The following is a 288,358-nucleotide window of genomic DNA, read 5'->3' on the forward strand; positions in this document are numbered from 1 at the left end:
TTTTTTGTGTAATTGTTTTTGTTTAACTAATGTGCAGCTGATAGAGAAATGATCTGTGTATTTGCATGTAGCTCTGAGTCTTTAGCAAATACGTGAGAACCATTTCTCTATCAGCATGCTGGAACCAGCTTTATCTGCTGAGTTTCTCCTTGCCATTCTGGCACTAAAGATATGAGATCTGTCAAGAAAAGGAAATTAGAGACAACCCTGTTTTATAGTCATGTATTCTGTTGAATAAAAAATTGCATATCTAGTTTGACTTAAACAATTGCTTAAAATGATAATTGGATATCTCCTCCTGCCAACAGAACCCCTTCTAAACTCATAAAATCAGATTTGTAAAGGATGTTGGAGGCTGTACAGGAGAAAAGAAAGGAGAAAAAAAATCATATTGGTACTCTCAAATCAACAAAAGGACTAACAAAATAAATTCAAACAAACAAGTTGAATTGTCAGGTTGGATTGGGATTTAAACAGTTTGAAAATGATTATACATATTAGGAATAACACAAGTTTTTTTTGTTTTGTGCTAGTTTTACTTTCAAAAAGCCCTGATCCCCACATATTATTGCAAATATCACTAGTGCTTTTGGAGCATGTTCCTCTTCAGAAAACAATAAAATCATCCACAAACATATTATCCAGTGGAGTTTCACATGGCTGCCAACAATGCTACGAGTTTTCATTTCTTTTTTGTTATGTTCTAAGAAATGCAATGCTGTCCTGATCAAGGGTTCTGCCTATTCTTGGAAATTCAGCCCCTTGGATAAAAAAGGGATGTTTTCCAAGTCTGCCATTCAGGATTACTAAAGCAATATGAAAATTCTACATATGTGGCTGTCTTTTTCCAAAGACCTTTATTAACATCTTCTCAGCTGAAGTTGTTTCAAAGACAACCCTTAGCAAAAATTGAAATTGGATTGTGTGGTTGGAACACAATGTAGCATATAGTTATTGTTACAGAATGGGCTGTTAGAATTACAGCCTGTTTGTATAGGCTGGAATTCTAAATGAAATAGTCCAGAATTATTGGCACTACCTAGAATTCTGCAGCTGCTGAAATGTATATAATATTGCTGGGAGCAATGTTTGACGACAGCTTTATAAAGTTTTTATTAGACTAGCTGCAGTTCATCTAATTCAGGCAGTTAAATTCTTAAGGTGGAGCCACAAATATGGTTAAATTTGTGGTTAAATGAATAAAAAGCAACGGCACAAGGTAGATATGACAATCAATGTGCTAGCCAACTATTCTGAGCTTGGCCAACCCTATAAAGCTGTAAAATTTGGTTATTTCAAAATATCTGTCATGGTTCCGATGAATGAGACAAATCAAATAAATAGCAAGCATATTATTTACCGTATCTAAAAAGTCTTAGTAATGAAACAAAACATCGGCACTCACGGAGGGATGCCAGAATCTGAAATCTCCTCCCCACAAACCCATCATAACACACACACACACTCACCACCCTTATCTACACGTCATAAATCACATTATCCAATTAGTTTTACATATGAGGTTTCTCTTCCCATGCTGTATGCGGGCTTTCTAATCTTCTCAAAACAGACATTAGAAAATTCCCTCCCTTCAAGATTCAAAGTGAAGCAGTTTAAATAAAAGACTGTCTCCTATATTGTCAATGTAAAAACATGTCAATGTTTGCAGCATTGACAATCTCTTTAAGTGCCATCACATTTCAGCCTGTAACATTTGAGAAGTTAGGGAAAAAAGTCTTCAGGGTTTATAAAATCAGTCCTAGCCATTTTCCAAATTGGCAACTTTCCTTTTGCTCTTAGCTGTTGGTTTGAAGGAGAATGCAAAAGGTAGGAATTCTCATTTATATGACAAAGTTAGAAAATTGAGGAGGTGTTACACTTTTCTTGGATAAGAAGTAAACATTGCAGGTTCTGAGTTTTGTATTTTGAGCCAGGAAATTATAGCCTCATTTTTTGATTTTTGCATTCAAAATCAGCTTATAATAGCCTATCCAAAACTGAAACAGAATAGAATAGAACTGAAGAAGCTTCTTGGATGAGAGGTGAAATGTTTTCAAAGGAAAAAGAAAAACAGTCCAGTTCGCTTTTTGGAAAAAAGCACCTTTGAGACAACCATCATTGGATGATTTAGAATCTCCACAGACATTCAAGCAATCCAAAAATTATCTGAATAAATTTTAACCCATGATCAGTCTCCTCTGAACTTGGTTGAAAGTTTGCTTGTACCAGAGATTTTAGTGCTGGATCTCAAGTATTGTCCTATGGATTTTGAGGGGATTATTCTAAAGTGAAAAGTTTGAAAGTCTAAAGTAACATTACATTCCTAAACTATAGGTACTTTTTGGTACATCTCATCAAAATAATAATCTTGTATTTTTTGTTCGATTAATAAAGAAGCTATAATCTTCACTGGAAACTATTGTTTTGGCTGACGCTGCAGGCCACTGTAAATGATTGCCAGATTGAAATAACTTGAGTTAATATTTTTGTTGCCTGACAGCTATTCTCTTGTGACTATGTACCCTTTAATAGTCCTATAAATACTATAAACCAGATTTCTCCAGGTTGTTGCCCTCTGGTCATGTTGGATTTAAACTGGATATTTTTCTCCTACAGGAAATCCCACACATCTGAAGGTACCAAGTTAGCTAAGGGAAGTATCCTCTATTGTTTTTCACATGTCTGTTTAGAAACAGTGCAACCACTGACATGAGACACATAAGAAATTAGAAATTACTATCTTATAAAGATAGTAAGTGCAGTTAATAAAAGCTAGGGTATACTGGGATCTAACAGAGTGAAAATAAATTCCAAACAGGTGATTTTTTTTAGAACACATTAGTTTATATATGGAACTTCCTTTTTATATAGCAGTATCTATCTATAAATAGATAGATGTAAATATATACACATATTATACATAACAAAAGATATACAATATTTATATTGTATAATAATAATAATTACATATTAACACTTTAAAATAAGCTTTCCAGAAGCTTTTAAATATCAAAATTATACAGGACATAAATTTATTTTAAAGTCAAAAGTAGCAGTGAAAAAAGGCTTCTTCAGCGAAGGAAATCAATAAATGTGGACCACTTTGGTATATAATAAATCCAGATAATGGCCGAATTTTCCAAGCAGCTTTTCTTTAGCCGGCATGCAAACAAAATCCAGTGGTTGTAATGTACGCATGGCATTTTATACATGCAGGTTCTCCATCATTCATATTTTTGTTTCTGGTCCCTCAGCAATCAGAGGCTGAAATGAATTTCTGATATTAGCCACTTCGGCTAAACACAGATGTCCAAAGCATTTATTGTACCAGTCTAATGAATGACCTCTGAAGGAAACAAAGAGAAAGTATTACATCAAATTACCAGTTTCTCAGACTCATCAAACATAAAAAGAAATTCCTTGCATATTTCTGACAGTAGATACACTTATAGATCCTGTGCAGAAGTCACAAAATTTCCAGACATTGGAAATGGGCCAAAGATTCCCCATCAGTGTTTGTTTTGTGCCTGCAGGTTTGCAATAAGACAGGTCTTTTCTGTGTAAGTGGCCATGCATAGATTACTCAAATCAGTGCATGTGTGTATAGGAGAGGGGGGAACACTTGTAACTTCTAACTTGCTTGAGGTTATACATTTTTCAAATACACTATTTCAATTATAAATCTGACATAGCAATTGCTAAGTCTAAATACTGATCTCTTCAATCATAACTGTGTGTAAAAGCGAATTCATAAAATAATTTGGAACACCCAACTACTAGAATCAATCATGAAATGACATAATAGCTCTGGAAAGCTTGTATGACCCAACGCTAGTCAGACACATACAACAGTTCTTTTATTGTATATAGTATTACTCAGTGCTTTTTTTGTAAAAGAAAAAGGTGCCAGAACTCACACATGTCATACAACCTGCCTTGCCTACCCTACAAGGTTCCATCCAAAAAAGGTGCCGGAACTCCGTTCTGAGCGTTCTATGACAAAAAAAGCCCTGGTATTACTGTAGAGTAAATTCTATTAGATTTAATGAATATATTCCTTAGTAAAGAGTTATGAGATCAATGTGTATCTTTTTATTTCCAGCTAAGGATGAAAGTTCTTTTAGTAATTGTACTGTCCTACTTATATTGCCAAACAATGCTCAGGAATGCTAATTGTGCAAAAACATTGCTGACAAAGATGTTGACACTGATCTTTGTAGAACTTACTTGAGGTCAATCCTGCAGATGTGTGTCAGTCGAGATTTTCCAGAGCCACAAGGTTCTATCAAATATTGGGAATCCAGGACAACTGCTCGCACATCTCCCATCAAAGGAGTTTCATCGTGTTCTACAGAGACAGCCACTAGCACGCACATCCCCTTAGGCAAATCTGTTCTCCAGGCCCTGTTCAGACAGGTTTTTAAGAAAATGATAATTGGAGGGGCAGCACTGCAATAAAAATAATGGCATGCATGTTTGTTTTCCACTCTTCCCTTAACTAGGGGCTGTTCAGATGTGATGGGACTCATTCCTCAGGACTTCTAATCAGCCAGCCTCAAAGCTGACAGGGTCTCTGCATCTTACAGTCTCATCAGGTCTGAAGAATGGGAGGGCACCAAGTTATGGAAAGTTGCTCAATTCTTTCAAGTGTCCTTAAATATACATTATTATAAATGACAGCCCTTTATTTCAAAAAGCTGTCTTTCAGATTTATTTTTCAAAAACTCAAATTTGTCCTTTTGTTTTGGCCACTCAACTTTTACTGTACAAATGGTACCATTCATGTGAAAAATATGGACCCTGAACTGTTTTTTTCCCCAAAATTACTTTACATATATACACCATTTGATTTTAGGTATTTTTACTGGAATATGTGTTTTTGTAAAGTTTTCCTTGGTTTTGCTCTTCAATATTCCTTTGTAAAGCAAAGTTATAAATACAATTGGAAAAATTGCTACCTTATGAATTGCTTTCAGATTTGTCCCTTTTTCAGGTATGTCCTTGATTTTTTCCAAGAAAATATAGTTACCATAATTTAATAGAATATAAATCCACTTTATAATTTTTAGGGAAAAATAGGTATTTTATTGCATAATGACCTTTTTTGAGGGTTTTTTCCTCTATTTGTCTCATACATCTACCTACATGAAACTAAGAATTACAATAGATTTGCTTCTTATTTCTTTAGTGATGTGTTGTTATGTGAATTTTTTCACAGAACTATTTGTTTCCTGTGAAAATGAATTATTTTCCAGGAAAACAACAGCTATTCTCATGGGAGTGGAACAAATTCAAAAACTCGAGACAGCTGCATTGGTGTTATTTATGACAATATAGATTAAACAATATGTCTTGTCAAACACCTGGTTTGAGTAGCTAATAGGACTTTATGGAAACACTCCACAATAATGCAGATTACACAATGAGTTGATTTTAAAATGAATTGGAAGAAAAATTAATCAATGAAGCCCCAAGAGACATGACCATATATAACAGAGGCAGCACAGATATAGACATTTCATACAATGATATCAGTTCTTCCCTAACAGGATACATTCCCGAGATTCCTACTTAAGTATGGCTGAGAATTGTGGGAATTTAGGTCCATCTGGAGGATTATAGCTTCAGAAAAGCCACACTGGATTGTGAGTTAGCTATTATAACTAGTTGCTTCTTTCTCTAAATTACCTGAGAACTAAAAAATCTCTAGTTGGATGGGGAGCCATACTATTCAAAACATACTGGCAGATCTCGGTCTGCTTATCCAAGGTTTCTATAATTTTCCATTGTAAGAAATCCTCATCCCAAAGATGCCTTTCTCGTAGCACACGGTTCAAGACAACTGATGGAGGAGCCTCAACTTCTACAGATGCCTTCCATAGTCTTAATGGATTTCCATCTCCAACCTCAATGAAATGGAAGAGAAGAGATTGTACATTAAATATAAAGCTGAGATACAGGTTAGAATGCACTGAAACATAATAGTTGTGACCCAGAAGATCCACTAATTTCTCTCTCCACCTAAATCTATGTTGGATTAGGAGCAGACATTTTCCAGTACCAATTAAGTTCGGAATCCCTGAATTAAGGATCTAACTGAAATGTGAGAATTTAATTCCATTTAATTACAGGAAGTAGTCAATTCCATGACAGCTTCTGTTGGGCCAAGATATGAAATGGTTCTGCCACTGAAAATACAGGATAAGCAGTACAGGTATGGTCATTTAATGACCAAAGTTATGAATGGCTTATGGATGAACTTTTAGTCCCAACTGTGGTTGTAAGTTGAAACTATCTATAATGAATATAGAGACATACCAAATGTATCAGCTAAGTCAGGATAACTCTTCTTATTGTGCCTTAATGCTAACATTTTTCAGTCCATACTGGCAACATCAAGGGGTATTTCCAAACAAGGTTTAATATTGTGCCATTTTCCAGCCTTGTTTATGTAATTGTACATGGGAGCTGAAAGACAGCATCCCCACTAACAAGGTATGTGTGTTTTCCATTAAGAAAGCATCAAAAAGCTGCATGAAAACTTTGAATTAATAATATAGAAGTCCTATATCTGGAAGCACCTAAAATCTTGGTTTTTCTTTGGGATAAAATATGGTTTTATTTTAAAAACCCTATTTCAGTGTACAGTATGTTGGCATGTTGGATAATGTTTTTCAGTAAATATGGAAACTACTATCAAAACTAATGTGCAGAAGTAAACAGATAATTCTAGTTTCAAAATTACTTTTTTGTAACAGAGGTCTGTATTTTCTATGCTGGAACAAGTCACCCATCCTTTGAATTTGTCCTTAGCATCTTTACAAAGATTCTGTATAAGACTTTCTATGTAGGTCTGGTAATTCCCGTTTTCTTCATCCATTTGCTTGCCCAGATCCTCCAAGGTTGGAGAATGTACTTTAGCTTCAATATAAGAGTTCCGAGATTGGCAAAACATCTCATGTGGAATCTGCTCCAAAGAAAAAGAGAGGAAAAAATAATTTTATTATTGATTTACTTACTTTGATTTTTATGTTGCACCATTTCCAAACTCTCCCAGTGCCTTATGTAATAATGTCCCAAAGATGCTTTTTCATGAGGCAACTGGACTTTTTTTTCTTTGAAGACGTTCTGCTTCTCATCCAAGAAGCTTCTTTAGCTCTGATTGGATGATGCTGAAGAAGCTTCTTGAATGAGAAGTGAAATGTCTTCAAAGAAAAAAACAAGAAAGTCCAGTTGTCTCATGAAAAAGCATCTTTGGGATAACTATGACCTGGTTGACTGAGAAACTCCATAGATGTAACCCCAATATGTAACAATCCTTCAGACATGGGCATGGGGCATGGAAATTTGAGGTAGTTCAGAGGCAGTAGATACATTACTAAAAATGCTTAAACAGAGGACCCATGTAAATGGTATCAAATGTGGGACCCTTAAGCTTTCTCAGCAAGTTTTCAGGAACTATCTCTCTATATATACATTTAATTTACGTTTTTAAACTTTCCGTACTTCCTTTCAAGATCACATGCACTCCAACCAACTATATCTTTCACAGTTTTCCTCTTCATCCTGACTCACTTTTTTCATATATTTGTCTTGTGCTTTTTCTCATTCTTTTTATGTTCAAACTACCTAGAAGTATTTCTTCCATGCCAACTATGGATAGTAGAGGAGGGTGTGCAAGAATCATAGTATGATGCAGGAAGAGTGCATGAGGGTGGAAGGGGGATGTGATAAGACACGTTGCAAATTATAAAGAGTACACAAGATTGTAGAGATCCATAGCCTGGCTCAAGGAAAGTGCAGTGTGGATCAGGAGGGAGCATGGGGATGCGAGGGAGGTGTGTTGAGAGTGTGTTGGTGTGTGGAAGTGGCCAACATGGAGAAGGTGCATAGTTGGGGGAGACTTACTTCAATAACTTGTCACCTTCTCTGCAAACTTCCCCACAGACTTTTTGGGGAAGCCAGGAGGGAAGGTTGCAAATGACGATCAAGTGATTTTGGGGCCTTTGGCAACTAATCATAAGTGTGAATCGGTTGCCAAGCATCCAGATTGCAATTATGTGAATGTGAGGGTGCTGGGATAACTGGAACTCTGAGAAGCACTGTCATAACTTGGAACAGTCACTGCCTGAATTGTTGTAGGTCAAGAACTACTGTACTTGCTTTTGCCTACATTCATTTAGCACCCACTACTTCTTGACCCAATCTCTTGTTCTACCCACCCCCTTCAATCAACTTAACTTTGTATTTCTCCTGACATATCCAACTCTTACTTCCATACCGCAATGGTCCTTATTCTTAGCCATTTTTTGTTTTTTCAATGAATAATAATTGATTACAATTGATTGCATACTATCATTATCTTTGTACTAACAATGCATATATTAAAAGATCTATCTGTTCTTCCATGATTAGTTAACATTTTATTAAGTACACAAATTCTATTTATTCTAATTTTCTCTGTTAAATCTTGCCCTGTAATACATTGCACCATATAATCTATTTCACATTTGCAGCAGTACATAATCTCTGTCAACAGACTGGGCATCCATATCTAATTCTCTGCTCAGTGTTGAACAATTTACAAAAAAAATCATATATTTTCACGCTTGCTGTTCTTTACTCATACTTACTGTATTCAGCAACCAAACTTCAACTCCATATTTTCACAAAACCTTCCTTAATTCAAGCTGATTCATTTTATTGTATGTTTTTCTAAATCAAGTCATGTGTAATACATTTTTTTTACCTAATAGAAATTGAGTATACAAATATACAGTTGGAATACCTGGCTTGATACAAATATTTGTCAAAATGATCTTGGAATAGTAGTTGGTCACAAACTGAATCTCAATCAATACTATAATGCACCTGAAATCAATTTATGCACATGTGCCACAAAAATAATCAAAGAAATACCCCAAAATATTAATGCTAGTATATAGGCTTCGTGCTTCATGACATTTTTCCTTAGGAATTATGCTACCTAAGTCTTTCACTTACTTCAAAAAGTCTATCACATTCAGTGATCATGTGTGCCAGTCCCTGAGTAGCTGCTAGATTTTCACTGAGATCTTTCTCATCTGGCTTCCCGGTTGTGTACTTCTTTTGTATTACTCTGCAAATCAATTCAGTGTTTTAAATAAGATAAAGGCAAAGGCTGTTCTTGAGTTGACAGTAAAAGCTGAAATGCATATACCTTTTTTTCATATCAAGCTACACACAGTTCAAGACAATATCCTTTTATCACATTATATAGGCGAGGGAACACCCTGTTTATTGTTGGAAAAAAGATATACCTTAATTATTCTCAAAGTACAAAGTAATAAAAAAGCACTTAAGATAGACTTCTTTGTGTATTACAGAAGCAAGGTCAGCATTATGGCACCCATGGGGAAAACAAAGGGCATTAAGGCATAGTATGAAGTGTGATTCTGGTCTCCATATTCATTCTGCTGAAAAAAATTTTTGGGACCATTTAATGGGGCAAATCAAAGAACGATTTTGCTTTATCTGAATGATTGCTATTACTATATTAATTAAGCAAAAATAATAGAAAAGCACATCCTGTTTTGAAAAAACTGGGTTTTTTCCAAATAAGTACATTTAGCCTTGAACAGGTAATCTAACACATACACACACAGACTTATGAAATGCAATAAGTAATTCAACAGTATTAATAAGCCTATCATTATTGCTATTATTGTGGCAGATAAAAGTGCCCTGTATTTGTCAGAACTGTCACTATGGATTTGCTCCATGGCAACTCAGGATAAGGACTTCTATTGAAACCACAATCCCTTACTCTTAATTCACAATATATATGCTTATATTCTTGAGCAATAATAACAGTCAATTTGCCAAGGGGATACTCTAGTGAATGTAAACACCACCTCAAACATGATTGAATATTAGACAATAATGGCATTACTTTTAAGCCCAGAATGAAAGAATTAGAGATAACTAGTAAACAATCCCCACCGTGGCGAGCTTTCTTTCTTGATGATGTTGAGATGAAAAAGAGAAGGGGCCAGACACACTGCTATATTCATGGAAGTCATTTGATTCTCTTCCACAGAGGTGACATCATTCAAGAAGCAGAGCAAGGTCTGCAAAACCTCCCGATTTTCATCTGACATCAACATTATGGCAGCCTGAACTGCCCGAAGCTGTTGTTCTTTTGGAACATCTGTAGAAAAAAAAGATGCCATTTAATGAAGACCGATTCTAAGTACAAACAGGATCACTAGAATATCATGTGGAATTTAATCTCCCAATTCAAGATTTATTTCTGAAAGTAATCTCAGATACAGACAGGGAAAGTTTTCTTGTTCACACAGAAAAATCTCTGCATGTTACTATTATTTGGTTTCTTGCTTCACACATTGTTTTAAGTCATTACTTGAGCAAGACCCAGTGGCCTGCTTAATCTATAATGCTAAACATTGTTCCTGATTTACAATCGAAACCAAAACTTAAGACAAAATTAAACCATGTCATGGAATAATGCAATGTTTGAACCAGCCCATGTAGTTTAGAAAATATCTGTCTGCTTACTTTTGTATGAACTAGAAGTTCCCTTAGCCAAGTTAGTTGGCTGCATTATGTACTAAGATCTAGAGCAAAGATACAGCTTTTATCTGGTCAGTTCAGGATTAGAGGATTATCCTGGTTTAAAACTGAAAGGGATTTAATCGTAGAGACAACCTTTAGTTTAGCATATAATGAAAGATAGTATATTTTAGTTAGGATATAATGACACAGTATCCAGTAAAGGATCTTCTATAACATATTCAGACAGTCTGAGCTTTCTCTAGCATTACCTATTTGCCAGTGGAATTAACACTGCTTGTGGAACAGATTCCCATGTATGGAGACACAATCCCTGAAACAGAACTGGGGCATGCATGGAGTGAGATAGAGAGATCAAGATGAATTCCCATCCTGCTAGCATAACATCCCTTGAAACAGGAGATTCCTTTCTATTTCTTTTCAGTTTCCTTGCTAGGGAATCTGTTTATACTTCATCACATAAGCTTGTTGTTCCCCGCACACTATGATCTCATCTGAAATATCTTTATTAAAGTGTAAAATGATAATCTTAGCAGCTGCCTAAAGATATATTTGCCCTGGGGAAAATACCCATTATGTGCTATTTCAGAATCATATTGAATTTAATCCTATGTTAAGGCTCTTATATATAGAAACAGATTATTGCCTTGTATGAAGATACTCCACATGCAATAATGCAATTAAACTGCATTATCCAGAGAGTAGCAAACATGCATTCTCAATGTTTTGACATCTACTGTTCTACTGAACAGCAACAGCATTTCCAAATAGTGTTCTCTAAATATGTTGGATGATAAATCCTCTAATTTCTAGCATGGCCACAAGGTATATTCTTTAATACAATATTCATGTACTTATTAATATTTTTATAATTTAAATGCAGATGCCATTGAGTCTCTGAGAACCGATGGTAAACTGTATCACCATTATTCAGTGGTTTGCTGTCAGATTCCACTAGAAACATCAGGAACTCTGGGGACTGCAAAAGAAAATGCTGCTCCTCTTTAAAAGATTGAAAGGCTTAATATTCCCTAACTATTCCCTAGCCAGATGAAACAAATTCAATACATACACTGATAGATGTGGAGAAAAGTTTCTCCCAGCTTGCTCGTGAGAAGAGGTTCAGGCAGATCTCTGAAAAACTGTTTTACCATATCTGCCACATCGTATGCAGACTGGTCTTCATAGCTGACATTTCCAGGAGAGCTTTCATTCATCTGACGCAGTGCTTGTATTCGTGATTTCACGCCTGACTTACGGAAAAGGCCCACCTATAATATATGCCATAATAGATTATATACTGTCATCAGCATCAGCATCATCACGCTGAGCCAAAATACATATTTAATTCAAGCTTTTTAAAAACATCTTATCTTTTGATAATTAAATTTAGTTTTTTTTCAGGGATAGAATTAGCAACAGGCTTGGATGGCCAATAGGTTATTTCAATTCAGAAGATAATTGTTCAAGCAAGACTGGTCCAGCATCCAGCCACAATTCCCATCACAAAGGATGTCTTGCTAGCCAGCAGAAACCAACAAAACATCTGCTGGCCTTGGCACTCACGTGAAGTCCATCTTCTAGTATTAGAGGTTCTTATAAGTAGGAAATATCTTCTTGGCTTTCTTAAATGTTGGCATCTCTATTTCAATATTCTCCTTCCATTTCTGTTTGATGTTCTTGTCCATTGGCATCTTTTAACGTAACAATTTGTGGTTGGAACCTTCTCAGTTCAAAGATCTTTTTGGAAAACTTGTTTTACTGTGTATGAATCTACAGTATATTCAGCGTCCTTACAGATGTCATAATACTGTTTCGTGTCTCTTCTGTCATGGTTCTTTTTAAAATTCCTTTCAGAGATCTTTGTTTTTCCTGGTTTTGGCTTCTCTTCTCCTGTCAACAATTTCCACTATCCAATTTGTCTGTCTGTTTCTTCATCTTTGATCGCCTGTTATCACATTTATCCTCAGCAATTTCTCTGATCCCATTTCACAGTCTTTCTGATTCAGTATCAGTGGCATTCACAACTTCCTTATGATCCCTTCAAAAATGGGTATGTGTTCAAGATCATTGAAACTTATTCTCCTGCTTTAAATTGGCGTGGAATTTAACATGAGCAGTTAATGAATGTTCCACAATCAGGCCACAGTCATGTCTTTGCTATTGTAAGAGTTTTTCCACCTCTTTGAGCCGTAATATACTGTAACCAATGGCCATTGTACCCAAGTATTATCTTATAGTATTATAACCCTGTGTGGTTTTGCAGAAAGTTCCAGACCCAAAGTCACCCAGTGAGCTTTGTGGTTGTGGAGGTATGATAACTACACCAACTGACTCTTTTGATAGGTTACAGGACTCTGCCTAGTCTGATTTTTCTGTGACAACTTATTCACATGAGAGCACTGGTACTTTACACTACAGAGAACATGAGCATGAAGCCTGAGTTTTCCAATTTTATTTTATTTTTTAGCTTAAGCCAGAATGTGTAACCTGCAATCTCTGACATACTGTGGTCCTTAGAGCTCACCTTGACTATTGTTGTTGGAAACCAGAGTTCTGCTTTCATTTTTTTATATATGAAAACAAAAAAAAGAGGAAGAAAATGCTACCACGAAGCCCTAAAACTGGTTTAACAGTTCCAAAACCTACACAGTCCTAATCCTATAGGTGGACATAATATAGACCTTGCTCACTTTGTTTTGGCCTTGCTCACTGTAGTGTGTTACCCTATTAAACATTGCATGTGGTTCCCAGTCATGCCTATTATTTAAATTTTACTATTTGCCCCAATTCCTTGAAAGAGGATTCAAATTGTTATTTGATCATACATTATTTTATCCCCTCTTCTGTGTCCTTTAATAACAGAGTATTAAAAAAAATTAATTGTAGGATACGGGAATAGGCCTATCAGATATAAAAAGTTTATCCTATCTAATGATGGCTTCTTGGTCTTTTCCTGGGAGAAGAATATGGCACAGGGGTTAAGAGTATGGAATATCGATTTAATACGTGTTTTCTTCTACAACAAATGTTTCTTCAAATGTGTGGGCTCACAGCTTTATAGCATTTTGTCCTTTTACAACACTTCCCTTAAAGGAATTTTCCCCAAAGCTAATTCCTTTGCACAAATCACAATTTTATTCTAAAGTGAAGCAGAGTTACAACACATGGGATGTATCAAGGTTGTGTCTCTTCATTTCATAGTGGAACAGTTGGCACAGTGAGAACAAAATCTATGAAAAAAGTAGGCACATTTCCTTTTCCAAATTACAGTACTTAGTCTTTCTTTGCCTCCTCTGTGTGCTATCTCATTAAATATATCACACATTCGCAGTATGTGAGTTTGCAGAAGTACAATGCCTTTGCGGGGGGGGGGGACAAAAACATTCCTACACCCTAATGATGACTGAGCATCTTCTGTGGATACAGAATCTTGACTGAATAATGAGGGGAAGAAACAGAAGAAAATTGTCTGTTGGAATGAAATTACAATTAAGCATTTGTGCTTTCAGGCAGGAATGTATCCTTATATTGGTTACACAGTCAGGTATTTAGACTAGATCTGGCATTTTTATCCACCTATTTGATGGTGTTAAAGGTATTGTTGCACAATGTAAGCTGTTCCAAGAAAAGCTGCCTTTTGAAATTGACTGAAGGTGATTTTGTCAATGCCAATGATGTTCAAATGATGCTTTAGATGTTTTGGGATTGCATCCAAAGCATCTATTACTATTGGTACTATCTTTGCCTTCTTTTGCCACAGTTGTTTAAGTTCTATTTGCAGATCTTTATAGTTTGTGATTTTATCCAGTTCTTTCTCGGTTCCTGTTTCCAGGTACTGCCATGTCCATTATCGATATTGTTTTTAATTCATTCTTATTGACAATTTTAAGTCTGGGATGTTATGTGGCAGGTGCTTATCTGTTTGAATCCTAAGCTGCTTCTTCTTTTTATTATTTGTCTATTTTGTGATCCCACCAGTTCTTGCTTGCAGGCAAACAGTATTTCTCACAATTTCAATGTATCACTGTTGTACTTTATCATGTCATTGTTTGCAGTCAGTCTGTGCAATCTTCTTGCAGCAGCTACAGTAATTAGGTGGTCTATTGGCTTTTCAGTTTATTTGCAGAGGCAGCATTTGCTGTTTATTGTTATCTTCTTAATTCTGACTTTGTATGCATTTGTTGTTGGCCTTGTGCAGCCAGAATTAGCCCTCTGTCTGTTTCTTCAATGTTCCTGTTTTTAACCATTTCCAGGTCTTGTTATCTGCTCTATTATTATTGTTGTTGTTTAGATTTGTTAAAGCCATCTGACTCCAAAAAGACTCTAGATGGCTTACAAAACATCAAATGTATAATTAAAACACAGTTAAAAACATGGCATAACAAACATAACTGATTCAGCAAAACAATAACATATTAAAAAGAAGATGCAAAAACACAAGGACATATGCTAATATGACTGGATGTGATATGGTCTCCAAAGGGCTGATAACAATGATGAACTACTGTGTTCCTTCATGATATGGAAGTATAATGGCTTACTATCATGAAATGTGAAAACTTCATAGAACACGAGCACTGGACATTTTGCAGCTGTTATGGGTGGAAAGGCCATGTTTTCAATGAGTAAAGTGGAATGGAGGACAGAACCAATCACAGTGGTAATGATAATAGCAAGGTGATTGAGTGTACCAAGACTGTGAAAGGTGGTATTATCTGTAATGTGGCACTTGAGAAAGAAGAAATAATGAAAGTATTATTGAAAAACCTATGTAGGCTTAATAGAGATTCCATATAGGACTAAGACTCAACTAAACCTCAGGAAGATACTTACTTCAAACCTCCCCTTCAAAGATGGAATCAATGACACAACATTTCAAGATAGGTTATTGGGCAGGCACAGAATTTATATGAGAGTGTAACACAGATTAAGGAGAAGAATTAATATATTGCACCAGGGTGAAGAACCAGTAGGTGGCACAAGATCAATCACAATTGTATTTTTCTTCTTTATTGGATGAATCACTGAAGCCACCTTTAGCAAATAGATGTCTAAACTACCAAAAAGCTAGCAGAAAACAAAAATTAGAAATAATGCCCTGGCTTCAGAATCTCTACATATACATTCTCTCTTGCACAACAGGGCTTTTAGCTGATTCATCTCACTTGGGACTATTATAGAACTGCTAATAATGTGGTAGGAGAGTGGTGATGTTGCAGTTTGGCACTGTCAGGAAGCAGTGCTCTTCTGAACTGCAGCCAGTATTGAAATGTAAATTGGCTCTTTCCTTATCATTAAAGGAGGAATATTATCTCCAGGCTCTTGTTAATAGTCTGGGATACAGAAAACAAAGCTCAAAACTTTATAAAAGTAATTTTATTTTAAATACATGCACATGCATAGTAGGTATTACCGCAATGTGAAATATGTGTTTCTAACATGTGATCTAGCATACTATTTTTAATCAATATAGCAGAGAGAGAGAGAGATATGAAAGATGAATTTTGGGAAAGTAGTAATTTAGATTAGAGGTCCCCAACCTTTTGCACACCAGGGACCAGTTCCATGGAGAGAGGTTTTTCCACGGACCGGAGAATGTGTGATTTTCTGTGCTGCCTGCATCCTGCGGATGGGGCTTTGCTTGTTTGTGCGGACTGGTTGCTGGCATGCCGTGGCCCAGTACTAGTCCATGGACCTGGGGTTGGGGACCCCTGATTTAGATTATGAATCTAAAGTGCATAAAAATGGAGGTCAAGAATATAAGGAGACTGTTGAATAAAATAGCTTCTGGATCATATATTCAAAAGAGGAAAACCTAGCACTGCAGGTTTTCACAACAAAAAAATAAATTGAGGAATCAATTATTATTAAATTATTGCAGAACTACATCCATTTCAACGGGTAAAAAAACCTCTAGTAATAAAACTGTCACAGCCTTTGGTCACAAAACTCAGCTTGGCAGACATTATATTTAGGATTAAATTTGGTGTGAAACACTGATAGTGGGATAAATGAACCTACCATGCATAGGACCAGAATTTTTATTCAACATTTTTCAAGAACTTAAAAAAAAGAGGCTCAGAATGTAACATGGCAGTTGATGCATTTTTAGATAGGTCTCTCATACTATATACAGCCTTTAATAATCAGAAGCAATCAGTCAAATTTTAGAAAATATAACCACATTTCTTGCTGTACTACATTTTTAATTAGTACCATTCCTTTTTAAAAAACTTTTTCTTCTTTGAAAACTACAGTCCCGAAATGCCACCAACACCAAGCAGTTATTATACTTAGATGGTTTTATTTAATCACACAATTCCCTAGTTGCAGTGATTACATTAAGTGTTTTAAACAGGTCACATCTACAACATTTGGCGATACCTTATTATATTAAATCTTTTTCTATTTAAGATTATACAAGTCTCCAATTATGAACCATTGAGGTGGACTTCATTCCTTTTTAGGATTTTTTAAAAACACAGAGAACACATGACTTCTCTGCTCTTTCTTAGACATACTGATCCACAGGGAATTTCAATGCACAAATGTAATAAAGAAAATATGGGGTGATTGACAGAGCAGCCTGTTTCTATATGCTGCATATGTGAAAATGGATATGGAGTACTAATTTTCCATTACATCTTAGAGCAGAGAACTTGTAACTGCATCAAAGAACTGCAAAATCTATTGTAGCATTTGTTTCTGATCTTGAGTTACATTAATTATAAGTGAAGAAAAAGCATGGGTCCACTCTACATATTCAAGACAACTGTTACCTTTTCCTTTGGAAAAGAAGCCCACAGTGAAAGTTAGATAACCACAATTAGTAGATGTAAAAGGAAAAGAAGATAAGGATTAGGTAAATGAAATGAGAGAGGGGAAAAAGTCTTACTGGGTACTCTTCAGTCATCTGAACATAATTAAATCCTGTCAAAATGATTAGTATTTTTGAGTTCTTCAAATTAATGTTCCAGGTGTTCTAGTTCTCCAAAGGTTTAAAACTCATTTCTGCTCTAAGCATATTTTCTGTATAACAGATCGAAACGAAATAATCAAGACAGAAATGTTGGATATATTAATTATGAATTCCTTCCCATTTGATGGAAACAAGGAGGAAAGGAAAACTGACAGAAGTGGAGGCTGGAAACTGTTATTTTGCTGGAAGGGGGGAGATAGTGATTTCCCCCCCCCAAGACTGATCCTGAGTCTGTTTGCATGTCCTACTAGAAGTGCTCTTTTTAGTCTATAAAATCCTTTCTTTTCTCTAGAAATAAAGAAGCTCCATTTTGAGTATGGTAGCAACAGAATCAATAAATAATATATTTAACCACCTTAAAATTGTTCATTCTGATAGTGATCACATTCTGTCTTTCTACAATATCATTTCATTATAATATTTATATACAGCAGTGTGGGTTGGCAAAATAGGATGCTTTTGATCACATTTATTATATTTTGTACTGCAGGTATGCTAAATATCCCCAACAGAAGCTAGAACAAATTAAAAAAGTCCACGTTATTTTAAAAACCTTCAGCATCTAGAAGATTAGTTGTAGATAAAGCTGTCAGATGATTTTTGTGTACTCACATATGTATCTATCAAAATGAAGAACCTACCTGATCCAGGCAATTATTACGTAAATATCGCAAGGCTTGTTGTATGCTCTGTGGAAGGGGTTGCCCTGTTCTTTGCGCATGGACTATTAAAGGCACACCAAATATGTTCTTATCCTTGTAATCTGGAACCTTCATCCACTTCATGAACTTTGGGACAGACCTTAAAAATAATGATTATTTATGCAAATTATTTATAGGATTATTGTCTGAATCCTGATATCTCTGGTGAGTTTGAGCTGGTTGATACTGAGGAAGCCCTGTGTTCCCTCCTAGTTGGCTAAAGCCTTCAGGGAACTGGCATGTATCCGGATCCAAATGGTGGATAATGTCTCTTTGAGGGAAGGAGTAGTACCACCTGCCTTGAAGGAGGCGAAGATGTGCTCTTTTCTCAAGAAGCCTTCCTTGGATCCAGCTGTATTAGACAACAAGTTGTCCAGTCGCCAACCCATTTTTGGGGAGGAAGTTGATGAGAGGGTAGTTGGCTCACTGCTTCAAAGGGGCCTAGATGAAGTGGCTTATCTGTACCTTTTTCAGTCTGGATTCAGGCTGGGGTATGGAATGAGTAAAACTGGTTCACAAAATGTACCTGTGCAAAGGCTCCCTACTCATGACTATCACCTGCTCTTTGAGCACAAGCTATGAGTCCAGGAGAATACTCATCCCCCCCAACACTTACTGGAGAAATACACCCCAATGCAGAATTAAATATAGAAACCCCCAGAATGTTGAAATTATTCTTTATCAATTCTCTTGTAGACTTGCTTGTAAATTTGGGATCATTTTCTTGCATGACCCACTTGCACTAGTCCGTCGATCCTTAGACAATTTTATACTGGAATTTTAGAATGATTTTTGACAGGGCAGCCATTCTTGGAAGATTCTCAGTTGCCATTTCAAGATTATGGATTAATAGAGACTCAAAACTTTAGAAAAAATTATAATCTCTTCTTGGCTAATAGGTTTCAGTGACTTTTTACACACACACACACACACACACACACACACACACACACACACACACATCCCTCTCAATTATTCTGAATGGGACCTGACTTACCTCTGGAGTCCATATGGTTAGGACTTTTCTGTGATGAGGATATCCAAAGTTCATGATATTTATATATTGCAGGGCTTGCCCAAAATGAGTAGTTTGATTAATGTAGTACTCAGACACACCTGGCCCTAGTTATTCCTTTAATTGATCTGACAGAAACTACATGGATGATTACTCTTTCACACTGGCATGCTGCCTACTGAATGTTTATGAAATAAATGAAACAAGCACTAAACTTGGGGATTTTGTTCATTTGCATTTTTTTCCTTTAGATCAGTAGGACTTACATGAAGTTCTAATAACATTCAGTGGGAGAAATACGCTAAAATGCAGACAATACAAAAAGGGAGTAAATATTCCAGAACTGAAGAAGCTTTTTGGATGAGAAGTGAAACATTTTCAAGGAAAAACAAGGTCCAGTTGCCTTTTGAAAAAGCATCTTTGGGACAACCATGATATGGATGACTAAGAATCTCCATAAAGGGAATGAATACTCAGAGAGATAAGGACAAAGAGCTCTCTAGTCCCTGACCTGCTGGAGTGCCAATCGAAAAACTTCTTAAAATTCTCTCACTTTGAAACCACAACTACATTCATGGAAAGGCACAGTGGACTAGGAAGAAATGGTTAAATTCCCTCTTTTGATCACCTTTGTAAAGACTTTTCCCGCCCTAAAAGAAATGTGAAATGCAATGACCTATTTAATCATCTAATTTAGCTTTTATTAAGCACATAATTATAAATGCTTTATATGTATGAAATATTATGCCTCTTTTGCTGACTGGATATTATTGGATGTTTAGAACAGATTTGAAGCACAAGTTGCTATGGGAACATTAATGCTATGGGAACAGTCATTACGTGATGCTTATATTTGTTATAAACTACTAGTTACAAATCTTTAGATATTTATTATTCTGTCTTATTTTATGCAGTCCCAGGAAAGTAGTATTTCATCCCTAATATATATGCAGGTTTTACATTTTACACATTTCATTTTTTTCACCAATGATTGCTTGTGGCAATGAAACATATTCACTGTTTAGTTCAATTTGCTTCTTCAGCACATATGCGACAACTTAAAATTCTGTAAGTAATGGCAGAAGATTAAACTTGAAAGGTTGTATAATTAATTATCTCAAAGTGTCTCACTGTGTCCATAACCTCAAATTGCATGATTTATCATGATTTAGCTATCATTTGTAAAATTATCATAAATCCTGGATGAAGCTTAAAAGGATGGATGTTGAATAAAGTTTCAGAGTTATTTTGTGCTCTGGTTCACTTATTCTAATAACAAAGGTGGGAAAAATATACACCCATACACTCATGAAAAATATAATCTAAACTTTATGAGAAAAAGGACAGTTGTGATCTACCAAGATCCAATGTGGTGGCCCAGGAGTTGTGGAGATGATTAACAGGCTAGGTAGGAGTACCTACAGATAATAAGAGATGTGTAGGCGGGTTCAAATGGAGAAGATGTGCTACCAGTATTTATTCCTTGCATGCTAGAAAAAGAATTTAAGAGAGCATTTTCTCGTTTGTCTCCAAGCATTGCCTATACATGAATTTTACACTGGTGCTATCCAGAGAAATTCTTCTTCATTTTATGAAGCAACTATATTTGACAAGAGATGCCATGCTTTGCATCTAGAACGTCTCAAATTTAGTACTAGCATCTCCAGTTTAAAAAGAAGCAGATGATGACAAAGATCTTGTTTTGGGATGTTACTGGTCAAAATTATCATCAAGGTCCAACTAGTAAATACGTTTAAAAATAATACAAAAAATCATTTGCTCTAATGCAATTCCTGCTATTAGCCAGAGAATGTGTCCACTTAAATCATGTGATTTTAATTTTACTTTTAAAATCTTTTATTTCTTTTAATTTTAAAAGTGGAAGTTGGTATGTTATAAAAAAAATAGCAACTACCAGGTGGTCCTTGACTTACGACCATTCATTTAGCGACTGTTCAAAGTTACAACAGCACTGGAAAAAAGTGACTTATGATTTTTTTCACACTTAAAACCGTTGCAGCATCCTTATAGTCATGTGATCAAAATTTAGATGCTTGGCAACTGGCATGTATTTATAATGGTTGAAGTGTCCCGGGGTCATATAAACACCTTTTCCAAGCTTTGGAAAAGCAAAGTCAATGGGGAAGCCAAATTCGCTTAAGAACCATGTTACCTTAGCACTTAAGAACTGTCTTGATTAGCAATGGAAATTTGTGGTCGTAAGCTGAGGACTACCTGTAATGATGTAGAGCATCCTGGAAAGTCAGAAGAAGTGGTAGCATATTTTAATTTATCTTTATAGAAATAGATGCTTGCTAGTTTAGCAGATTTGAACCACTCATTTCTGCCAAAAAAATCTACAAAATGGCATACCATCAGTTCTAGTTATATATATATATATATATAGATAGATAGATAGATAGATAGATAGATAGATATAGATAGATAGTTAGATAGATAGATAGATAGATAGATAGATAGATAGATAGATAGATATAGATATAGATATAGATATAGATATAGATATAGATATAGATATAGATATAGATATAGATATAGATATAGATATAGATATAGATATAGATATAGATATAGATATAGAGTAGTAACTGTGAGAGGGATCTCGGAGTCTTAGTAGACAATCACTTCAATATGAGACAGCAGTGTGCTGCAGCTGCCAAAAAAGCCAACACAGTGCTAGGCTGCATTAACAGAGGGATAGAATCAAGATCAAGTGAAATACTAATACCACTTTACAATGCTTTGGTAAGGCCACACCTGGAATACTGCATCCAGTTTTGGTCACCACGATGTAAAAAAGATGTCGAGACTCTAGAAAGGGTACAGAGAAGAGCAACCAAGATGATTAGGGGGCTGGAGGCTAAAACATATAGGGAACGGTTGCTGGAATTGGGTATGTGTAGTTTAATGAAGAGAAGGGTGAGGGGAGACATGATAGCAGTGTTCCAATATCTCAGGGGCTACCACAAAGAAGAGGGAGTCAAGCTATTCTCCAAAGCACCTGAAAGGAGGACAAGAAGCAACGGATGGAAACTAGTCAAGGAGAGAAGCAACCTAGAACTAAGGAGAAACTTCCTGACAGTTAGAACAATTAACCAGTGGAACAACCTGCCTCCAGAAGTGGTGAATGCTCCAACACTGGAAGATTTTAAGAAGAGACTGGACAGCCATTTGCCTGAAATGGTATAGGGTTTCCTGCCTGAGCAGGGGGTTGGACTAGATGACCTCCAAGGTCCCTTCCAACTTTATATTATTATTATTATTATTATTATTATTATTATTATTATTATTATTGTTGTTGTTGTTGTTGTTGTTGTTGTTGTTGTTATTATTATTATATGTGCGTCATATTGAACACAGCAATTAATTCAGTGTTTTCCATTTCCTTCCTCTAGATTTAAATGGATGAATGCTTCTCTTTATAGACTTTACTCTGAACAGCTCTATATCTGACAGCTATCAGCTAGTATAATCTTGTGATATTCTTCTGCAATGGAGCTATGGAAATACAAGTCATTAATTAAAATCCCATAATATTAGTTCAGCTAGTGTTGATTAAATGTTGCATGTTTATTGATGGTTTTTTTTCTGCTTATAGAAGGGTACACAAAAGAATCCAGCTAGACTTCTAGAATTACTTTTCATGCTGTGAGATTACATCTTTTATTGATTTTGCCTGCATTTGGCTGTAAAATGAGGGTAATAATCCTTAGCATTTCACATGGCCTATTTAAATGTCAGTTAATACAGTGAAGTTATTTAGCTGAAATATGTTACAGTACAGTAAATACTGAATTTTGTATGTCAAATCTGAAGCTCTGTTACAAAGGGAGCCTACACTGTATAATCCACATTTCCAAATTGTGTAGTCTGGTGTATACCTAATGAATTTTCCCGGGTCAAATGCCTTTGCCTCTTGAAGACATGAGATAAGAGATTGGTACGAGATATGAGATTTCATTTAGGGCAGGAGCTCGATTTGGTTGCTTTGAACCAATTCTCTTGCTTGCGGGAGCACAAGCAGAATCCATATTAAGGAACTCAAACTGAATTAGGACACTGAATCAGGTCACAGATCTTCATGTTTGATTGGAAGTTTATGAGTGCTATAGAAAGACAGGCACTGCAGCTGAACAAAAAAAATGCTACCTTTCTGTTTCTCTATAGAGCAACCACAGTGAGGAGAAGAAGGAAAGATGGGAATGGAACTGAGTGACTGATAGGTCTGCCTTATACTTGCTAATTATTCTTGCAGTACACACTGAATGAAATGTATAATTAAAATGTTATGATGATAGAAATATGCAACAGATTTTTTTATCAGACTGAATAAGTATTGACACTAAAATAATTCAGGAGAATTTCTCTGGGTAGCACCAGTTTAAAATTCATGTATAGGCAATGCTTAGAGACAAAAAATGTCTTATAAGACAATGGATCAATTAATGGAAGCTTTTTTATTTAGTGATTATTTTATTGAAGACTGATAAGAGGAAAAAAAATCTTTGGATGCTGCCCATTTTGACTTCTGAATGTTGTAGCAGTTTGGGGTAAAGTAAAGAGCCAGTTTCTTGGGAGTGGTTAAGGTGCTGGTCTAGAAATCAGGAGAGTTGTGAATTCTAGTCCTGCCTTAGGCATGAATGCTAGCTGGGTGACTTTCGGCTGATCATTCTCTTTCAATCCAATCCAGCTCACAGGGTTGTTATGAGAAAAATAGGAGGCAGGAGTATTAAGTAGGTTTGCTGTCTTCAGTTTACCAAACAAATATAAATATCTGAATTTATGATCACAACTGGGACTGGAATTTTGGTCACTAAGTGATGCAGTTGTTAAGCACATCATCATGTGACCAGACCTGATTTTAGAACTATTTTTATTGCAGTCATTAAGTGGCTCATCATAGTTATTAAATGAGTCATATGGTCTCTAAGTGAATCTCTCAGTCATTAGCAAATCCAGGTTACCAAATTGAGTTTGCATGTTGGAAGCTGGCTGGGAAGACTCATGTGATCAAAAATCACAATCCTGTGACCACAAAATGCTGCAATTCTTATAAATGTGAACCAGTTGCTAAACTGTAATTACATAATCATGGTGGTATGATGGCTGTAATGTCAAGGATGGTCATCAGTCATTTTTTTTCAAGGCTGTCATAACTTCAAACTATCATTAAATGAACAATTGTAATTCAAGGACACCTGTATATATGTTTATTCTAAAGATAAATAGATTTGGTATGATAAGAATCTAATAATCATATCATCTGGCTGGCATTTGAGACAAAAAAAGTACAATACAATGGAAACAAAAGAGGTGACAGAGCAGACAATAATGGGTTAAATGATTATCTGCTAGTATTAATACATTTTTGGTCTTGATCTATCAGCTGTGTGATGCAGGAAAAGACTAACTGATTTAAGGAAGTGTTGACAGCTGTGATGTGAGCAACCAGGCATGCTTGAAAGTTACTTTTTCTTTTGGAATCTAGAACATTCCTAGATAATTAATGTATGTGTATATGATCCTCAAGTCAATTCAAAAGAATTCAGTTGTAAAATAACCATTCTTTAATATTTTCTTCCTGAACTCTAACCCAATCATTACAAACCTCTTTTTGCTAAAGCTGATTTTCTATACCAAATGTTATACTAATACGATGAGTATTTTCAGGCTTTATAACTAAAGAACATTTAAATTATAAAACATACTTACCATGTCCAGCCATGCTTGTTTGACATGGAGTATTTTTCCATAATTGCTGTAAGTCGGAGGAGGGAAAATTTTTGTAGCAGATTTAATTGAGCAGCTGACTGACTGCTGATCTGGAGAGATCCTAGGGCATGGTTAAGTTGATGAGAGATCTGAAAGCTGTGCCATCGTAATCGCCTTTATATACATACAAAAAAAATGAATAAAATGTCTGATTGTCATGATAAATTTGTTTCTTATCTTTTCCTACAGTCAGAAGAATGTAATTCCAGTATGAGTCTAAAAATTACAAGATTCTGTTTCAGGAAATCTACTTGTTCTAGAAATGTTATAGCAACGATAAAAAAATTAAAACTATCATCTCTAGTAAATTCCACTTGCTCCACTTGATGCCATTCACTTCCGGGACATGAATAAACTGATCTGGATTCTTCAATAACTTGATGTACTTGTGCAGCAAGTTTTTATGCAGATACAATAGACCCAATGAGTTCAAAAATATTATTCTGATGAATAAAACATAATCTAAGATGAAGTAAAAACTTTCACACTGCTAAAAGACAGTTTTATGTTGCTTAAACAAAAAGGGGGTCCTTGTTCCATTCAGTCTGCATATCACTTTGATTTATATTTATTTATAAATAAGTGTGGGGATTCTTTTCTCATATTTTAGCGATCACCTCTCATAAATTAAGTATCTCCCAAGCTAAAAAATCTACTGATCCAAATTGAATTATCAATAAATGTTGTAGTTATTAATATTACCAGTGGGTGGCAACAGCCAAATTGTATTTATCCTTTAACATAAAAAATTATAATATCATTATCATTCAACAATTGAGCTAAAATAAAAATCCCAGCATCTATCAAGATCTTCCATATATATATTTAAAAATCTAGCTTACCAGAGAGTATCAATTTGGTGTGAGAAAACAAATCAAAATGCAATTTTCTAGAAATAGTATGTTTATACTATTCCAGAAATAGTTTGGAACTGATGTATCAGTGACAGAAAATATTGCTAATTCATTACATTTTGAGCCCAAAACAGTTCATCTAACTGGTTATGCAAAATGCAATACATGTTAAAAAGCTAGGCATATGTGTGTCTGATTGCAACTTATTCTAGATATTGGGAATTGGAAACTCTCATAGAAATGTACAGAACAATGCACTGAGTGTTTGAAAATGTCTACTAGGTAAGTGTATGAAAATTCTATGCAAAATATAAGGTATCCTAATAAAATATTTTTTAAAGATTATTACACACACACACACACACACACACACACACACACACAGGTAAGGCTATCAATATCCAAAGAATTATAATAATTTGAGAAATGTGAGGTGGAATAATACTGATTAATACATTCAGCGTGTATATGAAATGATAATTACGATGGCTATTAGCATGAATTCTAAATTATACAAGCTAAAGAATATCCCACAATTTATCCAATCATATTAATCAAGCGCATCAGAGTCACAATCAAAGTATGAAATAAACAATAAAATGCCATCAGCAAGTAACACCAATTTTATTCTGCTGAATAGTGCAAAATACCATGGATATTATGATCTAGTACAGTGGTTCTCAAACATTTTAGTATCAGAACCCCTTTATATTCTTAAAAATGATTGAAAAATTAAAGATGTTTGGTTTATGTGGGTTATATCTATCAATATTTATTGTATTAGGAAATAAAAACAGAAATTGTAATATATTTATTTGACTCTGAAGGCTTTGAAAGGACACTTTGAAAGCCAGTGATCTAGTATAGTAGTAGAAACTAAAGGATCTAAACAAATACCAAAGTGGAAATTAGATATATTTGTCTAGTACAGGGGTAGGCAACCTTGGCTCTTTTATGACTCATGGGCTTCAACTCCCAGAATTCCTGAGCCAGCTGGCTCAGGAATTCTGGGAGGTGAAGTCCACGAGTCATAAAAGAGCCAAGGTTGCCTACCCCTGGTCTAGTACAAGTATCCGTATAGATAGTACAGCCAGCTTGGTATAGTGATTAAAACATCATGCTAGAAACTGGAAAACCTTGAGTTCTAGTCCTGCCTTAGGCAAAAGTCAGCTGGGTTACCTTGGTCTAAACATTTTCTCTCAGCCCTAGGAAGGAGGCAATGAGAAACCACTTTTGAAAACTGCAAGTACCTGTCCAGGCAGTCTCTGAGAATTGAACTTGATTAAATGAAAGAAAAAAAATCTTTATAGAATGACCGCATAGAATCTGGATTTATTTGGCATTTCACATTTGGCTATGGTAATTTACTAATACTAATATCAAAGGCTTTTTCCATATCAAACAATATAATTTCAGCATTGCCTTTTCTGTCTTTGCTCAGATCAATCAAATCCTCCCAATCACTTTTGCTTTGGGCATTATCCACTGTTTGCTCCACCGCAGCTCATCATAGAGTTAAACCTTACTCTCAATCTTTGAAGTAAACAAGATTCTCCATCCTTGATCTAATCCTCTTAAAAGAATGTTTCAAGTAGCTGGAAAATTTCAAACAGCTGTTATTCAGAGACTCTACTTTTATAGGATGGTGGAATTCTTGTGATTTCTGACCATTTAAGTTGGCAAGAGAATTTAGTGGAAGATTTTATGGGATTACTCTGATTTAAAATTTAAACTGTAAATTATATACTGCATTGTGAATTGCAACTTATTGCTATGATTTCGATATAGGAACAACTGCATAATTGAAAAACAGCATATTTTAATTTCCCAGTTTCCCATTCCTTAAGGGAAGTGTGATTTGGTACAAACCTGTTTGGTCTGGTAAGGGATGCTCCAACACCAGAGTCTCTTCTTTCTCTGACACCAGTAGCTTCTGATTCATTGAGAGATGTTCCATCTCGGTCGGTATCACTTGGTGTTGTGTGGCCATCAGACATTGAGTTCTGTTCAAACTCTAAAGAAATTTTACTTGGTGACTGACATGATAACGACTCACATTCACCAATGGATAAAGCATTATTTTTTTGTTCTGGTAATACATTTTTTGACCAGTCATCAATATACTCCTGAAGTCCATTGACATGTTGCAAAATATCATCCAAATGAGGAAAAAGATTTTCCCTTTCCAGATCCAGAAGATCCCCTGTGCTGGCACATAAATGAGAACCTGGAACATTGTCATAAATGCTAACTCTACTTTCTTTTGAACAGGAAACAAGGGGTTTGTGTTCTTTCAATGTCTTGTTGGTTAATGAAACGCTGTCTCTCTTCCAGTTCAGGACATTGTCTGTAGGTGAGAGACTTTCAATAGAAAGTGCCTTAGGAAATGTTCCTGGTTTGTGGTCTTTGGGAATATGAAATATTAGGTTTTCTTGGGAGTGAAATTCATTTTTGCAGTTTTGATCTATCACTTGCCTTAGTGTTGCTCCTGCAAGAACATCTAGGTCTTCCAGGTACATGCCACCCCGTTTATTTGCTTCATGGAATTTGTGTTCTTTTAAGGAAGGAGTGCTTATGGCACTGTTGCTAATCTCCAGTTGGCTGCTTTCACTGCTATAATTGGCAGAAAATGGAGACCCTTGTCGGACTGGATCTTGGAGTGCAACTGTTTTATTTTGGAAGTCTCCATTCTCTACTTGCATGCAATGCATTTCCTTTAAGGTTCTGGGCTCATGCTGCAGAACAGGGGTACCAATGACTGAGATGCTAGTCAATCCAGAGCCTTTTAATTTTCCATGTTGTCCTTTGGGTTTTAATGTCTCCATACGCTTCAGAAAGGTTTTTGCTCTAGTTCGTGTTGTTTTCTCATTCCTGAAGTTGGGAGAGACTTCTGAAAGCTGGGAAGAAGGACCACCCTGTGCAGAAGTGTTTTTGACACAGTATTGTCCTGAACAGTTAGTTTCTCTGAAGTGGCTTGTGATTCCAGACTGACTCCTATGTTCACTTCCTCCACTGCTCTCACTATGAATAGATGACACCTCAGGCTCACTCAAATCAGTAAGCACACTTTCATTGCTGGTTGTGGTTTTCATTTTAATGTCCCCTTGAAAGTCATGTTTGCCTGACTGATGAATCAAGGCATCAGAGTCTTCCACTCGAGACCATCGCTGGCTTGCTCTTTGGAAAGTCCATTTATTACTGATGGCACAAAGGTCTTCTTCATCTGAGTCTTCACTCTGAAACAAAATATATAACATTTGAATGTCTGTCCGTCCGTCCATCCATCCATCCACTGATAACAAGTCTGAGAGATCTTTTTTCATCTTTTGTCACTTTTGATTTGCAGACTTTGGGCTACTAATGACATGCAACTTTTCATATGCATTTGCACACCCTTTTATATACACTCGTCCAAACACATATCATATTGTACATACATGCTTTCCTCCCATTCTTTATCCTCCTCTCCATCAGTAATCTACAGATAAGGATGTTTTATTGCCATTAGCAATGGGAAACTATTGTTCTGTTTGCTGTTGATGAAGCCATCAGCAAACTTAATATTAAGGAGTGCCAGCTAACTGAACACACAGGGATGGAGAAACATTTGTAACTACCAGTTTCCAATCGTCATCAGGACATTGGATGGTCAAAATACTTTCTCATCTTGTACCAGCAAAATCTATTTGTCTTGCCATTTACAGAGAGATAGATAAGAAATAAATATCAATCAATGGACATTCCAGAGGCTCTTCTTGTCTTAGAAATAGAGGATGCAGATTCAGCCATGGATCACAATGAAATTTCATTAAATCGTAAGGAATCTGTAGGTTTTACTTGTTCAAACTCAAAGATGTATTAATATCTAAAGAAAGATCTAAAGAAAAAGACTTTGATTAGCAGTTAGATTAGAATTATAGGTTTCTTAAGAATGGCAATGGAAACCCAAATAGTACCATAATACTTTGGTTTCCTAAGATCTCAGGCTATTCAGAATGTCTGAGCTGTGTTCCTAAATTTCTATTTTTGCTGAAATCTTGGCTCTTGACACTCACAACTGTTTCTGGACTCTAGTTTAGTTGTCCTGACTTTGTGACAAGCCTTATTTCATATTTCCACTTTTTACATGATTGACTCTGATTCTGATGTGAATTTTTTGGCTTTCTGTATTACTAATTTGATAGGGTTCTGACTTTTTCAGGTGTCTACTCCTAAACATAGGAGTTGGGGTCTATAGCAGGGGTCCCCAACCCCTGCTCTGCGGCATGCCAGCAACCAGTCCGCACAAAAAACCAACCTTCTGGTCCTTGGAAAAAAACTCTCTCCACGGAACCAGTCCCTGGTGCCCCAAAGGTTGGGGACCTCTGGTCTATAGGGTCTCCCAAAAGTGCTTTTTCCAAAAGGAAACTGGACTGTCTTGGTTTTTTTCTTTGAAAATGTTTTGCTTTTCATCCAAGAGTATAGGATCTTGAAGTGCCAAAGCTTGGATGGCAAAGTATTATACTAGCTAAGTAGAGTTCAACATTTTTAGAAGCACTACACTGGGAAAGGATGTGCTATAGTGGTATGTTTTCAATATTTCTTTTATATTTTGGTAGGAATGCAAAATAGATAAGATTCTGTTTATACTGAGTCGCAATGTGGATGCTAAAATAGTAATATGGAACCTGGCTCCATATGGGGAGGGGTAAAGGCAAATGCAGTAAAATAATGATTTACTGAATGGCAGAGTATTAAAGTGTCTTAATGTGCTTTGAACATCTGTCTACTTCCCCAGAGGCATCTGAAAATAGAGTACAATTACATTATTCACAAGAAGCAAAGTTACTGAAGGTCTTTCTGTTATGATGCACATAAAAACAGAGATCATATGAAGCAAAAAAATAAAATTATTATCTGAATAATTTCATATACACAGGAAATAAAAATACTACACAGGAAATAAGATTTTCTGAAAAAATCCTTTTGTATTGAAAAAAAGATTTCATTTCTTAATTATTTTTAGTTCTCATCTTGAGTTGTCCGTATCTGCCTTCATAGGTTGTCAAAGCTGAAATATTATGTATATTTTTCTATGAACAATTATTACTGAACAGAATGGGACTTCAGATTAAAGGTCTGTTGGGTTGAAAAGCATATCATGACATCATCCTAATTATACCTGATCCCTGATTAGCAAGATCACCCAAGTAATTTACGCCCAAAGCAGAAAATTACTTCTTTGTTCTAAGGAATTTTCACACTAAATGTGGATACAGAGACAACAGAGGAAAAGGGAAGAACACTGAGGTGTATTTTCTGAGATGTGAGTCATTGGGAGACCTAAGTTCACAGACATACATATGTATATGTATATGTACAGTCATGGCCGAAATTGTTGGCACCCCAGAAATATTTCCAGAAAATCAAGTATTTCTCACAGAAAAGTATTGCAGGAACACATGTTTTGCTATACACAGGTTTGTTCCCTTTGTGTGTATTGGAACACAACAAAAAAAGGGAGGAAAAAAAGCAAATTGGACATAATGTCAAACAAAACTCCAAAAATGGGCTGGACAAAATTATTGGCACCCTTAACTTAATATTTGGTTGCACACCCTTTGGAAAAAATAACTGAAATCAGTCGCTTCCTATAACCATCAATAAGCTTTTTACACCCCTCACCCGGAATTTTGGACCACTCTTCCTTTGCAAACTGCTCCAGGTCTCTCTTATTGGAAGGGCGCCTTTTCCCAACAGCAATTTTAAGATCTCTCCACAGGTGTTCAATGGGATTCAGATCTGGGCTCATTGCTGGCCACTTCAGAACTCTCCAGCGCTTTCTTGCCATCCATTTCTGGGTGCTTTTTGACGTATGTTTGGGGTCATTGTCCTGCTGGAAGACCCAAGATCTCGGACGCAAACCCAGCTTTCTGACACTGGGCTCTACAGTGACCCAAAATCCTTTGATAATCCTCAGATTTCATGATGCCTTGCACACATTCAAGGCACCCAGTGCCAGAGGCAGCAAAACAACCCCAAAACATCATTGAACCTCCACCATATTTCACTGTAGGTACTGTGTTCTTTTCTTTGTAGGCCTCATTTCATTTTCGGTAAACAGTAGAATGATGTGCTTTACCAAAAAGCTCTATCTTGGTCTCATCTGTCCACAAGACTTTTTCCCGGAAGGATTTTGGCTTACTCAAGTACATTTTGGCAAACTGTAATCTTGCTTTTTTATGTCTCTGTGTCAGCAGTGGGGTCCTCCTGGGTCTCCTGCCATAGCGTTTCATTTCATTTAAATGTCGACGGATAGTTCACACTGACACTGATGCTCCCTGACCCTGCAGGACAGCTTGCATTCCTTTGGAACTTGTTTGGGGCTGCTTATCCACCATCCGGACTATCCTGTGTTGCAACCTTTCATCAATTTTTCTCTTCTGTCCACGACCAGGGAGATTCGCTACAGTGCCATTGGTTGCAAACCTCTTGATAATGTTGTGCACTGTGGACAAAGGCAAATCTACATCTCTGGAGATGGACTTGTAACCTTGAGATTGTTGATATTTGTCCACAATTTTGGTTCTCAAAATCTTCAGACAGTTCTCTTCTCCTCTTTCTGTTGTCCATGCTTCGTGTGGCACACACAAACACACAATGCAAAGACTAAGTGAAATTCTCTCCTTTTTATCTGCTTTCAGGTGTGATTTTTATATTGCCCACACCTTTTACTTGCCCCAGGTGAGTTTAAAGGAGCATCACATGCTTGAAACAATCTTGTTTACCCACAATTTTGAAAGGGTGCCAATAATTTTGTCCAGCCCATTTTTGGAGTTTTGTTTGACATTATGTCCAATTTGCTTTTTTTCCTCCCTTTTTTGTTGTGTTCCAATACACACAAAGGGAATAAACCTGTGTATAGCAAAACATGTGTTCCTGCAATACTTTTCTGTGAGAAATACTTGATTTTCTGGAAAAATTTCTGGGGTGCCAACAATTTTGGCCATGAATGTATATGTATATGTATATGTATATGTATATGTATAAAAGGGACGCGGTGGCTCAGTGGGTTAGGACGCTGAGCTTGTCGATCGGAAGGTCGGCAGTTTGGCGGGTCGAATCCCGAGTGCCGCGTAGCAGAGTGAGCGCCTGTTACTCGTCCCAGCTTCTGCCCACCTAGCAGTTCGAAAGCACGTAAAAATGCAAGTAGAAAAATAGGGACCGCTACGGTGGGAAGGTAACAGCGTTCCGTGCGCCTTTGGCGTCTAGTCATGCCGGCCACATGACCACGGAGACGTCCTCGGACAAGCGCTGGCTCTTCGGCTATGAAACGGAGATGAGCACCGGCCCCTAGAGTTGGAAACGACTAGCACGCATGTGCGGGGGAACCTTTACCTTTACCTTTATGTATATGTATATGTATATGTATATGTATATATATATGTATATATATATATATATATATATATATATATATATATATATATATGTGTGTGTGTGTGTGTGTGTGTGTGTGTGTGTGTGTGTGTGTGTGTGTAAAGGTAAAGGTTCCCCCGCACATGCGTGCTAGTCGTTTCCAACTCTAGGGGCCGGTGCTCATCTCCGTTTCAAAGCCGAAGAGCCATCACTTGTCCGAAGACGTCTCTGTGGTCATGTGGCCGGCATGACTAGACGTCAAAGGCGCACGGAACGCTGTTACCTTCCCACCGTGGTGGTCCCTATTTTTCTACCTGCATTTTTACGTGCTTTCGAACTGCTAGGTTGGCAGAAGCTGGGATGAGTAACAGGCGCTCACTCTGTTACGCGGCACATGGGATTCAACCTGCCAAACTGATCGACAAGCTCAGCATCCTAACCCACTGAGCCACCGCGTCCCATATATATATATGGCTGCCAGCAAGAACACAATGTATGAGAATTCTCCTATCATTCAAGCAGCCCACAATTCCCTCCATGCTCTTCAGAATGAAGCCCTTTCTGAGCTTTTTCTCTATATTTCCAATAAGGGTCTTTTGCTCAGAAAAAGTGTGCCCACTCCTGAAACAGCGTCACCAAGAGGGAACTGTCGCTTTAAATCTAGGCTGCAACAGCCCTCACACTACTAAGCCTGAGGCTGCTGCAACTGAACTGACCCTGAGAAAGCAAAGAAGCAATATATGAACTGTGTTACCCACAGCTACAGGAACTGCTGAGGATGTGCCAGAGGAAATGTTGATTGACCTATTCAGTGCATTGCCAGAACCTGAGCAAGTTAACATCATTCAAAGATTAGATGACTTAAAAGAGGCACTGACAACAACCCAATCTACAGCAAAGCCTCTATTTAATTTGGATCCACTAAACACGCAACCTTGTGACAAGATATTTAATCAACAATCTGCCTTTACCTCAACAGTAAAAAAAGGTGTTGTCACACAGGCTGAGAGTGGAGTAACTGCACTGACTGACCCAGCCTCTGAGAAACAACTGAAAGACAAAGGGCTTCATCACACAGTGCCCCCTAAGCTGACAAACACTAAGGACATAATCCAGCTTCCATCCTCGTTTGATTTAGAAGTTCCCACAACATCTCTCCACAAGATGAACCCTCAGCCATGCCCCTCCAAAAATGGACATAAATCTACATTTCTTGACTTAAGCCAGAGTACCTGCTCTTTGGAAAAAAAATCATTCTTGGAGCAAGAGCAGAGGCACACTGGCAACCGAGATATAGAGGAGCAACAACAAGTTCTGCAACCCACGAGGAGAAATATCGAACCTCACAACAACTGTGTTTATATGGGAAGCTTAGATGATATTGACCCAGCTCCATTGTCAAGTTGACATATGGCATTTCCACCATCTAGCCAATCAACCAAGTCAGACCACGTTGCTTCTGAGAACCCCATACAGTTGATGACCTGGAACATAGCTGGCTGGAAAAGGATGGTTGATAGTGGACTAATGAGCTTTCTTTCTAGATTTGACGTAATAGCCTTTCAAGAAACCTGGCTAACCGAAGTGGATGAACCAGTACAATTGCCAGGCTTTCAGGGATGGGCCTCCCCAGCCCTAAAAACAAAGAACAAAGGGAGACCCTCTGGTGGGCTATGCATTCTTATAAAGGAAGAGTTGCAATGGCAGGGAGAGAAATTATATAACGAAGATAAGTATCCGTACTTTCTAGCTGTCAAATTTGAATATGACCAGTTTGAGTTAATATTGGTAAATGTGTACATTCCTCCAAGCACATCCCAGCACTATAATTTTGAATATTGGATGGGCTTGGAAATTATCTTAGAAGATTTATCTATATTGTACCCTCAGTCCATAGTGGTATTATTAGGAGATCTGAACGCTAGACTGGGTCCCTCTCTGTATGAGCTTGCCCAGAAGAAGGGAATCCCAGGGGAGTTCTTTGATAACCATCCTCAGTGGCTCTCAAGAGACTGTAAAAGTAATGCCGCTGGCCTGCTCCTAGTCTCCTTAATTTTTAAGGGTAATCTCCAAATTTTGGGAGGTAAGGACAAGAATTATACATACCCTTATACATACCACTCAGCCAATTCAAGTAGTGTACTGGATCTCTTTTGTGTGTCTAGAGATAAGGCTGACCTCTTCTCAGAGGTCACAGTACACCTTAGCGACAATAGCGACCATCAGCCTGTAAGTGTGACATTGCGAGGCCGCTCAGATTTAAGACCATATAACATGGCTGACAGATGGCTCACCAAAAAGGTAGAGGTGACCCAAAATAAAAGGTTAATTTGGGCCAAAGTTGATACTAAGGCAATATTAGAATGCCTTAAAACAGAGAATGCTACTAAGTGGGCTAGAACAATACAGTCATCTACTACTGACTGGATGTCAGCCTTCAATGCATTCTCCAATCTGTGTAACATACTGAAGAAACACCTAACAGCTAAACCTACTACAAAAAGAGCCCAAGTGGGTAGACCTCGCTGGTTTGATCCTGATTGCCAGCGACAGAAAAAGAAATTGAAGGCAGCCATGAGGCTTGCCCAGAGGAATCCTACTGCCCATATACAAGCTAAGATGCCGCACACAAGAAGGGAATATAAAAAAACTATAACATTAAAGAAAAAACGTTTTGCCATTTCAATCTGGTCAGAACTTGAGTTGGCTGCCAGAAGTCATAATTCAGTATTATTTTGGCACTCAGTAGCAGGTATTCTGAAGGAATGGAGATTTGCATTTGACATACCAATCTCTGCTGCGGACTGGGAGAATTATTATCAGTGCTTGTTTGCCCCCACCGAACCGGTAAAGAAATTATTTTTAAACAGTGATTTGGTAAATCCGAGAACCCTCCCCCCTTGGCCACCAGTTTCAGAAAAGGAGATACAGTCCATCATTAAAAGCTTAAAGAGCAATAAAGCCCCAGGCGAGGATTTTTTACCAGCAGAATTATTTAAGAAATTTCCCAACTGGTGGGGCCCTGTATTAGCAGGTCTTTTTACACACATAAATAACACCTGCCATATACCAGACGGGTGGAAGATGGCAATAGTTGTCCCTATATATAAAAAAGGGAATAAAAAGGATCCTAGTAATTATAGGCCCATCAGCCTGATTGACATTGTAGCAAAAATATATGCTAGGTACCTTTTGAACAGAATTGAAATCTGGGTAGAGGAAAACAACATCCTCACAGAAGAACAAGCAGGTTTTAGACAGAACAGATCTACTATTGATAACTGCTTTGTTTTGAACCATCTAATTGCCAAATATGCCTATAAGAGGAGACCCCTGTTTGCTGCTTTTATAGACCTTACAGCAGCATTTGATATGGTAAATAGAGACGTACTATGGAGTAAATTGACATCTCTTAAAATAGAACCCAGACTTCTGGCTTTGATTAAAGCCCTTTACACAAGTACCTGTTTGAGGGTGCGGTATGGGGTTAATGGGGCCCTGACTAATAGGATTCACACAAATAAAGGGATAAGGCAAGGGTGTATCCTGGCCCCATTATTATTTAATTTATACATCAATGATTTGCCAGGGTTAATGAAGGATACCATGGTACACATGCCGATGATCCTAAATACTTACTGTAACAGCTTGCTTTATGCTGATGATATGATTTTATTATCATACTCACAAGTAGGATTACGTAGGCTATTAAGAAGATTCAGCTCTTATTGCCAGGATAACTCCCTAATTATTAGCAAATCCAAATCGAAAATAATGGTGTTTGGAAGAAACCATCAGAGACATAAGTGGCAATTAGACGGTGAACCAATTGAACAGGTTAATACCTTTGTATATTTGGGAGTAACTTTTTCCAAGACTGGATCTTGGGCCTGCCATCATCAACGAAGTACATTTAGAGCAAAAGCCCGTTTGAATTTATTGCTCAAACTAAAGAATCATAGTTACCCAGGGTCCCTAGCTCCACTACTCAAAGTTTATAAGGCTAAGGTTACGACAATGCTCTTGTATGGAGCAGAAATTTGGGGTCTTTATTCAACCACAGCTTTAGAACGAACACAGTCCCAGCATCTGAGATGCATTTTGGGTGTAGATCCAAGAACATCTGCTGCAGCAGTTAGAGCTGAATTGGGAATTCATACAATTCAGGCATTATCTAAAATTAGAGCTTATAACTACTGGTGCAAAGTTAATGAAATGGAGACTGATAGACTCCCCAAATTATGCCTACTAGAGCAAATAAAACTACAATCACAAATCTCCTGGATCACCAAACTAACAAATTTTGTAAGAAGCTGTGGCCTTCCTGTTTCTTGCGTAACAGGAGAACAATCTAAAAAAAGAGTTGCCCAAAGAATTAAGGATATAGAAGCACAAACTGATATAGCTATCCTTAGTAAGGTGGGTAACTTGAAATGGCTGAGTAAATACAAATGTACTTTTCAAGTGGACAGTTATTTGAAGTCACAACTCCCAAAACATCTTAGGGAGATATTTACGAGAGCAAGATTTGAACAGCTTGACACAATGGTCAGATATGGGAGATTTCATGCTATACCGTACAATGAGCGCCTCTGCATTTGCGGAGCGGCAGAGGTAGAGGACCTGGCTCACATCCTATTTGACTGTTGTTTGTATAAGAGGGTGAGAGACAGGTATCTTGGTCTATATACCAAACGAATGACCCATTGGGATCCCCATATCAAAATAACTTACCTTATGTCCGGCCAGAACTTGAAAATAACATCCAATGTAGCACAGTATTTGAACAAAATGATCCAGTTAAGATCTGCATATGTGGGACTGATTGGGGTAGATTGTAAGGGCGACTCCGAAATATAATGTTTCCATATTTTATCTATATCTTAAATTTGCATTTTATTACTATTTTAACTTAAATTGTATTTTAATTCCATTTTAAATTGTATTTTATCAAATTCCATTTCGGATTGCTTTTATCTAGTTTTGGTGACGGTTTGTTGCTGGAACTTTGTACTTTGATATGGCCCAAGGTCTAATCAATAAAAGTTGTTGTTTATATATATATATATATATATATATATATATATATATATATATATATATATATATATATAATATTTGAACCCTTGTCATCATATGATCAGACGATTGTAATTTGCTTTTACATGGGGCTGCCTTCAAAGACCATTCAGGCAGTTCGTCATGCACTATTGCTGGAATTGCATGCTGTCAGTGAGCTTGTCAGTGAGATTCAAGCCACTAGATACCCATTTTTAAAGCCCAACAATTTTTCTGTCTTCTCCATATAGAATCTGCCCTTCTGGTTAGGCTTAGTAGAGAAGTCTTGCTGAGGTTCCATGATTTGAGGTAATGCTATCAATAGGCATTTGGTGCTTGAGCTTTTTCAGAGTACAGATCTGATCTGTTTGAGTGCAGCCCTCAGCCTGACAAATGGTATGACTACCTGCTTTAAATCTACTTGAAAAGGAATGAAATGAAACAGCATCGGCATCCTCTCCCATCCAAATCCTTCTTATTTTGCTTCAAGCACTGCTGGCAATGACTTTTCCAGCACCAATAAAAAGAATTTGTCAAGTATTTTGAGAGAGAATCCAATCTGTAAAAGGTTCCTTGGAGCAATGATCTGTACCATGCAAGTTCCTGATTAAAAAGTGCCCCAGGGAGAGGAGTGCCTTGTAAATAAAATGTTATTGGCTCCCTTACAAAGGTTTTCATATCAAACAGCATTTTCTACATTCCTTCTTAAAGCCCCTTAAGCCTTAGATAACGCCTGTGTTATACAATGAGCTGTAAACATGGCAAACTTTATTTTAATAAGTCAGCACAAATGAAAGAAAATAAAGTAAAAAGAAAAAAAGAGTCTGTTGCTTTTTATCTGGCAAGGAATCATATTGTAGGGTCACACTCAGATTACCTAGTTAATCAAACAGTCTTTCCTTGTATTTTGAAAAGACCCTTGGGAATTGTTACAATGCAATCCCTTTCATTTGCTACTTTGCAGATATGTTCAGATCCCCAGATTCTTAGTGAGCAGTTAAATAGGAGCTGGAGAAAACCATTTTCCATGTGTGTGAGTGAGTGTGTGTGTGTGGGGGGGGACTGTCATAATCTAGTTATTGTCTTTCTGTGCAAGAATTCTCTAGGAGAAGGAAGGTATAAACAGTACAGAAACAGGATTTGGGAATGGCCAGTCTAGAGAAAAGAGCGTCTAGCGGGGGACATGATAGCAGTATTCCAGTATTTGAGAGGCTGCCACAAGGAGGAGGGGATCAATTTATTTTTCAAAGCACCAGAGGGCAGGATAAGAAACAATTAAGGAGAAACTTCCTAACAGTGAGGACAATTAACCAGTGGAACACCTTGCCTTCAGACATCATGGGTGCTTCATCACTCAAGGTTTTTAAGAAGAGACTGGACAGTCACTTGCCTGAAATGATATAGGGACTTCTGCTTTAGCAGGGGGCTGGACTAGAAGATCCCCAAAATCCCGTCCAGCTCTATTCTGATCTGATCTTCTTCTGAAACTAATTTTCTAGGATGCATTAGGAAAAGCATATTGATAAACTATGAACCTTGCTTCATCATATAAGGAACAGTTGCTGGAATTGGGTCTGTCTAGTTTAATGAAGAAGGGACGCGGTAGCTCAGTGGGTTAGGATGCTGAGCTTGTTGATCAGAAGGTCGGCAGTTTGGCGGGTTGAATCCCGAGTGCTGCATAACAGAGTGAGTGCCTGTTACTCGTCCCAGCTTCTGCCAACCTAGCAGTTCGAAAGCATGTAAAAATGCAAGTAGAAAAATAGGGACCACTACGGTGGGAAGGTAATAGTGTTCTGTGCGCCTTTGGCATCTAGTCATGCCAGCCACATGACCATGGAGACGTCCTCGGACAACCACTGGCTCTTTGGCTTTGAAACGGAGATGAGCACCGGCCCCTAGAGTTGGAAATGACTAGCACGCATGTGCGGGGGAACCTTTACCTTTACCTTTAGTTTAATGAAGAGAAAGATGAGGGGTGACATAATAGCAGTGTTCCAATATCTCAGGGATTGCCAAAAGAAGAGGGAGTCAAGCTATTCTCCAAAGCACCTGAAGGTAAAAAAGAAGCAATGGATGGAAACTAGCCAAAGAGAGAAGCAACCTAGAACTAAGGAGCAATTTCCTGACAGTTAGAACAATTAATCAGTGGAACAACCTGCCTCCAGAAGCTGTGAATGCTCCAACACTGGAAGTTTTTAAGAAGAGACTGGACAGCCATTTGTCTGAAATGGTATAGGGTTTCCTGCCTGAGCAGGGGGATTGGACTAGATGACCTCCAAGGTCCCTTCCAACTTTATCATCATCATCATCATCATCATCATCATCATCATCATCATCATCATCATCATAGTCAATCTTCAAAACACAGTGTTGATTGATAATAAAAACATTCTTTCCATTTTCTTATCAATAGAGGCTATGTATTATACAGTTGGATGATACAAAAATTACAGGGAGATAACAATTGTATTTAAGATACAACAATTAGATACAACATCCTCTGTGGCTTTGATTTCAGGAGATTTTAAGTATTTTCACTTACATAAAAATATATGAATACGCGTATACTTGCCTTTTTTTTTTGGAAGTTCAGATCAAGTTTCATTGAGGCACATTTATTCAGTGTGTTAAGTCGTCTAAAAATAAAACAAGAATCATAGTGAATTTATTTATTTATTTATTTTTATTGAAAAGTTTTAGAGTACATTTTGTCTTTAACAATCCCCCCTCCCCCACCCCTACCTATCCCTCCCTACCCCTACCCCCCATTTCCCCCTCCCCCCGACTTCCCAGAGCTAAGTACAAGGTATAAAAACAAAAAACAATCATGAACATCCATATGCTAACAACAATAAACTCTTAAATCTATCGCTCTCTAGCTCATATAAGATAACTACAAGCAATATTAATATTACATATAAAAAGAAAGAAAAAAGAAAAAGAAAGGAAGACTTATTCAAATGCCAAATGAAACTTTTTAGTCCCATATTTGTTCTGGATATAATCAATCCATTCATAGTGAATTTATTGATTGGCTCTTCCTAATATCAAATTTAGTTCCTCCTTTGATATGAATGCAAGATGCATGGTTAATTCCTATGGATGAGACTGTAATAGGAAATTAGAAGCACATATAATCTAGCAATTAGTCTGACGGTTTGTTATCATAACTAGAAATGGACTTTTATATAAAATTTAGCACAAATGTATCTTCTCTATCAAGCCCGCCACCTAAAGCCCTCCATTAGAAATGAAATTATTTATTTGCCTAAATGTATATTCCGTGCGCCTTTGGCGTCCAGTCATGCCGGCCACATGACCACGGAGACGTCCTCGGACAAGCGCTGGCTCTTCAGCTTTGAAACGGAGATGAGCACCGGCCCCTAGAGTCGGAAACGACTAGCACGCATGTGTGGGGGAACCTTTACCTTTATATTCCATTTCACCAGTGATTTTAGGCAGCTTATATACTGCTTAAGCAAAAAAACAAACAAACAATACCATCATCTGAGCCAGGAATCACCCACCCTCCAAGCATTTGTCTCCAGTTAACTGACAATTCTTGCTTCAGAGTTTTTGTAAAAGCCCTGTGTTAATAGTCTTCCTGGATGACCAAAGGAAAGTGGCTGTCTTTGAAGGCAGTCTGTTCCAGATGAGGGGGGCTACTGCTGAGGAGACCTGCTGCTGGGCCCCAATCCTTGGATACTAGGATATAGCGGTATGGCAACTTGAATGATGTATCAAAATACATCACAAAAATGTCTGAACGGTTCCCACAAAAATAACAAGACTAAATATTTGTGGTTTACTATTTTAACTGCAATAAAATTTAAAAACCAAAAGTAATTAAAAGAATACCAAACGGACAGGTACAAGGGAACCAAAGTAGTACACTAGTACTCATGTCAGAATAGTTTACCATTTAGAATATTTTAAATGACATGTAGGAGGCAAAGTACTTTTGTATGTGCAGGAAATATAAGCCATATAAAACAAAAGCATACATTAAATCACTGAGAAATAGAGACATGCCTCTTATGAGTAGTATAACCATTCTAATGTTGGTATTTGTTCCTGAGGGCAGATCCAACAATTATTGCTGAATAAACTTTTCTCATTATTTATTAAGTCCCTCTATTTGGTTGGCTTGGGGTTATTATTCCATAACACCTGCTTTCTATAAGATCTATCTTGGTGTCCTTTTTTAACCATGAGTTGATCTCCTCAAGATTAAATATTTAAGCAATGACAGAATCCATATTTTTTAAAAAGAACGCTATTCTTCCCCCAAAGTGAATGCCTGTATTTTAATGAAGACAATAAGCCAATTTAAGCTTACTGGTTTTAAGTAAAAATAATGTCCCATCTTCTGGGGCCTTTTCAAAACTTTGAAACAGATTGCGAAAGATATGAAAGAATTTAAGTCTTTAGTTCTTCAATTAAATCCAGTCCACTTGGATTCCTTACACCGACTTGAAGTGGCAATGGCAGAAGACATGATCACATCTGTGATATTTGTCAGATCCTAAGCAAGACCACTATGAGAAGCAGTAGTTAATGATATTTTGATCCATCTCAGGACAAATTGCTTTTATCTTGTTACACATTGAGTGTGAGAAACTAAACAAAATTAAAATGCTAGAACACCAACAATTTTCTACAGAAAAGGTATTGTGAAATTGTTTCCTTGCAGTTTGCCAACAGAAGCAACAATTCATATATTTTTTTAAATTTTTTTTAAATCCCATTTATATCCTGCCCTTCTCCGAAAACTCAGGGCGGCTTACAATTTAAGCACAAACCAATGTGCTTAGCAATAGCCTTCATTCTATGTATATGCCTGCTTATTAGGGCTTTCGCCCCCCCCCCCCAGCAGCATTATTACAAAGTCAGTTTATTGCCCCCAACAATCTGGGTCCTCATTTTACCTACCTCGGAAGGATGGAAGGCTGAGTCAACCTTGAGCCTGGTGGGATGCGAACCTGCAATAATTGCAGGCAGCTGGTGTTACTTAAGGAGGCATTAGCCCACTGCTCCACCAAGGCTCCTTATATATGTGTCTGGTGAACTCATTCATAACTAATACTCTTTGAAAACACAGCAGTTTTTTTTAAGGCCAAAATGTTACATTTTCCAATTCTGATCCACTCAGAAAGGTCAGGTTTACCTGAGGCCCAGCTTTGGGAACTTGCTATAAACTGAGGATGAATGATTTCCAGCAGAGGATGGTAACTATCAATATTTGTGTAAAATTTGCAGAATCCTTTGCATTGGGTAAAATGCTATAACTTTTACAAAGTACACTAAAATAATAGTGTGAAACAGAAGCACATTACCTACAAAGAGTTTCTACAAGGTCTTTGTCAAGAAAATCATGATCTTTCTTCACAGCAGCAATATCAATAGCGAACTGGTAATCTACAAGAGAAGAGATACTTATTTCCACAGCAACAAACACTTGACTTTGAAAGATATTGGATACATTTTCAGACAGCGTATACAAAACAAATGTTAAAATTTACTTATTAAGATTATATTAATATATCATATTCTGAGTGCAATACAACATTAGAATATTCATTTTTCAACTTTTTTTGTAAATACCGTAAGTAACATTCAGTTCTGATCACTGGTATAGAAAAACAGTTATTGTTCCCTCCCTGCCTGATTTTTCTACTCTCCATCTTTTTGTCTGATAAATATAGAAAGTAAAGTTTCAACGTATTTGAAGGACAAGGAGTTAGGGTAGGCTACATTAATCCAGCAGAAAGCTCTTTTACTCTTCTGCATTTACCACATCACCTTTATTAGCATTGTCTTTAATGAAAAACACATATAAATTGTATAATGACATCATACAAACTACTTGACAATAAAATAACATGAGCATAAACACTAAGCATTCCATTTGGCCTTTGAAAGGCATCTGGTGGTCATTCTCAAAAAATTGTGGGTGGAGCCCAGGCAAAACCTACATTTTTTGACAGTGCCAGCCAAACTATTAGGCTCCTTTTGGATTCTCCTTTTTTCAAGTTTAGAATACAGGTGAAACTCGAAAAATTAGAATATCATGCAAAAGTTCATTTATTTCAGTAATGCAACTTAAAAGGGGAAACTAATATATGAGATAGACCCATTACATGCAAAGCAAGATAGTTCAAGCCGTGATTTGTCATAACTGTGATGATTTTGGCTTACAGCTCATGAAAACCCCAAATCCACAATCTCAAAAAATTAGAATATTGTGAAAAGGTGCAATATTCTAGGCTCAAAGTGTCCCACTCTAATCAGCTGATTAAGCCATAACACCTGCAAAGGGTTCCTGAGACTTTAAATGGTTTCTCAGTCTGGTTCAGTAGAAATCACAATCATGGGGAAGACTGCTGACCTGACAGTTGTGCAGAAAACCATCATTGACACCCTCCATAAGGAGGGAAAGCCTCAAAAGGTAATTGCAAAAGAAGTTGGATGTTCCCAAAGTGCTGTATCAAAGCACATTAATAGAAAGTTATGTGGAAGGGAAAAGTGTGGAAGAAAAAGGTGCACAAGCAGCAGGGATGACCGCAGCCTGGAGAGGATTGTCAGGAAAAGGCCATTCAAAAGTGTTGGGGACTTTCACAAGGAGTGGACTGAGGCTGGAGTCAGTGCATCAAGAGCCACCACACACAGACGGATGCTGGACGTGGGCTTCAAATGTCGTATTCCTCTTGTCAAGCCGCTCCTGAACAACAAACAACGTCAGAAGCATCTTACCTGGGCTAAGGAAAAACAGACCTGGTCTGTTGCTCAGTGGTCCAAAGTCCTCTTTTCTGATGAGAGCAACTTTTGCATCTCATTTGGAAACCAAGGACTCAGAGTCTGGAGGAAGAATGGAGAGGCACACACTGCAAGATGCTTGAAGTCCAGTGTGAAGTTTCCACAGTCTGTGTTGATTTGGGGAGCCATGTCATCTGCTGGTGTTGGTCCAATGTGCTTCATTAAGTCCACGGTCAACGCAGCCGTCTACCAGGAGATTTTGGAGCACTTCATGCTTCCTTCCGCAGACGAGCTTTATGGGGATGCTGACTTCATTTTCCAGCAGGACTTGGCACCTGCCCACACTGCCAAAAGCACCAAACCCTGGTTCAATGACCGTGAGATTACTGTGCTTGATTGGCCAGCAAACTCGCCTGACCTGAACCCCATAGAGAATCTATGGGGCATTGCCAAGAGAAAGATGAGAGACATGAGACCGAACAATGCAGAAGAGCTGAAGGCCACTATTGAAGCATCCTGGTCTTCCATAACACGTCAGCAGTGCCACAGGCTGATAGCTTCCATGCCACGCCGCATTAAGGCAGTAATTGCTGCAAAAGGGGCCCAAACCAAGTACTGAGTACATATGCATGCTTATACTTTTCAGAGGTCCGATATTGTTCTATGTACACTCCTTGTTTTATTGATTGCATGTAATATTCAAATTTTCTGAGATTGTGGATTCGGGGTTTTCATGAGCTGTACGCCATAATCATCACAATTATGACAAATCACGGCTTGAACTATCTTGCTTTGCATGTAATGAGTCTATCTCATATATTAGTTTCCCCTTTTAAGTTGCATTACTGAAATAAATGAACTTTTGCACGATATTCTAATTTTTCGAGTTTCACCTGTACACTGCAAAAAATGTTGCACATTAGTTTAGGTACATCTATACAATACTAAGCCCAAGAATATCTCAACATGCAGGTTTAATTATTTAATTCAATGTGATTTTATAGTTAATCCAAGATCATCAACAGTGTTCCTATGGATGAAATCTACCATATCTAGTTCTCACATTTTGGAAAGTGCAGGTGTTCTCCCTTCAACAATATAATGTCAAAACAAACGCAATAGTTTTTGCTGTAACTAAGATTATGGATTAACCATGGATTTATAAAACAAACCTTCATAAAGTTGAGCATACTGGGGGAATCCAGCAGCCCGTAACCAAGCGCAGGACTCTTTTGCTTCACGCTCTGAAGAATAAGGAAAAAACATACATGAAACAATTTATTAATACACAATTTTATAACTTTGGTCTCTTAACCAATTGTTCAGAAAACTATTCCCAACAAAATAAGCAACTTCTGTGGAACATACTCATTTTTTTGTGTGTGTGCTTAGAATCTTCAGGTTTGAATATTTTCATTTAAAATTCATACCTGATTTATATCAGACCAGGTGTCATGCACAATTTCAGCAATCCAAAGGGAGCAGTGGAAAATGTTACATGAAATCATACAATTTCCCTGGACTGCATCCCAAATCAGTGTGACAATATTTTGATTGTAATCAGCGTTTTCATGGAAGGTATCACTCCTATATTATTTAATATTATGTGATTATAAATAATGTCTAATCTTTTTGGCAGGAATGCAATATACAGATGGCTGATTTTGAAATTGTAAAATCTCAAAGGAAGAGAAACAACAATGGGAGAGAGTCATACGTGATTCTCATGAGGAGTTTGAGCAGAAGCAAAGGAAATGGGAAGGAAAATTAAAAAGCCAAGAGAAAACTTTCAAGAGCTTATACAAGAGTTGAAAAATAAGGAAGGTAGACTGGATCAGAGAGAGTTAGAACAGAAGGAAGAATCTAGGGAGGAATATGTGGTTTGCCATCCTGGTCAACCAAAAGACATCTCTTGTTCTAAAAGAATCCAGGCAAACTATGACATATAAATGGTGCTCAAACAGGAACAGACTGTCTATTAAAGTGGCAATTTTATACACACATGGGGTAAGGGAGATGGAGGAGGTGCTTGCCAAGTCCAAATAGACCTATTACCAAAGGTTTGCTAAGATCAGGGCTTTTTTTCTCATAGAACGCTCAGAACAGAGTTCCGGCACCTTTTTTGGATGGAACCTTGTAGGATAGGCAAGGCGGGTTGTATGACATGTGTGAGTTCCGCCACCTTTTTCTTATACAAAAAAAGCACTGGCTAAGATATTTGGTAGTCTTGAGGGTGAGGAGAGAGGGTTTGGAAGATTAAATACAAAGCATGCTGGGAATGGTAGTTATACATTAGGAAAAGTACATATATCACTGGAAATACACAGAAAATATTGCTAAAGAGCATATTCTAAAGAATTTTATTTTACCAAAATATGCATACAGTGCAAACATTATGGGGAATAAAAACTATGTATGGCAATTATTGTGCTGTCTTTTAAAAGAGGCAAAAAACTGAAACTGTAGTAACTAAAGACAAGAAAAATGGGAAATTGGTAAAATTAAAATGGAAAATATATATTCTTCCGTATTAGTTATCAGTCATAAATTTAATTAGCTTTGGGTAATAACATATCATTCATTATTTCTTTGCCAAAATCATGTTGTTTGTCAATATCTGTGCTCAGGTATTGTCACCTGTCTTCAAATATGTCAGTATTTGTCAAAACATTAAGTGCTTTATGCATGTTATGAGCATATTTAGGGAATGAGTACTGCTAAGCTTGTAAGCCGCCCTGAGTCTTTGGAGAAGGGCGGGATATAAATGGAATTAAAATAATAAATAAATAAATAAATAAATAAATAAATAAATAAATAAATAAATAAATAAGTTGTTAATACTTTAAAACACTCGCAGCAAGTATATTCATAGAAGACTTCCTTTTATGATCTTTGACATGAAAATATACTTGAAATATGGACATTTGTTTTATTCCCTCTGCTTTTGATGAGACAAGCTCAGGTATATACATGTTCTTCAACCTACTCATGCATGTCTCACAAGTAGACTTTGTTATATAAATCTTCCCCACATGAGCAACTGCTTGATCATAAGATTTATTATCTAGAGCTGGTGAAAATGTGTATAAATTTCTCCACATTAATTTTTTATTGCACAAATATACTGTCCTGCCCAATTTCAAACAGAGCAATAAAAGAGTGATAGTATGGCATACGCATGAATGTGAGGTTATATACATGTGCACAAATAAAAATCAGAAATTGTGACTACATCCCATCCCTGCACTGTTGAAGAAAAGGCAGTGTGGTAAAGAATGACCCACAGTGCCATCAATCTAATGTTTAAATAGCTTTTTCTAACAAAGAAAGAAGAAAGGGTAGTTTTATCACAGTTCTGTGCACTGAATCTTAAAGGCTATGAAGTCAATACCATCTTTTTAGAGCCGATGCAATGTTACTCTTTCAAAAGCAGGCGAAGCTTTTCAGCAGCTAAATGTGCCTAAAAAGAAAGGCTCTGCCCATTGAGTAGCTCTAAAGTTATGTGAAGGAACCTTTGTTTTTTCTAAGACAGATTCAATGTGGAAGAATACAATAGTTTAGATTTCATAGACAACTCAGGCTCAGTTCATTAGATTTTTCTCCAAGAATATTTTAAAAATGCTATAAGATGATAATCAGTGCATAATGGTGGATAGTTAATTAGTTAGATAAGATACTGTACAAATAACTGAGTGAAATGTTACACAAGATTAGTACACTCTATTATAGATGCTATACTGAATCATGTTAATAAGATTTTTACTCAAAATGGAAAATACATTTCACATAATGTATTAAAACAATTAATTTCTTTCGATATAATGATAGCCTAGTATTGAATCTAACGTGACGATCAGATAATAAGAAACTTCCAAAGCCATTTTCTATATGCTTTTAGAGGCAAATAAGAGTACAATAAATCTTTCACTGTCTTTTTCTTAACAAAAAAGGAAACCTTTCTTCATGAGGCAATCCACTCTGACATCAAAGATATCATCAAATATTGATAAAGAGTTCTGGTAAGTATTTTTATAATTTGTTCCTTCTTTAGTTATGTTTCCTGAAGTGCAAAAAATCTCAGTAGTAATTTACAGGTAATCCTAGATCTCACTGGAGAAGTTAGCAGCCAGATCCAAAGCTATGACAGTCAGCCCCTCTCCGCAGTCACATGATCGCACTTAGGGCACTCAGTAACCAGGCCACATTTGCAGTGTCCCATAGTCACATGACCACGTATTACATTGGTTTTGCTGAAAGACAGTATTTACTTCCAGTTTTTGACAAAACCAGCCTATAGCGATTCATTGGCTCACTTAATAACCGCAGCATTTGCTTAACAACTGCTTCAAAAAAGGTTGTAAAATCAGGTCAGTGTGGGTGATCAGATTTACAATTGTCACAACTCACAAGTGCGATGGGCAGGCTCCATTATGGTTGTAACTCAAGGACTACCTGAATTTAGGTTTTAGTGCCTCCCAACTTCAGAATGTCTCTGGGTGGCTCATAACAATAACAACAAAAACCAATTGATTGATTGATTACATGCTATTAAGTTGTTGTTCGCTCATAGCAGCCACATGGTTAAAATAAATAGGAAATATAATGAAGGAAATAATAGAATGACAATTTGAACACTAACATCAATACATATACAATAAATATCAGACACCTCTGATTAAGTATAGAGGAATTTTTATCCACCCTACCCCAAGGGAGAACAGCCAGATCTAAGGTCTTCTGGAACAGGATTAGAGTGGGAGTTGTTTGAAGCTCAGAGGAGGGCTTATTCCAGAGGATAGCCATATGTATATGTATGGAGTGGGGGAGAAATATAGCATAATAATTCCCCTGTATTCCCTTTAGAAAAAATGGACTGTAGCATTTCAGGTAACAGTAAATCAAATGAAGGCCTCTCAACTGAAATGAACTTCATTTTAAGTATTCCTTTTAAAAATTTCCTTAAATTTAATTAATTTTAATTGGATTAAGTCTAATCTACTGTTGGGCAATACTTTTATTAATACCAACCCAAATGATACAAAATAACATGTATGATTTTGATCTATATTTGCAATGACTCTGCAGAAGAGTAGTATTATTATATCTTTAAGGAGGTTGGCTAAGAAGATTTTTGAATGACTTTACAGTTCAAGCTATATCTTAATTCTTAAAACCTGACAGCCGCTACCATTGCCTGAGAAGGCCTGAAGAAGCCCAACCTGGTAGCCTTTCTCCTTCTTTGGATGCAACTCCAAAATTCCCCAACCAAGCTTTGGCTTAATAGGTAGGAATTCTGGGAACCACAGTCTTAATACATTTGAAGGGACCAATCTGGAAAAAATAGAAGATATACAATGATGGTCGAATTTTTATGAATTTATTTTTCAATAAAGAGGATTTTAGAGCATGATGGGAAATTAGTCAACTGGGTCTGAAAAGGAGGCAGAGATTCTTACAATAAATCCCAAAGAATGCTGCGCTCTTTAGAAATCACATGGGAATAGTAATCTGCTGTAGTAACAGTTCTATGAAGTTTACTCTGTAGATAAGCTTTTTATTGCCGAAACACTGTTCAATTTCCAGTAACCCATTTTTGAAGAAACCAAACTATAGATGAGTATTGCAAATCTTAAAACATCTGACATGTATGTTTGTGTGTGTGTACATGTGTGTGACAGAGATCTATACATCTTATAACATATATATCAGAATCTCTTAAATAATTCCTAGAAAATCCTGGAAAGCAGAAGTAAATATGGATAGTTTAATATAGATAGTTTTTTGAAATAAAGTATACGATTAAACTGTAATTTATTTAGGTTGCAAATTAGTTAAGTCAGAAGTTCAAATTGAATTAAAGATCTCAAAAGAAGTTACAGAAACAGAGATAATTTTTACATCCCATAAAAGTCTGAATATTTAAAAGTTCTAATTCATTTAAAGTGTAACAAATTACTGAAAGTTAACTCAAACCTTTAAAAATTAAAAACAAAATTCAAGTATAAATAAATGTAACCATTTTTGGCTGAGAAGGATTTTAGAAATAAAAATGAAATATTACGAAAATGATGTTTGTATTCAGACACTTAGAAATACCTCTACAACAAGATGGACAAAATATGATAAATACCTTTAATACAAGTAGAAAATGTTCTGAATTAAAGAAGACAGATATGTATTGAAAGAAGAGCTTGGGTATCCCAGATGTGATGTACTATTAAAAAAGATTTCAACTGTACAACTCATTGCATTAATAGATGATGATACAGAGAAAGATTGGGTAACATGAACTACAAAGAATATTCACATAAAATATGTATCACTTCATCATGGTACATAACCATAATCAACTTATGTAAAATCTTGATTTAGATATAATGTTCACATATATGGAGAAAGTGGTTGAACATTTTTTCATTTTTTTTTGTTCAACTAATGTTTTGATCCCCTTTAAATACAGAAGAACAAAGAATCTGTTCAGACAGCTAGATTCCTGGTGTCTAAATGGACCAAAACTTCCACTAATTTTACTTGGTTGCAGTAAGGTTATAATAAAACCACATATGCTTCTCCGCCTCTACAGAAACTTAATTTTGAAATACTATGTACAAAATCTATGAAAGTCAAACAATTATTTCCCTTAATAGCATTCTTTAACATGTGCGCGCACACACACAAACACACAGACATATCTTTACACACACTCACATACACACAAACACAGATAAAATTCTACTCATAATAAAGCACAGGTAAACTGGCAGTAAAGTAGAATTAAATGCATATTATCATGAAGTATAATGTTAAGAATGAACACATGGGTATTAAACTGGTTCAGCTATAAAAATTGAGATTATCGTAAATGGGTTTTGTGTTCACAGTCAGATTCCCAAACTCTTGATTTGTAGTTTACCTACCAGAATATGGATGTCCTGGCTCCAGCTAGTAGTTTGCATTAAGTCTGATGAGTCATGCAAGTTATGCTGTATATCCTTGGTTTAAACAAGCACTTAATAACTTTTCTGTTCAAAATTCATTCCCAGTAGGAAGAAAGAAAAACTAACATTTACAAGCAGGTGGACTTTTTAAACAGCACTAGTGAGAAAGGAGCAAGATGACCCAGTAACTTTGTCCAGATGCTATGAAAGGGAAAAGATATTGGAACAAGCTGATTTACTAAGAAATTCTGTCTGCAGCCCTTTGTGTATCTAAGGATTAATGAGCAACTTGGAGGAGATGACAACCAATAACCTTCAAATGGCTGTTAATTCCCAGAAAGCAATATGTGGCAAGGTTATTAAAGCAATTATTAAAGTAATGGCGCTTGAGGAAGAGGTCAAGAAAACTGTACAGACTATAGGCAGGACATTTTCATTTATGAGACACCAACATTTCCTTTTTAGAAAAATGCTCTCCAGACTTTTCAGTTGGATTCCTGAAATGACTACTGAAGCAAGATGTTTAAATGTCTTATAAACAGTAGCTAAATTAGGGATTTGGGATGAAGACCAAGTACACTAAATTATTCTTTTTGAGTGTGTTATTATAGCACTCAGCTTTATAAAATAAATTAAAGTGAGTTAAAATTGTTGAGATGATACTGCCTGTTCAAGCCCACATGATACCTTCCAAATATGTTGAGACTGCAACTCTGAAAATTGCTAACATTAAGGGATATGTGGCCCCCAAAGGAACACTCTCAAAAATTCTAGTCATGCTTATCGGGGATTTTAAATTTAAGTAACTTAACCCCACAAGGTCAGAGAAAATGCTGGTCAGTTTAGGAACCATATTATATTTGAATAATATTTTATATTTTTACTAATAAGCAGTTGGTGTCAGAGAAAATGCAGGTCAGTTTAAGAACGGTATTATATTTGAATAATATTTTATGTTTTTACTAATAAGTAGTTGGTGTTGGTGAGGGAGGAATGATCACTGATCCTCCCTTGTGGAACGGAATGGATGCTCTTATCTGGAGGACCATGAGGTTCACTCTTTCCATTATTACAGTTATATATTTACATAAAAATACAGGTAGTCCTCGACTTATGACCACAATTGAACTCAAAATTTCTGTTACTAAGCGAGACAGTTGTTATGTGAGTTATGCCCCATTTTACAACCCCTCTTGCCACAACTGTTAAGTGAATCACTACAGTATTTAAAGTTAGCAACATGGTTAAGTTAATCTGGCTTTTCCATTGACTTTGCTTGCCGGAAGGTCACAAAAAGGGATCAAATGACCCCAGGAAACTGCAACCATCATAAATCTGAGTGACTATGGCAGTGGTAGGCAACCTCGGCTCTTTTATGACCCATGGACTTCAACTCCCAGAATTCCTGTGTCAGGTATCAGGAATTCTGGGAATTGAAGTCCATGAGTCATAAAAGAGCCGAGATTGCCTACCTCTGGACTATGGGGATGCTACAATGGTCATAAGTGTGAAAAATGATCGTGTCACTTTTTTCAGTGTCATTGTAACTTTAATCAGTCACTAAATGAACTGTTGTAAATCAAGGACTACCTGTATTGGAAGAAATTATCTCTTGGTTCAGAATGAGGTATCATTCGTAATCTTAGCTCTACATTTCTACCTTAGTTTTCACCGGAAATGCTGTCAAAGTCTTGATCCTGTCTCTACAGGTTATGTGGACTTGGATGGGGGAAAACAGATTGAAGTTAAATTTGTCTAGAAACTATTGAACTCCTTCTTACTCTGGTTTTCCCTGTGGATGAGTGCTACTCCACTGAAAGGGGTAGGTCTGTGGCTTGCATACTTTCTGGGCTCATGGCTATGTTGGATTTCCAGGTGTAGGCTCTGGCCAAAGGACCCTTCTCCCAAGCATTTGATAAAGTAGACCAGAGTCTAGTTCTTGGTAAGATGGAACAATCTGGGATAGACAGTACCATCACCAGATAAGATTTACAGTTAGCTGACCAACCACACTCAGCATATACTGTAGTTCTAATGTAACTTACATCTACATGGAGGGAAACATGCAGAAAGTATCTCAAAGTTCTATCTTGAGTCCAGTGTTTTTCAATATCTTCATAAATAACTTAGATGAGGGGATTGAAGGGGCACCCCTCAAATTTGCAAATGAAACCAAGCTGGAAGGGACTGCTAACACTTTGGAAGATAGACTCAAGATTCAGAAGAATCTTGACAGACTTGAGCACTTGGTCTTAGCCAACAAGATGCAGATATTCTCAGGTATCTGAGAGGGATCTAGATGTCCTGGTGAACCAGCCCTTCACTCAACAATGTGTTGCTACTGCCAAAAAAGCCAACACACTCCTAGGCTGTGTCATCAAGATCACAGAAGTGGTAGTATGGCTCTATACTGCACCAGTGAGGCCACATTTAGTTCTGGTCACTAAGACACAAAAAATATTCTGGGACCTTAGAAAAAGTACAGTACAACTTTCTTGTACAAAAGTTGAGATTTTTCTTTTCCTTCTCTTACATGTAAGTTTTTATTACTAAATTATATAAATAAACTATTCATTGAACTAAATCCAACCGTGCCATGTGGCAAATTAAAAATACTAAGTTGAGGAAGGGTAGGACTTTAAGATATATTAAGCCCAAATATACCACTTATGGATTTTATTAACTATGCATGTGTTGGAAAAGAAGGAGAAGCAAAATAGGTCAGATTAAAAAGCACATATTAACAACTGTAGTTCCTTGCACTGGCCAAAGTATAGATAAAAAATCTGGGGACTTGAAAAGGAAAAGGGTTTTGCAGACCCCATAAGTTGAAACATAATGAAAATAAAAATAACACAGCAGATGGTTATCAAGACTATGACTGCCCATGTTGAGGACAGCCTATACAAAAGAATATGCTTTTAAAGACTAAGAAGGTGCCATTTCATCACACTTGCTCAGTAATGTCCATAAAAACTTGTCTAAATGTGAAGGAATAGTTTTCTCACTAGGGGAATCAGTTGTTAATCTCTTTTCATCCAAGCATTTCAAATTGTAGTCCTTGGTAGAACCACAGTCTCTATAATGACATATTTGTCTCCCTCTATGTTGCTGCATGCAATTTTTTCCTTAATGGTATCCATAAAACAAACTCCAAATACCAAACACTTCTCACGGGGAGTTCATAATTCCACACCCAAGGCATAAAATGATATGAATGTGCATGTTGAGCCTTAACTACTGTTTTTGCAGTTCAGCAAAACGTTGAAAATGCAGCGCTATTACGTTTAATTCCAGATGTGTATTCAGAAACATACATACTTTAATTATCATTGTTAATCTATTCATCTCCGCACATTCCATTATTTTCCTGATCGCCTCTTCTTCTGGAGGAGCTTTCAGTGCCTTCCAGTTTTGTGTAAACACAATCCTAGCTGCAGTGGTTATATGAATAATCAAATATGTGTTCTTTTTACTATATTTCTCTGGTAAAATACCCAACAGGAATATTTCTGGTCTTAGTTCTATATGTTGTTGTATCATCTTTTCTATCCATGATCTGATTATGTTCCAATAGGTTTTTAGCTTCTGCACACATCCACCACATATGATAGAAAGACCATGGTATTTGATGGCATTTCCAACATTTCATAGATCTGTCCTTAAACATTTTAGCTCGTCTTTCTGGAGACATATGCCATCTGTAGAACATCTTATACATATTTTCTTTATACGCTGTTGCCATTGTCAGTTTATAGTTTCTTTCCCATAATTGCTGCCATCTATCTAATTCAATCGTATATCCAAAATTTCTTGACCATTTTATCATTGACTCCTTAACTTGCTCCTCCTCTACTTCCCTATATAATAAGTAGCTATACATTTTTTTAAATCCATTTTTCTTCAGTTCCCGTATTTCATCTAACTCTGTTCTGCCCAAATTAAAACCATCTATTTTAGCATCTTTTTCATATCTAGATTGTATTTGTGTTCTCATGTACCAATCCATCTTTATTCCTTGTTCCTCTAATTGTTGTTTGGTTTTCAGCTTTCCCATATCTGTTAGTAGGTCTTTATATCTTATAATGTTTCCCATGTTAAAACATATTGGCGTGTATTAACGCTTCCATAGTTGAGAGCCAATCTGGAATCCTCAAGTAATGCTTCCTCTTCATTTTCTCCCAAACCAATGATAATTGTAGATAAGACAGAGTCAGAGTATTATAAAATTTGGGGAAATTTTTACGAGTGGGTGAAAAAGAGAATATGCTTAAAAGATGGTTAACACTAATTTAGATGGAAGAAAAATAAGGAGATAAGGAGGGAGACCCAGGCGACACAGTATTGCATAACTGGAGGTAGTATAAAAATTTATAGAAGTATATACTGAGAAGGTCAGATTTATAGAAATATTGATGTAATAGAAAATTAATGTTATCATGCCTAATATAGATGTTGAAAATCTAAGGAGAGGAGCTGCTCGGACATTACCCCTGAATTGTTTCGGAAGAGGAATGGGAGGGAAGAAAGGAGAGGAGAGAGGGAAGAGAATAGAGGATGGGGAAGGAAGAAGGAAGTCTAGAAGAAAAAAGGAGAAGTGGGAAGAAATGGGAGGGGAGTGGTGAGGGAAAGAGGAGAGGAGAGGAAGAAGAGGGAAGTAGGAAAGAAAGGAGAAAGGGAGAAAGAAAGTAGAGAAGAGGAAAGAGAGAGGAGGAGGATGGATACAGTGAAAGGGGAAATGGACGAGCAGCACCCAAACTTACGTGTATGTATCTATGTATTGCGGTATATTTGTTGACTTGTTTGGGGAAGAAATGGAAAAAGAAAAAGAAAAGAAGAAAAAAGAAGAAAAAAAAGGAACATACATACAAATGCACGTGCACACACAATTATGCTATCTATAGAACTGTTGCTTCCCTCACATATTTTCCTTGGGTTGATAATCCTCTTCATTTTATATCTTTTTTTTAAAAACTAAAGAACATTTTCCTCCTCTTGAAGTAATTTACAAAATATAATATATATAAAAATAACAACTTGAAGTGCAAGTATCAAACTGAAGGCCACATCAGAATGAACGTATGTGCAAAAGCAATTTGTTAAATCAAGCAGCAACCAAACCACAGTTATATTTTCAAGGGTCAGCATAACAAAAATAAAGGAGAAAGCTTTTTTATGTTCTCAGGATTATCCAAACTTTAAGGCCTCCTTTCTATGTTATCACTAATCATATGTAGCTGGCTCTCACAAAAGGGATGTAACATTTGATTTGATTTGTTGAAAGCAAAGGACCATAGAGGGAACACAAAAAATTATATAGAGAATGACCATGTTACCCATATTTAAGTAATTTACCTTGAACAAATTTAATCCTTAATCAAAAATAGCTTGTATATTGGGTCTATCCACTTGTTAGTTCTGGCCATACCCACATCCACACTGAGCATCACTTAAAAAGCAAAGTCAGCATTTTGCTAGAGAAGTTTGCATATTCCTCAAAGAGAAGGCATATGACATACGAAGAGATGCTCCCTTAAGAATCATGGTTTCAAGCTTCAAAGGTAATAACCAACTACATGACTCTTGCATAGAAACAAACTGTCAGTCCAAAAACTATAATAGATGCCTCATTTCTCTCAATCAAAATTTGAATAGCAACATTCTGCATTAATTGAAGTTTCTAGTTAGGTTTTCAGGGCAGCTGTTGCCACAGTAACTGAAACAGTACACCAAAAATATAGTTTACAGACAAAGCAGAGAAACAATTCTTATTTTTAAAAAAATCAGCAGAAGAATTTGATTTTTTAAAAGAAGTAGCATTCCATCACTACCCCTGAATCTTAAACAAAAGTAGTCCTAGATGTTATCTGTCTGAATGCTATCCGATGATATGAAAGGCCAGTTGAACAAAGTCCTTATCTCGCACATAAGATCTGTGAGATGGTTTAGCAGGAAGGAAAAAGAAAAGACCCATTGCTCAGACATCATTATGTGGTAGTCCTTCTTCACCAAAATCCAATTAACACTGATTCTAAACATTGATCAATACCAGCCGTCTTGCCTAAAACTTGATGGAATGAATACACTGAGCAGGTATGTACATATACTTTAGAACCTACTGTCAATCTATGGGTTATTTTTCTCAGTGGTTTTGTGTAGCTATTGAAAAGAATATCTTTACCTGGCCTGGAATATAATTCAGATCATTAAAAATGGCATCTGTTCCTTCTTCCCTATTTTACAGCCCAGTTCCAGAAAACTGAAAAGACAAAGGAAGGACTGGAAACAGTCATAGTTAGTGTTGAAAACTTGCCTTCAAGATAACGGCTGAGAAATATGTAAGTCACTGTAATGAGGTAATTTTTAAATATTAGAAAGATTTTCATATATGGAAAAATATTTTGAAAGCCTCTGAAACATGTGAAATGGACTCTACATATTCCATGCTTAGGCTTTATTTTTAAAAGAGAAGTGAAACAGAATTAGTGTACGAGCCTCATAGGTTAACTGAGACATTCTTCCCATGTTAAAATACCCTGAATTTTAATATGCTTAGGTAAATTATGAAGTCCTTCAATGCTGCACAGGACTTGGAGAGTATAGCAAAATAGTTTGCTTTGATGTTTTGAAAACAGGGTTTCTCTTTGTAGTTCAAGCAAATAAATTTGCTACATTACAGTAAAACCAGTTTGGGATCATCTTAATTGGTAACAGCATTGTTCACAAAACTAGTTGAAGGTGGAACTGAAGAGAACAAAAGCTACTGGATGTCAGGATTAAAAGCAGGTTAGAGGATTATCAGTCCAAAATCTGGAGTATTTCTCACTTAAAACAAAAAATCGGCTAATCTGTAATCTATTTATAGGAAGATTAGACACTAGGGAAGAGAAAGAAAGGGGGTATTAGAACCGAAAAAGGGGAAATTTAGGTGTTGTCCAGAATCTAGCTGTGATTCCCAAGGCTGAATAGTCCACACCTCTTCATCCAGGGCATCCTTAAATGGAAAAGGGATAGGAAGGATGTTCCTATGAGTTATTAGGATTCACTGAAAAATCAAAACAGCAACAAAATACAATTATGGTAGCATATATGGACATCCACTGACCAGAAAAACAACTTTAAGGTGGTGGCAAAAAAAAAATACAACAGTTAATATTTAAAGGCAGTGTCTGTGTGTGTGTGTGTGTGTGTGTGTGTGTGTGTGTGTAAACTATGCATTAAAGAAATTAAGATGAAGTTGCTGTTTGTCCAAAAGCTGCAAGGTTTGACTAGTGCCCCTAGATCCCATCCGGATGGGATCACCCTCCATCCTGGTGTTCCCCTGGATTCATGGCTTCTGTTTGATCACAGGTTTAAGGCTGTGGTAGGTTTAAGTTAGTGGTTTCAAAGCCTTGGCAACTTTATGCCAGTTTCAGCCCTTCTAACAACAGCCACTTACGTGCCTGACACTTGGTTACTTGGGTGCATTCTAATATAGCTAGGAGGATTAAACATTCATTATATTTAAAAGTATTTTTGTAAGAATAACCAGAGTTGGGGGAGAAGAGGTTATTTTCTTATCTTTGCAATTGTTCCATTATTTCCTTATTCCCTTACAAATGTATGCAGTTTCATTCAGGTTTATGTAGTTGCTATGAAACTGGGTGTTAATTTAAAAATTAAAATAAAAATCCCTAATCTCTCTGCCTTTGAATACACAAGCACCTTATTTAATTAGCAAGTATACATACACACACACACACACATATATATCACACAGTGCCTGTTGATTTTTCACTGAAAAATACTTCAAACTGATTCCGGTAACATCAAAGTCAGGTAGGTGGAAAAAGCCAGTGCACAGCAAACATCAGCAGATGACAAATAATCAAACAACGAGGCCATGAGAAAGGAACAAAAGACCTCAAAGCAACTATGATCACAAGGGCAGACTGACAGCACAACAGAGGAAAAGTCAATAAAATGGTTCTCCCAATGAAGTATAACCAGTGTGCCTTAATGATTGCCAAGATTTTGCTATTATGCCAATGTATGATTTTTACTAAATATACCATACAGATCCTACCAGTAATAAATCCCATGTGTGATATATCACCTAGCCCCCCAATGGAGTTATTAGTGTGGTGGTCATATTATGCCAAATGGTAGATTACTAGCACTACTACTATTACTACTACTACTACTATTAGTAGAACAAAAAAACAATGTAGAACCATTATATCTTTTCCTCCTGAATAGATTTCCGGGGGAGGGGGGGAAGGGCATAGAATAAGAGAGAAAGGAACACAAGAGGGTTACAATTTAAAGAAAATATCACCAGAGACCTCTTTGCTGCCAGTAAATGTCTTCCTCAGCAGATGTTACCTTACGCTATTGCAGTTATAGAGATCAAATGAAGATTCCTACACAAACTGCCTTGAGCTCATGGATGAAATGTAGGATACAACTAAATAAATACTCTGAAAATGAGAGACTACATTTGGATGGCAAGGACACATATTACACAAAGTCTCCATCAATCCAATAATTCCCTTTTCCCACCATTATTGGGAGCAGTATCTTCTCTAATTGTAAGGAAACCTATTAAGTAAAAATGATGGTAACAAGAATAGGTCCTTTGAATCAAGGCTTTTCAACCAGTGGTATGGGTACCTGGCAGGTGGTACGGGACCATCCTAGAAAAGTGGTAGTGGGAGAGGGGAATGAGCTGAACTGGTGGCAGCACCGCACAAGCCTGAGCGAGAGACGGCTGGAGCTGCAGGGCTGTCAGGGCTCAGCGGAAGTGCCATGATCAGCGCCAGGCTCCAGCTGCAGCTTGGCGCTGATCCTGGCGCTTCTGAGCCCAGAAGAAGCGCCGATCAGCTGGAATGTTGCAGCATCTCCAGGGTCGTGTGATTTACATTCAGATGCTTGGCAACTGATTCATATTTATGATGGTCACAGTGTCCCAGGGTCATGGGAAGTGACCAAAACCTGCTGCAACCACCCAGCAGACGGGGGAGAGAATAAAAACCAAACACCCCCACCCCACCCCCACTGCCAATCCTCAACAGAAATGCTCACAACAATGAAAACCTCGGACAGGAGGAAGAGTGCTGCCGGGCGGGCAGGCGTCTTGGTTGGCTGTGGCTCGAGGGGCACTTTTTCAGTGCCATTGTAACTTTGAACAGTCACTAAGCAAACTATTGTAAGTCGAGGACTACCTGTACTTCATCACTTTTTTTCCTTTTTTTTTTTTTGGTCATCGTGTTTTTGACACCTTGCTAGGCGACTGGTGGTACTCGGATGTTGCCATATCCTAAAAGTGGTAGAATGGGTGAAAAGGTTGAAAAGCCCTGTTTTGAATCAACAATTATCTCAGCTGAAAAGCTAGTATTTTACAATTAAGAAGCCACTGAACAGAACTATAACTGTCAAGAATAATACATATATCTGCCAAAAATTTAAAAGGACAGGGCATCAAAAATCCCGGGCAGAATCCAACTTACTCTGCCTGTGCTATTGATAACTGAATAGTACCAAGGGCATGATGTTGCCTCTTTCCTAATTTACATCCTCCCCCATTGGTAAGAACAGACTCCCATCCCTCTGAATTAATGACATCAATCAGCAGGGAGTTTTGTAAAATGAATAAACCATTCATTTTCCAAACTCTACCAGAAGATAAATGATTCCAGATGTTGGACTGAAGCCATTTTCCCACACATGCTACAATATTCTGTTATCCATATTGGGTTATAATGTCTGGTGTGTGTGTGTGTGTGTGTGTGTGTGTGTGTGAGAGAGAGAGAGAGAGAGAGAGAGAGAGAGAGAGAGAGAGAGAGAGAGACTGTATATAATTCAAGGAGGTAACAGCTAAAGCTTCCACTTCTGGCTAAGAGCAAACAATGTTTTAAAAGTAGAATGGTAAAAGTTCAATTGCTGTTCAAAAAGTGGTAGAACAGATTGAGGCCAAGCAACTCAGTTTCTAGGATCTTGTACAGTAACAACAGCAAAACAGCTCATCTCCTGCTTCCTATCTCTACTCTAACTCATTAGAAACTGGATCACTTCCAAAGTTACTGAATAAATTAGAACTCAGTTCATGTCATTTCCATCTCACAACCTCTATTAAAATATAAACATCAGGCAACTTAAAACTTTATTGAAGACAAAGATCTTTTCCCTCACCACCCCCAAACTCCCAAGTTGAAAGATAGTGACTCTTCCTAAAGTTGGATGTAGATGACAAACATTATTCTAGGACTGAAGTAAAAACACATTTAACTTTTCTTATATGTACCAAAGTTATAATTCTCAATGAATATACAGAAATGAAAAAAAAATTGAATGTATTTTGGAATCAGTAATTTCTTTCCATTATTCTGATATAAATAAAGGAATCAGGGAAATATTTCCCGCTTTTAACTTATTCTAGCTAGACAGACTACATTTTTTCTCAGCAATAGAAACTTAGTTTCTTTCCTTTGTTTACATACATAGCAGTTGTCAATAAACTATTTACATATATAATGGACTAATCTTTAATGGCAGTTTGATGAATTCTAAAATCCAGTAGACAAAATAGCACTGAAGTAAAACAACAAAACTACTGTAAAATTTGAAAAAATAAGCAATTTGAAAGCTCGTTTGCAATTTTTTCAAATAAGAAAGTGCACGATAAAGCTTGGCTGCATGCCTCACATTCAACTAAAACTGTTAAAACTCTCTAATCAGAAGAGCAAATGGAGACAGTTAACATAGTAATAACCACATACATATTGGAGGAAGCAGACTTACTTTGTATAAAAATATCTTAAGGTTCGGCTAGAAACATTATTTCTTCTACTGCTTACTGAGACGTGTTCATAATCTGACAGATGGTTTCACTTTGCCACTGAGCATTTTCTCTTGCTTATCTCTGCCAGCTATTATTTCCACAAGGCTGTTTGCAGGACTGTGCTCTACATCTTTTCTGAACTAATCAATGCCTCTCTTGGCTTTGGTTGGTTTCTAGTCCCGCCTCCTGTTCTTGTATAAATGAAAACTCACAGCTGGATTGTCTGTAAACCATTTCTCTTACCATGAGCTCCACTGGATAAATTGTGCAATCAGGTCATGAAGCAACCCGCTGGAAAAACAATCACTCATCTTAATGAGGTACATATAAAAGCCAATCACTAGTCAAATCATGAATATTGATATCTAATGACTAGAGAGCTATGACCTTCAAGCCTGTCAGGCACAAGCAACCAGATCCACATAGTGATGGGTTCAAGTTGACAACTTTATTGTATTTTACCTATAATACAAGAATCTCCCCAAACTGCTTGCCTTCTCTTGGGAACAAACAGATAAAGTTCCATGGGATTGGTGTGTGTCAGTCCTAGGTCTCTTGTGGCTGTGCAACAATTCAAGGCTCAATGCCAGCTCAACTCTTGTGGATGGTAGTTTTCCAACAAAGCTTGAAGAGCCTATCAAGATTATCCAAGCCCTACTTAACCTAATACAACTATCTGGCAAACCAAATGATGTATTTTTATATTAAGTTGACTTAAAATAAATGTACATGTGCAGATATAATAAAATCAATCCCTTGTTTCCATTTTCCACTCCTGTAGAAGTCATGAATCTGTTTCTGGAATCATTGCTGTATTAGATAAGGATGAACCAACTGAAGTTTGATTCAATCAAGCTGGAAATTGGATTATATTATGAGCCCGCAATAAGTATAGAACTTGTCCAGGGTAAGAAGTATTCCTATTGGATGAGTTCAGTATCAATCTGATATTTGAATGTTCAAATGGCAATAGTTAGTAGAAGTGATTTTTAACCAAAGCTTCACTTATATGTTAGTGGATCTCATCTGGGAAGAAATCAGACATCTCAGTCATCCATGGATTAGTCAGTCATGATTAAATGAGTTGCTCTATGTACGGCAGACCTGACTGTGAAAAATTAAATTGGCTGAAATACGTTTATCAATATTATGATTAAACCCATTAAGAGATAAGTATTTTAACAAATCAGGCTTTTTTGTTGCCAATTTGTTTCTGGATTCAATTCAAGGTACTGACTTTAACCATGAATGTTTAAAACTATCACAGACCAGAATATCTCAAGAGATACTTCTTCTACATGTTGTTTTGCTCAACGACTAAGTTTGTGTCTGATTTGATTTTTCACTCTGCTTTGCTTTTTCCCACTATCAGAGAAAATAGGTACTAGAGATAGATCATAATGAAAACCCCAGATATTCATCTTAGAAGCAAGGATGGAATATAAGTGTGCAAACATGTAAAATAATCATTTTCATGATTACAGGGAAATACAGTTACCTGATTGGTTAAATCGTTTGACAGTTCTCTATATAAACCCGGAGTGTTTGACAGTCAGCTGCCGGGAGCTGAACCGAATAAACTTTTTGAACCTTGCCTACGGTCTCGCGCCTGTCTTTGTAAAGACAATTCACCTGGCGACGAAGGTGGGATGCCGGTACTATAGAGCTGCCAACTGAGCCGAGTCACCCCGCGAAGGAGTTCCGATCCCTCCCGCTGACAAGTCACTGCTGAAGCCACTTGGAGGGCAAAGGAACCCTTTTCAGCAGCTTGAACAGTACTGTGGACCCAGACCATGGCAAACTTAGGTCACGTCAGAGAATTCGACGTCTGCCATCCTGAAGGATGGGAGTCGCACTGGGGGCAAATTGAAGGCTACCTCGTTGTCAATAAGATAACTGAGGACCGCCACAAAGCTGCCGCCCTCCTCTGCCTCAGCAGGCCCGCCGTCTATGACATCGCCGTAGGGCTTTGCAGCCCTGACCCCATCGCGACTGTCCCGTACGCCGTGCTGACTGACCGCCTCAGCAAGCATTTCATGCCCCGTCGGTCCGAGCTATACTGGCGCCTCCATTTCGCCCGCCGCCGCCAGCAACCGGGCGAAACCACCACGGCCTTCATCGCGGGGGTACGTCACGCCGCCCGTAGGTGCCAGTTTCCCGACCTGGAAGACCGTATCAGAGACCAGGTTATCGCCGGTCTCTCTAACGAGCGGCTCCAGCGGAAGCTGGTGGCCAGGCCCACGATGGATCTCGCTCAACTCACGTTAGAGATCATGGCCTACGAAGACAGCCACCGTGAGGGCTCTCCAGTGTACAGAAGCAGCCCGGCCGGTTCAGTCCACCACGCCAGGGAGCCGGACGACGAGCAACCTGAGACCTTCACCGGCGTCGATGACATCATGTCCCGTTTCAGCAAAATGAGCGCCGATCACGGGAAGAACCGCAGGCCATCCAGACCAGCCGGTCCGGTTTCAAGACCCACCGCCACAGGGCCGAAACCAAAGTGTGCCAGCTGCGGCGGGGCCCACGCCAGAGCCACATGCCGTTTCAGAAACGCCAAATGCCACGGATGCGGGAAGACCGGGCACATTCGCTCAGCATGCCGCAGTCTGAACCGGGAAACCCTCCACGAGCTTGAGGAAATTCCGGCAGGTAGGACTCAGGTCCCTTCCCCAGCCAAAGGAATTCCCCGGCCCTCAGTCTTGTCCATATGAGCCAAAACAAAAATGTCGCCCATCCATCAGTTACAACCCAAAATTAAAATTTGGGTTAAAATTCAAGGGGTGCCCTGCGAAATGGAGGTCGACTCCGGCTCCTCAGTTTCAATAATGTCTTGGGACACTCTCAGAAAAATTGGGTTTAAAAATAAACGCCGTATTCCCCTGCAGCCCTCTAAAATACTCCTTGCAGATTTCCAGGGAGCCGCTATTCAGTTAAAGGGGCAGGCACAAGTAAAAGTAGAATACAAAAAATTCCTGGGACATTTAACGATCCAGATCACTGAGGCACCCAGGTCCACCCTCCTTGGGTTAGACTGGTTTGAGGCTCTGGGCATCCACCTAGAGGGCACCAACCGTATACAATCCCAAACATTAGAACAGGTTTGCCAGGCGTTCGTGGACGTTTTCGACGGAACGCTTGGCAAATACACAGGCGCCCCTATAGACCTCAAATTAAAACCTGAGGTAGGTCCCATCCGCATCAAAGCAAGAAGGGTCCCCTTTGCGCTGAAACATAAAATCGAGGCCGAACTAGACCGTTTAGTCAGCCTTGGGGTCCTGGAACCAACAGACGGGGAAACCTGGGAAACTCCCATAGTCACACCAGTTAAACCAAATGGTGACGTGAGAATATGCGCAGACTATAAGGGGACTCTAAACCGCGCATTAAATCCCCATGCATACCCAGTGCCAGCTGTCAGGGACGTGCTGTCAGAAATTGGGTCCGGCTCAATATTCGCCAAACTCGACCTAGCGCATGCCTTCCTCCAACTACCTGTCACCCGGGAGACAGCTGAGGCACAAACCATTGTCACACACCGAGGCGCTTTCAAGGTGAACCGCCTCCAATTCGGCATCTCAGTGGCTCCTGGCATCTTCCAGGAAGTCATGGAGAAAACATTAAAAGGAATCCCAGGTGTATGCCCCTATTTCGATGACATACTCATCGCAGGGGAATCAGAAAACAACTTAGCAGACAGGCTACAAGAAGTATTATTAAGATTTAGAAAGGCGGGGCTTAAACTTAAACGGGAAAAATGTTCTATAGGCGTCCCATCTGCAGATTTCTTAGGTTACAAAATTGACTCACAGGGAATCCACCCCATGAACTCAAAAGTCCTTGCTATCAAAGCCGCCCCTACCCCAAAGAATAAAACTGAGCTCCAAGCCTTCCTTGGACTTTTAAATTTTTACCATGCCTTCCTGCCAGGGAAAGCAACGATCGCAGAACCCCTCCACAGGCTGCTTGACAAAGGGGCAGCCTGGCAGTGGACAACAGCCCATGAAAACAGTTTTAGAACACTCAAACAAATGCTTTCCAGCAATGCCACTATTTCCCACTACCAAGAAAACAAACCCCTCTGCCTAGCCTGCGACGCATCCCCATACGGGATTGGAGCAGTTTTAAGCCATTTAGACAGCAACGGCACCCAAGCCCCAGTGGCATATTATTCCAGAACTCTTTCCAAAACGGAAAGAAATTATGCCCAGATAGATAAGGAAGCCCTGGCAATTGTGGCAGGAATAAAAAAATTTCACGATTACCTTTATGGCCGCCCTTTTGTGATCTACACCGATCACAAGCCTCTGTTAGGACTATTCACCTGGGACCGTCAAACCCCCCAAATCTTGTCGCCCAGGATGTTGCGCTGGACAACATTCCTCGCAGCATATTCCTACCAGCTAATATACAAGCCAGGACACCAAATGTGTCACGCTGACGGCCTCAGCAGGTTGCCACTACCCCACACAGAACCAGACCCAGCCCCAGCAAGTAACATCCTAGCTATTCAAGAACTCCAAGAATGCCCACTGACAGCGAATGATATCGCTGCTGCAACTTCCCAAGACAAAACACTCAGCAGAGTGTTAGCATGGGTACACACCGGCTGGCAAACCTCCTGTCCGGGCACAGAATTTCAACCGTATTTCTCTAGGCAAAATGAGTTAACGTCACACTTGGGATGTTTGCTATGGGGGTGCAGGGTAATCGTACCACTTAAACACAGACCAAAAGTATTGCACACTTTACATGAGGGCCACCCTGGCATCGTAAAAACAAAAGCCCTGGCCCGCAGCTACGTCTGGTGGCCAGGAATAGACCAAGACATAGAAAAATACATCGCAGGCTGCTATTTGTGCCAAGAATCTCGCCCACTCCAACCCAGAGCCCCAATTCACAAATGGGAACTCACAAAAAACCCCTGGTCCCGCATCCACATTGATTATGCCGGACCTTTCCAAGGGCAGGTTTTCCTCATAGTCGTAGACAGTTATTCCAAGTGGCTGGAGGTTCTCCCGGTTCACAGCACAACCTCTGCCGCAACCATCCAAGCCCTCAGGGGAATCTTCGCCACACACGGTCTCCCCGACGTAATTATATCAGACAACGGCCCTCAATTCGCTTCTCATGACTTTCAGATCTTCACGAGGAGCAATTGTATTAGGCACTCGACATCGGCTCCCTTCCACCCATCGTCCAACGGCCTTGCGGAGGTTATGGTGAGGACCACCAAGGACGCCCTCAAAAGAATCATCACGGGGAACTGGCACCGTCGCTTGGCACAATTTCTCTTAGCCCACCATTCTACCCCCTGCACCTCCACCGGCAAAAGCCCAGCCGAACTACGATGGGGCCGCCGCCTGGTAACAAGGCTCGACAGACTCCACCCCGACAGACCGGCAGCCGAAATGACACCAAACACCCAGCCAAAAGCATTCGCCAAAGGACAAAGTGTTTGGTCCCGAGATTATGGGGGAAGGGATAAGTGGGTTCAGGGGATTATCCTGGACCAAACTGGACCATTATCATACACAGTGGACACTGGGGCAGGACTCACACAACGCAGACACACAGATCAGCTCCGACCGAGGTCACTCCCCAATCCCCCTCTACAACCAACTCTGGGCGAGCCTTCACCAAACGACACCCCCGGACCTGATGGACTCTTCCCTCCCCAGGACCCACAGCCACCAACCGAGCCCCACCCAGAAGCAACTCCTCCGGCCACGCAACCCGAAGGAAGCACCCTCTGTCCCCGACGGTCCAGCCGAGCCAGAAGACCTCCCGCATACCTCGCAGACTTTGAATGGAAGGGAAACCCTCCATCTGTCAAAAAATCTGTTAACCATACTGTGTTAAAACGTTCAAATGTTAATAGGCATAACATACCTGTTCTAGGGGGGGGGGGAAAGGGGGTGAATCATATTCGGAAACCAGAAGTTTCCGAGCAGCGAGAAAAAGCCGGGCCGGCAGACATTTGACAGTTGACAGCTGTCAAATGGCCGCCCGAAGCTACGACGCATGCGCACCGCCCGGCCGGCCGCCATTCCCGTTGACAGCTGTCAAAAGAGCGGCCGGGGGCCATCGCGCACGCGCCAGATTTGACAGTTCCCGGAACTGTCAAATCCGCAGTCTACAACTCGGTCCTCCAAACTGAGCTAAGCGCTCAGCTGAGAGGAATTCCCCGACAGCCGCCGAGCTGTCAAAGTACCGAGCGTTGATTGGCCGTCCTCCGGACGGCGGGGAAATACAGTTACCTGATTGGTTAAATCGTTTGACAGTTCTCTATATAAACCCGGAGTGTTTGACAGTCAGCTGCCGGGAGCTGAACCGAATAAACTTTTTGAACCTTGCCTACGGTCTCGCGCCTGTCTTTGTAAAGACAATTCAAAAACACTGGAAATTGCTCTTAAATATGCCTGCTCATCTCCACTACTTTTCTTTTAAGATGGGCATCAAAGACCCTTATTCTAGCCGGCTTTTATGGAAGGAATAGGAACTTGTGTTTGTCAAATGTTTCTGAACTACAATTCCCAGGATTCCTCACTATTGGCAATCCTGACTGGAGACTATGAGCTTGGGTTCAGCAAGAGGCACATGTAAAGCATTTTAAAGGGGCACCTCATAGGCACATTACCATACAGAGGCATATTTTTCATTTTTTTTCCATTTTAATTCCATTTATATCCCGCCCTTCTCCGAAGACTCAGGGCGGCTTACAAGCTTAGCAGTAGCCTTCATTCTATGTATATGCCTGCTTGTTAGGGCTTTCACACACACCCCAAGCGGCATTATTACAAAGTCAGCTTAATTGCCCCCAACAATCTGGGTCCTCATTTTACCTACCTCGGAAGGATGGAAGGCTGAGTCAACCTTGAGCCTGGTGGGATGCGAACCTGCACTAATTGCAGGCAGCTGGTGTTACTTAAGGAGGCATTAGCCCACTGTTCCACCAAGGCTCTCAGAAGCCATAGAGACATTTGCACAGTTGTTTCCAAGACATTGTCTGAGCCTAGATGTGCATATATAGACCCTTTTCCATCATAACTGCCAGTGAAACAAAGTATCTGTGTGTGCACATACAGGTAGTCCTCAGTCTACAACTATTCATTTACTGATCGTTCAAAGCTACAATGATAGTGAAAAAACCTTACGACCATTTTCACACTTAAGACTGTTGTAGCATCCCTATGACCACACAATCAACTTTCGGTTACTTAGCAACTGGCATGTATTTATGATGGTTGTGTTGTCCCAGGGTCACATGATCACCATTTGTAACATTTGCAACTTCCAACAAGCAAAGTCAACGTGGGAAGCCAGATTTGCTTATCAATCGCATGGTACATTCGACAACTGCAGTGATTTGCTTAAACGACTGTCTTGCTTAGCAGTGAAAATTTCGAGCTCAGTTGTGGTAATACGTCGAGGTCTATCTGTATAAATTTAGAGACCCTTTAAAGCAGATATGGGAGTCTTCCAGAGGATGCAGTGCTTTAACAGTTGGGGGGGGATATTCCACTCAATGCAAAAATGCTTGTCAAAGTGCTGTTTTTAAATGCCTTGCACAGCCCTATTTCCTACCTTTATTTTTTGGCATGCCAATTTAAAACTTCTGATGTTGTAAAACTATTTAATAGTTTTAGCTTGCTCTCTGGCGTTGTTCTTCTTTTAATTCTGATTGTTTTTAAAAAGGTTTGGAGATCAATGGCAGAAAATGCAGGGTACGAATAAGAATACCAAACAGAACAGTTCATATTCTTTGTATCTTTTAATTCAATTCAAAATCCATCCCTGGAATATTTACATACAGGACTTCAGAAATATGGCTGAGAAAACAAAGGAGGGCTCCATAGAAAAAGAATACGCATAAACACATTACAGTAATCAACAATTGCTGTATTTTAATTTGTGTGCAAATTAGGTCATTCTAAAAATGCAAACCAAATTAGTTTCTCCCCATACCCTATTAGGAGTGAGTTTGATTATTCTCTCTCTGTTTCATGCCTTTAGCCATTTTCTGGATGCTGTATAAACCTTGTAAGAATACATATATAGAATTGTGTACAGAAATATAACATGGAAAATAGCCCAAAGCGTAACAGGAGCAAGAGTATAGTAGCTATTTGAAAATTATCTTGAACGTATGAAGCAATAAAACAAGGACTAAAAGAAGTCTGAAAGAGATTAGCATTTATCTGTATTGACAGATGCACCTGTTTTTTTAGAGCTGTGTGCGTGTGATGAATCAAACCTCAATATGTCAAGACTGAAGTGAAAAAACAAAGCTTCCAGACAATCTTAGATATTTCATTAAGTATCCCTAGATTACTGATTTCTCAATTGCTTTTAGTATATAAAGTGTTATTGCCTTTCCCAAATTGCCCACATTTCTTATAAAAATGGATTTTTGGTTTGTTTAAGCAATGTTGTATGTGCTATGCCTAAGGATATTTACCTATGTAGTAGGGCTGTATTACTGTTATCCTTCTCATCTTTCCTATTACCTTCTGCTATTGGTATCTTATGATTATATCACTCTGTTGTTTGTATGTATACCAAGAGCTTATACACTGGAGACAAATTCTTGTGTGTCCAGTCACACTTGGCCAATAAAGAATAAAGAATTAAGCAAGGCAAATGAGAGCTACACCATTCTGCTTGCCATGAAATTTTATATATATTCATGCATGTTTTAACGGTCAATTTTATTTATTTCTTTTAGTTGCTTTGCTTATGTTATTTGTTAAAGAAATAAGCAATATTTTTTGTATTTGTGTCCCAGGATAATGTTTCAGGATCCAATTTGAGTTGGACACTTGGACCAGAGGTTTATTCTTCTGAGCTTTTGGGCTCATGCTGGAGCCCATCCTCAGAGAACGTCTCTCTGTCCAGAATGTGTGCCCATTCTGGAGAGAGAGAAGTTCCCAGAGAATGGGCTCCTGCATGCGTCTGAAAGCTAAAAAGACTAAACCTCTGGTCCCAGGGATCCTGCAACATTATCCTGGGACACATATATTTCCCTTCATTCATCTTTTTTTCTATAGCAAGACTAGGTGGCCAACCTATTTATTTCAGAAAATATTCATTGAAAAATGACTTTTACTCCTGGATAATAAATACAAAAAAATATTGCTTATTCCTTTAACAAATAACATAAACAAAGCAATTAAAAGAAACAAAATAAAATATACAATTAAAACATAGGTAAAGGTAAAGGTTCCCCCGCACATGCGTGCTAGTCATTTCCGACTCTAGGCGCCAGTGCTCATCTCCGTTTCAAAGCCGAAGAGCCAGCGCTTGTCTGAGGACGTCTCCGTGGTCATGTGGCCGGCATGACTAGACACCAAAGGCGCACGGAACGCTGTTACCTTCCCACCGTAGTGGTCCCTATTTTTCTACTTGCATTTTTACGTGCTTTCGAACTGCTAGGTTGGCAGAAGCTGGGACAAGTAACAGGCGCTCACTCTGCTACGTGGCACTCGGGATTCGACCCGCCAAACTGCCGACCATTTGATCGACAAGCTCAGCGTCCTAACCCACTGAGCCACCACGTCCCTATAATTAAAACATACATGAATATATTTAAGATTTCATGGCAAGCAGAATGGTGTAGTTCTCATTTGCCTTGTTTAACTCTTTATTCTTTATTGGCCAAGTGTGATTGGACACACAAGGAATTTGTTTCCAGTGCCTAAGTTCTTGGTGTACACACAAAGCTCAGAAGACCTTAACCCTCTGGTCAGAGTGTCCAACTCAAATTGGATCCTGAAAAGATGGTGTTAAATAATGAAATGTTTTGTGAATCTTGTATAACCTTGTTAAAATTTTAAGAAAAAAAATTAAAACTATCAACAACTAATATTTAGGGTAAAAAGACAAGAAACAAAAAAGGTAATAAGAAAGAACAAAGCCAAAAGTTCAGTAAAATAGAGAGGGAGGGATGGAGGGAGGGCAGGGGATAGACAGACACACGGTCAGACAGAGAGACAGAGAGAAATCACTTTTGATTATAAATGTGAAGTAATCTCTGGTTACAACCTTATTTATATTTTCTATAATCTATTTTTAATCAACCAAATCATATAATTTCCTTTTTCTGTTTCACGCACTTACACATGTACACACACACACACACACACACACACACACACACACAAAATCAGTTTGATGTAATGGTTAGTGTTATGTACTGGGCTTTTTGAGGGAATACCATGTGGGTTGCTGGAGCAGCTAATGGCTCTCCAGCAACCCAGACTACAAGTCTCCTGTGCTGCAATTGGCTATCTCCAGGCGGCAATGGTTCATTCAAATCTATTGGCGCCGCCTAGGGGCTAGACTATATATTGCGGCTAGTTGCAGCCATTTCCCCCAGTACAGTTCAAGCACGAAGTAAACAATGAGTTACCCTGTACTCTGTTTCGCGTCTTCATTCCTGCACCAAAGAACCCGCTATTTGACACTTAGGATGCTGGCCTAGAAACCAGGAGCCTGTGAATTCTAGTCCTGCCTTAGGCATAAGAGCTGTCTGGGTGACTTTGAGCCAGTTGCTCTCTCTCAGCCCAACACACTTCACAGGGTTGCTGTGGGGAAAATAGGAGGAAATAGTATTAGGTATGTTAGCTGCCTTGAGTTACTTATGAAGCCACCCAGAATCACTTTCAATGGTTGGAGGGATGGCATATACATTTAATAAATAAAATAAAGTAATAAATGTGGGATAACTTTTTTTTTTAAAAAAATCAGGTTTCCAGTTAGCATTGAACTTATCTCTATTTACTCAGCACTAAACTTATGTCTAGTTAAAACTATCAATTTGACCATCACAAGAAGTTCTATCATCTTCTTCATCCATTCCTCTACGATGGGTAAAGTTGAAACTTTCTACCTTTGTGCATATAATAATCTTGTCAATATATAAAAAACTTCCATAAGTTTTTTTGCAGCTGTTTACCCATCAGCTCCAAAAGAAACGTCTCTGCTTTCAAGAATATATTGATCATTAAAATATTTTATATTATTATATGTAACTGAGTCCAAAATTCTCTGATCCTATAAATGTTGTTTTATATGCTAATGATATTATGAATATTGTTGATTACACAATAATTTCTGAGCTTATTTAAGTTACAGAATCATATAGTCACTCTGCATTTTAAATAATTTAAATCATGAATGTAGGAAAAGTGCAATTTGCTTGTGATCTGGGAAAACATTGTTCCTATAGAAAAGGAAAATATAATTACCAAGCAGTTGTAACTGTACCCAATTCATATAAACAAACAGGCATGAGACAGCAACATCACTACCACTTTCAAGTCCAAGGTGACCTATATAATGATGATGGGTTTGTTAATCACTGTCCTCATGATCTTATGTCCTTTTCTATTTAGAGGTACTCATTCTGGAGAGTCCCAATCTTCTGCCCTGATAATACTGTGGATGATTAGATTTTTATCCTGCAGACACATGGACGTACCCCAAACCAGGCCTAGCTAGTTCACGAGAAACAACTTAACTGATGCTGTTTGATTCAGCTATTAGAAAATGAGAAAATTTTAAATGTTCCAGACACAGACAGAAGAACATCTTTTCCAGATGCCATCTTTATTTTTCTACCATTGAAAATGTATTAAAAAACATTGGCCTAAATAAGATTATCCGTTCTTTTTCTCTGCAGACTTAACATTAAGAATACATAATTTTATTTAATCAGCAGAACTGAAAAGCAATGGAAGAGATTTAAGAAAAATAGTTTAATTAAAGTCAAGATTAAGTATGTGCAACTGCGTCTGAATGGGTACAGTCTGAAAAGTGACAGCAGGTCAAAGATCTGTGCAGTTCTATATCTTGCCCACTAGAGGCCATCTAGAGTTCAACCATGACTTTCAGATGTATTACATAACAAGTTCCATTTAAAAACTAAAGCATTATTTTATTATTTCACAGTAATTTTTATTTCCTAATTTCATATAAAGAAATTACCCCTGCTTTAATGTGCTATATGGAAACGACTAGCACGCATGTATGTGGGAACCTTTACCTTCACCCAGGGCTTTTTTTCTCATAGAACGCTCAGAACGGAGTTCCGGCACCTTTTTTGGATGGAACCTTGTAGGGTAGGCAAGCCGGGTTGTATGACATGTGTGAGTTCCGGCACCTTTTTCTTTTACAAAAAAAGCACTGCCTTTACCTTTTTATGGCAACTAAATTATTTAAAAACACTAATTTCTGTGGAACGTCATTCATATACGTCATTCATCTTAATATCAATTACAAAATTATGTGACTCCATAAACTTCGAAGTTGCTAACTGGGATTTTTTTTAAAAATAAAATCACATAACATCAATGTTTTGTCATATATACTGGATCCAAATCCAGTTGGCAACAACCGGACCTGTGGGTATTAGTCTTTATAACTTAAACAATTTGGGTCCAGAATCATCTCCTACCCAAAAGCGTTCTTATTTATGTTATACTTGGAATGACTCAACGAAGTTTCCTTGGCATCCATACAGTTGCTTATATGTGCAGGTGGAGGCACTTCTTCTTTTCAAGGAATTTTAGATCTCAAATTGTAAAGAAAATGAGTGACTGTGTTTACTTTTAAAGTTCTATATCCTATGTGGATTGTGGTTTAACTTTATTATGTTTTTCTTCTTCCTATGTCATTAGATCATTTCTTGTTAGGTGGGTGAAAATAGGGATTGAGAATTTTAAAACTGAAGCTTGAAATTCATCAGAATTTTCTACCCTACTGTTCAAATATAACACACACGGTAGGTATTTTTTACTGGACAATATATCTGCTTTGCATTGACTGGCAAATGCAGTAACAAACACCCTTGTTTTCAGATAGTTCTCACTGTATTTCTGATTATTTGGGTGGCCTTCTCATTAGTTTCAAGAATTAAGCCTCAAACCACAAACTTCCTGATTTAGCCCTTGAATCCACAACATAATAGTAAAGCATCTTCTTTATAGAAAAATGAACTGAAATCTCATAGGTTATAGAAAGAAAAGGACTACCGGTGAAGAAGAAATATGGATGTGCAAGAACTCCAAAAAGAATTGGAGTTGAAATCTTGGCAAATAAATTGCTTATATAAGTTGTGTTGTATTGACATGAAGAGAACACCAATTATCATTTGGGCTAGGTCTTTGACAGATAATGATGTAATTATTCACAGATGTTTTTACTTAGTATATTGAAACATTATTAATGAAGGAGAAACATTACTCCTTATTAAATAGGCTTACACTGCCAAACAAATGCCAGTAATAAATAAAGCTGGAACTGACAAGTGAAAATTTTTGAAAGTTAGGTGTAAGTAGGATAGTTATTATCTATGTACTGCAGACAGGGACGCGGTGGCTCAGTGGGTTAGGACGCTGAGCTTGTCGATCGGAAGGTCGGCAGTTTGGCGGGTCGAATCCCGAGTGCCGCGTAACAGAGTGAGCGCCTGTTACTCGTCCCAGCTTCTGCCAACCTAGCAGTTCGAAAGCACATAAAAATGCAAGTAGAAAAATACGGACCACTACGGTGGGAAGGTAACAGCGTTCCGTGCGCCTTTGGCGTCTAGTCATGCTGGCCACATGACCACGGAGATGTCCTCGGACAAGCGCTGGCTCTTCGGCTTTGAAACGGAGATGAGCACCGGCCCCTAGAGTCGGAAACGACTAGCACGCATGTGCAGGGGAAACTTTACCTTTACCTATGTACTGCAGCATCAATATACTGCAGAGAGGGGCTGAATGCTGTCTCTGATTTTCTCCTCTCCTTGCTGAAGTTCTTTGGTACAAGACAAGCAAAGAGGAGGAGGAGGAGGAGAAACAGCATTCCCTCAATAGTGTATCTTGCCCTCTCAAGCTCAGTGCCTGTATTGCAGGGGAACAGGAGGAGAAGTCAAGTAGCAAGAGCAGAAGTCAAGTAGCAAGAGCAGGCAAATAAGGTGAGCCTACTCATTCAAAACGCCAATTGAGAACATTTCCCCCAAGCCTCCTCCTCCTCCTCCTCAAAACCTGGAGCTGGCACTCCTTCATTTCTAGGAGAATGATATGAAGTTCAAATATCATCTTTACCAAATTGGAGCCCTCCAGTCTTATTTAGACTACAATTTAAGAAATTTGAACAACTGTAATCCCAACACACCTAGGATTTACCTTTAATCCGTGCCAGTTTTGCATGTGATCATTCATCAAGCTATCCTGTCTCCAGCATGTTACAAAACCCCCTGCGTATTTGAATTATTAAAAGAGAAACTCATTTTCTCAATAAGCATTCCAGCATGGTTCCCCACCCCAGATATTCATCTTAGAAGCAAGGATGGAATATAAGTGTGCAAACATGTAAAATAATCATTTTCATGATTACAGAAAAAAATGTCACAAATAGAACATATCTAAATTAGATATTTATGCTTAAGTAAACTTGCAATATTCGTAATTTTTTAAATGTGCCTTGTGTGGCTGAAAAGTCTTAGGGTATGAGATTGTAAATTTTGGAGATTTTTGATCATGCCAGATGGAGTACATCAATGCTGTGATGACAGTTATCTCACTTCCTATTGTGCCAAGAAAATGGAATAATGCAAGAGAAACATTTTATTCTTGGAAGACATCACAAAAGGTGGGCAATATACTTGTCACTAATGCTATGTAAGGCAGAATTAAAAAATGCATTCAATGTTCTTGAAAAATGCCCCGTGTTTGAAAGAATACAATGAATATTTAACCTTGAAATATAAGTACTAAAGACAATTTTACATTTACCAGAAACAATCTAAAAATTCCCAATTGAAAATAATGAATTTATTATTATATGCAAAGTAGCATTTTAACAATTGGAATTCTTTCTCAGGTGACTGGTCTAAAGCTACAATCCTACAGATCATTACATGGGAGTCAGTATAAATGAATGTCTCTGGGTTATTCTGGGTGGTGGTGGTTAGAAAGAATGTCACTTCATTGTTCAAAATTTCCTCCCTAATTTTAGAACATATCTAACTGTATTGAGTTAGGAGGGCTGAGAATGAGCACAGGTGTTCAGAAACTGTGCAATTCAATTAAAAACCTTTAAAAGGAAGCTTATTTTTCAGCCACCAAAGAAGTTACACTTAACAGGCTTATAGTAATTAAGCAGCTTGGAAAGTTGCTTTGCAGTTAGAAATTTGCTTCTAGAAATCTAACCAGAGGGAAGCACTGCGGTCCTTGTGTCTCATGCAGCTGTTACAACTTTTCCATTTGAGAGGAAAAACTTGCCTCCAGTGTTTTGGAAGAATGTAAGTATACAAAAGTGTTCATTAGTATTGGATATACATTTTGGGTTATTAGAAACAGATGGTTAATTTTCACATGCTGTATGAGTCTTAAATTAAAATAATTGAAGACTATGGAAAATATAAAACGAGGAAAGGCCCATTGACACTCTACAGGCATGATCATAATCCATACACATTCAACCTTGTTTAGACAGCCAGAGTCCTACCAATTAGCAGATAGGGAAAAAGAGAGGGAGGACCTAATTCATCTTCTGGGTCCTGATTTTAATAGATCATTACAGGCTTTGAGAATATCATACTGGGCTATAAATGTACAGCACCAGCTGCTGAAACCAAAATTGGGGAAAAAAGCTCACAGTGCAATAGACTCTGGGCTCTGTAATTTCCTTATTCAACTCAAGTGTAGAGGCATCAGCAGGCTTCATTACTTTTAGAAAAATAACAAAAATGGTGTCATGCCATAAACTCCATCCCTTTCATTCACGCATGTGATGTTACAACATATGATGGCGCTTTCATTACAACCATGTTTTTATCACTAGTCTCCCATTTGACTCCTAACAGATGCCTCAGCTCAGGCACAATCGTTCACTTATATACCTGAGGTCATGATGTTTAAGTAATGAATTTGTATTCACAGAACTGCAGGAAGAGCTACAAAAAGAGATTATAATTTCTTTTGATTTATTTTGTTATTCCTACACAGTTCCATTATTTTACTTGTTTAATGGCTGCCAAATATTTGGAGGGATAGGAGGAATATTACGGCAATCAAAAATTATAATAGGATAAGAGTGGAGGGTAGACAAGGAACAAACAGTGGCAAAGCCGGATAAATTTGAACATTCTTCTCAGTATGGTTAGCCCCAGTATCATTTCATCAATGTCTATAATTAAGTTTAGTAAATCAATAATAACTGATGAAAGATATTTGAAATATGAAATCTATCAAGAAACAGTTCTTTTAGACCTATTGTGTAACTTATATTGATGGAGGAGATGACCAGGGTGAGCCCAAGAGAGGGGTCAAACGTGTCATCAGTCACGACTCCCTGTGTGTTCACAAGAGATCTAAGTCCAGCCTACTTGAATTCCTTCTTAACTCCTGCTAATTTTCCTTGATTCTTGTAGAAAGCTTATGCTTGCAATAAATCTTTATACTCATTTGAACTGCCTGAATCTCCTGATTTCCCTGACTTGACATTTGAGATACAAACTAAACTATGGAGTTTAAATGCTATGAAGATATATTTTCTCCAATAAATATATTTCTCTAAAATTAAGCAAACTGCACATCAGAATGCTTCTTTTTGAGACTTATGCCATGTCTAATTGCAGTTGCCAAAATTGAAGCTAGGGTTTTCCCATAATAACAACAACAACTAGGAAGGAAATGCAAAGGTTATTTGGGACTACATTTTCCCCCCACACTGTGGAAATTGCCTAATAACAGCAACTAGAACTGCTGCAATTGCCATCCTAAGTTGATAGAGCCACATGATGTTGTGGCTTATGACCTTGTCACTTAGTGACAGAGTTGCCAGTTCCGATTACAATTGATAAGAAAGGACTAACTGTATACCTCACACTTTCATGTACATTCTACATACCATTACATGTATTGAACCAGAAAAGGCTGATAAGACTAATTTAGGTCAATTTAAAAGACTCTGGTACATTGCACTTCAACCTGAATATCTGAACTGTTCATTTATTTGCAACTACTGTGATTGACAGGCAGTCTGGTGTAATTGGTTAAGGCATCAGGCTAGGAACTAGAAGTCTGTGAGTTCTAGTCCCACTTTAGGTACCAAGCCAGCTGGGTGATAGGAGGGGGCAGTCACTTTCTCTCAGCCCTAGGAAGGAGACAATGGCAAACTCTTAAACTCAGGTTCATCTTCCTTTCTGAATCAGGTCAATCGGGTGATTTTTGTAGTCTCTGAAGCAAGGAAGTGGCCAGTGGGGCAGATGATGTACAGGACACAAGAAATAGCCATGTAGAACAGGAGAAATATCCACTAAAAAGTCAACAAACTTTTTTTTCCCAAACCCCCCCCCCAAAGCCTTAATTTGGGAAACAGTGCCCTTCCTAGTACACACAAAAATAAAGTGAAGCACACTCATACATTCAAGATTCTGTTACTATAGCTATTTCAATAAAAGTAGTTATTGATTTCTTCATCTGGTCTACCTTACAGGGCTGACAGGCACATCAGTTGAAAATAAAATGGAGATAAAATGGAAAAAAGGAGAATTGAAATAGATAAAGAAACATCTACAACAATCTGTCTTAAACCTTGATATGGACTCCTGCCAAAGCTTTGGTGCTAATTATTTACACATTTGATTTGTTTGTTCCTTTGGCCAAATTAACATGGTCACCCATCTGACAAGAAGTGATTCTGGGCAGCATACAATAAAACAAGGAATTAAAATTTTTTACATATCTGTTAAGACAATAAGAATACTCGCTAGACTGTGAGAGGGAAGATATGACATATAATACAAATAGCACATAAGACTTTCCAAGCTTTTGAAAAAAGCACATTTTGAGGACTTTCCAGAAGATCATAAAAGTGGGGATGTTGTTTCAAATGACAGGTGGCATGGCAGAAAAACCTTACCACCTAGGTCTCGTCAGATGGAACTCCAGATGGGCCTAGAAGATTTATGTAATTAGCTTTATACTACGGGACTTTTACCCCCAAGGTCTTGTGATCTTAGGTGTGAAATTCTTCTTCTATGTATTATAAGAGTGTTTTGAAGCTATCTCTTTCCCAATAAAAGCAGCAGACAAAAGATGGTGCTATTGCAGTGCTAAAAACTACCAATAATGCCTTTTGAAGGCTGGTGACAAAACAAACAAAGCCATTGACAAAGGCAGCATGGAGGAACTCATGATTTTAGGTTTGAAAGCAACAATAGAAATATAGGCATGATTTAAGCTCTATTCTTCTCTATAAAAAAAGAACAGGGGCTTGAATCTTGACATCAACCATCTCCATTCCCTCTCAGATAAACTTGAAATGATCTTTCAAATCTCATATATACCAGGTTTTTTTTTCCAAATGTAGATTCTGAGTTTTTTATTGATGCGTCTAAATGCACTAATAACCATTATTAAAAAATGGGTGAAACAGTTTAGATACAGACATGGGAAAGAGAGCTTCTAGGAACAGAGACAATAGGCAGAACGTTTCATCCATAGAACTGAATTTTTATTGTTTAAATCTTTCTGAAAAAAAACCCTGATGCGTGAAAAGAAAACCACTGGGAGCGATTAAACTTGCTAATATTTTCAGGCATGTGTTCTGGGAAGGGAGTGACATTCTACAATAATTGAATCATGCAGCATATGCCCTTAGGTCATTATGTTCAAAACAGAAGCTCTCCAAATGTCATTTGGTAAATGAAAATAGAGCTGGAAATCAGTAATAAACCAATATCCTCAAGCTACAGATTTTTTTAAAAAGCTAATTTGATTACAAATATACAGTGTGCTTTTTGCTTATGAGAGAGGGCAGTATTGCGGCATAAATGACTGATCCAAAAATCCAACCAAGAAAGTAAAATTCAGATTTTACCAGAAAAATTATACAACAATTTCTTACTGCATCTGGGTTTAATTGCTGTATTATTTCATTTAGAATTTATTCACTAAACAAACAAATTCCATGATTAGTTGTCAATATATCCTAATTACAAATATTAGTGTACATGCCTAGAGCACTTTATCTAAGCTTGGTGACCCTCAGAACTCTTGGAAATTCTGGCTTAAAGTTTACAAGTAGAACATGATCCTAGCAGCACTCTGTGCATTCTCTAAAGCTACTGAAAAACAAACAGCTTCAAGTCCCATCATTATTAGTAGCTATTGGTGACTTAATTCTAATGAAGTCTAAATTGGCGGCCATTATATAATTGTGGAAGCAAATACTATAGTTCAGGGGTCTTCAAACTTGGCCCTTTTATGACTTGTGGATTTCAACTCCCAGAATTCCTCAGCCAGGCATGCTGGCTAAGGAATTCTGGGAGTTGAAGTCCACAAGTCATAAAAGGGCCAAGTTTGAAGACCCCTGAACTATAGTTTAACAACATCTGAACCAGTATTTTCTTTCACTTGTCCTAATATACAACCAGGCAGTTTCACTAGTATTAAAAGAGGGATGAGAAGGGTAGATAAGCCAAAGAAGCTTATGGAAATTTATTCATTTATTACCTTGGCATGTATGTTGCTTGTTACAGCTTACAAGTAATAACACAGAAAACTAAACATAACAAAACTCAGTTATCATTGGGCCACCGTTAGAGATAGTATGATTTTCATAAATTCCCAAATGTATTTGTGAAGAGCTTCCATGGTCCTTTGAAAATGTAATAGGGAGGGTAGCCTTTCACCTGCTCTTCGCTCTCAGGAATCCATTTCACCGGACAGTCAATACAACAAACTGCAATGCTATGCCACAAATTATGCCACGTTGCAAATTAAAACCAACAAAACATAGCAGCTAGGTATTGTGTAAACCCATTAAGAAGTATGGCATTCAGACCTCAAGATTTGGTTTGTGCAGCGGCGTGTATATTTCATTCAACTTAACAGCTTTTTCTTGAGGGACACAGCTGTCATCTACAAGGGGTAGGGAAAAGATGTATTTGGTTTAAGGAGCTCCTGACAGATGCTACATGCATGTCTGTACATGCTACAAGTTACATTTTGCCTTCAGACCTGGATTGCTATAAAACCCTACAATGCAGATGTTTAAGTGTTCCCTCCGTGTCACTAAAATTCTTAGTTTGACCTGCGTGGAAAGTTTGATGGACTACTTCTGGTGGACCAAAATGGTTACACTCCTTGTCTCATGCATCATAGCCTTTATCTGGATCAGGATGATCCTGCTTTTTTCAGGAGAAAGAAAACAATCAGTTTCTGTCTATACACACAAATCTAACGTAATACGTAGATTAGTCCAATAAGCTCACAATCTCTTAGGGCTGCTTTTCACCTTTAAAGAAATTCATGGACAAAACTGTATGATGCTACATTTAGTGCCTATTTTAGTCCTAAGTTATAGAGATCAGATATATCTGATTTGATAGAATGTAGAGATGGGATTTGCATATTACAATGTTCATGGATAAAATCTACTTATGTGTGTGATAGCTAGAAGTCATTACCCACCTGATGGCAGCATCAATCGATATCATATCATTGGTTTGCAAGTTTGCTCTTATCTGAAGGAAAGTACGAAATAGATCTGAGGGAAGAACAGCTTCAGTTTCAAGTACATGTCAGTACTGAAAATGATACAGGTTAAGCATAAAGAGATGAGGGTGATGATGATGAACGAAAAAAAACCATCCCAACTTGCTGGAAAAGTATTGAACCCTATAACTATTTTGGTAGTTTGAAATTTGCCCTTTCTACTGCACTGACTAGATGCATGCTGTCTCCACAGTGTTCTTGGAATAGATTTTAATGAGTTCTACTGTAGCCTCAAGTTATGGTTCAGACTGTTAGGTAAGGCACTAATATGCTAGTGTTTTTTTCCCCAGTTATTATTTTTTTCATAATTGGTTTGGATGCAAAGTTACCTTAGGCTCTCTAGCTGCTTAGAAAATCAGAAAGAAATGTATTATAGCTGGAGAAGATAGTGAAAGTTATGGTTTGCATTTCATTTGTCTTTTAACATCTATTCAGCAGTTGATGACCTCCTATCTGCCTGTGGAAGTGTATAAAGCTAGCCTCCTCTATTTTATTTAGGATAAAATCACTAGGAAATGCAAAGTCCACAAACAAAGACATCGTGTAGGTACATTTATAAAGAGCTCTAATTTGTCAGAATTGATTAAATGATTGATTAGATCATTTGATAAACCATTACTGAATCTGTCTCGTTTGAAACTAAATTAGAACCTGTGACCAATTCTTCTATGTGATAGCTCATCAGAGCTAGAATTCTTATTCGTAACTAAATCTCTGATCCATTTAAGTCCTCTAGCTTCCTGTTTTCATCTGCAAATATTTGCAAAAACATGGGTAATCAAGGATTGGGATCACAGAAAATATAGAGATACAAATTATAGCATGGCAGATGATTTTAAAACAATAGACGTATTCCAATAAAGTTAGTCTTTAATTAATATGAATTATAACATCAACAATTTACATATATTTTACTAGGAGATCAATAATTTCAAATATAACTACTTTAAAAATTGTCAGGTAGATTTCAGCAGAACCTGATGACATGTAACAATGTAGTTTTGTCTCTCTGTGCAGTTTATATGCTTTGCCCTCGTGTTCCTGTGCCATCTTTTACCACTTGGATCTCGTATAGTCATTTCAGTCCCTGGCTTAAGACATTCAAGATCTTTTTGAATAATCTTTCTCACCTGTAAAATATTAGAGAACTGTGGTGGTGCACTAGAAAGCACTATTGGAGGCAAACTCTGCTCATAGCCTAGAGTTTGATTCTGATGGCGCTCAGGGTTCACTCAGCCTTCCATTCTTCCAAGGTAGATAAAATGAGGACCCAGATTGTTGGGGAAAATATGATGACATTTGCAAACCACTCAGAGAGTGCTGTAAGGCACTATGGGATGGTATATATTTCTACTGCTATTGCTATTCACATTAGTCAACCCTCCCTCTTTCTGTCACCTGCAACTTGATCAACTCCCTCATTGATGCCATTGATAAAATGTTGGAAAAGGTGGAGCTTTAAAGCATTCTTCCTGAGACTTCTCTTCCAGGTGAAATAAAGCTATTACAGAGTTTGGGCACATTCTTTGGGCACAATTATTCAATCAATTATCAGCCTGTCATCATTTAGCCCATACTTTAGTCTTATTATGGGAAATATGAAAGATGTAGCTTGCCTTTCCAAGTTGCTTGAACTGTTTGAAAACCTTGCTGAGTCAAGTTGACATGTCTATAGATAAAGGAATTCTTTCCTTATTGAATATAGGAATGATATTTTTTCCAATCATCTAATACTTTACAAGTCCTCCAGGAATTCTTAAAGCTTACCTAGAATAGTTCTGAGATGATACAGTCCTGGAGTCCTGAATTTGTTTAAATTAGCTAAGTTACTCTATCCTTTTCTATCTTAAGCTACTGTCTGATCACCTAGCATTAACTCTGTCTGAGAGAAAATGGATCCAAAATGGGTGTTTAGAAATTCACCCCCTCATAATCACTGTTTCCTGAAGCAGTTCCAAGGAGGTTCCACACCCATTTGCACTATTCAGGTGACCCTGGGGGGACAGATAAACCTCCAAGTGGCTTCAATGACTCTCAGAAAGTGTGCTACTGACCAGATGACTACAAGGTATATACATCCTTCTATCCTTCACCATTCAGTCAGAACTGACGAAGCTTCTTGGATGAGAAGCAAAACATCTTCAAGGAAAAACAAACTCCAGTTGCTTTTTGAAAAAAGCACCTTTGGAATGGATTGAAGTGCTTCTTGATGCATTCCAACGAATGCATAGTGTCAAACAGAATAACCCACTGGGTTTCCCCCCCACACACACACTAATAAAACAGTAATACTAAAGAATTCATTCTTCTACTAGAATTTTAAAAAAGAATTTGCTTTATTATGATTAGAACAGAAGTATAATCTCACCCAAAAATACTGCAGGCTATAGTTTTCATTTTATAACCACTCCAACTTTATATGCCAGTGTCAATAATAGTTTCGCTCTTACCCCAGGCAATAACACTGATGACCTGAACATGAAATTTTTAGTAATCTGAATTTTAAAAAAACCCCAAACCAAAGACTTTCAGGAAATAACTTTGCCATTACTCGTCTGCAAGCTGACTTCATAATACTCAATTCAGCTAAAACTCCCAACCTGCATAGCACGCAAGATGATTGAAAGCAGAAATATCTAAAAACGGTTACAAAAAAGTGTCTTAAAATGTCACAGGAAATTTCTTTGAGAAAGCTTATGAATACTTCTTTCTTTCTTAAACAGATGGAACACTGTATATACCATCAACTGAATGTACAAGACCAAAGGGGGCTTAATTCTTTCTCCATCTGATTGATGCTTTGGAATTTGCTACTAATGAAGCCAGGCCAGGAAGATCCAAGATTGTTTCAGGGAAAACCTTTGGCTCAGTGGCAGATCTTTTTTAATGGAAAAAGTTCTGTGTTTATTTCCTGGTATATCAATATAGAGCTTTAAAAGACTTTTTCCCCCTGAAGGCTAAGATGATCACGGCTAGAGTCACAAATTCAGTAGATGATTCAATCATGGGGGCTCCAGTTCAAAGTAAGTCCTGTGACACAGGATACTCACTAAATAGAGTAGTTAGTAGCAATAGCAATAGCACTTAGACTTATATACCGCTTCACAATGCTTTACAACCCTCTCTAAGCGGTTTACAGAGTCAACATATTGCCTCCAACAATCTGGGTCCTCATTTTATTGACCTTGGAAGGATGGAAAGCTGAGTCAACCTTAAGCTAGTGAGATTCGAACTGCCGAACTGCTGCTGCTAGTAAAAGATATAGTTAGTGCCATATTGTATCAAAGATTCCTAGACAAAGAAAAAAATTGCTCCTTAGCTCTAAAAATCTAACATTTCTGTAATATTCTGTATCATTAAGAGTTCTACAGAACTTATCACTTTGAACTTATTTTTGTGCTTTTTGATCCTGCTACATATGTCTACATGTATCCAATCTTCAAATAATTTTTTTTCATAGATCAATAGAACTGTATGTTACTATAGTTTAATTAGTTAAGAGAAACGAGTTAGTAGCCAGTTTTTGGTTTAAACTGCCAATACATTATAGATGTCATTCTATTTTTTTGTTCAGATTTCTAAGTTTAATAATTTCTGTAACTAGCCAAAAACGTAGAACACACATTTCAGTTGACTCATCGACTTTCTTTCCAAATTATGATAATGCTTATTCCTAGAGTCCGTTTCATTAGTAGGAGGAAGCTACAATAGACAATTATAAAATCTGTGTTAAAACATTTACTGTGTTCTTGCAGGTTACTATTAAATGTCTAAATACAATCAAGTTATCTTACGTGTACATTTCTATGTACTAGAGTTTGTTTCGCAAGATGGATGGTGTCACATCCTGTGTGCTAAATGAAAAGGAGGGATGCACATCTTCTGGAGTCACATTGAAGGACTTGCTGTGATAGATTTGCTCCCTGGAACAAAGAATCTTGAAACTATTTTGTGCTAAGTCTATAAAATCTGAAAAAGTAAAAAAGAATGCTAATTCTGGTTCATAATAAGCAGAATTGTTCAGGAGCGTGGGTGCAGACTGTCAATGGAACTATTCATGGTTTAGAGGCAAAGTACTGAATGACACAGTCAAGTCTATTTCCATGAACTCCGAAAGGCATAATAATTTTCTGACTCATCTAATATGAATTTTTGAAAGCCTCCGCCTTATTTACTTTCAAGAACACATGAGTAATCATTACTGAGTCCCCATAGTTCTTCCACAAGCAATGTCAATAAATACTCCACATCACACATATTTACATCTTGTTCAGGTTGTGAAAACTACCAATAAGAATGAAGGCAAGAGAACCACATGGAGAAATGGCAGTACTCCAGTCAGGGGAAATTTTTTAAAATAAAACTTGCATTTTGTACTAGATAAATATTTTTCAACTTCTACAAAAAATGGAAGTTGATTCCAGATATAAAAAGTTAATGGACTTTTTAAGAAGGGCTTAATGTATTTTTGCTGATTTCAGTAGGTTCACTTAAAGTAAGGAAAGCTGTATCCAGCCTGTTAACTTGTTTAAATAATGTTAAAGTATAAATCTTACAGTATAAATTATAATGCATATAAATGTATCTAAAGTATAAATTTTCATTTAGGATTTTATTTTGTTAAACATCAAGATGTGTTATATGTGATAAAAATTAAATTAACCACTTAATGTTATATTTAACAAATTCATGCTACTAAAATTTAGTGTTGGGCAAGCATTTGTGATTGTCCTGAGATCTACTAATAGGATATTATAAATGTATAATAAAACAAAAACAACCTATATATGTATGTATGTATGTATGTATGTATGTGTGTATGTGTATATATGTGTATATATCACCTGGCTGCAGCTTTTTAAACCAAAGTTATCCTTTCCTTGGATCACATGTGTGGTCTTTGGGATATATTTGTTTGGTTAAAGGAATTTCAGGTAAATGCTATGTGAATGCTCCACAAGCTCAAAGGTGCCTTTAAATTGAAAATCCTAAAACGGCCATACTGCAATAATGGAAATCATTCTTATTTTAACAACTGTCTAGGTATCTTTGGTCTTGCTGACTGAACATTCTGGAAGTTGTGGTTCTAACATAACTTATGAAAGTCAGGTTGAACAAGACTATCACATCTTTGCATACAAAAGTTGCTATAACTATGGCCATGGAGGAATATTCTCACCATCATCTGGATGAGACGATATTTTGACATTTTCTTGTACCTACAAATAAGACTCTAGTTGCCGTTCATGTTGAAATGAAGCAGGGTATTCGGTAAAATGCATTGTTCATAATTAGATATCTATAGCAGGAATTTTCAACCAGTGGTACGGGTACTATCTGTACTACATTGGCACCTGGCAGGTGGTACACGGCCATCCTAGAAAAGTGGTAGCAGGAGAGGGGAATGAGCTGAACCGGTGGCAGCACCGCACAAGCCTGAGTGAGAGATGGCTGGAGCTTCAGGGCTGTCAGGGCTCAGCGAAAGTGCCAGGATCAGCACCACTTTCCAGCTGATTGGCACTTCTTTGGGGCTGTCAGGGCTCAGTGGAAGCTCCAGGATCAGCGCCAGGCTCCAGCTGGAGCTTGGTGCTGATCCTGGTGCTTCTGAGCCCAGAAGAAGTGTCGATCAGCTGGAATGTTGCAGCATCTCCATGGTCTTGTGATTTACATTCAGATGCTTGGCAACTGATTCATATTTGATGGTCACAGTGTCCCAGGGTCATGTGAAGTGACCAAAACCTGCTGCAACCACCCAACAGATGGGGGGAATAAAAACCAAACACCCTCCACTCCACCCCCGCTGCCAATCCTCAACAGAAATGTTCACAACAATGAAAACCTTGGACAGGAGGAAGAGCGCTGCCAGGCAGGTGGACAGGCGGTTGTGGCTTGGGGGGCACTTTTTTCAGTGCCATTGTAACTTCAAACAGTTGCTAAGCCAGACATGTCAAACACAAGGCCCGGGGGCCAGATCCGGCCCGTGAAGTGGTTTCATGCGGCCCATGAAGCCATCCTGGAAACAGTGAGGGAACAGCCCCCACTGCCTTGGCCCTGGCCCAGAGACCCTCCTCCTGCCAGAGACCCTCAGATCTGTCCCACTCCTGCCCAGGCCCCCATAGGCACCCTTGATGCGAACGATGTAGAGTTGGCCATGCCCACCCAGTAGGCCATACGCACTCTAGCCATGCCCACCCAGTAGGTCACGCCCACCCAGGCCACACCCACCTGAGGGCAACCGCAATGCTGATGCGGCCCTCAATGAAATTGAGTTTGACACCCCTGCGCTAAGCGAACTGTTGTAAGTCGCAGACTACCTGTATTTCATCACTTTTTTCCTTTTTGGGGTGTCAGCAAGTTTTTGACACCTTGCAAGGTGACTGTTGGTACTCGGATGTTGCCATATCCTAAAAGTGGTACAATGGGTGAAAAGGTTGAAAAGCCACCATCTATAGGATTCCTTCAACAGCTTCAATTCAGTCACTGTTGATACCTTTTCAGAGTTAGTCAGAAAATTATGGCTGGTTGTATTTGGTTGTGCCCTAAATGTATAGAACAGAAAAACATATTTTTCTTCCTTTTGTCTTTTACATCAGGATAGGGAATTGTTGAGTTTTGATGTTTTTTTGTCACTGTTTTATTTTTAAAAAATATGTATTATATAATATGATCAGTTTCTAGCTTCTACTGGACTTCTTTTATCACATTGTATTTGCTTTTTTAGGTCTTAATGATGATTATCAAGTAAATTCACAGGAAGCATCTATTTCTGCACCAGAGACAAGTTCCTTATCTGTCTAATCATACTTATTCTATTCTATTCTATTCTATTCTATTCTATTCTATTCTATTCTATTCTATTCTATTCTATTCTATTCCTATTGTTTGCAATTACTCCTAGCATGGTTCTATTTGACTTAGAAAAGGACAAGAAGAAAGTATGCACCAGTCTCATATATACTTATACTCGCATGTACATGTTACAATTAATAAATATACCACAATGACATAGTACGATTCTCTACTTCTTCTCACCCAAGATAACCCTAACGACACAATATCATCAGCACACTGTTCTCTGTGTTCTCTGCTTTACAGAATTGTGAGGAGGAAATCCAAACTTTAAATATCAAGATCCTGAAAAACTTAACGTGGACAAGGTGGTGTGAATTTGACACAGCAATACCATTTTTTGTTTACAGTCATGTCAACAATGGTAAGTGCACATATCATGCTAAACAATAAGGCAATTTGATTTTGGTCCAAACAGTGTTATCAACTTATCTATGGGATAGCATTCTGTGTAAATCCATTTATGTTTTTAGTAATGACATGTAAAACCTCTGATGAAATAGAACCCTGATGTTTGCAGACGTTCCTGTCCTTGTACACACCTGCCTGAAATCCTCAGTGTCACATAAATAGGAGAAACACAAGAAATGTCCTTCTATGCTCCCTCAGTAAGTCAAGAATCATCAGTTTGGGGGAGCCAGATAAAGACCTGATTTTAACTTCTCATATTCAGAATTGATTACCTGCAGTGTGACCTTGTTGTTGTCAGTGTCAATATTTATTTGTTGTGTTTCAAATGGTTAATATTTAATCTTTTTTAATGGATTGTAAGATGCAATAAGATCTGTATAGTGGCAAGCTACAATAAATAACATGAATAAATGAATCAGAAGTTTGTATAGCTTGCAATATGTTTCTCTTTGATCAATTAAATGCAAAACTACAATTAACTTAGCTGCTGTTCATCTATTTTATACCTGTGCGATGTCAGGAAGTCAAGCAAAAGCACTGGCTTAACTTAGGAGTGGTGTAATTATATAATGTGAGAACCCTTGAACCCATGCATCAGTGCTTTATTGAGCTAATGCCACATCAAAATTTTCATGTTCTTTTTATAGTAAGAGCTTCATGACAAAATATGTACTTTTACAAATCTTGTATGAAATACAACTGAACTGAGGCTTCAAATACTGGTCCCCAAATGCGATGTTTCTTTCTGGTGACATTCTGGAAGAGCTACAAAACTGAACTGTCTCCTTAATATTTGACATTTGATAGTTATAGCTTGTATCTTTCTTGAAAGGCTTTTGAGTTTTGTAAATGGACAGTTGCTTTCTTGCAATTTAATGAAAACTCCTGAGGTCTTTATAAAACCATGCTATAAAAGCACGCTAATATTAAAATAGAAAATTGAAAGAGCGAATATTTATTTATTTAATTAATATGCCATCCCTCTTGCAGTTCGAAGCAAGAATAATGGCTTTTAGTGTTTACGTGTTGACAATATATATTACTGAAACTGTTAACTCAGAGAACTCTTAATGCTAGCCAGATTCCTAAGAGAAATTTTAGGAAGTTCACAGAGAGAACTTTTACAGCTGTTTTCTTTTACTGCAGCATGCTGTGCCCTGTTCAGATTTCTCTCTAAGGATTCAAAACATTCCTGAACACTGTGGAATGGGATTTGAAGGATGGGCAGAAGACAGAGAATTGCACAAAACCAGGACTGCAACTTAAAATAAAGTTCATACAAAGAAAGTTTCTTCCTTCTCCAATGGACTCTTAATATTACATCCTTTATTCAACTATGCCATTTTTTGACCTTGAACTGAACCTCTTGGGGATATGTGTCTTTAGAAGGCTATGTATATTATTTCAGAAAAATCACATAACTAGCATCTTCGTCTTTTTTCTTCTTCTTCTTCTTCAGTTTCTCACATATGCATACACCATTCCTTACAACAGCTTCTATATTCCCACCACCAGAAATTAACAAATGGCAATTCATATGCCATTTTATCCTTAAAATCCATGTAAATAGATTATCACAATGAGAATAAAATTGAAGGGTGTTTTTTTTTACTGATATTTGAGAGAGTTCTTGGAAAAGTATTTGGGAATGGGCACAATTTTGTTGTAGAAATGGTTATTATCTTTTGAAATTAAATAAATAAAATAAGCCTTTGCAGTCAACTCATGACTAGTTCATAAGCTGACATGCATAACATACCTAATATGTATATTATTTCAGAGTTATATACAACTAGCATCTTTCTTTCTTCTTCAATTTTTTGGTCATATATTTACAACAGCTTCTATGTTCCTGACATCAGAAATTTTAAAAAGGCAATTCATATGGCAGGAATAATTTCATCCTTCAAACCAGTTTAAATAGTGGCATGAAGATGGACCTGTGGATAGAGTGGAGAAGTATCAACCTTGGATATGTGACTTTGTAGCCAGATGGTTCTTCTGGTATGCTGGGCCATAAAACCTTCACTTGCTAAATCTTTAGCCCCAAAATTTTAGAATGAAACATTGTTTTAAAAGAAAGTTTGACAAAGATCAACACACAGCATTGTTGAATATCCTCTGTTGATTTCTGGAGCCCTGTGACCTTTCTCTTCATTCTATTTTCTGATTCTGCCATTGATCTGTTTTTATTAAGGAACAGGCACAACACACACTTTTCTCTTCCTACTTAGGTGGATTTCCACAAAAACCGTATTTTCTAGGGACCTGAAAAATACAAAGCCTCCATTTTGAAATAACTCCTTGGTACATATATTTAAAAAATGTTTCATAATGTTCACTCTCCTATTTCTAATTCTTACAATTCTAAAACAAAAACTTTCTACACCACATGTCTAGTTAGCATGGCTGCAGACTCCCTGATAGCAGATGGACAAGCAGAATTTCTGATAGATGAAACTAGGCAAAACAGTTGAATTACTTACATGAATACAACATTAAAAAATCTCTTCCACACAAACACATAGCACTTCCACACATACCACCAAAACTATGGATCCAGTAATAAGATGACACATTTATCACAATAATTAGAGACAAATGAAATTACAACATCTTCAAAGGAATTACATTCACAAAGAAAGAAGAAAACAACAGCACTTTCCCTTTCCTGGATATCCTCATCAACAGATGAAACAACTGAAAATTAGACAAATCTACAGGAAAGAAAATTCACACTAAGCAAGTACTTCATTATCAAGGTAACAACCCAACCTCTCACAAGAGGAGTTGGGTAAAAGCATAATTTAAATGAATACAAACACACTGCAGCAACCCAGAACATCAGAAAAAGGAACCACTCCAACATCTTCCAACAAAATCGATAATTACACAACTTTTATCAAAAAGTTCCTGATCACTCAATCTACTCCAGTACAACCAGCACAAACTATGAAAAAGTACACTATCATACATCCAAACATCTCAGGAACAACCAACAGACCATTATAATCATATAGCATCACTGTTGCATGTAAACTTATTAAATTACCCCAAAGCCTCCTAGGTAAGATAAGTTAATCTTTATTGTAATTTTTTACTGTGAGCACAACGGCACACATTAAAAATGAAATTTAGTTGCCTGCTCTCAAAGTGAAACACATACATGACACCCCCAAAACATACTACATACAACATATGTATAGACCCACACCCCTACATATACATAACAATAAAATATTAAATACTGTCCATCTTGAATATATAATGGAAGGAGAAAGCCTGAGAGTTCACAAGGTTAATTCTGTATGGAATGAAACTATGGCTGAATCTGGATGTTCTGCTACAGATACCACGAAGCCTCCTCCCAGAAGGAAACAAGGAAAACAGGTTGTGAAGAGGATGTGTAGTGTCCCAGACAATCTTACGGACCCTGCTCAAGCAACATTTATGTGCTATGTCCTGGATGGAAGGGAGGGAACTGCCAATGATCTTTTCGGCCATCCTCACCACTCTCTGCACCACCTTCCTGTCTGAAGCAGCGATGCTTCCCAACCAGACAGTGATGCTGTATGACAGGATGCTCTCAATCGTCCCTCTGTAGAAAGTGGTCAGGACAGGGGAAGGAAGATAAGCTTTTCTCACGTGATTCAGAAAGTGCAGGTGCTGCTGTGCCCACTTCACCAGTTTCTCACTGTTGAGTGACCAAGCCAGCCTACTCGTTAACTGCACACCCAGGAATTTGATGCTGGGTATGCAGCTAACAAGTAGGCTGGCTCAACAGTGAGAAAAACTGTATCCCGAAAGACTGATTAGCCCAAGAAGAAAAATCAGGAAGCATCAATAACATACAGTGTAATGACTGTAAGAGCCACTACTGTATGTAGGACAAATAGGCAGAATATTAGTACAGCACATCCATGAAGAGCAAGCAGAAGTCAGAAGACATGATGAAAACTTCTTAATCTCACATGGACAGACACAACAATAGTTTCAACAGGGAAACTGAGCATCTTAGACCAAGATAAAAGATAGGGGATTCTTGGAAGCTTGGCAGTCAGATAAACCAGCAATCAATAGACACAAAGAAATAAACCTCATTTATATGCCATTCAAAAGAGACAATAAAAAGGTAAGAAAGAAATAAAAAGACCAGAACACGTCCTTTCCAGCAGCCAACATTCATCTAAGCATGGACTAACACCAGACAAACACTCAAGCAGAAAACATTACTCTAATTAAGGACCTACTATGGAAGGCTGTATACTGTCGCCTTGCCTATTTAACTTATATGCAGAACACATCATGAGAAAGGCAGGGCTAGAGGAATCAAAAGTTGGAATTAAGATTGCCGGAAGAAATATCAACAACCTAAGATACGCAGATGATACCACTCTAATGGCAGAAAGTGAAGAAGAACTAAAGAGCCTCTTGTTGCGGGTGAAGCAGGAGAGTGCAAAACTTGGGTTGAAACTTAACATTAAGAAAACCAAGATCATGGCATCTGGCCCTCTCAATTCCTGGCAAATAGATGGGGAAGAAATGGAGGTAGTGACAGATTTTATTTTCCTGGGCTCCAAGATCACTGCAGATGGGGACTGTAGCCAAGAAATTAAAAGACGCTTGCTCCTCGGAAGGAAAGCCATGGCAAATCTAGACAGCACACTAAAAAGCAGAGACATCACCCTGTCAACAAAAGTGCGTATAGTCAAGGCTATGGTCTTCCCAGTTGCAATGTATGGCAGTGAAAGTTGGACCATAAGAAAGGCTGAGCGCCAAAGAATTGAGGCCTTTGAACTATGGTGCTGGAGAAGACTCCTGCGAGTCCCTTGGACTGCAAGGCGATCAAACCGGTCAGTCCTAGAGGAGATCAATCCTGACTGCTCTTTAGAAGGCCAGATCCTGAAGCTAAAACTCAAATACTTTGGCCACCTAATGAGAAGGAAGGACTCACTGGAGAAGAGCCTAATGCTGGGAAAGATTGAGGGCAAGAGAAGAAGGGGATGACAGAGAATGAGGTGGCTGGATGGAGTCACTGAAGCAGTAGGTGTGAGCTTAAATGGACTCCAGAAGATGGTAGAGGACAGGAAGGCCTGGAGGAATGTTGTCCATAGGGTCGTGATGGGTCGGACACGACTTCGCAGCTAACAACAACAACAAAATGGTCTTCCCAGTTGCAATGTATGGCAGTGAAAGTTGGACCATAAAAAAGGCTGAGCGCCAAAGAATTGAGGCCTTTGAACTGTGGTGCTGGAGAAGACTCCTGCGAGTCCTTTGGACTGCAAGGTGATCAAACCGGTCAGTCCTAGAGGAGATCAACCCTGACTGTTCTTTAGAAGGCCAGATCCTGAAGCTAAAACTCAAATACTTTGGCCACCTAATGAGAAGGAAGGACTCACTGGAGAAGAGCCTAATGCTGGGAAAGATTGAGGGCAATAGAAGAATGGGATGACAGAGAATGAGGTGGCTGGATGGAGTCACTGAAGCAGTAGGCGTGAGCTTAAATGGACTCCAGAAGATGGTAGAGGACAGGAAGGCCTGGAGGAACGTTGTCCATAGGGTCGCGATGGGTCGGTCACGACTTCGCAGCTAACAACAACAACAAAGGAGAAAAACACATTCCCACCAACACTGGGAGAGCAAACTACTCTATATAAACCATGTAAACTCACCAACAGTCATGTATTATTCAGAAGACCCCCAAGAAACTGAGCAAATCTTAGCAAGTCAAAATCACAATGAACGTTTCTAAAACTATAGGACTTATGTCCTTACTTAAAAAGTTTATACATTCTTGAGGAATTAAACCCTTTTTAAAGTTTTCATGGGAAAAATACAATGGGAGAATAATAATAATAATAATAATAATAATAATAATAATAATAATAATAATAATAATAATAATAATACCTATCATCATATGGTTGCATTACATTACAGATATGATCTTGAAGCTTTTGAAGTCTTTCTTCTTCTTTTCCTGGAAACATCACTTCTAAGCTCAGACTAAATTTATACAGCTTGGATTGTTCACATAAACCCAAAAGGAAAAATTGTTTTCGGTCACAATTATGCATGACATAATATCCTTCCTGAAAGCAGAGCCCCAGCAAGGACCAGCATCCTCCACCTATCTCCAGTTCCTGACACTGTACTGAAAACAACGGTTTGCTCCATTGCCAAGGGCATAATCTCCTTCATCAGCAGCTTATTGCTGAAATATGCATGGTTCCTTAATAAATATAATAGGATTTCCCTTCACCTTATATACAACTTCAACAGAACAGTAATAACAATTTAGATCTGCATTCCAAAGGTCACAGCTCTCGCTGCAACTCCCTATTAAATTCAATGAGATTTACTGCTGAGTAAACAGACATCATGCACCCAACTAGGAAAATAAGAAATCATACAGAACTTTGTTACTCTTGCTGCTTTTCATGATTTAATATATGCTACTGGTATTTAGTTGATTTATTCCAGGCAGTATTATAGGTGTCTTGGCTTCCAGTTTCTTACATATAAGTGAGAAATATGGGGCACTTGATACTCTCTCTTTAGATATTTCATTTAACTTCTGAAACATTCATTCAGATTTCTTTTTTTTTGTATGTACAGCATCAGCTTTTTGCACCAAGGTTCCAAAGTTCACTTTGATTATATTCAATCTGGCAAATGGCCCATTCCATTAGCATCACAATTACATAGATTGGAAGAAGAAATTGACATGCCCAATGAGGGTGCTTGAGTGGCCTAGAAATTTCCACAAAATGTTACATGCTTTAGAATATGCCTTGCGAGTCCTCTGGAGACATGGGTCCATCTGTTCTCCTTACTTTTTCTAAATTATTGAAATAAGTACACAGAGGAATTGTGATCCATAAATGTTTTTTTTTAATGTAGTTCCTTCATGTCCACACGAGAGACAATCTGTCATGCAGAGTTCTGCTACTCCAAATATTTACTGCCCAAGGGTCATGAATATCTATTAAAAAGAGGCAACTGATTGTGGGAGACTGTGGAGATTAAGGCAGAAGGATAATACTGCAGAAATGCAATCCACTTATTCACACATAGCATATGCACGTGTACAATTTAGTTGAAATTGAAATGTTTCATTCTGACTACTTTCAAGAACCAAAATAACTAAACTAGATAAATAGCACAATCTGAAATACTGACCAGATGAGTTAAAAAAGAAAGGCTAACCCAAACATTTCACTGTTTCAGTTAAAAACTCAAGGCAAGCAACTCACCCTGTTGAATTTTAGTCAGAAGCTGTTGGCGTGCTAGGATCCTACTTTTCCTGTATGGAGAGCGTCTTGCAGTTTGATCAAATAGCAAGTACATCTCTTGGCCTTCTGTTGACATAGCATTCACACAGAGGCAGCCTGAGTCTGACGTACTAGCCATCTGCCTAAACATCTGTGCCCCGTTTGAAAACAAAAAAAACAAAACAAAATGCTGCTGCAGTTTTCCTGGGTGAGAATTCCCCCAATCTAATTGAAGTACAGAGAGGAAAGAAGAAGGAAGCCCAAGGAGCTGAAAAGAGCAAGCAATTTAAAAGAGAGAAAAAGAGGAGTGCCAAAAAGCTACAATTCAGGATTCCAACTCCCTCACATGATCGGAAAGGGCCAATCAGTCAAAGTCAAGAATGTGAAAGTACACAGCGTGCCTTGCCGAGGAAAGTGAAGGCTGTGCAGGCGCTTGTAGCCACATATTATACTGAAAAAGCAAATACAAACGGCATGCCTTGGCACAGGGGAGCTATGATAGGAGAATTTGAGGGAACGAAGCAGAAGAGGTATTCATTCTGGCACAATCTTAAGAGAATTTCATTCAAAAGTTTACTTGTAGCATTCTTTTGTCAAATGGCAGTAAAAATCCCCTCCATGTTACTCAGGAGTTCCTTTTAAAACTTTTTTATTCAGATCTTCAGGAATAGTCACTAACATGCCTCCCCCCCAACATATCCGCAAAGCTTTTTCCAGCTTGCATCTTACAGTAGTTGTGACTGTTACAAATATTGATTCCTCACTAGTTGTTTTAATAGATACATGACATATTTAGAACTGGAAGAGAAGCCTGCTAGTTGACACACTGGTTGGTTTGAAGTGACACTGATGTGATATGGATTTATTCAAAACCAAACCTGAGTGAAGATTATATCTAGCCGTTTTATGTCCTTGAGTTCAAGTATTGTCACCAGATTTTCTCTGTTATTCTCTATTTTTGTTCCAGAAGATGACATGGTTGTAAATGTTGAGTTCTCTAATCAGACATATGACAGAATGAATTATCCTATACGGCTTATGTACTCCAGAGCAGTGATTTCTGGTGGGCACATTTGGAATTTTGAGAATATTTCATGAGTGTCCTTAAAGGCTACTATTGCCACAGAGGACATAGCCAGTTACAAAGCACCAATTAAACAGAAGGAAAACCCGTGGAATTATTTTCTGCCACCTTCTGTTCTTTATCTTTTTCTTTGATAGATATACCTAAGCTACAAGAAGTCATCATTTTGATTTTCTAATATCACCTCCTGACAGGCATTACAAAATGTTACTGGGTGAATAGAAGCACTATAAAAACATGCATCAGTGAGTTAACCTTTACTGTCATTTTTGAGAACAGTGACAGTTATGGACATCAGTGGCAAGCCCCTGCATTACAGATTACCTTTACACCTGTAGTGAGGTGATACTTACAATTGGAAGTCCCAGAAAAAGAAAGGAAAGCTGCTCTCCCCACCCCATCCCCCATGACCTTCAGCCCTTCACATTTCTAGAGGCGTATGCTGCTCATCTGTTACGCAAAATTGCAATAGGCAGTGAAAAATGTCCAAAGGTTCAATTTCATACAAATCTGCTTGAAGATAAATTCAACCTCTGCTCTATACAGCTTACTCCAACATAAAGTACACAGTGTAAGTCATCAAATAATGTAAATGTAAAAATCAGTTATATCTGATGACTTTTTCCCTTGAAATCTTCCAGTCTCCTGCTCTTTCCTAATTTATATTAAATGGAGTGAAGTAATTACACAGAGGAAAATAACAGCACTAACAGTCTGTTCTTGGTTAACAATACCCTTTAAGGCAGACATGTCAAACACAAGGCCCTGGGGCCGCATCCGGCCCGCGAAATGGTTTCATGCGGCCCGTGAAGCCATCCTGGAAACAGTGAGGGAACGGCCCCCACTGCCTTGGCCCTGGCCCAGAGACCCTCCTTCTGTCAGAGACCCTCAGATCTGTCCCAATCCTGCCCAGGCCCCCATAGGCACCCTTGATGCAAACGATGTAGAGCTGGCCATGCCCACCCAGTAGGCCATACACACTCTAGCCACGTCCACCCAGTAGGCCATGCCCACCCTGGCCATACCCACCCAGCCCCTTGAGGACAACCGCAATGCTGATGCGGCCCTCCATGAAATTGAGTTTGACACCCCTGCTTTAAGGGAATGGCGCTATATTGCAAAGCAGTTAATATTGAAGAGGTCAAGAACAATAACAATAAACTGGATGACATAAATCAGAAGGCTTATTGGGATCTATATTTTTTTATTCTTATATCCTTTTAGTATACAGCTATATATTTGACTATGTGTACAAATGAATACTGTGTGAGAGCAACGTAGCTCATAGAAATCCTAATTTAACTAAATTAAAATCATTTGTAACTGAAGCTTCATTAACAATCGTTTTACTGTACCTTTCCTCATTTATTCCTCATGAGAATAATTTTTCTAACCCAAGGTCAATTATGAAATAAAAAAAGCAAAACAAAATGGTTGCTTTATCCAGGAGGACCATCCACATTTCCTGGTTTTATCATAAATTAGTGGGGAAATGCACTGGAAATCAGGTCTGCAAGTTGAGTCATGGCAACTAGATTTCTTTTCCAGTTGGTTCTTTTCGTGCTTATCCAAGTAGCTTCTTCACTCTGAAGAACCAAGAGCTACTTGGAAAAGCAGTTATACTAACCAATTACACTTTACTTAGGGATCTAGATCTAGGGCAGGGGTAGGCAACCTCGGCTCTTTTATGGCTCATGGACTTCAACTCCCAGAATTCCTAAGTCGGCTATGCTGACTCAGGAATTCTGGGAGTTGAAGTCCATGAGTCATAAAAGAGCTGAGGTTGCCTACCCCTGATTAGGGTAATAATTTTTTTTAGCAAATTTACTTTATTTGTATTCTTAGTTGTTTTTACAAATAACTCAAAGGGGTAAACACATCCAACACACTCTCTTCTTCCTGTTTTCCCTACTAAAAGAATCCTGTGAGGTGAGTTGGTCTGGGTAAGGCAGGACTTAAATTCATAGCCTCCTGCTTTTTAGCCTGGTATCTTAACCACCAGATACTGGTTCCAGTAAAAACTAAATAGGCTATTATTGTTGGTACTCAGCTCTACATTGATGACAGATACAGTACTACCATGAATGAACCTTTATTGTCAAAGTACAACATGTATACACTGAGATTGGCTGAGCCTGCCTTCGTGCCCCCCCAACTCACAGTGACAACAAACTCACCATCTTGTTACACCATGTGAGCTAATTGCACAACACGCCAGTCTCACAAGTCAATCATACATAAAAGTTATTTCCCGTTCAAGAGCCTGACAGCCCATAGATAGAAGCTGTTCTTCAGCCTGTTGGTATGGCTGGCTATACTCCTATATCTCCTACCCAATGGTAGGAGAATAAAGAGGTATCGACCAGGATGTGAGTCGTCCCTGAGAATTTTCCTCACTCTTCCAAGGCAACGAGCCCTGGCGATGTCATCCAGTGGTGTCAGGGGACAGCTCACAATGTTTTGTGCTGTGCTCACCACCCTCTGTAATATCTTCCTATCCGCGGCTGTCAGGCCAGCATACCAAACCTCAATACAGTGTGAGAAGACGCTCTCTATAGTAGACCGGTAAAAGGACATTAGCCATTGTTCTACCCTGTTCTTCCGCAAGACCCTGAGGAAGTGGAGTTTCTGTTGGGCCTTTCTGGCCACCTGGGTTGTATTAACTTTACAGGTAAGATCTTCACAGAGGTAGACTTCCAGGAATTTAAAGGAGGAAACTCTCTCCACACAGCCCCCCCAATGTAAAGTGGGGCAGGTTCCTCTCTTTTCCTCCAGAAGTCTAGCACCATCTCCTTTGTCTTGCCGATGTTCAGGTGCAAGTTGTTCTCTAAACACCATAGGGATAGTTTTTGTATCTCCCCACTGTATGCTGTTTCATCTCCACCTGTAATAAGAACCACTACAGTAGTATCATCTGTGAACTTAATGATCGCAGTGGATGGGTAGGACGATACACAATTGTATGTGTACAGTGAGTACAGGTAGGGGCTAAGCATACAGCCCTGTGGCGAGCCCGTGCAAAGCTTCAGGGGGGTGGATGAAAGAGACCCAACCCTCACTGTTTGTAGCTCGTCCCTTAGAAAGTCTTTAATCCAATTGCAGGTGGAGGGGGAAAAATTGAAGTCAGTCAGCTTTTCAATAAGGATGCTTGGCAGAATAGTGTTGAAAGCCGAGCTATAATCAGTGAAAAGCATCCTGACATAGCTTCCAGGTTTCTCCAGATGGCTTGCTACAGAATGTAGAGCAGTAGCTATTCCCCCTGTAGGCAAACTGATGTCTGTTGAAGTCCAGTGGGAGGCATGTCCTAAGATGTTGGAGAACCAGTCTTTTGAAGCATTTCATCACTACAGACGTTAATGCAACAGATCTGTAGTCATTTAGGCACTCAATTGCTGTTTTCTTCAGGACTGGGACAATGGTAACTGCTTTCAAGCATGATGGTACACAGGCCATTTGCAGGGAGATGTTAAAAATCCTTGTTAGGACCCCTGCTAATTGATCAGCACAATTGTTAACCACTATCCCCAGCACCCCATCTGGGCCTGCAGCTTTGCTGAGATTCACAGCCTTCAATACATTTTTCACTTGATGCTCACACAGGGTGAGTGGCTGTGAATCAGAAGGCCGGCAGAGGCTACAGGGTCTGGTCTTTTCACCTCATAGCGAGCGAAGAAGATATTCAGCTCCTCTGCCAACGAGGCATCGGTATGGTTGGTTAGGTGCTGCAGTCCCTGCCACACTTGCTTCGGGTTGTTGTCTGCTAGGTGGTTCTCCACCTTATGTTTATATTGTTGTTTCGCCATCCTAATGCCTCTTCTGAGATTTGCCCTGGCCTCTCTATATGTGTCCCTGTCCCCTGCCTTAAAGGCAGAATCCCGGGCTCTCAGGAGTGTTCGTACCTCTTCAGTCATCCAGGGTTTGCAATTCCCATAAACTCTAATGCATTTTTCTGTTGTCATGTTGTCGGTGCACACTTTGATATAAGAGAGTACAGCATCCATGTATACACTCAGGTAAAACAGTAAAATAGTAGCAGGATGACTTATAGAAAAAAGCAACTTAAATCTGAATGCTTTTTTTTTTAACTTACCCACAAAAAGGTTTTGGAAGACTTTCCTTGTTTTGGTATTTTTAGACTTTGGTTTTTATAGTGAATAAGGAGCATTGCAATGGACTTCAAAACAATGGTGACAAGGAAATAAATGGCAGAATAAAGTTCTTAAATACAACAGAACTTTGAAAGCCAGGGAGCTGCAGATGAAATGCAGCTGCTCTATGTAAACTGTCTTGACAAAGTTGTTATACAAATAATGCATCTATTCAAGGAAATTTTTATTTATAAATTCTGAAATCACCAATCCCAGATCCTCAGCTTGGTACAGCAGCTTTCAAATGAGATGCTCAGACTCCTTTCTGCTTCAAACACCCTTACATTATCTGAACAGGTAATATATTTCTCTTCATATTTAAAGCATGATGATCTGATCAGAATTTAAATAAATAATAATTCAGGTAGTCCTCAGCTTACAATAGGTCATTGAGTGACCATTCAAAGTTACAACGACACTGAAAAATGTGACTTATGATCGTTTTTCATGCTTATGACCTTTGAATCATCCCCATAATCATGTGATCAAAATTCAGATGTTTGGCAATTGGTTCATATTTATGATCATTGCTGTGCCCAAAGGTCACGTGATCACCTTTTGTGATCTTCTGAAAAACAAAGTCAATGGGGAAGCCAGATTCACTTAACAACCAGGTTACTAATTTATCAACTGCAGCGATTCACTTAACAACTGTAGCAAGAAAGATCATAAAATGGGGCAAAACTCACTTAATAAATGTCTCACTTAAAAGAGAAATCTTGGGTTCAATTGTGGTCATAAGTTGAGGACTACCTATAAAATAAAATGTAGTGCAGTTGTCTTTTGGGGTTCCACAAGAACAGCAATGACTTTCTTTTGCACAGCCAAAGATTTAATAACACATCAGAACAAACACTCCAGTAATACACAAGCCTATATATTGCTATATGTAATTTTTAAAACAGTGAGAAATCAGTGATTTTAAAGTGAGAGCAAGATTAAATTATAAGATAATAAGCATTTTTACTCAGAATTATGTTCTACTTTTGGGAGGAAAGAGTTACTATTACAAAAGTAAGCTAAATATGGAAATAGATTTCAATTTCAATATGTAGGATTATTGTCAGAATTTATATAGAATATTTATCAAAAATAAGTAGGGCATGATAGAAATGTATATAACTTTACCTATATACAAAATATTTTTCTCCTTCTCTACAAACCAGAAAACCTGCAGTGACGTTGAATAGTTGATTATTCAAAATAACCAAAGAAAGTCTTTCTTCAAAGAAAGTTTTAGGAAAATATGACATTTATTTGCACAAGATGCAATAATGCTACCCATTTGGGCAGCTTCCAAAGAAATTACAGAAGATGTAATTTTTATTCATGGAGGGGAGAACTTGGGAAAGATTCCTTGGATGAAAATTCTAAAGGGGAAAACAATAAGCTTGGGAAACTCTGAAAAACATGATCATAAAAGCCTAAACCAGCACAATACCACTGAAAAAGAAAAACAAGAAATCTAACAAGAAACCAGCAGGGCTGCACAAAGCTCTCTCTGATAAACACAAAGACAAAAAGGACAAGTATAAAAAATGGAAAGAGGACACATAACTAAGGCAGAATATCAGCAGATAGCCAGAATCTGCAAAGAAGAAGTTAGGAAAGCAAAGGCTCAGAATGAACAAAGACTTGCAACAAAAATCAAAGATAACAAAAAAAAATTTCTTTCAACATATAACAAGAAAAAAATCAAGGAAACAGTTGATCCATTAAAGAGAGTAGATGGCAAGGAAGTAACAGGCAGCAGAGAGAAATCAGAGCTACTTAACTCATTTTTTGCATCGGTCTTCATGGAGAAAGAAATTATAACTGAACCCACTAAAACATAACTGAAAAAGACAGACTAGAAATAAAAGCTAAAAGAAACAGATAATGGTAAGTGAATACCTGTCTGATCTTGATGAACATAGATCACCGGGACCTGATGGACTACACCGCAGAGTTCTGAATGAGCTGGCAGATGTCATCTCAGAACCATTGTACCATATCTTTCAAAAATCCTGGAGCACTGGGGAACTACCAGAGGACTGGAAAAGAGCTGATATGGTTCCCATCTTCAAAAAATGAAAAAAAAAACAGATCCAGGAAACTACAGACATATCAGCCTAAAATCAATACCTGGAAAGATTCTGGAAAAAATAATAAAGAAACAGATCTGTGAACATCTAGAAACAAGCTATAACAAGAGGTCAGCATGAGTTTGTTAAAAACAGATCATGCCAAAGCAATCTTATTTCATTCTTTGATCAGGTGACTAAATTGGTGGACCAGCAGAAGGCTATGGACGTGGTATATTTGGATTTCAGCAAGGCATTCGACAAAATAGATCACAACCTACTTCTTGGAAAGCTTAAAAAAATGGGATAGACAGCATCACCATCAGATGGCTGACAAACAGCACTCAAAGAGTAGTTCTTAATGGTACTACATCTACATGGATGGAAGTAAGCAGTGGGGTACCACAAGGTTCTGTCCTAGGCCCAGTAGTCTTCAACATCTTCATAAACAACCTAGATGAGGGAATAGAAGGGGAACTTATCAGATTTGCAGATGACACTAAGCTGGCAGGAATAGCCAACAACCTAGATTATAGATTCAAGATCCAGAGGGATCTTGACAGATGTGAACACTGGGCCCTATCTAACAAAATGAAATTCAACGTAGAGAAAAATAAAATCTTATACTTAGGCAAGAAAAACCAAAAGTACATATATAGATTGGGTGAAACCAGGCTTAATAGCAGCAACTGTGAGAGGGATCTTGGAGTCTTAGTGGACAATCAATTAAATATGAGCCAACAGTGTCCAGTGGGAGCTAAAAAAGCCAATGCAATCCTAAATTGCATTAACAGAGGGATTCATTCAAGATCACATGAGGTACTAATAAAGGTAAGGTAAAGGTTCCCCCGCACATGCGTGCTAGTCGTTTCCGACTCTAGGGGCCGGTGCTCATCTCCATTTCAAAGCCGAAGAGCCAGCGTTTGTCCGAGGATGTCTCCGTGGTCATGTGGCCGGCATGACTAGATGCCAAAGGCGCACGGAATGCTGTTACCTTCCCACCATGGTGGTCCCTATTTTTCTACTTGCAGTTTTATGTGCTTTCGAACTGCTAGGTTGGCAGAAGCTGGGATGAGTAACAGGCGCTCACTCTGTTACGCGGCACTCGGGATTCGACCCGCCAAACTGCGGACCTTCTGATCGACAAGCTCAGCGTCCTAACCCACTGAGCCACCACGTCCCTTGAGGTACTAATACCACTCTATAAAGCCTTAGTAAGACCACACCTAGAATACTGCATCCAGTTTTGCTCACCACACTAAAGAGAGCATTCTAACCTATTGCATTTGTGTGTGGTTTGCTTGCTGAACAGTAGCAGATAGGAAAGCGCTCCAGAGGGTCATTACCATCACCCAGAAGATTATTAGCTGCCCTCTCCTACACCAGCACCCCCCCGGACGAACTGTACAGTTCCCATTGTCTCAGGAAACTTAAAGACTCATCTCACTCTAACCCTAACCCGGACATACAGGATAATAAAAACAAAGACAAATAGGCTGAAAAATAGTTTTTAGCCCAGAGTTGTAACCATATTAAATACCACAGTATAGTGCAACACTGAAGTGCAATATTAGGTGCAGTGCAATGGTGAATAGAATGTGAAGGATATGTGTATATAATGTATGTTCTTATTTGTGGTTTTTACGTGTGTAGTATGCACTGTGGACAGCACTCAATTTTGTTGTGAGTTACACAATGACAATAAAGATATTCTATTCTATAAAAAAGATGTTGAGACTCTGGAGAGAGTGCAGAGAAGAGCAACAAGGATGATTAGGGGACTGGAGACTAAAACATATGAAGAACAGTTACATGAACTGGGCATGGCTAGTCTAGTGAAGAGAAGGACCAGGGGAGACATGATAGCAGTGTTCCAATACTTGAGGAGCTATTATAGAGAGGAGAGGGTCAACCTATTTCCCAAAGCACCTGAAGGCCAGATAAGGAATAACGAACGGAAACATGATCAAGGAGCGATTCAACCTAGAAATAAGGAGAAAATTCCTGACAGTGAGTACAATCAATGAATGGAACAGACTGCCTTCAGATGTTGTTGGTGCTTCATCACTAGAAGCTTTCAAGAAGAGACTGTAGGGACTCTTGCTAGGGCAGGGGGTTGGGCTAGAAGACCTACAAGATCCCTTCCAAGTCTGTTATTCTATTCTATTCTGTTCTGTTCTGTTCTGTTCTGTTCTGTTCTGTTCTGTTCTACCCTACCCTACCCTACCCTACCCTACCCTACCCTACCCTACCCTACCCTACCCTACTCTATTCTATTCTAGGACAAGGCTACCAATGGCTTCTGTCATGATCATTTTGTATTTACACATCGTATAAGAGGCAGAGTGCCCCTTAAGTCCCAGATATTCCATAGTACCAGTGGTCTATTCCTATACAGTTTTCATCCTTACATAAACATTTTACAATAAAAATAGATCAAAGTACTAAATTGTATGATTCAATAAGTATGCTATATCATTTATGTAAAGTGAATTGATATGGAAAATGTGAACATATGATAGGCATACATAGGAGCTATTTTTTTAAAGTTTAAATAAAAAATATGCTGACATATCAATTTAGGGCAATGCTATTAGAGCACTTAAGAAAATGCTCTCAATTATTTTTTTTTGCCAAAAGAAAGCAGTACTTTGACAGCTTTCTGTACACTGTTTCTCTCAGATATATTGGCCATGTTGGTTCAGAATTATGGGAGTTGGAAGGACACTCTGTATCTTTAAAGGCATCTGTTAAGTAGACAGAAACATGAATTGCATTAGAATAAGAGCTTGAAATCTAAATGTAGATTTAAAATCCATCATGTAAAATTTAAGAACCCTTCTGTATGATTTGACTATTATGAAATAGCCCATTGTGAGATTACTATATATTTTCCCAACTTTGTATCATTTACTCTATCAGCTACTATAATGTTCTAGACAGAGCTTTGCTGAGTTGGTTTTATGTATCTGTATAACACAATGACTTAAGTATTAACCAACTAAAGATTCTGTATTTAATTTGCTTTTTATTTATATTAGTCCCCAAGTCTATGTTCCTAATTCAAGGGTTTTTTTAAAAGGGGGGATTTTTTTTAAAGCAATAAGAAAATACTTGAATATTTAAACAAAGGAATTTAAATCCATATTGGTCATCCAACAGGGTGCTTTCCAATTTTAGTCCCAAAGGCCCAATAAAATGAGAAATTTAATCAGTTAACATCCAGCGTTTCATAAATAGTGGCCCCAAGCAATAAGATTTTAAAGCATGGTGACTGCTGAAGTGCAAAGTGATAACCAGTGAAATTTTAAAAAATCTACCTTCAGATATACACCATGGAGCATTGACAGATTCGAAAAGCAATTTTAGAGTTGTGATATATATTTTCCAGCACAATCAATGTGTAAAAAACCCAAGAGTACAGCCAATACACATAATCTCTCTCTCTCTCTCTCTCTCTCTCTCTCTCTCTCTCTCTCTCTCTCTCTCTCTCTCTCTCTGTGTGTGTGTGTATGCATATATGTATGTTCTGCAATGCCAGCTGCAGTATTTGGCTGGCAATTGTTAAGAAAAGGATACTAGGTTAAACAGGCTTTTGATGCAAACTAGCAGGGCTTTCCTTAATTAGGAGAAAGTACTATATATAAACACTGCTTGCTTAAAAAATGAGGGAGAGGGAGAAAGGGAGGGAGGGAGGGAGAGAGGGAGAGAGCGCAAATCACTGCCAACTTTCCTTGGAAGGGAGCACAGAATTATGATCATAATGCAGATAATACAACTATCTGTATCCATAACTATATTTGCAAACTTGGGAGGAAATCAACTGTCAATTGTGCCTCTCTAGGGGGAAGGAAATTTCCCACTGCAAATATGAAAACTTTGGTATTGGATTTTGTGCATAGCCCATCACCATGAAATGTGTTCTTTATTGACTGTTTACACAAATTTGCATAAGAGAAAGGAGAAATGCAAAACAGTAAGGTTAAAGGTTTAGGAAACACAAGATGTACCAACAGAGACATTTAAACTTTAGGGCTTTATTTTGAGGATAAACAATAATATCTTATCATTTTAAAGCATGTTTGAGTTACTGTTCTGTCAATCTACTGATAATAAGTCCATATCATAAATAGCAAGTATGAGAGATCAGTTTGAAAGTACAATCACGTAGTATTTTGGAAACTTTAAGGTAAAAAGAATATTATTTTTCAATTACATTATTTCTTTTTCTATTAAAGAAATCACAGCTCAATAAGAAGCTATGAACTTTCAGAACTGATACGATACTAATGGCAATGCAATAAAGCCATAATACGTGAAGGTAGTAAGCTCAATGAAAATGAAAATGAAAGAAAAAAAATATTTAAATAGGCTAAATAGCTCTAATACATCTATACAATTATAGTATATAATAAGTATTCATAAGAAACAGACAATATTGCACACAGTTAACAGAGACATACAAGTAAAAACTGCTTTTCTTGTGACAATTGGGATTATATGGATGAACATATAATGCTATCCACTAACATATTTAAATATAGGATGGAAAAGTCTCATCAACCCAAGGGCCGGGTTAGAAATGTGCACATATCCCACAGGGAACTGCCACTCTTCTCCCCCAAATCATCTCCTAGAGTCAAAGATCTGGCCACTGAGTATTTTTTTTCCACATTTTTGAACTGTCCCTCTTCCTCAGAGAGCAACTCTGAATGGTGTACAATAAAATGTTAAAATATAAAAATAGCACATTAAAATTTAGAATTTAGAAGGAGGCAAGGATGATTAAACCCTGTTAAAAGTTAAAAAGGCAAAGGGAGGGCCCTCAGGGCACTAACTGGCTCCATGGTTGCATGTTCCTCTGGACTCACCACACAAAGCCACGGAGCCATGTTTTAATTCCTTTTCCAAAGGCCTGGAGAGTAGGGGCCTGCCTCAGGTCCAGAGGAGACTATTCCACAGGTCATAGAAGACTCTCTTCCTAGAGCCTGCCAATTGAAATTGTTTGATAGGGTCTGCAAAATACTTCCCTTCCTTACTGGATGGGATGGGCCAATGTAATGGCATGAAAACCATTCTATAGGTAGCTTGGCCCCCATGCCAGGTGGGGTTTATAGGTCATAACTAATACCTTGAATTGAACCTGGAAGCAAACTGGCACCCAATGTCAGATTGCAGAGCAAAGGTGTCACATGAGCCCTTCTTTGGGCATCCAGAATTGCTCATGCGGCCGCATTGTGCACCAACGGAAGCTTCTGGATATTTTTCAAAGGTAGTCCCATGTATAGCGATAACTTTTTGCAGTGGAAAAACAAATTGTATTTTTCTATGCATAAAGAATTGAATGAAATGTCCCATAACTCTGGTGTCACTTGCACAGAATGGCCCATTATAACAGAAAGGGGCAGTCACATTCTCCTTCTTTGGAGAGTTAACAGTGTATTCCTTCTCTGAGACTAGATGAAGAATGGGGGTGTTCTTTCCAGTTAAGAAAGACAAAAAAGTGTCTTTGGATAAAAGGCAGAATCCAAGATGGATTGGGAGTATAAAAATTGGAAATGGGAATCAAGAGGAGCATTATACTTGGTGCTATGTATTGGGCTCAATGGTAATACCACGTGGGTAGCTGGAGCAGCTAACGGCTCTCCAGCAACCCAGACTACAAGTCTCCAGTGCTGCTATTGGCTGTCCCTAGATGGCAATGGTTGCTTCAAACCTATTGGCTGCCCCCTAGGGGCTAGACTATAAATTACGGCTAGTTACAGCCCAATTCTCAGTTCAGATTCTGCAAGCAATAAACATGAGCTTTCCTGAAATCACTTGCCTCGTCTTCATTCCTGTGCCAAAGAACCCACTACACAACACTTGGTATACATTTTATGGGAGAGTCAAACTTTCCCATTTCCATTCCCATTAAGATTTTCTGAGCAAGAACTGGAAATCTAGCCCATTTAGTTCAAGTACTATATCACAAACTTAAATTTCATCCAGACCCAACAGATGGCTGTCCATTTTCTGCTTGAATATGTTAATATCTCTCTATTCCACTCAAATGCTGTAGTCAAAATCTTCTAAGCTATATATCTTCAAAGTAGGGAGGACACTTAATAATAAGGGGAGGAAGATTTCAGAAGGAAGAAACAGAGGAAAAAGGCCCTTTTTACTGTGAAAATTTTGTCAAGCTTATATTTCTGCTTGGAGTAGGAAACGCATTTCATTTCTGTTGTTTTCCTAAGCCCTTTATAGCTGGGCCTTGTTGGCTAAACAAATACAACTACTGTACATTGTCTAATGCAATCTATATGTATTCTGCCTCATTGTCATTGTTAGCTGCGAAGTCGTCTCTGACCCATTGCAACCCCATGGACAACGTTCCTCCAGGCCTTCCTGTTCTCTACCATCTTCTGGAGTCCATTTAGGCTCACGCCTTCTGCCTCATAGTATGGATTTATACATTGCATTGACTAAGACAACTACAACTGCCTATGGCTTAGCCTTCTGTATCTCAACTTCTTTATAAAATATATATCATCTCATGGGAAAAAAGGCAAGTAAATGTTGTGTTATAAAATGAATATGGGAATGTAAGTAGAAGAACAAAGAATATAAATAAATTGCTAAATGTTCATACTGGAAACATATAAATGTACTGCAGGAGAATGAAATTAGAGTTTTTGTGCTTTTTTCCTGTAAGAACAGGGGGGAAAAAGATGATTGAACACATTTGGCCATGAGAAAGGCATCTTCTTGTCCCTGCTTGTTAATGCCATTCCCAGAAACTCTCTTAACACCTTCTTTTCATTTTATTCCAACAGCTATGCATAGACAAAGGAAGTTATTCTGAGGGCATGTTGTCTCTTTGTCACTTGGATAATGTTTTCTACATGGAGGTTATTTTAGACGCCAAAGGGAGAAAGGAGAGAAAACAGCTGCTGAAAAAACTCATTTCATTCCATCCAATTATTCTCTGCTGCTGTTTTGTTCTGATCAAAGAATGTTGGTTGTACAAAGTGAAACTAATTACCAGGCATTTGGGGCATTTCCTTCTTGTGCCTGAATGAACACCTCTATCATTTCAAGACATGCTTGCTTAAATTTACATTCTCTCACCTTGTCTTTGGATGTGGGCTATGCCAAATGTCCACCTTGAGGAAGGATGGTCAGCTTGGAGGTTGAGCTCTGGTAGAGTTCATTGCTGATATAGGCTGTGGTAAATTCAGAGCTCTGCCAATATCCATTTGACTGAATATACTAAACTAACTCCAGAGGTTACCCCTCTCTTTGTGTTGAAAAGAGTGGCTATTTGCATCTTGTTACCAATCTGTAATTGGTTTTCTTTTAGGGAAAGATAGAAATGTGATTTTAGAGTGGCTGTCAAAATGAGGCTAAATAAAAAAGAGGTATAATCAATTACCTTGAGATGCTAATAGGAATCCAGTTTTTGAAAAGGTTCTGAACAGAATTTATAGGACAGATTTTTTTTAATCATTTCCAGTCTTCAGTTTTTATGTTTTATAGGCACAGGCAATGAGAATTATTCCAGCATGTATCCATGCAGACATCCTTGCCAGTCAGGGAAGCCATTCAAGCCAATATCTAATTAGAGAAATAATGCCTATTTTAGAATGGAGTATGAGCACCTCATATTGGGATACAATACATAAAGAACTCTTGAACAAGTGGCAATGCACAACTCCTTTGTATTTCAGGAATACAAGTAAAATTACTTTTTCACCATGGTCATCATTGTGAAAAAAGTCGCTAAATGATGCATTTGCTAAACAAGGACTACCTGTACAAGTAGTCTTCGTCTTACACCAGTTCACTTAGTGACCATTTGAAGTTACAGCAGCACTGAAAAAAATGACTTATGACCATTTTTCACACTTATGACCTTTGCAGCATCCCTATGGTCACATGATTTATATTCGGATGCTCGAAAACTGACTCACATTTATTTATTTTATTTATTATTTATTATTATTTAAACTTATATACCGCCCTTCTCCCGTAGGACCCAGGGCGGTTCACAAGGCGATTAAAACAATATAACAATACAAAAGTTAATAACAAATTAAAATAAATTAAATTATCCTTAATTAAAATCTAAAACCCTTAACTCTAATTAAAAACCCAATTGCAATAGGTTAAAAATTAAAAATTCTCAGTCCTGGCCGGAAAGCTCAAAGAGCCAGGTCTTCATGTCCCAGCAGAACGAATGAAAATCTGGGGCAGTCCTGAGCTCTACGGGTAACTGGTTCCAAAGGGCAGGCGCGCCCACAGAGAAGGCCCTCCCCCTGGGTGTTGCCCTCCGGCAATCCTTTGCCGGCGGCACCCTGAGAAGGCCCTCCCTGTGGGAGCGCACAGGACGAAGGGAACTTGATGCCGGCAGCAGGTGTTCCCTCAGATATCGCGGACCCAAGCCATTTAGGGCTTTATAGGTCATCACCAGCAACTTGAATCTCACTCGGAGGGCAACCGGAAGCCAATGCAGCTCGTGGAGCAGAGGTGTTACATGGGAGTATCGGGGAGCCCCCATCACAACTCACGCGGCCGCATTCTGCACCAGTTGAAGCCTCCGAGTGGTCCTCAAGGGCAGCCCCATGTAGAGAGCGTTACAGTAGTCTAACGGGGAGGTCACGAGCGCATGAGTGACTGTACGCAAGGCATCCTGGTCCAGATAGGGCCGCAACTGGCGCACCAGGCGAACCTGGGCAAAAGCCCCCCCAGTGTCTCACAATGTTCTGACAAGCAAAGTCAATGGAGAAACCAGATTCACTTAACAACTGGGTTATTAACAAATGCAGGGTTTCCCTTAAAAATATGGCAAGAAAATTCGTAAAATGGGACAAAAGTCACTTAATAAATTTCTCACTTAGCAACATAAATTTTGAGCTCAGTTGTGGTTATAAGTTGAAGATTACCCGTATTCTTCTTTCACAGTGGCTACTCACTTTTGTATACACATTCTCATTCATTCAGTGCTCATTTATTCCTCATAGAATATCCTCCTGTCTTACCACATCTGCTTCTTATGTTGTTCATCTCTAGTGCACTCAACTTTTATTTTTCAGCTGATATACCTCTCATTTTCATATAATAAAGCAGGAAGAAGGGCATTCTTATACACAGCTATTTTCACTTATTTCAACAAACATTTATTCTTCATAACTGAACATATTTACCACCTGCTTTCTATGAGCACTCATAATCTTCTTCAAATTTCTCCACAGTAAATATTCTACTTATGGAAGCCATATTCATTTACTTGCTTTACTTTTTTGCTATTAATGTACATTTTCAGTCATTTGTTCAATTTCCCTTGTTATGTCAGTAACCAATCCATATCTTGTCACATTCAGCAGCCAATCATCAATAGTATATTTGTGTAAAACTTCCCATAATTCAGCCTATTCTATTATATGCTTTCTTTATATTAACACAATATAAACCTTTTTCAATCATCTGCTGAACATTGCAGTGGGTAATAAATCCAATTAATTAATTAATTAGTTAACTTTTGTTTCAATACCACTCTGACATATCACCACCATTCCTCTGCAAATCTCTAAATTAAATACTTTTTCCATCATTCCAAATCATTCCAAAGCCTATTTTTAATTCTATTCATTGTCCATGAGACTCCTTGTTTAACTCAAGAATAACTGCTTGGAAATAATTATTAGGATCAATTAAGCTTTCAAGTAAAATGGTTTAGCCAGGGCTTTTTTTCTCATAGAACGCTCAGAACGGAGTTCCAGCACCTTTTTTGGATGGAACCTTGTAGGGTAGGCAAGGTGGGTTGTATGACATGTGTGAGTTCCAGCACCTTTTTCTTTTACAAAAAAAGCACTGGGTTTAGCTATATAATGCAATATACTGAAGGATTGATTGTGCCATCAGTCAACTTTGACTCTGGATAATCACACAGATAGACCTTTTACAGGATAACTGAAGCATGTATAAACCACAAATCCACTGTGCAGTGCTTAAGTGCTTCAATGGAAAATCTATTTATTTACAAAATTTATATAAATAAAATATGGGCAAGGCAACTGAAAATATTGAAAGAGGAAATGGAAGAAGCTATATCCCCTTTTATCTAAAGCTATGTTTAGTATAGGGTCTATGTTTAGTATAGGATCATCTGTCTGTCTGTCTGTCTGTCTGTCTGTCTATCTATCATCTATCTATCTATCTATCTATCTATCTATCTATCTATCTATCTATCTATCTAGTTTAAAATAGAAGCAGATCCCCAGCACCAACCCCCTATTTTAGTACTCATAATCCTTGCAAATCACAGATTGAAATTTGGTGTTCACTTACTCCCTTCTCCTTTGCTAGCCCCAGGCAACACATGGAGTCAACACATTATTGATCACTAGGATACATAACAGATACATCCTTATTGGAACTCAGTATTTGATCTTATGTAATTCAACCTGCCCTCTACCAAGAACTAAACTTCGGGCATTTGCACTTTGTACAATGCACCCAGCTCTAAAAACTTAGCAAAAGGCTTGTAGTAGGAGCAATACGGATATGGATTATCTGTAAGTGGTATACACTTTCCTTACTTTGAATTTTCAACCTAGATAGTTAGAACTATTGCCTGATATCATGCTCTCAATGCTAAAAATTCAAAAATTCCAATCCACCCAAAGGGGGAACTTTTTCATTAAATATCCCTATGCTTTTACCATCAGGATACAGTGTACAACTCTGTGGCTCACACCTGGTAGGAACCCAGTGCCTTTCATCCTTCCTAATTCTCCTGGGATATGTGTTTACATGAGTGTCTGATTAGGTGCCCCATGGTCTTTCCTAGTAATCTCACAAGAAAGGAAAGTCATTGGCCTTCAGGATGGTACATTATCTGGCAAAACAAATGAAAGATATTCACTTACTGCTATTCTATCAGTAAAGGTGATGAAGGGAATCAGTGAAAGATGATAATCTCCATCCCTTTTGGTGCCTGGATTGTCTGACTCCCCAAAATAAGCATGTCTTTATGGCTGATGACTTGGATGCCACAGATTTTATTGCAACTTTGTGCAGGAATCAAGTTGTTGTGAAGTTGGATGTCAAATCACTCACTCATTTTAGCCTTCAGAAAATTCCTCTAAGGCACCTTACTATCCTTTAACTACCAGATGATGGCACAGAGATTTTAAAAATGAAGGGAAATGGAAAAGCAAGTAAAAGGGAAAAAAAAGTTGAAGAAAAACAAAAGCAATAAATTGTAGTTCAGATAGCCCTGATTCACCTACATTATGTTCAATCTCACTTTCCAGTAATTTTTCAAAAAAAGCAAAAACAGCGTGAAAAACTGTATTTTTCACTTTCTTTGGTAACATCAGTCATTAGTGACATAAGCTATTTTCTCTTCAGCCTTCAGATGTCTAATGATAATGATGACATATGACCCTTTCTTCTAGCCTAGATCTTCCAAGTACTACAAGTGCTGATATATTCAAAATATTATGTTTTCTGCAGGCAGAATACATGCCGATGAAAATGTCGCATTATTGATAATTTACTGTATTTTACTTCAGACAAGGAAATTATGCTTGTAGTCCTTCAATGTCATAATTTTACCATAAACTGAAAATGCAAAATTCCCCCACTCCTTCCATTTAGATTCCTTGCCAAGTACTTTTTCATACATTAACTGCACCTACATTTTTTTTTCCTTCCTGGCATTTTCCCACCAGTGCAGAGTCTGCTTTTTTTCAGATCAATTGAGTGTTGATCTATTGATGTGTCAGGAATTGACTGACTGGCTTGTCGCCTGAACTTTATATCATGTGCTAAGAGACAGTCTCAAAGTCACCCAGCTGGCTTACATGCCTAAGCCAGGACCAGAACTCACAACCTCCTGGTTTTTAGCTTGGTGCCTTAACCTATAGACCAGGGGTGTCAAACTGCTAGCCTGCAGGCCGGTTGTCTAATACAGAGGCTGCGCCCCCCCCCCCCAGCTTGCAGTGATGCAAAAAAAGGTGTGATACGTCACGACGCGTCATGTGACGCGGCAAATTTGACACCTTGGCTTTAGACCAAACTGGCTCTCAATTAACCACACATATGCATTATATTGATATGTGATCAAGGCTGGGGCTCAGTCCCTCTGTTCTTCTAGGCTACCTGTGAAGAGGTCAGATATATTTATATATTTTAACTAACCTGAATGTAATACATTATCTCCAAGCTGATACATGCTGCAAGAAGTGTTAAGTATTCTAGCAGGGGCACACAACATTTTTAGCTTAAGGGCATCAGCTTGGGAGGCATGCCAGGGATTGCACTCCTCCTCGATACAAGTACAGCCAAGACAGAACTAGGCAGGGCCAGGACTAAAATTAAATTTAATGAATGCAATCTAATAATTTGCCCTTCATCACATTACAGATGACAATTTAGTGGCAAAATTTGGAACGGCTCAGAGAGTCATTACCCTGCTAAATCATAACATTTCCATTTTTAAGAAAAGAGGACAAAAAGATAATTGGCTAGGGCTAAATTGATGCTCACACACATTTACTGATTTCTCCCTCCAATGCAGTCTTTTGCATCACTTCCTAAGCCATTCCACATACCCCATTAATGCAGGGGATTAGAACACCATGTGTCTCGTCAGAGTTCTATCTATTCTATTCTACGTCCAAAACAAAGCCATGAAATATTGAAAATACAATAGATTTAATTTTGTTGTTCAGAAAGATGGAGATAAAAAAATCAGTCCTTTCTTTCTGTTATACTAAACCTGCTTTTGGGTGGTAAACACAAACAATTCGTTATTTAACTTTAATCTATCACAGGTATAAACAGTGGCTTCACTGCTCTCCCCACATAAGGGAGAGCTTAATTTGGCTTTCATTTAGTATGAATTGCTAACGATGCTTTGTTGCCTCTTGAATATTTGGGGTCCCTGCATTCCAGTGTTCGCAGCCTTAAATAAATAAGCTAAATTAGTGAGACAGCAGTGGCCCAGCCTTGAAGGCTATATTTGAGCCAGGAAAGATGAACACAGGCAAGGCTTTAGAATAGTATTGTGTGTATGTCTTACCTGCCCTCTTCATTTTCCAGTTCTCCTACCACCACTGTTCCTCCTTTCAGTCCTTTAACTCTTCTTTGCTATCTCCTAAACACTTCTTCAGTTACTCAGTAACTTTCTTGAAATATGATTATAGAAAGTGCAGCTTTTTCTTTTATTGAACTGTTTAAAAAGTTATCATTATGTCATATCTGTGAATATCTGTGGCATGTTATTAATCACTGACCTTTTGGTGATCAGGACAATTCTGATAGGATTGAACCTCCCACATACATTCTCTAGCTGTTTGCATGAAAGCACTAATCATAAGTAATCTTTTTCTTCCCAGAAGCACCCAAGATTATATAATGAGACTCTTTCAGAAGATCTCTCTTGGACAAAGGGCGTCTCTTATTCCCACTGGTGTGACAAGGAATTCACACACTAAATTCCTATTGAAGTTAACCAGAGTTAGTAGCTTTCCAAGTCCCCAATGTACCAAGCAGAAAACAGAACAAAATATCCTTGGTTGGCTTCCTGAAAACATATGGATATAATTGAGTATGGTATGTAGGAGGATATGTACACAGAGGTCATGATGATTAATAGCATGTTTTAAGTACACAGCTCCCACGTTCACTGTTGGAAATGGTGTCTGCTATGAAATACTTTTTCATTTTATATGTGAGTAGCTAAGTGGCTGAAAAGAATGGTTTTTACCTGTTCTGTTTTCATTTATTAAAAAGTCAAAGAACATATAAAATATCAACAGAAAGAAAACAAATCAATGTTAATATGATGCAGGCAGTTAATCAATTAGGTATTAAAAGTATATATTTGTTATGATAATATTTACCATTTAATGTGGGTTTTTATATTTTATATGGTTGTTTTACTGGATTGTGTGTTGTTTTACTGGATTGTAGTATTGCTGCCCAGAATAGCTTTTTGTGTGATGAGCAAATATGATTAGTAAATAAATAAAATTAAAGACAAATTCCTTTCTAATTTATATATATTCTGTGCCCTTATTAAGTCTATTTAAAAATTATGGGTCATTCACGCATAGTGATGTGGCTGGAAATGCTGATGAAAATCTATTGGGACTTGTAACTCCTTCCAAAGGAGTACTGGTGCATTATGTGCCTTCTTCTATTATGTTCTACATATCATAAAATTCATTGTCGTTGATTTAAGTCAAAGGCATGTAAAAAACAAGTTTAGTGTAGAATTTAAGATATCAGGCTAAAAGCTAGGAGACCATGAGTTCTAGTCCCACAGTAGGCACAAAACATGCACACAAATTGATACAGAAGATATGTTTGGTGCCATTAGCCTCTGTTTTTGAAAGAAGTGAGAGCTAAATCTGTAATAATTATAATACTTCCAACCTTCATGTATTTAATAGAATTGATAAAAAACATTTGATAACAACACTAAAAGCTTTCATTCTTAAGTGAAACTGTCACCTTTCACCTTGATCTACATCTTCAGAAAGCGTTTATACTGAAACATCAACAAACAATAATCTTTTCAAAAACTATCTACAGCATCTACCGTGCTTTTTTTTCTCCTTGTTGCACATGTATTATCTAATTTGGAAGATTTTCCCATTTTTGTAATTAAAATCTTTTTAATGAAAAGAAAAACAGAATTTGGAAAGCAGGGTTTATGCCAAACTATCAATCACAAACAGCTTCAAAGGGAGGAGAAATAATGAACAAATCATCCTCTGGTATTTAGCCCCAGTCCGGCCAGCTCAAAATCAGTGCAATCAAAATAGCTTCTGTGGCTTAGTTTGAGAAAAGAAGTTCCAAGTTGAATACCCATCCAACTTTTGCTTGAAAACCTCCAGCGTTGGAGTATTCGCAAATCCAGAAGATAGGCTGTTGCACTGTTCAGTTGCTTTCATGATTAGGAAAATGTTCCTTTTTTGAGTGTTCATGGTTCATGTTCTATCCTTGGGACTTACAGAAAATCAATCCATATCCCTCGTCCTAACCTATCAAGTATTTGAAGACTGCTAGCATTTCTCCCTATAGCCTTATCTTGTTCAGGCTAAATATACTTAGTTTTTAAAAAACTATTCTTCATATGATGTAGCTTCCAAGCCTCTTGCCATTTTTATCATTCTCCTCTGACTCTTTTTAATTCCTCAGTATCCATCTTGTATTGTAGCAATCACAACTGGACACAATACTCTAGTAATGATGCAGTTTACCCAGTACAGCTAATCCATGACTGAACACCATTTGCTTAATGACAGTTCAGATTAACTGTGGCCTGGGAAAAAGTAAGTTACAACTCTGCAGGCATGTGATCACAATTCAGATGATTGGCAACTGGCTCACAGTTATGACTGGTTACAGCATCCTGCAACCACATAATCACAATTAGTGACTATTTTGCCTGTTTCTGGCAAAAAAAACCACAATTGGTTAAACTGCATTTGCAATTATGACTGTGTAACTCAACTTATGACAGTGGTGAAAATGGTTGTAAAATGGGTCCAGTCATGTGATGATTCAAGTTATGACAGCAAATAATTATGATGCAAATTCTGGTCCCAAATGTGGCCATAATTTGAGGGCTATTTTTATAGCAGTGTGACAACATTATATCTTTTTTTGATAAACCCACTGGATATTTGGCCAGCCATTAAAGAATTGCTAGTTCATGCTTATGTTTTCACCTTAATCATATATAAAGCACGTGACTTATGACCGTTTTTCACACTTACTACTGTTGTGGCATCCCCATGGATCTGACTCTGATCACCTTTTGCAATCTTCTAACAAGCAAAGTCAATGGGGAAGTCAGATTCACTTAACAACCATGTTACTAATATTACAAATGCAGGGATTCACTTAACAACTGTGAAAAGAAAGGGCAAAATTCATTTAACAAATGTCTCACTTAACATAAATTTTGGGCTCAATTGTTGTAGTAAGTCAAGGGCTACCTGTATTTACTAGATAATTTTCTACATAAAAGTTAAATTTTTATTCCTATTACCAGAAAAGTTAAATAAAAGATTATTTTGTTAAGTTACCATGAAATGCACGTCCTAAGGATATTTTCACAGAAATTATTTCAGTGTATAGTAAATATCTGTGTGTATGTAGAGTTTCTGACAATTAGGTTAAGGGTGGAAATTTCATTTAACAATAGTTGACTCATGTTTAAATATAACATGACTGGAATGACTTGAACTATGAAATTAAAATTCAGTGGTACAATAAAAGTGTAATGTGTGAAACCAAGGAAAAGTATGTCTTCTTTAAGGAATAAATTTACCTTGAAAGTAACATGCATTCCACTCAGGGAGAAGCAAATCTGAAAAGAAATTGGGCGGGAATTTCTAAAAAAGAGAACTATACCTATAAATAGTTCCAATGAAGAAAAAAACCCCTACAAGATATCAAAGGAAACCAGTTCATCTCAAGAAAAAGTATTGGGAATGTAAACCTAAGTAGCACATGTATTAAAATTGGAAAATTGGAAAAATACAAAAACTAACATAGATTTGAAACTACAAGGCTTGGCTCCAGGATACCTTGGGGACTGTCTTCTCCAGAAGAATCTGTCCGGCATGTACATGCTTGCAATGAAGGAATGCTGAAGGTCCAGTCCCTATGAGAAGTCAAGAGAAAATGGATCTAAGGGCAGAGTCCTTGTATTCTGGGGAATATTTTGTCTCCATTGGTTTTCTATAAAGCAGTAAAGTGGGGGTGTCAAACCCGCAACGTCATGTGACGTGTCGCAATGTATCGTGACTTTTTTGCAATGGAATGGGCGCGGTTTCGCTATGATGCATCCGGCCCGCAGGCCAGCAGTTTAACACCCCTGCAGTAAAGTCTATTTTATTTGCATGGTCATTTGGAGGTGGAATATGTTGGGTTAAACAAGGCATCCTTGTTTATCTTTAAGGGGTTTTTAGGAACTGTTCATTATGCTTTTATTCTATTGTAAACTACCAAGAGTTGTTTGAGCTGGAGCAGGACAAAAATACTTATAGTAAACAACAATTTGGTAATTGCCATTGGTCAGTGTAGATCTACTCAGACCAAGTCTTATCAGACTAACCTTATGTGTTTTAATCCACTAGAAACTTGAAAATTATATAAAGAGGATCAGGATTGTGCTGGTCTGCCTTTCTGACAAAAAAACCCTCTTTGTGCTAAACTGAACAAAATGGAGCCAAAGTCAGCAAAAGAAAGATCAACTTTGAAAATGACCCAAATGAGGGGAAAAATATACAATGGGCAGTGACTCTGAATGATGTAAACTACTACATTCTAGGCCCCTTCCTTCTTTGTTCCCACTCATTCCATCATGATTCAAAGTAGAGACTATTTTTAAAATGTTGAAAAGATACTGCATACTTTCTTTTCCTTGTCTAGGTGGAAAATTTCCTTTAATAGGAACACATAGATTTAATATATTTTGATTTAATCAACGCATTATACATTTATGTCGTGATATTTTGCCTGCTTCTAGTTTATGCAAACTTGCAAAACAAGAAACAGATTATTTTGTCATGTCTGTCTGTCTAAAGAACACCAACAGAGGCTGAAAGGAAAGACAAACTTTGATTTGGAACCAGAAAGTTTGAATAAGAAAAAGAAAGGCAAATAAGCAGGAGATATAACTACAGTATAGTTAAGGAAGAAAAGAGAGAACAGGAAGCTCAAGGATCAGTGCATGTCTTCAAAAACAAGCTAAAGTTCCTTCAGCAGCTCTTACTAGTCATTGATATTCATGGGTGGGGTTCCCACCAAACAATCCTAAACTGCAGAAGGTTTAGAACAGAGTATTACACAAGCGCATAACCCATGTGTGGGGTGACAGATGGATAGGAATTCAAGATTGTCAACTGAAGCAAATAATTTAAAAATAACATAGCCAAACATATCAAGAGTCCAGCTTCATGTTTCTTGGATATATACTTACCCAACTTTATTCTTAACTGCCATGGCCACACAGAAATTACCCCTCAACAAATAATTCCAGAATGTGACATCCTTAAGTAGTGACTACACCTCCTCTACTATCATTACTCAAATTCTGGGACAGGTGGTCTGAATTCCTTCCAAAAGGAGAAGGGTAGCCATACAGTGCCCAGCCTAGATTATTGGAGAAAAGCTATGGTAATCTATAGTAACCACACACACAAAAAATCAGGAGTCTGGTTGCACCTTTTTTGTGAACTGCAGCTTTATGCCTTTTAATGAAAATTTCTAATTGGGAAAAGTGCTGCCAGATTCTGAATGTTCAGTTTCTAGCATACAAGTAGAGAAGTAGGAAAAACAAGACCAGAGGAAAGTAGCACATTCCCTACACTCATATATAACAGACATTGTGGAGTCCACAGGTAGTAAATATAGCCTTTGAGTTGAGAAAATATTGTAATAATAAACCGACTAGCCAACGTTTACCTTGCTTATTACTGCCCCAAAATCCAGGGTGTCCTAAAACTTCGCTGCTTGATTTCTACTCGTCCATGCCAAGGCAGCGCAGAGTCACCTCCGTTGTAAACACGCAGCGACAGCGTAGCTGCGAGCTCCTAACGCATCAGCCGAGACTTACACATTCGACCTGACTCCCCCTCCCTCCACGCACCTAGGTGAAGCGGCTGCGATACGCTGACTCTTGTAAACCGCTTAGAGGGCTGTAAATGCCCTATGAAGCGGAATATAAGTCGAAGTGCTCTTGCGATTCGAACGAAACGCCAGCCCCGGTTGGATCGCTCCCCCGGTCTCTGAACATTTTCAAGACGGCAAGGCAAAAAAAGCCCCTCAAGGTAGCCACAGCGGCAGGTAGAGCAAAACCCCAACCTTAACGGGGGGGGGTCATTCGTGAAACCGCAAAAGTTGCACAAACTCTCCCGGCCGCCCAACCCAGCGGAGGCTGGGAGGAAAAAAGGCAACGCGACCTCGCGGCGCACCGCAACTCCGCCTAGGCAAGCGGGGACCTGGGCTGCCCGTCCCCGCAGGAAGGAGCAGCGGACGGACCCGGACTGACCTGCCAGCCGCCTCTCGCGGAGACTTCTCCAAAGTAAATCCCAGGCTTTGGCCGTGGAGTCCCGGAGCTGCTCGCTGAAAGTCCTCCGGAGCTGGGCTTGAGCAGCTCGCCTCCTCCAGCTCATCCTAGCAACCTCCGCCTCGCATGCCCGGCGCGCCGTCGCCCGGGTTCCACTACCGTGTCCCGGAGACGCTCAGCTCCGCGCAAGCAAGCCCCGACGCCTAACGCAAGGCAACGGCGGCTGCCCGGGGATTCGCGGCAAGCTTCCTTCACGGCTGGCTGCCTGGCGGCTGGCCCGAGCTCTGGAGTCCCGCCAGGGAGCCGGGTGGCTGCGCGGCGGGGCTGGGCTCCTCGGCACCTCTCCGCTTCTCCTCTCTCGCCTGTGCTCTCCGGTCGCCTCCTTCCAGCGCGCCTTGCAGAAACCGCCCCTGAAGGGGTCACCGCCAAAGGGGCCGGGGTCTTTCCCTTTACCAAGAGCCTCGCCCCAGTTCCCGTCCGAAATTCTCCCCTCCTGCCGGGCTGAAAGCTCCGCTCGAGCGTGGGACCCGCCTTCGCAACCAACCAAGACTTAAGTTTTCCTTCTTGGTTGGAAATGTCCCCAAACTCCCAAAGGTGCTTTTTCAAAAGGCAACTGGATTTTGTTTTTTGTTTTTTTTCCTTGAAGACGTTTAGCTTCTCATCCAAGAAGCTTCTTCAGTTATCCAAACTCAAGATTCAGGACACAAACCGCACAGAGATCAGAGAGAGGACAGGCCTGGTCCTATATTTAGTGAGGGGTCAACAGCCCTTTGTGCCATGGCCCAATTACAAATATTCTGGAAGCAACAACCAACCTAAAATAGCCAGAAACTCAGGAAATGTCATGTGAAAGCGGAAAGATCTTGTGAAATTAATTTCTGATCCATTTTCTTCTTAAAAGTTAATTTTTTAAAATTCGACCTTAGGATACCAATCAAAACGTTAGATTATGGGCCTTACCCCATTGCCATGTTAAAGTATTTCCACCGTCCTTGAGTTAATAGAAAACCGTATCAGCATATAATTACTTGTCCACATCAGTGATCCTTTTCCTACATCTGTGGCATCTCTTTTGGCTTACCGTCAAATGGTGATTCTTTTATTTGTATCCAGCCATTATTATTTGTTTAAAATAACTCAAGGCAGCAAACATATCCAACACTCCTTCCTCCTATTTTCTTCCAAACTACCACCCTGTGAGATGAGTTGGTTTGGGAAAGTGACAGACTCAAGGTCACCAAGCTGGTTTCTGTGGCTAAAACTGGACTAGAACTCATGGTTTTCCTGCTTTCTAGACTGATGCTTAAACCACTAAATACTTGGCTCTAAACCAAGTATCCTGATTTGGGGTGCAAAACGCATGTTAAAGACAATGATTGGTTAAACCCTCAGAATTTGCCTTCCTGCCTGCTTTTGAATGTTTTTAACATGCAGGAAAACATCTGCTAATCAGGATAGCGATGGAGGAATGATATGTTAAAGCTTTTATAGGGGGATGTCCCGGTTTATTAAGCATGGAAAAAGAGGGGAAGGGTCTCCTTGCCAACTTCCTAGCATCTGTTCAGCAGCCTTGTTTTGAGCCCAATTTAGTGCTCTGCACGAACCTAGATAGAGGAGGCCAGAATTCTGAAGCAATAGTAAAAATCACACAGTTCTCAAAACCTTTTCAGCCAGCTTTCTAGGGTGCCCCAAAGTAGAAAACCCCTCATACTCATCTGCCCTCTGGCCAGACTTGGACTTTGCTTGTGGGAAGCTGGCAGGAAATTGCAGGTCCGAGTCAGGTCACGATTTTTCACTTAACAACAGGGACCGCTGGGATTGCTAAGCATCGCAATCATGTGATGTCATGCTTTATGACTGCGTTGCTTCGCAGCAAATTAGAAATTCCAATTACTGTCATTAAATTAGGACTACTTGCATCTAGGTATAAGTGATGGGGCTTATTATAAATACATTTTTGTCATGAAATATTTGGGTGTCCCTTATTTGAGAGAGATACAAATAAATAAATTTTCTTTTCACAGCTATAGTTTCCTCATAAGTTTCAGTGATGATGATGATGATGATGTAAAAGGAGATGCAAAAGGAGAAACTTTGTAATTGGCCAACGTCTTTAATCAATTGATGTAGCAGACTAAACGTTACTGATCTGTTTATAATCTTCACAGTCCAGAGGCGTGACCACTGTGTTCTACAAATGTTCTACATGAGGCTACCCCTAACTGGATGGTAGGAAGAATGTCATGTTTTATTATGGAATTTGTTAGGCCTTGGTCCAGGCATAGATCGGAAAACTACGGTACTTTTTAACCAGTAGATTTGTGGCATTAAGGACCACACAAGTTTTAGAGACCACAATTTAGTATATATTCCATCAAGTTATGTCTTGAGTAAGTCTGGTATTTTCCTGGAAAACAGTTTCGTAAGGAGGCATTTAAGTTCTTAAAAGATTAATTTGTTTGCTACAGGGAAGATCAACATCTCTATAAGATATGAAGAATTATGCTTTTTATTCCACTTTTTATTCATGAAGCTTTATCCTTACAACAACCTTTGGAAGGTAGCTTAAGTAATTAGAGAGTGACAAGTTCAAGATTAAGAAATAATAGTTATGGAATCATAAATACTATCAAAGTTATTATGGACCATTAGCTATAATGCTGGCCCTGGGTAATAAAGTCAGGAATACATTGCAAGTCAGGTTCTACACTGGGATCTCTTTAGTGTGTAAGGTACAAAACTTTAATTTGGCAAAACAAACAGCATCCCAGATATATGACAAATAGTACAACACAATATCACTTCATGAACCTGAAACTCACACTTTATAAAAGGGCAAGTAGGAGGTGATAGATGCTGATATATTTTGGTGACAACATGATTGCTACTGCTGGATGTTTGCTGTGAAAGTTACTTATTTTATAGCCCAATTTTTCTGTCTGCAAACACGGGGAAAATTTATTCATCTTTCCTGAACATTCGATACACATTTGTCAGGTTAAAAGAACAAAACAAATAAGACTCATGCTTTCTTGCCAACTAGTCCTTGCAGGAAATTGGCTGGAAGTAAGGCATTTTAGCAGGGATGCTAATCCCCACTTCACCCCATTCCAGTCCCCAAAGAACAATCTACTGCTGGATTCAAGAGAGAACATCTCCTGCCTGGTTGAAATAGTGGGACAAACATTGCTGCTGACACTTCGTCCTCTGATGCAGATAGTCCATTTTATATTTTGTTAATAATTTAAACTTATGTTGGTTTTATGAGCAGACCCTGCCCTTTTTGAAATGCAGTTTTACGTACATACCCACATATATGTCCACAGAAATATAATGTTTGTTTAGTGACTCTTCGAAATTATAATGGCCCTAAAAAAAGTGACTTACAACTTATGACCATTGCAGCATCCCCACAACCATGTGATCAAAATATGGGCACTTGACAACTGACATATATATTTATGATAGTTGCAGTGTCCCAGGGTCATGTGATCACCATTTGCAAACCTTCCCAGCCAAGTTCAAAAAGGCAATGTCAGTGGGGGAAGCTGGATTTACTTAACGACTGCATGATTCATTTAACTGAAGTGATTCGCTTAACCACTGTGGTAGAAAAGGTCATAAAATTGGGTGTGATTCACTTGATAACTGCCTTGTTTAGCAAGGGGAATTCCTGTCCTAATTGTGGTCATAAGTCAAAGATTATGGCAGGACAAGAAGCAAAGGATGGAAACTAATCAAGGAGAGAAGCAACCTAGAACTAAGAAGAAATTTCCTGACAGAACAATTAATCAGTGGAACAACCTGTCTCTAGAAGTTGTGAATGCTCCAACACTGGATGTTTTTAAGAAGAGGCTGGACAACCATTTCTCTGAAATGGTGTAGGCTTTCCTGCCTGAGCAGGGGGTTGGACTCGAAGACCTCCAAGGTCCCTTCCAACTCTGTTATTGTATCTACTACCTTTTATTTCAGCAGGGCAACCTAAGAGTTCTATGTAATCCAGCTTCCAAGAAAAGGCAGGGAAGTACAAATATCCCAAATTCTAGGTGAGCTACATCTCTGAGAAAACTGCATAGGAATTGAAACTTTGTTGTCCATATAGGATACCCCAGCTTTCTGTGACCTCCTTTCTGAAACTCATGCGAGCTGACAAATCATTTTCCTACCTGTCTGTCTCTTGTTCTGATGGAGTCATCTAATTAATCCCACTATGATGTTAAACAGAATTTTTGAAACTCACATTGCTGGAAGTACACAGAAACTCACTTGCCCTCCAAACCTAGTATAAAAAGCTGCTAAGCTTGTAAGCCGCCCTGAGTCTTCGGAGAAGGGCGGGATATAAATGGAATTAAAAAAAAGAGATGCTGGGTTCAGCAGTATCCTCAATATCTTGATCCTTTTATCAGAATGACAAAAGCACTATTGCCTGGCAAGCTCCATTGTTGCCTGGAGCACACAGTGATGTCACAATGCACCCTCCAACTGATATTGGATGAAGAGGTTCTAGGGCAACAAGCTGGAGAATGTGCCAGGTGAATCTAAAGTGAAACAGATGTCACCACACCGGCAAATACCCACGGGTAGACCTCCTCTGAACATTTTAAGCCTAGCACTTTATTCCAATTTGGCGCAATCAAAATATGTTGGGGAAAAACACACCCCACCTATAAATCCCAGGCCTTGTATTATTTAATTAGGACTTAGGGCTGAAGAAAAATGATTTGTGTAGTTTTGAGCTCTGCTTTTATTCATATATAACAATGAATAGAAATACATGAGAAATCAAGGTTAGAACAGATCTTCCTAAAAAGAAAACCAAGTCAATTTACTCTAAATGCACCATGGAAGGATCAAAACTTTTTTTTTTCCCAATCTCTAAAAATCTTTTCCTCTAACATTCTTAGTAGACTCCAACAACACATGTATTCCATTAGCTTTAAAAGTATTTCATTGTTTATAGTCAGCAGGAAATATCAATGCCTCTGTTATATTAACAAGTCGGCAATAAGAAATGTAATCTCAGTGTTTTAAGGCTTAGCTGAGAACTCTGTATTGTGATTCAATTGCATGCTTAATGGCCTACTCCAATTAAGACCTGAGCATGTTAGTTGGCTTGCTTCAAATGACAGAGAGAGAATTCTGGAAAGATAGAAGGAAAGCTATTTCTTGAACAGAAATACCAGCTCTGCAAATAAAATGTGAGTGATGCTTCTTAAAAGTCCAGTGAAGGAAGTTCCTCCTGGCAGGAGTTTGTTTGCTTATCAAATTTATTGACCACCCATCTTACCACTGGGTAACTCTTGTAGGTTGACAACATGTTTCTATTCCTGGCCAATTGAGACCATTTTTTCTTTTATCACTGAATGTACTGTTCCTTCTTGGTATATGCTTCTGGAATGGGACCAATCATTTAATAATTTATTAGAAACAAAATGGAGTAGCAAAGAAGAGAAACTCTATTCCATTTTTTTCAACGGGCTGCCCTCCAGATGTGTTGCAGTGATTTCCTACCAGAATTTCCAGCAGCAAAACATTCCTCTCAATGTCAGTCATCCAGGACAGGTCATGGTTGCCCCAAAGGTGCTTTTTCAGGAGGCAACTGGGCTTTTTTTGTTGTTCTTTGAAGATGTTTCACTTCTCATCCAAGAAGCTTCTTCAGCTCTGACTGAAGGGTAGGGAATGGAAGGATGTATATTCCTTGCAGACAGCTGGTCCTTTGCATTATTTTAAAGAATTGCTGAGGTCATTTGGAGATTTATATGTGTCCCCAAGGTCACCTTAGTAGTGCAAATGTGTGTGGAGCCTTGTTGGCTGCAGGATGTTTTCTGCTGTGTGTCCCTTCACTGTGGAAGACAGGCACAGACTGTTGGGGATGAGTCTGTGTTGTCTAAATGTCAAACTGAAGCGCAAATGGTTCCTGTAGTCTGCAGTGTTTTCTGGAAATCTGTTCATACACCCTCACCATTCAAAGGGTATTTATCCCAAAGTGCATAGCTAAAAGTCTATGGAGATTCTCAGTCATCCAGGTCATGGTTGTCCCAAAGGTGCTTTTTCAGGAGGCAACTGGACTTTGAAGACGTTTCTTTGAAGATGTTTCACTTCTCATCCAAGAAGCTTCTTCAGCTCTCAACCTTCCTCTCAACCTTCCAAAATATGTGTTCATAAGACCACCCCAAGTCTGATCCGTTGCTTGTACACTCAAGGGGAAATTGCCTGTACCTTAGGAATAGCAAGCCATGCAATTTAGTTTCAAAATATTACCCACCGCCATCCACCAATAAGGACTTCTGTCTGTAAAAACAGCACTGAGAGTCAGAACATTGTAATGCTATTCTGGGAAGATGGTGTATCGGGACCACAACAACTTGGGTTACGCTAAATGAAAAAAAAAGTTGTATCTTTCTTTTCACAATATATTGTAGCTTCATCCAAATGTCTGACATAGAAATCCAGCAAAACCTCTGTTGTCATTTAAACATCTGTATAGATTCATAAACATTTGTTTATTAAATGTATTACAGGTAGTCCTCAGCTTACAACTATTTGCCAAGTGATGTTTGAAGTTACAACCACACTGAAAAAGTGACTGGTGATCAATTTTCACCCTTATGACCATCCCAGCATCCTCATGATCATGTGATCCAAACTTGGGCACTTGGCAACTGGGATGTATTTACGATGGTTACAGAATCCTGGGGTCATGCGTTCACCACCTGCAGCTTTCCCAGCTGGCTTCCAACAAGCAAAGTCAATGCGGGAAGCCAGAGTCACTTAAAAAACCACATGATTCATTTAACAACCACAGTGATTTGCTTAACAATCATGGCAAAAAAGGTTGTAAAATGAGCTACAACTCACTTAACAGCAGCCTTGTTTAGCAATGGAAATTTTGGGCTCAATTGTGATTGTAAGTCGAAGACTACCTGCATTGTTTATGTAGTATATTTCAGATCCTAAACGTGCATTACTACATTTGTAGTACATTACTGTTCACCTCTTACAGTAGGCTCTTCGAAGCTAATCTGATTGCTCTGCAATTCCATAAAACTTTGTGGAGTTACAGAGAAGGCAGAACTCAGCAACAGGAACAGCCAGAACATGTATGCCTGTAAATTAACTGGAGTTTAAAAAATAAGAGTGTTGATGATAAGCAATGGCAGTGGTGAAAGGAATGTATCTCCTAGTTCGTTTTGGACAGCTGACACTAACTCCATTGTAAGATAAGTCTTACTGACTGTGGGAAAAACAGAGAAGCACAACTCACACTAGCATTCAAGTAGCCCATAATGGAAAAACGGATCTGGAAATCTTAAAAGTAGCTGTTCCCCCCTCTCTCCTTCCTCTCCTCCCACTTTTCCAAAGCAGCAATGAAAATAGATAGTATGGTATTTAGCTTCAGTTCCTGGTCCAAACATGTATCTTCTCAAGTATTTTTTTTAATGGGGGTATTATTTTTCAGGAAAAGTGTGAGAGAAGTATCTAAAAAGTAGGTGCTTATTTTCTGCAAAAAGACAAGAGCTGTTTTTCAGCATCATCAGATAAATTATTCATTTTATACAAACCAAGTAATTTCAATGGGTTTTGAGTTCTTGGAACGCCCATGCAGTATAAATCTGGGTAGTAGAATAGACAGATTGTACCTCTTGCAAATCAGTGGGAATTTTAGTGTTAGTTCTACTGAGAGCAAGGAAAATAAATCCTCAGATAGATGTAAAAGAAAACATTATTCTCCCTGCAATTTTAAGATCAAAATGTGTGAAATATATAAATAAAACCCAAACCCTTTCAAGTAAATGCCTTAGGGTTGAGCATATTTCCTTTGCTGCTGAAGGAATACCTTAGAGAGGAAGTCAATCTACAGAAAATGTTTGAATGCTGTACTAGAAACTAAAACAGTAATACATTTTACTGAATGGCCTTTTGTGTTTTATTTTTAATAACATTCCTGAGACACATTGTATGAATTCTAAAATGTATGTATGCTGGATGTCTTGACTATTTGTCTCTCCTTGGGAACAGAACAGTCTATGTCAGTGTTTCTCAACCTCAGCAAATTTAAGATGTGTGGACTTCAACTCCCAGAATATATATCTCTGTAATGGAGGCCTTATCAAATGTAAGCAGGAATGGCAGCTTTATATACTACACAGCACACAAGGCATTTAGACATTTGGAATATGGTTTCTAGGAAAACAGTTATGTGATCACTAATTATGAAATGAGTACAACCATTTTTAGTAATAACCCTCAATGTTCCATATAAAATAGAAATATTTAGGTGAGCAGTTGGGAAATAAATGGAAAGTAAGGGGAGAAAGTATCACTAAAAAGTCTTTGATGATGTTTTTTTTAATTCTATGTTTGTGGTTTTTTAAATTCTGTGGTAGTATCTTTCTAAAAACCTGTTAGTTTAAATAAAAAGGACAAAATTAACACACTATGCTAATCTCCAGTGTATAACTGGACAGTTTATTACTTTAATAAAATAATAACAAATTACCAAAGATGTTATTGGGATAAGGTTAAATAGACCATTATGTACTGTATGCTGAGTTCTCATAGAATATGTTGGATATACCGTAAATGAAATGAGTAAATAAATCTTAAGAAATCAACGGGATTCTTTTTAAGTAAATGAGGATATTCTGTTGCACATAATACATTGAATCAACAGGATGTTCAAGTCTAGTAAGTCGTATATTGTGCTCCAATGTTCTTAGAGTCCAAGCTATATCATTGGAAGCAATAATATCACCTATTATTGATTGAAAATGAAAATCTGATATAATCTATTATAGTCATAAATTTTTCAAACTTTGAGAAGAACTATGATAGAGTTGTTAATGAGTTAGGTTTAAGCAAAATATTGGAGTAGACCAGGGAAACCCAGTTTGAAGTGTGGTTTTAACCCTGGAAAGTCAATAATAGTCACTTTCCCTCAGCCCAACCTACCTTACAAATTGTCATGAGAACAACATTATGAGAGGTCTGTTTGTAAGCTGCCTTGAGTTCTTGGAGGAAATTCAAAATGTAGATACAATTTATGTAATTGTTAAGATGCATAAGGCATTATTTAGTACACATAGACACTTTTAATGAACTGATTTGATATTTCAGTATTGCATTAATGGAATTCTGTTTTGAAATAAAATCAATTTCCAGTGCGAAGCCATATTTCCATTAATTTTAAGTATACTATAAAAGATTTCCCCGAGGAATGGGAATCGCTATATAGCATGTGCAGCTGCAGCTTTTCTTAGAAAACAGTTGAAGGATGCTGATAAATATATTGGAAGATCTTTTGGGCTCTTCAAGAATTGGCATGCTGAGCATGCTAGTTTATTTTTAAAAGCTTAATGAAATACAAACCAGGCAGGATGCTCTACTACAAAGAGAGGCACAGTTTCCTTTAGACAATGAGAACAAGACACTGAACTAATTTGTTCTAACTAATTTGTTCTTTTCTTCTAACTGCATTGAACTGGTTTTACATAGAAAGCACAGAAAGGATTGTGGTCTTAATCCTCAGACCTCTTACTCTAGTGCAGGGGTAGGCAACTTTGGTTCTTTTATGACTCGTGGACTTCAACTCCCAGAATTCCTGAGGTAGCTATAGTGGCAATAGTCAGGTAACATTTAAATCTTTGTTAGTTGTACCACCACTATCTTGGTAGTTACCCAAGTGGGTGCTTTCTATTCCCTATATTACTTTGACATACGTATATTGTTTGATATTTAATTCTCTTCAGGAAAAACAGAGAAATTTTCTTTTCATATTTTTCACGTCCATAGTGTCTCTCACATTTATTTTCTGATATACGTTTCATGTCATTTTTAGGTGCTATCAATCTATGGTCTTTGAACAACAGCCCATGAATTACAAGTAGTTTTTAGAAACTAAATATTCAGTTTTCTTTCATTGCTACGGCAGGATTGTTTTAAGGTTATTTATTCCTGGCACTTTATGCCATGATATACTGGATAGGTTTTCTTCCAAAAACTCTTAAGGATATTGGCAAATTATTCTTTGCTGTCAAATATTTCCTATCCCTACTTTTCTGACTTATGATTAATAGATGAAGCTGGAAGAAGAAATAGCTGTGAATCCTTGGAGAAAGAGACATTTACTTTTTGTAAACAATGGCTACTAAAGTTTGTGATTTGACTTAATTAACTATAATTGGCTGGGTTCACCCAGTGTGCCAAAATCAAGCCAATCACATGATTAGTGTATATATATTTCAAAAATAAATAATTACAATCTAGGTGAACTGAACCAAGTCTTCTTGTAAGGGCTGAGAAACATGAAAGCAGTAGCCCAAAATGTGTTTCTCTCTGGCAAAACATAGCCAAATTATTCTTTCCCATTATCAAAATAACTAAGTACAAGAGTTGCTTTGATAAACTTCATCCGTTATTTCAAAACCAGTGCTCCAAATTACCTCTTATATCCCTTGTAGGCTGATTTTCAGAGCGCTTTTCAGGTTGTCAAAATAAACTGTCAATTTTCCTAAGAATTGTTCAACAAAGGATATCCTCACTGCATCAGTGCTTCTTACCTGCTTTTCCCCTGTCCAACACCCGAGGCAGAATCTGTTAAAAGAGAAAAGAATTAGTGTTCTAAGTTAGCAAACCATTTAGCTTTGACAAAACTAAACTAAATTTGCCTAAACTAATATCTAAAAAAAGAAGTCAGTCTGTCAATGAAAGCGTTCTAAGGTCAAAACCCATTGACTGTATCAAACCACATATTGGGTATAAAACAGGACTTTACATCACCATCAAGTTCATATCAAGAGATCATGGCATCATAAAGCAAAGTAAAATGAAAAATGAAACCCAAAGAATTCGAACATCCTGCGCTTTCGAACTACTGCTCTCAAGATGGCAGCCCTACATAAATTCTGATTCTGAATCTTGACAGCTCCTAATGCCCTCCATGGCAATAGAGACAAGCTGCTTGCAGGATTATATTTTTCCTATTCTGCTCCACCAAGATAGTGGAGAGGGCATGCTGCAGGCCCCTTCTATTACACAGTATCATCTTGTTTGACCCTGGAGTCAAGTCTTCTCAGTGGCAGCATTCCAATGGAGATTCAGATGACCTCAATCCTGTTAGCCTTTCATACGGCATTGAAGACTTGGTTGTTCCCCTAGGGCAGGGGTAGGCAACCTTGGCTCTTTTATGACTCATGGAATTCTGGGAGTTGAAGTCCACGAGTCATAAAAGAGCCAAGGTTGCCTACCCCTGCCCTAGGGCCTAGGCATTTAGGTCAAGGGGAGATCAGTCCAGCTCTGGCTAAGGTCAGCTAGGTCCTGCTATCCAGTTGGCATATTTGCACAGGTCTTAGTCAAGTGACGAGGGAAGATGATGACAGGACACCTGTAGTTTTGAGTTTTATATATATATATATATATATATATATATATATATATATATATATATATATATATATATATATATATATATATATATATATATATATATATACATACAGCTATGCAGCTATATTTGTTTTCTGGTATTTAGAGATAAGCACAGGATTCAATGCAACTCTTAATTTTCCTAGATGTGATTAAAATAAGCAGCACAGGGCTATGCATTAAAATAATGAGCCCATTTGCCACCTGATTTATTCAAATAATAGAAAAGCAACAACAATAGCTGCCTTCCACTTTGAATTCAGTTGTTCTGGATGGTCAATTTTTTCCAAAATCTTGAAAATCAAACTAGAGCCAGTGGAAAGACAATATTTAAATTGGGGGAATTAGTATGGGGTCAAAGAGTTAAATGTCACTTGCAGGTATGTGATGGGATGATAAGGTGACTTGATGGTTAGGTAAGAGGTTAGTCCTGACTTCTCTGTTGATATTAGTCTTGAGAGAAAGCTTTCCCCATTGTCAGTAGAAAATATGAGGCACAGCAGGTTTTAAAATGTATTTTTTAAAAACATGTACAGAATGCATAATATTTAATTTACTGCTGAGATTAAGCAACAGTGCAGGATGGTGTAAAGCTATGCCTTAACAGTAATAGAATGCTATGCTGATTCTCCAACTTCATGTATCTACTAGATATATATTTTAGCTTTGCTTCTAGGATGGGAATCATAGCAATTTATAGGGACTTTTAGGTGCTTTTTCACACACAGATTATATTCTGACAGCAGCATGAACTAAATCTCATGTGAGATTCTTCTCCAAAACTGCTAGCTGGTCACATAATGGAAAACATGTGCATTAAATCTTTAAACAAATAACCTTTCCTCATTGAAGCTAATATGGTAGCTACTTTGGAGTAGCACATGGTACAAAGTGAAACATTTAATCAGTCAATTCCTTCCTAGGGTTGATTTTTTTTTTACATATAGTGCTACAATTTTGAATCTCATATGTATTACTTGTCTTGACCACATTTTTATAGTATGTATGAGCTGGAAGGAATTTTAAACATCACCCAGTCCAAACCCCTACTCAGCCCAAGAACCATCTAAACCAGGGCTCCTCAACCTTGGCAACTTTAAGACTTGTGGACTTCAAGTGCTGGCTGAGGAATTCTGGGAGTTGAAGTCCATAAGTCTTAAAGTTGCCAAGGTTGGAGACCCCTGATCTAAACCACCCCCAGCAGATAATCATCCAGCCTCTATCTGAAAACCTCCTCTGAGGACAAGTCTACCAGTGTTTTTGTTCCATTGCTCGGCAATTCTTATTCCTCCTAATATTCAATCTGATTCTGCTTTTTTTAATTTCAACCCATGCTGGATTATTCAACCATGCTGGGTTGAAATGCAGTGATTGGTCCCACTGTTCTCATTCTCTTGTGGCTCCACAGAAGATGATGAAAGCTGCATCTGATTACAACTGCTGGATCATAAGTAGTACGTATAAGAATATCAGTTAGATTCAAATATCACACTAAGCCATAATTTATTTGCTTTGTGCGAATCCACACAAAGTGACTCAGCACTGCCTTAATGTAATATACAAATCCAGCCAAAACACATGTATCTTCAGGGATGTGGCCTCTTTATCTAATGATCTCTTGACCTTTATTATAGGAATAATAAACAACATTTGCCAATCCTAGATCCTTAGGAAGAACTCAATCAACAGACAAAAATGCCCAATCCAGTCTAAACATCTACCTGACTATGTGACCAACCACAATAACAATAAATACTTTCTATTTAGATAAATTAGCAGTTTAAAACATCAATGAGTGACTTAAGGTCCTCGAGATGCAAAATGCAAGTTGTTTATGGCATTCTTCTCATGTTATTACTTTCAAAATATTCAACCTGCATATGAGCATTAGCCTTGCAAAAAGGTTACCCATAGAGATTCTGGATGCTTCCAGTCTATTTTCATAACCATCACATCAATTGCTTAAAGCATGTAATCTCACAAAACAAATCAGAGTTGTCCTGTGCCTGCCTAGAATGCAAACACTGATGAATACCTAGAAGGGCTCTTGAATGTTTCTCAGCAAGGTTGTTTGGCTGCGCTTAAAAAAAAAAGCGGTAGAAAGAAAGGAACGTTTATCTGCATTGCAGAGTGCTATAAAATTATTCAGTCACCAGCTGCTTCCCGAGGGAGCAAAAGGTACTGAGCTGGTTCATTTTAACAAAGATGTGTATCTGAAAAATGACAGAGGCAATTTAAAAACCATTTCTAAGGAAACACTGTATTTTCTCCTTTGCTTTAAAAAATCAAATCTACTTTATGCAAATTAAATGAACCATCCACTTTTTTCCTAGATACATTTAGCACAGCAAGTCTTGGCAAGATGAGAGATTTAAAGCCCTTTTTAAAAATGGATATACTGTAGAAGGCATGCAGAATATTTGCGGGGTTTCAACGACTGTTTTTTAGATAAGCTCCTTTCATCCTCAGCTCTTACAAATTAACATTATAAGATCAGTACCAGCCATATTCTTTTGATGCCTGGTCAGACAGATAAATACGTATACAGAACTCACAAATTATGAGTATGTTAAAGAGGGGACAGTCCCTAACAACCTTGATTAGTTTTGAAAAAGCTAAAGTGGGTGGTATTTGATTAATATTTGGATGGAAGACCACCAGGACATTTCAGCTTATACTGGGAGATCTAAGAACATCCTGGAAAAAAGGCAACAGCAAACAATTTATATGCTGTTGTCAAGAGAAGCAACATAGTACAATTGCTAACATATTGGATTAGGACATGGGAGAGTCAGATGATCAATCTTTCTCAACCAAATCTGCCTTTTTGTGGAATAAAATGAAGGAAGAAGTGCTATCTTTGCTGTCTTGAACTCTTGGAAAAAAGGTATGGTATAAATCTAGCTGCTTAGTGTCACCTCTAAGCACTATGGGTATATAACTTTAATATAAATCAATCAATCATTCAACAAAATAACCACATGGAAGCATTTATATGATTAAATATAAAGGATGAGTTTTTTAACCCCAACAAGTGCTATCACTGTTACCATGGCACTACACATTCTGGGCACTACCAATGGGAATAGTTTCTGCAGAGTTACAAGCAGAATTTTTATTTCACATTTATCTCCCTTTTCTTTTCTTTGTTTGCTAACAGTGGGGATGGTGGTCCCATCCTCTCATGCTTAATGGTTTGTTCCATAATTTCACTGCTGCATTATGCCACATAGACAATTTCACCTGCGTGCTCTGTCACTTCTGCAACATTACATTATTATGCTATTTGAAGCCTTGAATATAATTTTCTTCGGGTTTCCTGTGCTATTGTGGCCACCATTTTAGGAGGGCAAAAGCTGAATAAGAATGGTGAAAGAGGAGCTGTGCCTCCATATACCTGAGATGGTCAATAAGGACCTCTCTGATTCCATCTACTACTGATCAGAAGACTGTGCCTCAGATGTAATGGGTAGCACAGGAACAACAGATTATACACAACCTGCACCTTATCTTTGGATATCATTAGCTTAAAGGGACAACGTACATATGCCAGGACACAAGAATAAAAATGTGTTATTATACACATTTTGCCACTCCTTCTTCATTGTGGCTATCCATACATATTTATGAGCGCATACACTCCCCATCCACACAATTCTTCTTTTTATGGGAGGAGTATCTTAAATTCATGATCATGTTCCTTTTGAGTAAATATGCTACAAACAACTCACACATTACTACTATAAATCATGCTTGAGTTCACCCATCATGTCAAACTGGAAACAAACATACCAGTTATAAATTAGCATTATGCATCCAACTGAAAAATGAAGAGGGGTGATATCAAAATACCTGATTCACTAGGTGGTTCTTGATTTAAAAGATGCTTACTGCGAAGAAGGCATCAAAAAGTCAGACTTAATGTCTGTATCAGAATTTTAAAGGCATATTGCTTTGAGCAAAATAATAAGACAAAAAGTCTGACTGAGTCTGAATTTATGCTATAAATAATCAAGATTATTACCTACAAATGCTTGGCTGGAAGTAAATTCCACTGAATTCAAAAGACTTTGATTTGATTTCCTCCCCCCCGCCCCACAATAAAATTCACTGCACAAATAATAGTTTTATAGATTTACCTTATGTGAACTGCAAAGTTTTAGATCACCACACAAGATGTAAAAATTTCTGCCATGTTATTGTGGTTTGGATTTGGTGAGCCCAAATGCTGTAGCCTTAATTTTATGGCTTTGAGAATAAACAACCAGAACAAAAATGTTACAATCTTTCTGCAATTTAGATAAGGAAGAAGTTTTTCCCCCAGAGGGTGTGGGGTCAAAAAGTCAAGATAATCAGTCTCCCTCTTTCCATTGTGACACACAGAAGAAAGGACTAGAGTTCAAATGTGTATTTGAGCTGTCATCCTGACTTTTTTGATTCTTCCATTCGTGACCCTGAACTTACACTATTTTTGTAACACTTGTTTTAATATATTCACTCACATTTATCCCAATCATTGAACAATGTTATTGTCTATGCAACACATGTATAATCCTTTTAATATAAACTCATTCAACATGCATCCTCTGTTAATTAAAATTCAGCAGCACAATTTTTGAAGAAACTCTTAAGCCTATACCCAAGACATTTGGAGCAAAAAGCTGCCTTATGACTAAAATACTGCATGTGGCCCCTATTATAGATAAAGTTAATTTGATTTTAGACTGTACAGAGGTATCATGTGGGGTGCCACAAACTTCAAATTTCATCTGCTAGTTATTAGATGTAATTATACAACATCTAAAAAACACAAACTGACCTTTACAAACCTCAATGGCTGTCTCCATAACATGAAAAGCCAACACCCCACCCACACACACATATTGGCTTAGCCTTAGGACATTACATTAATTCAGTCAATAGTTTCTTCAGTGTGAAGTGTGAATCAGCAAAATAAAGCCTATATAAATATGCAGTCCTGTATGATGTGATTCAATAACAATGGTATTTGAAGAATACAGTGTTTTAGTAATAAACCAGTGGTCTGCAATGTGAAATGATAGTAAAATTTATGTCCCTGTCCCATTTGGAACGAATATTGAGGAAATCCAGGTTCAAAACCACTCTCAGCCATAGAAATTCACAAGGGGTGACTTTGTGATAGTTGCTCTCTCTCAGCCCAGCTTACTTTCCTGGCTGTTCTTGTGAGGAAAGAAAATTGAGGAAGGAGTAATATGCATGCCACTTTCAGTTCTTAAGAGGAACAATGAAATACAAATTTGTCAAATAAATAAAATAAAAATAATTACATTTACTTTTTGATTATACTGCACTCTGCATAGTATTGGATTAGACAGTAGAATGTTTGATTAATTTGTGGAGTTAATGAAGTTAGAGAAATATAGTAAACCAAAATACAAAAATACAAAAAAATCCTAATTGAACTTGGACACTTAAAATCAATGCTACAAATACAAATAGTTCAAAACAGAGCCATGTGTATTTAATTGCAAAGATTGACAAAGAACATGAAGATTTGAGCTCACCAAGAATCAATGATCACAAAACTAGGCTTTCTGGCAAAAATATATTTACAGTAGAAGATCTCTGGAAATTGTTGATTCTCCTGGTATATAGGCCATTATAGTCCTTAGGACCCTTTGTTTTAATAATAATACTTAAATAAATAAAATCTAAGGAAATGAAAAAAAAGAGAATCATCTAAGAAAACCATGTTACCATGCGTGTAAATAAAAATAAAATGCTAAGGGTCAGGATTGTACGTATAGTTCCCACGGCAAATCGTCCAACATCAACACTGTGGTTTGGCTGAACTTTATCAAGAATGGCTCGCTACACATATTCCCATGACATGACTCACAAACGCTTCACTTCCTGACCATACTTCCTTTGGCTCTCTAACCTAGGTCAGAGTTTAGCTCAGTTAGTAGTGATGTCATGCATCTTTGGCTGATGGGACAGACTGTGGTGCCTAACCTCTAAGGCAGCAAAATTTAATGATAAAATATGATTGCTTTGTTATTTTTTTGGCAGCATTTATAAACCACTCCAATCCACAGTCAGTGGACACTTTAAAAGTAGTAATCAGTTAAAAACAAACAGAAGGAAAACTATATTGTTGCTTATAGAGATTTTATCCTGCTGAGACTAGTTTTAAGTATCTTTCGAAGAGTTGAAAGAATAAGGTTTATATACATCTCTGAGGGAAACATATTCCATAGTAACAATGTGAATTTTCTTCTGATCAGTACCACTTTTATTTCATGGTAGGGTGGGTGGAAATTCAATAAGATTTCTCTTGGCGGCTGGACCAGATAAGCAGTCAATTTTGGTGAAGTGCTACTTTGTATAACCTGCACCACACTGTATATAGTTTTAACCAGCACTTTAAATTGGGCTCAGAAGCCTACTGGTAATCAGTATAAAATGAGGATGACTTTACTAAACAGGTTTCTGGGCTAGGAATTTGTCTGTTCATTCTTTAACAATTACACCTGCAGGTTCTCTTCAAAGACACCCCCACCATTTCCAATCTTGTATTGATCACAGCCTGATTTACCTTTGCCAAATCCTGTCCAGGAAGGGAGTAGAAGCTAGCAAAAGGACTCCCCAGCCATGGCTTCCATCTGATGTCAAACAGGAGTTTCAATTTGAAAAATTTCTCCAGTCACTAATCAAGTCCTTCATTAGAATGTGAATTCATCTAAAGCAACTACCAAGATCAATGTTCCAGACATGCAAGATGTTCATGGATGAATGACATCTTTACCTTGGTTGAATTTGGTTTGAACTTGTTTCTCCCCATGCAGTTCAGTCTCTACTGGTATATCATGGGCCCAGATTGGGGTGGAAATGGTACCCTTAGAGTTCTGAATAAGAGTATCCTAAATCAATATATGGCTTCTCGCAGCAGTTTTATATAACATGGGGAAGAGAACCAAATCATGGCAGCTATCACTGTTCATCTGGAGGCTATTTGAGAGCCTGAGTAAAAAAGTCAAGTGATGGCTTCAGAATTCCTGCAACATTCTGGTGTCTGTGACAACATAAGTCAGACTTACATAAGAGCCCTTTATGATGGTTATAAATCTCGCCACAGAGCAGAAATGTAAGAGCTCAGGAAAAGCAAGATTTGAAAAAAGATGAACTACTCCAGCATCGTCAAATGCTCGTAATATCTTAATTCATAGAAAGAATACCAGTGTAAATATATTTGATCTGATATGCTGGAACCAGCACAAGACTGTTATTCTACATATGGATTTTAATGTATGGGCTTCCAAAATATGTCATGGTGAGTTTCAGCCTTATATGCTCCCTATTCCCCTTTTCTTCTCTTTTACTATCAAGATTGGAAATGTAAAGTTTCCATTTTCAGGTTGGAACAAGCCAGTGCCTTCAAATACTGTACATATTTGGCTGGTTTTACATACGGCATTAAGTCGTAAACTACAAAGGCAGGATTCATAGAAGATGCTGAGCCAAAAAACAAATAAATCTTAATATGCCTTAACACAATGTATAAATATTGTACTTGATTTCAGTACATTAATAATTACAGCAATCTTTTCATTTATAGTAAAGATAATGCATTCTGGCCATTGGTTATATATCTACATATCAATCTTCACCAATTTATTTTCTTTTTGTGTTTTGTAACTTGGTGCTTTCCAGACAGCTATGATACAATAAAATCTGTGTGCTAAATTCCTGATGGGGGATATCCAGTATACATTGTGATATGTGATTTAATATTTCACATCCTGAACTGAATCTGCTAGATAGCTCTTAATGTGAAAGGGGTAAAATTGTAAGGACCCACCTCAGCTAACCACCCAAGAAAGCAGAACTCTTGAAACAGGCATTGTCTCAAAAGGAAACTTTTATTAGGGGTTAATGACAGTAAGGAAGTCAAGGTGAGATCTGGGGAAGATCCCGCTTAAATGGTATAGTTAAACTAGCAATATTCCTCCTCCCACCAAAGTCATAATGTCCACTTGAAATCCAGCCAATCTACAGGTGGCACGATGTGCGGGTAACTGGCACAATTGGTACACATCTCAAGGTCTTCTTCAGTTTTGTTTCTCTGTAACCATCTCCCTGATAAGGGAGACACATTCCTTTCTCAAGTGTATAGAGATGGGAGAAGAAAAACAGAAAGCGAAAGTTATCCCAAGCAAAATCAAATATCCCCCCTTCCCTCAGCAGAATGGCAGGCCCCAAAACAAAAGCACAAGATATGCAAGGAAAACAATAAGGATTTGGGGACCTGACAACAATTCTCAGATGAGTAGAACCATTGTGTCATCTGAGGAATACTATCTAGTAGGTTGGTCTTTCAAAAAGACACACCAATAAGAAAAGTAAATGACTTGTGGTCCCACCTGCCAATTATTATTTATTTATTTATTTATTTATTTATTTATTTATTTATTTATTTATTTATTTATTATTTAAACTTGTATACCGCCCTATTCCCGTAGGACTCAGGGCGGTTTACAGGGAAAAATTAAAAATACATACATACAAAGTTAAAATCGATTAAAACTAAAATTAAATTAAGTCCCTGAATTTAAACTAAAACCCCATTAATAAATAATTAAAACCCCTCAGTCTGGGCCAGACAGCTCAAAAAGCCAAGTTTTCAAATCCCTGCGAAATGAGCGAAGGTCGGGGGCAGGTATTTTTTTTTATTAAAGAGTTTTACAAAAACAAAATTTTACAATATATCCCCAAATCCCTCCCACCCCAAACCCGCCCACTTCCCCCCCACTTCCCAGAGCTAAATACAGGATTATAGTTACAATAATCATATTCTAAATAAAAATTATGCATAATATACAATTAACCAAATTCATAATGTGCTTTAACTCCCCTTTAACACAACTACAAAGTACCAATAACAATATCCCACTAAAATCTACTCATAAGCTAAATGGAACTTTTTAGTCCCATATTTGTTCTGAATATAATTTATCCATCTCCTCCAAACTGAAATATATCTTTCCTGTGAATGATCTTTCAAATAAGCAGAAATCTTAGACATTTCTTCAAGATTCGAAACTTTAAACACCCATTCTTCTATAGTGGGCAAACTATCCTTCTTCCAATATTGTCCCACCAGTAACCGTGCTGCTGTTATCATGTTCAACATCAAGTTAGTTTCTTTAACATCACAATCTACCACAATACCCAATAAAAACAATTGCGGAGAAAACTTTATCTTTCTCTTAAAAATCTTTTGAATGTTCCACCAAATTTTGATCAAAAAAGCTTTTATATTTCTACAAGTCCACCACATGTGAAAATAGGTAGCTTCTAAACTACCACATCTCCAACATTTAGACTGTAAATTAGGATACATGTTAGACAACTTCTTGGGATCCAGATGCCATCTATAAAACATTTTATAAAAATTTTCTCTTAAATTTTGAGCCTGAGTAAATTTAACATTTCTGACCCAAATTATCTCCCAGGTGTCCAACGAAATTGGTTCCTGAATATTTTGTGCCCACTTTATCATACAGTCTTTAACCAGTTCCGTTTCCGAATCCAATTTAATTAAAGCATTATATATCCTCTTTATATGTGCACAATTTAAATCTCTAATTTGTTTTACTAAATTTTGATCTGTAATTGTGATGCCAACCTTTTGATCTGACTTCCACCTAGCTTTCAGTTGGGTATATTGAAACCAAGAGTAACTTATGTTTTCTTGTCTTAACTCCTCTAATGATTTAAGTTGCCAATCATTCCCTTGCAATCTAAGTAGTTCCTTATAAGAAACCATATCCATACTCACTCCATACTCAATGGCAGGTATTGTATGGCTTGTTGTAATGTTCTGACTTGGTTTTGTGTTCATTCTGACATTCTTAAATACGCACTTTCAGAGTGAAATATATCCCCCAATTATGATGGTTCCCAATTTTTTAGTTTTAAAACTCAGCATATTTGCCACACAAAGAAGAATGTCATCAATTGCATATTTATGAAGATGCCTAAGTGCATGAGATTTTTCTAACCTTATTCAAGGAAAGATTTTCTGAAGATAACTGAGGGTAGGAAAGTGGGAAAAACTGATGAACCCTTCTCATCCATTCTTCTTTAAAAAGCATATCTCACTGCTGCTATAGTCATTCTGGGCAGGCATCTGCTTGACAAAGATACATTTCTGGTTAAACCTGTAGTTTGGTTAAACATCTCTGTATAATCTATGATCTGCACTGTAAACGTTGGGAAAGAATTGATTGCACAAGTTGCATCCATTCCTTTTCTGAATTTTTCAGCTTCTGTTTATAACATCTGCAATTTCTCATCCCATGACTAGCAAAGAAACAAACGTTCTTTTTGGCAGCAAGGCTTCTGTGATCCCATGTAAGGCAAGCCCAGCATGGGTTGCCAACCAAATTGAAGGTAAAACTTCTGTAGTATATATGAAGCCCAGATTATCAAGAGCCTAGGAAGAAAGTGTAGTCCTCCAATGTAATTCAATTATAGCAAAGGAGCCACCACGACTCATTTTGAAGATATTGGGAACTGTAAATAAGCAAGATTTTTGAGAGCCATAAAGAACCAATCCAGGATTACATGATCGACAAGACATTATTGACCAACACCTAGGTTGAACTACTATAATGTCCATTCAATATTACATGCACCTAAACACTAGTAGCACAACAACCTTCCATTTATCAAAGGAAGGTTGAGAATTCTGTTGTTTAGGGGTAGTAATTATTCCTTATCAAAAGCTAAGAAAGTATTTATAACTAGTGATGAGAACTGGAGTGGAGATCATCTGTGAAGGCACATTGTATCTCTTGACATTCCAGAATAATCTATGCCTGATTAAAATGATGAAGATGAAGAGAGGGGAAGAAGAAAAATCATCAGACTTTTAAAAATGCTTTTTTGCAAGCCAATAATGTCTTTATTTAGTTCACTAAGTTTAACTATATTCTTATTTCCTTATCAATATTCAAATTCTGTGAAATGTTATTCCTTCACAGATAAGTTTTCACACATAAAAAAGCTGAGAGCAAAATGTATAATTCAATAATGATCTGACTTTAAAAAGCTGTCTTTTCTTGTGAACTGAAGCAATAAAAAATGCCTTGATATTTCTTAGGATGCATCATATAATACTTGAAGAAGCTTAATAGAAAAATTCAATTTAGCTGCAAATAATTTTCTATTGAGAGATAATGTCTTGTTTGTTAGCACTGCATATACTGTACTTCTCTTTTCTTCTCGTTTCTTCTAATATGTGCACATGCAAAATCCACCAACATCTGTAGAGTTTGGAAAGAACTGCACTTATTGGGAACTTATATTTATATAGATAATGATTTTTTGTTTCCCTAGACATTGCACATCTGCTGATGTAGTCATGAGAAACAAAATTTAATTTTACACATTGCTGCTGTTCAAACCTTGGAAATATCTATGTCCAAGACAAAAGATTTAGCATTTTTATGAAATGACTGAAACCACATGGGGGAACAACCAAATAGTAATTGAAAGAATAAGTATCCCCACAGTAAATATATAATGAAGAGGGAATGTACTGAATTCTCAACAGATGGGTAATCAGTGTAACCAAGTCCCAGAAGCACCTGTTGTGATGTATTGCTAAAGCACACAGAATGCTTGCCTTCTTGAGAGGAGCCTTGGTGGAGCAGTGGGCTAATGCCTCCTTAAGTAACACCAGCTGCCTGCAATTAGTGCAGGTTCGCATCCTACCAGGCTCAAGGTTGACTCAGCCTTCCATCCTTCTGAGGTAGGTAAAATGAGGACCCAGTTTGTTGGGGGCAATTAAGCTGACTTTGTAATAATGCCGCTTGGGGGGTGTATGAAAGCCCTAATAAGCAGGCATATACATAGAATGAAGGCTACTGCTAAGCTTGTAAGCCGCCCTGAGTGTTCGGAGAAGGGCGGGATATAAATGGAATTAAAATAAAAAAGTAAAATAAAATAAATATCAGGGAAATGGGATATAAAAAGAAACATTATTTTTGATGAATCATCTAAAAAGACAGTACCAGTGGTGGGATTCAGCCGCTTCGCACCACTTCGGCAGAACTGGTAGCTAATTTTTTGTTGCCCAGGCCCAGAATGGATTACCAGAAGTGGCATCCACACATAGAACCAGTTGTTCACATATTTGAATCACGCCACTGTCTTGCTTCAAAGAGATGTATTAAAAAAAGGACCCTTCAAGAAATTATAATCCTTGATGTTAAGTTTAAGTGAGTTCCTTCAGTGGGAACTTGCTTTACAGGTCTGTACCAGTTTGCAAGGTCTTTACCACAGCATTTCTGAGAGAAATAGAAAGCATGAGCTTTTCTAACACTGCATTCAACTGAGTTAAAGCCAGTAATCTCCCCTCAATGCTGCATTCCCTCAGAATTAAAATGTTTGGGCCACATGCTAATAGTAATAGGCTTGAAAGAAATACTGGATGGGCCAAAATCATAAGGGAGAAAAACCAAGCTATTTTGATTCATTAACTAGGGCAGGGGTGTCAAACTGCCAGCCCATGGGCTGGACGCATCACGAGGAAACCACGCCCAACCCATTGCCAGCAATGGGGAAAAAGTTCCAATACGTTGCGCAACATCACGAGTTTGACATGTCTGAACTAGGGTTTACAGCTTAATTGATGTGCAAATAATTATGATTTCCTTAAACCATGGATAAAAACAGTTATGGTCTAACAATGTTTAAATTCAGAGAGTTGCAATGGCAGTAAATTTTAATTTTAATTTTCTTCCCAACTCCAGACTAATTTAGAAGATGAATACAGTAGAAGTTGAATTTATCTTTGTTTCCAAAATGGACATCTTAAAAATACTGAATGTTTTAAACTTTCATGTAACACTATATTTCTCTGCCATTGTCCGTATATTGGAATATATTCTTATTTCATGCCATTAAATTTTCTTAGAGTTAAATATATCATTTAATTATCAATACTATACTTAGTCTGTCTACTGAGCCTTGAGACAATTGGTTCATGCAACTTTTTCACAAATAAAAAAAATAAGCCTGATAAATTTTCCCATCTCACTTTCAATAAAGTGTATTCCTTATGATGAAGGCATCATTATAACTAGGGTTACCTGGTATGGGGTGCAAAATTGTCTAGATTTTGTAGCTATATTATATCTGAAACACCCAAGTTCTTTCCTTTTGGGATAAGAACTGTTATTCTAAATGCAGAAAGAAATAACCAGCAAAAGGCTGAAAAAAAAAGCGTGGGATGGGAAAAATAAAAGAGGACAGTTTGTTAATAGCAACATTTATAAATAATTGTCATTCTCTATTTAAGACAGATTTTAACAAAGAGTTTGTGATAGAATCATAATAGTTATATTTCTGTACCGCTTGGTCTTTTTTCAACCAAATTTCCATTCTATCCTCTGATGTAGTTTTTTCTGGATAAAAAATGCCTCTCTGTCTCAGGCTTTCCTGATCTAATGATCTTCTGTTGAGCTCAGATTTCAGTGCTCTCAGCTAATATGAGCACTGATTAATCGGGAAAGACTATTCTATTTTTTTTATCCACTTGGTATAATCAAAGTTATGGAAAACATTGACAAAGATTGAGAAGTGTACTAAACAAATGGGTTCTCATATCATACTAAAACAAAACTTGGTTAGGGTCACACAGTAAAAAATAACTATATTTTACAAACCCTAAGTGCTGGACTCATTAAGAGACACTAATCATAACTTAGCATGATACAATATGTAAAGCTAATCACTGCTTGTATATGAGAGAACATGCATTTCTATTTGCAACTAAACAACCTTGTGACGTGTTGGGTCATCCTTTGAACATGTGACCAGAATAAACATTAAATTTGTTGTCAGAAATCATGATCACATAACTCTGGGATGCTGCAACAGTCACAACTTTATGAATAAAACTCGCTTGATCATCCTGGAAATTTCAATTCCACTGGAATAGTGGGTCTTGGATGTTTTATGCATTCTTTAAAGTAGCAGATTCAAAAATTGCTGAGGTATAATGCATCATCTGGGCTAACTTCAGGGTGCAAACAAATAAACATAATGGAATGTGTGGATATCTTGGGGAGAAAGATACTGCTTAAGAAATAGCATTAATTGGCTTAATGGACAGAGAAAAAAAAATTATGAAGTACCTACCCTAATAAATTAAGCAGTTAAAAGTGGTGATACAAAGTTCGTATTTTCAAACTTGTAAGATTCATTTAGTGTAGCCTTATGATAAAGTAGAATTAGTTCACCGTATCATCTTTCTGTCTGGTTTACCTGAGGGGTTTACCCACAATGAGAATTTTAGTAGTTTATAGAAAATACTTTAAATGAAACTATCATTTAATAATTGCTATTATTAACTACTTATTATAACCTTTTTATAATATTTTCAAGTATTTGTTCTTTCTGATATCACTTTTTGATAGATTGGTGCAAAGTTATCTCAGTTTTAAATTTGCAATGACCTTCACTTAAAAATCTTGCATTAAAAACATTTCGAATTGGATTCATAAATTATTTAATAAGTGTTTGATAACTTTGCTTTTGCAAATTGGCCTTAATTGCCATTTCTAGTTACTCTGTTGTGTAAAGTACATGATTAAATGTAATCATTAATTGAGAGTAGCACAACTGCAGCAAAATCACAGCATTTCCTTGTGGGATCTCTTTACAGTTTTAAAATCAATCCTGGACCTTTATGTACCCCTACAATTGTTTATGCTGAATTACTGAGCCAGATATTTTCTACGTAATATACAATATATATGAAAGAGAGAGAAAATGAGATTTTTTCCACTTGCAGCAATGAAGGTCTGCTTGTAAATGGTTGGCTTTCTGACTTGCTTATAGGTGCCACCCTTAGCTATCCAGGCTTCAGTTATTGTAATATTCTGTGAAGGTCTTCAAAATGGAAAGGTGGTTTGACTTCTTTGCAGCTTTCCCTTTACAGCAGCCACTTAAATTTGTTTTGCGTAGGCCAGGTAGGCGTATTGTATATCTGATTTGTCTTTAAAACAAAGACAGGGCTGTTTTTGTTCTTTGCAGCAGCCTAGTAGGCAATGAGGGTTGGGGTAAAATTGTCAAAAGTTGAACAAATCACGCAAATCATGGGAGCATGTCAGAGTTACAAAGATATGCCGAGTTGAGAAGAAGATATGCCAATGCAAATATTTGAGTGTGGTCAACAGACTATATGATGATTTTAAAAATCCATATAAGAACAAGTACAGTTATCATTCTATAAGTAAACAAGGAGCCTGGGAAATAGGACTAATACAGCATATTAAGTCATGTAGCATATATAGCATGAAGTTCAGGTAATAATTCCAAAAATTAATACCAGTTCTAATACTTTGACTGAAAAGGACAAGTATTTCTTGTTAGGTTCAGACAGACGAATGACTCAGTGAGGTTTAACAGTAAGAACGTTTATTAATACACATATGTCAACTGTCAACTGTCAGAATAACTCCGGCTTATATACTCGGGCCGTTTGAACTGTATCCAATCCCCAGCCCGGACTTTCCCGCCGTTACAACATTAACCAATAATTGCAACCGGGCTTCCCGCTTCAAAGAAACCTTTTGCAAATAAGCTACTGACACAACACCCCTTCCCCCCAGTTGATGTTATTTGTTGACGTAATCTCTCAAGTATTTTGGTGGCTTATGGACCCTTGATGGGTATCTATTGGACTTGCAACTTACATCATTGTTAACAGACTGGCTGATTGTTATGGGCCTAGAATTTTGGGTCACTGGCTCTGAAGATTCTCTAATAGCTGATTGTTGTTGCTGTTGTGGCTGTTGTTGTTGTTGTTGTTGTTGATGTTGCTGTTGTTGTTGTACAGGTACTGCTGGCCTTTCCATAGTAAACAACTCCCAATCGATTTGACTATGCTGTGGAGTTGCTACAGCTAACCTGGGTTGAGTTTCCACTTCCCCCCCACTAACTGAAGAGTCATGTTGGTTAAGCCAAGATGCAGTATCACCCCTGTGTTCGATTTGACCCCCATTAACTGACACACTTTCGGGAACCCTCTTCCTTAGTTGATCAATATGTCTTTTGCTTACTCTATTCCCTTCCCCCTCAATGGTGTAAGACAACGGCCCCGTTATGTCAGTGACTACCCCTGGAACCCATTTGTCCCCCGGTCCATAGTTTCTGGCCCAAACTAAGTCTCCAATGTTGAGGGACCTGTTTGGGATGTCAGGTTCTGCACTTGAGGGTAGTCTGTCAGGGTGTAACCTGTCCAGTTTAGTGGTTAGCCGTCTACCCCACCTCATTTCCGCAGGGCTTTTCCCGGTAGCCGTGCAAGGGGTTGTGTGTTGAGTCAGCAAGAAGTCTGCAAGTCTTTGGTGCCAGTCGCCGCGGATGATTCGCTTCAGGGCATCTTTAGTGGTTCTAACATTGCGTTCAGCCAAGCCGTTGGTGGAAGGGTGGAAGGGTGCCGATGTTGTGTGTCTAATCGAGTTGGCCTTGAGGAAATCCTGAAATTCAGCAGAGGTGAATTGGGGCCCATTATCAGATACAATCACATCAGGTAACCCATGAGTGGCAAAGAGGCCCCTCAAAACCTGTATTGTTCTAGCAGATGACATAGAAGTAACAGGCACAACCTCCAACCACCGGGAGAAGCTGTCCACCACAACTAGGAAGGTTAGGCCTTGAAATGGCCCCGCAAAATCAATGTGAATCCGAGACCATGGATTCCTGGCCATTTCCCACTTATGCGTGTGCGCGTGTGCCTGTTCAGGCCTAGAGCGCTGACACTGATAACACCCTGAAACACACTCTTCTATTGCCTTGTCTAACCCCGGCCACCACAAATGACTTCTGGCTAATGCCTTCATGCGGACAATCCCTGGATGACCTTCATGTAATTCAGTTATAACAGTATTCCTGTGAAGTTCAGGAATGACAACTCGGTTACCCCACAATATACAACCCAAGTGAGATGATAATTCATCTTTCCTTCTAAAATATGGAGTGTAGTTAGGGTCCGGGTTTTTACTTGGCCATCCACCTAGTACCCAGGTCATAATCCTATTGAGAATACGGTCCTTTTTAGTGGCCTCAGCTATTTCTCTAGCTGTTAAGGGGCATTCAGGTATTTCATGTAGTGACAGAATTTGTCCTACTGGCGCAGGGTCACCGTCAGTGTTAGTTAAAGGTAGTCTGCTAAAAGCATCCGCATGACCCATTTCCTTACCAGGTCTATGTTGCAAGGAAAATGAATATGCAGAGAGGAAAATTGACCACCTCAGCATCCTGGGAGACATTATTTGGGGTGTCTGTTTATCAGTGGTAAACAGTCCCAGTAATGGTTTGTGGTCAGTGAATATGGTAAAGTTCCTACCATAAAGGTAATCATGGAACTTTTTTACTCCTGCCACAATAGCTAATGCTTCTCTATCAATCTGTGCATAATTCCGTTCAGCTTTGGTAAGCGTCCTGGAATAGTATGCAATTGGCTTTTGGTTGCCCTGACTATCCATGTGGCTGATGACAGCCCCCACACCATAAGGTGAAGCATCACAAGCTAAATAGATCGGTTTGTTCTCTATAAAATGTGTAACCGTGGATTGGCTAGATAGAATATCTTTTAAGGTTTGAAAGCTGATTCTATGTTTTTCTTGCCACTGCCATGGGGTTTTTCTATCTAATAGTCTGTGTAATGGTTCAGCGATAGCAGCTTTATGTGGCAAGAATGTGTGATAGAAATTGACTAATCCTAAAAAGGCTTGTAATTCAGCCTTGTTTTTAGGTTCAGGGGCTAATTTAATTGCTTTAATTTTTTCAGCTGTAGGGTGTATTCCCATTTCATCTATTCTAAACCCTAAGAATTCAGTGGATTTAACTCCAATACAGCATTTTTCCTTTTTTAATTTGAGTCCAGCCTCTCTAAATTTCCCCAGTACCTGTTCCAGACGCTCAGCTAAAATTTCTTCAGTTCTTCCAGCTATCAGGACATCATCAAAGTAAGGGCATACACCAGGTATGCCCTTTAAAGTCCTCTCCATCACCTCCTGGAAGATACCTGGAGCTGCTGCAATACCAAATTGCAATCTGTAGACTCGGAACGCCCCCTTGTGGGTAACAATAGTTTCAGCTTCAGCAGCTTCCCTGGAAACAGTGAGTTGCAAATACGCCTGCGCCAAGTCGAGCTTGGCAAAGATGGCGCCGTCCTGGATCGTCGCGAGGACCTGTTTCACCGTCGGGACCGGGTAAGCATGCTTTTTCATTCCTAAGTTCAGGGTGGCCTTGTAATCAGCACAAATCCTCACATCCCCATTAGGTTTTAGGGGTGTGACGATTGGTGTTTCCCACAAGCCACCCTCTACCGGTTCTAATACGCCTTGGCCTACAAGCTTATCGAGCTCGGCCTCGATTTTTTGCTTTAGGGCGAAGGGCACTCGTCGGGCCTTAAGCCTAATGGGTTTTACTGCCGGGTCTAGATTAAAATTAATTGGGGGCCCTTTATATTTACCTAAAGACCCATCAAATACGTCTGTGAATTCATCGCAGACAGATTTGAGGGTCTTATTATTAATGGTATTTATTCCCCCGACCCAAATTCCCAGGGCTGGGAACCAATTAAGACCAATTAAACTAGTTCTATGGCCTTCGGTGACTAATAAGTCTAAAAAGCCATTAAACCCTTTATAATTAACTTTAAGGGTGACCTTCCCTTTAATATTTATTGGGGGTTTTTGAAAATCTGCTAATTGAATTTTAGTTGAACTAAGTGGAATTTTACGGCCACTTTTAAGTTCAATATATTTAAGGGTCTCACTGGAAATTATTGATACTGAGGCCCCAGAATCGACTTCCATTTTGCAAGGGATTCCTTGCAGATGGACTACGATTTTTAATTTTGGCCTCAGAATATGGTTTATTTTTGACTTCCCTATGTGGTTGACTCGCGCCACCTCCCCGCGGTTGGGGTAACATGCCAAAGATCTGGGGGTCTCATTGCCACTATAGTAGGGGGTTACCTTACCTTCAGCCCAAACGTCGATTTCGTGAAGACGATTGTCGCGAGGACGACCCCGGAAAATGGCCTGAATGTGGCCGGTCTTTCCGCACATTCTGCACTTAGCAGAGCGGAATCTACATGTTGCTCTGGGGTGGTTGCCCCCGCAGCTTCCACATCTGGTGTCACTGTCGCGCGGTCTGGTCGGGTTGTCTCTTGGTTGTCGTTGCGGTGCTGTTGTTTGAAATTGGCGTCCCGGTTCTGGTCCTTTGCTGCGAGAGGGTCTTGCCGCCATTTTCCCAAACCTTCAGGTGACTTCGGCTATGTCGGCTTCCCATTGTTGATCCACCTCCCCACTGTCCACACGGCTTTCTAGATTTATTTCGGCTGAAGCAGCCATGCTATTGTGGGGGGGGGGGTCGCGACTTCCAGTAGATTCATAAGTTAAAAGTTCGTCAAGGACCTCTTGTAGATCGCCGGTGGGCTTAGCGATAATACGATTTTGTAACTGTTCAACTCGCAAGCCCAGCACCACTCTATCTCGAATCCTAATTTCAAGATTGTCATATTTACAGCGTAATGCTGCTTCTCTGACCGCAGCAACGAATTTCGTGATTGACTCGCCCGGTCTCTGATTGCGTTTTTCAAAAATGCGCCTCCAATAGAGTTCTGATCTTTTCGGCGTAAAATGTACTTTTAATTTGGCTAGTAAGTCAGCGTACGAGACGCTAGATACCGGCATAGGTTGACAGAGTCCAACGGCAACCCGGTACACGGGTGTGCCACTGATGGTCAATAAGGCAGCAGTCTTCTTCCGGTCGTCGGTTATGCCGTTTGTCGGGCCTCGGCCTTGGCAGGACATCGCCATGGACTTCGTTGTGGACCTCCCAGAGAGTAAGGGTCACACCGTTATCTGGACAGTAGTTGACCTGTTTTCTAAACAGGCACATTTTGTCCCGTGTAAGGGGTTGCCATCAGCCCGTCGCCTAGCTTGGTTGTTCCTCACACAAGTATACCGACTGCATGGAGTACCGCGGCGTGTGATTTCGGATAGAGGGGTGCAGTTCACGGCCCGGTTTTGGAGAGAGTTCTTGCGACATATTGGCTCGTCCCAGGGATTGAGTACCGCTTATCACCCCAGCACCAACGGGGCCGCAGAACGAGCCAACGCTGCTGTTGAACGCTATTTACGGAGCTATGTTTCTTTTCGGCAGACGGACTGGGTAGACCTGTTAGCGCTTGCTGAGGTTGCATACAATAACGCAGTTCACAGTAGTACTGGCTTCTCTCCATTTCGGGTGGTCACCGGTCACGAGTTCGTTCCCTTCAGTGAGTGTCCCCAGGACGACGGATCTCCGAGCTCACCGTCTGACTGGATGCATCAGATCACGGCTGCCTGGGGGGCAGCGAAAGAAGCGTTGGATCGGTCTGCCGTAGCATCCAAAGCACAGGCGGACAAGAAACGAAAACCCTTTGCTACACCGCGGGTGGGGGACCTGGTTTACTTGTCCACCAAGTATTTACGGTTACAGGTTCCGTGCCGTAAGCTAGGACCCAAATACCTCGGGCCGTTCCGGGTGGTGCAGGTGATAAACCCGGTGACGGTACGGCTGCGGTTGCCTAAGTTTTTGGGTAAAGTCCACCCGGTGTTCCATAGTAGCTTGCTGAAACCTGCTCCAGCGGCTACCGCGGCAGCAGGGGAGGGGGGTCCCGGACCGGTTCACGCTGGCCAGTATGAGGTGCAGGAGGTCTTAGACTCCAGGGTGCGGAGGGGTGCTCTACAGTATCTCCTTCGGTGGAAAGGGTACCCGGTGGAGGAGGCGACGTGGGTGTCACGGGAAGATGTCCATGCTCCACGTTTGATCCGGGCGTTCCACCAAGCCCACCCTGGCAGGCCGGGGGGTGGGGGACATGGGGGTGTGCGCATAGTGAATGATGCTAAACCCTTGTTTTCTACGTCTGCAGGAGGACCCTTGGTAGGGGGGGCGGCATGTCGGGCCGGGCATGCCCGACATTCAGACGGGCTGCGGGGAGACTCACCCGACCGTCAGGCTCCTGCCGAGCGCCCCGTCAGGCCCCAAAGCCTCTCGCCAGCGCCCATCGCCTTCCAGAGGGCCAGGACAGCGTACGGCCCTCTCCAGCCGCCCGAAGCCTCCTGCCGGCGCTCGTCGACTCCCGGAGGACTGGCTCGGCATACGGCCCCTCCCAACATCCTCGTGACCGCCCGAGGCAACGTACCGGGCCGCAGGGACGTTCGCCGGCATCCTCGTCTCCTTGCCATGCTGCCGGGCTCCAGAAACGGCTGGCCACGCCCACACCACCCCGACGGGCCGGGAAATGGGACATTTGAGAGAACGGCGCAGCGGCGGGCCGCCTGTCAGCTGGGGAGGCCGCGAGCCAGCCAGCCGGCTCCCCGAAGCTGCTTACAGGCCGGGAAGGAGCTGTGCGGTGGGCTGGGCGATGGCTGCCCTGCGCCTGAGCTGCAGGACAAGAATGGGTGCCCGAGTGGGTCAGGGGGTGACGGAGACGACCGGTGGGCCGGGGAGGGGTTTAGAGCGCAGATTGCAGCGGTCTGGGGTGGTGAGGAGACAAAGGAGCCTAGGCAGGGTTCTAGGGGGACGGAGGGAGGTTTAGGCTGGGGGGTAACTTACCGGCTGCATTGGTGGTGGGATGGGAGCCAAAAGGAGGGGGTCTTGGGAGGCGGTGTTTAAGTAGGGTGGGGGCGTGGTGGTGTGATTGAGGGTGTGGTGGTGGGAGTCGGCTCTGCCGGATATTTAACAGCGTTGACTGTGCTGTGAAGTCAACGCTGACTTCATTTGTCTTTAAGCAACTGTTTATGCGGAAAATAAACACGGCTAGAAGAACCAGCTCCCGTTCCGGTTTCATCCTTTCGGTGACTCGTCGGACGGGGTCTGATACCGTTAATGAGCAAGAACCCTTCGACCTGTCCAACATATTCTTCCCAATCCTCTGGGTAGTTTGGATCGAATTCTTTCAAAGAGCCAAGTTGCGCCATTCGGAGGTTTGTTTAATTCCGCCGCGGCCGCTAGCGGTTGACTGTGTATTTTTAAATTTTACCGCCTTACGCTCAGCTGATTGTCGCCGATCCTTCACTAGTCCGCCATCGATCCCACCTTCGTCGCCACTTGTTAGGTTCAGACAGACGAATGACTCAGTGAGGTTTAACAGTAAGAACGTTTATTAATACACATATGTCAACTGTCAACTGTCAGAATAACTCCGGCTTATATACTCGGGCCGTTTGAACTGTATACAATCCCCAGCCCGGACTTTCCCGCCGTTACAACATTAACCAATAATTGCAACCGGGCTTCCCGCTTCAAAGAAACCTTTTGCAAATAAGCTACTGACACAACATTTCACATATGATAGAGAGCAAATACTATCAGTTACCTTGGATTCAAAGGAATGTAAAAGAGAGATAATTAAGTTTAGTTTTTTTCTGGCTCACCCCATTTCTTTTTGGGGGGTTAAGTACAGTGTGATTATATAAATAAATGGATAATAGCAGCCCTCAGCCCTCACACATCTTCTTGTAAAGCACTAATAATAAAACTAAGTTTTGCTATTCAGATCAATGTCAGGCACTAGGATAATATTATTTTTTTCCTTCTATTCAGTTATCTTAACTGTTGAGAAATGTAAGCTTTGGGGTACATTTTTGAGCAACTCCGGATAAAGAGGACTCTTGCAGAAGCTAAAAGCAAATTAATCAAATTAGCATTGTTTGACAAAGTATCTTCCCAACCACTGACATGTGCACCATTCTCTTGCCATCTGTTTATGCCTTTTGTTAAAAGGAATCCAAGAAGTGCCTCTGGAATTTCCAGATTCAGTTCTTCCAGGCTCTTAATCAGGCACAACAGAGAAGCATCTATACTCCTTTATGGATTGGGTCTAAAAGTGTGCAATAAAATAAAATAAATATGCAGAAACCTGAGGATTTATACTTGAGAATTTTCTCCTTCCCAAATTTGTGAAATATTCATACTATTGTTTAAATAAGCATTATAACTGTTCCGATCTATGGTCACTTTGTTCACTGATAAACATGAGGTATCGCTTTGGCTGTGTTGACACATACACGTCTAGAGGCCCCATCTGGGCTGATCCCTCCTCAACCAAAGAGAACAGCTGCTAGTATGAGAGATAGAAGAAAGGAAGGAAGGCCATAATACACTCATGTACTTGTCCTTTGACCAATTCTTCAAAGCTTTAAATTAATTACTAAGTATTTTGATGAGTAAAATTATTACTTTCAGTGCTTTTTTTGTAAAAGAAAAAGGTGCCGGAACTCACACATGTCATACAACCTGCCTGCCTACCCTACAAGGTTCCATCCAAAAAAGGTTCCGGAACTCCGTTCTGAGAATTCTATGACAAAAAAGCCCTGATTACTTTTCTCTACCCTATCCCTAAAGTCTTTGGTTTCATGTTAGTTCTATTTTTAATTTCTGTTTTTTTTTAAAAAAGCTTTCCCTGCTTCTGTACTTCTCAGCTATCTCCCTCCATCAATACTTTTGTAAAAAAATGTTTATATTGCTAACATAATATAAACAAGTACACTTGACAAACTCACACCTGAAGCCTTATAAACAGAACACCGACACTGACATCCCCTAAACTCCGCTGAAGATGTTACGTAGCTTGGTAACAAAACATTCGGAAACCAACTCACAAGCTCAAAGAGAACAAACCTTCACCCTCAATTTTTACTATATTAGCTTGATGTTTTTTTTAATACTTTTGAGAGCTGCTCTAAGTTGTGCTTGATAACATGGGTGGTTACATAAGCTGAATGAATGAACAAATGAATGAAATACTTTATTTTCTTTTTGAATCACATACTTTATATAACGGTTATATTCTCCTTTAAGATTAACTTTTGTAAAATATTTAACACTTTTCCAATATTTAAACATTTAACATTTAAATATTGTATTTAACATAAACGTATCTAGTATATAAAATATGTTTACCTATATTATCATTATTATTATTATTATTACAGATGTAAGAAAACACTAACAGGAGAATAATTTTATAATAGCCTAGAAATGTAATGAACCACAGACCATAACAATCTCTTCTAAATCAGTTCTACATTTTAATATCAAGATAGGTTGAATTTAGCCTGAACTAGGCCATGTAGTTTATAGACTAGTGGTTTTCAACCTGTGCTCTGTGAATCCCCTGGGGGCCAGTGATGTCATCATGGGGGGGGTGTCTGCAAAGGTTTGAAGAAATGTTATGATTTAAATATTGAGTTAAATGTTGGAGGTCCACGGCCATGGTTCATGGCTACAAAGGATATTTAAAGGGGGTTTGTGGTGAAGAAAAGGTTGAGAACCACTGTTATAGACCAAGATGCATTTCTGCGTCTAGTGCAGCATGATTTGGTTATGGTGATTTTACTCAATTATAAACAAGATAATAAAGTCATAGTTTTATACTTATGAAGAAGCAACACGTCTCTGAGTCAGTGTCATATGTAAATGTTTTGCACTGTTATTTCATGTTTATTTTGCAAAGTAAAGAGAGAGGCCTAAACAGAAGCTTGTTTTGAAAATAAATGCTTCCCAGAGGTAATTACATATTATATGTAAATATGTGAACTACAATTTTAACTTGAGCTACTATGAGGACAAGAGACATTTGAATTTCTCCTTATGCCTCTCCCTCTCTCTTGTGGCTACTATTCAGAAGGTAAAGGTTAGAACTATTAAATGAAATCATGCATTTGATTCAATGTCAAATACACATTTGAAATAACATTTGGATATATATATATCTATATATCTTTTTGTGTATTGTCAGAAAACCAAAGTCTGCTGAGAGATTTCCTCTTCTGCTTCCTAGAAAACAACATGACAAGAAAGGAATCAATTGGGTCCCAAAACAGCTGCAGGGAACTTGCTATGTTCTTCCTTGTCAGAAAAAATACAATACCCTGTTCCAGCTGCCAAAACTCATTTTAACTGTAGAAATTGAAATAACCTCTGCTTTTTAAAAAATTAATCTGAACTTGTTTAGCACATATTTTTCTAAAATAGGGATAAAATTATAATCAACATATTTAGCATTAGTTACACTTTTAACACAACTTTAAATAATTTCTGTATGATACATTTGTAGTTGTCAAGATAAGCTATAATAATATAATGGATATTCTGTACTAAGTCAATATTTGAGTGTAAAATGTTAGGAACAAAATACAAGAAATGTTTACAAGTTTCTTTCAAGAATCCAGATAGTATTTGGAAACAGAATACTCATTATTTTTTATTAAATTATTTTTATATTCTTTTTCACGATGAAAAATCCAAAGCGGTTTACAATTTTCCTTAAAATATTTTAAATATAAACCAGGATAAAAACATATTTGTCAAATCCCAAATTTTAGGAGGAATCTATAACTGGGAAAGGCTAACATAAAAAACAGTATTTTACAAGGTGCCTGAAATCCAGTTTTCCACAGGCACAGAATGAAGAAAGCCTGACTCCATGTAACCACTATGTCACAATTCAGAAGCCACGGCAGAGAAAGCAGGATCCCCTCCCAAACATTAAAAGCCATAGGAGGCCGATGGAACTGGGCACATTCTTTAACTTAGTCCCAAGTTAAGGATTTATATATACTAACATCTTGAATCTAGATTGGCCGCCTCCACAAATTTTATTTTTAATGTTGGTGTAACAATGTGCATGGTCTGATAAGCTACTACATTCTTTACAAGCTGCAGCTTTTAAAACAGTCCCAAGGATAAAGCTACATAGAACATATTACAGTAATCCATTATTGAAATTATTCATGCAAAAATTATTCATGTAAAAATCTATCTTTACTCAGAAACAGATGCAACTGGCATATTCCCCTAAACAAGGAGTTGACACTAGCCATGGAGGTCCTCTAGGCTTCCAATGACAATATTACCGTCTCACTTTGTGAAGGGGCCATTACCATAGTTACTGTAATCTTTGGCATGAAAGAAAGCATTTTTCTGAGTGGACACATCTGCTCCTTCAATAGCATCACAGCCTATCTGTTCATATAATAACACATCCATCACTCTCCGCATCCATAAAACTGGACCCCCTCAGCTAGGGTGAACTAGCTATGATGGGGAACGTGGCAAGAGAATAGATGACAGGGCAAATTGTTCACATCCTGAGACTGCTTGTCTCTAAAATTGAATACAATTATTATCTGGATCTCTTATTCAAACATGTTAATAATTTTATTAGATTATTATAAATATGAAAAAATACCCTTGATATACCTTGCACATTTATGAGAGCAAACTTCTGTAGATATATGACCACTAACACCTGTATGGCTTGAAAAAAAATTTGCTGGCAGGTATTCACTGTGATAGGTGCATATGTGTGTATGTAAGTTAAGATGGAAAAGTGTGTATCTCTAATTTCCATCAGCAAATAGGCAGTACTTACTGATTGTCTCATTCAGCAATTATTTTAAGTTATGATAAGTGTTGAAAAAAAATTATGATGCCTGCATTTATAACCTTTGCAGCATCTCCAAGTCATGTGATCACCATTCAAGTCAGTACACGTCATCTGGTTTTTTTTCCCTTACAGAGTGAGAGATTGGAGAGGGATTACAAGAGAGTAAGCAGGCACACAATAAGGATTACACTTGGCTCTTTGTGTAGCACATTTGTGTCTTCCAGCCCCGAGTGCTCCCAGGGTTGCTAGCGCCACATTTCTTTCTATGCATATTCACTCAATTGCATGTCTGCATACTCTCTTATAATCCTTTCTTCTCTAAGAACTGTAAAGTCAAATATTAATTCTGTTCTTGCTAATTATCCAAGCACCAGGATGAGTATTCCAAAACATGGGGGAGAAAAGGAAAGCATAGTCGTGGTGATATGATTTCCCACTTAGCAAAAATTTCCTAATAATAGAACTGCTGGTTCCACTTCTGGCTGACAACTCCATAGTTCCACTTGTTTAATGCTTTTTCCACTCTCTCACTCTATTCCAAAATAGGGGCTTCTCTATTCTTTTTTCCTTCTTGTATTAGAAAATTGATATAAGGTAGTGTGGGCTACTTAACAGCCTGGTCTCACCATGCATTTATACGATTATAAAGAAAGAATCTGTTGTACCAGCAATGTGTACAATAGAAAGAAAAATTTAAGGATAGACTATAAATCAAACAGCTAAGTTCATCCCAACAGTTTGATGCTTACACTTAAGCTTTACTCTATTAATCTCACTTCTAGACAATATGTACAATTATGCACTACAAAATCTGTTTATGTCACCTGTAATCTAACAAGGCTCTTGTTAGTTTATTAATATATTCAGGTAGGTAGATAAAACCTTTCAGTATTAGAAATAGAAATATTGTTACTTCAGTTTACTTTGCAATTGTGTGTCTTGTATAGCACAGTTTTATTCCTCCTTACAGGCCTGTACTCTGTCTTTCAAGCCCAAAACAGTTATTTTCCAAAACAAAGTGTACAAATAGTGATTTCTCTATGGTTATTTCATATGTTTACAGCAGGAGTCAGAATATTTTGCAGCTCAATTCTGGAAGAGATTTCAAGGTCAGTGCAGCAATAGTGTTCAAAGAAAGCTTATTTAGAAGAGAAACAGTTATTCAAAGAAAAAAGTGGTGTTCAAAGCAAGCCTTTCAAAGAAAACAGTTGAAAGAAAGCTTTTTTGGTTTAGTCAGAGGGTTGGAATTTTTTCATGTAGGGTTTTTCTGTGACAACAGTTAGAAAACATAGTAGTTCCCAGAAATAGATTGTCTCTGGTATACCTTGGTATGTGGGGCTGGCAGGTTGTACAAAGCCAATAGTAATTAAATTAAATTAAATGAACTATTACTTCCATTTTAATATAAATCATTCTGAAACCTTATCATTTTTGCTGTGCAATCTTATTCTGGACAAAACCTGTGCTTGTATTGTGTAGCATGCTGCAGGAAGTATGAAAGCTGGCCATAAATTTAAACATGAATTGCAGGAATGTGGTAAGAATAGGTGAGCATTTGTAGAATAATTGGTTTTAGAGGCTAGCCACATCATCTCTTGTAATTAAAAAGCATTGTGGTATCAGCTATAAATACAGAAGCAGATGACAGAATAGCTATAACATCCTCTCCTCTTATTAGTGTTTTTAGTCAAAATGACTCTGCTAACTACAACTGTTGAAGCATAAGCCAGTCCGTCATGACATTGTTTACTGTGCCCTTGGTTAAAAGGATAATGGTATTTTGAAGCAGGAAGAATTTTATGCTTGCCAGGTAATCTGAGCCCTAACTCTATCTTTCGTTCTATGAAGTAAATGCGACTGAAGGAATGCACTGAAAGTTTTGCTTCAAGAAACTGTCTGGATTAGAGATTTGGAAAAGACAGCAGAGACAGTGAAAAGCCATGAAAAAAATACACAACCAATCAAATATCCCAATCATTAAAATAGTGTTCTCTCAAGCATATCATATCAGGACTGCAAAAATCTGAATGACCACTTAAGGGGAAAGAAAGGTTTTTGCACCTTTCTACTGAATAGCTATTAGGAATATTGTTGTTCCTATATGATAAAGCAGGAGTCATCACCTTTTTTGAGACAGACAGGCAGACATTGAATACTCGAGTAGCAGTAGCAATAGCACTTAGACTTATATACATCTTAACAGTGCTTTACAGCCTTCTCTAAGTTGTTTACATGGTCAGCATATTGCCCCCAACAATCTGGGTCCTCATTTTACCAACCTCGGAAGGCTGAGTTAACCTTGAGCCAGTGAAATTTGAATTGCCAAACTGCTGGCAGTTGGCAGTCAGCAGAAGTAGCCTGCAGTACTGGATTCTAACCACTGTGTGGTATCACGGCTCAGTAGAGCTGAGAGTTGGCAAAAAGAAGTGTCTTTTTGCATAGTGTGCCTTCTGGGATCCCTGTCATTATGAAATGGCATCTTTAAAATGATTCTGAAATCAGAATTGGCAACCGCAAGTGCAAACATGCAATTCTTGGTGGTAAATTGGAAAAGGCAACTAATGCAGTTTTCTCCCTTTAAGATCCACAAGTAACAACAAGCCCTTCCTTAAGATAAATTAAGGCTCAACTTGTTTATATAGACTTTGTGTTCAATAAGTATTTCCCCCACTTGAATAGGGTTATGATAGTGATAACTTACAGCATCTCCCACAAATTGGTAGTAGTGTTAATTGGAGCCAATCAGGTGTGGCAGGCAGAGTATTAGGCTAAGAAGATGCAAGTGCAGTTTTCTGTTAACTTGACTAGTATAACCACCAGCAACTTGGCTCCCTATTTCAGACTTTATATATAGGGCTGCTCATAAGTACTCTTTTTAATTTTTGACAGTATCGGAAAGTCTGCACCTTACTCTTGCACACCTGCTTCAGAATAGCATATTTGAGCATGAGGGCAACTGTTAACATGTACTAATGATTAGACATAAAACAGATATCAGAAAATCAATCAGATCACAATTCCTGTTAGCTTGAATGGTTTAGCTTTATATGAATGCGAAACTCCAGACATTGCCTTCATATAAAGCATTGTGAACTGATTGACAAACATACTAAAACATTTTATTTAACTAGAGTCTGAAAAGATGATTTACTGAAGATTAGATTACTTTAACCATGGTCTGGCAAGTCTGCTGAATCTGGAATAATTTTTATGATTAATCAACCATTGTTATGCTAGAAAAATTACATTGTGTATGGGTCAACCACAGCATGGAACAACACTTCTAATAGCATCTTTATTGTTCTTATCTGTTTTTCATTCTACAAGGCTGAAAAAAATATCTCCTTCATCTCTTAAAACAATTAGTAGTAAGCAGCATTCCAGTAAATGCAAAGTTGCTTCAATTATATGGCCATGGTGTGCAGGGAGGTAGGTAGCCACTACAGGCATGGCTAACTTGATTTTCTATTGGATGATTGTCAGGTTAATACTAAGCATAGTTCACTGTGACATCCAAACATCATCTAAAACTGGCAGCCCTCAGAATGGAAAGCAGATATCATTCTGCATTTTTAAAAAAGTGTCCAGCTATTGTCCAATTGCAAGGTTTGATTTTTAATGTGTTTAGTTCTTTTCCTTCTGTTTTCAGATCCTGCAGCAAAGTGCCATTGCTTTAATGCAGATTTTGACAGGAAACAATGAATTTCATTATCAGGTTGTCTTCAAAAACACTAGTGTTGACAGATGTTACAAAGATTTCAACCAAACAATTAAAAAAAAACCCTGACTTGACAGAGAATGAGTTATTTAGGGTTTCCCATCTTTACCTTTTCTATTGCTAATGCACTTCATTTTGAATCTAATCAAATCATGTCCCTATGGAATTCAGTTGACCTGCCATCATCAAAACTGCAATAATTAAAGTAATGTCTGAACTTATCCAATCCAGATATTTGGTTTTAATATAACAAAAAGAATAAAAATAACTGATATTGTAAAAAAGAAGAAATTATATCTAGGATATTCAATCTTTTATTACCTTGACATTTTTTTTTGGTTGCTGTCTTCCATTCTAACACAATCCAATGTAAATTTACTCAGAGGAAATCATGCTGAGTTTAGTTTTATTCACCTTCAGTGTTTTTGTTACTGTGGGCATCCCAAATTTGCTTGAATTTTTTTTTGACTAATTTTACCTATGTAGTATTTGAGAAAAATGTGGATCCCTTTAAAAATTGTTACAGTATTGGCTAAAATTTTCAAAGTTTTTGCCTCTTTTAAGGATTCCCAAGATGAAATATAGGCTACTTTGATTCCCCTACATAAATGAACACTAAATACTCATGTAGTCCCTTTTACTCTTGCCTTTATTTTACTTTAGAAAATATAGTGATTATGTTTAAATTCCAAGTATTTGAGAAGACCAACTTCATTGTTATACAAAACCTTCTATCAAAAACAGCCTTCTCTAAAAATTGGTCCATGCAGACTAATTTGCCTTAGAAACAGCCCTTAATCCTCTACTGCAGGGATGTCAAACTGCCAGCTCACAGGCCAGCTGCATCATATGGAGGCTGCACCCACCCCAGCTCCAGCAATGCAAAAAAAAGTTGTGATACGTCATGCCGTGTCATGTGACACGGTGCTGCAGTCACATTCTCTCATCGATTGGTCTGTCCCTATTCAATTAGGAAAAGCTAGAGATTTGTTTTTTTTAGATTTGACAAAACTGGCAAATCTTTACAAACTCAGGATTCTGTCCATAATACAATAGATTGAAAATTGAAGAGTGCCTGTTTCTTTGTTGATAAAGTTGAATGTAGAGTAAATCTTTAGGTTTCAAAATATGCTGATCTAGAATCTACTGGAGATAAACTGTAATAAGCTTCTCAGTTGCAAAGATTCTATGTATGTAGCAAATACTAGATTAAAAATTAGTCCCATTGTTTTATTGTCACTATGTGTGAAAAAAATCTTTAATTATCTATACCAGGGGTGTCAAACTCAATTTCATTGAGGGCGGCATCAACATTGCGGTTGCCCTCAGGGGGCCGGGTGGGTATGGCCAGGGTGGGCGTGGCCTACTGGGTGGGCATGGCCAGAGTGCGTATGGCCTACTGGGTGGGCGTGGCCAGCTCTACATCGTTCGCATCAAGGGTGCCTATGGGGGCCTGGGAAGGATTGGGACAGATCTGAGGGTCTCTGGCAGAAGGAGGGTCTCTGGGCCAGGGCCAAGGCAGTGGGGGCCGTTCCCTCACTGTTTCCAGGATGGCTTCACGGGCCGCATGAAACCACTTCGCGGGCCGGATCTGGCCCCCGGGCCTTGTGTTTGACATATCTGATCTATACTATGAGTTATTTAGACCAATTTATACAAAACAATCTCCCTGATTCAATTCACCAGAGGAAAGCCACAGAAGAAACAAAAGCAGAGATGGGTGTTCTTGTTGGCATGAAGATAGCTCTTTGGAAAACAAATCCAGTATAATTTGGAGTTTTGCAAATGACTTTTTTAAAAAAATAGTTTTCAAAATTAAAACATTTAAACAAACTTTTGTAGCTTCCCCACTCCCTTTGCCTTGGATTTAACTGTATGTACATATAATGCATTTATTTATATTATTTTCATAATCATTAATAATTGGTTGTCATTTTTGGCTTTGGACTAGATCTGTGGTTTGAGTAAACAACTGCAAGACAGTCTTAGGACTTCCGCTGGCTGGAATGAGTGTATTCATGTGTGAAGCAAGATCATGAAGCCCAAGTAATCTTGGGAGGCTATGGCTGTTACTTCTCTTGCATATTATTGAAGTTGCAAAAAGTTAGAAAGCTGCTGCCACAAACTTCATTAATACTAAATATATTAAAATTGGTGAGTAAAACAATGGGTAAAAGTTATGAATGTTGCTTTGCCAGTTTAGCTACCTAAGGTCTTTTTGAGCAATTATATATTCCAAATGTATTTATCACACATTTTTCACACTTGTATAGTTTTGGAACAAAACTGCTTACAGTGAAAAATGTTTAAAACTTCCTACACCTTTACGATACATCTTCCATTTCCTCTAAACACATTGTTTACATTCTAGAGGATAAATATATTACTACGGTATTTTTTTCTACAGCAACCAGCAAAAACGTGCACATCCTGATGAAACATACAAACTGCACTTTAATGTGCAACACTGGGTAGAAAACGTATTTTGAGCTGTGTTGATTTTTTAAATTATGCTGTGATTCTTTTATTTTGCATATTTTGTTCTAAACTAGCCATCTGTAGAAGTAGGTAATATATAACATTTTATATGAATAAATACATTAGGAATCCACTCATTTCAGTCTCTCTCTCTCTCTCTCTTTTTCTGTGTCCTTCGCAGTTTCTGCTATTGCAACAATAACATCAAGAACAGCGCGTGACAAATACTGCTTCCATCTCTCTCGCATTCCCTCCGAGGGCACCGCCCTAGGAAGCAAGAACAGCGAGTCGCCTGACTACGCACGCGCACACCTCCCTGCTTCTTTTTTCGCCGAGTGCCGCGCCGCCTTTTCCGTCCCCTCCCTCCGCAAGAACGGATTCAAGCATACTCGTACACATGCGCCGACATCAATTGACGTGAGGGACCACGCGGTGCCCTTTTGTGGCTTATTGAGGCTGCAGTGCCATCTGGCGACCGGCTTCTCAGTTACGAATTCCAGCGCATGCGTAGTTCCTGCGGATATGGGCGGACGCGCGCCTGTGTAACTTACGTCGCATTTACGTAGGAGGTAGAGTACTCCGTGGGAAAAATGGAAGATAACGCAATTGGATTCTAGGCTGCGATGCCTATATTCTGCGTTTTCCAACTCAGCTGCTGCTCAGATGTACTGGAATTATTGGTCCCAACAACCATAGTCAGGTTATTTATACTTATCTGAGTAACTTATCTAGATGAGTATAAAATACTAGCACCTAAAGTAAATCAGTAATATCCATAAATATATAAAGATATGATTATTGTGCTAGTGCAATGAATACGGATAGAAGAATAAAATGAAAGCATAGAATGTTAATTTCATATGAAACAGTTTAGGATGAAAGGATAATTTCCTGGGATGCAGCAGTGATACTAGCATGATGTCATGTGATGTCGTGAGTTTGACATGCCTGGACTACTGGGTCATAGAAGGGGAGTTTCTTTATGTCAGGGATAATACTTCAGATGTCTTTTAGAATTTTCTTAGAATAATTTTTATTATGATTTAACTATTAATCACTTTGGACAAGAACTTTCCAGTATGATTAAGAGTCTGAGGAGGAATTGACTTCTCCACAATTTGAAATTTACTGAAATAAGAATTTCTTATCCAGTAGGTGGCACCCCTGAAGTCTATTCCCACCATTTAAATATGGCTGGATTAAACTGATTCCCCTAAACTGGTTGCTGTTCATAGATACATTGTCTGTCTGTTAATCAACCAATCATTCATGCAGGCAGGAGAGGGACTGCTAGAAGGCTGGAAGTGGCCCAGAGGCCCACTGATATATAATAGTAAAATATTAATGTAATTTACAGAATTGAGGTAATGAGTGAATAACCTCAATCTAGAACTACTTAGAGCAGGGATGTCAAGCTGCCGGCCCATGGGCCGGATGTGTCACCTGAAAACCGCACCCACCCCATCGCTGGCAATGGGGAAAAAGCTCTGATATATTGCGTGATGTCATGTGATGTCGTGAGTTTGACATGTCTGACTTAGAGCTGTCACAAAGTATTTCTACAGAATCAGTCATTCCAAAAATGTACACACTGTAAAAGAACTGCTATGTCATTAGAAATATAGCTAATTGGAAAGTTGCTATTTTAACATTTATAGCTATGTACAACCCCTTCAGAAAGTATACTTTCTTTTGAATTTGATTATAAATGAAGATGGGTACTACCTCAGGGCTAATCACATCGCAAAAGAAGGACTGAAGGCTGCAACGCTACTCTGCATGTGCGGCCCAGCAACTTTTGATTTGGCCGAGAACCTTTTCATGCTGGCACCGATTGAAGCGGTCTTCTACGTAGACCTCAAAAAGAAGCTAACCGGACATTTTCAGCCCAAGATGTCTGAAATGGTTTGGCGGTTCAAGTTCGACCAGAGAGTGCAGCAACCCGGGGAATCAGCTTCAGAGTTTATAGCGGGCCTGAGGCAGGCCGCACGCCTTTGTAAATTTTCAAATTTAGAGGAGCGACTACGTGACCGGCTCGTCTGTGGCCTATGGGACAGAACGCTTCAGCAGAGACTTTGCTAGACCCACCTTAACATTTTCTGAGGCACAAGACGAAGTGATGGCTGACGAAGCCGCCAGAGGTGCAGTACAGCCCGCCAAAACAACAAAGCATGAAGAAACGGTCCACCTTGAAGACGCCAAATGCACCATGGAATCTTTCAAGGAAGAAGAGCCTGAAATCAACAGACTCCAAAAGCAACCCAACGCACGACACTGAAACAGCCAACAGCGAGAGAATCTCTTACCTAGATGTAAGGGGTGCGGTGGCAACCATTTTTGTGCCGACTGCAGATTCTGATCAACCACATGCAGAGCTTGTGAAAGGACAGGCCACATTGTAGTGGTTTGCAGAGCCCACCAGAGAGACTGGCCACCCAAACACCTGTTGGAAGAACTGACTAGGAGAGGTACTGGGGTCCAGGGTCCAGTTAGTGTGGGATTTTTCAGAAGCCGTAGAAGCATGTGCCGCACCAGGGCTCGATGCCCCCTCAAACCCAAACTTAAGCTCATGGTAGAGCTACAAGGAGTTCCATGTAAGATGGAATTGGACTCTGGCTCTGCAGTCTCAATTATTTCTCAAGATACTTTTAACTTCATGTGTAGGTGCAGTAACAATTGGGCCAAACTAAGACCCTCAGATATAATCCTAACTGATTTTCAAAATGCTCATGTTAAAGTTAAGGGAGAAGCCACTTTGACGGTAAAATTTAAGGGGTTTTTGGTGCACCTGGATGTAATAGTAGTAGGGGGCCAGAGAACGAGTCTCATTGGACTCGATTGGTTTGATGCCTTAGGTATTCAGATTACTGGTATAAACCGGACACAAACTGTAGACCTCATGTCAGTATGCGAGGACTATGCAGATGTTTTTGATTCAACCCTAGGAACATACACAGGCCCGCCCATCTCATTTAAGCTAGATCCCAACGTAGTTCCAATCAGGGTTAAGCCTCGCAGGGTCCCCTTTGCCTTAAAACAAAATTGATTCAGAAATCGATAAGCTTGTAGAACAGGGCGTGTTATAGCCTGTTGATGGTGGGGAGTGGGAAACTCCTATAGTCACTCCACTTAAAGCCAACGGGGAAATTCATATTTGCGCTGACTATAAATGCACACTAAATAAAGCTCTCAAGTAACACGCTTACCCGGTCCCAGCGGTCAACCACATTTTAGCCTCCTTGCAAGGGGGTACTATTTTTGCCAAACTTGATTTAGCACAGACCTATCAGCAATTGCCGGTTGATGAGGCCACAGCTGTGGCTCAGACATTCGTGACTCACAGGGGGGCTTTCAAAGTTAAACAAAGTTTGGAGTCAGTGTTCCACCGGGCATTTTCCAGAGAATCATGGAGCGTACACTTAAGGGTATTCAGGGCATCTGCCCTTATTTTGATGATGTTCTCATTGCAGGGGAATCCCCAGAAGTGTTAGCCAGTAGGCTGAGGGCTGTTTTGCAGAGGCCTTGCGAAGCAGGCCTCAAAAAAAACCCAAGTGTAGTATTGGGGTTCCTTCAACAGAATTCCTGGGTTTCCAAATTGATGCTAACGGCATTCACCCTGCTGATTCTAAAGTGAAGGCCATTAAAATGGCTCCTAGGCCCAAATCCAAAGGAGAGCTACAAGCATTCTTGGGCCTCCTAAACTTCTACCACACATTTCTACCTCATAAGGCTGCACTAGCAGAGTCCCTCCACAGGCTTCTAGATAAGAAAGCTCCATGGAAATGAATGAAAAAAGTTTCCAGGACTTAAAAGCACTATTGTCAGAAAAGTCCACTGTAACTCACTACAAAGAGTCTAAACCAGTATATCTTGCATGTGATGCATCTCCCTATGGGGTGGGGGCAGTTTTAAGCCACATAGAAAAAAATGGAACACCGGTTCCTATAGCATCTTATTGTAGGACATTGTCCTCTGCTGAGCGCAACTATGCTTAGATTGACAAAGAGGCCCTAGCCATCGTTGCTGGAATTAAAAAATTCCATGACTATTTATATGGCAGGGACTTCACGGTCTTTACAGACCACAAACCTCTGTTGGGAATTTTCACAACAGACAAACAAACCCCCCACATACTTTCTCCAAGAATGCTGAGATGGTCTATTTTTCTATCTGCATACACTTTTAAATTGATTCACAAACCGGGCAAAGAAATGGGCCATGCTGATGGCCTCAGCAGACTACCACTGCCACTAATGGAACCATAACCGGCTCCAGCTGCTAGAATACTGTCCATACAGGACATACCTAAATTTCTCCTCCATGAGGGACATTGCTGCTGAAAACTGCCACAGATAAAATACTTAGTAGAGTATTGTCATGGGTATACATGGGCTGGTTGGATAAAAGCCCAGGTTCTGAATTTCAAAACTTTTTTGTCAGAAGGCATGAGTTATCTGCCCACAAGGGGTGCATTTTATGGGGAAATAGAGTCATAATTCCCACTTCCCTAAGGGACAGGGTCTTACAGTCATTACATGAAGGCCATCCAGGCATTGTCAGAATGAAAGCTTTAGCTAGAAGCTACCTTTGGTGGTCTGGCCTTGATAAGGACATTGAGGCACAAGTCCATGGTTGTTATACATGCCAGCAGTCTAGGCCTGAAATGCCACAGGCTCCAATTCACAGGTGGGAGGAAACGCACACTCCATGGTCTAGGATTCCCATTGACTACGCTGGGCCCTTTCAGAGACAGCTCTTCCTTATAGTAGTGGATAGCCACTCCAAATGGCTGGAAGTAATTCCAGTTCCTAACATGACTACTGCTAGAACCATCCAGGTGCTGAGAAAACTCTGCCACACATGGGTTGCCAGATGTCTTAGTTTCAGACAATGGGACCCAATTCACTGCTGCTGAATTTCAGGCCTTCTTTAGAGCTAATCTCATCAGACATGCAACATCTGTGCCTTTTCATCTGTCTTCTAATGGTCAAGCTGAACACATGGTGAGGACAATGAAGGAATCACTCAAGCACATTGTCACAGGTGACTGGCATCACAGATTGGCAGATTTTCTACTCTGCCAGCATTCCACACCCTGCACTGCTACAGGCAAAAGTCCTCCAGAACTTTGTTGGGGGAGGCGTTTGATCACTAAACTGGACAGGTTGCATCCAGATAGAGTGGCAGCAGAAGCCTCTTGACCTAAACCCCCTAGGGGGCTGCACATGGGTGATTGGGTTTGGGCCAGGAACTATGGTCATGGGAATCTGTGGGTTCCTGGTGAAATTACCAAGGCATCCGGACCCCTGTCTTATGAAGTGGGGTTGGAGGGAGGGCGAGTTGTCAGATGACACATTGATCAGCTTGGGAAACGGTTTCCAGAATGGCAACTAAGTGAGGACTGTGTCATAAGTCCCTCCCAAGGTCCTCAAACCTGCGGCCAAGCCAGTCCTCACATGGACTCTCAGGACTTTTCCTTCATAACTGAGGTGGAACCAGAGGGAGAAGTGGGGAGTCCTGGAATGCAACATGGATCCCCTGAAGGAGCAAGCCATCCGAACTTCAACAACCGCTGTGCCTACTCTGCTGATCAGTGTGACTCTGGGGTGGGCCAACCAGGAGAGGCCAGCCAGAGAGCATCTAATCCCCTTGACTTAGGAGCACAAAGGGACACAAGTCTACTCAGCCCACTAGGTAATCTGGTAGACCACAAAATGGTTGGGACTCCGAGACGTTCCACTAGGGCACACAAGCCTCCTTCATTTCTTGCTGACTACATTGTAAAATAAAGAACTATAATATTGTGTATTGCTGTATGCCACTATACTACAGAAACTAGTGCTATATTGTAACTGTCTAAGTATGCTATCCATGAAGCCTATTCATTCAGACGTTGTTTAATCTCGTTGTAACCTATATGGGTTTTTTTTTTGTTCTATTACTTTTATTTTAGTGTGTTTTGATAATGGGTCTTGATAATTGCATTGAGACTAACTTATGTTAATATTGTCTGATCTAAGAGGGGAGGAGTGTTATGTACTGGGCTCATAGTAGTACCACGTGGGTTCCTCGAGCAGCTAACGGCTCTCCAGCAACCCAGACTACAAGTCTCCAGATCTACAATTTGCTATCCCTAGGCGGCAATGGTTGTTTCAAACCTATTGGCTGCCGCCTAGGGGCTAGACTATATATTGTGGCTAGTTGCAGCCATTTGCTCAGTACAGATTCTGCACGAAATAAAATATGAGTTTCCCTGTACTCAGCTACCTCGTCTTCATTCCTGCGCCAAAGAACCCGCTATTTAACAGGTACTTAACAACAGTTCACCACAAACTTCTCATAAATGCTTTTGCATACTTGAAAAATAATAGGAGAAATTCCTTGAACTCTAATGCAGAAAATGGTCTTTAGTTACTGGAAAAGCTATTATTAGAGAGGCAGATATCCTTTCTCACTGGCTTTGGAGTGCAAATATGAACCCTGCTTATTTGTTCATCTTGTACATCCTGTTTTCCCTAAATTCATTTATGATTGGTATGTCACTGTTAAGCCTGAGTATACTACATGTTCTCATAAATAAGCACTTTATTCTTCAGAGCAGTTATGCAATTGTAGGTATCTTTCCTCATATCAGAGGAAAAAGGACAGATAGCAAATATCTTCTTCAATATTTAAAACAGAATTAACACCAGAATTTCTGTTTTATACTGCAGCACACCTGAGTCGCCTTATTGGGGGGATGGGCGGAATATAAATTTAATGAATAAGTAAAATTATTGATGAAGGAACATTTAACTATATTTTAAGTGCCATTATATATTGGTTCACATAGTATAGCAACTTAAAAGTTAATTATTGAGGCATTTCTTGCATGGAGATTATTTGACCTGTGAGGAAGAGAAATTAGTGCAGCATGTGTAATAAGGGTCTGTGTATAAAGGAAGAAATCATAATTTACTCTCAACGAAAAGACTAAAACCTGAGTTAAGTAAAAAAAATGTCAGATTGGTTTCACAGCTAAATGAGGGGAAAGATAAACAGTACAAGTATAACACTTTAATTTATAGGAAAATAGTGTTGAAGGTTTAAGACAGGGGTGTCAAACTGCCGGTCCTCACCGGATGCATCATAGCAAAACCGTGCTCATCCCATTGCTGGCAATGGCAAAAAAGTCGCAATAAGTCGTGACATGTCACATGACGTTGCGAGTTTAACACCCTAGGTTTAAGAGAAGCTTTTCACTTTGACACCTAATAGGGGAACAATTTGGTCATCTGGTACATTGTATAATATTCAAAGTATTCTATATAGTTGCAAATTATTTTTTAAATATGTTAGGAGAAAAGCATTAAAGCTGTGCTTCCTATTTGAGAGTATATGGTGTCAAACAAGGTTATGCAATCTTTTATTCTAATTGACACATCTGAAACTTTGGGAGATGTTGAGGGAATTCTCACAAATTATCAGGAAGTAATTCAGTGTTGTTTGATTTAACTAGAAAGTTAATATATGTATAATAAGAGTTTCCATTCCTCTGTTAATTTGATGGTTAAGTGGTTAGGATAAGTGCACAGAAACAAGTGTACTGTCACTTATACATAATTGAATTTAAACTGAACTACACTTTATACTCCAGTACCTATAAGCTACCTATAAATCCTCTCCCTTTCAGGCCATATTCCCCTTATTCCCGTACTGTACACAGCCTATATAATGGAGGTATTTTTCCCTTTGTAAGATACAGCCTATAGTCACATAACATGCTTAATATGCTCAGTCTTGTTTTCTAGTTTTAAATGTTTTATACTTTTAAATTAAAAATAACCATAAAGATACGCTGCTGGCATTCAAACAAGGTTGGGGTGGATTAAAGTATCCTATTTGTAATCAAGTAATGCAAGAGTTTCATTGGCCCTTTAAAGTGGGGTTGTTGTTTTTTTAGTTAGAAGATAAAAATAGTTAAAGACAGTAAACATCCTAGACCATAGGAATCACAACAGGTTTGGTTAAACCTATCTTTTTACCATTTTGTGATTAGAAAGGTAAAGTAGTATTTCAGATCAAGGTATTTTATATCAAGGTACTTTAATATTCATAATTTTCTGAAAGTAACAAGATACGAATCTTAACATAAAAACCTCATTAAAATGTAATATGATTCCTTCTTATAGTTTAATTTGATTTCATATTCTCCCCTACTCATTGTGAGAAAACAACCTACCTTATTTTTAAATAACAAAACATGATCATTTTTCTTCCTCTAAAACAGGGGTGTCAAACTGCCAGCCTGCGGGCCGAATGCATCATGGCGAAATCGTGTTCACCCCATTGCTGGCAATGGAAAAAAAGTCGCGATACATCGCAGCACGTCACGTGACATTGCGAGGTTGACACCCCTGTTCTAAAAGGAGTAGATTATTCTACATATGAAAACAGCTTTGGATTGCAAGCATAAACATATTTGGATAAGAGTCATGATAACCCATGAATAATGTGTGGCTATTCAGATCTTAAGTGGAAAATGTGCTTTGGAAGTAGTAATACTTTTGCTATCCACACAAGCCCAGGAAAATATAAATTTAACTTTAACTGCCCAAAGGAATCACAGAGCCCTGTCACCATTTCTTTAATGCTTTGGGACTGCATGGCTATTTTGTGAGATATATAGATCATATGGACAGACAGACAGACAGACAGACAGACAGACAGACAGACAGACAGACACACACACACACACACACACACACACACACATAATGCTTTTCTCTATATTTGGATGTCCTCTTCAGTATAATTCCAGACGCCATGAACATGCCCACTAGGTTTCATATTTAGTGGGAATATCAAACTATTTGACTTGTGGCGTGTATATTAAACTTCCTTAATATGGCTATATCACATAGCTATCTACTCTGGTACTACCTATTCTAACTGGTAAAAACACTGAAATAGTTCTAGTTCTTTGATTTTTGAAATCATTTAAACAGGTAACAAAAACCTGATTATTGGAGGACAATTTTGCTCCTCTGTACAATTTGATAGGGCTGATATGCTCCAGTTCCATCAGTTAAACAATGGCATCTTATGGGACCAGGAGACAATCTTTCCCTGTACCATCCCAAATTTGCTTGACCTGTTCCTGTTGATCTTTAAAAAGGCCCTAAAGAAATGGGACTTTCCACCTCTGCCAGGAACAGTGCCAGAAAGTCAGATAAGCCTGCCATATGATAAAAGTCATGCATCTGTACTTTGGCAAGGTTTGGTTTATAGTATTATGTTTCATTATTTCATTGTTTTGCTTTTTGAGAGGTTTCACCTTTTAATCCTTATCAGACAGTTATTTGGGAAATGAGTGATCATCCACAGCAAGGGTGTCAAACTCAATTGCGTCACATGACATATCGTGACGTATCGTGAGTTTTTTGCCTTTCTGGAGCCAGGGTGGGCGTGGCCTGTGCGTGACACATCCAGCCCGTGGGCCGCCAGTTTAACACCCCTGATTTACAGGTATTAAATAATACAGCACCAAAGGTTGACATCTGAGGTTTTTTTTAATATGCCAGGTGTGACCTCTAACAGTGACCTACAGTTCTTCCCCAGATGTTTCTTCATCTTTAAGGAATCTCTCTATAAACAGGTTTAGGTTTGTAATTATGTTAACTGGAACACTGAAGAAACTGCTTGGCATCTGAATCATTTATCTTCAATTTGTGTCATTCTGATAAATCTGGGGTCTTCTTTTAGAGCAATTAGACAAACTGGTTCCACAGAATGCACAGTTGCTATCTTGCAGATAACAAATAATACTGAAACATTTAACAGGAATACAGTTTTGAATTTTAAATGGGCATTGCTTGGGACCATCTCACCGTCCTTTGTTTATATATTTCTTTAACTAGCTATCACTGGTATTTCCAAATTGAAAGTGTGATTTCTCTTTTGGATCAGTTGTTTGAAGTAGTTCATACTATTGAGTAGGAATCCATCTCTGCCTGTAATAGAATCTAACTCTTGCTATCTAGGACTATCAGGTTAGTATTCTGAATGAAGGAAAAGAATGAAACAACAAATTGATATATAGGTAGTGTCAAGCCCTACGGGCTCGACACTTCACGGGGAGCCAGGGGAGCACGGTCGCGGTTACCCACGCAGCACCGGGAGCCCAGCCACGCCCACACCTACCAGCTGTCCAGCGGGCGAGCGTCGGATCCACGGGCGTGCTGCAAGCTGTGCGGCGGGCGAAGGCAGACGCCCGCGCTGCACCAGGAGCCCAGCCATGCCCACACCTACCAGCTGTCCAGCGGGCGAGTGTCGGATCCACGGCAGCGCTACGGGAGGCCGCGCCGGTGCTGGCGGCCGGGGGACAGTCCGTCTCGGCTCAATCAGCTGGGAGGCGGATGGAAGCTGTTGCCGGGGCCCGTAGAGTTCGATCGGCTGGGAGGCGGCTGCAAGCTGAGCGGCGGCTTGAAACGGCTACGGCTGCGACTGCAGACACGCCGGCAGCGACGCGGGGCGCTGAACAGCTGCGCCCGGACTTTGGGGACCGCCAAGGGGCCATGGGTGTGACGCAAGGGCTTACAATGGGGGAGGGGAGCACAACCGGGACTTTAGGGGGGGTGGACTTGTTTTTTTTTCCGCGCAGGGAATCACGGTGGCGGTGGAGGGAGTTGGGCGTGGGGTAATGAAGTAGGGGGGTGGAGTATTTATGCAGGCCAGGCGGATGCTGGTCTGCACGGGGGAGGGGTGGGGCCTAAGGGTGGGGCTGCTACCTTGTTACAGGCATAGAATAAAAGGCGCGTTGGAGAGTGTGACTCTCAACGCTGACTTTATTAATGCTTGGAGATCCTGACATTAAAGGTGCTCTCTGCAGTCATCCGTACTTCGTCGTGGTTTTTCCTGAGTGCCTGTTATTCCCGGCGGAGACGAGGGTTTGACAGTAAGTCAGCGTTCAAACAGCACAGCGCTCTTTTTGCTGGGCTCTGGTTTTTGCCTGCCACCATGGCTGAGGGGACCCAGGGCAGTGTGCCCGTGGCAGGAGGGGAGGAACCAGCTGGGGTTGCTGTGCCTCTTGAGGTGGGGGAATTGGCAGAGGCCCCACCAGTGGTTCGGCCTAAGGTCCGGGACCTTGGACCATCACCAAAGGGAGCTGAGGCTCCAGAACCGGCTGCCCAGGAGAAGCCTGGAGAATGGCGGCTTAGTCCTGTCTTGAGCCAGCCAGTGGCTGGACAAACCCAACCGTCTAGAGGGAAGGGGTCCCTCTGGGAGTGGAGAGAGCGTCGTGCCACCGATGAGGGTGGAGAGGAGTGGAGCAACACCACGCCTCCTGGCAGTTATACTATGGACGTCCTGAGGGACCATTTTGGAGAACCCCGGCCATGGACTTATAACCATTATAACTTATATCCTCGCCTTATAACCATTCATTTAGTGACTGTTTGAAGTGAAGAGCACTGAAAATAGTGGGTTATGACTGTTTTTCAGACAACTGTTGCAGCATCCCCCTGGTCACGTGATCAAAATTTGGATGCTTGGCAACTGACTCATATTTATGACATTCGCAGTATCCCAAGGTCATGTGATCACTTTTTGCGACCTTTTGACAAGCAAAGTCAATGGGGAAACCAGATTCACTTAACAACCTTATTACTGACTTAACTGCAGTGATTCACTTAACAACTATGGTGAGAAAGGTTGTAAAATGGGGCAAAACTCACTTAACAATTGTCCTGCTTAGGAATAGAAATTTTGGGCTCAGTTATGGTCGTAAGTTGGGGACTACCTGTATTTATATTTGTACAATGTGCAATTATGCTTTCATATTCTTTATGTTTGGCCCATCTTTTATGCTGCAGATGGTCTTTTCACAAACTTGCAGTTGAGCAAGAGGGTGTGTGGACTGTGCACAGAATAATACTGATATAATTTTATTTTGATATTTCTAGCAGAAATAAAATTTAACAGTGCACTTACATCTTTCTTATCGCTGTATCAATGATTGTGTAGATTTAAAAATCTAAAACTTGCACAGTAACTAAAATGAAATGCAATAGTGGCTCATTTCATCTTACCTGAAGATGCTTTTCTTTCAGTTTCTTCTTACTGGAATCTTTGTCACAAAAGCCTAAGGAGTTATCTGTACTAATGATGCAGCCATAATTAACCTGCTTTCTTTGAGAAATGTACATTTTATGCTGACTTTTTAAAATTGCCACACTCATTGGTAATTCTGGCTTATCATTATGATCTTCTGATGAAGAAATTTCTGGCCTTGTCATCTTATCAATTTGAAATTCAGAGTTAATCCTAGATCTTAAGTCTGAAGAAACAGTAGTCCCTTTTAATATAGTGATTTTATACATTCTGTCTTCTTGCTCATCTGATCTTGGATTAGGATGAATATGAGAAATGCTGGGTGCTGAGTTGTCTCTGTTCTTATCCTTTGCAAAAAAGAATAATCCACCATCTTGTCGTTTTGCTTCAGGCTCTTCAGCATACAAGTCAGTAACTGTTGTAAATGCCAAGGCCATCTCACCATGTGTGAAATGAGATATACATGAAGAACTTGAACTCATTTTCAAAAAATGGCCATAAATTTGTTTTGTCCTTTATCTTCTCAGAAGATTCAAGGAGTCTGTCAGTGTCAGCAAGCAAAAAGCAATATTTCTATTTGATTGAATTGTTGAGCTTCCATTCTTATAAGACTAATCCATTAGGACCATGTTTTATTTCATTTTTAAACATCCCAGGAATAATAATTTCTTATGTAGTAGAATCTTCTTTTATATATTTGGAATTAAGAAAATTATCCAACACTTGTTATTCCTGAAATTAAAAACAGTGTGTAAAAAAACTTTACTGATTTTTTTTATTTTAGTTTATAAGTTGGAATGTCAAGCTTTTAGATAGATCTTGGAATCTATTTTTACCAAAAAGATTAAGTTCACCTAGATACTTTAAACCTTTCTTCAGATCAGAACACAATTTGTAATACACATTTGGCTCCCTCAAATGTTGAATACTTCTCAAAAAGCTCTAAGGCTGTTTTTCAGAGTGACTAGATTCATACTATTTGTTGTGTAGTGGGCTCTGAAGAGTATGAATGATGCCATAACTATATTTTTAGTTTTTAACATCGCTAGTGTGGTTTATTTAAAATTAAACCACATTTTCACGCAATGTGTAAATTGTGTGGGCCAGGAATAGGAAGCCTGGTACCCTCTGGATATTTTGGACTTCATTTCTTGGAATCATCGTAGCTGTAGCTGTAGCTGTAGCAGAAAAGTAGATTGACTTCCCTTTGTTCAGGCAATGCCTCGTGAAGAATTTAAGTGCAGTAAGATTATTGAATGATAGTTCATATAGATTGAATTTTGATTTAATAATTCCTAAGGCAGTTAAATTGTCAAAGCCTACTAAGCTTGCATGCTTTTCCTCTTCCCTTCCTTAATTTATATGCATGATTGTAGGACCATGATTTGTTAAATCCTTCTCTCCCTGTGATATTACAACCAGGAAATTACTTTTTGATAGTTTCACTTAAATTTTAGTAGTTTAGTTTGAACAAATGGGCAGGCAATTTGTGGGGTACCTATTTGGATTTGTCATGGAAGAGAAGGAGGAATGGCTTAATTCAGTTCTTTTTCTTATTTCATCAAGCCATGATTTGTGCTTTGGGAACAGCCCCCAAATTGGAAACACAATTATTATATATACTATATGCTACAGAATACATACGTCTTCAAAGCCCTTTATACAATTACCTGATTGTCCTGTGGAAAAGTACAGGAAGCCTGATGTTTTATTAGTTAAAACACTTTGGCCTGTGTTTTGAAATGTGAATGCTTCCAAAGCAATTGAAATAACTTAAAGGACTGCAGAAAAGTTTGCATTGCACCTCAATAAAGATAAAAATTGCACTGGTTTACACTAGCTATATAAAAATAGATCAAAATAAAAATAAAACAATTATCTTACTATGTTAGTGAATTATTTAATTGTGAGATGGATACTGCATAGAAAGTAGAGTATTACAAATGTAACATAGTTATAACTGTTTGCACAATTTACAAAATTCACACAGACAGCTGCAGGACTGTCTAATCATGTGAACTTATTACATTAATGCCCGATCCTAGCTTGTTACATTTCTCAAATTTCAGTTATAAACTATAAAATGCTGAATGATACCTGAAGACACTAGAACATTTCATCATAAAAATATATTTCAGAAAACTAGTACAGCTGTAATGTTTATTTTTCCACTTTTTCTAAAAACGGGGCAATTATTTTTATTTTTTTTCCTATTTTTGTAAATGATGTTGTAATTACATAGTAGTTATTATATTTTTTTAAAAAATTAATGATAGAATATTATTTTAATCTGAACTCATTGTTAAATATATTAATCATATTTGAACCAAAAAAACCTTAAAAACAATATACAGAAGAATCAGTATGTTGTTTTTAATAAAAAGATCTGACATGCTTTCATTTATATTTTCTAATTACTTTAATAGTATAATTACTTAAAACATGTTATTGTAAACCAAATAAAATGGTATAGCAAAAAATAAGAATATAGAAATGTATTTATTGTGCATAGTTTTTACCTGTTCTGTTCTGCAATTTTTCCTTGAATGCAAGAGCAGGAACTCAGCCAGTAGAATATTTTCTTAACGCTGGGGCAGAACAGAATGGGGAGATGAGTAGATCTTTAACAAAAGATCTTGCTTTGTTCCACAGGAACTCTGTCAACAGAAGAGTGTGTGAGAATCCCTGAGGCTAGAACAGCCTTCTGCAGGTACTGGCCAAATTATTATGAGAAAAAAGACAGAAGGAAGGGAAAAGAACAAATATTCTTCAGAGGAAAAATGGCTTCTAAAATATAGCTCTTCATACCACACGAGGCTCTTATATCCTCTCTGTTCACTTCTGAAGTAAAACATAACAGTTTTGTATCTATCAGAATTTGAGCAAACTGAATTAAATGGCATTTTCCGTAGAATTAAAAGGCATTTTGAGCAGACTGAATGAAAAGTCATGTTCAGACTTTCTTTAACATTTAGCAAGCTTTATAATTCATATCATAAGACATAAAATAGTTGTTATTATTATTATTATTATTATTATTATTATTATTATTATTATTATTATTATTATTATTATTATTATTATCTGTACCAATATGGTCTTGGTATTTCTATCTAGGTAATGGAAAAACTCTCCTAGAGAATTGACTGTGCACGTTCTGTTACATGGGCTTACAATTAGGAAGAGACATTGCAAAAAATAGAATATATAACTCTTTAGACAGAGTGGTATTTCAAAACATTTAAATACAAACTGCATTAGGAGATGTTAGGCCAGGTACTAGCTCTCAAGTTAAACCTACCCCACAAGGAGTTTGTTACAGGTAAAACTGAAAGGAGTGTTAGTGTTAGTTAGCTCTTGGAGAAGAAGTAGGACATACATCCAATGAATAAATAACCTGGAATTCTGTATCACATTTATTTAATTCAATAGACTTGCTATTGAAAGTGCAGTATATATTTAGAAGGGTAGGTAGCAAACAGTCATTTAATTTAATTCAATAGATATATTTAATTCAATAGACTTGCTATTGAAAGTGCAGTATATATTTAGAAGGGTAGGTAGCAAACAGTCATTTATAGGATTTATAGGCGGGTCGAATCCCGAGTGCCGCGTAGCAGAGTGAGCGCCTGTTACTTGTCCCAGCTTCTGCCAACCTAGCAGTTCGAAAGCACGTAAAAATGCAAGTAGAAAAATAGGGACCACTGTGGTGGGAAGGTAACAGCATTCCGTGCACCTTTGGCGTCTAGTCATGCCGGCCACATGACCACGGAGACGTCCTCGGACAAGCGCTGGCTCTTCGGCTTTGAAACGGAGATGAGCACCGGCCCCTAGAGTCGGAAACGACTAGCACGCATGTGCGGGGGAACCTTTACCTTTACCTTTAACATTAAGCACAGAGCAAGTAAAATACAGATAAAGTTGTATATGATAATGGCATTCAAGGGGTACAGTAAAATGATTTATTATTCTCTATGAAGATGTTCTCAATTTTCATTCAACTGAAGCTGAGCTGATTCTTGTCAGAGGCTGCTTTCTTGGGCACCTGCCAAGACCCACAGTAATCTTGTTCATTGTCCTTTGCCCTTTCCAAATCTGCAGACACAAGAATATATAGGAGAATAGATGTCTTACGTTCTCGGAAAACTGTTCACAAATTTACAGCACAGCCAGTGACCTAGCCTTCCTTTACCCAATGAAACTGGTGCAGGAATTAGATTCTTTTTCATTGATAATTTATTCTCATTAATAAGGCAAGACAAGGCAAGGCAAGATAAGATGATAAGCTTTATTGTCATATTTTACTATGAACACACTGTCCCACATTAAAAATGAAATTATGTTGTCTGCTCTCAAAAGAAAGTATCTACCTATACACATACATGACACACATATATCATGCTACACACACACAGGTATAAACATACCTATACCTACACACACACACACAGATCACCAAGACACTGAAATTTATTAAAACTGAGCTTTTGTCAGAACCTGCTGACATCGTCAGAGTATAAGCTAGGATTTTGGAAGCATGTTCTTATAGTCTCTGTGAGGCTAGTAATTTGGCTAATGAGCGTGTAACAGGTCTATTCCGCTCCTGCCCTCCTGCAATCAATACACACACACACACACACAGAGAGAGAGAGAGAGAGAGAGAGAGAGAAAGAGAGAGAGAGAGAGAGAGAGAGAGAGAGAGAGAGAGAGAGAGAGAGAAATATTGTTCACTGTCCATTTTGAATACATAGCAAAAAGAGGAAACTTGAGAATTCACAAGGTTGATACTATATGGAACAAAACTGTGACTGTATCTGGATGTTCTGCTTCAGATACTTGTTATGGTGCTACGAAAGTATTTCCAATGAATGTACACGTTTGGACATTCTTCTGCAATAATTAATAACTTTACATTGTCCCATATGATTATGTGGGGTATTGCTGGCATGGTTCCTTTCCTATCATACACAGGGTGGCCTAGTGAGCTACTTTGGCACTGAGAGGCAAGGAACATAATAATGCAAGACTATGGCTTAGGCCCGGGATATTTGCAGGACCATCTGCTGCCGGGGACGACTTCCCATCGCCCAGTGTGCTCACACAGAGAGGGCCTCCTCAGGGTGCCGTCGGCTAGACAATGTCGGCTGGCGACTCCCAGGGGGAGAGCCTTCTCTGTGGGAGCGCCTGCCCTGTGGAACCAACTCCCCCTTGAGCTCCGGATGGCCCCGGATCTCTGGTCCTTTCGCCGTGACCTCAAAACTTTCCTTTTTCATCAGGCTGACCTGGATTGACGATGGGTTTTTAAAATGTTTTAATTTTTAATTGTTTAGTTAATTTATTTTGGGGCTGTTTATTTAATTTCTTTTAACTTTTGTATTGTTGTTTTTATTGTTGTTAGCCGCCCTGAGTCCTTCGGGAGATAGGGCGGCATATAAGTCCCAAAAATAAATAAATAAATAAATAAATAAATAAATAAATAAAATAAGTAAATTCTATGCAGAACAATTCTTTTGCACCCTCTAGGCTTCTATTTTTTCCCTTTGGATAGATACTTTTAAAATCTTGCCAAGTTAAATGCAAGCTGTTCAGAGGGAGTTTTCGTACATTTCTTTGTATTATTCTCCAAGTTTTCCCTTGTCCTGATTGCAGATTGGTTCATTTTGAAGATAACTTGGTTAATCTCTGTACATAGTTAGAGGCCTTTTTATAAGATAATTTTAACATTTAAGTCCTTATCAAAGAAACTGTTCTGGATGGTGCAGAAACAAACAAAATGGGCTTCCATTAAGTATAGTTTGTAATATCAGTAAAGGACTGTTTGGAAGAATACTTGCTTATTCCAAAGGTTCACCCTAAAACATGTTCAGTTTGAGTGGAATATATATAAAGTATTATACTATTAAGAAAAAAAATCCTTTCATCCTGTCTATATAGTTTCTCTGTGTGCTTTATTCATCAGAACTATAGAGCTGCCTGAAATTAATCCAGTACTGATGGTGACATTTGGCAGTTTTAGTAGTATTTTTCTTTGAAATTTGAGAATGATTAATTTCATGTCAGTTGCCCATCCTGAGAAGTGATAAAAATTTAGATGCAGTTCCATTCTTTTAAATGAACAAAAAGCCAGACTTCTCAATTTGATATATATACATATTCAGCTGGCTAGCACGTAGCTCCTTTTCTGTGTATACAAAGGTGTGCATTCCCATCTAGCCCAGATGTAACCTAAGCAAATACTAAAGACTCAACAATGTCTAATACCTGTCAAATTGTATATCTTCCTTAATTTCTATATATACAATATACTTCTTCTCTGCATCCCATCAATTTATCACTGACCTCCAAATTGACATTAGAATTAAGTTATAAAAAAGCTAGCATTTCTGGGTTATAAAATCAGTTATCTGCCAGGGACACTATACATGTTTATTGAATTGGGTGGTGGTGATGGTGGTAAAACAGATTGGCAGAATCAGACCTGATGTATTCTTTAGAAGGGAATTGCTTTTTTTTAAGATAGTGGCAATTGCTTTTTTAAATTCTGTATAATTGTACATACTGTACATTACACTTTTAGAGCATAAACTCACAGTATATACATGTAGACTTTATTTTCATTGTCCATTCCGTTCATAGTGATTCCATGGTAATTCAGTCTCACCTCTTATCTTCATTCACACATTAAACACGTGTTAGCGAAATGGACAGTTCGCTGAGGCCACGTGGATGCTTCCACTTGGGCGTGGGACACATGCTGAAGGAGAGGTCTGCTCCCAAACCCCGGGTGCATTTGGCAGCTTGCCAGCTGGGACGCAGATAAAACTCCCCAAGCTCAGAATGATGTGTGTCTGTCTGTCTTGTGGTGAGTTGTCCCCCTGGTGAGTTGCCCAGGGTGAGGTGTCACGTGTCCAGGTGACGGCACAGAGTTGTCATAGACCCCATGTTGAGGCTGCAACAAAACTATATATATCACGTATGAAGGCCAAAGAGTGTCATAATCAGTTCTAATAGGTTCAGATTGGCATTTCTGTCTATGCAACAAAATAAGACTTACAAAAACAGTAACATAATATCTTTCATGTTTTGGTTCAGTCTGTAGCTACAAAGCTCTTTTTCCTAGCCTAACATTTATGTTCTGAGAAAAAAAAGTTCATTATATGCAGCTCAGGTTGTAACAAATATTGATTCTTCTGCTAGTGATGATATTTACAAAATGGTTTGTGTTCTCTGAACATTAAGATGATTTCTTAAATATCCTTCCTGAAAATGTCAGGCTTGCAAAATTAATAAAATGTTTATTTCAAATATATAGCCTCTTATATTGACACAGCCTAAGTGAAAAGGCTTTTGGAATGAATGCAACTGTCTTTTTCATGCTCAGTGAAAATAGCATTTTTTTAAAAAAAAGTAGACCATATTTATTTATTAGTATTAATTTTAGACTGACCTACATAAGAAATTAGAGACGCGGTGGCTCAGTGGGTTAGGACCCTGAGCTTGTCAATCAGAAGGTCGGCAGTTTGGTGGATTGAATCCCGAGTGCCGTGTAACAGAGTGAGCGCCTGTTACTCGTCCCAGCTTCTGCCAACCTAGCAGTTCGAAAGCACATAAAAATGCAAGTAGAAAAATAGGGACCACTACGGTGGGAAGGTAACAGTGTTCCGTGCACCTTTGGCATCTAGTCATGCTGGCCACATGACTATGGAGACGTCCTCGGACAAGCGCTGGCTCTTTGGCTTTGAAATGGAGATGAGCACCGGCCCCTAGAGTTGGAAACGACTAGCACGCGTGTGCGGGGGAACCTTTACCTTTACCTTTACATAAGAAATTGTCAAGATAATTACAACTCAGGAATAAAATCAATCATTTCAAAAACATAATGAGCAATAAAGTAGAATTAAGGCTAAAGCATAAATAATCTTTAACATTTAAAAGTAAGGAAATTTTCTTTCATGTGGCGTGGTCTAGAAAATCTGGCAGTAATCTAATTCTTGAAGATAATATCTTCTTTATAAAATTGTAAAAGTGGTGCCTGCCCTCTGGAATAACTTATCCTGAGATAAACTGTTTGGATGAGATTTGGATGAGCCTGACCCTGTTGGCTTTATGCAAGGCCTTGAAAACCTGGCTTTTCCCTGGGCATTAATCCAGAACTATAAAACTTGTTTGTTTTGACAAATCTTAAACCATACAGTGTGTGCTATCTGAGCATGTGTGAAACACATATCTTTGAACATAGGAATGGAGCAAGCTAAAGGAATTGTGTCCTTTCTCCTAAATTTGGTTCTTCCTTGTTTCCTTTGTTTAACCCAATGCTGAAAAATTAACAAAGCTCCTTCATATTACTTGATAGCTCATATTAATTTCTGTTGGATTGCTATACATTGACTGTAGAGGGAAAGTGAGAAATGTTTTATACAGCATCAAACATAGCATTTCCATAGTATTTCTTTTTTTTTTACAAAAGAAAATTCTTGTTACGTATTCCTGGAATTTAAAATATTAGTACTTGGCAGAAGATTATTCCTTTATGTAGTGATATAGGCAGTAGCCTAAGATTAATATTTACTCTTCTACAGTCCACAAATTGTGCATTAGGGATTTTTAGATTTGCAAATGGCTTACACTGTAATTTAGATTGTACTTTTCTGCACTTAACTGTTTATAAATAACACTGCATTCAGCATTCAGCCCAGCAGCATTCACAATACTTGCTCTGATTGGTAATTACAGGGAATGAGCAAGTTAAAACGTGCTGATGAAGACTACATCAAGCATGATTTTGAAATCTAGTGAAAATTATCTTGAGTATAACAACCACAGAGCAGTAGATTAGCAAAACAATTAAATTTAAAATGCAAGTTCAGGTTCCTAATCAGGATCAAACATTTTCTCTTGTAAACATTTGTTTTTTTCCTGTGTCATTAAAACTAATAGTTCTGAAATGACTAAGATTTATAAATGTTCACAAAAACAATTGCTCTGTATGGCATGTGTTTTGAGTAGATGTAGCCCATATTCTCTTTCTGCTTCACTGGCTCTTTACATCCATGGAGCAATCTTTTGCTTCTTAAATGTTTGTGGTCTCCTAGTCTCCTTGCATGTATAATTTGGGAGACTAAAATATATATGTAATGCAACAGTCATAGTGACAGATGCTGTAAGTACAGATGCAATGAGGAAGGGTGAACAGACACACTGCAGGAAAGTATGCATTGGTTGGCGAGACAGGTAAGCTCCTGGAAATGATCTCATTCTTCAACACTGCAATGTTAAGAACCTAATAGCATTTTGGAAAGAGAAATCTGTGAAATAACACTAAAGTTGAATCTCTTTGTGATGAGTCAGAAAATAGTGTAGGCCCCCAAATTCTCAGAAATGTTCATTTCCAAAGCCATGTCGTGAGTCTGATAAAAAGCTACACCTGTATCTACGTCATTAGCTACTATTACTAATTAGCTGCCATTACCAATGACTATACAAAGAGTTTAGTTACATATATTGTTTCTTGCTTGAGCAGGGAGAAGATCTCTAACATCACTTTCAACTCTGCTATTTTGTTATTCCAAAAGCATTTTCAGAAAGTCATCTAAACATGGCCACCTAATATCCCTATATGTGGGCTTCCAATATGTTTCCAGGCTCATTTGACCAGATTTACTTAGAATTTTCTACTTGAGTGGAAAATAATTTACCAGGATTCCTAATTCTTTCAATATTTAATAGCATATCAGTCAAAGAAATTAATAAATCTTCTGCAGCACAACAAGGTCAGTGGGCAAAGATCTTTAAAAGTGCCTTCTGCATGGATTTACGAAAGGAACCATGTAAAGTATGGTTACATGTAACGTTCATATCTATAAAAATTTACGGTAACTCTCACAATTTCAGGCAGTTGCCTGAAGAAATCTGTTTGGTTTGCTGCTGAGGGAAATCATTCAGTCCTTCTACTATTGCTAGCCACTGGCCTGCTTGTATCCAAGTGGTGTCTGTTATGTATTGATGTAAGTTACTTGCAAACCGTTGAGAAATAGTTAACTGCTGTGTCTGTTTAAACTCCAGACTGCTTGTTTCCAGAGTTGTTACTTGTGTTTTGAGCGGGAAACATTGCTTTAATTCCATTGGCCGCCACCTAGCAGTGGTCTGTATAAATAGAAGTTAAGCGGCAGTTCAGGCCGCTTCTGTGTTAACCTAATAAACATGTTGCTGTTTTCACCATTCGCCTTGTCAGTGCCTCACTGATCCCAAAACATAACAGTGTCCATTTTTAAGACTGAGTTGTTAAATGTCTTAGGTTTGTAAGTTGTAAGTTGTTCTTGTTCCATATATACTGCTCAAAAAAATAAAGGGAACACAAGATAAGACATCCTACTATTAAATACAGTACATTGTGTTGTTTAAGTGTTCCCTTTATTTTTTTGAGCAGTATACTTCTTGGTGCTTCTATATGTAGCAATGGTTGTCAATACTTACTCTCTTCTTGCACTTTTAATATGAAACCAAAAGTATTATACATATTGCAGTAGCTTTGTGGATTGCATCCTGCAATAGGTTTATGGAATTTGCTTCCTATATTTTATTTCAAATTTTATTGAGTTGGGTCACTTATCACCAGAAAGCCATAATTTGGTGAATTTTTTGGCTTAGTTTGTTGGATCAAAACACTAGTACTCTTCAATAATCACAATTTTAAAAAAAACTTTGGCATGTAATTATGCGTGAATATAGGCACTGGCCAATATGATAAAGAATATGCAAACCTTAGAGTATGTGGAATCACAGAAGAAACATAATTGCTTTAGAAATAATATTCAAACTGTCTACTTCAGCTCCTATTTATGAGAAATTATGATGTAATTCATCAGTAGCCATTCTGAATTTAAGACATGGAAAGGTGGAAAATATAAATAAAATAGGAAATACAAAAAGAAAATTTATTGTAATTCTGTACTAAGTAATATCAGCAATTCAGTTTGGTGGTATAGCTCTACCCCATTCAAAATAGAGAAAAAACATATACAATATCTGAAAAAGTACTTTTAAATACAGTAGCTGCTCACATTAAAAATAGTTAATGTAAAAAAAATACAAAAAACAGGTATTTGGTAGAAAAGATCAGTCATACATCTGTATTTTTTCTTTGCATATCAATCCAGCTTTGTTCAGATAGTCACTCCTGCTAAATAGTCCACAATTGCTACAATATGGAAGATCAAACTTAATTGGGTATAAAATTACACAATAATTAAATTGTCTGTAAATGTGGCACAGTTAAATTAAACCTAACCAAATAATGTTTCAGACACACAATGTTAACATAATATTGGCGCCATATGGTTGTCATTTTGTCTTTCACATAACTGTCATTTTTCATCCTTATCTACTGCCCATGTTGACTTGGCAGATCATACTTGCACCACAGCCAAAAATTTCTAACAGCTGTCATAGTGCTCCTATTGATACAACGGTGGTTAAGTACCTGGTAAGACTCAAAATTTAGTATGCCCCTAATCAAATTAGGAAATAAATAATTAGAGCAGCTGTTAAGAGTTTGTACTTTGTAAATTAACTTCTGCACCACATTCTAATAAGTTTTAAAATTTTCTTACCCTTGTCCTATTTATCTTTACATAGAAATGTACTCTACCAAATTTAACAGGACTTTTTAATGGGGGGGGGGGGGTTCCCAGGTACCTCTAAATCAGGCATGTCAAACTCGCGACATCATGTGACATCGTACAATGTATCGGGACGGTTTTGCCATTGCCGGCAATGGGGTGGGTGCGGCTTCCGGATGATGCATCCGGCCCATGGGCCAGCAGTTTGACACCCCTGCTCTAAATCAAGAGTTTTTCAAACTTGGCAACTTTAAGATGTGTGGACTTCAACTCCTATGCTGGGAGTTGGAATTGGGGAATTCTGGGAGTTAAAGGCCACATATTTTTGAAGTTGCCAAGTTTGAAAAAATTTAATGCACTTTAGATACATTACAAGGCTGTTATATGGAATATCTGTTGTTGATTGAAGTAGCAAAGTACCGTATATCCCAGGGGTCAGCAACCTGAAACAGTGAAAGAGCCACTCGGAACCGGTTCCCTCACAAAAGGAAAAACTGGGAGCCGCAAAAAATGTGTGCACATGCACATACATGCGCACATGCGCAGAACAGGGTTTGACTGAAGAGTGGAGCCAAGGCAAGATATGCACCTACCCTGCATATTTGAATTGATTGGTTGAACTTTTTAACTCTCACTTTTTGGGGGGGGACTGCACATGGCAGAAGACTGGGAGCCACAGTCTGTGGTATATCCTATGTTAAACCAGACAATCTAAAAGTCCCTTTCTTTCTTTAGCCATCTCTTCTGTACAGCTCTCTGTGCCAGAACTAAAGATGTTTATAGGTAGTCCTAGATTTACTACTGTATTTGAGTCCAGACTTATTGTTGCAAGTTGTTGCAGTGGTTAAGTGGATCACCATGGGATTGGATCTGATTTTACCTAATTTACCTTTTGTTAAAGGAAATGCAGTGGTTCTTAAGCAAATCCATTTTACCTGATGGACAGTTTTTGGCAGAAACTGGAAGTGAACATTGGAAACTGGCAAAAACTTCACAAATCAGGATCACATGGCGGTGGGACACTACAAAGAGCCATAAAGGTGAGCTGGTTGCCAGGTGCCCAAAATGCAGTCATGTGACTTTATGTGTGTACGCTGCTGTTGTTATTTTGAAATTGGATTGTAAGTAGCTTTTGGGGGAATTTGTCATAACTTCGAATGCTCACTAAGCAACCAGTTGAAAGTTGAGGGCTACTTGTGTTTGACAGAAATTATCATGTCTAAAAATTCAGTTAAAATAATCACATTATATATTTTATAATTAAAGTATCTTGGACTAAGATAGAACTGTAATCTTGAGCACATTTGGTGGATGATAGTTTGTGTATAAAAGCAAGTAGATCTAGGGTGCTAGAAAGAAATCCTTCCAAAAATGCCCTCCCACCCCATCTACCTGTGCTCCATAAAAAAAATACACATCAATTTTTCACAACAGGGATCTATTTGATGAATTTTGTGGAGACTGATAGTATTTGAGAAATTTCTCTGTCTCTTTTTTCCTTTTCCATTCCTTTATCAATCTTTTGGGAAGATGATATTTAAAAAAATAAAAATACACTAAGACCATGATACAGATTTCATTTTATTTCTGTCTCAAAGTGGCAGGAAACAAAATTCAATAGCAACATTAAAGGCTCCAGATGCTGTATGCGGAGAAGTGTGTGTGTGTGTGTGTGTGTGTGTGTGTGTGTGTGTGTGTAGCCTGGGGCTACATAATCATTCTTAATGTCATCCATAACTTCCTTCTTGCTGAGGCCAAGCAGATAATTCTGAGATTCCTGAAAGCAGTACATGAATTTGTAGCCGTATATTTCCTTGATTGGCCTCAGGCTTTCTATAAAACGAATAGATATAAATGATGCCAAGGTAAAAGGCTGGGAGCCTGTTTGCATGCGTCAACACTGGAAGCCCTTCAGAAGGAAAACAAGTCACTTTTATGTAGCCCATGAAAGTATTACTTTATACACACAACAGGTAATTTATATTTATGCAAGTAATGGAAAAATAGTTTTCTCATCAATATGCAACATTTTTCTAAAGAGATTAATTTATATCAATTGTATAATGAGTAATTTAGAATAACATATGTAACCTGAAACACTTGTTCTGGTAGTTCTGCTTCATGAATAAAAATTGGAAAATGAAAAATAGAGTGGCAGCTATTTATATTCAGTAAATAATGTGATTTGTTTTGGCTGACACCTGCTGTCCTTGCATTCATCTTGGAGCACTTTTAGAAGACATAGAAGGGATAGCTACTGGCACATTGTGTATTTACTTAGCATTTCCAATTACTTGATTCTTAATGCAGGTTTTTACACTGGAGTCATTAATGTTGTATCCGCAGTGAATTTATGGGGCAATTTGTAGTACGGAGGGGACATTTGACGGTTTGGGGCAAATACTTTCAGATAATTCTAGACTAAAGCCATTTAGAATTTTAGTTTAGAATTATAACTTGGTTCTATATTTCATACAAATTTATAGGTAATTGTTGGTGAAATTAAAAAAAGATCCAACAAACAGATGAAGTAAGTTGTCTACACACAAATAATAGGAATTGTTTAATAGCTCTGGATTTCAAACGTCAAAACTTTGTAAAAATATATCCTCTTCAGTCCACTTTAGGAAAGACAAGACAATGTTAAAATATGAACACATTCTTCCTCATTACAGTAAGATAAATCCCTGTTATGTTTTTCAAAATCCTCAATGCAGTAATGAGATACTTCTGAAACATGGAGGTTAACAGCAAAGCCATCGGATCTAAATAAAATGGTACGTCTGTAGTAAGAAATTTCTTTCAGTGGTCCATGAAAACTAACATACTATAGTGGTTAAGGTTTCACACTGGGACAGGAGGGACCCAAGTTCAAGTTCATACACAATCCAAAAACTCCGTGAATGACTCTGGGCTAGTCAGTATCAATATCAGTATCAGTCAACTTATGTCAGAGGGTGGTGGCTCCGGAATAAAATCAGGGGAGTTTCTTCTACAGTATATACCATTTTGAGATTTCATAGAAAAGGTAGCATACAAATACAATAATACATGCATTTATTCAGCCCTCTCCCCCTGCCGACATGTCATGGGCCAGATAGAGACAGCCTGTGGGCTGGATGTGGCCCATAGATCCTTAAATGCTCAGGTCTGCCTTCTACCTTATTCCCAACATTCTTTTGGATTAGAATGAATCAAAAGTGTAACATTGGATTATACTGTGTTTTTTTTCAATCAACCAAACACAAAAGATGAACCCAAATGCCCATTCAAATTCTGAATATGACCTATTTGTAATTGCAGACGCTTAGTGTAACTGAAGAGAAGCTATAGAATTATCTAGACAAAAACTAAAATGATGAGTCTGCTTGTAGTGACCAGCCTTCTCCTGTAGGATGATGGCAAAATTAACATCAGTAGATCTCTGCTAATACCTGACTTTGCAGGCCAAACAACCTACGAGTTTTGGTTAAATTTTTCTCTAGAAAAGTCTGAAAAGCTTGAAAAGTCTTCCAACAAGCAGCAAAGATAAAAATTAATGACGCTTTTAGGTTGAGTGTGTGTGTGTGTGTGTGTGTGTGTGTGTGTGTGTGTGTGTGTGTGTTAGGAATGTGTTATATGATCTAAACCTTCCCCCTCCTTTGCATGTATAAGTGTATTTCACCCTATTTATCATATAGCCATGTTTCTGAATGCCATGTTTAGCTTACAGATATTTAAACAAACAATTCCATTAAAGACATATCAATAAAAATAACAGTTTCTACTAGTTGACCTTCTAAGCTTATATATAATGATCAAACTAATGACAACAGATATACCACTATACCAAACTATAATCTCCCTTAGAATAAAGTTTCATTTTTAAAATAAACACTGTAGACATTGATTGCCTTGATTTCACTCTCTCCCAATATTACTTAACATTAATTTTGCAGTCATCTTCTATTTAGTATACTATTAGTGAATTTATGTATACTGTATTCAAATAATTATCCTATCCACTTGTTTTTAGGGATATTAAAGGTCATGAATACTGGCAACTCACTTTTGGATCTATTTTTACCTTGAAAAGTAGGCTAACGTTTTAATATAAAAATAAAAGCCCTTGCCTTGATTACAGTATGACTCATTCACTCAGCCTGCAATTTTGCTTTATTGAACTTTAACATCATTGCATTCTGACCATTCCTGTTCTAAGTCTGTTTGGTTTTTGTGATAACACTAATCTTTATTTCCATCCATTCTTGCAATGTATTCACAATCTGGAGATCTGCTGTGATTAAAGAAAGATTAAGATTAAGCTGAAAGAGCGACAAACTGCACTCTGCTTCACTGTTTTTGCTCTTTGACCTAAAAAAGTCTAACTAGATCTAATCGATCCACTGGAGTGGGGTAGTTGAAAATGGCAATGAAATAATAGTGTCATTACATGGTGAAATTCTACTGATGGGATTAAGAAAAATTTAACATAATACAGTGGAATCATCACACTTGGAAAATATATTTGCAAAACTAGAAATGCTTCAGCACAGAAGTCCATGAACTTTGATAACATCTTACTGTTTAGAATATTTATAGACTGTCCTTACCAAAAACAGAATCATGCCTTGACCATCAAACATTTATCACTGGAGCACAGGTAGCATACCCAAAGTGCTATTGGTAAGCTTTAGAAAAGGAACTGGAAGGAATTTCAGGATGAGGTTATATTTCTAATCTTCTATTTCTTCTCTGCATTTACAATAAAGTGCTCTAAAGAGAAATATAGTTAAGTGAAGAAATATTTATATGATTAAATCTCTTTTATCTCCAGGTTGAGAAAGACTGAAATTGAAATAGTACCAAATTGCTGCCTCTGTATATAAACTATATCGGTGGAGGTGGAACAAGTGCTTTTCCTTACTTGCACTTATCCATGGCACAATCACGAGCTGTGTCCTCATGAAGTTGCCTTCATCCCATCCTCAAAATAGCCATATGTTGACATGAAAGTTTTGTAGTAGTGTTGCCATTTAAGCAAGTAATGAGCAACTGCAGTAGAGTCTGACATATTTCATTAGTTAGGTGATATCTGCAGAAAAACATCAGCCCAGTTCCTATTGGCCACTTTAGGACATACCATGATACTTCCTCGGTCATTCCGCTTTGGTTAGCAAAAAAAATTGAAACTTTCAATCTCTCCTCCTATACCCATCATTTCTCTGAGGCATTCCCTAACTCAGAACATACTTTCTACCTCAGCCCCAGTCTGTGTTGAAAATTATTAGTGGGTGTTTCCCTGCTGGCTACTGAAGACAGTTGCTGTCCTTAAAGTGCATGACAGCACCTTTTGGTGGCATTGTGCCTAGTGGTAGAATAGGGGTCACCACTGGGGACAACAATTTTTTTATTCTGGAATATTTCTTCCTAGCTCAAGGACTAATGGATAGTACTTTAATTCAGCTTTGAAAAAGATGCTGCAATGTAATTCAGCTTTGTGTTAAAATATTCTTTTTCTTGATTAGATATCCATACTCATATTGTCGTTATATCCAATCTAAGGCACAGGTGAATCCCAATTCATCCAGAGATAGTTGGCAGTCTTTTCTAATAAGCTCTAAGAGATGTTATTTAAGAACAGTGTTGGCCCCTTTTATTAACAATAGATTAAAAATGCTATACAGTATATATCTGCATAATCTGAGATCAGGAATTCCTTTTCAAGATCTTAAGTTAAAGGCTAACCATGCATTTCTGTTAGTTTCTTGTAGAGATCATTCATAGGCATGCAAATTCGGGGGCCAAAGGTTACATTCTTAAAAGTCTTTAGAAGTGGCAGCTGCACACTCTCCAACCATTTAACATCCAAGCATAAGAATATAAGAGGCTTATATAAAGTACCAAAGCTATTTTTTCCTCTCTTTTTCTTCAGAACGAAATTATTCCCATAAGGGTTGCAACCTCAGTGTTTATTAAAATGCTAGGGATATAGCTATTGTTACTAATGAGGCAAGACATAACTGTGGCTAGGTTTACAAACTGGCAAACCTGACTTGTTAAAACATTGCTAAACCACAACCACTATTGGGTAAACCAATTATCTGTGTTTGCACAATACAGTTAATTGTAAACCAAGATTTGCAATTGTGGTCAGGTTTATATTTCATCCTAAAGCAAAACTAAACCAAGCACATTATGGCTTAGGGCAATATGTGATCCCACCTACTGAAACAAGTCAACATATATTTGAATGATGTTTTCCCCCTGTATTGAATCCAGACCTTTCAGCCAACCATCTTGTCAAGCAACTTCACCAGTTTTGCCAACTAAATTTTTTATTGAGTGTTAACATGGAAAGAAAATGGTCTTCCATTGAGCTAAGACCTTTCTTAATTATTTCATGATATTGATATTTAGCTGCCTGAATACATAGCTTTATCAGGCTCAGCCTGAAAGTTTAGGAATATTTTATAACTAGGGAAGAGGTTAGACATGGATAACACTATGGCTGAGTATAGTAGATTTATATATTTGGTATTACCTTGTGTCAAAGGCAGCCAGGATAAAGCATAGAGATGAGGGAAAATTAATTTATTTGGATTTTAATTTGAACCAACCCAATTAATCTTGGAGAGCCAGTCTAGTGTAGTGGTTAAAGCACCAGGCTAAAAAATGGCATTTCCACCTTATGCATTAAGTCAGCTGGGAACCTGGGGCCAATCACACTCTCTCAGTCCTAGGAAAGAGCCAATGGCAAACCACTTCTGAAAAATTTTGCTGAGAAAATTGCAGAGAATAGTCCATATAGTTGCCAGGAAACAAAATCAACTTAAAAACCATCTTCACAAACTAATATACTAGCCGGAATGCAAGTAGGCTGGTTTCTCAGATGTTATTCCTTAAAAATTCCAGTATTTGAGAGGCTGCCACAAAGAAGAGAGGTCAAATTATTTTCCAAAGCACCAGAGGGCAGGACAAGAAACAATGGTTGGAAACTGATCAAAGAGAGAAGCAACCTGGAATTAAGGAGAAAGTTCTTAACAGCGAGGACAATTAACCAGTGGAACAGCTTGCCTTCTGAAATCGTGGGTGCTCCATCACTGGAGATTTTAAGAAGAGACTGGACAGTCACTTGTCTGAAATGGTATATGTTCTCCTGGTTGAACAGGGGGCTGGACTAGAAGACCTCCAAGGTCCCTTCCAGCTATTGTAAAAAAAAAAACTACATCTATTATAGAAAGCATAAGGTAAAGGTAAAGGTTCCCCCGCACATGTGTGCTAGTCGTTTCCAACTCTAGGGGCCGGTGCTCATCTCCGTTTCAAAGCCGAAGAGCCAGCGCTTGTCCGAGGATGTCTCCGTGGTCATGTGGCCGGCATGACTAAACGCCAAAGGCACACGGAACGCTGTTACCTTCCCACTGTAGTGGTCCCTATTTTTCTACTTGCATTTTCTATGTGCTTTCAAACTGCTAGGTTGGCAGAAGCTGGGACAAGTAACAGGCGCTCACTCTGTTACGCGGCACTCGGGATTCGACCCACCAAACTGCCGACCTTCTGATCGACAAGCTCAGCATCCTAACCCACTGAGCCACCGCATATTATAGACCAAATACATATAGAGAACTATAGGCTAGCTGAGTGAATAGTCTGCTGCCTACTGCTATTACAGAGGTCCCCGACCTTTTGGGTTCTGTGGAGAGGTTTTTCCGCAGACCGGAGGGTGCATGATTTTGTGTGCTGCCTGCATCCCGCAGATGGGGCTTTGCTTGTTTGTGCAGACTGGTTGCTGGCATGATGCGGCCTGGTACTGGTCCACGGACCAGGGTTTGGGGATCCCTGTGCTATTGTCTTCTTCTAGTGAGAGGCCAGGGAAAAGATTCCAGGAGAAAGAGAAAAGATCAGGGTTTGGATTTCTTTGTGTCTCCACTGTGTCTGGCAGGCTAGGAAATCCTGAATGCATCCCAGGGCTGTAGAATAACACAACTAGTCAGGAAAATATGACAGGCTGATATAGAAATTCTCCTTAAAAGGTACCCAGATGGGAAAATATGTCCCCTGAACCCTGAAGAATGGTAACCAGTAAGATAAAGTTGGCAAGGAAAATGTAAAAAATATTTTAGTTCCCTTCAGTGCTGCTTTGTTCAGTTTGCATAGTTTTAAATGAAGGACAGCCTTTTCTGCTCTGGCCCTCTAGAATATCATCGCTCTGGAGATCAGATTGGCCCCAACTCTGATGGCCTTTTGTAAGGACTTGCAGACCTGTTTCTCTGTTTCTGCCTGGGGTCCCAAGCGTGTGATAGAGTCCATTTCCTTGTTGTGCTGTTGTTGTTTTTAATTTCTCCTCGTTGCTATGTGTTATTTTTGTATATACAAATGTCTATATATGAATATATATCTGCATTTTTAACCTATTTTGAACACTGTTAGCTACCCAAAGTCATGCATTTGAGATAGGCAGCCATATAAACCTAATAAATAAAATTGAAAAGTGGTGAAATTTATTTTTAGATGTATTCTTGGAAAAAGGGAATTGGCAATTCCTTTTTCTAATTGCCTGTGCTTCCCAATCCATATGAGAGGAGCATTTTCCCAATGAAGAACAAATATAACTATGTACTTTGGCTAAGTAGAACCTTTTCGTCTAGGAAAATTAACAGAACTGCTGGAACTCTGACAAAAAATGTAGGACAGTAGAGATCTCAAGAAAGTAACTGGTATGTATTTATAAGTCTTCACCCTGCTAGTTTTCCCCCTTAATTCTGAAATGTGCAAAGTGGAGCAGAAACAGAACATTTGAAAGAAATATGCAGCTTTGTTTGTATTAAAGGAATATCCCTAAAAGTGTCCATAAAATATCATGAATGTACACACAGAAATGAAGCCAAATCTTTCGCGTTGCAGTAAAATGTATTTTTCTTCACACTGCTGTTTATTTTTTTTACTTATTCTGACAGGATCCTGGCACAAAGTAGAGAAAAATGATTAGTTGTGTCAAAATGTAAATTCTATCAAAGAAAACAACATATAAAAGTATGCTTCCATATACTTGGGTTGATAAATGTTACTTATTTCAAAACTAATGTTTCTGTCATTTTAAATTACAGCTTTTGGAGGCTTTATTCTACATCATTTAACATTCATGAATTACTTTCTTGCACCATTTTCTTCTATAAACCTGCTTCCTTAGCATAAAAGGCATGTCAACAATTAAGAAATGCTTCAGATTTCTCATTTACAGCAGATTTGTAATCAGATATGTAAGTCATCATCCCACAAAGACTATATAGATGATAAAGAAAGGTAAATGATCAAGTCCAAACAGTTATCTGGTTTTGCAACAGCCAAATAAAAGAGGTTTTATCTATGCTAGATGCTTTTGGTCAGAAAGAGAAAAAATATAGTGACATATGTGTGACACAATGTACAGAATACAGTTATATCCATTTTCTTTTTTTATTAGTTTTACGAAAACAAAATTTTACAATATATCCCCAAATCCCTCCCACCCCAAACCCGCCCACTTCCCCCCCCCACTTCCCAGAGCTAAATACAGGATTATAGTTAGTTACATCCATTTTCTTGATGTACAGCTTTTGGAGATGGGGCTCCAGCAGCGCTGATTTTTTTGCACCCTTTATCTTATTGGCTATTAAGAATTTTAGGAGCAAGGGGTGCTCTTCACTCCTCTCTTTGTCTCTGCTTTGATTTTCTCTGACTGGAGGACTGATAGTTAATTTTATATGGACCATGGCAAGTTGGCTGTGGCGAGTTGTCCCATTCCATTCTATACAGTTTGCTTTATTTCAGGAAGAACAGCATTTATTTTCCTTCCTTCCTTCCTCCCTCCCTCCCTCCCTCAAAAATGCAGGATATAAAACTAATAACTCAGAAACCATAAAATTAGGAAAAATCAAGATTTGAAGTACAGCTGATAAAAAAACCAACTGGAATTCTTTAACCTGGTGGTAAGCAATTACAATTTTTGTTCATTTAAGATATAAAAAATGCAAAAAATATATGAGAAAAGATGGAGTACATGAGAAAATGAACAGCATATTACTTTAAAAATGCAACATCAGGTTTTGAATTTGTATCAGAAAAGGTTAGCTCATAGATTTAAAATCTCATCCAAGATCTGAAATGAATGCAGAAGGCATGCATTTTTAGCAGATTAGGTATAAAGGCCTTTTACTGCAACAAGCATTCGTTTTTCAGCCCACACTCCCGTCATGCAGATCTTACTCCTTTGTTGTGCAGGATAATGTACAGAAGTGGAACTTATTTTGGACTACCAATGCACAAATGGCAGGTTAGAATTTTTTATTTATGACAAGGGCTACTCAAGCACATGCTATCATAGGAATCATTTGATACTGTACATACTTCTCACCTCAATAATTTAATTTACATAACCAGGTAGCTAGCAAAACTAGGGAAGCTGGCAATATGGATTTAGGTTAGGTATCTTTACTGCTAATAAATAAGGTGGGGTTAATGCAGAATTTTGAAAACTGTTAAGAGTTTAAGTCTCAGTGAGTTAATTACTGTGCAATGAAGTCTCCAAGGACCACTATCTCTGCATAGTTGGACTGAGTTGCTTATTCTAAGATAAGCATTTTAATTTTCCCATGATTTTCCATACCAAATTGCCTGACAAACCACGATTTCTCATACCAAATTGCCTGCGAATACTAGCTTTGAGGGAGTGTGGGGTGTAGCTTAGAGGAGTGGACATATGTAAAACTAATGAGAGAGCTCTGCCTGAAGCTGTATAGAATTTGGTACTGGCTCAAACTTCTGGAAAAGAAGTAGAAGAGATGAAACCTGCTGAAGAGATGAAATCATGCTCTTTCAGTACATATCCCACACTTAACATACTGAAGTTGATTTATTGGGGATAATAATAATCAGTAGGGAACAAGTAGGGGAATTTTACTGGCCCAGGCGTACACAGAATCTGTTGTAAAACAAGAATAAGAAATATGCATGGTGGCACAGTATAGTGTAGGAGTGTGCTCACTGCAGTCAGTAATATTTGATCTAGGTATTACATAGTCATTGCCTATTTATTAATGCACAGTATATTTTATACATCTTTAAAAACATGTACACTTTTAATAATACTGCTTATTGAAAATTTCATGTAGACATTCTTAATGGATACAAATGTGAGGAACACTGTGTTTATGTCCCTCTCAAGTTTTTAATTAGTGGTTTTTTTCTTTAAGTAACTGGCAATTTTTGCCTAAATTTTGTGCAGCATGCAAGCATACAGTATGATAAATACATAACTTAAAATGCTGCAGAACTAATTTCCTGTTCAGTTAGGACAATTAGAGCATGATGCCTGGATATATTATTTAGTCTTTAAACAAAATGTAATCATAATAAAAACAATCTACATAGCATAAAAACAACTGGATTGTGTATATTTAATGAAGATCAGATGTTGTTTACTGCCATTATATTACAATAGTTGGAATCAGGCACTGAAGCAGAACAAGGAGAACTATGCCATCTTGTGGCTAGATCATTTTTATCAATTATTGCAAAGAATTGGGAAGAAAAATAATTGTACATTTATAACATACCAAACAATATAGTCTGATGTGTTCAGTCTCATAGCATTAGCAGCACTTATCCGCAGGACAATTTGCACAGGATTTACATTCCTGTGCAAGTCCTTGGTGTTCTCTAAACTGGGTTGTTTCTTTGTAGATGTTTCATTATCCAACTAGGTAATACCATCAGTGCTAGTGAGTGTAAGGTTTGCTCCCTGTTTATATATACTAGTTTGCATCCCCGTGTTGGTAGTGCTGTAGTTTTCTTCTTGGTAGTTCCTTGAATAGGGTATTGTTTTCTGCTTGTTTGTTTGCCTGGTATTAATCTCTGCTTATTGGGTGTTGGGTTTTGAAATGGATGTGTTCTAGTCAGGGCTTTTTTTCTCATAGAACGCTCAGAACGGAGTTCCGGCACCTTTTTTGGATGGAGCCTTGTAGGATAGGCAAGCCGGGTTGTATGACATGTGTGAGTTCCGGCACCTTTTTCTTTTACAAAAAAAGCACTGGTTCTAGTCTTTTTCTTTCTTTCTTAGCTTTTTTATTGAAAAGTGTGTAAATATGGTTTGTTTTTATGTGTCCATTTTGGCAGAATACCAAGCTTCCAGCAATTCCCTAGCAGTTTGGAATTTAGCTTGGCCTAGAATACTCAATTTCCCAGTTGAAACTATAGTTGAGTCTGGCTGTGTGTTTTAAGATTAATGGACTTTCATGATGTCTTCTGACTGCTACTTGGTGTTCATGGATGCGTTCTGCTAGTTTTCTGCCTGTCTGTTCTACATGGTGGTTATATTCCTCACTGTATATTGTACATGATTCCTTCTTATGCTACTGGTTCTTTTGGTTTACTTAAGGATGTTTTGGAGGCTTGCGTGCTACATGATGCCTTGTGGTTGCAATAATCTGTTGGTTGCTTCTGAGATGTTTCTGATGAATAGCAGCACTATCCTGTTTTCATAGCTTGTATTGGTTGTGCTGTAGTAGGCTGAGTGGGTCAGGCACTTTTTAACAAAGTTCTAATGCTATCCATTTTGTTGGAGGATGGTTTTCTTTTTTCTTTTGGTATCTTGGGTTGCTGCAGTGCTCATCTGAACATTGTTCTTAAACAACTCCTTTTGGGGGAGGTTTGGTAACTTGGTTAGTGCGATTTGTTTTTCATTTGGCTTGCATTTGTAATCTACCATAGTTTCTTCAGTTTATGAAAATATTCAGGAAGGGTAGTGTGCTATTGGGTAAATTGTACAATATTTGCCAGGGACAGGTGTCCCAGAGAAGTAGTATTTTCTATATTTTGTTCTCTTTGGCAAAATAGTTCAGTAGAGAATTATGGCATTTTTATTATATGAGTTTATTTACAAATATAAGTTAAGATTTTTCCATTAGATAAAATAAACCATTAGTTCATTATTAATGTTTGTTATTCAAGTCTACATTTATTTAATTGATATTAGTAGTTGTTTGTAATTAGTTTTTCCTTTTAACTTCAATATGCCTTTACAATGAATTTTGGCAACCACTCTGAAATTGTAAATGAATCCAAGTCAGTGCAGTTCTCTATTTTTTTCTAACATAAATACATACCCTTATGTGCAAAGTCCTGAAAAGTTCAGAATGTATGATACTACTCCTTCTCTTATATTCCTTTTATGCAACTCCTCCAAATGCAAAATAAATGTTGAACTATTCTTATCACTGCAACATCTGACAAATCTGAAAGGAACATTTGGCATAGAATCATTTTTCTCTTACACAAATTTGTAGGTGTGAATTCATGTTTTCAATACTATTCACAGCACTTCAGTGGATACTATGATTATTAATGTGGCCATTATGATCCCACTTTTGTTTGAAATTGGTCCTGGAATCTTTGAAGCAGAGTCACCTATGTCTAAGTCCAGTCTTATTTAAGGTACTGAGTAAGCATATGACACCGTTTCAAATGTTTTCAGTAATCAACAGGATATTTCTTATGATTTCTACTAAGTAAGACAGTGGAAAAAGTTCAGCTTTATAGTAATTGAAAAGTCACAATGGAGTTGTTAATTTAATTAATTTAGTTAATTAAATTTATAAAGAGTTGCTTCTTACTAATCAAGGCCAAGTTCTTAGTCTTCTCAATTTTTCCCCCCAGTAGGAAACATCTGGTATTATGTCCCCAGAAATTGAAATCCTGAAAGATTTCAGATAACCACTGCCGTTTATTCTGATGTGGTAACAAGAAATGAAAACATTTGCAAATGAAGAGAATATACTTAAGGCAGTAAGCTGACCACAGGACCCCTTTGGAGATTTTGTTACAATTCCACTGCACTGCCAACATTTTTTTCAGCATCACTGTAACTTTGAACAGTTATGAATGGGCACAAGAATTACCTGCAATTATATTGAGTAACGTAATCTAAAGTGAATCTATTGTAAAATCTACGGATATTGTTGATATTGACATTAATTCTGCTTCCCATTGTCTAGGCAAGATTTAATTGGCCAGCTAATCAGTTCATACCCCATGGAAGGGTTCTTTATCCTAGTTTGGCTCATGGCTGTTAAAGAGCAGTTGCTGCTTTTCTTGGTCAGAAGTTGGAAACTTGACATATTAAAACATAGACCTGTCTCTTGAAGTCAGTGTCACTCTTTTTCACTGTGTCCCCTTTTTGAGATGACATCGGTCTGACAGCAGTGTAACCATATGTCAATTATAAGAGCATATTTTTCTTTTGTAATTAGGAACCTTGAAACCATGCAACCATCATGATATGAGGGAAAAAGCACTCCAAACTGAACTGACAGCTGACTGAGACCAAACCATCAAGGAAGACCAATATTACTGTACCATGATATGCTCATACATTTTTCACAAAAATATTTTTTACATGAAATGTATTAAGACACAAGTGCTGAGAACTGAGAATTAAACACGTTATGATATATACAGTAGTTGATTCCAGTGACATGAATATAGTCTAGGCAAGAGTAGCAGTCCTGATACCACAATTTTGGCTTGTGGTCTTCTGGGGCAGTGTGCACTCACAAAATTATTGGGCAGTTGCTTATTTCAGTGTGATAAATAGAAATAGATGGAAAGTGGAAACAGACTGCAGGAAACAGCAGCAACTAGCCTTGGGGTATACTGATTAGGGCAACTGTTAGATGGCAGCAGAGATACATAAAATTCTATCCTTTATCTCCAACTAGTGGTTATCCATTTTTTTTCAACTCAGATCTTGTAGCTTCATACAGTTATCACCTACCAATACTAGGGAAGTGCCCTGAGCTGCCACTGTGTGAACAAAAGGTCTACTTTGAACATGGCCAATTAACTCTCCAATAAAGCTGGGAGACCTATCACAGAGGTCTGTCTTGGCTTCCAGAGCATTACTTATGCCTCTTACTGACTCATGAGGCATTAATTTTGCATTCCCCCTTTCTCTATAGTTCAAGAGAACATTGTTATACTTGGTGTTAACATGGCTTTTCATGTTAACCCTTCCTGAATATTTTCATAAACTGAAGAAACTATGGTAGATTACAAATGCAAGCCAAATGAAAAACAAATCGCACTAACCAAGTTACCAAACCTCCCCCAAATTGTATACTTGAATCTTTTCACCATATTCCCCAGGTCTTAGTCTGCTCATCCACATAGCTACAATATGTGTTAAAACTACTGTATATAATTTTGATTGTCTTCCCCCCCCCCCCGGAAATATCTTTGGCTTTATCCTTTGCTCCAGTAAATAAAATGCACTATTTGGCAATGTAGAGAAAGAGCTTATTACAGCAGTTATGTTGGGCCAAGAAAATCCAGAAAATAATTGGAAAACAGCAAATATTTCATTTTTTATACTTGTTTTGCTGTCATATGGATTTTTGTATCTTATATCTAGTAGGGTAAAGAATCCTTTCACGGGGCATTAATTGATTAGCTGAAAGTTGACCACCCAAGGGACTGAAGGAAAGTGATCAACATATGGAACAACTGTTTCTGCAGACGGACCACAGATTTGCGTTTTGGCAATGACCCACTGCAGAAGCTGGGCTTGGTTTTGATTATGCCTTGGTCAAGAGCTTGGATTTTTGATGCAGTGTGGGAGGCAAAAAATTCAGTTTCATATTTGTAAGATGATTCACTTGGGGATAGCTAGGTCAATTGTCCACTACAAGGAGAATGGACCGTTTCTTCTTCATTTCTCAGTCAGTACCTCTTATCCACTCCTCAAATGGGACACCAGTCATCCATGCAGATTTGTTATGATATCTAGGTGATGGGAAGGTCTTTGGGCTGCAGGTTCTTAAATGAGTGTGGTTTTGCCAATTTACCAATCACCAAAGGTTTTAGCTTCTCTCCGGTTAAGCTAGTGCACAGCAGAACTGTGAAATGTTATTCAGAAAGTTTTCTACTCTTACATTTGTCACCCCTTATAATGAGGCTCCTGTTAAGCATTTCCTTAAAAAAGAGTCTTCACTTGTCAGCTACCAGTTCTGCATTTCACTTTTCTTGACTGTGGTGCAGAATGGACTTAACTGGTCAAGTTATAGAGAGTAAATTAATACTGTGTGTCAAGGTCCAAGTGGTCATAATACAACTTACAGAGGTTGTCAATATAGAGAGGTTGGCTTTCTATTGTGTACATATATGTCCAGTCTATGAAAATTAGGTCAACTTAGGGAGGTGGTCAGTGTAGGAAGGTGGTCAACTATGGAGGTTTTACTGTATTCACATCTCAACAGCACCCCCAAGTATTTTTAAAGCTACTGAAGAATAATTGTAGTTATTTAAGATGCAATAGCTATATCCCTTTTCCATCTATGTAACTGAAAGAAATCAACTGTGCTGTGCAACTTGATAATGATGTCCCTTATTCATTTTAACCATTCATTTTCACATCCTTTTTAGACTTGCAATAATTAAATCAGCCAAAAAATTATGCCCTAATGAAAGCTGACCCTGCTAATTAAACAAATATTAAACATTATACACTTTTCTGGAGTAACTTTAATTGAGGAATACTTTTAAATAGATAGGGATGGGAAGCTTATGGATCTTTGTGTAGGAAGAAAAAAGATAAAGGTAAAGGTTTTCGCTATCTAGTAATGTCGAAGTCTAGGAGGTGGTGATTTCCATTTCTTAGAGACAGGGTTGTCCAAAGACAGGTTGGTGATTATGTGGCTACATAACTATACTGTATTCTGAGGCACACAGAACACTGTTACCTTCACACTGAAATGTTACCCATATCTACTTGCATTTGCTTGTTTTTGAACTGCTAAATGGGCTTACTAAATAAATATGCCTAAAAATAGTTGCTAATACATCTCCTAAATAATATGCTTTGTTAGGCTAAGTGGTTCTTCCTCCCTGAGAATATAAAATAGCAACTGGTTTCATTTTAAAGTCATTTAACAATCTTCATCAATGGTTCAGGGCAATTCACAAAAGCAAACTAAAAATAAAAAGAATGAAACTGATTTAAAGTCTGCAGTCCTAATGATGAAGTTATCTTCTATAATATATTAATAATTGCCTAAGAATATTAGTATTAGTAATAAATGAACAGATTTCAGCATTGTCTTAGGAGCCGTAGGTGATGAAGATGCACTGAAGTAAAAGAAAGGGAGGTATCCCAATTCTTGGTAGAAAAGATGTATTTGACTTGATGCACTTTCAAAAACTTATTTGGAATAAGTTCTTCCCTCTCCCCTTTATGTGGCCATAGGTGCCAAGAATTTCAATGCAGTCTAATTGCTTCATCCTTTCTTTGCCAGTTCAACTGATTTCCATGCTAGCTGTGAAAGTGAGGAAGCAGCATACCACATATAGGCTGTGTTTTCAGGGCATACATACAGTATAAAGGTAAAGGTTCCCCCGCACAGGCGTGCTAGTCGTTTCCGACTCTAGGGGCCGGTGCTCATCTCCGTTTCAAAGCCGAAGAGCCAGCGCTTGTCCGAGGACATCTCCGTGGTCATGTGGCCAGCATGACTAGACGCCAAAGGCGCACAGAACGCTGTTACCTTCCCACCGGAGTGGTCCCTATTTTTCTACTTGCATTTTTACGTGCTTTCGAACTGCTAGGTTGGCAGAAGCTGGGATGAGTAACAGGCGCTCACTCTGTTACACGGCACTCGGGATTCGACCCGCCAAACTGCCGACCTTCCGATCGACAAGCTCAGCATCCTAACCCACTGAGCCACCGTGTCCCTTTTACATACAGTATTATCCATGGTTAACTTACCCTTGGTTTACTCAGCCTAATTTACTGGATTCACATGACACACCAAAGCAACAGCATATAAGCAACTGCACAAAACTGGACTGTCATTAGTAGTATATAAAGTACAAGCTAGTTCACACAAACTTATCATGATTTACAAATCATATTCACCAGCGCAAAGGGCACGCAAAATCCAAATCAAATCAAAGATATCCTAGAATGGCTGAATTTGCAGTTTGCATACAAAAAGGTAAAATCCAGACCTCGGTTTTAGGGATTTAGTGGAAGCGTTTCTGTATCTTTTTCCAATACTCAAGTTCCTCTGAACTGCTTTCTGCAGGAATCTTCCCGCCCCCTTCCTAATTTCCCAGTCTAGCTCATACCACAATATTTTCTTGTGTTTCTTCTCCAAGTGGTAACCAATTCATGTGAATCCAGCCCGGGAAGTTGACGTATTGCTGAGCAAATCATGAGATCTATGCAAATTGGGATGAATAAAGCACGATACAATTCATCGCGGATAAATGGGTTATGCGGCACACGTTATAAGCTCGAGCCTAGCTCACAAGCTTATTCAATAAAATTTAGTCCAATCGCTTAATATTGATGGGGAAATTCCTTAAATCGCAGGAATGCCCCCACCATCACGTTTTTTCTGTGCTCTGCACATGCAGTGCGGTTATTCGCCGACCTTCGATTCCAATAACGGTAGTTCGCATCGTTGTTGTTTTTTTTCTCCCATCCCAGCCACCGTACCAAAACAACAACCATAGCCGAAGCAGACATTAAGGCCGGAAGACAATGCGCGCGCCGGCGAACTGAAGAGAAAGCTCAAATGGAACGCATGCGCTAAAACGCCATTCCGGTGCTGGGGTCCCTGCCCTGGGCGGGAATTCTGGGGATCTTGAGGCTTTAGCGCGCGCTTTTTCAATCCGGTTCTTTTCTTTAGGTTTTGGTCGGCGGATCGCAGCCATGAGCCTCTGGGTGGACAAATACCGACCGACCTCGCTCTGCAAAGTAGATTATCACCGAGAGCAGGCGGCGCAGCTTCGCAATCTGGTGAGAGGCGGAGGTGTTTGGGCTCTTTCCTGTTTGGGGAGCAAGGAAGAGGAGAAATAACGTCTGCTTGCATTTTATGCATCCCCGAGTGCATTTCTTTTTGCTCCTTCTCCCTCCTTAAACTTGCTTTAGTCACCATTGTACTCTACGGCTTTTGCTGCCTGTTTCTTATCCAGTAGATTATATCTTATATTCTCTGGGAAAACGGTTTTCTAAGCCACAAAGTGCTAATTAAAAGGTCTACATCTAATAAGAACATATATAACAACGTGTTTGTGCGTGCATAGACAGAAATCTCCTTGGTCGTCTTGTGGGATGAACTGTGCTGAGAAAAAGTCAAACGGAATGGATCTTTCAGTGGATCTTTCAGTGGCTTTGGATAGTCAGCCGTGATAGTCCTTCTGGAGAGGCTGTCAGAATTGGCATATGGGGTCACTAGACTGCAATGGCTCCATTTCTACTTGGATGGCCATTTACATTCTTTTGGATTAGTCGGCTTTGGGGCAATTCAGTTAAGGAGCTCTTTGGGGCTCCATTTTAGACTCTTTTAACATTGACACAGAGCCTCTGGGAAAGGTAATCGGGATGGGGGCTGAAGTGCCATCATTATGCAGATGATACACAGCTCTGCTTCTCATTTTCATCTAACACCAATGAGATGGTTGGTGTTCAGAAACAGTACTTGGGCAGACTAATGGACCAGATGAGGTCCAATCAGCCAAGCCTCAATCCAGGCATTATGGGTGTGCTGTTTGTAGGTAGTGCATCTGTCCAGTTGATTGGTGCCTGTATTTTTTTTTTTAGGAAGCAGGGTGGGGAACTATGGCCCTTTTATGACTTGTGCACTTCAACTCCCAAAATTCTTGAGCCTACCATTCCTGCTGGCTCAGGAATTCTGGGAGTTGAAGTGCACAAGTCATAAAAGGCCCATAGTTCCCCACCTCTGTTCTACAGGAGCAAGTTCATAATTGGAGAATGCTTCTAGTACCATTGCTGTCACTGGTAAAACGCACTCTATATCACCTGGGCTACCTGGATCTATAGTGATTTGACCTGATCAGAAGCAACCTTTCAACAGTAATGTTCTGGTAATTTCCTGGATGGATTATTGCAGTACACATGGCTGCCTTTGGAATAAAAAATCTGGGACTTAACAGAATAACAGAGTTGGAAGGGACCTTGGTGGTCTTATAGTCCAACCCACTGCCCAAGCAGGACACCTTAAACCATTTTGAACAAATGGCTGTCCAATCTCTTCTTGAAAACCTCCAGTGATGAAGTACTCACTCTCAGGAAATTTCCCCTTCATTCTGGGTGGGATGTCTTTGATAAGTTTCCATCCATTACTTCTTGTCTTGCCCTCTGGTGCTTTGGTGAATAGGTTGTCCCCTTTTTCTTTGTGGCAGCCTCTCAAATATTGGAGATATGCTCCAATACTATCATGTCAGCTCTAGTCCTTCTCTTTGTTAGACTAGACATACCAGTCCCTGTTTTAGCCTTTAGACCAGGGGTGTCAAACTGCCGGCCCACGGGCCAGAATGTGTCATGCCAAAACCGTGCCCACCCCATTGATGGCAATGGAAAAAAAGTTGCGATATGTCGTGACACGTCACGTGACATGGTGGTTTTGAAGAATACTGGGCCTAAGACAGAACCTTGGGGTACCCCACTTCTTCCTTCCTTCCATGTAGACATAGTTCCATTGAGGGTTACAAGCTGAGTGTGGTTTGTCATCCTGTTACGAATCTATCTGATAGCAATGCTGACTATCCCACATTTTTTTGTCTCACCAAGAAGAAATAGGTTGTGGTCTACAGCAGAGATCCACAACCTTTTGGGCACCAGGGACTGGTTCTGTGGAGAGAGGATTTTCTGTGGACCGAAGGGTGCATGGTTTTGTATGCTGCCTGCATCCCGTAGATGGGGCTTTGCTTGTTTGTGCGGACCAGTTGCTGGCTTGCTGCGGCCTGGCCCTGGTCCATGGACCGGAGGTTGGGGACTCCTGGTCTACAGTACCTTGTCAAAAGCCTTAGTTCAAAATGGAGCAGCTAGGGACTAACTGATATAAGAATATTATGTCGGTATTTTACTATCTATACTAACTGCCAGACCATTTTGAGATCCAGTTCAAAGGGCTGGTTTTGAGCTTTAAAGCGTAAACAGGACTAAGATCCCTAAAGGAGAGCTTTCTCCCATAACTACCTATCCAACAAACATTAAGACCACTAATGAGACCATCCTCCAGCTTCCTCACCAAAAGGAGGTATGTTTTTTCTGTGGTGACAGATGACTGTGGTAGATGTATATGATATACAATCTGCCTTTTTTAATTGTTCCATGTGTGTATGTATAGGCAATTATAACTGCTCAGAAGACAATTATAACTACTCAGAAGACTACAGAGCCTCAACCACCACTCTGCTCCAAGGCTTGGGAGAATAGCTACATTTTCAGTAGCTTTCTGAATGTCCTGGCGGTAGTTTAGTTTAGTTTAGTTTATTAGACTTATATACCGCCCTTCTCCCGTAGGACTCAGGGCGGTTCACAAGGTTTTTTAAAACAATACCACAATTACAAAAATTAAAACAATTAAAATGATTATATTAAACCTTGAATATAAAAATCCTAATTAAAAACCAATTAAAACCCCAGTTAATACCCTCAGTCCAGGCCCAAAAGCTCAAAGAGCCAGGTCTTCAGGTCCCGGCGGAATGAGCGGAGGTTTTAAATATTCAATATTATAAAAATAGTACACAATTGTTGATAGGCTGCTTCCATCTGTCATGCTTTACTAACCTACAAATCAGAATTTGGCCATAATTGGGGAAAATCTGGAGTATAGTTATGAATTATACCCTCCTTCTGTACAAGTGGTGGGAGATGCTGATCCAGAAGGAATCAAAGGGACACAATGCTACTTCCCCAGCAGAAATAGTTGAACGTAGGTGATTCCGCAAACTGAAATCAATATTCCTGAAATTTAAACTTACTGATTCTTGTTTCCAGAATCAACTCTACTGTAAATCGTTCTGCCCCATCTTTACAGATCAGCATTTCAGGTTCTTGAAGATGTCATGTCTTTCTGCAGTCTTTTCTGCTCCAGGCTAAACATATTCAGTGCCTCCAATCTTCCCTTAAAAGTTTTGCCTTCGGTTCCCCTTATCATCTTGGTTGTTACAGTTGCAAGAAAAAGTATGTGAACCCTTTGGGATTACGTGGAGTTTTGCATGAATTGGCCATAAAATGCACTCTAAACGTCATGTAAGTCACAACAATAGAAAAACACAGTCTGCTTAAAATAATACTGCACAAACATTAGCTGTTGTCATGTTTTAATTGAACATAAGATGGAAACATTCACAGTGCAGGGTGGAAAAAGTATGTGAACCTTTGGACTTAATAACTGGTTGACCCTCCTTTGGCAGCAATAACCTCAACCAAACGTTTCCTGTAGTTGCAGATCAGACCTGCACAATGATCTGGAGTAATTTTGGACCACTCCTCTGCACAAAACTGTTTCAGTGTAGCAATATTCTTGGGATGTCTGGTGTGAGTCGCTCTCTTAAGGTCATGCCACAGCATTTCAATCGGGTTGAGGTCAGGACTCTGACTGGGCCACTCCAGAAGGCGTATTCTGTTCTGTTGAAGCCATTGTTTTGTTGAATTACTTGTATACTTTGGGTCATTGTCATTGTCCTGTTGCATCCTATGCGGAGCTTCAGTTGGCGGACAGATGGTCGTACGTTTTCCAGCAAAATGTCCTGATAAACTCTGGAATTCATTTTCCCATCAATGACAACAATCCGTCCAGGCCCTGAGGCAGCAAAGCAGCCCCAAACCATGATGCTCCCTCTGCCATGTTTTACAGTGGGGATGAGGTTTTGATGTTGGTGTGCTGTGCCTTTTTTTCTCCACACATGGTGTTGTGTGTTTTTCCCAAACAACTCAATTTTGGTTTCATCTGTCCACAGTATATTTTGCCAGTAGTGCTGTGGAACATCCAGATGCTCTTTTGCAAACTTCAAACGTGCTGCAATATTTTTTTTGGACAGCAATGGCTTCCTCCGTGGTGTCCTCCCATGTACTCCATTCTTGTTTAATGTTTTCCTTATTGTAGATTTGAATTTGAATTTGAATTTTATTGAATTTATAAACCGCCCTTTCCCGTAGGACTCAGGGCGGTTTACAGGGTATATAAAACATCAATACAAAAATTAAGAACAATTAAAAAGATTAAACTAAATCCCTGAAAAAAAATAAAACCCCAGTTAAAACCCCAATTAAAACTCAGCCTGGGCCAGAAAGCTCGAAGAGCCAGGTCTTCAGGTCTCGGCGAAATGATCGAAGGTCGGGGGCAGTCCGAAGCTCCACTGGCAGCTGGTTCCAAAGGGCAGGCACCCCCACAGAGAAGGCCCTCCCCCTGGGTGTTATCTGCCGGCATTCTTTTACCGGCGGCACCCTGAGAAGGCCCTCCCTGTGGGAGCGCACAGGACGAAGGGAGCTTGATGCCGGCAGCAGGTGTTCCCTCAGATATCCTGGACCCAAGCCATTTAGGGCTTTATAGGTCATCACCAGCACCTTGAATCTCACCCGGAGGGCAACCGGAAGCCAATGCAGCTCGCAGAGCAGAGGTGTTACATGGGAGTAACAGGAAACCCCCATCACAACTCGCGTGGCTGCATTTTGCACCAGCTGAAACCTCCGAGTGGTCCTCAAGGGCAGCCCCATGTAGAGAGCGTTACAGTAGTCTAAACAGGAGGTCACGAGCGCATGAGTGACTGTGCATAGGGCATCTTGGTCCAGGTAGGGTCGCAACTGGCGTACCAGTTGTGATGTGTCAACAAAAATGTTAGCATGTGCCAGAGATTTCTGTAGGTCTTTAGCTGACACTCTAGGATTCTTCTTTACCTCATTAAGCATTATGCGCTGTGCTCTTGCAGTCATTTTTACAGGACGACCATGCCTAGGGAGAGTAGCAACAGTGCTAAACTTTCTCCATTTGTAGACAGTCTTTCTTACCGTGGACACATGAACATCAAGGCTTTTGGAGATACTTTTGTAACCCTTTCCAGCTTCATGCAAGTCAACAATTCTTGATCGTAGGTCTTCTGAGAGCTCTTTTCTGCAAGGCATGGTTCACATCAAACAGTGCTTCTTGAGACCAGTAAACCCAAAACAGGTGTGTGTTTTTAAAGGGCAGGACAGCTGTCAGCAATGCATCCAATATCATCACACTGATTGGAGTCAAGGTTGGCTCACTCCTGGCTCCAATTAGCTCTTGGAGAAGTCATTAGGCTAGGGGTTCACATACTTTTTCCACCCGGCACTGTGAATGTTTACATGTTATGTTCAATTAAAACATGAGAACAGCTAATGTTTGTATAGTATTATTTTAAGCAGACTGTGTTTTTCTATTGTTGTGACTTACATGACATTTAGAGCGCATTTTATGGCCAATTCATGCAAAACTCCATGTAATCCCAAAGGGTTCACATACTTTTTCTTGCAACAGTATCTTTTGGATACTCTCCAGTTTGTCAGTGTTCTTAAAATGCAGTACATGAAACTGGATGCAATAATGTACATCTGGTCAAATCAACATAATGCAGAATAAAAACAAAGAATTACATCGTTTAATCTTGATGTAATCCTTCTGTTGAGACAATCTAAAATTCTATTTTATTTTTATGTAATTGCATTGTACAGTTTATGTTTTGACTCACTAAGATTCTAAAATACATTCTACATTTACTGCTATTCTATATGGTCCCTCCATAGTATATTTATGTTCTTGATTTTTCTAATCTGTTGCTATCTTTTTCATAAACAATGGGACTAACCTTTTCCCCTTCCTTTTACTTTTGTCACTGCCAAAATTCTTTTTGATGTTTTTAGTTTGCCTTTGTAAGCATAATTTTCTCTATGCCTTGAGGCTTTCTGGCTTGCTTTCCACAGAAAGTAAGGAAATATACTTGTTAATATATTTCCTTGATAATTATAACCAACTACCATTTTTTCATGTCTATATCCTGCTTTACTCTTAGATGAATTGAATGCTCCACATTTGTCCCCAACTATTTCTTAACTACCTCCCATTTTTTCTGATTGGAATGGTGTGTAACTGTATTTCCAATACCTTGTTTTTGTCAAATTCCTAACCTGCTTTGCCCTGGTACTTCTCTATTTATTGAAATCGCTTTCTTAAAATGTTAAGTTTGTGTATGACTGTGCTCAATTTCTCTTTCTGCAATAGCTTGATTTTCTAAAGTGATCTTGGTCATTGAGATGAGGTTGTTCAGGTGTTCATGGACTAGGTGGGATGGGGTTGTTCAGGAGTTTTACAAGATAAATACCATATTTTTCGGACCATAAGACGCACCTGACCATAAGACGCACCCAGTTTTTAGAGCAGGAAAACAAGAAAAAAAATATTCTGAACCAAATAGTACCGGTATACTAGGAAGGAAGGAGGGGAGAGAGAGAGAGAAGGAAGGAAGGAGGGAGGGAGGGAGGGAGGAAGGAAGAAAGAAAGAGAGAGATAGAAAGAAAGAAAGAAAGGAGAGAGAAAGAAGGAAGAAAGAAAAAGAAGGAAGGAAGAAAGAAAGGAGGGAGGATGGAGGGAGCAAGGAAGAGAGAGAGAGAGAGAGAAAGAAGGAAGGAAGGAAGGGAGAAGGAAGGAAGAAAGAGAGAAAGAAAGAAAGAAAAAGAAAGAAAGAAAGAAAGAAAGAAAGAAAGAAAGAAAGAAAGAAAGGTAGGTACCGGTAGTTTCTTTTCCCTGAATAGGTTTTCTAAGATGCCGAAGCAATTTCAAAAAATTAGCAGTATTATCTTGCAAATGGGAAATCACTTCCAATAAACTTTGCAGAGAAACCTGCAGGGACAACTCCTCACGGCTTTGCTGGGGCAAGTCGCCTATGAGGTTTAGTTTAGCAAAAACTATTTCTTTAGCAGCGAGGTAAAAGAAAGAAAATGTGCGCGCGCAGGGAGGGGGAGGCAGTCAGAAGGCATGGCAGGCACGTCCGTATTTCCTCCCCTGCCGACCAATCACAGGGGCGGGGCGGAGAATTCCATGTCTTCATTCAATCACATCTCTCCAATGGAGCTGATGGACTGCGTTGACTGAACGGGAGACAAGTGTTTTTGCTTACCTTCGGACCATAAGACGCACCTCGTTTTTCCACCCACTTTTGGGAGAGGAAAAGTGCGTCTTATGGTCCGAAAAATACGGTAGTTACCAAAACCATCTGCATGCACATCTTAAATATTTATCTTAAAATCCTCAAGCTGCCAAAATTTCAATGCCTGTTTTGTTTTTTTGCTTCATCCAATTTGGGGTCACATAGAGATGTTGAGGGTCCCAGGGCTGTGTTTAGTAGTACTGATGTATGGACTAGCATTTATATTCTTAAGTATCCCAGCCATGTTCAGCATCTAGTGATGATTAATAACAGTACCGTTCTACTGCAGAGAGCATGACTTGTGGATATATTTAGATCCAAGTCATTGCCCATTAGAAATAAAATGTTAGATCAATGCAGTATTAATGTTTTAATTCCCATATGCTTATTTCCCATTGGAATGTAAAAACTGAACTTTTATTTTGAACTATGGCCAATATGGTTAAATGATGAACTATTTGAAGATGGGGATTTGCTTTACTTTATAGTTCAGATTTTGAACGTTCTATAACATAAATCTCACAGTTGGAATTTTGAAAGTGCTTTTTATGTTTTAAGCTCAGCAAGACATAAAATATTTTCTTAAAAGGTTTCTTTAGGAATATTTGTACTATACTTAAGTTCTCGTTTACATTAGAAAGTATAGGGTTTTTGGATTGGAAGATATACATTTTATGTCTGGAATGCAACCACATTTTCTTTATCTTTGAAATCTAAACATAAAAGTAATATCTTCATGTATGCTCTGTTTGACAGGTTCAGTGTGGTGACTTTCCTCATCTGTTAATTTATGGACCTTCGGGAGCTGGAAAGAAGACAAGAATAATGTGTTTACTAAGAGAGCTGTATGGTTCTGGAGTAGAAAAACTGAGGATTGAACATCAAACTATAACAGTAGGAAATATCTTAAAATAAATCTTTTAAGTGTTTAAGAAAATTATATATAGATGTCAAGCTTAGACATGGACTATTTTTAAAGTATTCTCTGCAGACATAAATGAATTCATTTATCTACCCTTTTAGTGCTTGATGTTGGGAGTTGCAGTTCAGCAAAATTTGGATAACAACAGTCTTGTCAGGCCCAAAACCAAGAATGACACATAGCAATTATTCCAAGCTGAGGTCTTTGTTTCACACCTGTAGACAAAATCTTGCTAGACTAAGCACTCTTACTATCTGCATCTACTATAAACTCTGTGAACTAGGAGAGAGGGACTGTCTTCTCTCTTTCTCTCAAACATGATCTCTGGGCTAAGTTGCCTCTTACTCTTCTGGAATCCACCTGCTTCCTTCTGAGAATCCACCTCCTCACTGTATTCTATCACAGCGGTCTCCAACCTTTCCAGCTTTGTGGACCAGTGGGGGGGGGGAAGGGGATGGTTTCACGTGAGCAATGGGCGAGCATGCATGTGTGCATCTCCATTAATGCAAGTGGCAGCATGCACGCTTGTCACTCACACAAATGGAGCTATGCACGTGCACTCGCCCGCCCTTTGCACGCACAAGTGGAGCTGCATGCGCTGCTCGCAAGCCACTTCCTTGACCCACTTCTTAACGGGCAGTCCAGGCATTGGGGACCCCATTCACATCTCTTCCTAACGCCATATTGTTGAACTTGATGTTTTTCATAATATGTGTGATTTTAATTCCCATAACTGCTGATTGTGATTACAGAAGTTGAAATCCAACACATCTGGAATATCCTGCACTGGGCAATGCTGCCCTAAAGTCATCTATATAAGAGGCTAATATAGATGGAGAGAGAGAGTAGTTTTGATATTATCACTCTAAATATATTTGTTCAGCCATAAAGCTATTTATTTTGCTGTTAGATTTAAATCTCTGCTTTACTCTTTATGACACTCTGATTGTTTTATTTCTTGTACATAATATTTGTTTCTTCTTTTTGGTTTTGCATTGAGATTTTTTTCCAAATAATTTTCTGGTTTTATATTGTTAGGTTTTATGGCAGCTTTTGTTTTTGAAATGTCCAAAGCCTAGGAAATTTACTTGACAGACATCAGGTAATAAAGAGTAACTCAAGTGTTATGTAATACAAAGCAAATATGCAATTTTTAAACGTGCAGTCAGTTCTAAATGTGCACTTTCTAGTTTACATTGGCAGTTAGGGCACATTTCATAGAAGTCATCGACCATGTAGTTGAATGGGATTTTGGAATCAGGAAAACTATTTCCCTATTCAGTATAAAATGCAACTGTGACATTCTTGAGAAATGGCCATTTAATCTTCGCATGAGTTTTTCAAGAGAGTCCACTACATTTTATTCTCTTGTGAAACAGCTGTTTCCTGTAGGAAGATTTTTCTCTTGTTGATTTGAAATCTGTTTCTACATAATTTAGCCCCTCTGTGCTCATGCTGTGTTGACCACTCACACATTCTTTGAGTTTGCCTTGCCTCCTGTGTGTGCTTGCACACCTTTCCTAGGCCTCACTATGCTTCTCATGCACCTTCTTCGTGTCTTGCTGTACCTCTCCCACATCCTCATTCACCCCTTCATGCCTCTCCATTTAGCAGCAGCTACTTATCTGCTTGTTGGCCTGCTTGTGATCTGCTTGCAGCTTGCAATTTCCTGCAGGCTTCCTCATTGATTTTGTGGGGAAGCTGGTGGGCAGTGGCCTTGTCTAACGACCATGAGATTTAGTTAACTGCAGGAATTGCTGTTGTTAAGTAATGTGGTTGCACTTTATGGCACATCACTTAGTGATGGCAATTCCAGTCCCATTTGCCATAATAAGTTGAGGACTTCATATACCTCAGTTTGTAAAAGCTGTTTTTAAAATGCAGTGCCCTAAAGAAAATTGTGCTTCAATTAGTATCTGAAAAATGCTGAAAGTAGTGGGATTGTTATTGTCTGAAAACTGCCATTATTATGTAGCCTGTATTTGTCCTGTTAAACATGTGGCCTCTGCTACTGTAGGCTTTTGCTTTTACAGAAAATTTAGTTCAAGAATATTGATGTATGATATTAATCTTTTTCAGTTGTATGATACTGGAAATAATTTGGCCCAGCATAGTCTAGATTATACTTTGTGCTGTTTCACTCTGAATCAGCAGTTATGATCAAGAGATCCGCTAGCTTTATTGTGCATTTGTTTATCAGTGGTTTCTCATAGTGATAATTTGATAAAAAGATTTTTTTAAAATGATGCCTCAGCAGTCAAAATGAATTCTTTTGCTTAATTAGTAGCTTGGGGAGTAAAGCAACCATCAGTAAATACATTATTAAAGGGATTCCTGTCATTTGGAATGATTTTCATTTTAATCAGGAAAATCAAAAGTGTCAATATTTAATAATTGGTGTGATTTGAAACCAAGTATTTAAGTGTCTAAAAGCGTCCCCAACCTAACTGCTCCCTTTCCCTCCGGGCCACTAGCATGAAAACGTTGGTGACCTCTGGTCTAAACCATTGCACAAAGTGAGAAAAAAGGTCTTCATTATAATTCCTTGTTTAGTTTAGCTTTTATTTATTTATTTTATTTTATTGGATTTGTATACCGCCCTATTCCCGTAGGACTCAGGGCGGTTTACAGGGCAGTTAAAACCATGAATACAAAAAATTAAAAACAATTAAAACAATTAAATTAAATTCAAGCCCCAAAAGTAAATCTAAAACCCAGTTAAATTAACAACCCCACAGTCTGGACCAAACAGATCGAAGAGCCACGTTTTCAGGTCCCGGCGAAATGAGCGAAGGTCGGGGGCAGTCCTAAGTTCTGTGGGTAGTTGGTTCCATAGGACAGGCGCACCCACAGAGAACGCCCTTCCCCTGGGAATAACCCGCCGGCATTCATTAACCGGCGGTACCCTGAGAAGGCCCTCCCTGTGGGGGCGCACAGGACAATGGGAAGATGATGCCGGCAGCAGGTGTTCCCTTAGATAGTCCGGACCCAAGCCATTTAGGGCTTTATAGGTCATTACCAGCACCTTGAATCTCACCCGGAGGGCAACCGGAAGCCAATGTAGCTCACAGAGAAGAGGTGTTACACCGGAGTATCGGGAAGCTCCCATCAAAACCCGTGCGGCTGAATTCTGCACCAGTTGAAGCCTTTTGCCATTTAACTATATTTTTTCAGTATTAAGTAATATACTACTATGGCAGCCTCCCCCATGTGCATTCCGATGGCTTTGGTCACTCAGTCCCAAGGGTGCCACTGGGGAGAAAACTGCATTGAAGCATTCATTGTCTGTGTATCTAATGTGAAGTTTGATGGAAATTAGCTTTTGAAGCTTATCTTCATTTTGGTTTGATCTGTCCTTGCTATTTCTCTAAGTCCCTTTTCTCACCCATCTCTAGAAGAACTTGGCAAACAGCTTTTTCATCACTGAAGTTTGGAGGGATATAATTAATGCAAGCAATAAAAAGCAGTGGAAAGATTATCATTTTTTCAAACTAAAATGGAATGAAAGGAAGAATTACTTTAAAGCATACCATGCTTGATATGTAACAATTAAAAAAAACTACTCTTTTTTCAATAATGTGAGCTATATCTCATTAGTATTGATCTCCTAAAGTTCATCTTGCTTAGTATCATTTTTTTCCCCAGGCACCCTCTAAAAAGAAAATTGAAATCAGCATTATTGCAAGCAACTATCATCTTGAAGTTAATCCAAGGTATGCTTGTAATCAGCTCTGAATATCTAGTTTTCGATGCAGGAAAATGCAGTGTTTAAAGAAAATGCAATTTTAGTTGTGGTTTTTATATATGTTATGGCTTTTATAAATGGTGCAGTTGATTAATATTGTATTACATGATACTTATTTCATATTAAAAAGTTAACAATTTAATATAGAAGGTAGTACATTTTATAGATTAAAACTCTCAGTAATGTTGAAGTAACAGGGAAAAATTTGGGAGAATGGAAACAAAGATATACTGTACACTGTATACACTGTATAAAATAAATTATTGTGACTTAATTTGCACATAAGATTATGTTGTATGAACAGCATAAAAATTTAGTAAATAAATAAATTTATTTAGACAAAAATTATTTAATTTACTCACAGATACATTTTTATTGCAAATAGATCTACAGCCTATTGAAATTTAAAGAATATAGTCTATTTAGGAAAATTATGCAGGAAAAAGACTGCAATCATCACTGTAGTGAAGCAAAAAAAGTTGTGAATTTTATTTTTCAGTACATCTGACACTTTTGAAAGTAAGTAGTTTTCAGGAGAAAATGAGAAATGAGAAAATGGGAAAACAAGACATAATGCACATTAAAATGTTCAATCTGACAGTTTCTTTGAAACTAGAGATCTGCTGTATAGCTGTAAGTCTCTGGGATATTCCATCTGCTAAGTTGTTAGTGACAGCAGTATCATTGGTCTATAGTAGGAGTCCATGCTTATGTAAGCACTTGATAACGGAAAGAGTTCTTTGTGCATTTTCTTGGGAGTAAGCACCACTCAGTCAGTTTTGTGTTCTCATTTAGGCACCAGACTAAAAACAGGAGATCATGAGTCTAGTCCTGCCTTAGCACAAAGCCAACTGAGTGACTTTGGCCAAGTCACAGACTGTTAGTCCTAGGAAGAAGGCAGTGGCACTTGCGAAATCTTTTCAAGAAAATTGCAAGAATTTGCTCTGACAGTTGCTAGAAATCAATACTGACTCAAAGGCACCCGTCCCCACCAAAACCTTATTGAACTCCCTACAATTTTATTTTGCATAAATGTGAATATGAGGAAAAGGTATGTTGCTGAATTTCGACTCAGCATTCTATATTAGTCATGCTTATTGGGGATTATGGAAGTTGTAGAAAAATCTTTTTTTCAAAAGTTATTGTTTCGTATTAACTTTTAGTGATGCAGGGAACAGCGACCGAGTTGTAATACAGGAGATGCTGAAGACAGTTGCACAGTCACAGCAACTTGAGACAAATACTCAACGTGATTTTAAAGGTCTGTACATAAATTGTGCAATGGTGTGGCAAGTTATTTTTACAAACCTATTCAGTGTTGTATTTCCTAAGAAGAATTGTTTGGAGAAATTTATTATGTGTAATAGTTATACAGTAGTGTGTAAAATATCACTCACATTCATTAAACATTATTCACACATCCAACCACACTTCAGCCGTAAAAGGATAATTCTCCATACATAAAATAAATTTAAAAGACCAGTAAGTTATTATAGTTCCTTTGCTTCGTAGCTTATAAACCAAAGGAAAACCCTCCAAAGATGACAAAACAGGGATCATGAACAACATCTAGTATAAGGATTTCAAAAACCACAGTATAGGAGAAATAGGTAGAAGATTTGCAGATGCATCCTCAAATATCATTTGGCAGTCAAAAGACATGATGAAAGATGTCTGGATAAGGAAAATGGTGAACTACACATCAAAACAGTAGAAACCAGGCTGTCCTAATAATCGATGGATTGGCAATAAGCTTATCCTTTTGGATAAGTCGAGTATGAGATATCACCTCCTTGTGTTTTGGACAGTTCCTCCTGAGTACGAGAAGATGAAGGAAACCATAAAATTCTCAACTATAATGGAACCTCTAAGGCTTGATCGCCTCATTTTCTATTCATTGTTGAAATTACAATTATTTTATAGTTAAAAGGTCTGCTAAACTGTAAGTTTGAAAAACTATGATAAGTAAAAGTTCATTCCAAATAGAAGAAAAGTTGGATAGCAGTTTAAAAAACTGAAGGAATATAAAACATGTCAAAAAGCTGAATAAAAATTTAAGTAAGTTTTAAATGGATTAAGGAACCAGACAAATGTGGAATATTAGGACTTTTGAAACATTGAGTAAATTCTGACAGCAATAATCTTTGCACCAGTAATTTTTTGAAAATGGTTATAAAGAAGAAATAGAAGATGTGACAAATGTGGAAGAATTTATGGCTAAGATGAGAAAGGGATACAAATCCTAACTCATGGGAAAACATTGGAACATGAAGAAATTAAGGATTAATAGACAGAGATAACAGTGGAAATAAAAATGACAAATCAAGAGATGAAAAATTCCTGGGAAAACCTGTTTTTTATTTACAAATGAGAGTTTCTAAAATCTGAAAAAAAATGAGAAGGAAGAAAGTGCATGGAAATTTAATCCTCTGACAGCAACTTGATGAACTAAAGATTAAAACTGTTAGGAGCAAAAGAAACGAATATAAAATTGACTAAAATCTGGAGTATTTTATAAGATTCTGGAACCCTTTTGCCAACATTGGTGAGTTCTGGGTTTCTGAATAGATGGAGGAGCTATGAGAATTCATGAACCGTGTATGTAATCTCATAGGGCAGGGGTAGGCAACCTCGGCTCTTTTATGACTCATGGACTTCAACTCCCAGAATTCCTGAGCCAGCTTGGCTGGCTCAGGAATTCTGGGAGTTGAAGTCCATGAGTCATAAAAGCCGAGGTTGCCTACCCCTGTCATAGGGGATAGGGAACTATTAATTTGCCTATAGTTGAAGGTCGATCAGGAGCTGCTTTTTTCCTCTTTTTCATTTTTCTATCTCTTTTTTGCACTTGTATTTCTTATTTTCTATTCTTCCAATCAGTGTTTCCTTTTCCTTTTTTTGCACTTGTTTTTCTTATTTTCTATTCTTCCAATCTTAGTTTGTACTGTCTTTTAAGATTATAAAACTGTTTAATAAAAATTATTTTTTTAAAAATGACACAATGAAACACTAGTAATTTCAAAGCACCCAAATAGGTTCAATCGCAATTTCAACTGGGAAGCTATCAAGATTTTAGATTAAACCAAATTTAAGAATACAAGATAATTCCTAGAAGCTTGGCAGTCTGCCTAATTAACAACTGACATACAGAGATAAACTCATTTATGAAGCAACAACCTAATGTCAAAAGAAAGGGTGGGGACAAATAGACCAGAATACATCCTCCCAGCACTTAATCACTACAATAAAGACTAAAAGACAGTTAAGGAAAAAACAATGCTACCTATCAACAAATCCTGCCCAAATCCAAGCAAGGCTGATTCAACCTGCTATATATGTATAGGCAGCCTATAAACTTCACTTCCACCATGTCAGAGCACTAATGACCTTCCTCAAGAGTCTGTAGCTAATTACTTGTGCTGTAATTTTGTATCTTTAGCAATATATGTAATGCAGATTCTTTTGGGAGGGTGTCATTCTCACTGGGAAGATAAATAGAATGGACTAGCATGTGTTTAGAATATTTACAGAAACTGAGATGAAAAACAAATTCTCAATCTCCATAAATGCATGTGGGAGAAAGATGATAGTTTTCTGAGTAGGAAGGCTTAATCCTAGCTACTGAATTCAGATATACTAAAAATAAATTAAGATAATGAGAGTATAACAAAGTTATTGCTCATTTATTTTTAGTGGTGCTCTTGACGGAAGTGGACAAGCTTACAAAGGATGCCCAGCATGCACTGAGAAGAACAATGGAAAAGTATATGGCTACCTGTAGATTAATTCTTTGTTGCAATTCTACATCAAAAGTCATTGCACCCATCAGGAGTAGATGCCTTGCAGTGCGAGTCCCTGCTCCAAGTATTGGAGATGTAAGTTCATGATGAGGATGAATTGCTTTCCAGATCCACCCCCCCCAGTGTTATTTGATGCAAATTTGGCAATCTTTGTTTACTATCTTTCTCTGAACTATTTACCGTATTTTTCTGTCTATAAGACGTACCCTTGTATAAGACACTCTGGCATGTGAGTTACTCCACACCGATTGGGCTTGACACCTGCAGCAGGCGCCATGGCAAACCACACAAGCATGCCCTGGGCTGCGGAGGTTACCATTATTTTTTCCGTGTATAAGATGCTGCACTTGTATAAGATGCACCTGATTTTTGAACAGGGTGTGTGCAGGAAAAAATAGCGTCTTAAACATGGAAAAATACGGTATGCTTATCCAGTTAGCCTATATTTAACATTGTTGCTATATGTGAATGTAATTTTTACAACTTAGATTCATGCTTAATTTGCTTTCTTCAAAGTCATGGAGATGAATGTAATATTTTTGGAAAGGCCTGGAATGGAAGGATTCAGTCTGTGAAGAAGGAATGTGGTGAGGTCCTAGAGGCAGAACAGTAGTTCAAAGTGGCCGGGAATACACTTCTCGTTTGTTACCACCATTCTTATAAGTCTTCACGAGACCATAGTCAACCAACTTTATTTCTAAAATAGAGGGATCTAAACTGTCAGATAGCATACGCTGGTAGAATCTACCTGGCCCTCCCAACCCATTCCTCTGATGTTAAACTTTGTGCCAGATTGAATTGTTCCCTGATTAAATTCTATCTGGCATTTGCCAGTTTTGAATCTGTTAGTTGATGGTCTTTGGCTTATGATAGATAGGACTGATTAATCCAGAAATTCACAGCATTGCCAACTGGAGTGCTTAAAATATTTCTGTATCTGTTGTATTATAAAAAGTCCAGGATATAATTAGTTTCTGAAAACCAGAAGCACTGAAAACAGGTATAGCAGAAGAGATCACCCTTAGATCTGATTTAAGGTAAATGTGAGAGAAGGCAAAAAAGAAATACTTGACTGGATCCAGTAGATGTAGTTTAGAAAATCGGTACTTCATTGCAAATTTCTCCAAACTGACATCCTTTTAAGAAGGATAGGGACTTTCCTCTTTGTTTACTCCTGCATCAACTAATGCAGTGATATGCAAGCTTTTATAAAACAAAGGTTAGCAAAACTAATGTTTGTCTTATCAAATATTTAGATCTGTACCATTTTATCAAATGTGTGCAAGAAGGAAGGCCTGACTCTTCCTCAAGATTTGGCTCGGAGAATTGCTGAAAAATCTGGGAGGAATCTCAGAAAGGCTCTTCTGATGTGTGAGGCATGCAGAGTGCAGCAGTAAGTTTTTTTTTAAAAAAAAATGGATACGGAGACGAATAAACAGCACCAAGTTAATCTTTGCAAGTCTTTACTACTTGTCTCGCAGGCTTCCTTTCACACCTGATCAAGACATTTCTGAGGCTGACTGGGAAGTATATCTGAGAGAGACAGCCAATGCTATTGTCAGTCAGCAGACACCCCAGAGGTAAGTGAGTGCAGCAAATAATATATGACATTGATAAATGTCAGGTTGCAAAATACAACACATATGTTTTCTGACACTGAAGGTTTACATTGATGATTTTAATACTGTGATCTTTTAAAAGATGACTGTAACTACACTTAAAACTTATAAGAGGTTTTGTGTGTATGTGTATTTGTGCTACATAATCATAAAACAGTTTATAATAGAAGCATTCAGAATAAGACATGCCCTGGCAGTCTCCAAGAACTGGATATGATTGAATGTAAGAGAAAAAAAACCACCTAGATTTTAGGCCCATGTTTCAAGAAAGCTTCCGAAAAAGTGGGACAATTTCAGAGAAGGGCAAAAAGAATGGTTGGAAGCATGAAATTATGTCCTCTAAAGCAGCCGCTCCCAACCTTTTCTATACCCTGCACCCCTAGAATGCTTCTGATATATTCTTGCACCCCTCACAAATGTTTGGAATAAGAATTATGCATATACGCTATAATTTTGAAACTTCTAAGCCCAAGTTTTTGTACCCCCTGGAATATTGTCTTGCATCCCTGGTTGGGAACCCCTGCTATAAAGGAATTGAAAGAACAGGATATTTTGCCCTGAGAAAATACAGTTGGGGAAATAGGAATATAAAAGCACACATCAAATATTTGTCAAACAGAAGACTGAGACCTGTTCTCTCATTCACAGTGCAGGATGGGTGATAATTTGTTTAAGATACAGAAAAGTGGATTGATGTAGAATATAAATCCTAATGGTAAAAACAGTTGAACAGTGAGAAGTTGTAGGCTGTCTTTTGTTGGAAGAGCACAAGCAGGATTAGTTAACCATCTGTTGAGGATGCTTTAACTTCTATTCCTGAATGAGCAAAGGCTTGGACTTGGTGGCCTGAATCACTTTTCAATACTATGATTATATGAAAATACAATGGTGCATTAGCCTAGTCAGCATACTAATTATACACTCCCTGTTTTTATAGTCAACTTACACATTTTTCAAATCCGGAGCATACATGAACAAATTATTTAATTTTTTTTTACTCTTCTTTGACTTCTTTGATAAAACCTGTTCAAACCCTGGATATCAGCCTAGACTGTGCTCCCATAACTTTGGTGCAGTTGATTTTAACAATATGTGCAAGAATTTTTTTTTGTATATAAGTTCAATATATAGCATGTAGTTTTCCCAAGGAAATGTAAAAATAAAAATCGGAAGTGGAACAAGCTTCACAGTAAGGCTAGCCAGGGTGCCGATGAGATGGGCAGTCTGAATTGCTGCCCTAATTATAAGATTGTGCTGTTGTAATAGTGTATCGGTGAGCAATGTCAATTCTGGTGACTTAATGGCCTTTGCTTATTTCAAATATAACCATTTTAAAAATGAATTGCTTACAGAGTATGCTTTTTAATTTTCTAATACTGCTTTCATGTAGAATTTAGGGAACTCTTTTTGGAAAGAATGAACAATAAACAGTGGGCTCCATTGATATAAAGGCTAATCTTATACATTTTCCTATGTTTTAAGCAGCTAAAAAGACTAGATAACAATATCTAGTAATTTCTCTTAGCAACAGTAGTTGCTTTAATGCTGCTAGTTCTATCTTGTTTCTGCTAGGTTACTTCATTAGATCTTTGGTTTTAGGCTGATTTGAGTATTTCATTTCTTTTCCAATTTGTTAGAACCCTTTTTGCTTCTGGTAGGTTCAATAGATGGATTCACAGTAGTGGCCATTTTCAGAACTGCTACATTGAATTAAGCTATTGTAAAACAAGCTTGCTGGTTTGGAGCAATGAAGAACCTCTATCTAGAAAGGACAAAAATGACATGGGCAGGTTTTTTTTCTCGCTGCTGATCCCCTTTCATAGAACAAAAGAAATATGGTCTGTTTGCCATATGTTTGTGTGGTGGTTATATTGTATTTGCAGAAAAGACTGGCAGCATTTATAATTAATTTTGAGAGTTTGAATTCTTTTTGATGTAAATGGGGGATGCTGTGACTCACATCTTCTGCCTTTTCCCATTAAAACTATAATAGTCCCCATTATTGTTTAATGTTGATGTTGTGCTTTAGTAGAAAAAGAAAACATGTGAATTGATTGTAACTATAGATTTTCTTCCATGTGAACTTTATTTTGAGCTTTTATATATGTGACTTCAGGCAGTCGATTAAATTGACTGCTTAGGACTTTTTTGTGTGTTTTTAATACTTAAAAGGGACGCGGTGGCTCAGTGGGTTAAGACGCTGAGCTTGTCGATCAGATGGTCGGCAGTTTGGCAGGTCGAATCCCGAGTCCCGCGTAACAGAGTGAGCGCCTGTTACTCGTCCCAGCTTCTGCCAACCTAGCAGTTCGAAAGCATGTAAAAATGCAAGTAGAAAAATAGAGTAATATACGGATCAATTGTTTGGCACTGATTTAGGAAGCATTTGTATTGGAGAAATCATGAAAAGTGGTTATATTGAGCTCCAAAAACAAGCCTCATTTTATCACTCTTGTGCCATTTTCTTACAATGTATTAGAGTAGAGATTCTTAAGTTATGATCCCAAAGGGCTTTGCAGAAATTTCTTAAAATTGTCAAGATCATTGTTGTTGTTGTTGCTAAAAGAAACTGAAGCCATCTTGACAGGAGGCTGAATTTTTCAACCTGTAATAGGGAACTATTTGAAGTGTTTATTTTTTCCCCTAAATGATTGCATGGGCACTGTGATTTTCATCATGCGGTGTAAGATTCAGTTGTGGTAATGCTGAACATTTTAAAAAACATTAAAATCACTGATATTTTCATCCTAGAACCGTGGTGGCGAACCTATGGCACATGTGCCACAGGTGGCACGCAGAACCCTCTCTGTTGGCACATGCGCCATCGCCCCAATCCTAGGCCTTCAGCTGGGTTTTATAAAACCTTTGCACTTTAGGCATCTGCCACCAAGTGCAAAAAAATAAATAAAAATATCCATGTCCATTTTGCTCTATGAGTTCATGGTGAGGTAAGCCTAACCCTAAGTGAAATTTTCCTCCAGTGGGATTTTCCCATGTATTTTACCAGGAAACATAGATAGGGCAGGCTAGAAACGTAAGTGCTCTCGTAAGCATACCCAAGCACTCTGAGTTTGTTGATGATGTCCCTTTTGTTCTATGAGTTCATGGTTACCTAACCCTAATCCTAAGTCCATGGTGGCGAAGCTATGGGACACGTGCCACAGGTGGCATGCAGAGCCCTCTCTGTGGGCACATGCACCTTCGCCCCAGTCCTAGATCTTCAGTTGGCTTTTATAAAACCTTTTTGCTTTAGGCCTCTGCCGCCTTATGAAAAAAAAGAAAAAAGGTTCAATCAATCAATCAATTTCAACTTCTCGCGGGGAAAAAAAAGATCTCGCAAAGTTGGAATTAGTTGATTGAACTTTTTAGTCCTACCCGGTCTGCCATTACCACTGCAGCCACACCCACCTAATGGGCCACGCCCACCCAGTTGGCCACACTCACCCAATGGGCACACCCACCTGGCACCCGACAATACATAAGTTGGATTTGGGCTGCAGTTTGGGTACTTGGTCTCTAAAAGGTTTGCCATGATTGTTCTAGAAGAAACCTTTTTACCACTTAAATATTGCATTCAATCCACTCTGATTGCATTTTATTCTTTCCTCACCAGTAGGAAAAAAATAAAATGATTCTTTCAGAAATGAAAGACCAGAAAGAAGCTTTGGAGTTGTGAGCAAATACATTTATTTCTGTTGTAGGCATAAAAATGTATTTCAAGAAATATAAGGATGCAGAACATTGTAATCGAGGGGAAGTTTAATTTTTTATATGCTTTTAAAAGAAGGTGGGGAAAACACATGCAATCCCTGGGCAGAATTTTATTTCTTAATAATTGAATTATTATAGCTATTATCTTTTAAAATTAGATTTTGAGATAGTGTGAAGGCTAGACAATAAAGGTTATTACATAAAAATTGGTTGAATAAGTTAAAATTTTTTGGAAACTTGAAAGTTAAATTGCAGCTTGGTAATTTAATTTTATTCCAATAGACTACTTGAAGTCCGTGGGCGACTTTATGAACTTTTAACTCATTGTATTCCTGCAGAGATTATAATAAAGGTAACTACTTTATTGATTCCTATTTGGTTTACTTATTGAAGGTAACATTAATTAGAGCTGGGAAGCAAGAAGGTTTAGAATAAACAGTTGGAACATTTTTTTATATCTTGAAAGAATTATTGATATTCTTCTTGTGTCAAATCAGATTTTGCTATTAAAGTTGAAAAAATATGGATAATTGTAAAGACTATTAATTATTTCTTAGCTTTCTTCAACCAAGAATCCATATGTTGGACTACACATTCCATAGTCCACTCTAGGAATATACAAATTGTGGACTATGAGAGTTGCAATTCAGCAGACTCCTGCCGACGTTTGGGGAGGTTTGGGCACCTCCCCAAACCTCCCCAGGTCTCCGTTCCTCCGCGCAGACCTGCCGACGTTTGGGGAGGTTTGGGTGCCTCCCCAAACCTCCCCAAACGTCAGCAGGTCTCCGTTCCTCCTGCCGACGTTTGGGGAGGTTTGGGCGCCTCCCCAAACCTCCCCAAACGTCGGCAGGTCTCCGTTCCTCCTGCCGACGTTTGGGGAGGTTTGGGCGCCTCCCCAAACCTCCCCAGGTCTCCGTTCCTCCGCGCAGACCTGCCGACGTTTGGGGAGGTTTGGGCGCCTCCCCAAAACTCCCCAAACGTCGGCAGGTCTCCGTTCCTCCTGCCGACGTTTGGGGAGGTTTGGGCGCCTCCCCAAACCTCCCCAGGTCTCCGTTCCTCCGCGCAAACCTGCCGACGTTTGGGGAGGTTTGGGCGCCTCCCCAAACCTCCCCAAACGTCGGCAGGTCTCCGTTCCTCCTGCCGACGTTTGGGGAGGTTTGGGCACCTCCCCAAACCTCCCCAGGTCTCCGTTCCTCCGCGCAGACCTGCCGACGTTTGGGGAGGTTTGGGCGCCTCCCCAAACCTCCCCAAACGTCGGCAGGTCTCCGTTCCTCCTGCCGACGTTTGGGGAGGTTTGGGCGCCTCCCCAAACCTCCCCAGGTCTCCGTTCCTCCGCGCAGACCTGCCGACGTTTGGGGAGGTTTGGGCGCCTCCCCAAACCTCCCCAAACGTCGGCAGGTCTCCGTTCCTCCTGCCGACGTTTGGGGAGGTTTGGGCGCCTCCCCAAACCTCCCCAGGTCTCCGTTCCTCCGCGCAGACCTGCCGACGTTTGGGGAGGTTTGGGCGCCTCCCCAAAACTCCCCAAACGTCGGCAGGTCTCCGTTCCTCCTGCCGACGTTTGGGGAGGTTTGGGCGCCTCCCCAAACCTCCCCAGGTCTCCGTTCCTCCGCGCAAACCTGCCGACGTTTGGGGAGGTTTGGGCGCCTCCCCAAACCTCCCCAAACGTCGGCAGGTCTCCGTTCCTCCTGCCGACGTTTGGGGAGGTTTGGGCGCCTCCCCAAACCTCCTCAGGTCTCCGTTCCTCCGCGCAGACCTGCCGACGTTTGAGGAGGTTTGGGCGCCTCCCCAAACCTCCCCAAACGTCGGCAGGTCTCCGTTCCTCCTGCCGACGTTTGGGGAGGTTTGGGCGCCTCCCCAAACCTCCCCAGGTCTCCGTTCCTCCGCGCAGACCTGCCGACGTTTGGGGAGGTTTGGGCGCCTCCCCAAACCTCCCCAAACGTCGGCAGGTCTCCGTTCCTCCTGCCGACGTTTGGGGAGGTTTGGGCGCCTCCCCAAACCTCCCCAGGTCTCCGTTCCTCCGCGCAGACCTGCCGACGTTTGGGGAGGTTTGGGTGCCTCCCCAAACCTCCCCAAACGTCGGCAGGTCTCCGTTCCTCCTGCCGACATTTGGGGAGGTTTGGGCGCCTCCCCAAACCTCCCCAGATCTCCGTTCCTCCGCGCAGACCTGCCGACATTTGGGGAGGTTTGGGCGCCTCCCCAAACCTCCCCAAACGTCGGCAGGTCTCCGTTCCTCCTGCCGACGTTTGGGGAGGTTTGGGCGCCTCCCCAAACCTCCCCAGGTCTCCGTTCCTCCGCGCAGACCTGCCGACGTTTGGGGAGGTTTGGGTGCCTCCCCAAACGTCGGCAGGTCTGCGCGACGTTTGGGGAGGCGCCCAAACCTCCCCAAACGTCGGCAGGAGGAACGGAGACCTGCCGACGTTTGGGGAGGTGCCCAAACCTCCCCAAACGTCGGCAGGTCTGCGCGGAGGAACGGAGACCTGGGGAGGTTTGGGGAGGCGCCCAAACCTCCCCAAACGTCGGCAGGTCTGCGCGGAGGAACGGAGACCTGGGGAGGTTTGGGGAGGCGCCCAAACCTCCCCAAACGTCGGCAGGAGGAACGGAGACCTGCCGACGTTTGGGGAGGTGCCCAAACCTCCCCAAACGTCGGCAGGTCTGCGCGGAGGAACGGAGACCTGGGGAGGTTTGGGGAGGCGCCCAAACCTCCCCAAACGTCGGCAGGTCTGCGCGGAGGAACGGAGACCTGGGGAGGTTTGGGGAGGCGCCCAAACCTCCCCAAACGTCGGCAGGAGGAACGGAGACCTGCCGACGTTTGGGGAGGTGCCCAAACCTCCCCAAACGTCGGCAGGTCTGCGCGGAGGAACGGAGACCTGGGGAGGTTTGGGGAGGCGCCCAAACCTCCCCAAACGTCGGCAGGAGGAACGGAGACCTGCCGACGTTTGGGGAGGTTTGGGGAGGCGCCCAAACCTCCCCAAATGTCGGCAGGTCTGCGCGGAGGAACGGAGACCTGCCGACGTTTGGGGAGGTTTGGGGAGGTGCGCGCGCACCTCCCCAAACCTCCCCATACTTTGGCAGGTCTCTGGACGTCGGCGGCTTGGGAGAGGTGCGCGCGATCCTGGAAGCATCGAAGCCTCGGCCGCGCGCAAGTCCTCGGTAAGCTCCGGGCGGTCACTTGCTTCGCGTCTCCTGAGGGAAGGGGGGGGCGACTGGAGCGGGCGTGTTTCCTCGCCTGCTGGGCGCCGCGATTTGCCCGGGGAACGCGCGGGCCCCGAATGGCAGCGTGGAGCGAGGAAGCGGACAGCCAGGGCTTCCCCGAGAGCCGCGGCCACACAGGGTATTCCTGTGTATTCAGGCTTGCAAAATGGCGGATCGAGCCTCTGCTGGCGGCAGAGGCTTGCAGAACGGCGGATCGGCTTATACTCGAGTCAATAACTTTTTCCAGTTTTGGGGGGTGAAATTGGGGGTCTCGGCTTATACTCGAGTCGGCTTATACTCAAGTATATACGGTAATAAATAAAATAAATGGATAAGAGGAAAGAAAATTAAATAAAATTTATATTAATGCCATTCGTAAAACCTTTCCATACCATTCCATTACTTCAAACCATCCTTGCTTCTAACAATTCCATAAACTAATTTATAAATTGCCCTTGTTCCTACCTCTTGCTTTCTGACAATTTCATTCATTAAATATGCATAACTTTTCTGCTTTCATCTCAGTGCATTCAAACATCCTGCATATATTTGTTTTACAATTTAGTATTCATTCATTATTTCCATGTGATCAAGTCATCTTAGGGTTCTTTAACACTATTCTCTCAACATTTGTTATTTAATCCTTTTCATTCATCATCCATTCATCCTTGGGAGTAATGAATGTTGACTTTTACTGATCATTATAGCTTTGATCAACTTTTATAGAACTCTTTTTAATAAGATAAAATAATAGATTAAATTACCAACTTAAATTATACCTGTTCTACATATATATAGCATACTCTGCTAATTATATATATATATATATATGTATATATATATGTGTATATATATGTGTATATATACTGTATGTATATATATATATATATATATATATATATATATATATATATATATATATATATATATATATATATGTGTGTGTGTGTGTGTGTGTGTGTGTGTGTGTGTGTGTGTGTGTGTGTGTGAATTTTGAAACATTTTGGCCAATGTACCACAATTTAATCAAAGTCAGTTTTATTCCAAGCATTCCATTTGATTCATACATTCAAAAGAATATAATTACCTACCTCTGAACTACTACTGTTTCTCATCTATTTTAGGGCCTTCTGTCTGAACTTCTGAACAACTGTGATGGGCAACTAAAAGGAGAGGTTGCACAAATGGCAGCTTTCTATGAGCACCGATTACAAATGGGCAACAAAGCTATTTATCACTTGGAAGCATTTGTAGCCAAATTCATGGCCATTTATAAAAAATTTATGGAAGATGGACTTGAAGCTATGATGTTCTAATGCATAGCTTTGAGAATACTCATCATTTGTGATTGTGAACTGCATGAATTGCAGACCACAAGAGTTTTACTGTATCCAGACAATAAAATCAAAATTGTTGAATTTCAGTGATTCTGTCATTAGTAACTTTTCAAAGCAGTTCAATTATTATGGGAAAAATATCTTGGAAGCAGAGCAGCATCCAGACTGTTTTTTTGAGAAGTAACCCATGTAGCCTTTTTCATTGTATCATTTAATGTTTTAATTGAGTCCCTTGGGGGGTACTGCATTATTTAACAAAAGTATCAGTTTTCTTTCTTAAGTATATTGCTACTCTAATTATGTTAAGGACCAAAAAGATATGTGAAATCTGATAGGGTTATAAACACCTTATGGACCAGATAAGTTCAGCCATTCACAAAATATATCCCCAGAAGAGAGCATGCTAGATTGCCAGTATAATCTCCAGAAAGAAGAAATGTGTGCTTTGACCTTATCTCAGGTTTTTCCTATGTAGGAGATAGAAAAAAAATGTAATTTTAAAACTAAAGTACAACTTTGGAGAAGCTGTGAACTAAAACTGGGAAAAGCATAGGATTAAATTTTCCCTCCCCAGTTTCTGATTAAAGTTTGGCTATTTTACTATCTCCTGATTTTATTTTCTGTACAAATTGAGAAATTGTGTATAAATCCAAATTTATTCAAAATTTAAACTTGTTCAGGCAACAATAATACTTTTATGTTTAGTCATAAGGTCATATAAGAATACAAAATAGAAAAAATAATAGACCATATACAATAAAATAAAGTACAAGGCATAACTAAAAGAATACAGGTCATATTCTGTATCAACCCTATTATTCCAACCATAGGCAGTTCTCAGCTAAAAGGCCATGTTATATGTAACACTTGGGTTCTAACCACACATAAAATATGTTGTTCTAATTAATAGATCTCATTAGCTGCCCATGTAATGTGTGATCCAAGATATTGACAGCTTTCTTTACTACACACTTGGTATTCAAATAATATAAGCTATTTCCTCCATCTTTGGAGCTCCACAAATACATTTATGATGAGGAATTTCGGTTAAATCTTCCATATTTAATTATCGTGTTTAGCTGTTCAAATCTCACTTAAGTAAATACACTCATAAGATTCTTGGACATTTTTGAACTTAAATATTTTTCAATTTGGAGGGTGTGTTTCTGGTGTCTCATTCATTTAGACATACTGGCCTTCCTGAAGTTAACTATATCTCTTTGAACTTCTGTATGCAAAATTATTTGTGCAGCACACAGTTGGATAAGAAACAGAGACCACAATTCTTGATACAGTTTGTGTGTTTTACTGTCTAAGACAGGCATGTCAAACTGCTGGCCCGCGGGCCGGATGCGTCATCCTGAAACCGCGCCCACCCCATTGCCGGCAATGGAGAAAAAATCACAATATGTCGCGACATGCCTGGTCTAAGAGGTCTCTAACGGAGATTTAGTCTGTTCTGTCCAACACAGTTTTGGAAGTCTGTCAGTTCCCATAGAATTGATTCTGTAGCAATAATTATATGCCTTAATTTTTAATAAAGAACAAAGTACATAAATTCCTAACTCAGCTCTAAATGTAGCAGTCGAAGTACTTTTATCCACACCCAAAATACTCAGATGCTGTGATTGTGTTTGCTCTGATAATGTTACATGTTTTAAGTCCCAAACCTCAACTTCATTAAAGAGAATAGGAGCCAATAATAATATTTTTGTTATTTTTTCTGTTATATTGTAATGTTATAATAACTTGAAAAGCTTTCCAGCATCTCTATGGTGATCTGTACTTTGACATTAGAGTTTCAGTGTCTGCTTCTCCCATTACCCCCCTCCCACCCAAAAATCAGTTAGACAATTATACTGGATAGGTAGCCTACTGGGAATTCCTTATTGCAGCTTGGAAGGTTGGTCAGATAGAGATGTCTCAGGGAGGACCCATTCTTCCATCAGGTCAAAGTTCAGGTCCTGTTCCATGCTAGAGGTCTGTTTCCAAATTCTGTATGGACCACAACACTCCAAAGAACACAGCTGGTTCAAACTAGATGTATATGGGGCTTAAGAATTAATGTCAAGCATATCCTTAGGCGGCAACAGACTAAATGTTTTTCTCTTGCAAAGAAGAAATATCTCCCTCTAAAGTTAAGAAATACAGCACTTGTCTTTCTTGTCACAGAATGCAGCGAGAGAGACAGGTACCACAATGGCTTGAAGGCAGAGTACTGTAAACTTTTGTAGGAACCATCTGTCTTTATAAAGCTATAAATAGATGTTTGCCTTTTCCGACAGAAACCTTGGGCCACAAAGTGCTTTAAATTGTTATACTGGGAGCCTTAGAAGTCTTTTGACTTGTCTTTTGACTCCATCTCATGTGTCTGAGAATGGTAATTGGAAGTATCTTTCTGGAAACCTGAAAATCTCATAATATTTAGAGGGGCAGAAGATTAAGACGGTATCTTATTGAGCTGTGTCTTTTTCTTAAATGAAGAATTTGTTAAATTACATTTTCTTCATTGTGAATGTTCAAGAAAAAATGGCTCACCTACAGGTCCTCCCTATTCATAAAATAGTTACCACAATAGCTGTGGTTAATTAGAAAAGATCAATTAACAAGAAGACTAAAATTTATAAGGTTGTTTCCTGTCACATTATCTAGCCCCCAGGGATAGATGATCAGCCCCTAGCTTTTGATTGTCTTATCTTACCTCAAAATAGAGGTATAAGTGAGCATGACTATAAACAACACAGTGAGCTGTAGCTACTCATAATTTTTCATTTCTAAGAAGCTTAAAGGGACAATGCCAAATGATTCTGCAGGCTGCTTTTCAGCATGGCAGATTCCTTTTATATTTTGTTTAAAATCTTTTAAAAATGTGGAAGGGGTGGGTATGTGATAGGTTCCAAGAGAAATGTTCATAGGACACATGAGTGATGATGGGCCAAATTGGGGACACCAGGTGTCAAGTGTGTAAGCTGTGGTAATAGGATATAATTATATTTTTAGAGCTCATTGAGAGGTATTGCATCTGATATATTTCTATGTGATTTGTATATGATTTATTAATAGGAATTAATATCACCAAAGCAATTTACAGCTTTTTGATTCTTGATTACAGTTTAAGGTTAAACAATGTTTGCATTCTGATTTATACTCTGACATCAAGGAAGAAATTACTACTGAAGGCCAGAAAAGTCACTTTGTATTGTGCAACCTGTTCTGCTTGAAACAGATTTACTCCAAATAAAATGCTGCTGAATTCAATAGGGCTCCCAAGTGTATAGGATTCCAATTATAATTTCATGAGGCAGTTCTGAAATATTCAATTAATAAATGCTGGGTAGGAAGAAAATACAATGGTAATTGGGAGGTGTTCTTGATACCCCCTGAACAAAGTTTTAATACTTGTTAAATAGTTTCATTTCTCTTAGGATAAATAGAATAGACCCTGCAAACTATCATTTTATCAGTTCTGCCAAGTCTGAAAGACATTAATTCACCAGAGGAGATACATGGAAAATGAATGTTTTGAACAATTTTTATTTTAGAGAGGTATAGGCTAGCAATGAAAACAAGACACGATAATTAAAGTTGTGACTGTCTCTCTTTTTAGAGGTAAATCATTTTAAGTGCAGCCTGGAAAAAAATCCTATATATTTAACATTGGATAACACTGAAAAGAGCTTGCAGTGTTCCACAGTCTATTCAGAATCTTTATCATGTTTCTCAAACCTCTGAAAGATTTGTAGCAACTATTTTGTAGCAACTTAAAAGCCCCACAGTCACAAAAAAATTCAATATTGACTATTTACTTTAAGAAGATTTTGTTGGACCTGAAAGATGTGCTCGTTAAGTACAGTACTGTCTTTCAGACTTGGTTTCTGAGATCCAGGACTCTGATACTTCCATAAAATGTTATTTGTAATTGACCATGGAAGGAGTCTAAAATTCCTTTAGCTTTTCTGATCATTTCTAATCCTGTGTGCAGCCTTTCCAAAGTCTAGTGTAGTACTTGGCCCAAAAATGATGTACCTTCAGTGTTTGCCAGCTCAGCCTTGCTAGATTTGTTAGTTGGAAGTGATTGAAATTGGATTTGGGATCTCTTTTATGTTAGTTTATTAGCTGCTTCATTGTAAATTAGAAAACATCCCAATTATTTTTTTCCAAACAGGTCAGGTTCAGAGTAATAGGCATAATTTATCTTGATGAAGAAAGATTTCTTAATGCTTTGTTTTGAAATGGGATTTTTTTAGCCACATTACTAATAAATGGTACACAAAAAGATTTTTCAATCAAGACCTATAAAATAAAACCCAAGGTTGTAGTTCATGAAATAAAATGTCTATGACACGACAGTGGAGCATCTGACGGTCCCAGAAAGTCTAAATATTTTACCCTTGGTTTTTTAGTGTTTTCAATGAGCCTGTGGAAATACATGAACGCAGAACAGAAAGAGTCATGTGGAATAATGCCAAATAGGCAAAGGCTCTCCATTCTATATATTAAACATTTACTCAGTCACAGTTTAAGATTAGTCATGCATTTCTAACAGTAATCAGGACACACTTTTCCTCCCTGTCAGTTTAATTGAAATGATTCTGTCTCCAAATTATCCAGGTCACTTGGGGCCAATGTACTCTGGCATTCTGGCTTCATTCCATGATGAAAAGATTGCTTGTATTAATAATAATGCTGGATGTTGCTGCGTAAGAGGAAAGGGGTGTGTGGCAAGGAGGTGGCAACTGCTACGTACTCAAGTAGTGGCAATTTCATAAAATTGTGACTTCTAGAGTGTAATATCTTTTTCCTATTGCATGGGCCGTGAGCTGCTATTATTCCTCATAATGGCCGTGGTGGTTGAAGCTGATGAAAGTTGAACTCCAATAACCTTTCTAGAGGACTGCAGCTTTCCTTCCTCCATTCTGATGTTTGGCATAACAAGGTTGAACATTTTATATATTTATACTTTTATATATTTTATATTTTTCTTCACAAAAGCTATGACAAAATGTTGTTTCCATTGCCAGGCATTGCATCTCAATTATGTCCTTTGTTCCAAAAATGTTCATGAATGTACTGTACCTTCTTGCCAATAATAATGCCCCTGTGGCATAAACACGTCCCCAGTGCAAATTTTTATGCAGGCATAGAGTTTTACCTGTCTGCACATAGCTTCTTATGCCAGGATTTTAAAACCAAAATACTTCTACTTAGTAGTTACTTGAATATAATCCATTCCTCCTTATTCTCAAAGTCCCTATAGATTTGCATCGGCCCTGTTTCAAGCATAAGTGGAACTGACAGCAGCTTAAGCAACATGGAAAATGTCTGCAAAAACAGATGCCCATTCCTCAGTAATGTCATTGTTTCACTTTGCATTGTAGCTGTGCAACTTCAGTAGTGTTTCTGTGTATATTAGCCTTCAAGTCAATTTTGAATCCTGGTGGCTACATGGCCAAGTCAGTGCAGTTTTCTTGGTAACTTCTTACAGAATTATTTGCCCCTGTTGTCTTCTTATTGGAAGACATTGACTCCCCAGAGTTGCCCAGCTGGCTTTTGTGACTAAGGCAAGACGTGCTCTCAGTCTTCTCCACTTCTTAGATGAGGTTCTTAACTCCTACCCCAGACTAGCTCTTTTAGTAGAACAGGAATATAGTATTTCAATACTGAAAATATTGAAATATTATATTCCTGTTCTACTAAAAGAGCCAGTCTTTTAGAAATTAGTGTTTCTCTTGATGTAAAGGCTTTGCAGTAAGAAGCACTGGCTTTATGGTAAAGGGAATATAACGGAGTAGGTCTACCTACCAAGATATAAGTGTGGCATTGAAAATCTGTTTTGTTAGACTAGCCTGGCCTGGCCTGGCCTGGCCTGTTTGTATAGCAGAATCATCTTGGCAGCAGTAAAAGGTCAATTGATATCGGCTATTATGTAGCATTATCTACATGCCAATAAATGATACCTTTTTGCACTTTGGTCCTTATTTAATTGGCCCTTTTCCTTGCAACAGTCCCCATAAACCTGGAATTTCTATTTCCAATAGTGTTATGGACAAGCAGCAATTCTATTTTACTTAATTCTCCTCATTAGACCTTAATAGTTTCCCCGCATCTTTGGCAGTACTTACCTTGAACCAACCAATTACAGTAGCTCGTCCCCCCAAATTTTACATACACATTAAATAAAATGGGAAAGAGGACCCAATCCCATGACATCCCACAATGGAATAATCACAGGTTGATGGCTCTTTCTTCATGAATACTAATTGGAATTAGTAGAAGCCCATTCAGGATAGGACAGGGGTAGGCAACTTTGGCTCTTTTATGACTCGTGGACTTCAGCTCCCAGAATTCCTGAACCAGCATAGCTGGCTCAGGAATTCTGGGAATTGATGAGTCATAAAAGAGCCAAGGTTGCCTACCCCTGGGATAGGAGAAAGTCACAATAGCAGAAGGATGCCTCCAAACTCCAATTCTCACAAGTCGTCCAGAAGAAGGGTCTGAGTTATCCCATGGGACTACTAGCTGTCTGAGTATAAGGCACCAAATTCAAAATATATCTCCTGTCTTTCAGGAGTTAATGGCAGTTTATACCAGATTCCCTCTTCCATTTTTCCCCAGAACAGCAGGAGACAGTGAGTTCTCCAAACCTTACTGGCTGATGAGGGTGAAAGTGGTTTGTCCCAATTTGAGTCCAACACTGTAACCCATATACTTCTAAATACGAGAATAGAAAACTAATTGAAAACTACTGATCAGTTTGTAAACAAATTGGAAGACTTCCTGTAATGCCAACCATTAGTTGCTATTATTGAAAGCTAAAATTTGCAAGCAGAATACATTTTATACATTAACACCAGCTGAGCACTATATGTAGAGAGAAAAGGTTCTGAATATTTTTTTTCCTTGAGAGGAAGCAAAGAACATGGAAATTAAATGGAGAAAATAAAATGTTTTAAGGTTCTGATGAGAGTCCATTTTGGGGCATGCAGAGTGTAGTTATAAGTTCTATTTACAGTTCAAAGATGACTTAATTCCAAATAATCTGTCTGAATTGGATTCTCTGCTACAGGCTATGAATAATGCACACACAGAAATAATCTATACTATTTCCTCTCTAATCGAAACATATTACACATAATGGCAGATGAAAAAATTGGGAAGTCAAGCTACTACTGAATTAGCTGTCGAGAATGCTGGTAAGTCCACTGTCACCCGGCAGGCAATTTTTCAGAAGCTCATTAATGTAACGTGCAGAGTTATTGGCACTCAAAGCTATTTTCTAGAATACTTTTGACTGGCGAATGAGAGGTGATATAAATTTTTTTGAAATGAAATTATCTAGCTGTTGCTTCCAGGGAGAAATGAAGTCTAGTTAACCTAATAAGCTTATTTATCTGCATAGTTGTATCATTCTCCAAGAATCTCATTCTGTTACACAATTCTTCATCTATAAAGTAATATATTAAAATGTCCTGTTGTACTAACAATTTTGGCCAAATATTATGAACCAATAAATTCTGCTGCAGGTAAACTCTTTTTTTAAAAAAGCAATTATTTGTGAGGCATGTTAGAAGTTACACATCTGGAGTATCTGTGGTGCCTAGAATGAGAGAAGATAAATGATGTGGCTCTCATGGAAAATTGATTTGACAATCTTTTGATTCTGATTCTATTCATCTATGGTGCAGTCTACTGCTAGGTAGATCAACAGGTCAACAACTGAGTAATTATAGTGCTTGGACCTAAAAGTGGAGGACTACCTTTTAGGAAAAAAAAAGGGGGGGGGGGAGAATGAGATGACATTGTATCTAACTACTTCCCAAAATGAATTGCCATGTAGCTTTCCTTCATTATCCATTCTTTGCTTTTGGACTGGCAAATTGTAGGCTATATTTTCCAAGGAGGATATTTGTAGAGCTTCCAATTACCAATACAACTCTCTGTTGTATGAGTTCCCAGATTGTATTTCATGTCCCTTAAAGCTTCAGAAGCAAGCTACTGCGATTTGCCGACTGAAGATGTTTATATATATTCTAAGATCACTAACAGCTATCTTTGTCTTTAGCAAAGTTATTTCTCCTCATAGTGAGCCTATTTTTGGTTTGACCTTTAAGAAAAAAATCTATCCCAGTATAATTACCTGTTTAATCAATTTATATACTAGATTACTAGAGTGCTTACTATATCAAAAGGATCTCTCAGAGCAGCATCTAGCTGAATTAATTTGCCTGACTCAGCAGTAGTATAGCTCTTCTGAAAGTCAATCTGTCCCTAACATTTTATCACATAAATACTGTAGTACTCACAGCAAGTTCCTTGATTGTTTGACTAACATAAAGAGCAACTGGGATGGATATATTTAAACTATCTTTCAGCAATACATATGTATGATCTAGTTCTTTAGGGAAATTGTTTGCCTCTTCCCCTAAATAAATTGCTTTTCTTCCTAATGTCTCATTAAGATATGTAAACTAGGATATTTGTCTTCCCAACAATTTGGAAACATGAGTAGAGGAAGCTTATCTAAGCAAGAACTAGAACAGCCATTCCAGGCTTTTCACAGATATGCTCCTAATGAAATTTGCAATTTTGCAATTTTGCAGGTGACTCCAATGTAATGTATATGCAATAGGATTTCATATATAACTTCTTAGAATTTCTGGGGATTTTCAAAAGCCATTTTGTAATAAAGAAAGTAGACAATAGAGAGTTATTTAAATTCTTAATTAATGATAATAAATATATTAGGTCATCAAGGCAAAATAACAGGTGACAGCTGTCTACTATTTTCTGAATGGTATTGTCAGTAATGTAAAGCAGATGCTGAGATTCACAAAATTGTGCCTTCTCAATATGCATCAGTTAGATACCCAGCAATTATATCTTTTAAAAGTTATAGTGAAATGTGTATTCATTGGATTTCTGGAATTCATTGGATTATAATAACAGGAACTGCTAAAAATAAGAATTAGATCAATTTAAATCCATCAGACATATTACTAGAAAGTAATGGGGACCATTACTATTTGTAAAATTATTATTGCAGGTCCAGTTTTTCTTTTACATACAAACCAGATGTAATTCCAACAGGAGTGTCCTACAAAACAATTGGGATACAGCCTATGTAGAATTAATCACCACTTTAGCTAATCAATTCTTTTAAAGTGTAACTAGGGCCAGCTGTATACTTTGTTCAATAATAAGCACTAATTTGGTCTAATTCTTTCCTATATAAATAAATTCACACACTTTTGCTCCCTCACCACAGTAAAATTCTTACATATTTTAGAAGAATACCATGGCCCATTGCAAAGAAATATATGAAGACCTCTAAAAAAAGTTAATAGTATCTATCAGTCTGAAAAAAGTCATTTCTAAAGCTCTAAAGTGCCACAAATACACAGTCAGACATACAGAAAATCACAAAAAGCCCCAGAACCACTATCAGAAAGCAACTGAGAATATAAGCACCTAAATCAGGGATGTCAAACTGCCAGCTCGTGGGCCAGATGCACCCACCCCATTGCCGGCAATGGCAAAAAAGTCATGATACGTTGTGACATGTCACGTGACATTACAAGTTTGATACCCCTGACCTACATGATCTGTCAAACTCCTGGAGGAATGTTCTATGTCAATGTGAATAAAAAATGTAACTGATGGGTCATGTGTATCTTGTGTCTTGGAGAAACCAACTACTGCAATCCACAATAAGACCCTCATATCAGCTTTCAATAATGGAGGTTGCAGTGTTATGGAATTAGGATGCTTTGTTGCCTCGGGACCTAGTTGATTTGCTGTCATTGATGAAAGCATGAAATCTGCTTTGTAGCCTAGATGCTGCAAAAAAACTATCTAGCTACTTGTCGATCAGCTGAAGCTGAAGCTGAATTACAAGTGGGCCATGCAGCAAGACAGTGATCACAAGCATACAAGAAAGTCTTCAGAAGAATGAAGAACAAAGTCAATGTTCTGAAATGGCTAGAGAGTACAAACCCTCTACCAAATTGTGGCGGATGTTACTGAACTGAAGCAGTTTCCATAGAAGAATAGATCAACATTCTTACACTGCTATAGAAATACTGATTACCAGTTACAGAAGTATTTTATCACAGTTATTGCAATCAATAACCAAATTTAAGGTGGTGACTACTTTTTCACATAGGCACATTGCATGCTTTATGAAACAGAATAACAGGATAATAGAATAACAGAGTTGGAAGAGACATTGGAATTCTTCTAGTCCAACCTCTTGCTCAAGTAGAAAACCCTATACCATTTCAGACAAATGGTTGTCCAGTCTCTTCTTAAAAACTTCAAGTGTTGGATTACCGACCACTTCTGTAGGCAAGTCGTTCCACTGATTAATTCTTCTAGCTGTCAGGAAATTTCCTTAGTTCTAGATTGGTTCTCTCCTTGATTAGTTTCCATCCATGGCTTCTTGTACTGCCTTCAGGTGCTTTGGACAAGTAAAACAAGCAATAAAATATTGGAGTTAACTATTGTTTTGAGTTTTTTTATATGTCAGCTAGTCCCACATGGAGCCTTGATAACATTCAGTGATAAAGATATATCATGAGATATACGTAATTATGGAAATCGAAAAGGGGTTCAATACTTTTTTTTGGAAAAGTACAACTGCATTTCTCCAGTCAATGTGCGTTCTCCTCCATTTGGCTCCATTTTTGAGCCAAAATGCTTGTTGGAGAGAAATATCACTTCTAAGACTTGTAATAGCATATGTAATTCAGCAAAGTCTATATTTAGTTCTTAACCACTTAATTTCCATTTTGTTGCCTTTTGAAATATGAGTGGATTTTGGAACAAACTTAAGTTTATCAATTAAGTGGAAGATTTTTTTATTATGGAATTGCTTGCCTTTTTATAACTATTTCTAATATTTCTAATATTTTATAAATTAAATATAGAAGAGCTCCCACAGGTTAATAAAGAGTGATGTCTCACCTTTCATGGTTTGCAGAAAATAATTGCCTTCCCTAATGACTTGTTCTGCAGTTCCTTAGGGGTATTAATTATGATAATAATTTACTTTCTTAGTGCCTTCAATACAGTCTTCCTCCCCCCCCAAAACTGCTTCTTCCTGAGAAGTATTCATGGATTCTACTCTCATCCACCCACATAGTCCATATTTATACAATAGCCTTCCTCCCTAATTATCCCTATTTAGGGCTTTTTCTGGAGACCATGGAACAATTTTGGGAACAGTGAATTGCAAGTAGGCAAGTGGACATCCAAGACATCCAGACAACATCGGAGACTGTAAGCAGAATTTCTCATCAGCAGTCATCATGGCTTGGCTTGACTTGGCTTGGCACAAGTAATTGCTGACTGGCTTGGCAAATTATTAGCAGTCATTGCAAATTGGGTTACAAGCTCTTCCTCAGTTCAGCCATTTAATACTCCAGAGCTGCCACATTCTGCATTGCAGTTCTGATGCAGTAGGTCGGGACTTGCCCTGACTATGAGAGTGGAGTGGCCAGAGGAACAGACAGGGATTACTATTGTCTTTTCTGCTTTGAAGGAAGTGGCTATAATATCGACAGTGACAGTCTGGGTGGTCTCTGTAGCAAGCCCAAATGATAGCATGGCCACAGAAGGTAGGAAGTGGTGTAATTGAAGTTAGCAGTCAGGTACTGCCATTTTCCAATTTGCTTGCAAGGACAACTTGATTTGAAACTGGGGTCATTTTCACATGGCACCAATTTCACTATCCAATTTCTCCAAAATATTTTGAAGTTATACATAAAATGCCTTTACTTCTGCTGTCCTTATACTCTGAGAATAGGAAGGGAACAGATGATGGGGGTGAGTGGATGGATTAGGGGAGGCACAAGGGCTTCCTAGTGAACTGACAACCTGAAATCTGGTTTAAATGTTTAATAAATGTTTAGGAATGAAAATGTCTGTTCCCTGCTCTTTAATCTAACTGCCCTTCAGAATTACTGCCCTATCAGAGTTTCTAAAATATCATTGTTTGGCCAAATTTCAACCAATCTTTACCAAACCTTACACTCTTTTAGAGATGACACAGTATTTTGTGCCTCCTCATTCTTAAGTTCCTAAATTTGTCTCTCTTTATTTTATGAGCAGGGCAATGTGATAGGATGCTAAAAGATTTTTACAAAAGTAAGCATAACTTTATTTCATATAAGTAGTAATAGTGTATACCTTTTTTGATGAAAATTATCAGCGCTTTTGATCAGTGATGTCATTAAAGTAAACAAACCCACTGGTGTTGATTACATCAACAGTTCATGGCCCTATGCGGAAGTAACCACCCTATTTTCAGATAAGGCGAGCGGAAGTGACGTATTGGCCTAATCCCATCAAGATAAGCAAGAGTAACCCTAGCAACCCTATTTTCAGATAAGGCATCTTGAACCTATCCCCCATCAATAAGTCAAGGCAGTCAAGCCTCTGGGTACATGATTAGCTTAACCCTAGACTAATTCTATGGACATTCAAAACAAACAGAATAAGCTAAATAAAGTAAATAATTAACAGAGTCCTGTGTTTTGGGGAAACAAGCCCTACTTTGGGGAGCTGTGAAATTTAAAAAAATGCTTTTTATTTCTAATCATTCTAGCCTAATGATGCTTTTAATTTTTTTGGAGTTTTAAAAATCAGTGCCTCAAAAGCAGGGAAAAAAGGAGGCCCTAAAAGGTGGCCAGGGCTTGCATTTAACCCCCTTTTTTTCTAAAAGGTATTTATTTCTAGGAGGTTTTAAAATCATTTTCTCAAATGCGAGGGGGGGGGGAACCATTTAAAACCCGCAGCTGGTTTTTACCTTTGTAAAAATCTAAAGACACATATTTTGTCATTTGAACCCTCAAATCGACATGTACATGTAACCTTACAAAGCATGGCCTTAATAAAATTTATTCTGCCCCCCCTACAGCAAAAAGACAAGGAATATTAACAGGAATTAAAATGCTCACAAGGGGCAACCAGCCAGGTGGGAAGTAGACTTGTTCCGGCATGTTAGGGCTGCAGATCCGGGCATGCGTGTTTGTGCCTGATAGTAAAAAAGGGGGTTAGGCCTTGTTCGGGACATGCCTGGGCATGTCATACCCCGTGATTCACAGCCACTTCTTTCTGCAGATTTCAAAGTGTTTCAGAAGTGGTAAGGATAGTTGGCAGATGCTCCCCCCCCCTGCCCCGAGCACACAAACTTCTGCAGATATAATTCAAGCTTGCAGCCGTGTATATTTACTGACCTCATTTTTCATTACAAAGAAAACTGCCAGACACCAAGTTGAAATGAAATTCTTTTCCACCATTCTTCCACCTCTACATTATGTGCACAGAGAAAAATAGCTTTTTGCGAGACTTAGAACAAATGTTACAAAAGCAATTCTTTCTGCCAGAAATAGTGAATCCAGCTTTCATGTTTGCCAGGCTTCTTGGAATTACTCTTGCTTTATTACTATAACTTAAAAGGAATATTGGTAAAATGCTAGACTATCACATTCTTCTATTAGCCATTGAACAATTACCTTTTGGTAGCAATATTTCAGTGGAGCTTTCTCTAAAATATTGTACAGAAGGTGATAGGAAATTCTCAAATCCAGCATACTGCTCTTGCTGAATTCTGAGGTTCTTGTTTGCTGACTCTTTATTTCCTGACTACTGATATTAAATATTTTCTCCAAACATGGTATTGCAAATACTGAGGCAATGACCCTTAAACATTTTTTGTCTTCCTGGCCCTCAAAAATGGGAAGTTTAGATTCCAAGATCCTTGGGGTACAGGATCAGGAACAACTGCAGGAGATATTTTTTGTTGTTGTTGTTGACATGGTGAATGTGCCCAGAACCCTCCCCCTTTTATATGTGTCAGTTATGTGATGTGTAAACAGAATGTAGGTTTGATATTGTGGTTCCCTTCTGACCTTTTTCAATCCTCTTGCAGATGACCCTGGAAATGATTTTAGTTTTTGTTCGTAAATCTTAGTATTTTATGCCCTGAGCTTGGAGAAGGGGTAAAATAGGTTTGAATTTGAATATGGTTTGACTATATTGTGCCTATTTTTAACATGGCAGTCCAGTTGCCTCCTCCCCACATAGCAATAAATCAGAAAGGGTTGCTTAAAGCACTCGAATGAAGAGAAAGCCAAGTTTTGAAAAGGCCCAAAATGAAAAACATTCACCTTTAGAAAAGGATATTTTAAAAAATTCTTAAGCAGCATGAACATTTTTCTTTTAAACAGCAATCCAAGAAAAACCATTTCCTGAATTTATTTATTTAGCTACACCATTCTTAGGTAGAGACCATCAACTCCAGCCTATATTCAGACCCCAAACCATATGTGCTGAGCCTGATACTGGAACATCATGGTCATTTTAATTACTTATGTTAGCATTAGATGTTTTAAAATGTGTGGCCTACAACAGAAGCGTCAGATGCTTAGCCACATAGTTTAGTGTTGCTTTTATTTTAAACACGTGGAGCAAATTCAAAGCTTACAGTAAAATACTTTAATTAAAAGATGTAAACAGAAGCTGTTTTTCTCTGATAACACTGAGATTTGTCAGTCTATTACAAACATTGTGCAAATTAGCTGATTATTGTTATGCGTATCTCTGTGTGATTTTGAGAGAGCTTTCTAATTCGCCTTTATCAGGTTTTTAAGAATACCTGCAGGGGATCTGAACTAAGAAAATAACTATCATGACATTTTTAACTGGCCTTTGTGTGGTTACAGTAATCCAAATGGGAGATGACTGAAGCCAATTACATCAAGGAAGAGATGTAATTGGCTCATAAGATGAATTGGTACAAAGCCCCTCTTGGCAATGGCTGCCATTTACTCAAGCATAAACCAAGAATCACCCCCAAACTGTGTACTAGTTTTGCCTTGGGAAGCAAAACTAGAACTAAAGATGGAAGATCTACAGAATTGCTTCTGCCAAACCACTTGGTTTTGTTCCTTTTCCAGAACATTACAGTAACCAGACACTGACAAAGAATTTTGGTGGCATCACTTGGTTAACCAGAGGCAGAAAAATACTGCTGAGTATCATAAATATACTTGATAACTCATCCCATGCCAGTAGGTGATTCATTCAGCAGTTTTATGTACAGTAGACAGTGCTTTTTTTGTAAAAGAAAAAGGTTCCGGAACTCACACATGTCATACAACCTGCTTTGCCTACCCTACAAGATTCCATCCAAAAAGGTGCCGGAACTCCGTTCTGAGCGTTCTATGACAAAAAAAGCCCTGACAGTAGATATTAAAATAGGAGGTGGGAAAGACTAGAGCACTTAGGAAACACAGAAAGCAATGGCCCATGGCTCAACATCTATCCTCCACAAATGCAATTTGTGGAGCAGAACTGAAAAGAGAGAACCCCCGGCACTGAACTCTTCTATTTCTATCCTCTTAAGTTGGTCCAGAAAGATATTATGATAAATGCTATTGAATAACTACCGAAATAGAACAACTATTTTGAACATTCCAAAGGTCAATGTTCCAAAGCAAGTGTGATCAATGATTTTTAATACTATATCTATACCTGAATTTTGACTGAAAATAGTTCCAGATACACCTCTGTAACTGTAGCTTGACTACTTTCTCCATAATATTCCTCAAAAAGATTGGAAACTGGATAGAAATTATCCAACATCATCAGAATCATAACCATCCAGGAAAGACACGAATCTCATATACCCATGCTCAAGTTTAATAGGCTCAAATGTCTTTCAAACAGCACAGTCAGACTGTACCTCAATCACCTCAATCATAGAGATTGCACATCTAGGATAAAAAGAACTGTACACTCTCCACTAGAGTATCTAAACTTTAGCTTCATTCTTTTTGGCACCAAATATGCTGGATTTAATTTATTTTTTAAAAGACAGAGAATATGAATCATCCTGGAAAATACAGATTGTCTGCTCCATAAGATGATGATCCCCAGACTGACAGTGATTCCCATCTCACGAATTTTTAGCATGTGATTTAACCAGACTGAATAAGATTAAAGGATGTGGAACAAGAGGAAACAATAGATCAGACATGTCAAACACAAGGCCCGGGGGCCAGATCAGGCCCGCAAAGTGGTTTCATGTGTCCCGTGAAGCCATCCTAGAAACAGTGAGGGAACGGCCCCCACTGCCTTGGCCCTGGCCCAGAGACCCTCCTTCTGCCAGAGACCCTCAGATCTGTCCCACTCCTGCCCAGGCCCCCATAGGCACCCTTGATGCGAACGATGTAGAGCTGGCCATGCCCACCCAGTAGGCCATACACACTCTATCCACGCCCACCCAGTAGGCCACGCCCACTCAGACCATACCCACCCGGCCCCCTGAGGGCAACCACAATGCTGATGCGGCCCTCAATGAAATTGAGTTTGACACCCCTGCAATAAATGGAATTAAGGATATCAACAGAATGTCCTGAGATAGTGGATATTTGTTCATCAGGAGACAAGCACAAATGACAGAACCTAAATAAATGTTACGTTATTCTATAAGCTCTATAGTAAACTCATGTTCAGCAGTATGCAGCCAAAGGGGAAAGGTTTTCAGCCTATGTTTTATTCATCACATCTAAGCTGCAAAAGCAAAAACTCTCTTTGCAGAGGCATGAGAATAATTAAATCTATTCTTTCTTTCTTTCTTTCTTTCTTTCTTTCTTTCTTTCTTTCTTTCTTTCTTTCTTTCTTTCTTTCTTTCTTTCTTTCTTTCTTTCTTTCTTTCTTTCTTTCTTCTTTCGTCCCAATAGTCCTAAAAGTAAAATGAATTTAATTTGCTCCAATTCCTCATTTACTGTCAACACTTTCTCTTTAAACAGAAAATGCAATAGGATTTTTTTTAACAACTACAAAAATAAAGATGAGAAAAAGAAACTTTCACAAGCTGTGGTTCCTCCTAGGTTTCAAAAGAGTTTAATTAATTACTTGTTCTTTTAATGCTCTGACTAATCCAGCTAAAATGGATTATTTAATAATGGCAGGTAATGTAATATTCATTTTGTATCATTCTGCTTTTTTCAAAAAACCAAACAGGAAGTATCTCTCACTCTCTATTCCCCAGTTAGGGATACAGAAAAACATCTTCAATCATCCTCAATGCACATCATTGATATCAAAGATACCAGTGTGGTATGGTCACATTTCTAAAACTGGCTTGTTGGAAAAATATTTTGGAACTCTTGCCATTTCCTTGGACGATTTAAGCAAAGAGCCAACTTTAGCAGCAAGATATGCTTTATCTTAATATCTGTTACCAGTTGAAAATATCTCAAGCTTGTAAAAGGCGAAAGATTTATATGATCTGAAGAGAAACCAGAGTATATATCAATATCTATAAGAACAAAATATGTTAGAAGAACAGGTAAAAGATACAATGTTAATCTGGAGCAAAAATTTCGGTTATAGTACAGACCTAAATAATTGGCAATCACTATGGGATAGAAACAGGAGACTAGCCACCTCCTATAAAGAAAATTTATACAAGATGTTTTATAGATGGCACCTTCCCCCCACAAGGCTAGCAAAAATAGATTAAAAAATGTTACATAAGGTAATACTAATAGCAGTGCTGTAGCCAGGGAAGTTGAATCATGTCCATTTTTGTTTTTAAATGTAGATTTAATAATTTTTTTCAATAAAAAAAACAAAAGAAAATATCTCAAGCTTCTGATTCATTACTCCTTTCTTTTCCCCTGTTGCTTATCAGTTGAATGGCTGGAAAGCATAAGGGGATGATGTTTAGTTTGTCTTGTTTTAAATAATTGGATAGACTGCAAAGCAAGGTTGATTCAAGTAAAAAAGAATTTTTTTTAGCTGTGTTTCTGCATTAATAAAATGGGGTGTGTGTATGGAGTAAATCATGTGGCCTCTGATGTGCTGTGCCTTGCTGTAAGCCCACTCAAGGCCTGTAACAAGTTGCTTTAAAATTTGATTTTGAGTCAGAAATGCAGTTTTACAGAGTTAAAGTACTATTTTTACTCTGATAATAACAGTGGCCGGTACATCCAATTACAATTGTAAATAGAATTTGACTGGATTTGTATATCACGCTACACTGCTCTTTATTTAGCTGAGATATGACTGCCAATTCAAATGTGGGTGTATATATATATGCATTTATTTATGACTCAGGTTTGTATAAAATACTGCACTGTGTCTTCTTGAGAATCAAGTAACACCCAAAAAACTAAAGCCTTCACTGACTTGACCAGAAACACTGGTACTCCTAAAAATATAAAGACATGTGGTCTGAAATGCAATTTGGAAGAATAGTATCTATCCTCTTTTAAATGATTAGCATTTGGTTGCTAGTAGCAACAGCAAAGAAGACAGTCTTCTTGCTACAGAGAAAGCTTTGTATCAGTTTTATGACAACATATTACGGTATTAGGCACCAGAAGAATTTTGTCTTCTGTCTAAAGATTTTCCCCCCGTGACATATAATATGATTATCGCTATTTTTGCCCGTATATGTATTTGCGTTTTAGGTATTTATTCAATTTAGTAATAATATCATGGCAGCATTTTTCTCAGTAGGTTTTCTTTATTTGGACCAGATATGATATGATAATATAAACATAGGTAGACATGTATAAGATTGCTAAATACCATGTGATAAAAAACCATATTTTAATATACTGTATGTGACTATCTGCCCAATTTTGTATGTCAACTTTACTTTGAACATTAAATGATGAATTTTAAAATACATATTAGAATATTAGGTTAATAAAATGAGCTAAAATTATGTTAATATTGTTGACTGCATTCAGCATTTGGAGGTTAAATAAAGTTAAAGACAGGTGTTTTTTTATTAAGCCTTTAAAATGGAATATTATGACAATGAGCCAGTTTGTGTAGTGGTTAAGGCACCAGGCTAAAAACTGAGAGACTCTGCATTCTAATCCTGCCAGAAGCACAAAGCCATCAAGGTGTCCTTGGCCAGTCACTCTCTCTTAGGGCCAGGAAGGAGGCAATGGCAAGCCACTTCTGAAATCTTGCCAAGAAAACTGCAGGGATCTGTCCAGGCAATTGCAGGGCATCAACACTGACTTTAAAAAAAATGGCAATAATATTAGGAACTTTTAGGAATATTTAAGTTTTTGATTTGTTCTTCTCTGTGACAAATAGAAGAGAAATCAAACAGCAGCCACTAAGAAAAACCAAATAATACCTGGTTTATATAATTAGTTTTACTTTGCATGTTAAGTATTGATTGTAAAGAAAGGCAAAAGGGAAGTTGTATAAATTGAAGTTATGTCAATTCCAGCCCAGGTTTTTTTTGTTTATTTGTATTGAATTGGTAGCTTTACACCTGCCAAAACAAGTGAGTCTCTCCCCTTGCTTTGATTAGGTTTTTTCCTTAGAATCAGATACTCTTTGAGATTTCCAAAGACTTTCAAGCTATCTTTCAGCTGTAGTGTCCACAAGATGTGCTCCCCAAGCTTCATGACTCAGTGCTGAGAGTGAAAAAGTTTCTGAAAGCCTGGCTTGGAAAAATGACTGGCTGAAAGACAATGGAAAAACTGTATTTGATACATCAGAAGGGAACTTGGCATGTTACATGTCTAGTATTGATATTAATATACAGTGTCATTAATCATGGCCTTCAGGATAGATGCAATTAGAATAGAATGATTGTTGCTTTTTAGAATGCCACAAATGGAATTCATTCTATAGGCTGTCTTGTCCTCTCCATTTTGCTTAAGTCACCTGCAGAGCTGTGTGCATATAACAGCCCAACCTATTAAAAACAGTACTGCAAAAAACAGATTAGAAACACAAGTTACGATACGCAAGAAAATAGTAAGTGAGCATCTGTCCAGTCTAGACGAGTTCAAATCACCAGGATCAGATGGATTACACCCCAAGGTTCTCAAGGAACTGGCAGATGTGATCTCAGAACCACTGAACTATATCTTTCAAAGATTCTGGAGCAGTGGGGAACTACCGGAGAACTGGAAAAGTGCTAATGTAGTTTCCATCTTCAAAAAAGGAAAAAAAATGGATCCAGGAAATTACAGACCTACCAGCCTGACCTCAATACCTGGGAAGATTCTGGAAAAGATAATCAAACAACGAATCAGCAAACATCTAGAGGCAAACAAAGTCATTACCAAAAACCAACATGGGTTTGTCAAAAACAGATCATGCCAGACAAACTTTATTGCATTCTTTGACCAAGTGATAAAATTAGTGGACCAGAGGAATGCTGTGGATATAATTTATTTGGACTTCAGTAATGCATTTGATAAAGTAGATCACAACCTACTACTTGATAAGATAGAAAAATGTGGGTTAGACAGCATCACCACCAGATGGATTTGTAGCTGGCTGACCGGCCGTACTCAGCATGCGGTCCTCAATGGAAATGCATTTACATGGAGGGAAGTGTATAGTGGGGTGCCCCAAGGCTCTGTTCTGCACCCAGTGCTCGTCAACATCTTCATCAATGATTTGAATGAGGGGATAGATGACACCAAACTGGCAGGAATAGCCAACTCTCCAGAAGACAGGCTTAAGATACAGAAGGAACTTGACAGACTTGAACATTGGGCACTATCTAACAAAATTAAGTTCAATGGTGAAAAAAGTAAGGTTCTACATTTAGGCAAGAAAAACCAAATGCACAGGTATAGTTTAGGGGGTACCTTTCTCAATAGTAGTAACTGTGAGAGGGATCTCAGGGTTCTCATGGACAATCACTTAAATATGAGCCAGCCGTGTGCTGCAGCTGCCAAAAAAGAACACAGTGCTAGGCTGCATTGAGGGATAAGAATCAACATCACGTGAAGTGTTAATACCACTTTACAATTCCTTGGTAAGGCCACACTTGGAATACTGCATCCAGTTTTGGTCACCACTACGTAAAAAAAGATGTTGAGACTCTAAAAAGAGTACAGAGAAGAGCAACAAAGATTATTAGGGGACTTACAAGGAACATTTGTTGGAATTGGGTATGTCTAGTTTAATGAAGAGAAAGATGAGGGGTGACATAATAAATAATAATAAAACCTTTATTGTCAAAGTACAACATGTGTACATTGAGATTAGCTGAGCCTCCCCCCGTGCTCTCTCCCCCCAACACACAGTGACAACAAACCCTCCATTCCACCACACTATGTGAACCAACTACACCACACACCGGCCTCCCAAGTCAATTCTGCATAAGTTCACAGAGATTATGTCCCATTTAAAAGCCTAACAGCCCACGGATAAAAGCTACTTTTCAGCCTGTTGGTACGGCTGGCTATATTCCTATATCTCCTACCGGATGGTAGGAGAGTAAAGAGATACCGTCCAGGGTGTGAGTTATCCCTGAGAATCTTCCTCACTCTTCCAAGGCAACGAGCCCTGGCGATGTCATCCAGTGGTGTCAGGGAACAGCCCACAATGTCTTGTGCTGTGCTCACCACCCTCTGTAATACTTTCCTATCCGCGGCTGTCAGACCAGCATACCAAACCACAATACCATACGAGAGGACGCTTTCTATAGTAGACCGGTAAAAGAGGGTCATTAAGCTGTTGTTCTACCCTGTTCTTCCGCAAGACCCTGTTCTGAACCAGCCCTCTTCTGGCCTTGAGTAAGGCAAACCCCTATTCAGAAAGAAGAGACTGGAGAGCGTCCAAGGCTAAAAGGCATCTGCCAAGATTTATTGCGCAGTTAACAAAAACACCAGAGCTTGTCTTCTCAAGCGGAAAAGTTGCTTTCAGCAACCAGCCCCTCCCCAAACACTCCTTTTATAGAGAGCTCAGGGCGTGGTCTCCCTGTGCCTCCTCCTGAGGAGTCCCACAGCTTTTCTTTGTTTGTTCCTACTCGACTGCCTCCTGCGTCGGGCGTCCTTGAACAGGGCCAGCTGTGGGTCATCTTCCTCCGCACTCTCGGGCTCACGCAGCTGAGAAGAGGTCCCCGGCTGAGGGCTCTGCAAAGCCTCCAAACCATCATCAGCCGGTTCATTTCCCTCCTCCCCCTCTGAGTCATCCGATACATCGGAGACGGCTGTCGGACCCACAGGCTGGCCCTGAGTCACAACACTATCCCGCACCGCAGGGCCCTTCCCCCGGGTCTGCCGATCCGGATGCGGTCGGGATGGGAACTGTTCGTGAAATGCAGTCACCAACGCAGGGGCATGAACGGCGGTCGCGTCTTCCCATGTGAAGTCCTCCGGCCCGTACCCTTTCCACTCGATCAGGTACTGGAAGCGACCTTTCAGCCAGCGGGAATCCCTGATGCTGGCGACCTCGTACTCGGGGGTGCTGTCGCCATCACGAGGTCCTGATGGGGGAGGTTCCGCTTGGCGAAGTGGACAAGCCGGTTGTTCGGGGACCAACAAGGACCGATGGAAGACGGGGTGCACGTGCAGGGAACGTGGCAGAGTTAAACGATAGGCGACCGGGTTGATGACGGCCTCGACTGGGAACGGTCCAAGGTAACGGTGGTCCAGCTTCCTCGCCGGCCGAGTGGATGGTAGGTTCCTGGTGGACAGCCAGACCCGATCCCCCACCGATAATGGAGGCGTATCCCTTCTCGACCGATCGGCGAACCTCTTGTAGTCGGCCTTGGCCTTCTCCAGCTGCCGTCGCACCAACCGATGGATCGCCTGTAACTCCGCCATGAATTCGTTCGCTGCCGGCTCCGGTGAGTCCACGGGAGAAAGGGGGAAAAACCGGGGGTGATAACCCACATTGGCCAAGAACGGTGTCATCTGCGTGGAGGTGTGCTGCGAGTTGTTAAAGGCAAACTCGGCTATGGCCAAATAGTCCACCCAATTGTCCTGCTGCAGGTTAACATAGCAGCGCAGATACTGCTCTAAGATGCCGATGACCTTCTCGGTACCCCCGTCGGTCTGAGGATGATGCGCGGACGAGAGGCAAACCTTAATGTCCAACGCCCGCATCAACTCCTGCCAGAAGCGAGCTGTAAACTGGGCCTCCCTATCGGAGACGACCCTATCGGGAAGGCCGTGCAGCCGGAACACCTGTTGGATGAACATGCGACTAGTGGCGCGAGCTGACGGTAAGCCGCGACAGGGGATGAAGTGCGCCATCTTGGTCAACATGTCCACCACCACAAACACTGTCGTGAAGCCGGAGGATGGGGGTAGATCCGTCAGAAAGTCCATGGACACAGCCCCCCAGGGTCTCTTGGGCGTTGGCAAAGGCTGCAGTAAACCAGGCGGGGCCCCTGTCGCTGACTTGGCCTGCCTGCATGGGACGCAGGAGGTGACATAAGACTGGACATCGTGTCGGACTCGGGGCCACCAGAAGGTACGGGAGACCAGGTTCAGAGTCTTGAACAGGCCAAAATGCCCCGCAGCCGGGTTATCATGACATTGGCTGAGGACGAGTCCCCTGAGTGGCCCTCCTGGAACATAGAGCCGGTCACGATAATACAGGAGTCCATCCGTGACCGACCAAGGCGAATCTGGCCCCACCTCTTCCTTCCGCTGAGCCACCCACGCCTCCTGCTGCTGCGCCTCCCGGATCCGAGCCCGTATATCCACCGGCTCCCGCACCGCAGCAAAAGACTCGACGGGGATCACTGTCCTGGGCGGAAGCTTGTCTTCCACTCGGGTGTACTCGGGCTTCCTGGACAGAGCATCCGCTCTCTGGTTGTGCCCGCTTGGTATGTACCGCACCCAGAAGTCAAACCTCGCAAAGAAGAGGGACCACCGGATCTGGCGTTGGTTCAAATTCCGAGCGGTCTGCAGGCTTTCCAGATTCTTGTGGTCCGTCCGGACCTCGATTTGATGCCGCGCCCCCTCCAGATGATGCCTCCAAGCCTCGAACGCCGCCTTGATGGCCAGCAGCTCCTTCTCCCAGATGGTATAGTTGCGCTCCGAGGGGTTCAATTTCCGAGAGTGATACACGCAAGGGAAAAGGGTACCGTTGGGCGTCGCTGCCTGGAGTAACACGGCCCCAATGGCAATGTCGGAGGCGTCTGCCTCCACGACAAACGGCCGTTGCGGGTCAGGATGCTTCAAGATGGGCTCCTTCATGAAGGCGTCCTTCAAAGCTTGGAACGCCTGTTGTTCGGGGGCGTTCCACTGGAACCGAGTCTTCTTCTGCAGGAGCCGGGTAAGGGGGGCTGTCAAGGCAGCAAAGCCAGGAATGAATGTTCGATAGTAGTTGGCAAATCCAAGAAGTCGCTGAACATCCTTCACGCGACGTGGGGGTTGCCAACTCTGCAACGACTCAACTTTACTCGGTTCCATGGCGATGCCCTTAGGAGAAATGCGGTGACCCAAGAAATCGATGGTCACCTGGTAAAACTGGCACTTCTCCAACTTGGCAAACAGCCGATGTTTCCGGAGGCGCTGCAGGACCTGACGGAGATGCTGATGATGCGCTTCACGCGACGGGGAGTAAATCAGGATGTCGTCCAGGTAAATCACGACAAACTGGTCCAACAGATCTCGAAAGATGTCGTTCATAAAATGTTGAAACACAGCGGGGGCGTTGGTCAGGCCAAACGGCATCACCGTGTACTCGAAATGTCCATAGCGAGTACCAAACGCCGTCTTCCACTCATCACCCGGCCGAACCCTGACGAGGTTGTAAGCTCCACGCAGGTCCAGTTTCGTGAAAATCTTAGCCTCCCGGAGTCGGTCCAAGAGCTCGGGGATGAGGGGCAGCGGGTAGCGGTTACGCACCGTGATGGCGTTGAGTTTCCGGTAGTCACAGCAGAGCCGTAACTCGCCCGACTTCTTTTTGACGAAGAGCACGGGCGCAGACACTGGCGAGGACGAGGGCCGGATGAAACCACGAGCCAAATTCTTTGTCAAGAAGTCCCGCAATGCAGCCAACTCGGGCTCCGACATGGAATACAAACGCCCCACTGGGAGAGGCGCATCAGGAACTAGATCAATGGAACAGTCATAGGGCCTGTGCGGGGGTAATTGGTCCGCCTCTGACTCGCTGAACACATCAGCAAAGTCGGACAGTTCGGGAGGCAAAGAAACTCCTGAGGAGCCCTCCACCTGGCCGGCACAGATATGGCGGGTGTGGTCCACGCACTGGAAACTTGGGAAGGTGACCAAGTTCTGAGACCAATAGATCTGTGGATCATGCGCCCGGAGCCACGCCAGTCCCAGGACCACGGGGAAGTGCAGATCCGAAGTGATGTAGAACTGAATGGCCTCCACATGGGAACTGATAGCCATACTCACTGGTTGCGTGGCGGCCGTAATAGGCCCGGACAGGAGCACTCGACCATCAATAGTCTCCACTAGCATGGGCGGATCCACCGGACACTGAGGAACAGCCCATTTGGCCACGAAGGCCGAGTCCATAAAGTTAGTGGTAGCCCCAGAGTCAATTAAGGCATGGACCGGAATCCCCTCTGGCTTGCCAGGAAGGATCAGTCGTGCCTCCAAAATCAAATGCCGTGGAGGTTCACAGGCACCATCGGAATGGCGTCGCTCGGCGTGGTCGTGGTGGGTCGTCCGATCTATCACACCGTCTAGATCGGGCTCGGGCCGTTTCCCGACAGCAAAGCAGGGGACTTTCTCGGGGCCGGCTTGGTCACGGATGCCCGCTGACGCTTCTTTGGACAAGAAGCAGCCAAATGTCCAGGGTCCCCACAGTAAAAACACAACCCCTCCGATCGTCGTCTGTCCATTTCCGTCACCGATAGACGGGACCTGGCGGCACCCAGCTCCATTGGCTCCTCCCTCTGGACTGGGGGCTCATGCACAACAGGGGCGGCAGGGGTCTGTGGGGTGGCACGGCGACTCTTTCGCTGCTGCAGCCGGGCATCGATCCGCAGACAAAGATGGATCAGCCCATTCAGATCTGAGGGAATGTCCACGCGGGCCAGCTCATCCAACATCTCCTCTGACAAGCCATCCTGAAAGGCATCCACGAGCGCAGCCTCATTCCAGGCGGAATCCTGGCTAAGCAGCCGGAAATCGCTGATATAGGCCTGTAGAGGGCGCTGACCCTGCCTCAAAGCTTTCAGGCGTCGGGTGGCAGTCTGCGCCTTAATCGGGTCCTCGTACATGAGGCGCATATGGTCACAAAACCCCCCAAAGTTATCCAACAAAGGGCTAGGCTGTGCCAACAGAGGCGTGCCCCAACGAGCTGCATCTCCCGACAGAAGGCTCAACACGAATCCCACCTTATCTCGGTCAGTGGGGAAATCAGCTACTCTCACGCTGATAAAAAGCTGGCATTGTCCCAGGAAGGCAGGAAACAGTTCTGGATTACCAGCAAATTTATCCGGCATAGCTATCTGACATTTCCTCCTGGGTGGGGGTGCAGCATGTACCTGAGCTTGCAGTTGAGCCACCTGAGCTGCCAGCAAAGTGAGTTGCTGGGTGAGCTGGGCATTCTCGGCAAGAAGCTGCTCCATCGTAGTAATAAGGGGTGAGTGGCTGAAAGCAAACTGTTCTGAACCAGCCCTCTTCTGGCCTTGAGTAAGGCAAACCCCTATTCAGAAAGAAGAGACTGGAGAGCGTCCAAGGCTAAAAGGCATCTGCCAAGATTTATTGCGCAGTTAACAAAAACACCAGAGCTTGTCTTCTCAAGCGGAAAAGTTGCTTTCAGCAACCAGCCCCTCCCCAAACACTCCTTTTATAGAGAGCTCAGGGCGTGGTCTCCCTGTGCCTCCTCCCGAGGAGTCCCACAGCTTTTCTTTGTTTGTTCCTACTCGACTGCCTCCTGCGTCGGGCGTCCTTGAACAGGGCCAGCTGTGGGTCATCTTCCTCCGCACTCTCGGGCTCACGCAGCTGAGAAGAGGTCCCCGGCTGAGGGCTCTGCAAAGCCTCCAAACCATCATCAGCCGGTTCGTTTCCCTCCTCCCCCTCTGAGTCATCCGATACATCGGAGACGGCTGTCGGACCCACAGGCTGGCCCTGAGTCACAACAGACCCTAAGAAAGTGAAGCCTCTGTTGGGCCTTTCTAGCCACCTGAGTTGTGTTAACTTTCCAGGTCAGATCTTCACAGAGGTAGACTCCCAGAAATTTAAAGGAGGAAACTCTCTCTACACAGTTCTCTCCGATGTAAAGTGGGGCAGGTTCCTCCTTTTTTCTCCGGAAGTCTAACACCATCTCTTTCGTCTTGCTGATGTTTAGGTGCAAGTTGTTGTTACTACACCATATGGATAGTTTTTGTACCTCCGCCCTATATGCTGTCTCATCCCCACCTGTAATAAGATCCACCACAGTTGTATCATCTACGAACTTGATTATCGCAGTGGATGGGTCAGATGATACACAATCATAAGTGTATAAAGAGTACAGGTAGGGGCTAAGCACACAGCCCTGTGGCATGCCAGTGCAAAGCTTCAGGGGGGTGGACAAAGCAGAGCCGACCCTCACTGTTTGTAACCGATCCCTAAGAAAGTCTTGAATCCAATCGCAGATGGCGGGGGAGAATTTCAAGTCAGTCAGCTTCTCGATGAGAATGCTTGGCAAAATGGTGTTGAAAGCCGAGCTGTAGTCAACAAAAAGCATCCTGATGTAACTTCCAGGCTTCTCGAGATGACTTGCTACAGAGTGTAAAGCAGTAGCTATGGCATCGTCTGTCGACCTATTTCCCCTGTAGGCAAATTGATGTTTATCAAAGTCCAGTGGGAGGCATGTGCTAAGATGTTGGAGAACCAATCTTTCGAAGCATTTCATGACTACAGACGTTAATGCAATAGGTCTGTAGTCATTCAGGCACTCAACTGCAGTTTTCTTGTGGACTGGGACAATGGTAGCTGCTTTCAAGCACGATGGTACACATGCTGTTTGCAAGGAGATGTTAAAAATCCTTGTCATGATAGCAGTGTCCCAATATCTCAGGGGCTGCCACAAAGAAGAGGGAGTTGAGCTATTCTCCAAAGCGCCTGAAGGCAAGACAAGAAGCAATGGATAGAAACTAACCAAGGAGAGAAGCAACCTAGAACTAAGGAGAAATTTCCTGACAGTTAGAACAATTAATCAGTGGAACAACCTGCCTTCAGAACTGTGAATGCTCCAACACTGGATGTCTTTAAGAAGAGATTGGACAGCCATTTGTCTGAAATGGTATAGGGTTTCCTGCCTGAGCAGAGGGTTGGACTAGATAACCTCCAATGTCCCTTCCAACATCATCACATCATCATCATCATCATCATCATCATCATTATTATCATCATTATTATTAATATTATTATTATTATTATTATTATTATTCAGCTTGTGCAAGGCCTTGGGACTTCAAGTGGGGAAGAAGTATTTATTACTTTTCATAACTGAACTGTGTTCTAGGAACATGTTAAGAAATGCCTTTGGATACATCCTGGCTTAAAGATAAGATAGAAAAAATGCCCAGCTGGGAGCCATTTAAAAAGAAAACTTATATTGAAGCACAGAAAGGGGAATTGAATTTTGCAGAAACTGCAAACATCTTTTCAAATCTTTGGAATCACTTTACTTCAAAAGAAGTAATAATAGCTTGTAGACTGAGAGCGGTCCCAGGGAAGGCAACAGAGGAACCGCTTTGTAAAAAACATTATATTCTGTTCATTCTATTTCCTCTTCATTTTCTTTCATTTTAAGGAAATGAGCTTGTCGTCAAAAAGCCCAGTTTTCTAAACAAGAGCACAACCCATCTAGATAAAACCACAATAAGAGAAAACAACATTTTGTAGACAAGGCAGAGGAAACATGAGCACTGCCACATGGAGGCAAAACAATCAATTATATGTACAAATTGCTTTTCTTTATAAAGCAATAGAAAAGGAAAAGGAAAAATAATTGAAATTATATAATTGCTTAGTGTTATGTTAGTAATGCTGAGAAAGGAAAGGTTATCAACCTTTGAATTTCATAGGAAAAGTTTCCAAAATTATACATGAAAGGCTTGGGAAAATAAGAGCCTTTGATCCATTCACTTTCATGGAATTTTCAAATAAGAGCTGTGTGTATTTTTTGTATTATATACAGTATTTCAGTTCCTACCTATTAGATATTAAACCATTTAATCTATTAATAATCTATTAATTTTCAAATGAGCTAGAAAATTTTACAAACAGGCAAACTGTACAAACAAACACAAATAATTAGGACTGGAAAACTTTAAAGTTTATAGCCAAAACCTAAGGACCTATACATGTACCATTTTTATTGATGTTACAATTATATTTTCCAACTACAATAACTCAAAAATAACATGTTGCCACTATGCTGAACCAACAATATGATGGAAAATCACAAGGATATGATATTCCACCTCCCTCTTACTCAAATAAATCTTAAATAAATCCCAAAACTATTATCCTATCCCCTAAGAATCCCTTTCTTAATATTGGGAAGGTGTTTAGATATGTTCTCTGCTTTAAGTTATTTGTAAAAATAATAAAGGTGGGTAGTAAATAAAATAAATACTGCATCCAGTTTTGGTCGCCACGATGTAAAAAAGATGTTGAGACTTTAGAAAGAGTGAAGAGAAGAGCAACAAAGATGATTAGGGGATCTGAGGCTAAGATATGTAAAGAATGGTTGCTAGGGTGATATGATGGCAGTATTCCAATACCTCAGGTGTTGCCACAAAGAAGAAGGAGTCAAGCTATTCTCCAAAGCACTTGAAGGCAGGACAAGAAGCAATGGATGGAAACTAATCAAGGTCAGAAGCAACTTAGAACTAAAGAGAAATTTCCTGACAGTTGGAACAATTAATCAGTGGAACAACTTGCCTGCAGAAATTGTGAATACTCCAACATTGGAAGTTTTTAAGAGGAGATTGGACAACTATTTGTCTGAAATGGCATAGGGTTTCCTGCCTAAGCAGGCGGTTGGACTAGAAGTCCTCCAAAGTCCCTTCAAACTCTTTTTTCTATTCTATTCTATTCTATTCTATTCTATTCTATTCTATTCTATTCTATTCTATTCTATTCTATTCTATTCTATTCTATTCTATTCTATTCTATTCTATTCTATTCTATTCTATTCCATATATTACATGATGGTCTAAATAACTTATCACTTTACAAGCATATTACCATTGATAATCCCATTTTTCTTGTTGCTAGGTAAAATGATTAAAATACTACAAATTTAGCTATATGAATACATATACAGAATACTGAATAAAACAATTGGAAAAGACCTTAGAAGTCTTCTAGTCCAACCCTCTGCTTGAGCAGCAGACCCTATACCATTCTAGACAAATCACTGTCCACTCTCTTCTTTAAAAACCTCCAATGAAGAAGAAACATCCACAACTTCTGGAGGCAAGCTATTACACTAGTTAATTGTTCTCACTATCAGGAAATTTCTCCTTAATTCTAGGTTAGAACTCTCTTTGTTAAGCTTCCATCCGTTACTTTTTTTCCTGCCCTCAGGTGCTTTGGAGAATAGGTTGACCTACTTTTCTCTGTGATAGTCCCTCAAATATTAGAGGACTATCATACCAACCTTTTGTTAGATACTTTTTTTACTTTTACTTTTTCTGTAAAAAAAAAGGTGCCAGAACTCACACATGTCATACAACTCACCTTGCCTGCCTTACAAGATTTACCTTTGTAGCTGAAAAAAAACCCTTCAATTTTTAGTGTATCTAAAAGACCAGGATTTTGTTCAAGGTAAGTTAATACTATTAATGTTACCATGCACTGTGTGGCTTTAAATTACAAGAAGGCATTTTATTAATCTTTTGGGACATTTACCATTGACATACACATTTAGTTTAATGAGTGGAAATGTCAGCTTTCTATGCGGAATGAAATTGGCCCAATAAAACAAAATTTGAATTATTTTTAAGAAGTCAAACAAGGTGAAAAAATTTACATTTGGAGTTTAATATGGATATTGACTTGAAACAAAGTTGAAACTTTATCAGTGAACAGATTACTTTTCATTTACCTTTTTTAAGTTAAACAATTTAATAAATAGAACTGCTTAAACCTCATACCTTTACATCTGACCAATACATAATTAATATATATTATTAATAATAATAATACCTGCAAATCACAAGAAAATGGCTTTATTCTTATTCTTCCCCTCTGCAGTTTGAATATAAAGTATAAAAGACTAGAAAGAGATTTTTGTAGACATCCCAGCCTTTGAACTACCAAAGTAACTGAAACAGCAAAGTTTTGCTGTTGGGCAAGCTTCCACGCCAGCCACCTTTCTTTCCTCTCGCTTTGCCTCTTTTTAACCTCACACCTCACCGTCTGTAAGGGAAGGCAAAAGGCTCACTCACCCTCTCATGAAAGAAGGCTTCCATGTTTATGTGTCTCCCACCACCATCTGCTTCCACACCGTATGGTCCGATCCAGCCAATCCAGCCACACTCTGGCTGTGGTGCTCCAATGCCTCATGGCTCCTCCTAGGGGAGGCAGACAGTGCCGGAGGGGACCCCAGTCGGACTGTACCACCAGCAGGGCATTTTCAAAAGCAAACAAGGATAGGAATGGCAACAATAGGAAAAGAACGCAACGGGAAAATCCGTTGAAAAAAGGTGCTGGAACTCTATTCTGGTGCATTCTATGACAAAAAAAAAAAAGCCCTGGACAGATATACCTAGTTCCCACAACTTTCATCATACATTTTAGCCTCCAGTCCTCTAATCATCTTTATTGATTTTCTCTGTACTCTTTCTAGAATCTCAAAATCTTTTTGTATCATGGTGACCAGAACTGGATGCAGTATTCCAAGTGAAGTTATATCAGTGTAGTATAAAGTGGTACTGACACTTCACTTTATCACAATACTATTCCTCTGTTGATGCAGCCTAGAACTGCATTGGTTTTTGGGGCAGCTGCAGCTCACTGCTGGCTCATACTGCTTGATAATTTAATATATTTTTGCAATTTTTTAATTTTTTTTTCTTTCCTCTTTGCAAATTAAAAAACCCATTATTTTATTAAGAAAATTCCTAATTATGAATCTATGCTTTCTTAGAGATACATTTAAAATGTATTTTATAAAAATAAAGTTTTCTAAATATATTTCATGCATTTCAAAAAATGTGTTTTGATTTATTTCAATAACAGTCAATGCCAAGTATATATTGTCCAGTTTTTTTTATTACAGTTAGATATCTTTCCACTCAAATGTTAACCTCTTTGCAAAAAGTATAAATGACACTGACATCTCTAATATGTTTACTTAATCTACACAAGTTTTGTTGTCAGTGGAAGATACTGCAATAGAAATCCTGTTCAGTATGGTACCATACATTAATTATTTATGTCCCTTTGGAGGTGTGTGTGTGTGGTGAGCTCTCAAAACAAAAAGTAAAGAAGATATTTCTGACAAGATGTGTAGTATAGTTTATTTTTTGTACTTATAATGTACAAATAGGACTGTGTAAAACTTTAGAGGTTTGCTTCTTTTAAATGATGCTTTAGTTAAATGCCCCATTAAAGCAAACATATCAATTTAAGTAGGAAGTTGCTTTGAAACAGTAAATCACATTATGGACTTTACAGTCTTGCAAAAGATTTTTGCAGATTTGATGGCTTTTCTATTGCATCAACTATTATAGATAAATGTTGCAACTTATTGTTGTATTTGGAGAAAGTGGGGGAAGGACTGATTAATATGATGACTCTTTCATAGTTACTTAAGTAATTGTCTATACCAGTGTTTCTCAACCATGGCAACTTTAAGACATGTGGACTTCAACTCCCAGAATTCCTCTGTCAGCAAGGCCTATAGAAGTAGTCCTTGACTTAAAATCATCATTGAGCCTAAAATTGGACCCAAACCAGTCATAAGTCATATTTTTTGGAATGTTGTAACTGAATGGTTACTACATAAATGTTTGTAAGTCAAGGATTACCTGTACATTCTATTGCTTCATTCAACATTGCCACTCAGAATAATTGGGTTTTGCTTTGGATTTCTTTTACTTTCTCAGTTTTCAATGTCTTTAATATGGTTTGCCATAAGCCTTCTCTTTCCTTTCCTTGGGCTTATAAAATGTTGCTCACATGTCCCATTCCTGCCAACAAAACTGAGAGTAAAATCAGTGATCAATGTTCACTGTACTCACTTTAATCAAACCTTATTTTTAGCATTTACATTTTTGAGGCAAGATAAATCTTAAGAATAAATGCAAGATGCCAGATTATACGTAGGCTACTAGAAAGCATTGCATGAGCTGTTTATAAATGGTAAAAGAAGGAAGAGGGCTGTGCAAATCATGAATAATGATCCCTTCATCAAGTATTGAAAAATCTGTTCTTGATTTTTAGTCCAAAAGAGCCCCTTAACAAATCAACATCCTTTTGTTTTTAATAAGATACTTTCATAAGGGATTAAAAAACAGCCTATCTCATACCTAAAGAGTTTATATATCAAATTTAAAAAAACAACCCCGCAGATATAGTCATTCTCAATTGGAAAAATAGAAGCTTTATAATGTCAGTCTTTCTAGTTCAAGAGGTCAAAGAAGTCAACATTTCAAAATACCATGGAAGAATATAGTGAAAAAGTCATGTATTTATGGGGGAAGTCAGCTATTTTGCTTAAGAAGCCAAGTTCATTTGACATGCATAAAACTTTACTATTTGACTGAGGGTTAGTTAGGACACCTAACAAAATATTGAACTTTAGGGGTGTTTGATATTTAAAATATACATACATCTGGGGGTAACATTAATCTTGATTATTATACTGTAGTGTAGTCCAATTTTTACAAATAGATTTGGAGATATTGTGACCGGTGAGTGAATAAAAGTTGTGATTCTGAGCCAACTAGTCTCTCATATTGATATTCAAAGAAAGTCCTATGTTTCAGGCAGATGACAAAATAATGGATAAAACATTTATCTTGTCAAACGTTGTTTTATTTCTGCTCAGTGTCTTTAAGTTCCCTTGGCTACAAGCTCCTTTTTTATGAGATTTTTTTCTTCCCTGTCTCTGCACCATTCTCTGTTCACAAGAAGAGATGTACAATGCATTAGGCCAAAAATCTATCTTTAAAGAGCACTTCTTTCACCAGGCTTTTAATTAATTATTAATAATTTGCATGATTTTTAATTTCTATACTTTTTAAATTTATATTTTAAGTTAGCATAACTTCCTTGATTAACTAAAAAGGTGAGATATCAATCTAATTAGTTCATTAATAAGAGTAAGCAATGCTTTGCCATCTTACTTGTTTTGTAAGCTGCATTTTACCTAAGATTTATTGATCCAAACTTAAAGTGTCTGTGATTTTGAGTTTATAACAAACTAACTCTAACTATATGCCACACCGTAGCAACAAAGTCTGCACTGTGGTCATTAACCAAGTTTCTTTCCACTTAGTTTGTCATCTGAATGTAGTCAGTTGCAGAGAAACAATACAAGAATATTTGTTGCATTGCCCAACAGAAACAATAGCTGCCAATTTCTGTTATGGTACATACTCTAAACTAAATAGAAGATAATTGCTAGTTTACTTGGGTGGGGCGCGGGGGGGAATGCCTCTATCTAAACTGCAGAGATTTGGGTGGATTGTGGCAGGTATAACAAACAGCCCCAGATTTAATTTCTAGCATATTGTATGTGAAAGAGTAAAGATGGGGAAAACCTCTGATTGCCACTTTAGAAATTTCCTGGTTTAGAAGGACTGACTCCATAACTAATAATAGGACTATGTTTGAAATGCGTTGCATAGAGAAATTATTATTAAATATCCCATTACTTGTTTTCTTGTTCTTCTCTTATTTCCACCTTATAGTAGCAAGCCATTTCTAACTCCTTTTTTAGTTCAGTATTTTTACTTAAAAACAAACCTGTCTTAAAGCAAAGGAGTGTGTTTGTGCCATTACTTCTGCTGATCACCTTTAATTTAAATGCACTTTAAAATATGTGCTTCCTACAGAGCAGGAGGCGGAGAGAGATCTATTTTTGCTTCATCTGAATATGAAAGTAATTTGTTGCCATAGCAATTTATTTCCATCCTCAGTGTTGTGAATGTGATAGTTGCTTCTAGGACTAAAGCAAAAAGCAGCAATCTTTATATTACAGGTGAAGCCTCATGCTCTACTAACCTTTTCATTTGACAACATTATTTACCAAATGTATTTGTCTTTCAGATGACTTAAAGCTTTTGTGCTATGATTCTGGATTCAGACAAGCTCTCAGAAACTGGCAAATCTTATTGCTCATCCTTTTACAAGTTTCCATTATAGTACAGTAATAAAAAGGTAAAGGTTCCCCCGCACGTGCGTGCTAGTCGTTTCCGACTCTAGGGGCCGGTGCTCATCTCCGTTTCAAAGCCGAAGAGCCAGCGCTTGTCCGAGGACGTCTCCGTGGTCATGTGTAATGGACTACAGTAAATTCTTCATTTTCTCCTTTAAACTGGAATTTCTGTAGAAACCCAGTATCTTTCTGGGCGGGATGCCTGCTATCATATATACGCAAATATTGGCAAACTACTAAATATGGATTGTAATATTATAACAAATTAAGTATTTCCACATTTTTAAAAATTGTTAAATTTCCTGTTGTCTTATAGTATTATAACCAATGGTGAAATAATTCAGGAGTCAGCAACCTATAGCCCAGAGCTTAGATTTGGACTAGCAACTGAAATCTCTCAAAAAGAAATATCACATCTACCTGGCCTGTACCAGTCTTTGCCTTGGTTACTGAGTTATCTTCCTTGTCCCACTAGATTCTATGGAGTAAGCCCTCATTTTTCCCTTTGGTCACACCTCCGTTTCTTTTCCCTAAGAAAGAAATGTGTCTCCAGGGTTCACCCCAAAAAATTTCTCCAAGTGCCAGTTAATTTGCCTGAGAGATGGCCTCTGGCCCCTATGCAGAAGAAGATTGCTAATCCCTGAAATAGAAAATGGTTGGTTTTGACTTATACAAGAAACCATGGTTAACCAATGGCTGAAAAACCAGCCAATCTGTGTTTTAAACAGCTTGCTAAATATCCTGCTTTTTATTACATTTGAATGAGACAAATATTACAATATTCTTAAGTCATTTTCCTCATGAAGATGCAGAGCAGTATACTGAATTCAAAATTTTAGCACCTTATCAATATAGCTGTATTCAAAGCAATAAGCCTCTGGTGTGTCATTATGGCTACTGGAGTGTATTTTCTCCTTTCCCTATATTTTGTCTTGAAATCACAGCTTGGTAGTAGCAACTGTCTTTGTATTGAAGAGAAGACTCTTGATTAATGGTGACGAATGTCAGAAGGCAAGATGAACTGACCATGAATAGCAACTGCCTTTTTAGATAGCAAAACACAAAACTGATTCCTGAAATTATATCTTCAGGATGAAAAAAAAAAGTAAACCTACAGTCTGTCTCTGGAAAAGAAGGCTTGCCTCCAGGTTGGACATGGAAGTCAATGAAGCTGAACCTACTGCAATAACAGAGGGAACCTCAAGATAAATAATTCACCATTTATTTATTTCATCGAGAGAATGAAAGAGCTGTTGTGAAAGCAGCAATACAGGGGGAAAAACAAAACCAGTCAGCAAATACTGGTCAGTTCAGCAAAAAAATATGTTTTTATCCAGTTTTCCTGGGGAGTATTAATTTGGTGAGAGTTGAGAAGTATTGGTCCTGCTTCAAAACAATGTTATGATAAGCTCTATTTTCCACAAAATTTTAATGCATTTTTTCAAAGAGCAGTTGAAGACTGTCCACATTCTTAGCAGTGGTTATTTTTATTTATTCATGCTGGTTGATTTGTTAGACTTTTATCTCCCTTTCCTTCAGGAATTCAAGTTTGTATACACAGCACTTTCTTCACCAATCCTTTCCCACAACAACTTTGTGAGATGGCTGAGCTAAGATAGGATAAACCTAAAGAGTTTCTTTGGCTGAGAGTGAATTTGAACGGCCTTTCCCTTGTCCTCCCAAACTATCACTTTATACCCCTGACTAAGTGTTCATGTTATGGGTGGATATAACATTTTCCTCAGACCGTAATTGCTCCCAGACTTTCTTTACTCACAATCTCTGGCTAATCATTGAAAAGTAGAATTTGCTAATGCTGAAATTATTGTTTGGATTCTGTGCTAACTGATCACTTCCACTGAATGTTAATCTTAATTATTAGTCTTATTATTCTCATGATTTTCTTTCAAGATTAGTCTTCTTATGTCAGGCCAGGGCAGAAAGAATGAGCAGCATTGGAGAACTAGTGACAAGACAGCAGAACATAAGCTAACAACACAGTCAGTTATAATATACTTTGTTTGAATGTAGCCTTATGATTTCTAAGTCATTGTTTACAGCTTAAAGAATGACACAGGTCATTCAACAAACTTTGACTAAACATTAGAGCAAGTCAGGTGGAACAGCAAACAATACGAAAACACATAAATAGAGCATCTTTCTTAAAGCAGACAATTTCAAAAATCAATAGGACTCCACTATCTTTGTAAAACTAGAATAAAAGTGCTTACATATTTTTCTTTTTCATGTCCCTACATAAAGCCATTTGGTAGATTTATTTTATAGTTATATTCCATGACAATGTTTAGCTCTAAAATGTCCTGGTGTGTATCTATTCTACCAATCTGATAGCTGTGACTACTTGTCATTTAGAATAGCAACAGCAAACAAAAACAAACACAGAAGAACACAATTTGGGTAAAAAAGGGCTGCAATTTTCTAAACTGATCCATGGATAAGACTGGCTCCATGTGTCTGACAACCTAAGGGATGTTCATCACATTCTGAAATAGATTTCAGTCTTCATAAAGCAGGAATGGGGACTCTTTCAAGCTGAGGGCCTAAAATTTGGCAGTCATCTTGACGCTTGTATTTCAGTGACACAGGGGACAAAAACTAGGTAGGAGTATGGTGGAAATATAGTTTGCAGAGACAATAAACTATATATACGGATGGCAATAGTGTTGGTATAAAATACATTTGCTCTATTTCACTTGATCTTAATTTTCTGTGCCTTAATTTATTTGGTTTCCTATCACTTCTTTTCTGTATTGCAGAACTTTGTTTATCCACCAAGGAATTTAAAGATGGGTATGGCTCAGTGGGTTAGGATGCTAAGCTTGTCAATCAAAAGGTCGGCAGTTTGACGGGTCGAATCCCGAGTGCCGCGTAGCAGAATGAGCGCCTGTTACTCGTCCCAGCTTCTGCCAACCTAGCAGTTCGAAAGCACGTAAAAATGCAAGTAGAAAAATAGGGACCACTACGGTGGGAAGGTAACAGCGTTCTGTGTGCTTTTGGCGTCTAGTCATGCCGGCCACATGACCACGGAGACATCCTCGGACAAGCGCTGGCTCTTCGGCTTTGAAACGGAGATGAGCACCGGCCCCTAGAGTTGGAAACGACTAGCACGCATGTGCGGGGGAACCATTACCTTTACTATGCCTGTCTGGGTTTGGTGGGCCTAATGCCTAGATCTACCGGGTCCACACTGCAAGGTTCTGGACAACCACTATATGGCGGCAACATATTTATATAGTCTTTTGTTACCATTCAGAGGTTGTATAGATTTTTGCAGCTTAGTTTCATATACCTTACTTACCAGCACCAAAGTGACCCCATCACATATGATAGTTCTAATACTTCAAGGATACACCTCAGATTGTTTTCAGTGTGTCAGCAAAAGGAAAGCAATATGCAAAGACTGTTGCTCAGGAATATGGAGTCACGGTACAGTGTTGGAAATCCTAGACCTTCAAATGCCTATTGAAAAGGAAGCATCTGTACTCAGAGTAATTACTTTATCCTCAAAATAGCCTTGACAAACTCCAGGGACTGACAAAGATCTCCAAAGTAATCACTGTATTTCTCAGACTATAAAGGGCCATTCCAGGGAGAAAACTACTTACATGATTACTGACAGCACTGTTAACAACCAGACAACACTCTGAAAGTTCTTTGAAGAACAACTGTTTCTTCAGGGAGAAAACTACTTACATGATTACTGATAGCACTGCAGCAACCAGAAAATACTTTGAAAGTTCTTTGAAGAACAATTGTTTCCCCAGCAGCTATAAATTAACCAGTGGCAAGGAAAAGGGCAGACCGCTTAAGAAATAAAGGAAAGGTCCTACAGGTTGTGTAGGTCTTTTTAAACTTTTGTTTTTTTTAAAAAGTAATGTGAATGAGATGGCCTTGTCAAAGCTGTCTGATAATCTGTTTTTTTTTTTAAATTATTGCAATATGTTGTATGTTAAGCTCTATAAAAATGTTTTGGAAATTTCAGGTAATCCAAAGAAGAGCAGCTGTTTTGACTGCAGGGTCCCTTCTTCTAGGGCAGGGGTAGGCAACCTTGGTTCTTTTATGACACGTGGACTTCAACTCCCAGAATTCCTGAGCCAGCTATGCTGGCTCAGGAATTCTGGGAGTTGAAGTCCACATGTCATAAAAGAGTCAAGGTTGCCTACCCCTGTTCTAGGGCTGTTTTTCAACTGTAACAACTTTAAGCTATGTGACTTCAACTCCCAGAATGACAGAAAGATATGTGGACTTTCTGGGAGTTGAAATCCACATGTCTGAAAGTTGCCAAGGTTGAGTAATGCTATTCTAGGATGACCTTAGCATCTTATTTGCCATATGAGGCATGTAAGTACACAATAGAGGGACTTTCAAGTTGTAGCAGTCTGATTCTGGAATGTCGTTACATATTTCTTGCCTTGTGGCTACATCAGGTGAAAATCTCTTTATTTTATGAGGCATTTTACGAACTTAAAATTTGGCTTGGTTTAATGTGATTTTATATGCTAGGACTTCTTAATTCTTTTGCAGTTTTATTTTTATTTTGCCTTTGGTTGTCCTTGTTGCTCTAATGTTACATTATTTTTCACTTTACCTTATTAATTCATCTGTACATCACCTTGAGAACTCCAGTTGCTGCAGTATAATAAGTTGGAATATAGTTATTGCTGTTAGTGAGCTCCACCATCATGAAACTCTCAAAAGATTCTCCTCCTGTTTAAAAAAGAAAAACAAATAAAGGATTGCTTCATTTTTTAAAGCTCACAAATGGGATGGGGCATTTTGGAAAGTAATTCGTACACAAATTATAGAAATGAAGACATTTGGGCAAGTACAGATTTTGTGATAAGGATGAAAGATACAAACATCTCTCTTCCATGCAATAATTAAAGGCACAGAAACCCTGCATTCCTTTGCTTCTAGAATTCTTTCTTAATGAATTTTACAAAGCAGCCCCCTCTCATATAAATAATGAGTAAATCAAAACTCTTTATCCAAGAATTATCATTTATTTTCTAGTACACCTGCAGATCACAATAATCTTTTAAGATCTGAGCAATATATAATTTTTTTTCTGAGAAAAATTGAAAAAGGCTAGTTTTAAAAATAGATTCAAGCTTGGTCATTGCTGAGCTAAAGAAATTAGCAAGCAGGAAGAGGAAAGTAGAAAAATAAAAAAACTTCAGAGCAAATAAGATGCTGGTTCAGGTAAGAATGAACAGGCAGAGCTATATTGACACCTCCCTTTGAACAATTTTGAGAACTCAACTAAATTTGATTTAATGGATATATTAAGCTTTAATGCATATTGAATGTAATATAAGTTAATCATTTAATGTAATGATTAATATATATTACATTCAAAATATATAAGGCAATAGGTGGGTTCAAAAGGGTTTTATGAGGGTGGTAGAAATTTTTGAAAGACTGGTTGATAGGTCTTACAGAAGCTATATATATCCACTTCATTACTTAAGGCCATAACTTTCCCTAAACAAAAAAGATTGGAAATTTTGTGCCCATACATTTGATGAATGCATGATGTTAGCAGCCATACTTCTGCCTCTCAGATACTGAACATATACAGCCCGTGGGTACAGAAAATTTTCCTATTCTTTTAATAAAGCACCATGTCTGATAGAACCCAGGACTATACATTGATTTTGAAGAAAGGTTACAACATTAAATTTCTAGCTTGAACTACAATTAACGAGAATACAGCAGTGCAGAATGACTGCCTTTACCTTGGAATCTGCTTTGAAAATTCCTGATACAACATTCTAATTCCAAACATAAGCAGAACATTTATTGATTTGACTGTTATTGATATTAAACACTTGTTACCTGTTTATTAATATAAAGATACCTGTCATACGTTGTGCTTCTCTTCAATGTATTCTCTCTGATTTTTCTGAATCAATAAATGGATTGTCTATGGAGATTCTCAGTCATTCAGGTACACAAGAAAAGTCCAGTTGCCTCTTAGAAAAAAAGCACCTTTGGGACAATAAACGAATCATAACACTCTAAACGAGCATAAAACAGGAGAGTTTAAAACATCCCCTCACCTTTAAAATACAGAACAATAGACATTGTTTTGCCATTGTAGTTAATGTTAATTTTATTTGCACAGAGAAATGGGCATTCAGAAGTTCAGAACTATTTCTTTGTTTGAAGCAGTTCAATCAAATTAGTCTTCATGGGAAGTTTCTGTTTTGGATGCTAATCTCAAATGTTTTTATTTCACTGATTCCCTCAAAGAACTTTTGGCTCAGCTAATAATCTTTCTTAGCTTAGAGTTTTAGGTTTTCAAAGCTTATTAGAACAGCCAAATATTTGTTTATACAAGATTCCAAAAGAATCCTTATACTTCTGTTAAAACTCTGGTTTTCAAAGAACTCAAACTAGAAAGAGTGTGCTTGAAAGAAATGTACATACTGGTTTAGCATTATGAGGATTTTTCTTCCTAATGTTTTCTTGCTAGTGCAGGATCTGCCTTTTCAGCTAAAAATGTCACTGAGGTTAATATATATGACATTTCTAGGCCAAGAAGATGTCCAGTGACTTTGACATAAAGAAGAATATTTTACAGATAAAGAGAGAAACTTCAGGGCAACTTTTGGAACATGTAGCCTTATTTGCTTCTCTGCCTATTCCAGTCTCTTGAAAGAGCTGCAAAAGGGCAATTGTACTGTTTTCCTAGAGGCAATCTTATGCCATTAAAGCTCCCCACTTTCACAGTGAATAAGTGAACTAGGGTTCATCTGAAATATCAAAAGATTCAACATTGAAGCTGAAATATGTGGTTTACATACACAAGCAAAACTATGTATGAAAATGTGATGTGAGCAGGAGTGGAGAAGAAAAACACAAGATGATGCTTCAAGTAGAATGAAGGACACATTGAAGCAAGACTCAGTTGGCATTGCAATATTACTTATGGTTTATAGTCTTTTCTTACTGCATAAAATCCCTTCTAGTTTCCTGGGGTTTAAGAAAATGTTTGATCAGACATATGAGAACGTTTTGAAACATAGCATGTATAAGTAGATTTTGCCTAAGATCTGTAAATTTCCTACAAAATGTCATTCCAATATGCCAGAATTGTGAGTTGCCATGTTAGGGTTACATACTGGTATTTTTTTTTAATAATGAAGAGAGCCAGGAAGGTATAGTCCTTCACCTGCCATTTCAAATCTCCCAGCATCAATACGCGAGACTGGAAAGTGCCAGTAATAATGCATTCTGGTGAAAGATGTAAAGTGTGACAGCTGAAACAAAACAACTGGTGTTTTTGTAAAGCCAATCAACATAGAACAATGGAAGAAACAATGGAGAAGCATCAGAGTACATGATTCTGATTCTTTTCACAATACTGAATGTGGGGAATGTACTACAGGCCTGTGAACTTATTTTCATGCAACATTTTACTGCTGGTGGAACCCGGTCAATCTTGACTAGGCTAAAGATCAAGTAGTCTGGTTAGTTCTTGAATAGGAGTCTATGTAATAATACCAAGGGCACAGGATAGTCTAAGAAGGTTAAAAATTAAGACGTTAATCAAAAATTACTTCTATACATTTGCCAAGGGGGAAAAAATCCTTTGCAGATGAACTATGAAAGGTTTTTTTCTGAAAGAAAAAAAATGGTATTGTTATGGATAATTTGGTGAAGTACAATTCATAGATCAATATATCATATAAGCTAAGAGAACAATTAGCATAAAAAACTAGAACTGCACAATCCCAAATCCCATCTCTTCAGAATTACTTTATGTATTTATTGTGAAAAAAATGAACTAGCACTGTATCTGAACTAAATGTACTTCTTTGAAAATAAGCTGTTAAAATTCACTGTGTCTGAGAGAGAAGTAGAACTTAAATCCCCAGAGATACTCCAAAGTTGCTGATGAATTGTACTTCCAATGAGAGAGGAGGGGGAATTATTTTATGAAGAGTGCTTGTACTAATAGTACTTAATTAATTTTATTTAAATAAAATAAAATAATGAAATAAATTAATTAAATAAATTAAATAATTAAATTAAATTACATCACTCCTTTGTTCCGCTCCTTCTCCTTTCTGGATTATAGTCTTGATATCTCATATAAAAGCCATTGGCCTGAAAATATAAAGAGTTCACATGTTGAAGATTTCTAGTATCAGCAAATGTTGCAACATGTAAAAATGTAAGGTGTGATAAAATTGCTTATGACATTCTTAATCTTTTGATCCTTAAACACCTCTGGCTCTCCAGATGTCTAAGTTCCAAACTTATATTTGCCTGAGTCCATCTAACCAAAGATTAAGTAGGTTGTAAACAGAAATTCCTCAAGTCACAATTGAGTTGTGTTTCCTCCCCCCACCACTTCTGTGTAGTTACCTAAATGGTTAAATGACTTAAACTGCTGAGATTCTTTCTTGCTTTCCAGGTGGATTGCAGACAGTGGAGACCAGAACTGTTGGTGGGTTAGATAAAAATCTGCAAGATAGGATTATAATCTAGTCCCTACTGCATTTGTTTATTCACATACATAACCAACAAGGATTGAGTTATGGCAACATGAGTCCCAGCCTGCAGATTTTGATCATTCCTGCAGATGCTGATGATTGACATGTGATGCTGGTGGTAGCAATGTTCATGTTCATCAGCATGGCATAAAACCAAGTGTCTTTCCTTGATCCGGTAAAGCAGTCCAGATGAAACAATGAGCAGCACATTCAGAGCACCTTTGAACAGTCTTGTAGTATCCCAATACATAATCTCAAAATGGGAAATTATGTCACCCTCATTAATCCAGAGGATACAAAAGTGGATCTCTGAGATGCCCAAGTCCTTGGAACCTCAGGTCACTTAACTCTGTCTATCTCTCCTCAAGTTTTGTGAACATACGTTTAAGGTGTGTATGTGTATGTGTTTGTAGGTTTTAACGAGATGTCTCGCTCTCCACAATCATGCAACATTTGGCAGTTTATGATACATAAAATATCCATAAAATAACCCCACAATTAAATAATAAATATAATTATAGAGTACTCAAGGTTGTTTAAAAACTGAAACATATGAACAATTCCTAAGACACTTTTCTGAGAAGAGTAACTTAGAAGTTCCTCTGGAAGAGCTCATTTCAGCCTGCCTCTGGGAGAGTAATAGATCTGGGGAAAGCTTAAGCTTTGGTGGTAACTATTCCATGAAATGAGATTTATAAAAGAAAAGCATACATGTCAGTTGGGGTTGAATCAAGATAAATATTAAAGTTATGTTTGTTTCACTTATTTTTTTCATCTTTTCTGCTGCAGCTTCTGTTTATTTTATTTTATTTTTTATATCAGTCTGAGCTTTTGAAAAAATGTCTAGGCACTTTTGTGTGCACCTGTTGTATACATTTTATAAACACATTGCCCAATATATGAATTTTCTGCAATGTTTTTGTTATATATATATATATATATATATATATATATATATATATATATATATATATATATATATATATACACAAATGAGCATATGCACTTAGATACATACTCATCTTTGCATCAATATTAGACAAAGCCTAGAAAAGGAGTGGGCCTATACTTCTGCACATTGTTACCTTGAAAGAGAATCTCTGCATTAGAGATCCTAAAAAGGTAAAGGTAAAGGTTCCCCTGCACATGCGTGCTAGTCGTTTCCGACTCTAGGGGCCGGTGCTTATCTCCGTTTCAAAGCCGAAGAGCCAGCGCTTGTCCGAGGACGTCTCCGTGGTCATGTGGCCGGCATGACTAGACGCCAAAGGCGCACGGAACGCTGTTACCTTTCCACCGCAGTGGTCCCTATTTTTCTACTTGCATTTTTACGTGCTTTTGAACTGCTAGGTTGGCAGAAGCTGGGACGAGTAACAGGCGCTCACTCTGCTTCACGGTACTCGGGATTTGACCCGCCAAACTGCCGACCTTCCGATCGACAAGCTCAGCGTCCTAACCCACTGAGCCACTGCGTCCCTTTTAGAGATCCTAACTTGTATCAAATACGGTGAAAGTGCTTGCGGTAGCATCGGGCTGTTATTCAACTTATGAAATACTTATGAAAATCATATAACTTATGCCTAAGCAGTGCTTAAATGACAAACACTGTCATTACCATTAGCAAAAAAATATTGCTTGTAGCATGAGTACCTACAGTAAATCTAGATTAGATTACATCTTCTTGTTATTAAAATAGTGTTATATTAAACTATTTGTTAAGAGATGGAGGGCAATATCTATGGCCCTGTTTGGTGATTTACATTTTTGATACACAAATGCATTATGACATTTGGAGCAGTGGAACTTTCAAAGCTCTATAATAAAGTTTCAATTTGCAATCTCATAAAATGTGAACAGAACAAATTTCTCTAGTATTGTAGACGTGAATGAAGCTAACACAGATAAAATGGTATCTCATTACTCATAATTTTAGGAAAAGGATAGTGTTCAAGGGAAATACATTATTTTAATCTAAATGTCTCTATAGTAATGAAAAATACTGTTGAAGAGAGAGTTGCTAGGACAATTCATTATTTAGAAGCACTGTAATTATATCAATTAGGTACATTTCTGCTTTATGAAAAAATCACACCTGTTCCAGAGAAGCCTAAATATTTTCCTTCCTTCCTTCCTTCCTTCCTTCCTTCCTTCCTTCCTTCCTTCCTTCCTTCCTTCCTTCCTTCCTTCCTTCCCTCCCTCCCTCCCTCCCTCCCTCCCTCCCTCCCTCCCTCCCTCCTGCTATTTTCTTGAATGCTACTTTAAATTCTTCCTTTGATGAGTACAATTAGTAATATGTTCTCTAAGTGATACATCCTTTATAGATATATACATTTTAAGTATTAAAATTTTTCTCTCTCTCTCTCTGTGTATATATATGTATATTTACACATGTGTGTGTGTATATATATATATACACACACACACATATACACAAACACACACACACACACAGACACACACACACACACACACACACAGAGAGAGAGAGAGAGAGAGAGAGAGAGAGAGAGAGAGAGAGAAGTATACACTAAAGTAAACTTTTTCTCTCTGTAACAGAGATCCTGATTTGTATTAGTGTTATATAGTTATGAGGGGGCAGCATGTATGGGACTATTATCACACAGACTACTCCAATGGGACTGCATCTGAAGATCACTCAGAAATTTATCTGGTGCAAAATGTAGGGACCTATTTGTTGGCTGGATCTAATTGCTATGATCCCATTATACCTACTTACAGTATATATAACCTGGCATAAAATCTTATATAATGTGGCACAAAGGTATTTGATGGACCATCTACCCCAATGTTAATTTATCTAAGGAGTTCCTTGTCACATCCAAAAACAAAGAATAGTGATTCTTACAAATTGATTCTTTATTCTTTATTGTTTCACATTCATTGACAGAATCTTGCAGATTAAGCACTCAACTAGGCTCAGAACTGAAGAAGCTTCTTGGATGAGAAGTGAAATGTCTTCAAGGAAAAACAATGTCCAGTTGCCTTTTGAAAAAGCACCTTTGGGGTTTTATCACAGTCCATCTGGAAGAAGCTGCTGTTCGTGAGACACTGCTACACAGCTAACTGAAAAGAATACTTTTATCAGATAGATACAGAGGTATACACACGCACAAGAAGAAAATCTTTCTCAAGGTTCAGAATTGTAACTGCTATGTTAAAAACAAGAAAGACTGTTAGGATAGGCTGATATTTTATGGTGAAGAGAAGTAAAGGGGGCCAACCTATTCTCCAAAGGTAGAACAAAAAGCAGTGGATGGAAACTAATCGAGAGGACCAACCTCAAAATAAGGAGAAATTTCCTGACAGAATAATTAATCAGTGAACGGTTTGCCTTCAGAAGTTGTGGGTACTCCATCATTGGACATTTGTAAGAAGAGATTGGAAAAGCATTTGTCTGAAATGTTATAGGGTCTCCTGCGTGAGCAGGGGATTGGACTAGAAGATCTCCAAGATCCCTTCTAATTCTGTTATTCTGTTAACAAAGTCAGTAGAAACAACTTAGCAGAACAGGGAAAAATATGCAAGAGGACAGGTGGCAATGGAAGAGTACAGCCAGATGTTCATTGTAGAAAAGCCAATCAATAGAAGATTAGCTTTCATGAAAACAATTGCTCTGGCCACACCATATGCAAACAGTGGGATCCTGGTTCTGGGCAAACAGTTATAATGAAGTGCTGGCACTCCTGGCAGTGGGAATGAATCCAACACTGTGCAATCAAGAAACATGTTTTTCAAACAATATTCTCCCCCTTGTATTCTAAATAGCAAGATTGTTGTTGAAGAAAAGTCTAAATCCCACTGGGCATGCTAAATTAGCTCTTTACAACTCATCCTGTGTAAATCAAAGTAGGAGGGCGTTAGGCCTAGGTAATGATACATTACACACAGGAATTTCTCCTTCTTAAAATATCTCTATAGCAGGCAACAAATTCCACTAAGACCACTTGAGGAATCCTTACCAAAAGAAAAATGAGTACATCAGCAAAGCCCAGTATATTATGATTAGTTCTTGCAACAAATTCAGTTATATCAAAGTACAATATTTTTAGTTTCTGTTTTAATTTTATACTTAACCGTGAAGGAACAGAGGTGGATATAATACAGAAGATAATGTTTTCTGATAATACAGTAACTAAGACTGATTGTGTTTCTCCAGTGAAGGCCACATTGTTGCTTATAAGAATTTTAATTAACTCTTTTAGAATATATTAGATATCTTTTACCCATTCATCCATTGAAGAAGATTATTTTTCCAGCTGAGTACTTTGCTTCAGGTCTTTCATAATTACAGTAAGGAATAAAAGCAAGGACTGCATTTTAAAAGACTCAGGCAAAGAAAATGAAAAACATGTACTGAAATAGAAAAATGGAAATGCTGATATTGTTTGAATGTCAAGACTGATGATTTACTTATACTGCCTTATTGGAGTTTTGGTTTTCAATGATGTTTATTTTAAATCAATCCACCTGGAAGTGACATATCCATCATGCATTTCAATTCAGGTCTGAATCTTCTTGAGAACTCTGCTATTTTTATATACACAAAATTATTTATATCTGATCACGTTATATTTATACCTTTTAAGTCTCAATTCATATTGCAAGCCTGTGTATGCATGCAGTTAGGAAGCTACACGTCAGACTCTATCCAGAAAACCCAACATTTTCTATTCAAACTGATAAGTGACTTTCCAATGGCATTAAGCTGAATCTTTCACATCATATTCTATTTGACCTTTAGTTGAGGGTATAGAAGTAGTGGCCCTCCAGATATTGCTGAATTACCAAATAACCGGTCAATGATCCATGACAAAGGATGCTAGGAGTTATAGGTCAGCAGCATCTGGAGGGCTATAGGATCCTTTGTGCTATTCTTGTGCAATTGCAAAACTTATGTTTTGTATTTCAGCTACATCTAACTGGACAAGAACAGACAGAGTTATTCTAAGCGTTACAGTAAGATGGCATATCAGGTCATCTATAAAAGTATCTAAAAGTAGGAAGACATTGCTGCTGAGCTGTTTATGAAATGAGAATGTCCAATGAACAGATAAAAAAAGATTTTGCTGTCTCAAGCTGAAAAATGAATATATATATATATATATATATATATATATATATATATATATATATATATATATATATATATATATACACACACACACACACACACACACACACACACACACACACACACACACATATATATATATATATATATATAAATTTATTAAAATATTTATTAAAAATTAAAATATATTAAAAATTATCCTTGTATTTGGGCAAAGGTAATGGGAAAATCTTCATCCGCTTGATTTATACAACATAGGCTATGCCAAAGTGTAGCAAAAATTTGACAATACCTAAGTACCAATACAGTTGTTCTATTCTAATGGATGACAATATAGAAACTGGGAACAAGCAATAATGTAATAGGAGACAGTAGAGGGAGCAATTGCTCTGAAAAATGGTATAGGGATGTCAGGATGATGTCCAAAGGAACATGGGAAACACCATATCATTGCAAGAACTGGTGATCCTCTATCTTAGGTGGCCTTCATTTTGAGAATATCTTAAATATTTTCCATCTGGAATGCTGATTTATTTTTCATTGGATTTGTAAGGGCTACATGTTGTGTCAGCTTTTCAATGTTGCAATCCAAAGAATTGCTTTTATTTTAAGAGTTGTTTCTGTAGCCATTTTTATGCTTCATTAAGATTTTTTAAAAAACATCAAAAAAGGATGGCCCAGTATACCTTTGAATCTCTAAAATCCATTTCCTTCACATTATATGATAATTTAAATGCAAGAATCCTCTGAATCCAGAGAAAACACTGTGTGACTTTCTAACACACGAAACAAAGGCAAAATGAAGAGAGAAATGTAGTAGTTGGGCACTGAATTTCTTGTGAAAAGTTATTTTGTTGGCATTTAAATTGATGAATCGGTTATTGTTTTTTAACACTGATCTTGGTTACAAAATGTGGCATTAAGCAAAACATTCTCAAAGACTCAGCATGTCCATTTGCCTAATAAACCTAATAACTCTACCAGGGACTTATAAAAGGATTATTAACAAACCTTATAGAACAGGCAATCTGTCTTTAGGAATGAGATGATGTACGAATAGGAATGCAATAAAATGTATTCTAATCAGAATCATTTGAAAAGGTATGGTGCGAGTTTCATCAAGACAATTTCTAGATTGTATCTGTGACCTTCTAAGTACATAAAGTTGTTTTACTACATCTTATAAAAATTGTTGCCACTGTATATGTTTTTCATTCTCACCCCATTTTTCTACTCTCACTTTCCAGTCCATTGCTTACATTCTTAGAGACATTTGCAGAGGTGTTTTTAGAAATATTGAATGGAAATTTTTTACTATGAACCATATCTAGCAAAAATTAGAAAGCTCATTGTGCTGAATTAAGTTTACTTCCACATAAAAATAGAAAGGATTGCAGCCTTTTAACATTATTCCTTCCAACGCTCTACTTGAATCATCAGCTTAGTCTATTTCATGGTAAAACCATTATTTGCTTGAAGCAGAACATCAATTTCCACTTTGTCTCCAAGCTAGGGTACTTGAAAATGGAAAGATTTTGGCATGAGAAGCAAAAAATCCAATGAGTGCTTTAATCAAGTAAGGAAGGACCAATATGCCACCTAAACTGACATCAGCTTCTTGAGTTTATCTGCTGGATGTCAGATTAAAATTGGCTTCTTAGGAGCAGATCTCTGATGGAATCCATTTAAACACTGGGAAACAAAACACAAGCATTGTCTTTTGTGTCTCTGCTCAGTTGGATTTACTATAGTGTGTTTTGATTTTAATTATTATCCGATGTTTAGTTTTTCAACCAATATTCAACTCCTCATTCATAGGAGTCTGAATAGAGAATCACAGTTTTGAAAGTATCAGTTCAACAAATAATAAGGCACAAACTAAGTCCATGCTTCATAACTGGGAACTCAGATGGCTGCATGTGTAATTTACAGAGGGGTTATTTAGGAGAACCTACAGCTTTTCAAGGGACGCAGTGGCTCAGTGGGTTAGGACACTGAGCTTCTCGACCCGATGGTCGGCAGTTTGGTGGGTCGAATCCCGAGTGCCGCGTAACAGAGTGAGCACCTGTTACTTGTCCCAGCTTCTGCCAACCTAGCAGTTCGAAAGCACATAAAAATGCAAGTAGAAAAATAGGGACCACTACTGTGGGAAGGTAACAGCGTTCTGTGCGCCTTTGGCTTCTAGTCATGCCGGCCACATGACCACAGAGACGGAGTGTCAAAATTGCAAATTCTACACTTCTAATCCTGTAGGGCCAAAGACCAACCACAGGTAAATGCAGGTGATACAATGAAGAGACTGCAGTCTAGAAATGTAGAATAATTCTACAATGGATCCTACCCAGAGTAGATTTATTTTTTTCTTACCTAACTATCAAAGGTAGGACAACTACTTGCAGGATTAAAGTTTATTATTTGTCATTTCTCTCTGTCTCCATCTGACAGGGAGAGAAATATTGGTACCCTGGAAGAATGAAACTTCAGCTGGTCTAGGACGTGGTGGCAAAGGTAATTATGATGTGCATATGCCTTCCAATTTGATTCTGGATGTAATTCAAGTGCTGATTATTACCTATAAACCCCACATGGCATAGAATCAGGTATTTCAGGGGATTGTCTTATTTTCCATCCACGTACCCATCCAAGTTGGTCAGGCAGGAGGCACATGCTCCAGGTCCTGTTGAAAAGAGATTGTCAAATAGTGAAACCCAGGAAACATGGCTTTTCAGTAGCTGCACTTGCTCTCTGACTGAAGTTAAGTTAGCCTAACTCTGCTCACTTTTCAGAGTCTTGAAGCCCTGGCAATTTTCCTGGGCATGGGGGTCAGAAAAGTAATTGAGCCCATATTATTGTTGGCAGTCACTTTTGTTTTAGTGGGTCCTAATATGTATTTTATATTTTATTTTAAAACTTTTGTTAGCCACCCTGAATTGCATTGGTGAAATAGGTGGTCATAAAAACCTATTCAAACAAACTTACAGGATCTTGGAGACGGCCATTCTTCCTAGTATAAGAGTGTTTCCACTGAAATCTGCAGAGCCCCAAAATCTGCTGGACTTTAGGAAAGTCATGGAAACACACTCCCAGCATGATTTCTAACTCCACTTGGCAAGTGTGGTGCTGGATTATTTGCTCCCCATTATAGGGAACTATATT

The 288,358-nt window shown here is 38.6% G+C and overlaps 2 protein-coding genes across 4 annotated transcripts; one reads left to right on the forward strand and one right to left on the reverse strand.

Moving 5' to 3' along the window:
* Window positions 1-2,860: 2,860 nt before the first annotated feature.
* Window positions 2,861-124,517, reverse strand: STARD13 (StAR related lipid transfer domain containing 13). 2 transcript variants are annotated; one of them, XM_083361884.1, is made up of 15 exons: window positions 124,325-124,517; window positions 112,679-112,860; window positions 46,302-46,373; window positions 43,710-43,791; window positions 40,946-41,009; window positions 27,787-29,153; window positions 25,004-25,177; window positions 18,196-18,355; window positions 11,645-11,843; window positions 9,982-10,189; window positions 9,004-9,118; window positions 6,746-6,967; window positions 5,689-5,906; window positions 4,228-4,404; window positions 2,861-3,346 (listed from the first exon to the last, which is right to left on the reverse strand). In XM_083361884.1, exons 5-15 carry the CDS (start codon window positions 40,976-40,978, stop codon window positions 3,229-3,231), a joined length of 2,991 nt encoding a protein of 996 aa, XP_083218010.1. In that variant the 5' UTR covers window positions 40,979-41,009; window positions 43,710-43,791; window positions 46,302-46,373; window positions 112,679-112,860; window positions 124,325-124,517; the 3' UTR covers window positions 2,861-3,228. The 2 variants fall into 2 exon arrangements, with proteins under 2 accessions (XP_083218010.1, XP_083218009.1); XM_083361883.1 differs by lacking the exons at window positions 112,679-112,860; window positions 124,325-124,517 and adding an exon at window positions 97,952-98,177.
* An 86,191-nt stretch (window positions 124,518-210,708) lies between these two features.
* Window positions 210,709-236,566, forward strand: RFC3 (replication factor C subunit 3). 2 transcript variants are annotated; one of them, XM_083363052.1, is made up of 9 exons: window positions 210,709-210,987; window positions 218,922-219,059; window positions 222,733-222,800; window positions 223,996-224,093; window positions 226,523-226,704; window positions 227,886-228,022; window positions 228,111-228,209; window positions 232,239-232,308; window positions 236,273-236,566. In XM_083363052.1, the coding sequence occupies exons 1-9, from the start codon at window positions 210,901-210,903 to the stop codon at window positions 236,462-236,464; spliced, it is 1,071 nt and encodes a 356-aa protein (XP_083219178.1). In that variant the 5' UTR covers window positions 210,709-210,900; the 3' UTR covers window positions 236,465-236,566. The 2 variants fall into 2 exon arrangements, with proteins under 2 accessions (XP_083219178.1, XP_083219179.1); XM_083363053.1 differs by lacking the exon at window positions 228,111-228,209.
* Window positions 236,567-288,358: the final 51,792 nt, after the last annotated feature.

This window comes from Vipera ursinii, assembly GCF_947247035.1.
Source record: "Vipera ursinii genome assembly, chromosome: 4".
Lineage (NCBI taxonomy): Eukaryota > Metazoa > Chordata > Lepidosauria > Squamata > Viperidae > Vipera > Vipera ursinii.

Excerpts from the sequence above, each read along its gene's own strand:
- STARD13 (XM_083361883.1), bottom strand. The coding sequence starts at position 98,120 with ATGTTTAGGCAGATGGCTAGTACGTCAGACTCAGGCTGCCTCTGTGTG. Across the intron at positions 10,190-11,644 it reads TTTTCTCCACATCTATCAGT|ATGTTCCAAAAGAACAACAG; the intron begins GTATGTATTGAA and ends TTTTTTCTACAG. Across the intron at positions 4,405-5,688 it reads AGAGATTTTTTAGTTCTCAG|GGCCTGGAGAACAGATTTGC; the intron begins GTAATTTAGAGA and ends CTGTCTGAACAG.
- RFC3 (XM_083363052.1), top strand. The coding sequence starts at position 210,901 with ATGAGCCTCTGGGTGGACAAATACCGACCGACCTCGCTCTGCAAAGTA. Across the intron at positions 224,094-226,522 it reads TACTCAACGTGATTTTAAAG|TGGTGCTCTTGACGGAAGTG; the intron begins GTCTGTACATAA and ends ATTTATTTTTAG. Across the intron at positions 228,210-232,238 it reads AGTCAGCAGACACCCCAGAG|ACTACTTGAAGTCCGTGGGC; the intron begins GTAAGTGAGTGC and ends TTATTCCAATAG.